The 232,926-nt window shown below is 44.6% G+C and overlaps 3 protein-coding genes across 9 annotated transcripts; 1 reads left to right on the top strand and 2 right to left on the bottom strand.

Annotated features, from left to right (window-relative positions):
• Positions 1–22,586: 22,586 nt before the first annotated feature.
• On the bottom strand, positions 22,587–68,857 carry SLC39A9 (solute carrier family 39 member 9). 4 transcript variants are annotated; one of them, XR_007357412.2, is made up of 8 exons: positions 67,990–68,784; positions 55,754–55,862; positions 44,962–45,153; positions 42,270–42,338; positions 39,807–39,892; positions 34,448–34,582; positions 29,641–30,161; positions 22,587–22,712 (listed from the first exon to the last, which is right to left on the bottom strand). XR_007357412.2 is itself a non-coding variant. In XM_048855871.2 (7 exons), exons 1-7 carry the CDS (start codon positions 68,083–68,085, stop codon positions 29,931–29,933), a joined length of 918 nt encoding a protein of 305 aa, XP_048711828.1. In that variant the 5' UTR covers positions 68,086–68,784; the 3' UTR covers positions 24,610–29,930. The 4 variants fall into 4 exon arrangements, 2 of the variants coding, with proteins under 2 accessions (XP_048711828.1, XP_048711830.1); XR_007357411.2 differs by lacking the exon at positions 22,587–22,712 and adding an exon at positions 24,610–25,320; XM_048855871.2 differs by lacking the exon at positions 22,587–22,712 and having other exon boundaries at positions 24,610–30,161.
• Positions 68,858–68,913: 56 nt separating this feature from the next.
• ERH (ERH mRNA splicing and mitosis factor) lies at positions 68,914–79,145 on the top strand. Of its 2 annotated transcripts, XM_048855875.2 has the most exons (5): positions 68,914–69,216; positions 72,215–72,302; positions 73,972–74,092; positions 77,254–77,399; positions 78,956–79,145. In XM_048855875.2, the coding sequence occupies exons 1-4, from the start codon at positions 68,929–68,931 to the stop codon at positions 77,354–77,356; spliced, it is 600 nt and encodes a 199-aa protein (XP_048711832.1). In that variant the 5' UTR covers positions 68,914–68,928; the 3' UTR covers positions 77,357–77,399; positions 78,956–79,145. The 2 variants fall into 2 exon arrangements, with proteins under 2 accessions (XP_048711832.1, XP_048711831.1); XM_048855874.1 differs by lacking the exon at positions 78,956–79,145 and having other exon boundaries at positions 77,254–77,731.
• Positions 79,146–81,698: 2,553 nt separating this feature from the next.
• Positions 81,699–219,370, bottom strand: GALNT16 (polypeptide N-acetylgalactosaminyltransferase 16). 3 transcript variants are annotated; one of them, XM_048855869.2, is made up of 16 exons: positions 218,959–219,370; positions 146,689–146,864; positions 140,197–140,295; positions 133,582–133,649; positions 129,935–130,000; positions 128,636–128,757; positions 126,263–126,350; positions 124,357–124,441; positions 123,037–123,140; positions 118,429–118,555; positions 116,982–117,074; positions 114,550–114,633; positions 112,881–113,022; positions 110,221–110,337; positions 98,074–98,213; positions 81,699–81,717 (listed from the first exon to the last, which is right to left on the bottom strand). In XM_048855869.2, exons 1-15 carry the CDS (start codon positions 219,151–219,153, stop codon positions 98,076–98,078), a joined length of 1,704 nt encoding a protein of 567 aa, XP_048711826.1. In that variant the 5' UTR covers positions 219,154–219,370; the 3' UTR covers positions 81,699–81,717; positions 98,074–98,075. The 3 variants fall into 3 exon arrangements, with proteins under 3 accessions (XP_048711826.1, XP_048711825.1, XP_048711827.1); XM_048855868.2 differs by lacking the exon at positions 81,699–81,717 and adding an exon at positions 92,720–97,823; XM_048855870.2 differs by lacking the exons at positions 81,699–81,717; positions 218,959–219,370 and adding an exon at positions 159,895–160,029 and having other exon boundaries at positions 92,720–98,213.
• Between the last annotated feature and the right edge of the window lie 13,556 nt (positions 219,371–232,926).

The raw sequence follows: 232,926 nt of genomic DNA, 5'->3' as shown, positions 1-232,926 counted from the left end.
AATGAGGTGTGTGAAGACCACTGAAAACCAAAGCAGGCCCTGCCTCCTGTGCATCCTTTGCCTGTGCTGGGTGCCTCTGGGTCCCTGTGGAGCAGGCAAGCACATCACTCAGGTGGGCTGCTACATTGACTGCACCTGAAATGTGGAGACCTGAAGCAACTCTTCAGGATGCTGTTCTGAAAAGAAGCGATTGCTTGTGCTGGGGTGGGGATCTGGGAGAAAAACAGGGAGGACTTCCGTTGGAAGCCTACTGCATGCAAGGTAAATAAAAATACTGGGTCCAATACGTCCATCTTTACTTACCCGTGCCCCACTGAAAACTCATGTAAGGACTACTTGGAGAAGTAAGGGTTTGAAGGATCAGCCCTCAAAATAGGATTGGTATCAGTGAGGGAAAGGAGGGCTGACAACTCTCTAATTGCACAAAACCAAACACCCTTGCCCTGCCCCTGCCCTGTCCCTTTCCCAAGGCCCCACCCCTTCTCTGAGGCCCTGCCCCTCACTCACTCCAGCCCCCCTCCCTCAGTCGCTCGCTGTCCCCCACCCTCACTCCACTTTCACTGGGCTGGGGCAGGGGGGTGGACTGCGGGAGGGGGTGAGGGCTCCAGCTGGGGGTGCAGGCTCTGGGGTGGGGCCAGAAATGAGGGGTTCAGGGTGCAGGAGGGGGCTCTGGGCTGGGGAAGGGGGTTGGGATGTGGGAGGGGTAAGGGCTCTGGCTGGGGGTGCAGGCTCTGGGGTGGGGATGAGAGGTTTGTGGTGTAGGAGGGGGCTCCAGGCAGAGGCCCAGGGGTTTGGAGTGTGGGAGCAGGCTCAGGGCTGGAGAAGAGGGTTGGAGTGTGGGAGGGGGTGTGGGCATTGGAGTGGGGCCCAGAATGAAGGGTTTGGGATAGAGGAGGGGTCTCCAGGCTGCAGCTGAGGGGTTTGGAGTGTGGAGGAAGTTTGGGGTTGGGGTTGGGGGGGTTAGGGTTGGGGTGTGGGAGGAAGTTTGGGGTGCAGGCTCTTGGGGGGAGTTTGGGTGTGGAAGGGGGCTCAGGGCTGGTGCAGAGGGTTGGGGGCAGGTGGGGGGGTTGGGTGGAAGTTAGGGTGCAGGAGGGGGTTCTGACCTGGGGCAGAGGATTGGAGTGTAGGAGTGGGTTTGGGATGCAGGCACTGCCTGAGCAGTGCTTACCTCAGGCAACTCCTGGTCGGTGGCACAGTGGAGTTAAGGCAGGTTCCCTGCCTGCCCTGGCTCCACATGGCTCCCAGAAGTGTCTGGTATGTCCGGCCCCTAGGCGGAGGCGTGGCCAGGAGGCTCTGCACGCTATTCACAGGCACCACCCGCACAGCTCCCATTGGCCGCTGTTCCTAGGTAGAACAGACTGAGATGGCCTTTGGGAAAGACAGACAAGTATGTAGACCATTTATTCTTTTAAGATCTGTTTTATCTGAATTTACCTTGAATTTTATCTGAAATTATTTTGTTCTAAATACTTTGCTTGAAGGAAATGTTGCTTTAAGGTTACCACTGTCATTGCTCCCAGAGGAGACAGATTGCAGGTGCTGAAGATAAGTCAGATCTCCTGAGGTAATCACGGGACTGCAGCCCAGGGCTCAGCCTGAAAATGGGAGAATCATAAGATTCCACCCCAAGAGAGAGGTGACGGTTAGAAGTCTGAGAGGGTGAGCTCTTGAAGAGACCAAGAGCGGTCAGAGCTGCAGTTAGCTCAGTGATTGTGGCAGGGTCTTTCATCTAGAAAGATCTCAGAGCACAAATACTTTGAAATAAAAAATATTGGAACCAATTCACCATCTCTGGGGTAGATTGTCAAATCTGTTGGTCAGTGCATCGCACTCTGTACAATGAGTTAGGGCAGGAAGTGAAAAGGGATATGGTGTGAAACTCAAACAACATGGGCAATTTTTGACAAGAAGAATCCATTTTCTCAAACTGGGAATGTGGTCAGCGCAAGGGAATTAAAACTATATTCTTAAAAAAAAAAAGTTTCCTGAGGTCATTTAATGACCACAAGTACTCAAAACCTTGGCTTCATACTTCAGCATCAGCTGATAGCACATCCAACAGCACTGACTGCATATGTAATGGGTTTGGAGACAGCAATACGCTAACATCATGTATAGTACCTCAGCATACCTTTCTGCTGTGGTACACACCAAAATTTAGCCTTATCAGGACTTAATATGTTATGCAGAATTAAATCTCCAATAGGAGAGTAACACAAGATTTCTAAAGGAAAATATTTACTAAATATCAATTGTGAATACATATGTTTACTTATACCCCTATGAACATGGTCACTAATATCTCTTGAAAGAGAACACTTTAGAGGGGGGTTTCCCCAAGTTTTTGTACTTGTTACTATCACAATTGCAAATACCAAATATAATTATGCACACACACACACACTCAAATATAGTCCCTTAGGGCTCTTCTCCGAGAGGATTTACACTTCTCAGTCACTGTGGGATGGTGTCCTGATCCTCTGTAGGGACTGCAACCTCCTTAAAGTCCAGGAAACAAGCTACGGTCTCTCTTCAAACTCCCTATGTGGCTCTGCAGTGACAGTCTTAATCTGCAGTCTGCAGCAGTTCCAGTCCTCTTCTTCTCCAGTGGGGTGAAGGGAGCCTATAATTTAAATCCAACAAATTGGCAAAATCCCTAGAATACAACCCCTATAGCAGACCTTTCCGGGCCTTGTGCTGCTCCACCACTGAGTCTCCAACACTGCCTCCAACTCCTCCTATGTATAAACCCCTCCCCTTGAGTTTCCACTGGTTCCACACTCGGCCCTGGTCTACACTAGGACTTTAGGTCGAATTTAGCAACGTTAAATCGATGTAAACCTGCACCCGTCCACACAATGAAGCCCTTTTTTTCGACTTAAAGGGCTCTTAAAATTGATTTCCTTACTGCACCCCTGACAAGTGGATTAGCGCTTAAATCAGCCTTGCTGGGTCGAATTTGGGGTACTGTGGACACAATTCGATGGTATTGGCCTCCGGGAGCTATCCCAGAGTGCTCCATTGTGACCGCTCTGGACAGCACTCTCAACTCAGATGCACTGGCCAGGTTGACAGGAAAAGAACTGCGAACTTTTGAATCTCATTTCTGGAGACTGCGGGAACTGTGGGATAGCTACCCACAGTGCAACACTCCAGAAGTCGACGCTTGCCTCGGTACTGTGGAAGCACTCCGCTGAGTTAATGTACTTAATGCACTTAGAGCATTTTCTGTGGGGACACACACACTCGAATATATAAAAACGATTTCTAAAAAAACGACTTCTATAAAGTTAACCTAATTTCGTAGTGTAGACATACCCTCAGAGTGACTCAGTGTGTGTCCTGTCAGGTGCTTTCCCTCAATGGGAATCACAGAAGTAGCTTTAAACAGCTGATGAGCCCACCTACTGCCCACCACACCCGCTTTCTGTATGATTCTGCTCCATCTGGCTCTGGCAAGTCTATAGGCAGACAAACACAAGAACTATGTATCCTCCCCACTGTTTCTTCCCTTATTTACACCACTAAATGCTGCAATGCAAGCATGTAGGTTACCCAAGCACCACACTAGGGCATCACTTCACTATTGTGTCAGAGGGAAGAATATTACCTACCAAATCATCAGTTCTGGCATTTCCCTTAGAGCTCTCCCATCCAAGTTTTGCCCAACCCCAATCCTGCTTGTATGATGTTATGATATTTGACAGTCTGTAGTAGTAATAGCCTCCAAACCCGTCAACTATTCAACATTTTGACTGGTGCAATACATCGTGTCATGTCTGTTACGTTAATTAGAATATTGCATCCTTGCTGGTGAAATGCACTTGAAAATAAACACACACTTTCCTCTGCTATAAAGTGTATCAGTGATTATTACTAACCAATCAGATCGTGTAAAAAACAACAAAAAACAAAACAAAACAAAACATGATCCACACATGCATTCCACAGACTCCAGGTGTCTGAAAGTGCAAAGTAAACCCCAGGCAGACATGGGGGAAAAGTAGTCTGTCCAATCTATCTGTCTAGGTTCTTCACTGGCCCAAATCACTGTGACTATGATTTTGGATACTAGATCTCCCTTCACACAGTGATTAGTATTGATGAGGCTCGACATGGTAGGACTGGTTCAGGCTCCCAAGTACAACAATATTCTTCATAATTGCTCTCTTCTCTTGTATTACTAGCTGAGGTCTGAGAACTTCAGCATTTTCAACTTACTGTGCGAACTCTCTGGAAGAGAGGTCTACTTCCTTGCTTCCTTTCTTAACTCCTACCAATACTGAGAGAAGCTAGCAGGCTGTATGCTGTCACAGATACGTATTTTTTCAAGTCAACTGTGGGCACTGAGTATGTCTGCTATAGGGTGAAGTCACTGGCTTGGTGATCAGAGTGAAATCTATGGCAACTGGAAACTGCAAACCCTATGAACTAGGCATGAAAACTGAACTGTGAAAGGTTGGGAGCTGGATTCAGATAAGACCCCATGAATGTTTGGGTTTGAAACAAATAATTCCCCTTGTGAGCAAGAAGTAATATGAGAGCTGCATGTCACCTGACACTTCCACATTTCTGCTCCCTGTATCTAGCAGAGGAGACAGCCTAGTGAAAAGGACAAATAGAAAACATTAGCCAAACTTTAAGTCTCAGAAACAACACTTATTGCAAGATTTGGTAGGTGGTACTCGTCTGTCTGAGGCCTTGTCTACACTAGAAAGTATAGCTATGCTGGCAAACCCTCCTACTGGGGACACCACTTTTGCCAATATAACTGTGTCTACACTGTGGCTTTTGCTGGCATAGTTAAGTTGCTTAGAGGATGATTTTTCCCCCCCACATTTCTAACTGGCAAAGCTATGCTGGCAAAACTTTTAAGAGCAGATTAATTCTGCACCGATTCAGGTCTAATATCCTGTCATGGTGGGGCCACTCCTCTGCTGGAGGAGCTGTCTTTCAGATGAAAGATAAAGCTAAAATCTTTCACTAACAGTAGTCAATAAAGATTCCACAGCACACTCTGTAGGAGACAGAGTGTTACCTTTGTTCTGCCTAGTGTTGCAAAGGTGCATTGCCTATACAAGAAATTGTATTCTACTGATCTCTGGGCTTGTGCCACAAACTTTGGATCTGGATCTGAGCCACCACAAAGTCTAAAAGGGTTTAAAGCTGGTGTTTCAGTTTGGATTAGTCTTCCTAGTTTCAACTGGACATTGTGGCCATTTCCAACTAGGGAGCCATTAGCAATTGAACCAGCTTAATGAAATAAATGGAGATACTTACCATATATTTGATGCTACAAATATAGTTTTAAAAAAAACAGAAGCAGCAGCAGCCCAGTCCCCATTTGATGCTAAAGTTGGATATTTATTTCTGAAAGTTATTTTCCAGCCTTCCAAGTGCTTAGCTCTGTGCAGAGGAAGGTTTAAAAGGGGGGAAGGCAGCATGCTGCCAATCCATCCACTCCCATGTGACACATGGATAGATGGAGTTTGTTCTGCACACCATTATTAATTTTTAATACCTCGGATGGGAAGAAAAAAACAGCTGCCCTGCAGAGCTCAGAGAGGAAGGTTATTCAGCAAATAGTCATAAAAATAAAAAGCCTTTGGCAATGCATTCTGCACCCAACACACACAGATAGGTAAATTTACAGCCCCATCTGACATCTTTCTCTAGTGAGAACATATGGTCTGTGTGACGTTCTGTACCTTGTGGGAACACCCTGCACCCCACGTTCATCCTTATAAAATGATTATGTGGTATCCAATGCAAAGTTTGTCACGTTGGGTGTCTTCGGAAGGCTCATGATGCACTGAGCATTGTTGTCATAGTAATGTTATAGGTTGTAATTTCATGTATATAAGTATGAGGCTGAAAATGTGTCCTCATGGCTTAACAACCCAGACAAAAACTCTCCAAGAGCAGAGGGGCAGTTCACATCTTATCAGGGCAGGTATGGGACAAACCCAGCCCAGCCTCACAGGAACAAAGGACACTGGCCTAGGAAACAACAAAGGATCTGTTGGACTCTTGAGTGAGTCACTTCCCTTCCTTTGGTCAGTTTGGGACTGTGATGAGGTAATGCTCACTTGACTCTGAAGGGTGGGGGCAAAGCTAAGAGGGAAGAAAGGACATTATAAAAGGGAGAGACATTTGCCATTCTCTTCCTCTCTCTTCCCCCTACATCTACAGACACCACACCAAGCGACTGAAGTGCTGATCAAAGGGGAGAGCCTGGCTGAAGGGCAACAAGCCAGCCTGTGGTGAGAAGCATCTAAGTTTGTAAGGGCACTGGGAGTGTTAAGATCAGCTTAGAATGCGTTTTGCTTTTGTTTCATTTGACCAAATCCGAATTGTTATGCCTTGACTTATAATCACTTAAAATCTATCTTTGTAGTTAATAACTTTGTTTGTTTATTCTACCTGCAGCAGTGCATTTGGTTTGAAGTGTGTCAGAGACTCCCCTTGGGATAACAAGCCTGGTACATATCAATTTCTTTGTTAAACTGATGAACTCATATAAGCTTGCAGTGTCCAGCTGTTACCCGGGGTTCTTTCAACCAAAGCTCTTGGTAACTTTTACTCTGTGCGAGGTGGTGTCAGGAAATAAATCAAGGGAGACGCAGCCCTCCGATCGATAGATGGCTGGCACAAACTCAGCAACACAAGAGTGCTTTCACTTAAAGATAAACTTTAGTCTCAAACACTTACACAAGTCCGCAACAGGTTAGTAAAACACCCCCAACTCCCAATAATTACTGAAGCTGAGTGTGGTTCTCAAGTGGCACAACGGCAGTCTTCTGGTGGCCAAATCCTCTATCTGCTGGTGGGAAACACAAGATGTATCCAGAGGGAGAGTCCCCCTACCTCAAACTTTTTCCCCTTATTTATCCATTAGTAATACAATGACATGTCACTTAAAGAAAATTTGTTAAGCAAGCAGTTTCAAGGTCAAGCCAAGAGATTTCCTTCTGGTCATCTATTAAGCAGGTGCGTTTTTTCAGAGTTTGCACGCCTTGCGACCTCTAAAATGCATGTATCAGCAACTTCAACACAATTCTTATCAGGAAGGATTCAGGGTCAAGCTGCCCTTTCTGTGGCACCCAAAATCCCCTCCCCTCCCGCCTTGGTTAAGCTAAGGCTGCTGCATGGCCAATTTATGGTCTGCTGACTTGGCTGCTTTTAGGAATAAGCAATAGTGGTTTCAGGCACTTTACTGGTTTGCCAAATCTCCCAGTACACAGCGGCCATAACAGGACACTGCAAGACAGAGATTCTTAGGGTTGTGTCTGGGACCAGAGATATTGGCTAGTGTCATTTGGTTGCACAATCCAAGGAGCAGCTTACATGCCAAGGCTGTGCGTGAACAGCCCAGGAGTGGGGGTTCTCAAAGCAGAGCAGGGCTGGCTCCCAGAGTCAAGGATTGAAAAAAATTGCTCTGTGGAAGATACCCCCAAATTCTCATAAGAGGCTTTTCCCCATCACATTTCAAACAGCACAAAATGAACTGTAACTAGACCACCAGGCTTTCTAACAAGCACACTGTTAAACATGGTTTTTCCCTTAATGTGGACAAGGACTAAAATGTTAGCTGGTCGACTCACCATTCCCTCTTCATGTCACCTTTATGGTAGTGGAGTCCAGAGTACCAGTGACAGAAGCCTGGAGGACTAATGCTTGACAATCGCTTCTTTAGAGTACACATATCAAATAGCCAGAGACTAGTCCCTTTGCTCATGACAGGGACTCTTATTCACAGCTCATTCACGATAGCATCTATTCGGCTTTGTCTTACAGTCTCTTTGGCCCTGATGCCAAAGGACATCCCACCCTACAAAAAAAAAAACCCAAAACATTGAGGCACCATGTAAACAGATAGGCCTGGGTCATCTCCTCCTACAGTAAAATCCTCAGCTGGGGACTCTGATAGGAAATCTCAGTGAAAATCCCCTCCGAGAATTCCAATCTTGCCCTACTGATTAGCAAAAAGCTTCCTTCTCCCCCGCCCCTAAAGAAAAGGTTGTGGGCTCTGTCCACATCCATAAACCTGGTGGATCCCCTGGGATCTGTGGGAGGCTAGGGCCATCTGCAGAACGGCCTTCCCCGCCACTCCCTGAAACTTTCTCAGGCTGGGAGGGAGGCAGAGGAACACTGTGGAGGCAGATTTCAGAGTAACAGCCGCGTTAGTCTGTATTCGCAAAAAGAAAAGGAGTACTTGTGGCACATTAGAGACTAACCAATTTATTTGAGCATAAGCTTTCATGAGCTACAGCTCACTTCATCGGATGCATACTGTGGAAACTGCAGAAGACATTATATACACAGAGACCATGAAACAATACCTCCTCCCACCCCACTCTCCTGCTGGTAATAGCTTATCTAAAGTGACCACTCTCCTTACAATGTGTATGATAATCAAGTTGGGCCATTTCCAGCACAAATCCAGGTTTTCTCACCCCCCCACCCCCACACACAAACTCACTCTCCTGCTGGTAATAGCTCATCCAAACTGACCACTCTCCTTACAATGTGTATGATAATCAAGGTGGGCCATTTCCAGCATAAATCCAAGTTTAACCAGAACGTCTGGGGGTTCGGGGGGGGGGGGGGTAGGAAAAAACAAGGGGAAATAGGCTACCTTGCATAATGACTTAGCCACTCCCAGTCTCTATTTAAGCCTAAATTAATAGTATCCAACTTGCAAATGAATTCCAATTCAGCAGTTTCTCGCTGGAGTCTGGATTTGAAGTTTTTTTGTTTTAAGATAGCGACCTTCGTGTCTGTTATTGCGTGACCAGAGAGATTGAAGTGTTCTCCGACTGGTTTATGAATGTTATAATTCTTGACATCTGATTTGTGTCCATTTATTCTTTTACGTAGAGACTGTCCAATTTGACCAATGTACATGTCAGAGGGGCATTGCTGGCACATGATGGCATATATCACATTGGTGGATGTGGAGGTGAACGAGCCTCTGATAGTGTGGCTGATGTTATTAGGCCCGTGATGGTGTCCCCTGAATAGATACGTGGGCACAGTTGGCAACGGGCTTTGTTGCAAGGATAGGTTCCTGGGTTAGTGGTTCTGTTGTGTGGTATGTGGTTGTTGGTGAGTATTTGCTTCAGGTTGGGGGGCTGTCTGTAGGCAAGGTCTGTCCTGTCTCCCAAGATTTGTGAGAGTGTTGGGTCATCCTTCAGGATAGGTTGTAGATCCTTAATAATGCGTTGGAGGGGTTTTAGTTGGGGGCTGAAGGTGACGGCTAGTGGCGTTCTGTTGTTTTCTCTGTTAGGCCTGTCCTGTAGTAGGTGACTTCTTGCAACAAAGCCCGTTGCCAACTGTGTCCACATATCTATTCAGGGGACACCATCACAGGGCCTAATAACATCAGCCACACTATCAGAGGCTCGTTCACCTGCACATCCACCAATGTGATATATGCCATCATGTGCCAGCAATGCCCCTCTGACATGTACATTGGTCAAACTGGACAGTCTCTACGTAAAAGAATAAATGGACACAAATCAGATGTCAAGAATTATAACATTCATAAGCCAGTCGGAGAACACTTCAATCTCTCTGGTCACGCAATAACAGACATGAAGGTCGCTATCTTAAAACAAAAAAACTTCAAATCCAGACTCCAGCGAGAAACTGCTGAATTGGAATTCATTTGCAAATTGGATACTATTAATTTAGGCTTAAATAGAGACTGGGAGTGGCTAAGTCATTATGCAAGGTAGCCTATTTCCCCTTGTTTTTTCCTACCCCCCCCCCCCACACGTTCTGGTTAAGCCTGGATTTGTGCTGGAAATGGCCCACCTTGATTATCATACACATTTTAAAGAGAGTGGTCACTTTGGATGGGCTATTACCAGCAGGAGAGTGAGCTTGTGTGTGGGGGGGGGCGGAGGGTGAGAAAACCTGGATTTGTGCTGGAAATGGCCCAACTTGATTATCATACACATTGTAAGGAGAGTGATCACTTTAGATAAGCTATTACCAGCAGGAGAGTGGGGTGGGAGGAGGTATTGTTTCATGGTCTCTGTGTATATAATGTCTTCTGCAGTTTCACAGTATGCATCCGGTGAAGTGAGCTGTAGCTCACGAAAGCTTATGCTCAAATAAATTGGTTAGTCTCTAAGGTGCCACAAGTACTCCTTTTCTTTTTGTGGAGGCAGAGGAACACTGACAACACAGCCTGGAGCCCCATTTCCAGCTCCAGGCTCTCCCTTCTCATCTCTCCCCCTCAGCATGGATGCTGGACTAGTGGAGAGCCCTCTCCAGTGGGCACAGGGGAGGATGGTGCTGTGGAAAGTGAGGAGATCTCTGTGCAAAGGGTCTGCTCCATCATGCACAATTCAAGCCCGGGAGGGCATGATCTGGTCAGCAGATTTTTTCAATTTGTGGGAAATGTGTTCCAGTAATCAAAGCACTCCACCTTGGGGATGAGTGGTGAACAACAGCATGCAAAAGAAAAAAAAAAGCCCAAGGACAAACCTTTAAAACGATAATCATGACTGTTACATTTTCTACCTAGCAAGCACACCATGTATATTAAATGCTGTAGGAAAGAAAAATATAAATTTTACCCAAACTTCCTATGCTTGATGTTAATGCTATTCCTCCCTCCTCCAGGAATTACAGTAGCATCAGGAACGGTGGCAGGTACAAAAGGAAACTGATTGAACAGGATAAACAGAACAGGGGTAATAACTTAAGTGAACACCAGTGGAAGCTTTCTTTAGAAAGAATACACAAGTCATAATGTTCCCAAAGCTACCTGGAGCCCAGCAATGAACTTCCAGAGGCTTTCATATCCCATGCTGTCTTGGAGACCAGAACGCTCCAGGATCTAATGAATAAATCATAAAGGCAAGCTTGCTATTCATAGCAGTCATTTATTTGGAAGAGCGTGAGTATTAGGGGCATCTACTGTTGATTCAAGCCTGTTGTTCATTTCCAGTCCAGCTTTCCTTTAAGAAGATGGACAGCCTTGCAGTGAAGGCACTAACTCAGGGCTCAGTAAATCTGGGTTCAGTTCCCAGCTTTACCAAAGAGACTGTATGTGTGACCTACAGCAAGTCACTTAATCTCTCTGTGCCTCAGTTCCCCATCTATACAATGGAAATTAAAATACTTCCCTAGTTCCCAGGAGTTCTGTGCGAATAAATTCATCAGTGTGTTGGATTACCTCAGACACTGTTTTGCTAAAGACAGGTTTTGCAAATGTCAGGGCTTCCACCTTCCAGGGTTTCCTTGCAGGACAACTGCTAGATCATGAGGTTTTTGATAGTGAATGTCATTACATAATTACATGACATCACAGTGTGACAAGTATGTCATCAGATTCCATTTGGGATTTTTTTAAAAATCTGACAAGTTAGTCTTGCAGCATCTGAGGGCATGTCTACAATGGCAGAGTTACAGCACTGGGAGTTACAGCGCAGCTCAGAGAGTACTAAAGGGAAACCGCTGTTGTGTGTTCACATTTGCGGCACTTGCAGCAGTATTCGGAGCAGTGCACTCTGGGCAGCTATCCCACAGATCATCTCTTCCTCTTCTACCACTAAGACTTGTGGGAAGGTGGATGGGGGTCAGGGGCATCCTTGGTCCTGACCCAGTGCCCAATGATGCATTGCTTCGCAACCCAGCAATCCCTGTGCTTCCGTCCACATCTGGCACCATCTTTCAATGGTTTGTGTACTGCACACCCTGCTTCTTCAGGCTTCAGGAATGGATCCTGAACTGTTGACCAGTATGCTGCTTGCTCTGACCAACACATCATGAGTGGCAGTGGAGTTATTCCTTAAACTACAAAGGCAAGAAGAGTGCACCATTGATCTTGTCACACATACTAGCTAGGACACGGGATTGCTTGTGGCATTCACAGAGGTGCTGACCTCAGAGGAAAGCCGCTTTTGGGCTCAGGAAACAAGCACTGAGTGGTGGGATCACATCGTGATGCATGTCTAGGATGATGAGCAGTGGCTGAAGAACTTCCAGATAAGGAAAGCCACATTCATGGGACTGTGTGATGAGCTTGCCCCAGCCCTGGTGCATAAAGACTCGAGAATGAGAGCTGCCCTGTCGTTGGAGAAGCACATGGCGATTGCACTGTGGAAGCTGGCTACTCCAGACTGCTACCAATTGGTCGCTAACCAGTTTGGAGTGGGAAAGTTGGACTCGTGTTGATGGAAGTGTGCAGGGCCATCAATCACATCCTGCTCTGGAAGACCATGACTCTGGGCAATGTACGTGACATTGTGGATGGCTTTGCACAAATGGGCTTCCCTAATTGCAGAGGGGCAATAGATGGCATGAACATTCCAATTCTGGCACCAGACCACCTAGCTACCAAGTACATTAATCGCAAGGGGTATTTCTCAACAGTTCCCCAGGTGCTTGTGGATTACCGTGGGCGTTTCACAGACACTAACTCAGGCTGATCTGGAAAGGTGCATGATGCATGCATGTTTTAGAACATTGGCCTGTTCAGGAAGCTGCAAGCAGGGACATTCTTCCTGGACCAGAAGGTCACCATAGGGGAAGTCAAAATGCCCTTTGTGATCCTGGGAGACCTTGCCTACCCCTTAATGCTGTGGCTTACGAAGCCATACTCGGGGCAACCTGACAGCAGCAAGGAGTGGTTCAACAACAGGCTGAGCAAGTGCAAAATGACTGTTGAGTGTGCTTTTGGCCATTTAAAGGCCCGCTGGCGCTGCCTCTATGGGAAGCTGGACCTGGCCGATGACAATATTCCTGTGATTATAGCTGCATGTTGTATGCTCCATAATATTTGTGAAGGGAAGGGTAAAAGCTCCACTCAGGGCTGGACTGCAGAGGCTCAGTGCCTGGAGGCTGAGTTTGAACACCCAGAGACCAGGGCTATTAGAGGGGCGCAGCACGGAGCCATAAGGATCAAGGATGCCTTTAACCTGCAATTTGAAGCTGAAAGCTACTAATATTTGTTGCTATGCTCAAGAGAGCAATGCTCATAATGCTAGGAGATGATTGTGATTGATGCAGACGATGCAGTATGAAGGTTTAACATAACTGTCTGTTGCTTGGCAGGGCTCTGTTTGCTTTTCACTAATAGAATAAAGATTGCTTTCAAACCCACACAATTCTTTTATTAAAAAACAACAACCGGAGAAGAGAGTCGAACAAAAAAAACAACATCAACAGTGAGGGTGATGGGGGAAGGGAAGGTCCCAGGAAGAGGTGGAGTCCCAGGATGGCTAAAGATTTGTGGGTGTCCAGGGATCATATCCAACCTTCTCCTTTGGAGTACAATGCAGTGGGTGCTGTATTTCAGCAGGGCCAAACTGCAGAGGGATGGGTGTTAAGTGCAGTGGGAGCCCACAGTGCTGGACTGTGAGGAGGGAGAAGTGGAATGCCACCGGTATAGACTGGAGCCAGGAGGTTGATAACACCGTCTCGGGGGAGAATGGGAATGAGCTTTATGATAGCGGCTGTAGGGGAGGGAGGGCAGGCACAGAGCTGCTCAGTTTGCAGAGCTAGTATCACCTGGAGCCGTGTCTGCTTGGTGCTCCATAACCGTTAAGAGCCTCTCTGTGGCTTCATTCTGGTGTGCCATGTTCTCCTTTTGGCCCCTCTTCGATAATCATTCCTGTCCCCATACTTTCCAGAGGATGTGATCATTATGGAAGATACCTCACTGCTGAGGGTGAGTGGGGAATCAAGGGAGGATCTTCTCCAAGCTTGCAGCTTCTGCCCTCGCCCCTCTGAGGCTCGCCTGTGTGCAGCAATGGTCCCCACCCCCCACCCCGTGACAGCACAGTGGCATGGAAAAGTTACCGTTAATGGGGCAAGAAACAAAGCAGCTCTGCCCAAGAACCTGCGGCAGCGGATTGCCCAGTATCTCCACAAGAGTTTCCTGGAGATCTCTGAGGGAGATTCCTGTGAAGTGAGGGAGTCAATCAACAGCCTGTTCCGCCGCTCTGACTAGGCATGGGGTGGGAGACAAGCCTGTTTCTGGAACCCTCCTGCCCCCAACAACTTGCTTCAGTGATTCCCAAAATCAAATCCACTCACCAGGGGCCTCCTCTCCTGTTTGTGCTTCACCAACATCCGACAGCTGTGACTGGCTAGGCTCCTCCGGGGTAGAAAAGAGCTCCTGACTGCATGCATCTCTGATCTCTGAGTCATCCTCTGCCTCCTAGTCCCCCTCCACATCCTCATCCAAGATTTGCTCCTCCTGGCTTGGTCCGCTCTCAGCTGGCACGCGAGCCAACAAAGTATCCACAGTGTTCTTTGTAGTGGAGGTGGGGTCGCTGCCAAGTATCGCGTCCAGCTCTTTGTAGAATAGGCAGCTCGTGGGCGCAGTACCGGAGTGCCGGTTTGCCTCCTGTGCCTTGTGGTAGGCGTTCCGGAGCTCCTTCACTTTGACCCTGCACAGCACTGCGTCCCGGTCATGGCTCCTTTCTGTCACACATCGTGAAATCTGTCTGTAGGTATCATAATTCCTACGTCTGGAGCGCAGCTGGGACCGGACAGCCTCCTCTCCCCAAATGCCGATGAGGTCCAGCAGCTCGACATTGCTCCAAGTTGGGGATCGCCTGGTGCATGGAGCAGGCATGGCCACCTGGAAAGATGCGCTGAGACCACTGCACACATCACGGAGCAAACAGGAAGGGGACTTTCAAAATTCCAAAGGAATTTAAGTGGTGGGGATGACAGTTGGGCAACAGAGTTCAAACCGATAACGAGAGAGGCGAGAACAGGCACTGAGGCCAATCGCAGCGCTGTAATCGACCACTGTGTCTACACTGGCACTGCAGTGCAGTAGCCCCGGCGCAGAAAGCTGTACGCCTCTCGTCAGGGTCGTTATTTTACAGCACTGCAACTGCACAGTTTATGCACACTAAGTGGCTTGGCAGTGTGTACACCTCAGGAATCACAGTGCAGAAAGCTGCTTTACTGTGCAGAAACTTGCTAGTGGTAGACAGGGCTAATGATAGACCCGTGACAGGACAGATGACAACTATCCTGTGAAACTGCGATGGGAAACACTATTTAGTAGTTATGGTGGAGTCAGTAGAACTGAGTTCTGTTTCTAAATTACTAAATCTTGGTCAATCACTGATTTCAAATCTGGAGGCCAGTTATACAATAGAAGTGCTTTGATTAGTTTAGAAGCTGACCATGATCCCTGATTCCCTTCTATTTTCTCTCTCCTGTGCTGACATTGAGAGCAATAAAGTCTTCCATTGTATGGACAGAATAGAGGTGTATGCTTGGAGTTTTAATATACTAGATGGAGCCCAGGAAAGTAGGGTTTGTTAAAACATGCTTTTTCAAAATCCAAACCCCATAGAAATCTTTCCTTTTTTCCCCCAGAACAATTTAAACATAAATAATGGCTTTTACTGAAACATTTCCCTACAGTGTTTGCAACCCAAACCTTGCATCATAGAATCTGACACACTATAAATAATAAATGAACAACATTGGAAGTGACTTCATAGGTTTTCATTATGGAGGCAGAGTTAAACAAAGCATAAAGTAGTGAAAAGTAATTTTAAAAAGCATCATTAGTTATCTAAGGTTTTATTAGTAATAACATCTGTAAAGAAATGTGATAAACAACATTATTGAGTTGACAGTATCCATTTAAAAGGTTTACTTTTAGACTAGTTGAAGGTAAGGGCTTGAAAAACAGGACTGAGGTGTTGTGACTCCTTCTGTTCCAAGTCCTGGACACCCCCTACTCTCCACTCCACCCACACAACACTCCTCCCAGACCCCTCAATCTTGATCTGCAGCAGCCCCTACTATTTGAGTCTTGGTTCCCCACTCCCACGCTATCCAGATCAGCGTGCACCTCCCTGCTGACCATCTCATAGACTGGTTTTGTGCTATAGATACATTGGGTAAGGACAAAACCAAACTCCTTTTCATGCACTGGAAAGAGCAACTTCCCATCCAAAGCCTGTTTGTCTTTTTTCAGCTCTCAGATGCCTAAGTAGAAGCAAAGGCCTCACCAATACCAAACCCTATCTACCAGGGGCCAATAGTGAAATCCACCACTGCTCATGCCCCCTAGGAAGAATGTTCTGCCACGTGAAAGGCTAAGACTATGTCTGACTGTGCAGAAAATAGAGGACATGGTTCACAGCACAGGCACCTGGTCACATGCACCCCACTACAACCAATCCATTTCCTCTCTTCTGGCTGCTCTATTCACACAGCCGCAAACCTTTGCAGGTGGTAATCGGGGATGGGGCTTATTCATCATCACTGTAGCCTGGCACCGGCCCATCACTGACAGAACCCACTGGTTTAAAAATATGGTTTGCTGTTGTGCACAGCAGCAATTCTCAGTGGAATCCTCACTGCTTAGCGGCCACGTCTTGCCAGAGCTTTGCCATATTAAATGCTTATGGGAGGCAAGGTAACAGAGTATGATGTTTTATCCAAGACCATTAGTCCCCTCACCTCCTCTATAGATGAGCAAACTATAAAGTGCTGGGAAGCAGAGAGGGAAATAGACCTGCTGCAGTCGTGAAGTTGGCTGCACCCTTGTCCCAGCCTGACCCTGGGGAGGCAAGCAAGGGAAAGCTTATAAAGAGGTGTTAGAACGAAGGTCATTTGGGATTAACCTAACCCCCTCTTCACAGGGCTCCTAGAACCCTTGCAGCTGAGCAGGATGCAGGAATTCACTTACTCAGCTGAGTGGCTGATGGGGATTGTATTATTTCCATCTAACTTGGTGAAGTGCCAGAGTGACATGTTAGCTCCTCAGGGTGACCTGCAAAGAAACAAATTTGAGTTTGGGCTTTTTTTTAAAAAAAAGCAAAAACTATTTTATTGAATATAAAGGCCTATATTTAAGTGGTTACATTTCATAGTCATAAATTTTATTCTCATCTACCTTGTTTTTCCTGGAAGACTAGAGAACTAGACGGTTAATGACTTCACAACTACAAAGTGAAATCTGATTGCGAGCGAGAGAGAGAGACTTTCAGTCAGACTGTTTCAAATATTTTGTCTCTATTAATGCTGATTTAGATCAAACATCTGTCAAGCACTTGGAAGAAAAGATTTCCTTGTTAAATTTTCAACACTCCGTTCCCTTCAGTTAGGCTGAAAACCCTCTCAAGTCCACATCTCTGGAGCCTTCAAGTAGACCTCTAGGAAGAGGGAGGACAAGAGTGGAATATACCTAATGAGATTCCTAAATCAAGGGAAAAAAAAAACTTCAAGCCTTCCTTAAACATCATAAAGAAGCAAAAAAAAAAAAAAAAAGGGAGCATATGGCTGCCTGGTCGCCTTTAACAATTAGGAACTTGACTATATTGAAGGCTTATTCCCTGAACACCATGCTGACCTCCACCTGCATTCTGTGGTTCCACCCATCTCTTAGGGGTTTCATTCCTGCATTTCAGGTCAGCCAGCACTAGTGTCTTTGCTATGACAGTGGCCCCTAGGGTGAGGCTATCTTCCCTCTGACATCTACCTCAGCTCACTCTTCCTCGTTTAGAAACACAAAATACCCAAAACATCTGAAACGCTTCTAGTTAAAAAACAGACAGAGTAATTGCCAGCCGCTGCACGTTTTCCTCACTATGTGTTGCAGAATCAAAAGGCACCAACTGAAGGTGAGCATTTTGTTAGGGAAATCTATTAAAAACAGAACAAACATTATGGGAAGAGACTGAAACAGTCAGTCGGTGAGTCAAGAGACCACTACATCAGGGTTCCTCAAACTTCATTGCATCGCGACCCGCTTCTGACAACAAAAATTACTACATGACCCCTGGAAGGGGGACCGAAGCCCGAGCCCCTCCATCCCGGGAATGGGGGAGAAAGCCCAAGCCCCGCCCCTCTGGGGGCAGGGTGTGTGAAGCTGAAGCTTGAGAGCTTCAGCCATGGGCGGGTGGGAACTAAAATCTGAGTCCTGCCACCAGGGCTGAAGTCCTCAGGCTTTGAGCTCAGACCTGGGTGGGGCTTGGACTTTAGGCTTCGGCCCCAGGACCCAGCAAGTCTAACACATTAAAAGAGGGTAGCGACCCACTTTGAGGTCCCTACCCACAACTTGAGAACTGCTGCACTATATCTGGTCTGTCTTCATGTGTATCACAGGACACCAGCGCCACCCACACACCAAACCCAGCAACCAAAATTAGACTAAAGTTATATAGCTCACAGGAGAGTCATTTATTCTGTACCAGAGGCACAGAATAGGAAAGCTTGAGGGGCACCAGCAGTTGCGGCCCCCGTAATGGCAGGAAAATGATAGTAATATACCCAGATAATCCCAACAAGTGACCTGCTCCCGCACACTACAGAGAAAGGCGAAAATTCCCTAAGGTCTCTGCTGATCTGACCTGGGGGGAATTCCTTCCTAACACCACATATGGTGATGTTAGACTATGAGCTTGTGAGCAAGAACCAGTCAGCCAAGTACCTGAGAGACAGAGAATACTCGGTGTCACCTTGGAGCATTGGCCCTCCCCACCCACTGTCCCAACTCCAGCCGTGGCCATCCCTGATGCTTCAGGGGAAGGAGATTTAAAGAAAAAACAAACAAACAATGTACTGGTTGAGGAAAAATCCCTGGCTGGCTGAAACCCTGACACATAAGCTTTACAAACATAAGACATGAACACGGGGCGAGCTTGGAAGCCCTGCCCCCTACCATCACAAGCAATCCTGTCATATAATTGCATTCAAATATGTCCAGCTCTCTCTTGAAACTAATTAAGTTGTTTGGTCCCCCATCTCCTATTAGGAGGCTGTTCTAGAACCTCACCCCTCTGATGGTTAGAAGGTATTTTGTAATTTCTAGCCTGAATTTGTTCATGGCAAATTTTTATCCATTTGTTCTTATGCAAACATTGTCCTTTAGTTTAAAAGCTCTTCACCCTCCCTGGTATTTACCCCTCCCCCCCCAATGTATTTATAAAGAGCAATCATATCCCTTCTCAGCCTTCTTTTGGCTAGGCTAAACAAGCCAAGCTCCTTTAGTCTCCTCTCAAAAGATAGGCCTTCCAGTCCCCTGATCATCTTAGTAGCTCTTCCCTGCATCTGTTACAATTTAAATCCATCTTTTTTGAACGTGGGTGATTGGAACTGTACAGAATATTCCAAATGATGTCTTACCAGTGCCTTGCCCAATGGCATTAATACTTCTCTCTCTCTATTGGAAATGCCTCACCTGACGCAATCGTAGGATGTATTTGCCTTTTTCACAGCCACCTCACATTGGTGGCTTATAGTCATCCTGTGATAAATCTGCACACCCAGGTCTCTCCCCTCCTCCGTTGCTTCCAACTGATGAGACCCCAGCTTGTAGCAGAAATTCTTATTAGCGCCTAAGTGCATGACCTTGCACTGTGTACTACTGAATTTCATCCCATTTCTCACTCCCGTCTTCAGGGGCATCCAGATTTTTCTGTGTAATATTCTGATCTTCCTCTGCATTGACGATGCCACCCAACTTTGTACCATCAGCACATTTCATTAGCACATTCCTATGTTGTGTGCCAATATAATTAATAAAAATACTGAATGAGATTGGTCCCAAGACTGATCCTTGAGGAACTCCATTAGTAACCCCCTTTCCAGTCTAATAATTCACCTTTCAGCACAACCCATTGCCTTCTCCCCTTTAGCCAGTTCCTTAATCGCCTTACAATTCTTGTACTGATCTGCATCTTCCCTAAGGTAACGAATAATTTCCCTAGTACCATGTGGGGTACCGTGTAAACTGTTTTCCTGAAGTCCAAGCACATTAGATCTACTGAATTTCTTTTATCTAAGATTAAAAAAATCAGCTATTTTCTTAAAGAAGGAAATCAGGTTACACTGGCATGATGTACCTTTGGTAAATCCATGTTGCATTACATTCCTCTACCACTTACCTCCATGAATTTAATTATTCTTTCCTTCACAAATTGTTTTAAATCCTTACATACTCCTGAGGTCAGACTAACAGGCCTGCAATTGCCCAAATCACTGTCTTCCCCTTTCTTAAACACAGACACAACATTAGCTATTCGCCAGTCACTTCCACCAGCCTGGGAATGGTGCTCTCAAGTCAACTCCAAACCAGACTAGTGCCAATGGTGTAGGCTAGCACATTAATTGTGACAGTATGTCCTTTTACTGTCCCCAGATTCCAGTAGGCAAATCACAGGAGCTCCCTGGACTCCAATTTAGACTGTGTTCACACTGATATAATCACTTGAGTCACTGGATTAACATACTGTGCAAAACACATACTGTATATCTTAACACTTCTCCCTTATTTCACATTGTTTGGCTTTTTAGGTTTAAATTCTGTATATTTTAGATTTTAGCCATTGTTAGCTCACTTTTTATTGTTTATGTAGCCCCTGCAAGCCTTAGGCAAAAGGCATTTTTTTATTATGCCTTCTAATATAGCTGATAGTTAATGTCTAGACACCTTAGGCAACAGAGAAAATGCTCTGAAAAGAAGGTAGAATATGCTGTACTTCTGGCTGGAGGGATATTTTGTTAAGACTTGCACACATCAGTAATATGTTTTAATTTGCACATTGACACAAACTAACAGCTCAGCTCATTCTTCCTGTTGTGCACATGCCCTAACAGCATCTGAAAAAACGTTGATAAAAATACAACTGTCAATGAATACACACACGTTGTACAGTGATTGCCCCTAAAACAAATGTAACATTTACTTTGTATTTATAGAAAATACTGCAGTAAGTTAAACTATGATGGGGTAGTGAATGTTAACTTGTGAGTGGTAACTATTGTAATCAAAAGGTGGTCTCTTCTTGCTCAACTCTCTGTAGGATTTCAACAAGTGGTTAAGTCTTGCATTCCTCAGACATTTTTACAAAATACACTAACAGTACATTTACTACTATATGATGAAGCATCATAAATAATTAAAGCTGAGCTACAATTGTTAATTAAAAGAATAAAGTACATTTTGTCAAGCATTTAGCCTGGAGTTCCCTTTCTATTTGTTCACTAGCTAATTTGCAAAAATCAGTAATGTACCTTGGATCTCCCACTGGTGAGCATACAATAGCGATAAATTATTAACATACATTATTTTACTTAAGTGTGCATGGAGAAATACTATTTTATTAACTGAATAAGTCAGCTTTAAATTTTAAGCTGAACTAGCAGAAAAGTCAACCACCTCAAACAATTAGTTCAGAGCATCATGGGTTTATTGCTTGCGGAGAGCGGGGACCGGAAAATGGTTTTATAAGTACGGTAAGTTTTGAAGTTACAGGATCTCAGAGAAGGCTGTGTGCAGCTATTGAACCGAAGGGGAGATGGGAGGAAAGAAATCCCGCTTTTGTCTAGTTACTGCTAAACTGTCTCTGCCCAGGAATTTTTTTTTTAACCCGATCCATGAAAATAATTTTGAAGAGCAGATGCTTTGCTTTGGGAATGCAAATAATGGGAGGTGCTTTCAAGGCATTTTCACAATGGAGGCTACGCCTGAACCTCCTACAAGAGCTTAATTTCCCCCCAGTTCTTCTGGAAATATATGTATTTATATCACACCTATCCCAATGTCGGCTAGGTGCATGCAATAGAAAAGGGGCTTATAAAACCAGTGAAGTAAGCCAAAAAACTCACCCCTTGAGCACTTTTTAAAAAAAGCTTACCAAGTTTGACTCTATAGGATGTGATTCAAGTTGGCAGTGACTCCTATCATCAGGCCAAGCGAATGCAGCCCTGTCCTCTCTTAACACTGATCTCCGTACAATACTCCTAATCTGTATCACTGCAAGGCATGTTAAGTGCAGTTACCTTAGACGTGGACTCCGATGTTTCTAGGTTCAATTCAAGGTACTGACTAGGCGCTTTTAATCCTTAATAGTCTAGGAGTCAGCTACCTAAGAGGCCACCTAACTTGGTTGCATTACAGCAGTTAAGATCTACTGGGTTGTTCTTCATGGTGAATTTTACTGTCTGAGGCCAGCAATGGCATATTTTTGGTTGAGGATCCCTCGCTGGTGGAACTCACTCCATTATCTCTCCAACTATCAGAACCAAGTGCGGTGAGCTTTAAGGAACAATCCAAAGCGTATTCGTTTACATGGGACTTTTAAGCACAACAGCAGACTGTTAAGATGGAGACTTATGTTTGTGGGTTTTAACTGTTACAGAGCTGCCACAATGGGTGATGTACTAAAAACCAATAAATAAATAACATGCAGAACAAACATCATAAAATCTCTTCAGGGATAGGTTTCACTTTTCAAAAAGAAATGCTGACAGATTCTTTGCTATGGGCGCTGGAGCAGCTACTGTGCAACACACATATCTCAAGTCTCAGCTTGAGCAACAGGAGGAGAATAGCAGCAGAACAAAGATTGTGAAGGGGGGACTGTACATTGTTGGCAGCAGGAATAATATAATATCACCCCTCTGGTGGGGAAGAGCCATAAGGACTGAAGGATCTCTCTGGCTTATAATGAATGCAATATAAAAATTTATATATATATCCATGTACAACTCTGGAAAAAACTGAAATGTTGCCTCAGTAATAGAAAGTCATGTCTTTATTTGTATCCTGTGGACCTTCTGACCTTATGCACAAAGTCCCTTAGACTTCTATGGGATGTTGCACAGATGTAAGGGTCCTCATGTATGGATCCTGCACTACAAATTGCAGGCTGCAGATTGTAAATTCTTCAGCACAGGGAAAATCTCTTGAGGCTAACCCACTCAGGGTACTGTAAAACAAATATTAACATCATACAGATTAGTTGTACGCAGCATACAAACATTTCATCTTAATTTTGTTACCTTTTCAAAGGGTCACTCAGGTCAAATCTGGCCCCAAACTGAAGTCTGGTAAAAACAAGTTGTTAGCCTGGAGGTATTGGTTGTGACTACACAGTTAAGGTGGCACTAAGTTTTTCACTTAAAGCAAGGATTCAACCTGTTTTGTATGACGAATATAGTGTCTCCTCCCCCAAGTTCATGGCATACAATCTGAGAAAGGACTGAATTTTCTGATGATCTCCCATTAAATCTGCAAATCTGTAAGAAGTATGTCCTGGTAAATCCTCTTTTTTGTACCTTTTTGCTCAAAAACCATGTCAAAACTTCTCTCACACGTCCTCAAATTTCTGACAACCTCTTGGATGTAGGTCCACAGGTTATTTTCCATTAGCCTTTATAACTGACAATGTGTGTCAGCAAATATATTCTTTTCAAGAGAAACTCAGGAAGAACTCTCTTTCAAAAGGTCACAATCTGCCCTCATTTAAGAGGGCCCCCATTTCCCTACTGTATTGAAAAGAGGACGTTTAGGCTGCCCTTAGCAGAGATGGCCACTGCCTTCCATTGTTGCTAGTGGGAATGACGCCAGGGAAGATGGCACCTTTCTTTGCTGCCAGGAGCCACAGAGGGAAACGGAGGTGCTGTGAAGGCATGTGTGCTGGGGGTAAGAGCATGTGGAAGATAGATGGAAAACTAGGCTGCAGCCAAGTGTGGTGTACACAGAGAGATGGAGAAGATTAGAACGGCAGCTTCTCCACAGCCCAAAGGTGAGGAGAGGCTAAGTACAGTCCCGTTCAAAATCTAGCAGAGGGGCTCACATTTTGTTTGCGCATTTATTGTTGAGTTTTTAAATCTGAAATGCTCACACGCAAGTTGGGGGCTGGCTATTTCCCCCTCAAGGCTCAAAAAATCAGAAACAGGCAAAAGCCAATGTGCCTTGAATATTTAAGTCAGTCATGGTTTCAGAGGTGTCTAATTCATGACTATTGAATACTTGTGGTTGGCAATACTGCTCCTGACACCCACTCTCATTCCCCTCACTGTAATCCCAACTTCTTTCTGGCTAGTGGCAATCTTGGGTGAAGACGCTCTCTGGGGCTGCCCCAGTAACAGAACTCACCCCTTCCCCATGTCCCAGCTCCTAAAGTTATAGGGGGAGGGAGGGGGACACTGGCAACAAACTCCTGTTAAATCAGTCAAATTCTGCCCTTGCTTACATCTTTATATAAAATCATTCATACCAACATAACATGACAGTCCCTCTCTCACCAGCTTTCCCTTGTAGCTTTAATTTTTGTGGGTACTCCGACATTATGGCTATGAGCCCACAGAAATGCCTATACAATAGAACCTCAGAATTATGAACACACTGGGAATGGAGGTTGTGTGTAACTCTGAAATGTCTGTAATGCTGAACAAAACGTTATGGTTTTACAACTGAACATTGACTCAATACAGCTTTGAAACTTTTCTATGCAGAAGAAAAATGCTGTTTTTAACCATCTTAATTTAAATGAAAATCACCGAAACAGTTTTCTTACCTTGTCAAATCTTCTTTTAAAAACTTTCCCTTTATTTTTTTAGTAGTTTATGTTTACCACAGCACTGTACTGTATTTGCTTTTTTTTTTTTTTTTTGGTCTCTGCTGCTGCCTAATTGTGTATTTCCAGTTCCAAATGAGGTGTGTGGTTGACTAGTCAGTTCGTAACGCTGGTGTTCGTAACTCCGAGGTTCTACTGTACATAAAAATAAAATGCACTAGTCTTCAGCAGCACTACCTTGAAGTGCCACTGCTCTTCACGTGCTCGCTAACAAAACCTCATATGATAAATGAGAAGCCAACTCTTAAGCACTGCACCTAATAAAAATTTAATATAATAAAACAAATCAAAAAACCAACAACATTTTTTTAAACCATTCACAATTAAAGTGGGAAAAAACAAAAAATTATAAGGCAGCCATTCATGGAATGATTTCATGTGTACAAATGGTTTTGAAAAGACATTAAAATTACAGCTCAGTATGCAAAGTCACTTCAACTACAGTAACCAGGCAATTTTATTCCCTAGAAAGCCTGAGTTGCTGGAAGATGTAACCAAAGGAAAATGAGAAAAGCTGATATTTTTAAAAGTTTGAATCTGAAATTCACTGGACAGGTTCCCCACAACACCACAGACAAAAGCAACCAAACTCCTCCTTCCAGATTTCCTGAGGATGATCAAGGAGACGACGTAGAAGAGGCCAACAGCAACATAGTTATTCCATAGCCTCTCCATGTTCTTCTGAGTATAGTTGACAATAAGGGCACAAGTCAGCCACTGCCAAGGAATCCTATAAAACAATCACCAGCCTCTACATTAGTTCCTGAACAAATTCTGTTGTTCTTCTGGGTCTCTTGGATAATGTTAAGGTTTTAAGATATTCCATGCAGGAGTGCTCTTTGAAGCTCAGATGTAGTCACTAGGTTCTCGTGCTTAATTCCTGACCAACTTCTAATATATGGAGCAGCCATCAAAACATCCTTATCCTGGTGTGACTGCCCTGCCATTCTCACATCTGTAAATATAAATGAGGCTCCTGTATCTCAGTTGTCATCAGGTACTGAAAAAAATATTTTGCTTCTATTACGAGGAACAAAAATGATATCAGAAGAGTCAGTGAAATAGCTGAACCCATTGGAACTAACACAGATGTAATCTTAATTGATTCTTAGTATCAACTTAACCATCAGGAACTGATAAATTAGCTGATGTGGAGAGTTCTGGTTTGGGGGTGGGATTTGGAAAAAGAAGGGAAAAATGCAAGCCAATCAGTTACAGCGTTGTCTGGGTGTACCTATTTTCCACCCCATCACAACTGAAAGCCTATATAAGATGGACATTACAGACAAAAATGGAAGAGTAATGAAGAATTGATTTGCAACTAATTTTCCTGAGGAATGGAAACCGACAAGAGATGGCCCAGACTACATGTGATAATTGATTTTATCGTGGCAGATAAAGAGGGAGGATGGAGGTATGATCAGAGATGTTTTCACCCCAACTCATATTTAACTGAAATCCTATGTTGAAAGAAAATAATTTGCTGAGGAACTACGATCAGGATGGATTTGGTCACTTGAGGCAAAAAACAGTTACCTTCTCGTAACTGTTGTTCTTTGAGATGGGTTATTCATGTCCATTCCAATCAGGCGCACAATGGCCACGGGGTTGTAATGAGCTGCAGGCACCACCGGCATCACTGGAAGTGGCACCGCTGACAGAAGCGCCGGCACCGACCCTCCTGTCAGCGGCACTGCTGACAGCTACGGCTTCGATTCCACTGGCGTTGATATTGGCACTGCTGGAACCAGCCATTCAGCACCTGCCTTGGCACCCTCTGGTCCCTCTCGTGTCGCCTTGTCTTTAATAAAGACTACCGTAGAGACGACCAAAACGCTGTGGCAGACCCCTGCTTCAACGACTGGGTCTGATTCCTCCACCACCTCTTCTGGCTGTGTACCCAAGGTCTGGGCAGCATGGTGTAAGAGCTGCTGGAGTGCCCCGTTATCTTCCAGAGCTGGGGACGTCGACGTCCTGCGACCACCTCATCCAGGGACGATAAGGAGGAGCGGCCTGGCAGCGGACCCTGCTCACTCCCTTCAGCGCCCCGTGGGTCTTGCGGCATGCGGTATTCCACAGCCCGCGGTGCCAGAACCGCTGGAGGAGGAAATATCGGTGCCGAGGCAGGCGGTGCTGAAGTTGCTGGTTCCGGTGGTGCCGATATGGTCGACACCAGTGGAATCGAAGTTGTCACTGTCGGCGGTGCCGCTGCCAGGAGGGTTGGTGCCGGAGCTGTAGGGGGCAACAGCAGTGCTGGCGTGTCTGTCAGTTGTGCTGCTGCCAGCAGTGCCTGCAGCTCGCTACAACCCCCGTGGCCATCGTACACCTGATTGGAAGGGACATGAACAAGCACTCGAAGAACGAAACTTTACCTTCTGCTACAATATGCATCTCTCTGATAACCCCCAATTCCCTTGGTAACTGGGGCAGTCTCAGCCACGTAAAGTTTAAACAGTTCAACGGATATATACCATTAAGGCAGCCAAAACAAAGAAGCTCGTTCAAAGCGGACAGGAAAAAACATAAAACTTATGCCACTTAGTCAAACTGCAAAGTGAAAATTGCACATTACTGGGCCTTCTGTCCCCTTTTGTTTGTAGATATTTTAACCTGTGAACCCTTTTCAGACTCTTGCACTGTTCTATCTTGGCCAATAATGCTTAATGCTCTGGCCTCACAAGCTTAGTTTACACAATACTAAATTGAGCATTATCATCACTGGCAATTGCCCCAGAAGTTGGAGACTTGATCTTATGACGTGTCTGTGGCAAGAAGTCTGATAAAACCCTCTTAGCAATGCCAACAGGAAGATGATTATCACTATGGTAAACCTGCCAGAAGTTATGTCAGCAGGGGAGAGAAATTTGGTCATATGTCTCCTCCTCAATAAGTAATGGTCCATAGAGAAAGGTTCTGGCTGAATATTGCACACTGGCAGGAAAAGATGGTAAATGATACTCCTACCTACAGTGGATATATAGGTTTCTGACCATTACAGTGACGTGACATGAAATGAAATGATGGCTGAAGCTGAACACAGATGTTGAAAGATAATGGTAAGAACGTGCTGGGGAAAAATGGAAGTAAACGTAAAGTGTGGTTCTACCCCAAAATGTAACCGCAGAAGTGTCACCAGGGAGGGTCTAGTTTAATTGTCTGCCAATGATTACAGATCAGATTTGCTCAGTTTACAAACAGAATTGGTGTTTTTTCATAACTGCCAGCCCTGCAAATTTACCAAGAGGTCTAAGCGCAGGATTCTTTATACGTTGCCTGTCACTACCACCTGTCAAAAGGTTCTACAGGCCCAATTATGCCCTCAGTGACACTTGTGCACCATCACTGCCTTCAGTGGATTTACACAGGTTTGTCAATTGCAAACAGTTACACAATTGTGGTGGTACACAGAGAACAGAATCCAGCTCTCTAGCTGAGCTGTGTTGGCTTTTCAGAGCTAACGGGAGTAAAAAAGTATAGATTTGTATTTGTCTCTTGAGAAACTAGGCATGACTAAATACATAGAGGGAATAGATCTAGTCAGTTAGGTGGTGCTATTTTTGCTGTTGCTTTTCAGAACACAATAGCTTTTTAAAAGTCTAGTGTCATGTAGACAATATTATGTCAATATTTTATCTACCTTAAAATAATTAGTCTTGTGGGAAGGTCTTCTACATTCTAATAATTCTGTACTGATTTTCAAATCCACCTTTCTAACGGTAAAAACAAAAAAGCAGTCACCACTGTTAAAATCTGATTGTGGATTACTGTTTTTGTGCTGCTACAAAGCCACTGAACAGAGTGATCGCTAATTAAACTAACAAATCCTGTTCCAAGAGCCATGCTGATACCCACTGCTGAGCTAGAAGATGAGGATGTAATGAAGTCAGAGCCATGATGGCCTGTGTACCATAAGAAACAGATGGCGAGGGAAGAAAGGGGCTCTCTCTTTCACAAGGAGACAATAAGTTCCTTGAGAAAGCAGTGTTTTCAAGCTTTGAAGATTTGTTTCAAACAATGAAAATGACTAAAAACAAAAACAACATGTTGGCAATATTATATTTAAGAAGTGCAGATAGATTCAGACTAGGGCTTAAAATGGATGTAGCATAAAAGAAATTTTTGTAAAACAAGAGTTGTGTTTTCAATCTGTGCATGTCAATTGTTCTGAATTTGTATGCATTACAGTTATTAAAATGTACCATTTCTTGCATAATTAAACAAAAACATTGCCTGACAAGAGAAGGCATGTCTTGATAAGGAGAGAATCTTTTATCATCCAGCTGCAATGGCACTGAATCCCAGAGTAGCATCAGTACAACCAACCATAATCAAGAGGTGGTGGATTGCAAGATTCCCAAAGGAGAAAGGTATGATTTTAATAAGTTCTTGACAAAAAACAAAATGCTTCTTACTTGTTGGTATGAAGATTTAGCAGAGCAGTTAACTAGTTTAGACACACCGTGGACCTACCAACATGCACAGAGTATGAGTATTTAACCAGAGATCTTGTTTTGTTAACCTTAATATTTTTTATTTAATGAAAGAAAGGAAAACCAGACCACTAGTTTCAGCCCTTTGTAAATGAGCTAGTATAGTTCTCTGGTCCCTCAAAATCCATTTCCATCAGATCTCCAGTCAAAGCCCTGAACAGTTTGATTTAAAAAGACACTGTGTATTTGTCTCTCAAGGATAGTAGCAGTGCAGCCCTGGTGCTACATTCCTAAATGTCTCTACAATTTTGGTTGCTACTCTTTACGGACATGATGGGAGATCTGCTTCCAAAGTGTGCTGCCTTTGTTTTTGTTTTTTGTTAAATAACGTAACAAGCCATTGCATAAACTAAGTAAAAACAGAATATTTCCTTGTTTCTAGGACTTCCTTGGTTCCTTTGTGTTAATCTAGGGAATGCAATGCAAAAGTCATCTCCACTTACTAAACTAGCTGAATTCTCACATCCTAGACTTCCTCTAATCTTTGTCCAATAATGTTTCTTCCAATCAACAGTTAGTGTCTTTTGCAACAAGTGCATTACCTAGAATTTTGAGTACTACATCCTTACAGCAAGGCTTGTGGCACTGATATTACAAGGATCAGTCACATATGTCAGGACAACATAAAAAAATTGTAGGGGAGATTCCCCTATTCTACTGGTAAGAAGATTTCCACATATTAAAAGGCATCCATCCATTGTTTTATTCTCAGCTGTGAATGCTGAGTTACAGATACTTTGGTGATTGCAATTTCATGACGAGCCATTAAATTCTTCCCCACTCACCTTTCTTAAAATTCAAAGTCCATCTTCCCTGAGAATAGGGGCCAGAAATCAAAATTAAAATATCAAATGTCTTCAGAAAAGAAAATTACACAAAATTTATGTCCGGCTGCCAAAGTACATTTTGCTACACTAAAAGCTTTTCCAGAATTCCTCATGTTGGAATCAAGCTTCCCTCTGAACTCCACAGCGCAGATGAGGTGGATGATGGGGTAAGAGAGACAACGATGAAAAGAGCAGCTGACATTTACTGCTCACACCAGATCAAGGAGAAGAACAGTGACTTTGAACCTTTAGTGCTGGTGCCCGATGGACAAAACTAGAGGAATAAGGCAGCCTAGGACCAGGGCTGCCACCTCCAGGCGGCTGAGTCCTTTCCCACCTGTTGATTCAGGTTTGTGGCTATGCCCCATTCCTCCTACCTCTGGGAGGACGTGCACTGTGGCAACATACAGAAAAGTCCCAGCAGAGAAAAGCATGGCAACTCCAGTAGCATTGACTTCTGAAAGGGCTTCTTTGCTGCTCTGTGAAAGAGAAAAAAAGCGGGAAGGGGGGGGGGGTGAAAATGAATCCAAACTACAACAGATTCAACAAATAAAAGGCCTTAACATTCCAGCTTTATTATGATTTAGTCAACAATCATTCTTTCAAAATGACAATCTTTCTTAAAAAAAGATACCACACTTGTGTCTGAAAATGTTTTAACGACTTATACTTTCAAGTAGCATCTGATATTATAATCATTGACAAAGATTAGAGGAATTAAATATTTTTCCCCCCACTTTGTTTACTTTGTGCATTTGGCAGTACTGTGTGTATAGTAAACTGAACTGTTTCTCTTGTATAGTTAGTTACCCCTGTTTGTGAGAGTCTTCCACACAGCAAAAGAGGAGCAAAATATACTTTTTAAAATGGGAAAATTAAATTGTAAAACCACAAAATTTGGCACTCACACACTGAAGTTAATTTTTTTTTTAAATGACTAGATTTCAGGATGACCTCAAGTCTTTAAAGGCCTGGTTCTTTTCCCACTGTGTCAATGGGAGTTTCACTACTCATTTCAATGAGATCAGATTTCAGGGCATAGATGCCACCCAGCTGTATTTAAATTGTAAGCACAGCGAGCACTGTGCACTTTCCAGTGGTTCTATACAAAATTATTACATACATAGGCTGTATCTAACATGTTAAGAAGGATCAAGAATCCTTCTGTTCATTTTATTTTAGTATGTCTCTCCATTTATAGAAGAGGTTCTGCCACACTGGGATTAGGATCACACTACACCATAGATAATAAAATGTAAAATTTATCCATTCATTTTTAAAGTCCTTCTTTGGTCAAGCTCCCATTTATCTCTGTGATCTTATTTCCTGGTATATTCTCAACCTATCCCTCTGACATAGGAGAGGAAGCCAACATTGGCAAGCAGAGGTTGATTCTTTGCATCTGCAACTGCACTAGCTCCATAATTATTTCTGCCTTCCCAATCCCCCATTCTTCTAAAATGCTGCTCAAAACTCAGCTCTGAGCCTGCCTAAAACCAATGACCCATCAACAAAGATCCTTCATCTGTGTTTTTTATTAACAAACCCATCAAACCTCTCACCATCTACTGTGTAAATGGTGTTGCAGCTAGCATAGTTCCTTTCTAGCGTGTCTCCCAGGCTATTTACTCAAAGTCTCTCCCTGTCCTTTATTCTAGAATCCTTTTATACAATTTCATAGCACATCATCTATGCAATTTACAGCAGTGGATTTGTTACAGAACGGTGGCAGTAGACAGGAACATTCAGATTGGGACAGGTGTGATAAGCACATGTGCAGTGACCTAATTGACAGCTCACTGGTTGTAGATAGCCTAGATGAGGGGTTTTTGAGCTGTGCTTTTTACAAAGAGATGGGAAATCAATAAGGCAAAAAGGCTATTTTAGAGAGAGAGAGAGAGAGAGAGACACTAAAATTCAGCACCTGACACAGGAGGGATGATCAAAACTGAAAGAGCAAAGATTGAAAAGAGAAGGAGCTCTTGAACATGAGGAGAGCAAACTGTAGTGGAAGGGGAACAAGAGGAGACCTTTAAGAATTGGAGATGATGGCACACATACAGGCAAGAAGGCATGTCACAGTGTTCTGAATGGACCTGAATAGGCATGACATGACAGAAAAATATACCAAACGCTTAGAAAAAAAATCTTGGTGAGAAATAGCATATAATCCTAAATAGGAGTGTCACTTTGTGGTATGCACAGAACAGGACAGTTTCTTTTCACATCTCACATACAGATAGCACTACCATTTTTATCCCTTGATTTCTGATTAGTTCTCGTTACAATTTTAACACTGGATTAGGGATCAGATTTATGCATCCTAACCCTTCTATTTTAGCCAGAGATTGGATCACCAAGTGTTTCCTTCACATCACAACAGAGACTTCAATTCCAAATTGCATAGTCTTTACCTTTTTACTCACTGCAAGAAGTGTCAGGCTCTGTATTAGGCCAGTTTCTTAGGTCATTATATCAACTATACTGAACAACTGGAGGATGGAAGTTCTGAAATATCTATAGTGCTAAGAACTTTGCTGAAGTTTCTACACTTGGTGCATTTTGAGTCTCCACTCAGGCCCTGCATATTGAGCTATATCTTAGACTGGGCTCGGTGACAGATCTCTGAAGACAATACAATACACTAACCAAATCAGCCTCCCACATCCTACGTTCTACAGATAAGTTAACAGGCACTTATATAAAGACTGCGTTACACATGTGTACACTAGTGCAGTGGTTCTCAACCAGGGGTAGGCATACCCCTGGGGGTACACAGAGGTCTTCCAGGGGGGGTACATCAACTCATCTAGATATTTGCCTAGTTTAAACAACAGGCGACATAAAAACACGAGCAAAGTCAGTACAAACTAAAATTTCATACAATGACTTGTTTATACTGCTCTATATACTATACACTGAAAGCTTCAGTTTATATTTAAATTGATTTATTTTATAATTATATGGTAAAATAAGAAAGTAAGATATTTTTCAGTAATAGTGCACTGTGACAGTTTTGTATTTTTATGTCTGATTTTATAAGCAAGTAAGTGAGATGAAACTTGGGGGTACACAAGACAAATCAGACTCCTGAAAGGGGTACAGTAGTCTGGAAAGGTTGAGAGCCACTGCACTAGTACATTTAAATATATTTACTACAAACTAGTTAAGATGAACAAATGAGGCTTAGCCTAATGAGTATCTTATTGGGTGTTCATTCGAGGCAGTTGTTGAGGTTTTCCTTGGGGAGGATGTATGGTCACTAACAGTGCATCATTTATTGCTGTAAGTCTGTTTGCCTTGGAAAAACTTGATTTTTCAAGGGAACACCTGGTCTGTCTCAATCAGAGTCCACAATACACGCACAGTACATCCTGCATATACACAACTCTACAATCAGGACTTTATTATGTAAATAAATATTAAATGTTTTTAGAAATGTTTAGGTACAGATCACTTTGAATGTTTGGACTGCTATAGTCAAGAATCCAAACCTTATGGGTGGGCAAGTTGTCTAATGGTCGTACCAGCACACTTGGGAGTTGCGATTCCTAGTTTTCCTGTTCCTGGCTTTACCAGCAACTCAGCCCGAGCTTCTGTTTTCCTATGCTTGATTTACAGGACAGTTGTAAGACTTAATGACGTACATTTTTAAAGGACATGGATTGTCTCGGATGAAAAGCACCATGTAAATGTGAAGCATTAGCAAAGTCCCAGGGATTCTGTCATGATCTGGACCCAAGTTCTGCAGCAAGGCCTCAACTTTGAATGGCACGCCAATGCTGAATTAAGTGATACTTGATAATGCTGCAAAATTTACAGTGTATGTTCAAAACATGAGATTTTTTTTTACCTTATTAGAAGTACAGTGTCCCTTGTGACATTATATTTTAATATTAAATACTGTATATTGTATGCTTCAACTACAGTTTTGATGTGCTGCAGATTTTTGTATTGACAATGTAAGAAGTTGTCAAAGGGGAAAGCTGGAAGCTTTGGGCAGCATTTGGGGCCTTTGTCGTCATAGACGGAAAGGGAGATGACTTGAGTTTGAGCTCCCAGGAGCTGTTTCAGGCTTTGGGCACCAAGGAGGGGATGCATCTCTTCTTTCCCTCTTCCTAGAGGTAACAGTTTGTCCCTCAAGGAGCTGGGGCTTGAACTCCCGACCCCTTGACAGTGACAGCCACACCACTGTCCCAATATCTTCCACTGAATCCAGTATGGATGGATACGCACAACAACTAAATGTTTCCACTAAAATTATCAGCACTGTAACCGTTAATGTTAAGATTTAAATTCTCATGTTTCAGCAGTAAAATCCCTTCAAGATGAATGGAGACACATTTCCACATGTCAGAGCTACTGTTTCAGCATATCTGCTTGCAGACTCAGGAGGTCAACAATGCATCCATTTGTATTTGTCAGGTTAGTTTCTTAAAGTGAAACTTACAAAGCAATTTAGCTTCTTAAAATGAAAGCTTAGATTCCCCAGCACAATTGTATGACAGATTCAACTGCCACAGAACTGTGGAAAAGTATTTTTTGTTTAGTTAAAACAAACAGAAGCATCCTTTTTTGAGAATTTTGTTCATAAACTTGCAACCATAAGGCGGGAATGTCCCAGCTACAGCGGATAGTATGGAAAAACGTATTGGCGGTGGGTGAAGCAGTTTGGAGCTATGTGTTCTACAAACCCAGTAAGGAGTTCCATGCCCCCCAAATCCAATTGCTAAGCTCCCGGCAAAATTAAATCCCAAACATTTACCTTGCTTAGCCCTAAGTACGTCACCATTGACAAAACAGGTGCTGCCAATGCAAAGACCAGCAAGTGCTTTCTGATTCGATTCCGTTCCAGCCCAGCATGCATTAGAAAGGAAACCAGGCCAAAGGCAGCTGGTGCCTGCAAAAGAACAATGGTCAGTGCAATATTTTCTTGGCTAGGATTCCCTGTAATTTAAGATGTCCAAAGACAAAAAAAAGGTGTGGTAAATATGTATTATTCCTACTAACTATACTGAAGTGGAATATTCCCAATCAGAGTGCAAGTCTCCAGTTACTGACCTAGAACAGTTATGCCACTCTCTGCATTCTTTTTGGTTCTGGCTATCTTATTTGCATAATCACTGGATGGTTATTTCATAATAACAATACAGCATATGAATCCATGTACTATTATTGAATGCCAGGATTTTCATTACTGTACAGATTTCATGGGTAACTTTAACCCTTTTGTTCCGACTAAAAGCTTTGGTGATCAAAATTTGTTCTGATCAACTTTTGTAATCAGAATTTTTAGGTTACCTGCAAGAAACAGATTTGCCTCGAGTGACTTTTCTTCAACTAAGGCAGGAAAAATTCCAGCATTTACATGAGAGAAGAAATGCCATCAAAGCAAAGAAAAAGGGTCTGTCAAACGGTCAGTAAAAGATTAACAATCTTTTTGATTTATTTCCCTCCTTCAGGCCTAATTCTGATCCAACTAAAATCAATGAGAGCTTTGCTACTGACTTCAGTGGAAGCAAGACCAGACATTTCTTCCCTTCTCCCATCAATCCAGTCCCTTCCGTACAAGCCACAAGAACTATCAGTTTTGTGGTTACATCGGGACAATCCCAATTTAGTTTTGAAACACAATGTGAACTAAAATATATTGCGGCTGCCTACAGGAGAAGCTTGCTGATCTGTAGGAAGTGAAATATAGGTGGGGAAAGGAGATAGGTGGGGGAAAAAGTAGCAGTAATTGTGGAAGGGGTAAGGAAGAGAAAAAAATTCAATTCTTTAAAAATTCTTTCAGCATCTCATTGACAACCCACTTTTAAAAAAATTTTCTTCTTTCATTTAAAAATATTTATTGTACACTTTTAAAATATTGTTAATAATCATTTAAAATGTCAGAATAATAAGTGTGCACTTCCCCTTTACTTGGAAATAACCAGATCCTGACCTACAAAACACCATGGCCTTTGGCCTCAACGTTGTCATCCCAGAACATGGTTACCATGTATATCAGTTATTATACAAGTGAAAAGTGCAAACACAGCAGACCTGATTTTCCAAACACTTTAGGCATGCATCTACACAGGCAAAAGATCTGAACAAAATGCATGACTAATTACTGTGAATGGCAGTAGGGTGCAATAATTGCACATACAAATTAGGTGTGCAACTGTGTGCTTGAGGTATTTGAAAACTAGATCCAATAAATCTTTTCCATACCATGTACAAATAAGGACTGAACAAATACATGTTTACTTTAGTATTAATGGGAAATTGAAAGGCTACTGCCCCAACTTTGGAGTTTGGTGTGTCTTCTTTATTGGCAGAAGACATATCAAAACACTTATTACAGTACAAAGGAACTGAATTCAATTTTGCTTCAGATGTCTGTGATGCTGTAACCCTATCAACCTGTTATCCTTTAATGACGCAAAATGACTGCAGACCTCTTAATACGTTATTCCTGGGAGAATTTTGCACAGAATTAATGTCCCCTGCAGAATAATTGATTCATGTGCCCCTTCCAGGCAGCAGTCCCGAGCAGGTGTGTCTGATTTGGGCATTAGGAACAGCCAGGGAGACATAAATCACTGCCTTGGGGGGCAAGGCTGGGCATGCATGCATGCAAGACTCTGTCCCTCTTGCTTGCTATCATGGTGTGCCCAGGACCCCCCACAAGTACAGATACCCCACCGAACCCCACCCCTCTGCATCCTGACCCCCACACCTGCACTTACATCAACCCTGAGCTCCCTGCACTCAACCCCCTATCCTGCCAAGCCCCACTCCCCCTGCACCTGAACCATTCCGCCAAATCCCCAGCACCCAGACCCCCACCCCACTAAGCCGCAACCAGCCGCACCTCGACCCCCACCTTACCAAGTCCCATGTCCCCTACACCCAGACCTCCCGGCCGAGCCCTATCCCTGTGACACCCAGACTCCCACTACTAAATCCCAACCACTTTCACCTGGAGCCCCTCCCCCCCATCCCCTGGCAGAGTCCAATTCCTCCTGCACCTGGAACCCCCCAAAGGAGTCCCTGTGAATCGAGATCTCCCTCGTACCTGGACCCCACCCCCACCTGCACTGTCCCATTCAGACACCTCACACCTGGATCCTCCCACACTAAACCCTTCCACACTTGGATCCTGCTGCACGGAGCCTGCTTGCCCCACACCAGGGCTCAGCGTGTGTGAGAGAGACTGTCCCTCTCGCTCACTATCATGGTGTGCTGACATGGAGGGGGAGGGCCACATGGTGTTTCTGTGGCAGGCCTGGCCCTTGTGCTGTGTCAGGGTGAGGTGCAGCCTCACCACTGCATCCGTGTCCCAGGGAGGGGGCAAGGGCAGCAGGATCCCCCACCTCCATGTAGCCAGTGACCTGCGTTCGCCACTGCCATGCTGGAGCCTTCACACCCACTGCCCGTCTAACACAGTGTCTACAACAATTTCAATTCTAGTCCAGTGACTATATGGTGACATGCTGAGTACTACTTAACTATGCCACTCACTAAAGCCCCTATCTGGCAAAGCATTAGTTTCACTGGGGATACTCAGGTGCTGAACTTTATGGACATATTTAAGTGCTGTGCCAAATCATGGCCTAACCTCACTCCTAAGGATGTACTGCCCTTTAGGGTATGTTCACAGAGCAAAGACAACCAACTTGGGCTCACAGGTCTTGGGCAGGGTGGGGCTGTTTCATTGCAGTGTAGACTTCTGGGCTGGGCCTAGAGCGCAGGTGCTAGGACCCTGCAGGGTGGGAGGGTAAAGCTGTCAACTTTCTAATAGCAGAAAACGCAACTCCTTGCCCTGCTCCCTGACCCAAGGCCCCGCCCCTTCTGAGGCCACACCCCCTCACTCTATCTCCCCTTCCCCCGTTGCTTGCTCTCCCCCACCCTCACTCACTCACTCATTTTCACTGGGCTGGGACGGGGGCTGGGGTGGTAAGGGGTGCAGGCTCTGGGGTGGGGCCAGGGATGAGGTATTTGGGGTGCAGGAGTGGGCTTGAGGCTAGGGCTGAGGGGTTTGGAGTGTGGGAGGGGGCTTTGGGGTGGGGCAGGGGGTTGAGATGTGGGAGGAAGTATGGGCTCTGGGCTGGGGGTGTGGGCTCCAGGGTGGGGCCAGAAATGAGGGGTTCTGTGTAAGGGAGGAGGCTCCGGGCTGGGGCAGGAAAGTGGGGTGTGGGCTCCAGGAGAGAGTTTGGGTGCAGGTGGGGCCCTGGGCTCCAAGAGGGAGTTTGGGTGTGGGACAGGGCTCCGGGCTGGGGCCGAGGGGTTCGGAGTGCGGGAGAGGTTTTGGCATGAAGGCTCTGGGTGGCACTGACCTCAGGCGGCTCCCGGGAAGTGGCCAGCATGTCCCTCCGGCTCCTAGGTGTGCTGCACCTGCCTGTAGACACCGCCCCTGCCCTTAGGCGCTGCCCCCACAGCTCCCATTGGCCGCAGTTCCTGGCCAATGGGAGCTGCAGAGCTGGCACTCAGGGCGGGGCCTGCACGCGGAGTCCACGTGGACGCCCCTTGGTCTAGGAGCTGGAAGGACATGCCAGCCTCTTCCTGGGAGCCAGGCAGGGAGCCTGCCTACCCTGCTGTACCACCAACCAGACTTTTAACGGGCTGGTCAGTGGTGCTGACCGGAGTCGCCAGGGTCCCTTTTCTGGGTGTTGTGGTCGAAAACTGGACACCTGGCAACCCAATGGAAGGGTCCCAGAGCTCCGGCTCTAGTCTGAGCCCAGAAGTCTGCACAACAATTAAACAGCCCCACAACCTGAGCTCCATGAGCCCGAGTTGGCCGGCTCGGGCCAGCCGTGGGTTTTTGTTTGCTGTGTAGCCATATAATTAAAGTCTTTTGTGCTTGACATACATGGAAATATTATGGCCATCTGTTCTGTGAAGCCATATAGATGTGCTAATACGCCTAATAAGGAATCTGTTTGTCAAAAAACATTTCCTGGGTCTTTTTTGTTGTCTGTATTGTTACAGACACACTTGCTGACAGGTATTTTGAAATAAATTTCCAATATAATTGAAAATAGCATGATTTGTTACTTTGACAAATAAAATATGCAGAATTTTAAAATATTGTGCACAGCATTTCCCCAGGAGTAATATGTATATATTGTTCCCACAGTGCTGAGAACCACACATACAAATAGAAATGAATCCTAGCAGGAGGAAACAGTTTTCCATACTTTAACATAACATACATAAGTACCCCTTGCCATATCCCCAGGGCTACTTCAAGTATCCTTAGGGACTGGTCTACACTACCGCTTAAGTCAATGTAATTTAAGTTGCTTAGGGGTGTGAAAAAGCCATGCAAGTTACATCGAATTAAAGCGGTGTCAACACTGCGCTATGTTGGTGGGAGACACTCTCCTGCTGACATAGCTTTCGCCTCTCGTTGAGGTGGAGTAATTATGCCAACAGGAGAGCACTCTATCGTCAGCAAAGAGCATCTTCACCAGACATGCTGCAGCGGCACAGCTGCATCAGTGCAGCTGGGCCTATGTAGTGTGGTAGAGTAGACTAGCCTTAGAGTCCCAAGGCTAAAACCTTTATTTGCCCTCTCTACCTTCAACAGCCCTGTGTGGCTGCTACATTTCCTCCAGGAAATATACTGTTCTCCTTTCTCTCTCTGCCCCATTTTTGTAGGTCACAGTCAGTTGTTTGGGCAGCAGGGGGTTGGGTTTGTCAATGAACAGCTGAAATTCATCCTCCCCAACCCAGACTGACTGGATATACACCTCTACCCCGATATAACACAAATTCGGATATAACACGGTAAAGCAGTGCTCCGGGGGGTGGGAGGGCTGCGCGCTCCAGTGGATCAAAACAAGTTCGATATAATGAGGTTTCACCTATAATGCAGTAAGATTTTTTGGCTCCGGAGGACAGCGTTATATTGGGGTGGAGGTGTAGCTTCCTTTGATACCCATAGCCACCCCAATATTATACTTGTGTTCTCCAATCCCTTATTTTATATTACCACCTGATCACTTCACTGCAGCTCCATATACTGAGGTTAACTCAAGCAAGAGACCCAAATAATTAACTCCTCCTATATGCAGTAGAAACGGACTTTTCTTTATTTAAAAAAAAAAAAGTATGATTTTATGATCAGGACTTACCTTGTGTAACATAATTGCAACAAACACTATTAACTGGACACTGGTCTGGGAAGTAGAAGCTGCTGCCCCCAATGCAACACCATCAGCTTAATGGGTAGAAAGCCAAAAGAATGCATAAGAGTTCATGGATTATTCATACACATCACAGGGTTTACTCATTTTTCCACTGGCTACCAATATAAAATTGTATATTGCTTTAAAAATAATTCCCCTTACTTACAAAGCCACTCTGAGGTTTGAGGGCAAAATCCTAGTCCTAGTGAAGTCAATGGGAGTTTTGCCACTGACTTCAATACCAGAAGGATTTCACACTGAGTCGGCTCAGTCTTTGGTATGTCCTAATATAAAACTGGAATAATTCAGGGAACAGAGTTTTAGTAACTAATTTCCAAAGTTACAGAATGTGTTTCCTATCTAAACTTAAAGCTGAAAATCAGTTTTAATCTTAACTAGAATTCTTTGTAAACCTGTAATTACTTTTGGAATTTTGAAATCTCTTACTTGGTAAAAATCAAAAGAAAAACATACAAATCAGTTAACTGGATGTTCATAAAAAACTTCTCTCTTTTTATATAAAACACATGCATTAATGAAACAACACTTTTTGGTTAAAATCAGTTTTATGATGTACATTTACACAGTGCCTTTTATCATGTAGATCTGAAAACATTGTGTGTATATGTATGCATTTACTTCTCTCTCACACACACCCACACCCCCTCACCCACACACTGAAGTGTAGAGGATTACTTCATGAGCATTTGAGCTAGACAAATTATATATAAACAATAAAGTAATGAAGGAGTTAAAAAGAAGATCATCCCAAATGAGTGTGAATCAAAACCGTAACACTTATATGAAACAGACAAATATTTTGTTTATAGAACAGATTTTTAAAGGAAAAACTGCTTTAATGAAGTTTTAGAGAACTTTAAAATTGATACTATTTTTCACAACATCTCCCACTCCCGTCTGTAAAAATGGCTTATCTTATGACCATGAATCCAAACTGTAAAGATCTTGGAAAGAAAGGGGGAAAAGTATTAACCAATACATTTTAGAAACTTCTAGAAGTTACTTAAGATATACATTTATATAGAGAAAAACTAATGATGACCAATATCTTCCAACCTACCAGGAGTAGAATTAAGTGTTGCCATTTCATTGTTTGTTGTAGGAGAACATACCTACATTTCCAGTGGTTAAATGCACCATTTTCTAACCCCCGTGGTCTGCAAAATATTGGACCTAGAATCAGTCACCGGTCCAGCACTGAATATTGCCCATCCTGCATGCAAGTAATTCCTCTCCACCAAATATGGATTTTTCCCCCCCCATAAAATTACACCTTTCTTCCCACTCCTCGCCAAGTGGCTGCTCTTTGAAAGTTTCTCAGAGGTTTGGAATTTTAGAAGCGGACCCAGCGGAGACAGATTAGTGGGCAGACTGAAGATGAGGCAGCCAAAGGTTCAATATAAACAAATAGCTAAATCTAACTTGCATTTAAGTGGTAAAATCCCTGGAACAAGAAGTATCTTTTTTATTAAATGTGTTTACGATGCCTAACCCATTGTGCACAATTAAAATCCAAATAAATGAATAAATAATTCATTACAAAAGATTTCAACTCCATATGTATGACATAACAAATATTTGTATGTATTGCTTCATCCATCACTGATCAGCAGCCACCACTGGAGTTGGAGCGGCAGATAGTTAACAATGCACCACAAGTCTTCAGGAAAAGAAATGAAGAAAAATATTGTATCTAATTAAGATGCCCAGGGACATTTTCGGGAGGCAGAATACTATTTTCATATTCGGATTTAATCAAGCCAATCACTCTGCTTTTGTTTTAAAATGAAACAGAAGATGCAAAAAATTCAAAGCTTTCAAAATATCCTTCATTTTACAGTAAAAGTAATTTACTAAATATATAAAATGGGGACTCACCAGATCCTAAATGACTGATTAAACATACTATAATACTGTTACAGCTGCAGTTATAATAGACAAATTGGTGTCCCCTACCCCTTAAAATTTTTGGATGAAGTGTTATTTTGCATTGCTAACACTTAACCCCAACTATTTATACATTTAAAAAATTCTCTATGTTGTTTCTTAGCATCTAGAGTAGTTTCTCTCCTACAAAGTTAAAAATCAGGTTTACTGTGATTAAGAATTCTAAAAACCTCCCTAAATCCTTCTTATCTGGCTCATATCTAGACATATATCCCAGTCCTTGTGTGGATTTTTTTCAAACCATTTTTAAACCATGTTCAGTTAGCTTACTTAGGAAAAGACAGAAAATGTGCTTCTAAATACATAAAAAAATGCCCACAGAGCTAGCTATTTTGGTGAATATACAGTAATTAAAAATTCAAAAGCTTTATTTAAGCTAGACAGGAAAAAAGACAGTGACAGAAGATTGCCGCTTACAGATCTTATAGTTATTCAGCCTACCTGCAGCATGGACCACTAGTCCTAGTGTAGTAGTGATTTTGGAATTGCCTGACCTTGCCGCTTCTGGGTCTGAAATAATCATCAGGAAATTAAGCATTAGACAATATAAGATATTAACAAGCGTATGACTCATGCTGGAAGAAAACATATTACAAACACTAAGGCATAATTTCTCAGCTGTGACACGTTCTTAAACAGTTAAGCAATTACCATAGGTTTCCCAGGCAAAATAGTCAAGACATTGTATACTATCCTTCACAATTTAAGGGAACATTGACAGGGATATGGAACAGTCATTTTCCCTCATCCTTCTGAAACGAAACTATCATTTGAGATTCTTTACCTTCCCCAACTCAGCACAGAAAGGTAGCTTTAAGCCACCTTTGTACTCAGGATTCTGGGCTACTCCAAGGGCTAGTGCATCTCCCAGCCTAAATAAGAGCAGCCAAGATTTGCTCTAGTTTACATCAGCCTCCCAAATACTACCTCTGGGCTATTCCACAGTCTGATGCAGTACAGAATGCCCACATTATCATGTGCTATCCAGGCCTGCTCCCTCCCACTATGCCCCCTGAGCTGGGGCTGATAGGAAGGGCCACCTATGGCAGTGACTGGACTATAGACAACTCCCTGCTGGCTCCTTGTGGGCTGTTTATGAACCCTATATGCGGTCATACAGACTGAAGCAGATGGCAGAATCCTCCCGTACTCTTTAATGTAGAAAGTGAACATCATGCATAACTGCTTAGGATTGAAGGCAGATGATGGGCCATTCATGTCCGTAATTGTTTGATATCTACTTTTACCTCACCATCTATTTGTAAACTAACTTTTTCTGGAGAAATAAAAAAAAACAACACTCCAATAAATCCAACAGAAGGGGAATTAATCAGTGAAAATTGTAACAGTAGTTGACAGGCCACTGGGAAAAAATATAAAAATATCTGATCCTTTAAATTTCAAGTGGTCAGACAACTTTAACTATATTGCTACTTGACTCTGCTACCTCAACTGGAAGCCTATTCCATCTATTCACACTCAAGTTCAAGAGACAAAGTGGATGAGGTAATATATTTTATTGGACCAACTTCTGTTGTGAAAGCAGACGTTTTCTAAAGCTTGTCTTTCACCAGAAGATATTATCTAACCCATCTTGTCTCTCTAAAGCCCTGGGACCAACAGAGCTACAACATCCCTTCAAGTTCTTCTATCATTTAATTCCTCTTAATTTAAACCTATGTCCTTAGTTCTGGACTATCCACCAAACCCAAACAGATGATCACATTTAAAGGTTATACTCCATTCTAACCTCTATAGCTATCCTATTTTAAGGGAACAGAAAATCTAGTCAACTGAGATAACATTAATGGATAATGAATACCACTGGTTCAAGTCAGGAAAAGGCATTTTATAAATCCCTAACTATTCTGGCAACACTTGCAGTTACTCGGTTATATTTCATGTGGGAGATAAAGCAAAGGCTCAGAAAAATTGTTCCCTATATTGTTCAGTTTTTGAGTCTGTGCATCTTAATAGGTCAAAGACACAAGGTATCCCATTTTCTCCTAACCAGGAAAGAGAAAAAAAAGCGTTGTAAAATATAGAAAACAAGGATTTCAATACAAGTTGGTCAACTGAGTTTCTTGCTAACCTATTTGCCAAGCCTCCATTTGAGAAGCTAAGCTTATAAGCTAACAGAGTCAGTACACAGAGCATCTGTAGGGAAGACTTTTAATCAAGGTGAGAAGCCTATGTGTAGAGGAGGGGAAAGCTAGAAAAGTGAGAGTGTGATAAAAAGTATAAAATATTTACATTAACAAAATCTAAACATAAGCACATTGCTGAACACTGACAAGAAATAAGGATGTAAGTGAAGTGTGATAGAACGGTCATTTCAACAGTATTTTGAGCCACATTTTATTCAAAAGGTTTTTATTGGGGAATAAAATTTCACATAAAAAAAACAAATATTTAATGATTTAGTTTTCAGGAAAGATTACCTACATTTTGTTCTGCTGTACACAGAAAACCAGCATGCACTTACAGGGAAACTACTGAGGAAAATTACCAGTGAAAGTCACCATAGCTCTTATGCTTTGTGGCCCATGTGAAGTCCACTGAGGTCAACAGGACTCCATGTGGTTCCAACAGTCAGTCTGTGCAGATCACAGGGGAGGCCTTTCTTCCATGAAAATTTACAGCCTGAACTAAGCCAATATTTTGTTCTCTGAAATGTTTAATTCAAAGCAAGACAATAAAGTAGCTAATGAAGTTAAGGCTCTGGCTCTTCAGTTTTGCTATGCTATGTTGGTGGACTAATCTATTTGTCATATATTAAAACCTACACTGCTTAAAGCCTTAACACACAAAGCTGTTGATCATCTATTATTTCTAAGTAGACTTTCTCTGTCAGCATGAGCACACACTTGAGCATTATGAAGCAAATATTCACATTACGCTGGCTTCCAGCATTGACAGTAACACTGCTTTATTATTTCACGTAGCAGACCATGCTTACCTTTATGTTTGTAGAATACAACTAGTTAAATAGAGCCCTCATCCTGACTGGGCACTACTGTATTAAAAATACATAATAAATAATCATATTCTGAAAATACACTTTGTTAATTCATTCTAGTTGCTGCAATGGCTCCAAGGCAAGTGCCAGTCTGGCAGGAGAGGCTTTACTTACCATCTGTAGAGTGCACGTGGGAGCTGCCTATCTGGTCCACCAAAAGCATGAAGACAAAACCAAGGACAAGGGAAACACCAATGTACGCATGTAATTTTGAATGGTCATGACCATGCTCATGCTCAGCTGTTATTTCTGCTGCTTTCTCAGATTCAATCACATTTTGAGTCTCACTGGCCTGATGGTGCTTCCCTAAAGCAGATAAACAGGGTGATTAGAAGTGAGGATCCCAAAGGTGATGTTCTAATATTTTCTACTCCTTCACTGAGAGCTTTCTTCATACCAGAACTTAATAATATAAAGCGGGAAAGAAAAATAGATTTAGAATTTTTTGTTTTGTTTTTAATGTCCGAGATTATCCCTCTTTGGGGACCAACACTGGCAGAATTTGTATACTTGCTCATCCCCTTCCTTAATATCTTAGTGCAAGGAGGGGAGGAGTGAATCCTCAATAAGCAAGGAGGCTCTATGTTACCTAAATGCAACATTTGAATACAATCATTATATTTATAAGAATTGCTGTATTACTTTTTAAAATCATAGGTTGCCAACTCTATTAAGGTTTAAAGGGACACTCAAGCACTTTTAGGCCATATATTTGACCTACTTTTAAATAGAACAACACACGGTGAAGGAAATGTCCTTGTAACATCCCATAAAACACATTTATGTTATTTGTTCACTAACAGTTTTAATGAAATTTGAAAAAAGAAAAAGCTTTATAATGAGACTAACCAAACCAAACTCCAAGCATCAGTCCCCACCGAGGCAGGAGTTAACTCAATTACTCCCAGAACCGAGTTGACATCAGTGATACTTGTGCACAAACAACAGAGTACACCAAGACGGGATAAAATTGATGGTACTGTCCTGTTAGGTTATAAGTTTTTGGTTTTGCAATTACAAATGTTTTAGAAAAGCCTAGTATGAATAGAAAAGCTCTCTTTATTTTGTGCAAATTTCAATGAAGACAGTTTCCTGAGGAGCAGGAAAGGGACAGAGATAATAGAAGAACATTCAGCTGGTACATGAGAACCAGAAAGGGAAACTAAAACAGAACCTCACCAGTCTCATTTCATTCTGAAATATTTTTAAATAATGGGGTTTACACTGGGCTCTCCAGATGCAATAGCAGAAATACAGGAGCTAAGTTAAAAACCCATTATTTTTAAATATTTCATAGCTTATTGATAATGAGAAACACCTCTCACTGCAAAAACAACGAGGAGTCCTTTGGGCACCAGAGAGACTAACAAATTTATTTGGGTACAAGCTTTCGTGGGCTAAAACCCACTTCATCAGATGCACGGAGTGAAAAATACAGTAGGCAGGTATAAATATACAGCACTTGAAAAGATAGGAGTTGCCTTACCAGGTGGGGGGTCATTGCTAACGAGGCCAATTCAATCAGGGTGGATGTGGCCCATTCCCAACAGTTGACAAGAAAGGGTGAATATCAACAGAGGGAAAATTATGATTGAATTGGCCTCATTCGCACTACAAAAGTAATTTTCCCTCTGTTCCCCAGTGCAAGACAATTTAGTTCTGGGGTGCAAACCTGGGGAGCTCCGGGGAATTGGCTGGAGCCTCCCTATTGATAGTTCATGAGTGGCTGGGAGATCACAGTTGGATGTGTCCCCGCCTGTGGATGTCTGTGTAAGTGCAGTGCTTACCAGAGCATGACCTCAACATGAGTGTGAGAAGCAGCCCAGGTTGGTGGGTTTGAAGGGCACAGTGGTCCCAAATCCAGGTTGCACCCCAAGGACCCCGTCACAACATTTGAAGTTATAAGTATGGAAGTCAGACTTTACTAAAACATGCATTTAACCATACTTAAAAGCCCCAAGTATATTCACAAAAATGAAGCTGTTTCAGTTTCTTGATAATATGACCCTAGTCATCTCAGCTGCCCTTTCGTTGTTTAGGTGGGAAAAAAACAATAATGGAAGCATGGTGATTAGTTTGAGCAAAGTTCTGGGGGTTCTTTGGGTTTTGTTCCTGACTACAATGTGACCTCGGGCATGTCATTTAACCTCTTTGCACCTCAGCTAACTCAAACTGGACAGTCTCTACGTAAAAGAATAAATGGACACAAATCAGATGTCAAGAATTATAACATTCATAAGCCAGTCGGAGAACACTTCAATCTCTCTGGTCACGCAATCACAGACATGAAGGTCGCTATCTTAAAACAAAAAAACTTCAAATCCAGACTCCAGCGAGAAACTGCTGAATTGGAATTCATTTGCAAATTGGATACTATTAATTTAGGCTTAAATAGAGACTGGGAGTGGCTAAGTCATTATGCAAGGTAGCCTATTTCCCCTTGTTTTTTCCTACCCCCCCCCCAGATGTTCTGGTTTAACTTGGATTTAAACTTGGAGAGTGGTCAGTTTGGATGAGCTATTACCAGCAGGAGAGTGAGTTTGTGTGTGTATGGGGGTGGGGGGGTGAGAAAACCTGGATTTGTGCTGGAAATGGCCCACCTTGATTATCATGCACATTGTAGGGAGAGTGGTCACTTTGGATGAGCTATTACCAGCAAGATAGTGAGTTTGTGTGTGTGGTTTTTGGGAGGGGGGTGAGAGAACCTGGATTTGTGCAGGAAATGGCCCAACTTGATTATCATGCACATTGTGTAGAGAGTTGTCACTTTGGATGGGCTATCACCAGCAGGAGAGTGAATTTGTGTGGGGGGGTGGAGGGTGAGAAAACCTGGATTTGTGCTGGAAATGGCCCAACTTGATGATCACTTTAGATAAGCTATTACCAGCAGGACAGTGGGGTGGGAGGAGGTATTGTTTCATATTCTCTGTGTGTATATAAAGTCTGCTGCAGTTTCCATGGTATGCATCCGATGAAGTGAGCTGTAGCTCACGAAAGCTCATGCTCAAATAAATTGGTTAGTCTCTAAGGTGCCACAAGTACTCCTTTCCTTTTTGCGAATACAGACTAACACGGCTGTTACTCTGAAACCATAAAAATACTGTACACTTCCATAGCACAGGTCACCTGAATCTCTAAAAAGTACTTTATAGATAGCTGCACCTGTTTTGCTATCTTGCCAAATCAGTGATTGAGTCAGAAGCTCTGAGATATAGTCCTCACTCCCAGTCCCCATTATAGCCTCTAGATAGAACTTGATGCCTCCATCACAAAACAAGGATACTAATTCTGAGTGTGTTTGCTAGGTTTACTTAGAATTTGTAAAGCACTTCAAGATCCTCATAGGAAAAGGTGCAACAGAAGTGCTAAGTAGGATATTGTGCTGAATCCAACCTTTGTCTCTTTTAACATTATTATAATTATTTTGTAAGGTTTTTTTCCCCAGAACACATAATTAATGTATATTCAGAAGGGCGACTCCATATTTTCATGAAAATTCTTAGGGGGGATTTGTTTTAAAATGAATTTAAATGAAGCATTTTGCAACGCTTCAATGCCCTGCAAAATGTATGCATGGTGACTTTGAACAAAGAGGTGTCTGTGGCACACAAGACGTTCTACAGCCTCCTGAAGAAACAGTTAGCTGTGGATGATGAAATCATTGGGTAAGTCTGGGTGGTTTTTTTTTGGTTCAAACTATTGAATAATATTGAATATTGTTTTCTATTATGAGGTCTTCTGGCTTAATTAAATACTAATGGCCTCTTGAGGACAGCAGCCACCGTTGGAGACATCTGGGACAACCTGAGCAAAACATAATGATGTCTCACTGCTACTCTTTCTATGAATTAAATGGACCTTTCAACAGATCACTTCAGGGGGAGGGAGTGGGACACTATGTGCAAATGTTCAGTTATACCCTGTGCACAGATCCTTTAATTTGCAGTTAAAGGGACACTGTCCAGTTTATTGCTGTTTTTTCCACTCTTCCTGTATCTCCATCTGGTCCCTTTGCACTGCTCAGGCATTACACTTGTATGAATCTCTGTCTTGTCTTTGTGTCTTCTCTTATGCTGTTCCCTAAGCTTGGAACTGTCTCCTTGATTTTTCATGCCACTAAAACACCTTTTCTTCTTTCAATCTTCCTTAAAAGCACTGCTTCTGCAAGACCTTCAAACAATAACCCAAAAACAAAATACAAACCAACTTTAAGGGAAAACAGACTATGTTTAACTTTCTGGTACTTATACACTAGCACAAGACAGCAAAGTTTGTGTTGGAACACTGCAGTGGAAAGTGTATTGATTAAGCAAACTTTCCACTGGAATTTTAAAAGATGTAAGGAAAACATTTTATTTGCTTTGGTTTTGTAAGACTCTCAGACTTTTACAAAAGCTTCATTAGGGCCAAATATAACCTGACTGTGTATCTTTAAAAATAGTCAAAGGTATGAACAGACAACTGGAATAAAGAGAAGAGAACACAGTCCATTTCTTAATCTAGCACTTCAATAAGTTTTAGATAGAGGACAAAAGCAAAAGAATTAAATTTTAGGCCTGCTAGACAGCACATAGAAATTAACAGCAATAGGGATATTAATCAGAGCGGATTATTTGATCAGAGCATTGGAATTTCTTTCTCAATAGCAAAATGGACCTGGCTTTGACACAATCAATAAGCGTTGAAGAAATTTTGGCTACAGATGGTGAATGGGTCTGCTACCACCATTACTTAACTGAAAAGCTGAGAAAGCAATATATTTGTTTGTTTCCTCTATATGTTGAGTTTGTCAATTTCCTATTTACTGGGCTTTACATACAGCAACAGAGGAGAGAAAAATATATAGCAAAAAAGCATCTGTAAACCACAACACTTACTGGGGGGCCTCAGGGATAGATGTAGTATCCTTTAGTTTTCTGGTTTATTTTTTAATAAACTTCAAGTTAATTGAAGTTGAGAGTTTTCCTTTAAAATTGTGCAAAATTCTTGGAAACTAACTCCAAAATCCCATCTCACTCTAACAAAGTCTCATTTTGTGAAGGTCATCTTCGATTTGGCATCCAAGTGCACAATGTTCTATACTGAAATTATGGCCCAAGGACTGTTATGAAAAGAAAATGCTGCATTTGGAGGAGTTTTGGGGGCTTAGATAAACACAGATGTGATACATTTGTTGCACAAAGATTAACTCATTAGATTTACCAATTTTAGGCCAAATGATATTACTGCCATCAGCATGGCCAAGAATTAGTGTCCCTTTAGGACACTTCAAGACACAAATGAAGTCTTTATCAAGTGTTTCACTAATTTTTCAGTGGAAAGACAAGGATGACTAGATAAGAGTCAAGCAGAATGTGGTTACTTCTGGGTAGCATACAGTGAAACTAGCTGTTCAAACAGGTGTATTGATTCATTAATAAAAACTAGACTCATCATGATGTGTTGTATGCTCATTTTTCAGCCCTTGAGATCAAACACGAAAAGTTAGTTACATACTATTTTAACTGTGCACTGACCTCATAGACTAAGGTCAGAAGGGACCATTATGATCATCTAGTCTGATCTCCTGCAGAACGCAGGCCACAGAATCTCACCCACCCACTCCTGCAATAAATCTCTTACCTATGTCTGAGCTACTGAAGTCCTCAAATCATGGTTTAAAGACCTCAAGGTGCAGAGAATCCTCCAGCAAGTGACCTGTGCCCCACGCTGTCCCATACTATTCACTGATATTATTAGATTGTTTTATTTGTATGCATACTGTCTAGTTATGCAGTTTTTAATCCCAGTCAGTCCAATTGCCTGCTCCATTCTAGCCACTTTAAATAAAAATTGGAAATTCCAGCTCTTCACAGCAACATCATGAATTTTCTGATACTGACATAACTGACCAATAGACACTCAACTATGCTGATTTACACCAGATGATATTTGAACCACTGTTTCTCCATTTTGGAGAGAACTAGGCTCTTTTACCTCCTCTGTATAGCACCTGCATTCATGCTGTATGTACTTGGTTTAAATAATGAGTCACCTGTGTTCACACTCTCTCTCCTCCTCTCTAAGAATACAGTGTTAACAGATCTTTCTTTAAAGGACTCTGCACTGGCTGAAAGAATGTCATTGAAAAAGCTTTGAACCTTCTTTTTGCTCCTTCTACGGATCTTAGAATGGATCAATTTACAGAAATGGACTTGTATCACTTATTTTCCTTGGACTTTTTTCAAAGACAAATGCCAAAATCTGTAACAATGCACTTTATTTTCACCTATCCTCTCCTCCTCTTCAGTCTTTTCTGCCCCTTCTTTTCCTCTCACTCTTCCTCTCCTCCACCTTTAATTCTTTGTGTGGTATTTTAGAAAAGGTTCCCTGAAAGAGTATATTCCATTTAATTAGGGCTGTCAAATTATTTAAAAAAAATAATCGCAATTAATCGCAAGTTTTAAAAAATAATCATGATTAATCGCAGCTTTAATCTCACTGTTAAACAATAATAGAATACTAATTTAATTTTATTTTCAAATATGCTGATTTTAAGTACAACACAGAATACAAAGAGTACAGTGCTCACTTGATATTATTTTTGATTACAAATATTTGCACTGTAAAAATTTTTTTAAAAAGTCAAAGCAAAAAGGGGCATACAAATGTTTTGCATATCTGGCACGTAAATTCCTTGCAACGCTGGCTACAATAGTGACATGAGAACTCCTGTTCTCACTTTCAGGTGACATTGTAAAGAAGAGGGCAGCATTATCTCCGGTGATTGTAAACAAACTTGTTTGTCTTAGCGATTGACTGAACAAGGACTTGTAGGCTCTAAAGTTTTATATTGTTTTGTTTTTGAGTGCAGTTATGAGAAAAAAATAATTCTACATTTTTAATTGCACTTTCATGATAAAGAGATTGTACTATAATACTTGTATGAGGTGAACTGAAAAATACTATTTCTTTTGTTTATCTTTTTACAGTGCAAATATTTGTAATAAAAAACAAGTAAGCACTGTACATATTATATTGTGTTGTAAATGAAATCAACATATTTGAAAATGTAGAAAAACATCCAAAAATATTTATAATAAATTTAAATTGGTATTCTATTATTGTTTTACAGTTTGACTAAAACTGATTAATTGTAACTTTTTAAAATCTAGTTAATTTGTTTTGCATCAATCACTTGAGTTAACTGCGATCAATTGATAGCCCTACATTTAATTTTTTTAAAATATAATCACACACAATTCCAAGGGAACAATATAAGCCAATGTTTCATTTTATCAAGGTTTATTTTCTGCATTTTTTTCCCTTTTAGCTGTATAAACAGAAATGATTTTTATAGGCTGTTTTTTTTGTACGTTACTTTGCTATTTAAAGTCAAAAATAAAAATTCGGAAAATACACTGTCAATCAGCATGTGTTTTTTTTATATCTAGCCCAGATCAGTTTGTGTGCATGAACCTTCTCAAAAAAAGGTGAGCTACAATGTTCAATTCAAGAAAACATTCCCTGTTCTGTTTAGATTAGTAAATCAATTCCATTGCCACAGAAACAGACCTCTTAAAGAGAAAATCAATTTTGTTTTAAGATGTATTTGAAAAGTTTTGAAGTTTAAATATATGTTCTGTTTTTTGCTTGGGATCACAGACTTTATGAAGAAAAAAGCTTTATAGTTCATCTTTACTTAATAAAATCTGTAAGATTTGTGAGTAATAGTTCCGTGGGCTGGCGGGGAATGCTCACAGTACCTAATCACTCTGCAGACACACTACAGCAGAGTACGCTTGGGAATACTGACTGTCTACAGCAGAGGTGGGCGAACTGTGGTCCGTGGGCCACATCTGGCCCGCGGTACCATCCTGCCCAGCCCCTGAGCTCCTGCTCCCGCGCGGTCCTCCATCCCCCGCAGCCTCAGCGCGCTGCGAGCGCTCTGGCCTGCTGCTCCTCCGGGGTGGCGAAGCTGGCTCTAGTGGGGCTGCAAGCTCCTGCTGCTCTGAGCAGCATGGTAACAGGGCGGGGGCGTGGATGGGGCGGAGGTTCAGGGTGGGGCAGTCAGGAGACAGGAAACAGGGGGCATTGGATAGGCATGAGAGTCCCAGGGGGGTGCCTGTCAAGGGGGCAGGGCTGTGGATAGGGGTCGGGGCAGTGAGGGGACAGGGACCAGGGGGGGTTGGATGGAGGGTGTGGTCCCGGGGGGCCTGTCTGGGGGCAGGGGTGTGGATAGGGGTCGAGGCAGTCAGGGGACAGGGAGGGTTGGATGGGGGTGGGGTCCCTCAGGGGGCAATTGGGGCAGTGGTCCCAGGAGGGGGTGGTCAGGGGACAAGGAGCAGAGGGGGTTGGATGGGTGGGGAGTTCTGCGGAAGGGCACTCAGGGGGCGGGAAGTGGGAGGCGGGGGATAGGGGGCAGGGGCCAGGTTGTTTGGGGAGGCACAGCCTTCCCTACCCAGCCCTCCATACAGTTTCACAAATCCGATGTGGCTCTTGGGCCAAAAAGTTTGCCCACCCCTGGTCTACAGCCATGTTATGATTGCACCAGTCAGGCCTTTCCAGTGATATACCAACTCACAGTTTGGACCACCCCACTAAAAAGAGAATCCCTATAAACCATTATGTCTAAAAACAATTCTGCTTTTAAAACACAGGGGAGAAAGAACACCTGATGCATTGGGACCTGGAGCAGCACATCTTTTCTTTATTCTTTTCTTCTAATAGGAACTTTTAAAAAAAAATAGCGGTGGTACACATTACATAAAAGCAGTTTTGGGGGTGGGTCAAGCTAATAAGCCAGACGATCATAGACCACTCCAGAGCGTGCATTAATAGGCTACTGACTGCACTTCTCCAACAGTTGATGGTACAAGGCCACTGATCTTGTGCCTCACAACATACCCAAGGTTGTACTAATAGCCTATCACTGCACAGCCTAGAGTGAACATTGCTGTATTAATCAATTTGTTATGTTAGCATAGTGAGAAAGAGGCATCAGTGAATAATTTCTGTGTCTCAATGACAGATACAAATATCCTTCTAGATACATGCAGTCTCTGTCATGCAAAAATCAGATTCAAACTTAGTTAAACATGGCTGCATATGTGAAAGTAGAATCAAATAAATTTAGAGCTAAGACTAAAAATCTTCTTAGCTGACCTTTCAGACTTAATGAGTGAAGGAAAACAAGCCAGATCAGATTCTTATGCTTAATTCTGAATGCCTTACTTTTGTAAGTGGACTCTTTATCTTTTATAACAACCTTCATGGCTGAGTCTATGTAAGTGGGTGCAGCTCTCTACAACTTTATCTTCACACATAATACACACAGTTTCTGCAGTAATATTAGGATTAACTCATTTTTCCTTGATTTATTAGTTCTAGTTCTCTTCTATTTGCCCTAAAAAGGGAGACAAAGGATCAAGATTTGATTTGTAACCTGAGCAACACTGAAGGGACCTAAATTCTGGGCTGAAATCACTGTATCTGAAAAAAAACAACTCTTAATGTTACTTAAATAATTTCTTTACGGCTAGATTGGCTTTGTGCAGGGCATTTCATGTTAGAAATTTAGTTTAAGATAGCATTAATGCATACTGTAAGTTTCCCAGTTATGTATTTTACTTCAATATGGATGGACAATATGCATGAACTGCTGTGTAAATAGGAAGAGACAGAATTTTTCAAATGCCTTTGATTTACTTGATAGTTTAATGGGTCAGCTCAGCTCACTGAAGGTGTCAAGCCTTGGCAATAAACCGACCAAAAATTTAATGAGAAAAATATAAGTGCTCCCAATAACGTTATCTGCTGCTAATCATAACAAAGAGAAATAATGTGTTGCCCACTTAAGATTAAAATGGACTGGATCACAAACCCTCAACTGAAGTGCAGTATAGTGAGATGCTACAACAAACATACAGATTGGAAAGTGTATGAACACATGAATAAATAGTTAATGTTATTGCAAGATTCTATGTTTATTAAATACGAATAATTTTAAGTTACATGAAAGGCACTAGACAAGCCTAAAATACACAGACTATAAAGTAGGTTAAATAAGTGCAAATGGTAAAAATAAAAAATATATTCTTCTCCAAAACATGTAAGAGGAAAGCACAGAGATATCAAGAAAAACAAAAAAACACCTTACTATGGTATCATATAGTTCTCACCCACTGACATGCAGTAGCAGAACTGGTACTTCAAACATGTTTGAAAAGTCCTCTAGAGTCCCATCTTCCACATGTTGACATTTCTTTGTATTAGGATCCAGTGCGCTGCTGCCACCCACCTTTGACTGAATTACTGATCTTAAATCTACTCAAAACCTGTGTCATACAACTGTAAAAGCACCTCAAGCTCCAATGAGGATTAGAATGCACTCGAATGAGAGATGATGGGCATTACCTGATATAACTAAGGGATGGTATAACTGGTACAGTTATCCAAGACTTTTGGGCTTCAAGGATACCCTAAGCCTATGTCTCTCTAAAGACATGTACTTTCACTTAACAAAAAAAATCAGTAGGCCTCAAACAATTTTGCCAATTAGTTTAACAGGCAATTTTGGCCTGTTAAACTAATTAGCAAAATTGTTTGAGGCCAACTGAGCTTAGAAAGTTCTTCAGCTACAAGGGAGTGAGACTCTTTTGCAAGATAAAAATATATGGAGATCTATAAAACACCACTGATAGTGACTGCAATAACCAAAAGGGACCTAAACCACAGAAAGCAGCAGCTTATAAACACAAATTAAATCTTTTTCAAAGGCAATTCCTTTTGTCCATTATATCCACTGTTTGAGGTTTAAGCAAGAGATCAACTTTAATTATTCTCAGAGTAAGAAACTCTACTTGTGCCTTTCTGGCTTATCAACTGTCTTGCACAAGGACATATATCAGGCTGGTTTTTTTCTCACCCTCCAAAATGTCTTCATAAAGTGCATGTACTCCTTCAGGCACAATTACCGCCAAGGCAGTTCCGCAGAGGAGCCCAGCACCCAGAACTGTCACCAGCTTTAACCTTTCCTGCAAGGAAGCATAAAACAACTCTTAACACTCTTTAGTAATGAAAAAAAACCTCTCCTATTCCCCAACAAAAACCAAGAACTTTAACATTTGGGATCAATATTTTTGCTCAAGAGTGTTGAAAAGACCAGTAGCATAAGAAATTATAGCTCCTGATCCACAGATCAAGGTAGGATGGATGCAATGCATGTTTCCCTTGCAATGTTTTAGAGATTACTTTAATCCAGTGTTAAGTGAGATTTGTCATCCATAGACTCACTTCTGAGCTTTTTCTGCATACACTGCCAAACACTATTTAACACACACTACTTACTTTACGATGGAGTAAACTTACTTCATGCAGTTCTGCTCAACAACTCAGTGCTTCATAAGATTTGTTACTTTGAATGACAAAGTAGGGTGGATAGAAGACAATGCTTTTTAAAAAAATATATAATTGGATTATTTTATTTAAATACATTTTTCTCTTTAAAACTAAACCTATTTAAAACTAAATTTGAAATTACGATAGCTGACATAAAGGCCTAATTTTACCATAATCTATTAAAATAATTTAGATTAAATAAAAAATATTCAAGAAGTACATTTGCTGCTGAAGTATTAAAGAAAGTAAAACCACTGAACTGGTTGAAGTCATTGGCTAAGCACCTGGAACCAGTCTGTTGAAGTGTTAAACCAACTTTTGACAGAACTATCCTCTTCTGCAGGTACAGAGAGAGTATTTTCTTCATTTCAGTTTATTCAACTAGCTCAGTTCGATGACTAATTAATTCAATGTTAAGAACATAACTGGGAGTTGAAAAGCAAGGAAGCTTGTGAATACAAATGAGGTGCAAGAGGGTGAGATCTACTAGTTCTAAAATCTTGAAGGATGTGATGACCAGAAATAATAAGTTCAATTCACTAAATACAGATAATATAGTTTAATAAATCAGTTAGTTTTAAATACAAAACATTTTGATAAACTTTATGTATGCATCATATTTACAGTAGTTTTATTTAATAAAAACAATTAAAATGCCGTTTGTGAATTTTAACTGAATTCCAATTTCCATCCAAATGCAGATTGACACAAATCAGAAGCAAAAATTTAATCATCTAGTAAAGAAATGTAACATTCACTGTTTTCTAATGCAATAAAAATATAAAAATTAAAAATCTGAATAAATGTATGTTCAGCTATATAATTGGTTAAATACATGTGCAGAGATATACTACACTCACTTCATGCTCAAATAAATTGGTTAGTCTCTAAGGTGCCACAAGTACTCCTTTTCTTTTTGCGAATACAGACTAACACGGCTGTTCCTCTGAAACCTGTTATTAATACAGTGTACAACTTGTTGACTATTGCTCTTTAATGAGGCTAGATTATAGAAACAGAGTAAAAAATACCCTTTATAACTTATTTTTTGAATTATGGTAGCACCTAAAAACCCTGATCAGAATCAGGAGCCCAACTGTAATAGACCAGGGTGTCAAATATACACCTGGCCAGCAAGGTGTATTTATAAAGCCTGCAGGATATATCCAGACTGTGCAGAAACTCAGCTTTCATTTAAAAAACAAAGGAAATTTCTAGACTTCATGGATGCAGAGATAACTTTCTAAACATAAACAGAGTGTAACTGATAAAGTGATGTCTGCCTGAATCCAGTTTGAAACAACAATGTAGGGGGAAATCCTCTGTTCTCTATTAATCTAGAGTGTCAACTCTACACCCCAATCATGACATTTCAATGTCAACATTAACTGTTAATTGCTGATCATTTTAATAGATGGACTGGGAAGGAGCTGGGATTGAAAGCCCCATGCTGGAGGCAACTGAAGGTTGCTATCGGCAAGGAAATGTACAGGAAAAAACAGAGAAGACTCACAAAAACAAGGAAGAGGGAGAGAAAGAGAGGATGGAGGATAAGAAAGGAAAATTAACAAATCAGGAATAGCAGCGGGCCTAAAAGGGAGCATACTGCCTCAATGCGTGATTAATGTAACAAGGCACTAAACAGCTAATAAATAATATGTTGAGTTACTATATGAAGGCCACATGCTCCCTTTGAACCCTGTGCAAACCTCCCATTGACAAGAGTGGGCATTCTGCTCTGAATTATTAGGAATATATAGCCCTGAATTTCTCTCTGCCCATTGATCATAGCTGTATAAGGGGATTTGCCCTCCTCATCTCCAAATGCGTTTCACATCTTGTGCTAACCACAGTACAAAGTGTAAAAAAATGGTCCTAATACCAAAAAACTTCCAATCTAAATGACAAGAGATGCAACAAGTGAGGCAACCAGAAGGAATGGAGAAAGTAGACAAGGGGAATAGTTATTAGATAACCCAGACACAGCTAAATAGCTGACAGTTATATTTAAAAAAAGGGGGCGGGGGAGAAGACATCTCAGAGGTACCTACTGACCATCTACCTAGCTTATGAGCAACATAGCTAGCAGCTTCCCCAGACACTGTGCTAAAGAGAAGTCCTGATGACATATTTGAATGAGGACAGAGTAGTGTCTTTACGAACCAATTCAGAATGTACTCAATGCATGAGTAACAGCATACTTAAAAAAAAAAAAAAAAAAAGCCCAAAAGTCTTCATGGGAGGAGTGGACAAAAGGATAACCAAGGCGGACACTGACAGTAAAATGGACACCACACAAATCAAGAGAGGATCAATTCAGCTGTGTTAAATTGTGAAGGGTAAGACTAAGAATCAGAAGTCAATATTTGATGTGGCAGCAAAGAGGGAAACGAGTAGGTGATTTCAGAGAGGGGAGCCACATGAACAGAATGACGACCCAGGAAGATTAGCAGCTGCATTTTAAATAGAGCTGAGGGGAGCAAAATGGTTATCAGGAAAGCCAGAGAGAAGGTGGGTTCTATAGCCAAGGCAGCAGATGAAGAGGGTTTGGATGGAAGTTTTAGCAGCATGGGCAGAGAGAAAAGGGTAGGATTTTAGAGATTTTATAGAGGGAGATAAGGCAGGATTTGAATGCTGCCTACATGTGCAGGTTTAGAGAGGATGGAGATGAAAATGACACCTAGGTTGTAGGACTGCTGCTGGTGAATGAACCAATATGCAATATAGCTTGTTCACCTATAGATGATACTGGTGCTGAATAGCAGTGGTAACAGTAACAAAAACAAATGTACATAACTCAGATATGTAGGGAGTGCAGTGGCAGCCAAAAAAGCTAACAATGTTAGGAACCATTTTAGGAAAGGGATAGATAAGACAGTAAATATCATAATGCCTCTACATACATCCATGGTAAGCCCATATCTTGAATACTGTGTGCAAATCTGATTGCCCCATCTCAAAAAAAAGATACCTTAGAAATGGAAAAGGTACAGAGAAGGGCAACAAAAATGATTAGGGGTATAGAATAGAATATCATAGAATATCAGGGTTGGAAGGGACCTCAGGAGGTCATCTAGTCCAACCCCCTGCTCAAAGCAGGACCAATCCCCAGTTTTTGCCCCAGTTCCCTAAACGGCCCCCTCAAGGATTGAACTCACAACCCTGGGTTTAGCAGGCCAATGCTCAAACCACTGAGCTATCATAGAACAGCTTCCGTATGAAGAGAGATTAATAAGCTTGGAATTAATAAAGTTTTCATCTTGGAAAAGATGACTGAGAGGGAATATAGAGGTCTATAAAATCTTTACTGGTATGGAGAAAGTGAATAAGGAAATGTTATTTACTCTTTCATGTAACACAAAAACCAGGGGTCATCCAATGAAATTAATAGGCAACAGGTTTAAAAACAAACAAAAGGAAGTACTTCTTCACACAGTGCACAGTCAACCTGTGGAACTCATTGCCAGACGATATTGTGAAGGCCAAAACAATAGTTGGGTTCAAAAAAAGAACTAGATAAGTTCATGGAACATAGATCCATCAATAGCTATTAGCCAGGATGGTCGGGGATGCAACAGTATGTTCTGAGTGTGCCCTAGCCCTGGTCTACACTATGAGTTTAGGTCGAATTTAGCAGCGTTAGATCGATTTAACCCTGCACCTGTCCACAAGAAGAAGCCATTTTTGTTGACTTAAAGGGCTCTTAAAATAGATTTTTGTACTCCTGCCCGACGAGGGGATTAGCGCTGAAGTTGACATTGCTGGGTCAAATTTGGGGTAGTGTGGAAGCAATTCAACAGTACTGGCCTCCGGGAGCTATCCCAGAGTGCTCCATTGTGACAGCACTTTCAACTCATATGCACTGGCTAGATACACAGGAGAAGCACTGGGAACTTTTTAATTTCATTTCCTGTTTGCCCAGCGTGGCGAGCTCATCAGCAGAGGTGACCATGCAGTCCCAGAATCGCAAAAGAGCTCCAGCATGGACCGAACGGGAGGTACTGGATCTGATCACTGTAAGGGGAGATGAATCCGCGCTATCAGAACTCCATTTCAAAAGACGAAATGCCAATATATTTGAAAAAATCTCCAAGGTGGTAGTCTCACGCAACAGGGATGAGGATTTACGGGACGAGGAAGACTATGAGGAGGAGGACGACAGCACACAACAGGCAAGTGGAGAAATCGTTCTCCCCGACAGCCAGGAACTGTTTATCACCCTGGAGCCAATACCCTCCCAAGGCGGGCTCCCGGACCATGAAGCCGGAGAAGGCACCTCTGGTGAGTGTACCTTTGTAAATATAATACATGTTTTAATAGCAAGCATGTTTAATGATTAATTTGCCCTGAAGACTTGGGATGCATTCGCGGCCAGTACAGCTACTGGATAAGTCTGTTAACATGTCTGGGAATGGAGCGGAAATCCGCCAGGGACATTATTAAGGGGACATTCAGAGGTGGCCTTTCCTGCTGGGCTGTTTGCCTGTGGCTGAAAAGAAATCCTCCCTGCTTTTAGCCAAACGGTGGAGGGGGGGCCCGTTCACGCTGAGCTGTTTGTGTTTGGCTGGCAGGGATCTTCCCTGATATTAGTCACGCGGTAGGGAGAGGTGCTTGGTATGGGAAAGGACGGCGCTGCTGTTTGAAACCATTCCCACATGTTATGGAGGTTGAAGAAGCTGAAAGACTGTGGTTTACAATGGCTGCCTGGAAGCCGAATTCTGTTGCCCAGCCCTGCGTGTGTGATCTCTCACACCAAACCAGCAGGCCCTCAATGTAAGCAGGCAAAATGCGACCTTGTACCAAAAGCACATGTAATATGTAAAGCTATGTAATATTAACAGCTTGGTTCACCGTGAAAGAGTCTACTCATTGTTCTCTAAACTGTGTCTATTTAAATACTGCTCTCCCTTTTTTTCCTCCAGCAGTTGCAAATATTTCAACGCTCTGTCCCAGAGGCTAGTGCAGATAAGAAGGCGAAAAAAAATGCACTCACGATGAAATGTTCTCTGAGCTCATGCAGTCCTCCCGCACTGAAAGAATGCGTGGAGGCAAACAATGGCAGAGTCCAGGAAACAGAAAATGAATGAGAGGACAGGAGGGACGAGCAAGATGAGAGGTTGCGGCAGCGTGATGAGAGGAGGCAGGATGCAATGCTGAGGCTACTTGGGGATCAAACTGATATGCTTCGGCATCTGGTAGAGCTGCAGGAAAGGCAGCAAAAGCACAGACCACAGCTGCAACCCCTGTGTAACCGCCCGTCCTTCTCCCCAAGTTCCACAGCCTCCTCACCCAGAGACTCAAGAACGCGGTGGGGGGCCCCCCGCTCCGGGCCCCCAACCACTCCACCCCAGAGGATTGCCCAAGCAACAGAAGGCTGACATTCAATAAGTTTTGAAGTGCAATGTGGCCCTGGCCTTGTCCTTCCCTCCTCTCCTCATCCACCACCCCACCCGGTGCTTCCCTCCTCTCCCACCCCTCCCAGGCTACCTTGGCAGTTATCCCCCTATTTGTGTGATGAATTAATAAAGAATGCATGAATGTGAAGCAACAATGACTTTATTGCCTCTGCAAGTGGTGATGGAACTGGGGAGGGCGGTTAGCTTACATGGAAGTAGAGTGAACCAAGGGGGCGAGTTTTCATCAAGGAGAAACAAACAGAACTGTCACACGTAGCCTGGTCAGTCATGAAACGGTTTTTCAAAGCTACTCTGATGTACAGCGTGCCCTCCTGTGCTCTTCTAATCACCCTGATGTCTGGCTGCACATAATCAGAGGCCAGGCAATTTGCCTCAACCTCCCACCCCGCCATAAACGTCTCCCCCTTACTCTCTCAGAAATTGTGGAGCGCACAGCAAGCAGTAATAACAGTGGGAATATTGGTTTCGCTGAGGTCTAACTGAGTCAGTAAACTGTGCCAGTGCGCTTTTAAATGTCCAATGCACATTCTACCACCATTCTGCACTTGCTCAGCCTATAGTTGAACAGCTCCTGACTACTGTCCAGGCTGCCTGTGTATGGCTTCATGAGCCAGGGCATTAAGGGGCAGGCTGGGTTCTCAAGGATACATATAGGCATTTCAACATCCCCAACAATTATTTTCTGGTCTGGAAAGTAAGTCCCTTCCTGCAGCTGTTCAAACAGACCAGAGTTCCTGAAGATGCAAGCGTCATGTACCTTTCCTGGCCATCCCACGTTGATGTCGGTGATCCACCAGTGCCTGCAGCACCACTGAAAAGTACCCCTTGCGGTTTACGTATTGGCTGCCAAGGTGCTCCAGTCCCAAGATAGGATATGTGTTCCGTCTATCGCCCCCCCAACAGTTAGGGAATCCTATTGCAACAAAGCCATCCACTATAACCTGCACATTTCCCAGAGTCACTACCCTTGATAGCAGCAGCTCAGTGATTGCGCTGCCTACTTGCATCACAGCAGCCCCCACAGTAGATTTGCCCACTCCAAATTGATTCCCGACTGACCGGTAGCTGTCTGGTGTTGCAAGCTTCCACAGGGCTATTGCCACTCGCTTGTGCACTATGAGCACTGCTCTAATCTTGGTATTCTTGCGCTTCAGGGCAGGGGAAAGCAAGTCACAAAGTTCCATGAAAATGCCCTTACGCATGCGAAAGTTTCACAGCCACTGGGAATCATCCCAGACCTGCAACTCTATGCGGTCCCACCAGTCTGTGCTTGTTTCCCAGGCCCAGAATCAGCATTCCATGGCATGAGCCTGCTCCATTGCCACCAGGATGTCCAAATTGCTGGGGCCCGTACTTTGAGAGAAGTCTGTGTCCATGTCCTCATCACTCTCGTCACCACGCTGCCATCACCTCCTTGCCCGCTTTTGCAGGTTCTGGTTCTGCACATACTGCAGGATAATGCGCAAGGTATTTACACTGCTCATAACTGCCGTGGTGATCTGTGCGGGTTCCATGCTTGCCATGGTATGGCGTCTGCAGGAGAGCAGAGTTGCAATGGAAGCAGTGCCTGACAATGGATGACATGAGAATAGATATTTATAGAGAACGACGAGAGGACCTGCAAGGTGGAGTTACAGCAGAAGTGGTGGAGGACGACAGTTAGCACTGCGCACGTTTCCCGAGGAAGAACACACGTACCCGGGAGCCCATGACAGACAACATGGAGAAATTCGCTATTGAGACAACAGCAGCAGAGCAGACTTGCAGTGGATGACGACGATTAGCAGTCCTACTGCACCATCTGCTGAAAGCAGTATGGCATCCACACAGAAAAAAGGCATGAAACGATTGTCTGCCGTTGCTTTCACAGAGGGAGGGGTGACTGACGACATGTACCCAAAACCACCCGTGAATGTTTTTGCCCCATCAGGCATTGGGAGCTTAACCCAGAATTCTAATGGGCAGCGGAGACTGCGGGAACTGTGGGATAGCTATTCACAGTGCACTGCTCCATAAGTCGATGCTTGCCACGGTAGTGAGGACGCACTCTGCCGACTTAATGCGCTTAGTCTGGACATACACAATCGACTGTATAAAATCAATTTCTAAGAATTGACTTCTATAATATCGGCCTAATTTTGTAGTGTAGACATACCCCTAACCTCTGTTTGTCAGAAGCTGGGAGTGGACGATGGGATGGATCACTTGATGATTACCTGTTCTGTTTATTCCCTCTGAAGCACCTGGCATTGGCCACTGTCAGAAGACAGGCTAGAGGACTAGATGGACCATTGGTCCACCCCAATATAGCCGTTCTTATGTGCAAGAAGTTGTCCTAACTACACTTTCCTGAGTACAACTCTGTTTTAAAGACCCCTCTCCAGCAACATACCATCAGACAAATGGACTTAATTTTAAAAAAATGGCACAAGTGAAAATTACTATAGATGGACCCATGTAAAAAAACCTAAAACCTTGCCAGGGCTTGAACTTTTCACATTAAAAAAATGAATATGAATTCTAGTAAAAGATTAAAACTGGAGTAAGTAGTGAAATTCCTGTTTTGCAAGCATCTAAAATTTCACATTACAGAAGGGATTCAATCCCCAAGGTAGGTTTAAACAGAAGTCATGAAAATCATTAAAAGGGTTTATTTAAAGGAAAGCTTGAATTATGGCACTGTAATAGTCAAAAATAACAAAGGAGCTCTCAAAAGCACCAGTACACAGTTTATGTCAGCTTGATTTAAAAAAAAAAAAAAGAAAAGAAGTGTGATCAGGAGATGCATAAATGCAGAATGACCCCAACTGTTTTATGACACTTCTTCAAAAAATTTACCATGGCCCTTATACTGATCTGAAAGTCTGACTAGAAGGATTAAATAAAAATTGCAATGGACTATAAAAAGGTATTCTACTCTCTACACAACTACAAAGAGGTCACTGCAAAAGTTTAGTTTTTCTTAAACAATTAGCAAACTGCAGTGAAAAAGCAGTCACCATCATCCTAATTTGATACATAACAAGGCCAAGTGCTAGTTCGTGATGAAACTAACAACTTATTTGTTTAAAATATAATCATCAGCTAGTCAGAGGTCAAAGTGAAAAAAAAATACCAGAGAACAAGTAATTTCATGAAAACTAATAATGTATAGTGACACCTCACAACACAAACATGTTGCAATCAGAATCATTAGATTAGCCACATTAGGGTCTTACCTACACACACAAATGTACACCGGTTTAGATAAACTAATGGAAACCACCATGTGGACACACATTTCATTTTAAGAGTGACTTATATAATTTAGCTTAAACATGTTTCTGAGGCCTAGCCTACACTTAAAATTCTGACAGGCATAGCTACGTCGCTCCCTCAGGGGGTAATCACATAGTTATGCCAACCCAAACACTAGTGTGGATGCATGGCTAGTTTGACAGCAGACTGCTTCTGTGGACCTACCCTACCACCACCGAGGGTGGTGGATTACCTACAACAGAAAAAACCTTTCCATTGCTGTAGGAAGGGTCTACACTATGGTGCTACAGTAGGAGAGCTATAGCACCAGTAGCGGAGACCTGACCTACACACACCAAGTATAAGTTTTAAATAAACAATTTAATACTGTACCCAGCAATGATGATTGTGAAGCTTGGTTGAGGTGGTGAAGTTAGAGGGTGGAAGAGGGTGGGATATTTCCCAGGGAATGCCTTACTGCTAAATGATGAACTAGCATTTGGCTGAGCCCTCAAGGGGTTAACTCGTTGTTAATGTAGCCTCACACTCCACAAGGCAGCACAAATGGAGGGAGGGGAGACAGCGTGGCAGACAGAGAGAGAGAGAGACACACACCCTGTGTGTAGGAGAGAGAGAGATGTGCATTGCCCCTTTAAGTATGCCGACCAAACTCTAAGTACATTGCCTTTAAAAAGATCAGGAAGTTGAGACAGCAACTGCAGTCTTGGTCTCTCCCTGTCCTGAGCTCTGTCCTATCCCCACCCTGCTCTATATGGAGAAAGGGTAAGCAGGGGGCAGGAGTAGGGGAGAGGGGGACATCCTGACATTAGGCCCCCCCCTTCCCTCCTCCCCTGCACAGCAAGCAGGAGGCTCCGAGGAGCAGCTCCAAGGCAGAGGGCAGGAGCAGCACATGGCAGCGGGGGGAGGGCTGAACTGCGGGCAATTGGAAGCCTTCTGGGCGGCTGCTGTACAGGGAACTTAGGGTAGCGGATGGGGGGCTGCCGATCTAACCTTGTTCCAAGCCCCCACCAGCTAGCTGCAACGGGCTGTTGTTCCTGAAAGCAGTGGACAAAGTAGGCGGCTGCCAAACAATGTTATAAGGAAGCATTGTGCAACTTTAAACGAACATGTTCCCTAACTGATCAGCAACATAACAACCTTAACCGGGACGACTTTTAGCGAGGAAAGAAAAGGAGTACTTGTGGCACCTTAGAGACTAACCAATTTATTTGAGCATGAGCTTTCGTGAGCCACAGCTCATGCTCAAATAAATTGGTTAGTCTCTAAGGTGCCACAAGTACTCCTTTTCTTTTTGCGAATACAGACTAACACGGCTGTTCCTCTGAAACCTGTCATTTTAGCGAGGAGTTACTGTAAAATATGCACAGAACAAGAGAACCATAAAATCCACACTGTTTTCTTGCAGTCACAAGAGTGTCTTCATGTCAGTCAAGTTAAAAAGAATTTGGGCCTAAATTGACTTGTCCTTATTTGAAAATTAATTAGGTAAACAGATTTTCAGTTAACAATTCACTAAACCATCCCTTAAACAAACTGCTTCACTAAAAATCTGTAGTTATACAGACTTTGGAACCTTCTTTTGAGACTGTCTGCACCCACATCTCACAACATTCTAAGCAAAGGTAATTTCACCCCTAAACTAATCTAGTTTAGAACCCCAGGATTACAGTTTGGAATTAAACCTTGAACAAAGGGAAATAAACTCAATATTTTTGCACACCAGGTTAGTGAATATTCCAGAAAGGCCAAATTCTTGTAACAAGCAAAGGAAGAAAAATGAGGAAAGGATTTACTAGTTAAACCATTACTGCTAATACATAAAATGCTACCTTGCTAATGAGACTATGAGCTGGCCATAATTCCTATTAAGACATTTTCTCTACAAACTTTCAATATCACATTCACTTCTAAACTCCCCCTTTCGTTTACTCATTCCATTATTACAATCACAAATAAAAAAAGTGTAATGCCACTGATATACATCATATCTAAAGCAAAAAGGGAACTCAGAGCCAAGCATTAAACATTTAATTATGGGAAGAAATCCGTTAGTGCCTAACGTGTGTTTTATTTAATAAAAGAAGTTTCTCTCTCTCCTCCAGAAGATACTCCTTCATCTTAATGTCTCTATGACAGTCTTCATTCATGTAAACCCCCAAATCAATGTTGTGTACTTAATGTGCCTTATCAAGGATAAGGCTCCTAACACTATATTATACTTATATCATAAACTCTTTGTGGCAGGAACTTTTATTGTTTGTAAAACACTTAAGACAATGGGGCCCCAGTCCTAACTGGGGGTTCTGGGTGCTACCCCAATATAAAAACAAACTATTTGGGGGACTGGGAGAGGTGGGGTCACTGTTGAACAATGGAGAACTGTGAAGATATGAGATTCAGCTCATAAGAGGTGAGAGAACAGTGGGTTATTAAATCACCCCATCTCCCTCAAATACTTCAGTAATGTGGACCATATAAGTATCAAAATAGATTACATAATGCTCAGAAGATTTTTGTGAACTCTAGAAGTAATCAAACCCAATTTTCTTTTGGCACAGGGAGAGCAACCATGATGAAGGTTTTGGAATATTATTGTGGAAAATTAAAGAGGGAAACATTGAGTTTTGTAGAGAATTTCTCTTATTATTCGTACTAGTGTTTTTAAAAGCCTTACCCAGACACTATGCAGACATATAGTAAAAACCAGTCACTGCCTTCAAGAGTTTATAATCTAAAACCATTTTGAAAAAGAAACATCAAGCTTCTGCCACCTCCCTCCTACTCATGCAGAGTCTTTGTTCTACTTTGGCAATGAGAGGTTCAGATCTGCAGTTCCAAATTAATTGTAGGATTCATTTTAAAGCAATTTAAAATACATTTTACATTCATCACAGATTCTGTACTGTTGAATAAGATTTAATATTTCACTTAATGTTTCTTTTGAAATCTCCCTAATTTAAACTGTCACTGGTAACAAGCCAGCAGTAGCCCCAAGGGGACGAGCTAGACGAGTTGATAAGTGTCTGTCTCTCTCATTCCCAAGATTCTTGCATGACAAGGGATGGACAGTCTGGTGGAACCTGCTTACCTCTGAAAAATTAACTGCCAAGGGGATAATCCCTGCCACGTAACAGCCAACCAGCATAGCCAGAGACAGCAAACTGATGGACATGAAATCATCCATGTTGTTGCTTTTTGTCCACTCGCTTAAAGTGAAATTCAACTTTTCCAGCTTTTAGTACATGTAGTTTTTCAACTTGTTCAGGTGTTGCGGCTCCAGCAGAGTCATGAAGGTCAGAGGCGCCTCTTCCCCGGTGGTGCCACAAACTCCCTCCCTCCCCCAAGAGCTTAAGTGTGTGAGAGAGACACCCGGCTTTCCTGGCCCTGATCCCTGGATCTGTCAACAGCAGCTGGGATCCCACGATTCTCTCCCTCTCGCCGCCTCCCCTCTCAAGGGCCCCAGGGGATTAGGCCACCCCTGGGGGAGCGGAAAGGCCCTTTCTCTCCCACAGCCCGGGGGCAGGGGGCACCTTTTCGCCCGGGTGAGAGAAGGGCCCACCCCGCTCACAGACGACACCAGCCCCAGGGGCAACAGAAAGGCCGCTCGCCCCGAGACTCAGCGGGGAGGGAGCCCGGCCCTTCCTACCGGCCGCAGGGAGACGCCGGCAACGCCTTCGCCTTCCCCTGCTGGCCCCTGGTCTCAGCGGATTGGCGGAGGCGGGCGCGGAGCGGTTCCGCGGGGAGCTCGGTCCCTCAGGCTTCCGGCTCCCCTCTGCGCCCGGCGTCCCCCGCGGCTGCCATGGAGGCCAAGTGGCAGCTCCGCAGTCAGACACTTCCCCTTCCCGCGAGCAGCTTCCGGGTTAGCCGCCTGAGCCTCCCCTCAGCGGGGGGGGCTGGAACGGAGGGGCTTTCTCACGTGACTCACTTTCTGCCGCCACTTCCCGCCTGATTCCAAGATGGCGGACAAATAATCGCTAAGGGACCATCTTGGAAGGGGCGAGAGGCACAAAGCCTCTGATAGGACACGATGCCCCTTTCAAAGATGACTACTAAAGTCTCAAAGAACGGCGCCATTGTGCCCCTTCCGGCATATGCAACGCCGGTGACGCTTTGCCTTGTGATATTCTCGCGAGAGTTCCTCTCTCGCCCTGGAGGCGCTCTGGTCTGGTCCCGTGATGTCTATGGTCGGGAACTAAGGGCTGGTTGGCGGTTGGTGGAGTGTTTCCGGTTAGTGCAGGGGATTGTGGGTGACCGTTGGGAACTGTTAGTTCGGGACCGTCACAGTCAGCGGGGCTGTGGAGAACGAGTCGCCATGGTGAGGAGGGGGGGATCCCGGGGTGCGGGGAGGAACTGGGTCGGTCGGGCCGCGACGTAGTGGTGGCGGGAATAGGTCTGCTGAGGGCGACGTAGCGCTGCGGCCTGGCGGAGTCCCCAGCCGCGTGTCTCCTCCCGCCCCCCGCTCCAGGGCTGGGGACCGAGCGGGATACAGACCCCGCCTCTTCCCGACCGCACGAGCTCCGCGGGGGGAGGGGCGGGGGCGAGTCTGGCTCGCGCGGGGCAAGATCACGGGGACCCTCACGCGGCACCCGGGGGCGGCAGTTTTTTTCCCCATCCGCGGTGGAGGAGGGGCCCTGATTCCCCAGCGGACATCTCCAGCCCTCGGCTGCTCCTTGCGCAGGGAGGGGCGAAGGCCCGTGTTTATCCACGCGAGTAGATTCCTCACCCACAGCCCCAGCACGTGTCTGCCCAGGCAGCTGGCCCCTGGGGCAGGGGTTTTAGCCTTAGGGTGACCGAGCTGCACGCGCCGTGACTGGGCTTGTGGCTTTGTCTGGCTCTCTGTGCTGCACACGTGGGCCCAGGCGGGTTTTCTCACGATGCGTTTTCCGTTTGTTTATACACCAGAAATTCGAGGTTTGTTGTAGGCTGGAAAAGTCTGTGATGACAGGAGAACTAGTGTAAATGAAATCCCCAAAGGGAGTGAAAGGCTTGTATACATCACACGTGGGGAGAGTCAAGTCCAATTTTTAAAAAATCCTTTGCAGGTCACTTTTTAATCAATATAAACTCTTATTCAAAGAGCCGCTACCTTGACTTTGTGGAACATAATGCCATTAAACAGCTTTTTTTTTTTATTCAAATGTTTTCTTGTAGCACTTGGAAGCCAGAGCCCTCTTTATATGTTAGGAAAAGAAAGTGAAATTGATCTGTACTGCTTCACTGGTTAAACTGAGTGAAATGCAAAAAGAGATGATAATCCTAGTGTTTTGTTACTTTCATGTGAAAGTGAACTACACTGAAGGAAGCCTACTGATTAGTGCTTTGGTAGCTGACTAACAGCTGCCGGTGAGGAGGAGGATATATTTGAAGCACTTCTGTAAGGGCTAATGCTACTATGACATTCATTTAAGTGAAGTTCTTGAGCCAATTCAAGCAAACTACTACTTCTGGCTGGCAGTAGGAGTAACTTAAAACCCTGCTACATACCATAGAATCATAGAATATCAGGGTTGGAAGGGACCCCTGAAGGTCATCTAGTCCAACCCCCTGCTCGAAGCAGGACCAATTCCCAGTTAAATCATCCCAGCCAGGGCTTTGTCAAGCCTGACCTTAAAAACCTCTAAGGAAGGAGATTCTACCACCTCCCTAGGTAACGCATTCCAGTGTTTCACCACCCTCCTAGTGAAAAAGTTTTTCCTAATATCCAGTCTAAACCTCCCCCACTGCAGCTTGAGACCATTACTCCTCGTTCTGTCATCTGCTACCATTGAGAACAGTCTAGATCCATCCTCTTTGGAACCCCCTTTCAGGTAGTTGAAAGCAGCTATCAAATCCCCCCTCATTCTTCTCTTCTGCAGGCTAAACAATCCCAGCTCCCTCAGCCTCTCCTCATAAGTCATGTGTTCCAGACCCCTAATCATTTTTGTTGCCCTTCGCTGGACTCTCTCCAATTTATCCACATCCTTCTTGAAGTGTGGGGCCCAAAACTGGACACAGTACTCCAGATGAGGCCTCACCAATGTCGAATAGAGGGGGACGATCACGTCCCTCGATCTGCTCGCTATGCCCCTACTTATACATCCCAAAATGCCATTGGCCTCCTTGGCAACAAGGGCACACTGCTGACTCATATCCAGCTTCTCGTCCACTGTCACCCCTAGGTCCTTTTCCGCAGAATCTGCATTCACTTGATTGTACTTATATCAGTGCTCTGGCCCTGCCCTCTTTCTATCTCCTGCTTCCCCGATGTCCACTGTTCACTATGGGTGCAGCATCTTAGTCATGTGCTGAGAGCTAATCTATAGTTGGTAGAAGCCTTTCTGCCTGCGTACTGAGTAGATGCTGATGTCTGAGCCTTAGTACTTTGGCTTTCTGCACTATGTTAAACATGTTTTGCTTGGTAATTAAAAGGTGGTAATTAAAGCCATTTTTAAAAGTCCTAACAGGAACATAGTAGGACTTGCTATAACAGATCAGATGAAAGTTCCATCTTGTCCAGTACCGTGTTTAGAGTGGACAGTATCAGGTGCTTTGGAGAAAGGTGCAAGGAGCTAGAAGGTCCTAGAAATTAAAATGCATTCATCCTTGAATAGCTAACTGCAGACTAGAATTGTGGAACTTTGTGTTCACTTGTAACTGATGGTGAATACTCAGTCTCATGTTTCATGTGCTGGCTTTTCACCTTGAGGTGAGATTTTTAATGTTAGTGAAATGAAAGTTTGATTCCACCCTGGTTTTCCATCATTTAGGGTATTAAAACAAAACCAGTAACTGCCAGCATTTACAGTGGAATAAGCAAATCAATATAATCTCCAATATAGTAGGTTTTTTTTAATTCTCATTTCTTTTGTTACGCTGGTGTTGTATTTACAATGGAACAGCCTGGGCCTTGCATACTATTTCTTGAATGCAGTCAGTGCATTTGAGTGTGAAATAATACAAGATTGTTATCTAAGAGAGAAGCACGTGTGTACATTGACAAGTCTCAACTGTGATTGGAAGAAAAAATTGCTGGCCAAAACAGTGCCACGAGGCAGTCCTCTTTTCAGTTTCTAATTCATGGTATAATGTGACATTTGTTTTCTGTACTATAGGCCTCATAGGATTTTTTTAGAAAGAAATGCAAAGTGATTTTAAGACTCTTACTCTGATTCTCCTTTAGACAGTAAGATTTATATGTTACAAGTATATAAGATCTGATTACTAGAAATACAGCTGAATTTGTGTCTTATGGGTTGGTCTTCTAAACTTCAGTTTAGTCTTTGTGTATTTAATGAGTATTTTTAAGTCTGAGTCACTGTCTTGTTTTTGTGCAGTCTCACACAATTTTGCTTGTTCAGCCTACTAAGAGGCCAGAAGGGAGAACATATGCCGACTATGAATCGGTGAATGAGTGCATGGAAGGTAAGCATTGCTGTCTCTGGGATGAAGATGCTTTAGACAATCTCTTCTTGTTAAGGCCAGTTTAGTTTGATTATTTTTTCCAAACTTTCACCTGCTGAGAGAATCCATTCTGAACACGTTTCCTTAAATTAAAAAGGTATAAAAATAACTTGGCAAAAAGTGCCCTATAGGTGTAACAGTTTGCTGCAAGGGGCGAAAGAGTTATTTCAAAAAGACTCTTTGTTGCTTCACAAATCTTCCTGTATTTATTCAGAGTTCTATTCTGACTTTGCAGTTTCAGGGCCTTAGTCAGTAATGAGATGTGCACTGTGCAAGTGGTCTGCCTGTGTGCATCTCATTGCAGGATCAGATCCCAATTTTCTAACTATTAATCCCTACAAAGCAAATACTGCTATGAGCGGTAATCTAGATCCCATTGTTTTGCACATAATCAACTGAATAAATACTAATTACAAACTCTGCTACTAGGAGTATGTGAGCCAGAAAGAAACCAGTTTGACTTTCAGACACACACTGGTTTGCAGGCTAGATGGAAGAAAATGTTTTATTTGTAAATTGGGCTGATTTTATATGGATTCACTGGTGGCATCATTATCTGAGGTGCTAAGCACACTCATCTCTCATTCAAGTCAATAGAATGAGTGTTCAGCACTTCAGGACCAGGCTCTGTGAGACATAGAACCTGACTGTTCAGACTGCATAACCATACATGAAGCAATTTGGGTGTTTAATTTAATTTACTTTAACACAATATAAAGAAGAGTTGACTGGGTTAACATTTAAAAAAATTGATATATCACATTAGTTCTTATACTCTCTAACATCAAGAATTATCTTATTGTACCAACAGCATTAAAGTTTTCCTCAGCTAGATAATTCTTTGCTCACCAAAAAAAAATTCTAAAAGACTTTTTCTTCCAAGATGGGAAATGTTGATTTGCTGCTTAGAGGAATCTTAAATTAATGTATAAAATATTGAACTCTTGTGGGTTTTTTAGAAAGTGCAATAATCATATTTTCACCCCTGCTGTAATCTGATCTCTTTACATTTGGAAAAGTGACTTTCTGCCTGTTATGTATGAAAGTCCATTGCTCCATTTGAGAATATTTACTTCCTTGTTTGATGTCTGATCCTGTTGCACAGCAGGCAAGTGTACAGCTCTGTTGCTAGGATTTGTCAACTTTGCTGCTTTCGAACCAGCAATGAGATAATTCTAAATATTTGACCTGTGTACTCAGTAAAAAACAAGTATATTGTACATTTTTGTAAAATTATGCCTTGAACTAAGTGTAGAATTAAAATCCAGAAGACACTTCTCACTACTTCATAAGATATGTTCTTGAACTATTTGACAGTACTTCCTTAACTGTGATACCTTAAAAAGGTGTAAATAATAGCGACCCATTTCCCACATCAGTGTGTTCTGGGTTCTGTACAAACAATTAGGAGAACTAGTCAACATTGTAAAATTGAAATAAAATATTAAAGCTGAGTGGTATTGTCTTTTAAAACAATTCTATAGCATCTGCATGTTCCCATTCCAAATGTGCTTCTATAAACTTTATTGTTGCCTATAACTTTAATACCAGAAGGAACTTGTGGCAAACTGAAACCACTAGCCTTTTAATGCCATTATTGATGGTTCTGAAAGTTCTTATCTCTCTGCAGGAGTTTGTAAAATGTATGAAGAACATCTGAAGAGAATGAATCCCAACAGCCCATCCATTACATATGACATCAGCCAGTTGTTTGATTTTATTGATGACCTGGCAGACCTCAGTTGTCTTGTGTAAGTACTATTCTGCTGTATGGAAGGTAGTACTTCAAAACACCCATCCTATTTTGCAGATGAAGGGATGGCTTCCCTCCCATTTTGGGAAAACAGCGGTTTTAAAAGTAACAAGGAATCACTTAAGCCTGTGTACAAAATCAGTGATATAATACTTGACAATATTATAATATTTTCCATTCTCACCTGTACCTATCAGTTGCTTACCAGAAATGTGTGTCATTTCCGTTTAAAATGCTCTTTATATTCTGTGAAGTGTAACTAGCTGTGTTGGTGAGGCAGCAGTGTTCCATAAAACAGACTGGCATTCCATATCACCCTTAGCAAGAGTTGCACTGGGACATAACATTTGTCTGAGAGTAAGTACACATAGCTTTGAAGTTGACAGTTCCATTTCAGATTTTATCCACAATAATGCTTATAACAGTTCAGGTATTTGTACCCGAACACATTTCAGTAAGATTACAAATTGCATTATAAACTGCCCAGAACTAGTGCTTGATCCCTCATTTAACAAAAACTTCATAAGAAAACTTTGTACTGGAGTTCCGAATGCTACTAAAGCTTGTCTAGCATGGTTTGTTTCTGAAGAGGCCACAGTGTTGGTAAATCTTACTCTACTGAGGACCATATTGGCAATGTGCTAGGGAGCCTACAGGCTGCACCTAACTTTCCTAAAGTGGAGTACGCTGTAGTCAATTTACCTGGATCAAGACAGAGCATTGCACGTTAGAAATGCGGGGTGGGATATTAAAAAAAAAAATTACTTAAGGGACTTAAGAACACAAGTTCCATTGATTCTCAGTAACAGTTGTGGTCTTAAGTCACCTAGAGAATCTCACCTGCAGTCTCCAGGGTTCTCCTCTGTATATAAAAGATGAGGGCAGCTCAAGATGGCATTGTAAGTTCTGCATGCTTTCCTACACCTGTGGGTGACTAGACCCATTTCCCCTACTGTTCTGCTCTGGAAAATACAATTTAAATCTCAGCACTTCTGGCAATTAACAGCTGGTTTTCATACCATAAATATTCAGCTACTTTTTGACTTGCATCCTTAAATTTTGTAGAATAAGACAAGAAGTCTAACATTCAGTTAAACTACCTTTTTCTGTTTATTCAACTGACATGGGCGCAACTGCTCTTCATAATCAGAGTAGAAGTTAACTGTAAAAGGATTGTCAAAGCATTGGATAACTACTATAGGAAGTTACGGAGTGTAGTATGTGTGCAGGTCTGTAAGTCTTCTATAAAACTTGATCCAGCCACAGTGAAGCTATTTTTAATAGGTGCCTACCTCTCTCATACAATTACTTGTTTTTATGACGTATTATTTTGAGAAGTCAGAAAAGAGCCTGCAGGCTTTGGATTCCTTACCCCTTCAGATTCATCAGCCAAAGTCATTGACGAGAAGGATGAAAAGATCACTTAATACTAGTTTTGGAAGTTTTATCTTGTCCTTGAGTTCTCCCCCTGCTGTGCCTGATCCCCAGCTACAGCAGTATTGGGGTGGTGCAGGGTTGACCAATCATGCTATATTTTGTTTTCCCCTCTGACAGATTAATGATATGATCCTTGTTTTTAAAAAGGAGCCTCAGTTTTCTAATACAATGTTATGTTTTTTAAATCAGGAGCCTAGTCAAACCTAGTAAGGCCAAAGTGTGTTTGAGCCAAATTCTGTTTTAGCTTATAGTTTCCCACCAGATGGCATACTTAGCATGTAATGTACTGTGCACAGTTTGACTACACAAATCCCTATGCTGCTTGATACCGGATCTTTCAATGCAGCTTTAGTTACTGATTCTTAAAGATACATTTAGTGCTCTGAGAATTAGTAAAAACCTAGTAACTTATCCTGAATGTATCTATTACAATTGCATAGAGATACTGAAACACTTGTCACAGTCTTGCTGGGTTTTTAAAGGTCTTTGGTGAGATTTTTTTTTTTCTGTTTGTTCTGTAAAACCTCTAAAATATCTTGGACTGAATCAAATGGCATTACAGATCTTAATTTTTGGCTCATCCACGGCTTAATGCTAATGATCCCTTTCTTGTCCTTGTCACGTGGGTAAAAAGGATTGTGTTCAGAGATGTTCTGTTAATCCTATTACACCACACTTTCTTGGAGTATCCAGGTCAGGCACTGTATATTTTAAAAGGCACATCCCAGATTTAAGTATTAAAACTGGGCATGAAGGGACAAATCTTAGTACTGCATCTACACAGATACCTCCCTTCATGCATCAGCTTGCTGAGTTGCTTTTGCTATAAGTAGCTAGGACTGGCAGCAGTGGAGGCAGTGTTTTAATATAATGTTTCCTGGGTCTGTCAAGAGCTTGGTGATGAACTTTGTGTTACTTTATACAGTAAATGAGCTCAAATAAATTTGTAATCCCTGACTTGTAAAGAGAGAATGAATGTGTGAGAGCTTAGATCGCAGCCTTCTTTTTTGGGGAGCGTGCTTGTTCTGGGATCTAGACTCTCATTGCCAGATGATATGTGAATGGGTTGCTGGCTGGAGCTGCTTCCTTATTCTCTTGGCTTTGATCTTTTGTTAGGGAGAATGAAGAAAACACTTAAGAGCTCTATAAAGCCTCACATGACTTGAAGATCTTTGGTTTAAAGATTATAAGCACAAGTAGAAAATCTGTGGTCTTAAATTCCAAATTTCTCACTTATTTAATGTTTGAAAATTAATACCTTGCCTGCTGTTTCTTAAATTCAAGGAGGACCAGCATTTTGATTTTTTAAAAATGTTTCATGACTTGTGTACAATTCTCAAATTCTGAGGTGTTAAACACTTTTTAAAGGCTTTCTCTCTTCACTTTCTACTTTCTGTAGATGGAGGAAAATCATTTTCCTGAATTTTAATGTAAAAGAGAGAGAATGTGATCTAGTAGTTACTGGTGCTTGAAACATCTGGGTTCTGTTCCATGCTTTTCAACTGATTTGCTGTGTAACTTGATCAAGGTTACTTCAGCTAAAATTTCCACTCAGTCAAATGGAAGCATGATTAGGCTTCAGCTATCTGTCTGTAAAACATGGATAATTACTTTGCTATCTCACACACTTTGTGAGCTTTACAAACAGTTGTTAAGCCTCTTCTGAAATGTAAAACCAAAGGACAAAGCAATGTTACATTAACCGTTTTTTTCTTTCCCTAGTTACCGTGCTGACACTCAGACATACCAACCCTACAATAAAGACTGGATAAAGGAGAAGATCTACGTCCTCCTCCGCAGGCAGGCTCAGCAAGCAAGCAAATAATGGGGCAGCCTCATTATGGGGCTTGGGGAGGGCTGGACAACAGGTGTGTACAGTAGTAGAAGTTTTGTATTATAGTCATCCTGTTGTCATCTTGTTAAACTAGTCAGGACTGAATGTATTGTTAGAGATGCAAGGATTTTGTTCAGTTTGAAACCCTCTTTTTAGTGTAAATGAAGAAGAAAATGTAACATCTTTGGCAGGGATTTAACTTTCTTTCTGGTTAGCTAATAATCCTACTTTTGTTCAACCCCCTAGGGCTGTTCATATGCTTCACCAGATTCACTGTATGTGCCCTTCTGCAGGATGTCCAACTATTAGTTATGTCATTGAGACAAAAGACTTAGTGGAAAATAAAATGAATGCTCTTTAGTTAAATCTTATGTGTACTGGACTTCTTATCTGACTTGTAAAGCACTTTAGAGTAATTTAAATCCTACTGGTCAGTGTGCTGTATAACAGGGATTGGAAGGAGTACGTGGACTGAACTCTGAAAGATTTTCTGTTGCATAGTGTATAGCTTCATATGAGCAAACTTTTTCCTAAGTGCTGCAAAACAACAAGGTCTGTAAACAAAGTTGATGGGTCTCTTGGACTGAGTGCTTATGGCTTTGATAGAGCGCCCAGGATTTATACTTATTGCTGGTGAAAATCTTTCCACTTGGAGTGTAAAAGGAAAAGGTTTGTTAGTATAAAGCTATGTGGTATGCAAGAAAAAAATCTTTGAAACACGTAGGACTGAACAGTCTGGAAGGAGTGTATGCTGGTTAAAGTAACGCACAATTTAAAAGGACAACTAAAATTCTTAAATACTTTACTTAATGGGTCATGTGGTGACAAAGAACATCATGTTTATAGTGGTGTTGCCAGAACCACTCTTACATTTATACTAGAACTGGCAGTTCTTTAATATTGAGGGGCTCTGATTGCCATGAGTGGGGCTCACCTTTATCTGTTGAAAGGTTTAATGTATTTATAAACAAAGTAAACTATCGAGGAAACAAACAGTGCTTGAACATTCTGCTCAGTATACTAATTTAGTTAGAGGGATAAGTGTCCTTTTGAGGCCCCAAAAATGTATTTTAAAAGTTCTGCGACACATTGTGTTTTGGAAGACTGTCTTTCAGGGATGCTGCATAGAATGTAGCTTTCTTTAAGGTGATTGCAGAGGATTTTTTTTAAATAGGGCTTGTCCTTTCTTGCTACTTTATGGGTAAAGGGCCTGAAACCTTTTTTTAAGGTGGCTTTTTTTTCCTAGTTTTCTTTAAACTTAGAATAATCAGGAATGTCAAGTCTGGTCTTCCTTCATCTTGTTGCTCCATTGGGAGCTCTACCACTTCAGCTGAAGGGGTGAAGGTGTTGGGTCTGTAACATTTTAGAGAAAAGGCATTTTTGCTAAATAGTGACTAAAAATCCCTTCCCCTCATTTGTTTAGCTTTCAGTCTTTGCTCTTATGAGGGCAACATTGCACTAGTTTTGAAGTAATTTCTTCCAGCATAGACAGGACTTGAATTTCTAATGTGAAAAAGTTGGAAGGAAAACCTTGTAGGCCTTTATACATAATAAAAAAGTGCAAAAAAAAAGCCCTTTTTCCTTTTGCAGGTCACTTTGAGAAGACACATTGGGGCTTAACTATGGTAGCTAAAGAATGATTGCTCACCAGAGGAACTAAATAAAGTTAATTCGCACACAACTTTTTTTTTCCCTATCGTTTCCAAAGACTATGGCTTCTTCAGCATGAGGAGTCCGATACAAAGATAAAAATAAATAATAAAATAATACCTTCTCTGCATTCTTGCTCTCTTGAGTCTAGATTCATCCCTGTGCTGGTGCAGAGCCAGACAATGGGAGGTGGTTTGTGCCTCCCAGATCCTGGGTTTGCTGGGGCTGGTTTGGGCTCAGATGCTGGCTACGGCTGCTGTAACAAGTCCATGACCATTTCTACTCTAGAACATCCTCTGAGCCAAGGACTCCTGTGGGAACAGGGGGATGCAGAGCCAGAGACCCCTTGGTGCCAGGAGAATTCCCTGGGGGCCGTTGAGCCACTATAGGTAGCAAAGTGGCTGTAGAACAGGCGTGAATTCTCCCCCAAGTCCCAGCTTTCTCTGACTGATCTAAGATTCTCTTGTGAGTCCCTTGCTCCTGAAACAAACTTTTGGCTGCTGGCTTGGGAAGCCAAATAGCAAGTTTTATACTATTATGATATCGAAATAGTATTCTCCATGTAATCTCAGAGCTGCCTCCTACAATCAGCTGTTCACAAAACAAAGCATTTTAAATCTTTGGCCTATTAACACTAACTGCTTAGCTGTACAGCTGACTGGAGAACACCTTTGGAGTTGAAAAACTACTGCTACATCTTCTGCTATGAATGGCTAAAAGGATTATCGAGAGAGCCTTCTTCCAACTACATAAAACTGATCGCTGCTTCAGGGCTATGATGGGAGAAATAAGGGCTCTAGGTTCTTGGAGATGCAGGAAGCTCAGGTGCTGTGTATTCTGCCACTCCTCTCCAGTGGGTCGCTGAACTCTCCAGCCCAAGCCTCCTTTCATTTATTTATTCTGACAATTTTCAGCTCTAGAAAATTCATGTATTCGAAGTACAATTTGCAAAAAAGCCACTTTGTTTTTTCTCCCATACACCTAACATCATTGGGAAGTTGTTCTGCAGCTCGTAGTTCTTTTCCCCATAGCAACAATATTTTGGATCAGTTCAGACCATACCACTGTAGTTGTGTACTTGATGGGGGTGGAAGAACTCCACTGCTACACTGCATGGGTTGAGGTATCAATGCCCAGAGCAGACTAAACTGCCAGCTAACACCCTATCTGTACTACTAATGGGAAGATCCTCTGGGGAGATGCATCAAATAATTCATTAACGCTTTCTAGCAGGTAATACCTTAACTTCTGATATCAATATTCTTACCATACTCTGTTTAAGTGAAGAACGTAAACTGTGATGCAGTCTCCCATCTCCTGCCACCATGCAATACCCTCTTGATTCATGTAGTTTACATCATGTTTTTGTGGAAAATTCAGCTCAGGTTTTTGTATCAAACCGAGTAGACATTTTGCAGATCAGGAACTGTTACAAGTATTGTCATCAGTCCTGCTGCAGAGGCTACAGCATCATCTGACTAAGAAAGTGCACTGAGAGGATTGGTCACCATAATTAGTAAACGTTGCTCTTGCATGTTTGTCTAAATTTAACATGTTCTCCTGATTGATCTCCAGAAATCATATTTGTTCCTTGTCAGTGTCTTCCTCGCATGGGCTCTCTAGTCTTGTCTGCATTTTCCAGCTACATTATTCCAAAAACTCATTTTGTCATAGTACTGCATGCTTAACTAAAGTTGTAGAGCTGGGGGTCAGGACCCCTCAGGGGTCGCGAGGTGTCAACCTCCACCCCAAATCCCGCTTTGCCTCCAGCATTTATAATGGTGTTAAATATATAAAAAAGTGTTTTTAATGTATAAGGGGGGGAATCACACTCAGAGGGTTGCTATGTGAAAGGAGTCACCAGTAAAAAAAGTTTGAGAGCCACTGTTGCAGAGGAACTTCTGTATTTCCAAGCGCCTTTCAAAGCACAGCCAGTAATTTTGCCTTGCCTGAATTGCTAGTCTGAGATCTGTAAAAAGCACAACTTGTTACCTCTAATGTTATGTCCTCATTCAGGTGTGCTGCCTCAAGGTTTCTCTCACTGTCTCAAGCTTCAAAAAGGAATAAGTACCATAGTCCTGGATTTTGCTTCATTAATTAGCTTTCAGTGGGCAGTATCTTTAATGTTTGACTGTAGCAACCATAACCTTAAAGATCACTGTTGCATATCTCACAAATTTTATCAAGATGGGACAAATTTGATTTGTATTCAATTCAACTATCTTGCAATTGATTTTTCTGCTTATTTGACAAAACTACTTTTAAAATCATTTGATTTCAATACAAATCAATGTTAATCACATTTTCTACAGTATATTGTTAATTACAGTAACAGGAAAGTAAACATCCAAGAATAAGCACGTACTGGTATGGCTGCTTCAGATGCTTTACAGGGTGCCCAAGAAGTGATAGATTGTGCTGTATTAATGATGCTTTAATTAATCAGCAATCCATTGAGAAGGGGACAGAATATTGTCAGCCACTTTAGCTACATCATTGCCATCGTTCCAAATTTTGCTGCCTGCAGAAAGCCCTAAGCCTGCCCATAAACCAGGTCATTCAACATAGAACTCAAGTTACCATATACCACAGGCTTTGAGTGTCTTATTCTGAAGAGTTAAATGCCACCTAGCTTCCCCCTTCACATTGCAGTAGTGCAGAGGTAGGCAGCATACCAAGTCTTTTGAAGAGGTAAAGGTGACCTGCAAAGGAAACAAAATTGGGTTTGTCCCCTTTGTAGTGCTTTATGAGGGATAAAGAAAGATGGAAATAAAAAATTTAAATCTGGAATATCGTGGAAGAATATAGTAAGTGAAGAGGTTGTGAAATTGCCATCACAAGTATCAAGAGACTGAAAGCAGAGCAACTGAGGAGAAGGGAGTTGTTGCCAGTCTGCTTTACTTGTAACTCCAATGCCTAACGTTTGGAGAAAGGAAGCCTTTGTTAAAGATTCAACATTACATCTTCAAAGGAGAGAGCTTATAATACGTGCACCTCAAGGAAAACTCCAGCAACCCCATGGTGGACCATACCTGACAGTTCTAATGTTTAAAAAAAAAAAAACCAACCAAGCAGAAAAATTAAATAGCTTTCCAACCTTCTTTATACATCACAAGGAAGCAGAAAAAGGACAACCCAGTTTTATAAACAGCACTTGCATCACCTCATTAACTAGACCTACACAGAGACCATTTCTATGACGCTACTAGCAGTGTGGACACTGAACATGCATTTAAACATGGAAACTTCTGACAAGCAAAATTACACTGAAACCAGAAAAAATTAATACTTCTGTCTTCAGCCATTTTGAATTAGAATAAAGTATATCAGTTATTTATAATCAAAGCCCTTTGTTTTCAGATATTACTGATTTTTACCAAAAATTTCCCTGGTTTTGTGCAAGCTAGTAGCTGTTACTGCTTTTCACCCAAAGTTTGGGGCCTATGCTACCTAGGACTTCCGGAATTAACAGTGAAGCGCCTTATATCAAGTCAACAGATTACTGTTGGTATATTAGAAAAGAAAAGTTTTATTTGTAAGGGGGCTTAGAAATAATGTTTCATAAACTCATAGGGGGCATGCAGTGTGTGTGAGTTCAATTTAAATTCAACATCAAACTATATTAAATTATTTGTTACAGTATCTCAATATGTTTGGCTGCCATCTAGTGGTGATATGTATTAGGCAGCTAAATACAGTTAAATAAATAAACCACAGTAGTAAACTTTTTTTCCCCCTCTTTTTTTTATCCTCCCCCCAATATTTACCCCAAAATGCTGGTTAATTTTTTGCACCAATTTTCATCTATTTCATTTTTCACTGAAATTCCCTAGACATTTTAAACAAAACGAAAATGAAGGGCCTTTCTTATAATCCACATTAAATTATAATATTTCAGGTCCAGCACAAATCTCTGCAATGCAATCACACTCAGAGCCTTGCTGGACAAATAAATGCAATCCAACAGCCCATCAAGAAAACTCTGATCGACAATGAAAGGCAGTGGTTGCTGGGATACAAATGTAATTTCAGGTTCCGGTTTCCTCAACCATTATGGAGCCATCCTTGTATCTGTTGGAGCCCATGGGGTCTGCTGACCCAGTAGAATGGTGGAAGCATAAAGATATCTGGTTTCTCAATCTTGCTGTTTTCGTAGGATCTTTTCCTGCGGTGTCATTAACTTATGCAAGAGCATGTACACTTCTGCTGAGACTAGTAGCAGTGGGAACTGTGGGTGCTTAGCCCCTCGGAAAATCCACTTATTCAGATGCCTAACTTTAAGCAAGATATTAAAATGTTGACCTCAGTGCATCTTTGTAAAATACATATTTTTACTTCCTACAGCTAGCCTAAGAATGATCACTTGAAATAGAAACTGCTTTTAAAGCATTGCTACTAGTCCTATAAAGTTTTTTTCACACACTGTCTTGTCTGCTGTAATTTTATTTAGCACTGGATGAATAGCAATAGCTGATGTTTGATCGAACACCAAAGAAGTGGATTCATCACTTGTCCTGAGTGGAAATGTTTGGTTTTGCATATGATGAGTGACAGCTTTTATTATGATCTGTTAATCATTTCACCTGCACTATATTTGAAAATCACTGAAGTTAATTAAAGGCCCATCTGGAGATGTTACAAGGAAACATGGGACATCAGCAATTAGTGCTCTTATTACTGTAATCTGAATTATGCTTGTGTGACCAGGTTAGCGGGCTGAGTTTTGGGCACTGCTCCACTTTATAGCTCTCTTTCTTCTTTTTAATCGTGCTCAGATTGAGTCTGACACATACAAATACAACAAGCTTTGCTTCTTAGCCCAGCTCATTGCTAGAGCATCAGCGGGGGTTTACCTAGCAATATGAACTTTGTACATATGCTAGTCAGTCCTGTCATCCCACCTCCTGCACTATCAGCATAATCTAAAGTAAACCTGCTATTCTATTGCCATGGTCCTTATGTTTCTGTCCAAAGCAAAAACACCTGGAGAACGAACAAACAGCACTTCCCCGTGTGTGTGGCTGCTATGTGCACTGAGCTCTGCAGTGCAAGCAGGGAGGAAATAGGGATGGCCAAGAAACCTTGCCCCAAACTCTAAGCACCCAGGACTTTTCTTTGGGTTCGGTTCAATTCCTATCACACACACAATGGCATCATTGCTGTTGATTAGCAGGCCACCACCAGGCCTGAGTAGCATTAACTAATCCTTGTTACTTCACATGAGCCACTGAGGTGGGGACATAGCGCTTAAAGTGACTTTTCCTGCCCAACACTCCCTGGACCTGCCTCCATTTTTCACTAGACTGATGGCTTCCACAGATGTTTCACAGAGGCAATAAAGTGCATAGATAGATTTGATGAGAGTAAAGCAGAATTATTGCACATGATGTAGCTGCCTTTTCTCTGTACATTTTTCTCATAGTTTTTCCACTGGTTTGATTTCTTTCTGCATCAGGTGGTGGAAGGGACCATTGGGGCCAATGTGATCACTAACTGAGCAGGTGCCGTTAGAGATCAAAGTAGCATTTACTAATAGGCTGGAGAAAGACAAAAAATAATCCCTCCCTCCCTCAAGAGTCTTTAATAGTACTGTAAGTGGTACCACAGATAAGTGGCATTAAGTGGTTTTTAAAGTGTCTGGGCTATTAATGTGGCAGCTCTTAGTTTGCTGGACAGAAAACTAAAGGCAATTAATTAAAAGGAATTCATGGCTCTTTGAAGTTTAATACTTGCACTCTCTCAGGTACTGTCCAGCTGGCATTGGCTAGGCTTTGGCAGTTGCTTGTTGCGAATATTTTGACTCCTATGTCTAGGGAATTTAAACTCTGTTATGGAAACATCATCTGGGTCCATGTAATGAATGGCAAGACCCAGAGATATGCATCTTGCCCACTTAGAAGTGAAAGCACAGAGAAAATTGATCTGCATCTTAAAACCTTTTAAAGATTTCCAGCTTTCTGAGTCTCTCTGATCATTTGCTCATTGCTAGGAAACACATTGCACCTCTACTGCGGTTTCCCTTTCTTTATACTGCTAGAACTAGGGGTAGATTAAGACACGATTTAACAGATCAGCTGACATGGGCCCTGGCCTGTGAAAGAAGCCCTGAATATGCCCCCTCCCACACACAAATACATTTTGGGTTGTTTTTGTCAGTACCAACTCCATCCTCCTACATCTTTCTCCAGTAGCCCCAACCCACCCCCATGTGAGCAGCGTTGGTCTTTCAGGTTTTATACTCACTTTTATTATTGAGACAATATTATGTGGAGATTCTGAACTCGTTTGAAGGTTACAGATAGCATTACAAACACAGTTATGTAAATGCAAAATAACAAAAGTGTCCCATGAACTCGATTCAGATAAAAGCTTCAGCCATCTCACAGAGTATCTAGACTGGGATGAAAACCACAACTACTTTGCCTTCAATGCGTTACACCCCCAACCCAGATAGTCGAGCACACTTTACTCAACTAAATAAACTTTGAGGAGTTGTACATGAAGATATATGGAGGGAGCATAGCTAATGATATGACTTGAAGCCAAATGATCTAGGTTCTATTCCCAGTTCTGCCACAGACATGCTATGTGACCTCAGGCAAGTCACAAACTCTGTTTTTCAGTTTTCCTATCCATGGGAGGGGATAAAAATAATGTTTTATGTCACTGGGGGGGGGGGGAGGCATGATCGTTAGACACAAGATGGTCTAGGAGCGCAAAGCATTGCCTTTTAGCAGGAGCAGTCAAGACTCTATTTTTGATCCACCCTGGGCAGTTTTAGTCCCAGGTGTAAACAGAGGAATGAAAATCCTCTTCAGTTTAGTGACGTTTTGGTGATTTCTACTTCCAGGCTACCACAACTGAACTTCAGTGTGCTGAATGCAGGGGCTTTAAGATATACATATTGGGATGGAACTTCTGGAAATCATTATTATCTGCCCTTTGCTTGTATATTGGACAATTTTGTACATAAACACCTGCCTGTGCACTTTGAGCATGATGATACATGCACGTGATGGGTTTTGCACATGTAAATTCTGTCACTTGAGTGTGTAAATACTTATGCTTTAAAAATGTGTGCATGAGACTTTGTGTGTGCAAAGCTGCATTCGTACAACTGGAGGCAGAATTGTGTGATCCCTTTGAAAAAAACTGGTCCTCCATGTTATGAGTGGTGGCAAAGCTCCATCAAAATCTTACACGAGTTGTGAATTCACCCCAGTATGGGTTATTCAGGTAATGCACAGGTCAGTGTAAATGTTTTCCTCTAAGTTTTATGTCCAATTATTGAAAAGGGTGTGGGTATTTATTTATTGCAACATAGTGTGTCCCTAAGGAGTCCTTACTATAATTTATGTACAGCTGTGGTCCTGAACCTGGGATCATATTCCCCAGCCATGTAGGTCATCAGTAGTAGCCATGATTGGAAGTTCACTCTCTCATTCACATTCCTTGTCTCTGCTCTTCTGCTGGAGCAACTGTCTCAGCCACTTACAACCTGGTCTTCCTGAGAAGTGCTCCTTAAGCCAACAAATTTATTCTCTGTGGTGTCCCTGGAAACACTCAGAGAACATGTTTAAGGGATTCTGAGTGCACCTGAGGAGGACTGATTACAAGCGCTGATGAATGTTACAATCTGCAAAAGGATGAGACTAGTCACCTACTGTACAAATATGCACAAGGAGAAGATCTAGGGCAATTGCAGCTCTAATTTTTGATGAGGTGTTGCAATGTCAGTCACAGACTCTTCTTCACACCACACCAGTTCTTTCTGTTTAGAGAAGCATTTTGAGTTGCTGACATGTAAACAGAAAGGTTGTGTGGATGTGGGGTTTGACAGTAAGATTTTGTTTTATATAGAGAGCCTACAGTGGAAGGAATTCTCCTCCTATTTGGAAGTGGCACTGCAGAGCTGGAGGGGTTGATAACAGAACAGAGATTCTTTTACCTTTAGGTATCCAGTTCAAATCTGGTATAGGCTGATAACCTGTTTGGTGGAAGTTTTAGTCCTTGTTCCTAATGAACAGGTGCCACCAGGGCTAACTGACATAATTCTTGGTCATCTTAGCACAGACATCAAATTACCCTCCCACTGTTGGATCAGGTCTGGGGTAACTTGCAGGGCCGCATGAGGAACTTTGCATTGGTGCCACTTGTGCCATGCCTGTTTTACAGGACAAGATTCGTAAATTCCTCAGAGAGCCCTTTTCCTTATTAATGTATTCCATTATTACATCAGGGGGCCTGAATCGTGATTGCCCTGTGATCTCATGGCACAGCCAGCAGAGCCATCTCCTGGGGATGTTCCCTGATATAGGGGGCTGCCTGGCTGGGATCAAGCCAGAATAACAGCTCTACTCAATTCCACAGTAGTCCTACCTACAGGGAGTGTGTTAGAGGCATTCCTGAGGAAAGGAGACGTGATCAAAGTATTGCTTCACTCTGGCTATTCCTGGCAGCCACAATGGCCCATGGGGGCCACAGGCAGCCCCCGGTGCCCAATCCTATGTCTATACTGGCCTATGAAAGGGGAGATCTACCCCCTTGTATTGAGTTCATCTCTGGCACCATGATGAACTGGGCTCCAAGTCAATCTGGCATCTTTCACTAAAAATAATTAACTTTGATGAATAAAAACAGGGCTGGGAGACAAAATGCAAGACAATTTGGAGGAAATGAACATTTGCAACCAGTCTTTCTTTGACGAGTAACGGTTGGTGCCTAAGTGGCTTTCCTAGCATTTCAAGAAAGGTTCAGAATTTCACAGATGCCTGGCAAACCCAAGCCAAGAAAGTTTCATTTACACAGAGGTGATGTGTGATACATTAAATGTTGCTAATGAGCATCAGGTGTTTTGCAGGGGAAAATGACTCCTTGTCTTATGTAAAGTAATTATTTTAAAGATCTATTTAGCATTTAGATTGCTTAGGAGGGAAAAAGCTTCCAGCAACTCCTTGCCTTGAAAAATGCTCTGGTAATAAATGGGTCTCCTTGAACATTGCTTTTGTCTCCCTAGACAGAAAAGAGAGAAGACACTTTAACTTGGGATAATTAGAAGGACATAGTTGGGTTGTCTTTGTCAATGGTGTTATAACATACAGCCACTACATTTAAAGTAAACAAACAAAACCATGGAATAGTGTGTTTAAGCAAGCTAAAAATTCCTGCATTAAACACTTTAAGTTATTTGAGAGGGGCTCTGAAAGAACCAACTTGAATTCTCACGCTTTGTAATTCTATGCATTAGGTAAACAGTTCAGTATGGTTTTGTACACAGCTACAGCTGTCAAATTTTTAACATCCTTTTCAGCCATTAATATTTCTGGACTAATCCTCTCAGATTCCACAAACCAGTACTCGGATGGGAGACTTCCAAGGCAAACCCCATGTTCTCCAAGAAGTGGTACTGGCTATTCAGTAGGGGAAGCTCTTGTGTCCCAGCCTGGTGTTAGGGGGTGCCGTGCTAGTCAAGGTGCAGTCTTTCCAATGTGAGAGAAGACAAAGGTCTTGAGCACTATATAAAAATGACTTGGACGCACTCACTTGACCATTGCTTTGTTTCAGAGCCTCACAAAGTGATTTATACCATAGAAATAAATGTATTTTTGATCTGTTGTCTCTTGTCTTATACTTAGATTGTGAGCTCCTTGGGGCAGAGCCTGTCTTTTTGTTCAGTTTGCACAGCACCTAGCACAGTGGGGTCCCAGCCACTACAGCAATACAAAGAATAAATGTAAATCTCTCTCTGCTGATTGGTACCTCTTCTGTTTATTGCTGGTTCTAAGGCACTCAGACACCATTGTGATGGTTGCATAAGCTGCTTCTCTGTTTACTATTTGAACAATGCAAGCCATATGCTAGGTGGTGTTTCATTTCTGTGACAGATTCCGCCTTAGCACAGTGATCTTTCAGTGTGGACTCTGTGTGCACCTATATAGCTGTACAAAATTGCCAAGAAAATTGCCAGGAATAAGATTTACATGCCTGCCCTTTTCCATGATAATCTATAATTATCAAAAGCAAGTGAGTAGAATTTTTCCCAGGCTGTGTAGATGGGAGTTTGTATGGATGAGTGTGTGTACATACACACGACAGCTGGGTGAATAACTGATTTTTCTGTTAGCCTAGCGTTCAGGTGGAGCCAAAACCGATTTTTTAAAATTTTTGGCTAATCAAAAAAGTCAGAAAGTTTTTGTTTCAGGTCAAACCAAAATATTTTTTTCCCATCACAAAATGAGACGTTTTATTTTTGGCATTTTAAACCTTCTTGACAAAAGCAAAGGAAAAGCAGAGCTAGAATGACTAGGCAGAGAGGAGGAGATGGTGGCGACCCCCTTCTCCAGAGTAGCCAAGTGGTTCGAGCACTCAGGTGAGAGGGGAGGAGACCCGGGTTCCAGTATCTGCTCCCGAATTGGAATTTGAGTCTCCACACCCCAGGTGAGAGGTCTAACCACTGGTCTGTTCTCTTAAGGGTGGGGAGGGAGGTGCACTACCATCACTGCCTCCTCTGTTTTGTGAGGGGCACCTTAATCCCCTTATGAATCTAGCCTGAAAAATCAAAACGTTTCATTTGGATAATGTCAGAGCTATTCACGTTGACATTTCCCACCTTTTTTCATTTCAGCCAAATGCAACAGTAAATGCTTGTGTATACAGCAGGGTGCCTAACTGCCTGTCGTGCACCTGGAGTCAAGACTAGATAGGAAACACTATCTTGTATTTGAGCAATAATCTTGCAAAAGATCAAGCACTGTGATACAAGTTATCCGGTCCTCTGAATTTCTTATGCAATTGTCCTATGTCCTTGAAACTTAAGAGGGTTCCTCAATATTAAAATGTGAGCATAAATCTATCAGTGTAAATCATTCATTGCAAGTAGGGTTGGTTTATAAGATGACCAATTATGGTAACCCAGCTATTGAAGGAACAGATGAGTGGGACAGATAGAAGAGAGAAGTAGGACTAAGGAAATCCTGTGTAAAAGTCAGGAGAGACTCATGAGGCTGGAGAGACACCTGTGGTAGCCTAAGGCAGCACCAAGGACAAATGAACCAATGTGCCAGCAGCTGATCTGAAGACTGAGAATATCAGGAGGTTGGAACAAAGGTTGTGAGAGCACAAAACAGTGCTAAGAACAAGAGAAGTCATGGCCCAGCCAGCAGTCAAAGTGAGGTGGAAGAAAGCCTTGGGCATTTAGAAAGAGAGCCCTCACTGAGATCCTGCTGCCAAACTGAGGTTCGAAAAGACTCAGGAGCCTGGTGAGAAGGGTGTGGGGACCTGAGGGAATCCTGGTGGCTGGAGAAACCAGTCTGTGAGTGGTGGTGGGGAAAAGAGGCCTGGGGAAGAGCAAGTGGAGACAAAGTCATAGGGACTGGAGGCATCAAAAAGGTAAGAGGGGTTTGTGCGTATGTGATTTTAGATTGGAGGAAAAATTATGCCCTGGTCACTCATTTTTGTTAATTTTATGAGAGGATCCCTTTATGCCCAGGTTTGCTCATGTGCAAGTGGATACAGTCTGTATTTATACTGGCTTAGTTCAGTGTCAGATGGCAGTAAGTGTTTTGCGCTGGTTTCCATGGAAATGTTAACCATAGTAGTTGGTATCCATTGAAATCATTATTAAAAAATAGTTCCCCCCCCCCCCCCCCCCGGGGTGGATTATTTTGTTGTCTTTTCTCCCATGGTGACTGAACAGAAGGATATTGATGGAGTTGGGTTTATTCTGCCTTTTTGCATTACACAGTACCAAGCATATCCCAACCAGAAATCACAGATGCCATTCAAAGAAGGGACAGTTCTGACCCAAAGCTTTGCAGGTTACCAAGTGCTACTTTGATCATTTCCCAGAGTGATTTCCAGTGTACGAAGGAGGTTACCTCACTCTTAAGTTTCTCAGCTGTTTTGGCCACACTGCTTACTTAGTGGTGAGATACAGACGCCTATGGATTAATTTGTCAGAAAAGTGACAATGAGCTTGAGTCTCTCCTGTGCCTAGACTCCACTTAGTGCAGCAGTAGGGTGGAGGCTGCCAGGGAACCAGGTACAGCCCCTTGATTCTCAGCCTGTCCAGCCCCAGCATGACTTTGTTCAAACTGGGGTCACCGCTATAACATCCCTAAGGGACCTTACAACAGTGAAATGGAGCAGAGCCGAGCTGAGCCCTGCCCTCCCCCCAGGCAGGGAAGCTGGTACAGGAGTAATACTCGTTTGCAAGCGGTGCCTGTGCTACACTGTTCTATATGCCTAACCCGTCTCTACAAGGAGGAGGGAATCATCCTCCCGCATTCCCCAGGTCAGATGCAGCCAGTTTGGCCCTTGGGAAAGCCGTGCCTGTTTCCTTGGATAGGGCCTGTTAAAAGCCTTCAGGCTCAGTGAATGTTTGCTCAGCTTCCTAGGTTCTAAGGAGCTTGCAAATCTCAGTACACATGTAGAGAAATTGGGCTAATATCCTGCAGCCCAGCCAAGACCTGGAGTTCCCACTGCATTTCAAAACACCTTCATTTGCTGTTCAGCACACCCATGTAACATCAAATACAAGATATGATACCTACCAGCCTGAGGAGGGACTGCTGGGTCTTCTCACTTCTATTAAGTTCCAGGGAAGCTTGAAACCAGTTCCCCCTTTCAGGCAGTCACTTCCTGGAGTGGCACAGGGCCAGAGCCACCCAGGTGTAGCAACAGGCAGCCATGATTAAGCCCTGATTCTAAACCCAAAATTTCAAAATGGAAGCTCTGGCTGAGCCATTCAGGGAAGCTGGTGGTGGCAAGAGGAATCCTGTAGAATTACTTCTGGAAGAAACTGGGGAATCAAACTGCATGAAAAGGCCTGAGCACCTAATGTATGTCTCTAAGCAGCTCCACAGGGGTAAGTGATGTCTCCTCTCCCCCAAGCCAGGGGCAGAAGGATGGCCTGGTAAGGGAAAGGCTTGCAGCTTTAGGTGAGAAGATCTGGGTGGCAAGGGGAGACAGTCTAATGAGGAGAGGCTCTGTGAAAATACTGTTCATGGAAGATTTTTTGCTGATGTAGTAGCTTAATGTTAACTGCTCTCCACAACTACTTCTGTGCTGCAGGAAAGAAAGGATGCTCTTCTTCCTAGCCTGTTAAAAGGGACTTGCTATGCTATTTGTGACTAGTTCTCTTTAGTTGCCAGGAGCACCCTATAAATCGCTAAGTCAACTCCTGCAGTGTTTCTTTTGAAGTGCCCTGGGACTCCGGGCAAAGGATTCTGGGATGCATCTGCGGAGGAGCAGTTACAAGTGCCACAACGTAGCTAAACCGCAAGGGGAGCAGAGAAGGAACCCCTGCTTCACAGAAAGCAAAGAAAATAAAGAGTCTGAACGCTTTTTTCAAAGTGGATTTTATTCCAGGCATTTAAATAGACAAGTTCTGGCACATGCTTTGTTGAAAAAAAGGAAAAACAACCTGTGTTTCACATAAACTACATTTGGCAAAGAAAACTTTTTAACCAAGTGAAAGAAAATAAACTCTTTGAAATTGATTTCTGTACAGCTGTAGTTTTAGCTCCTGTTAAATAAACTCTAAATCACCTGGCACACTGCACATGAAATTACACTGGATGATCTGATTTAATAAGCGCTTTCTTAAGGACATTCTCTTCTATTAATCTGAAAGCTCTTCCTCATAGTCTAGATGTATGTCCAAAGTCAATAGGCAAAACAACAACCAGTCACTACTTGTTCTGATTGTTTGTTTTTACAAAGTGAGGGGCAAACCGTGAGGTTTTTACCAGCCAAAGCTCCCACTGAAGTCAGTGGGAGCTTTGACTGAGAAAGGGCTTCAAGATATGGCACTAATGGAATTGGACTAGCAGAAGCAGCACCCTGTGTGGAAAGGGTGATGATCACATCCCTCACGTAAGATCTATGAGGAAATACATTTATAACCGATTTAGACGAGTCCTCAACTGCTTTGGGAAGGTGGTTGGTTTGTCTGAAATGGAAAGAAGTAGCACTCTGTACTGGTTCCTTATCAAGGATCATGACAATCAAACAGGAGATCTGCAAACGATTGATTGATCGTAATGTAAATCACCAAAGATGTGTGAGGGAGTTATATTTTGGAATTCAGCCTTCTGTTAGCATGCAGTGCTGCAGGTACTTCTGGGCCTGACACCCAGTGCAGGCAATGAGGAAATCACTTGGGGTTGATTTTGCATGGAATATTTATTGGTGAATGGAGCTCTTGAACCAGGACTGACCTTTAGTCAAACAGCAACCTTGGAAGATTCAGAACGTGGAGACTCCATACATACAGGGCTCAGGAGCCAGAGCCAGTAGCAACGTTTCTTCAGAGGGTCTCCTCACAAAGAGAAACCCTCCGCAATTGTTTTGTTTGAGGAGGTGGAGTTAGAGCTGGCTTTAGCCCCCAGTGGAGTTACCAGACAAATTCTTAAAAGGGAACTGCAAGTAAGACAGCGCTTCTCTCCCTGTCTCACGCGGAAGGCTATGGACACACTAACACTTATCAGAGTAGCAGCCGTGTTAGTCTGTATTCGCAAAAAGAAAAGGAGGACTTGTGGCACCTTAGAGACTAACCAATTTATTTGAGCATAAGCTTTCGTGAGCTACAGCTCACTTCATCGGATGCAACTAACACTTATGTTGGCATAACTTACGTCGCTCAGGGGTACGAATAAGTTGCTAGCAAGGAATATTAACCTGCAGGGTGGGAAAATAGGGAAGCGCAGGGGGTCTCCTTAGGCACTATTTTGACAAAAAGCTGCAGTCTACAAGCATTTGAACACACAAAGAAATTACCAGCCACTTCCTCTCAATCTTTCTTCCTTTTAGTTTTGTCAGCCAGGTAAGTTAGACTTCCCTGCTCCCCACTGCCTGAAGCAGCGCCTCCTGCCTGGGGCTGGGATGCGAAGGACTTTATCTTTTTTCCCGAGGGCCTGGCTGTCCCACGTTCGCTCGCTCCTTCAGTTTTCCTCTCCCCCTTGCTCTCATTTCCTCTCCCTCTGTTCTCTCCGCCCCCTCTCCCGATGCTGCCTCGTCCCAGCGCCGCCCTTAGGCACACGCGGCTGCGTGCAGCACCATTCCCCTCGCGGGCCGCGGCTGGTCTCCTCTCTTCTCCGCCCCCCCCGCGCTCAGCCGGCGGGCTTCTCCCCGCCCCCTCCCTCGCTTGCTTCTCAGCCGCTTGGCTGAGGGCTCCCGCTTCCGGCTCTGCCGACCCAGCCCCAGCGGGCCCAGAGCGGAGTCCCTCCCTGGACCCCGCCTGCCTGCGCTGCTCGCTCTCCGGTGGGGGCCGGGCCGGGGAGCGAAACTTCCACGGGAATCAGCGGCGGGTGGCTGAGCGGGAGAGGGAGAGAGAGAGCGTGGGGGGGGGGGGGGGGGGCTTCAAGTGACAGTGCGCTCACTGTCTCTCACACTTCCCTAACACACACACAGACTGGCTCTCACACCCACGTGCACTCTGCCTCTCACCAGTCACAGTCCCCCAATACAGATTGTCACACACACACAGTCTCGCACTCCCCAACACACATTCTGTCACACAGCCCAACACACAGTCGCTCTCTCACACGCACACAGGTTCTCTGTCTCTCTCACATGCACTAGTTCTCTCTCTCACACACACACGCTTGTATTATTGGTGGTGGTGTTACTGCTTGGTACTTCCTGTCAAAATGCTCAGGGTGAGCCAGGAGTGGCTAGGGGCTGTAGGGGCGGGGGAGATTCTGGGGGTCCATATGTGGGGGTGGTGGCTGTGCCCCCTCGCCACACTGGGGTCACACTGGAGCCAGCTGGGGACCTCCTTCAGTGGAGCATAGGGGCACCAGTTTAATAATACTGCATAGGGCCCCATAAATCCTAAGAACATGCCTGGCTCTTCCTCTTTTTCCCTGTATTCATTCTCTCTTTCTCTGTCTCTAAGACCTTGCCCTTGCTCTTCTTCATCCTTCTGATGTGCACTTGCATGGCACTGAAGCATCTCTGCAGGACACAGGAGGAGAAGGCAGCAGTACACCTGGACTCTGCCCAGCACTCCCTCCTCCCATACAGGTAGTGCTGCACCAAATGGAACTTGCCCCAACTGGGAGTGGGGAATGGCCGCCTGAGTTTTCATTCGCTACGCAGATCACTCATCAGATTCATCCAAGGACATTACTAAGATGACTAGCTACACTGAAATGAAATATCAGCCAGTGAATGTTATCCTGAACCAGCAAGGACTTCCAGTTTTCAATATGCTGGAAAAACAAAACAAGAGCTAATAAAGGATAAATACTTTGCACCTCTAGAGCACCTGTCATCTGAAAATCTTAAAGCACTTTATGAACACTAATGAATTAATTCACATGGCACCCATATGAAATAGGTTCTGTATTTCTTCCCCATTTTTAAAATAGGGAAACTGAAGTGTAGAGAGGTTAAGTGACTTGCTCAAAGTCACACACTTTGGCAGAGTCAGAAAAGAACCCAAACGTTCAGACTCCTGCTGCTTTGTCTACTGCTCAGGTATGGATTCTGCCACCTGTCTGGATGACAAACTTTTTTTTTTTAAACAGAAGAATAATAGCAAATGATGAATCCTCTTGTTTTCATATCAGCACTCTTATTCACATGCAGATACAGGTACAAAGAGCTACTGTTCTCCAGTGTGCAACTAAATCATTTGTGAATAGAGAATTAAAAAGAAGACACAGATATGGTCAAAGCAAACAGCTGTTTAGAATTTAAAGAAATACGCTCATTGTTTTGCTATATTTGCCCTGTTCTAGTGGTGGTTGTGGGGATTACAAAATCCAACAGCAATACAAAGGGTTTAATAGGCTTGTCAATTAAAACAATTTTGGCTTTTTTCCAGATGTAAACCACCTCCTGCAACTCTGGAAACTCAAACCTGACACACAACTGGGGGGCTCCCAGAAAACAAAAAGGGATACTAACTAGAAACAGAAAGTGAAACTGGCTGTTCTATTTACAGAAAGCAAACAGCATAAGTAAGGAAAATTCACTAAATTTTTAGCGTTTCCCCTATTTTTATAACTTCAGGTATGTAGCACAGACTGATTGTTCTTAATGTATGGATTTGTATCCTGATGCTATTTCTTTAGGAGACCTTTGGTCTCCTGGATAAAAAAGAGAAAGGCTCAGCTTTGCTAACGCCTTCACAACTTGGGATACACAAGTATTCTCAGTACCAGGCCTTTCCACACCATATTCATTTAAGTAAAAGAAGAACTGGAGGCCTTTACGGGCACACCTTGTCTGTCTGGTAGTGAAGGGTTAGGAATGGCAGATTCTGGTGATCAGAGCCCCTTTGTGCCAATAGCAGCAGGGTGAATTCTTGCCCTCCCTCTCCACCTATGCATGGATGAAAACAAAAAGGGTTGGGGTGCGAGTGACCAAACACTTGGACTGTATGCATCCCCATTTAGAAGTGAGAGAGAACACAAGGAAATGCCTTAGTGTGAGCACTAATGGAATGGGGAGTGGGTTCAGAAAAGGGAAGGTGGGTGGGTGAGTACTAACCCTTTGGAGGGAAAAGCTGGTCTTCTCGGCTGGGAAGAGCTAATGAAAGAAGAGCAGCAAAATCCTCAAATCTTTTAGCTGCCTGTCTTTGAGAGAGGGTGAAGGTTAGTAAAAGGAGAGCTGCTACCCCAGGCTGTATTCACATGGACAGCGCATGTGCATGTGCACACACACACACACACACACACTTCACTGCGCTCCTTTGGCATAACCCCCAGTAAGAACACAGTAATTACCCAGGGGATTGCACTCTCTCTGTGTTAGTGCATCCCAGCTGAGGAAAGGCAGAAGGGAGCGATATTGGCTCCCTCCACATTGCTTGGCCTGTCATCACCGAATACACCAACACACGCTGTCAGTGCAGTGCCGTGGAATGCCTTCGGGGTGGGGCTTAATGGACATTTCCTAGCGGTTGTAGCATCAGATCTATCAGTCTCAGAGTAACCTCCAGCAACCTCCTATATCCCAGAATTTAGCCAGTCATTTTCTGAATGTCAGGTCAACTCATAGCAGAGTAACACTGGGGGAGGAAGGAAATGCACAAACTAAAGCCTGGCTATTTCTCCGGTTCCCTGGGTGTAGGGTATAAGAGCAGGGGCTGTTATACAGATACTGGCATTTCATAATAAGCTTGCATCCTATCCTAGGACTCCGTCATATGAAGCACACCAATCTGACTGGTTAATGAGAGTTGGGTTTGGATTACCACCTACAGCAATGGTATTTGGCCTCTCTAAGATCTCACCACAGAAGCCTTCCTGACCATCATGGCTATTTCCCATAGGAAATGGGAAGCTGTAAAAAGAAACTCTGGAAGGAATGACATTGACATGATCCAGTGGAACACTGCACAAATACAAACCTTCCCCCCCTGCATCCATTACCCCTCCTCTGCCCATTCTCCATCCATACTACAAATTATGTGTACAATGGCAGTGTCTGCAGACTGACCAACCAAGAATGATGCCCCAGTGTGCTAGGCCCTGTCCCAACACAGTCCCTGCCCCTCAGATCCACTGCCCATCTCCCAACCCATGCATTAGTTATGTTGCATTTCCCACAAAGCAACCTCATTGCAGCAGTTCGAGACAACACACACAAATAACACAAGATGTTATAGAGGAAAGTCAGTGGAGCCCAGGAGCCACCAAGAGTCTGTAGAAGCATTGTCAAGACCACTGGTTACATGGAATCCACAGGACTGAAGATCATAAAGTTCAATGCAAAGAAAGGAGAGAGCTGTTACTCAGTACTTGTTGCTCCGAGCTCTATTCGGCTATTGGGTTGTGCCCTCTCTTACCTTTGATTGCTGTTGTATGAGGATGTCAGTCACGGCAAAGAAGAAACAGATGGATCAATTTCAGTGCCACTTCTTATCCCCCCTCCCCTAACTTCTTCCTTAAAAGTTCAAAAGCAGTGAATGTTCAGCTGAAATGGTGACTTGCTGATGATCACAATCGAAACATTAGCGTTAGAAATAATAAACCTTTACTCCCCACCCTAACCCCTTCCATTCCCCAAGTCTCATGCAAAAAGAAAGAGAGAAGTTTCCGGGCTACCATCATGTGGCTTGTAGCAGCTCCCACTGTTGGCCGGATCTATCCGATTGGCATGGGTTGGTCACCACCCTGCTGGACTGGTTTTCCAGACAGAGGCCGCTGACAAAGTGCTGAATGAAACTGCCTTTCATCTTCCATTTCTGAGAGAAGGGGTGGGAAGAAGGGAGGAGAAAGAAGAAACAATGTAGTGAGATGAAAGGCTCCCCCTACTTTCACCATGGAGGCTGCTCCTCCCAGCTTGAAACAGGAGGCAGGGTTTGGAACAATTGGCGGGGGGACATAGTGGAACTTCAGGAAATTGGAATTCTGGTTTGTGGTGACATTTCCAAAATCTGGGATCCTCTGTATTTTCCATAATCAGGGTTTGGCTGATAGGAGTTCACCTGTACTTATAGGGACAGGTTTTCACGGGTATTTAGGAGCCTAACGATGCACATAGGCACCTAGTGGGATTTTCAAGGGAACCTAAGCGGGTTATGTTCCTAATTTCCTTATCTGCATCTCTAGGCACCTGCTGGCCCACGGAGAATCCCTCTGCTGCAGGGTGCAGGCCAAATCCTGCTCACGCTTACCTTAGTGTAAACCAGGGCTGCTCTGAGATTACACTGCTGTAACACAGCAGAATCTGGCACACATAATAATTACAATGGCATAAAACATACCATATAAAACCAACTATGATATTAGAAAGCCAAAGTGGTATTAAAAGGGGGCTGGCTGCAACCTGGCCCTACATTTGAATACTTTGTTTTGCAGGGGAGTGTTTGAAGTGAGCTGTAGCTCACGAAAGCTCATGCTCAAATAAATTGGTTAGTCTCTAAGGTGCCACAAGTACTCCTTTTCTTTTTGCGAATACAGACTAACACGGCTGTTCCTCTGAAACCTGTTCTATCACTGTTTAGTGCCATGGGGAAGGACAGGCCCAGGCAGAGGCAGCAAGGGCAGGAATTCCACACCCTCAGAACCACCTCTGCAAACAGCCCTTCACCTTGCTGAGCCAATGCAGGATGGGGAAAGCTGAAAGGTGAGTCGGGTCCGAACAATGCAGATTGCCATGAAGCAGCAGCTCAAGGAAGAAGTCTCAGATATAGCCAAGTCCCTTCTCCATTAAGGGCTTTAAAAGCCAATGGAGCTGCCTTAAAGTCAAACTGTCACTTCAAAGTAAGAACCTTTCTTTCCTCTGTCTAATTTCTGAAGACAATTCACAAATCTATCTCTCCAGTCCTAGCCAGGCCCCTTCCATCCCATCCCACATCTCCTCTGGAAGATTTTGTCGGCTTGAATTTAACATGGGAGAAGCCAGATTCCTTATCTTCTTTCCCAAACTCTGTCCACTTCTACCTCCTCTGTCACTGTTGCAACATCACTACCCTCCCTCTGACTCCCGCCTATGACCTGGGGTATTTTTGGCTGCTCCCTTTCCCTTGCATCTGGGTTACGTCCAAATCATGTTGCTTCCTCCTCCTCGGTACCGACAAGACCCATCATTTTCTTTCCATTCACACAGCTAAATCTCTGATCCAGGCCTTCATTATATCTCATCTTAGTTACAGCAACATCTCTGTCTCTGCCTTCCCCAAAGCCTACTTTGCCTTTCTCCACTCTATATAAAATGCCACAGCAAGTCATCATCTGCTTGCCCATTGATCTGATCATGTCACTGCCCTCTTTAAAGCCCACCACTGGCTCCTTACCCGCTAGCACATCAAATTCAAACTTTTTATCACCACCTAGAAAGCTCTTTATAACTCTGCCCCTCCCTACTTATCCAAGCTGATCTCACTTCAAGCTGCCCCAACATTCCTCCACTCTGCCAGCATTTCCACCCTGACTGCCACGTTGTCAGCATCTCAATAAATGCCTCTATGCCTTCTGCCATGCATGGAGCAACGTCCCTGGGCTCATCCGCAAGGTCTCCACCCACAAAGAATTCTCTTGGTGGCCCACTGTGGTTGTGATGCTTACACTGAAAGGTCAAAGTATGTATTAGGAGTCCGGTGGCACCTTAAAGGCTAACAGATTTATTTGGGCATAAGCTTTTGTGGGTAAAAAACCCACTTCTTCAGATGCATGGAGTAAAAATTACAGATGCAGGCATTATTATACTGACACGCGACGAGAAGGGAGTTACCTCACAAGTGGAGAACCAGTGCTGACAGGGCCAATGCAATCAGGGTGGATGTAGTTCACTCCCAATAATTGATGAGGAGGTGTCCATTCCAGGAGAGGCAAAGTTGCTTTTGTAGTGAGCCAGCCACTCCCAGTCTCTATTCAAGCCCAAATTAATGGTATTAAATTTGCAAATGAATTTTAGTTCTGCAGTTTCTCTTTGAAGTCTGTTTCTGAAGGTTTTTGTTCAAGTATGGCTACTTTTAAATTTGTTATAGCACCTCATCAACCTATCCTGGAAAATGATCCCTCACTCTCAGAGACCATGGGAGGCAGGCCAGTCCTTGCTTACAGACAGCTCCTCAACCTGAAGCAAATACTCACCAGCAACTACACACCACACCACAGAAACACTAACCCAGGAACCACTCCCTGTAACAAACCTCATTGCCTACTCTGTCCCCATATCTACTCTAGCGACACCATCAGAGGACCCAACCACATCAGCCACACCATCAGGGACTCATTCACCTGCACATCTACCAATGTGATATATGCCATCATGTGCCAGCAATGCCCCTCTGCCATGTACATTGGCCAAACCGGACAGTCTCTATGTAAAAGAATAAATGGACACAAATCAGACATCAGGAATGGTAACATACAAAAGCCAATAGGAGAACACTTCAATCTTCCTGGACATTCTGTAACAGATTTAAAAGTAGCCATACATACTGGAACAAAAAAACTTCAGGAACAGACTTTAAAGAGAAACTGCAAAACTAAAATTCATTTGCAAATTTAACACCATTAATTTGGGCTTGAATAGAGACTGGGAGTGGCTGGCTCACTACAAAAGCAATTTTGCCTCTCCTGGAATGGACACCTCCTCAGCAATTATTGGGAGTGAACTACATCCACCCTGATTGCATTGGCCCTGTCAGCACTGGTTCTCCACTTGTGAGGTAACTCCTTTCTCTTCGCGTGTCAGTATAATAATGCCTGCATCTGTAATTTTCACTCCATGCATCTGAAGAAGCAGGTTTTTTATGCACGGAAGCTTATGTCCAAATAAATGTTAGTCTTTAAGGTGCCACCAGACTCCTTGTTGTTTTTGTGGATCTACCCCTTGATACTTGAAAGTATGTGTTGTTTCCTCTTAGCCCCAATCTCTCATTACTTGCCTCTTTGCTTCAACAGTGAGTTCTTTGGGACGGGCTGCACCTGCATTTTCACCCAGCATAGACCGGGCCTAGGGAAGAGTGCTTTCTACTGAGTCATCAGCATCGCTTCCCACAATACACAGGTGTTCCTATGTATACATAGGAGGCTCCCCTCCAAGTGCTAACCAGGCCAAATGGTGCTTGGTGGATGAGAGTTGGGAAGACCACAGCCTGAGGCTGCATGGCTGCAGGTAGTTTCCTGTGAAGGTTTTTGAGATTCCCCCCAAACACTCAGTTTTCACCCTCTCCCTGTACCTTTACTCATCTATCTATCCGAGATATCACACCCAACTGCGCTGCCCCAACACAAGGTTGTTCTCAGGGGCTGTAGAGCACCATTTAAAGTGTGCCGGGGTGGGGGGGATAGATTTGTCCCTGTGCCAGGCGCCCTCTTTCCCTACCAGCAGCCTAAACCCTGAGGTTCATGAGCCCCTAAACATACATCCTCCAAATTTGAATGGATGGCATTGCACCACTCAGGTTTGGCCCAGCTGCTCGTCCATCAGATGGAGGGGTGGTCAAGCCAAATTTGAGTGAGTGGCATTGTGTCCTGTTGCATGGGGCAGCAGTGCCATTCAGGTTTGGCTCAGCCAAAAAGCAATCAGGCCACAGCTGGGCAGCCCACTCAAACTCCACAGCCTGTTGTTCTTATAATTCTTGTGGGGCCTCGAGTGATCAGATAAGAGATTTTAAGTGAAGCCAAGTGAGTCTCTAGCCACTTTACTGCTTCCTCCTGAATATGAGGGGAGGAGGGGGGCATAAAAACTCCAGGCCTGTATGGGGCAAAATTAATGAGATCAAAACCACTGTTTTTACGTCATCTAAGGAAAAGAACCAACAACTTCCGCTTATAACTGTCAACACACAAACTGCTACCTGCATAAAATTCCTACAGCCAAATCCCACGCCTGTACTTCCTCCCCCACAACTGACCTACCACTTTCTACTGCGCTGAGAGATTCAGGATGACTCTGAAACAACTGCTGGGTTTTCAGGTTGTGCAATTAACTGAGAAGTTCATTTGTTTGGTGTAGTTTATTAGCAGGAAGAAATGCGTGGTGCTGAACGCTCACTGTGTGTCCTCCTGCTGCTGCTGTTGCTGCAGGCCATTGCTGAAGACGGAGTGGCTGGCATCTGCTCAGCGCACAGAGGCTCACAGATCAGTGGATCTCTAATCTGGAGAAATCACATGACACAGAATCTCCGATGGGGCCAGGTTTCTCCTGGGTGGAAGAGGAAGGAAAATGTCCCTTGCTAATTGCCATGGTCACAGATCTCTAATATTCAAGGCATGGTAAACTGCAGCCTTCTCCTTCACAGCAGCAATTGCTAATACAGGAAGCCATAGCACATACGAGGAAAGGCATCCACAGGGGAGATGCAAGGTGGAGAGAAGGCCTTCACATGCAGAGGTATTACCGAAATGAGGGCAGGCACAATATGTGCTCTTGGGGATTCCCAGGAGCAGGTGTACCCTTCTCCCAGTCCTTCATGATGGTGTCTGCTTTCTGTGGTTTACTTCCTCCCTGGCTCTCTACACAGTGGGCCTCTGCCAGGTGATAGCCAGCCTAACCTGGAACGTGGATTTTGGGTCCTAGGAGGCAGCAGGTGTTGATGGCACTGTAAGCTCCATTTTGTGCTTCAGGAAAGGTTATAATTCCACCCCCACCATATTTCTGGCCTCCTAGCACCCTCCCTGATCATGTTGACTTCTTCCCAGTGAAGCAAAGGCCAGTCCCCCAGCAGGAGACCCCTCAGTCAGAGCTGGTAACAGTGGCAAGCTGAGGATTAATATTTGTAAAATCATGTCCAGGCTGTTTCAGGTCTAACTGGACTGAGCGGAGAAGACCCTACATTGCACAATTGCTCTGTCATGCGAGAATAATAATCAGTGTATAGATAAGCAAGAAGACAATGAGGAGCCACCCGGACACTGTTGCGGTAGGAATTATAAATAGTGCCGTAATGAAATGCTGTGTTAGCGAGTTGATATAAACTTTAACCACTGGATTTTCACTGAATGTGGCTGGGAGCCTAATACCTGCAATATGTGGCAACTAAAAACTGTTCACTGGGTCAGTTACCCATGAATGACCCAAGGCCTATAGAGTTCTAACATTAATCTAAAAGGGGAGGCAAGTCTGACAGCTTCTCTAGGGATATTTGCTCCCTGAATATGGTGCGTCTGCAATTGCTCCAGACCTTTCAAGCCAGCCTGACAGGCTGTCCCCCTTTTCTTGCATCAATCAGGCAGTCAGGCCAAACATCCTCTTCAGATCCCCAGGCTGTCAGCCTACTGAGCACTCAAACCTTGTGTCCTAACTGGGCCATCTGCTTGACTGAGAAGAGGGAGACAGGAAAATCCCAACAGTCTGGAGCGCTCCATTCAATGTAGCTGCTGAAATCAGCCATCTCTGAGTAAATGAATGGCAGAGAATCCTGGTGGAGCTCTCAAACCCATGTTATTACTATTATTTATTTATGGTAGCAACCACTACGTACTAGGCACTTTCCAGCCAGACAGGAAGGTGCAGCCCGTCCCAAAGAACTCACTGTTGAAGCAAAGAGACATGTAATGAGAGATTGGGGCTAAGAGGAAACAACACATACTTTCAAGTATCAAGGGGTAGATCCACAAAAACAACAAGGAGTCCGGTGGCACCTTAAAGACTAACATTTATTTGGACATAAGCTTCCGTGCGTAAAAAACCCACTTCTTCAGATGCATGGAGTGAAAATACACTTTGTGCCAGCTCAAGATTTTGGGTTACCAGTTCTGAAATGACTCTTTGGGCTTGCCAAGCTTTCAAAAAGTTTTGGTCTGAATCTCTCTGTACCTCTGCCTCTCTTTCTGTCAAAAGGAGATAATACAGATTACCCCCTAGAACTGGTTGGACAACATGTCATGATTTTCACAAATATTTTGTCTCTTTTTTACCCATCAAAATCTCATCAAAATTTTGAAACTGTCCCACTAGCCCTACTGTGCACTAAAGTGCTTTGCAATATATGAATGAAGGCGCTGTAAGTGCCAAATATCATTACTCTTTGCAGTGTTGTAGCTAAATAGGTCCCCCCAGGATATTAGAGACGCAAGGTGGGTGAGATAGTATCTTTTATTAGACTCACTTCTGATGTTGAGAGAGACAAGCTTTTGAGCCACACAGAGCTCAAAAGCTTGTCTCTTTCACAAACAGAAGTGGGTCTAATAAAAGCTATTACCTCATCCACCTTGTCTTGCAAATATTATTACTATAATATTGAAGGAAAAGTCATTCAGTCCTTCCACTCTGATAGTGTAAAATATAGCCCAAGGTATAACAGTACTATAATTTTTCAGTGTGAGCACAAGTTGGTTTTTAACTTCTGTCAGTCCAAATAATTTTACAGGCAAATCATGGGTCTTAGCGGGTCTGGAATTTTTGCAAGTGACTAAAAATAGCTCAGTAAACCTAGGAAACTACTGGCAGCAGCCGAGTCAGGTAAGAAGTAAGAGTAGAACAGCAGGGTGTTATATATTAGGGGTATGTTTGCACTAGAAACACTACAGCAGCACAGGTATTGACCTAGTAGTGTCTACACTGGGGCTTAGGTCAGCTTGACTTCAGCTCTTAGGGGACTGAATTGTTCACATCCCTGAGTGGCAAAGCTAGGTTAACTTAGGGTTTAGGTGTAGACCAGACACAGGACTGAGGTACAGTAGGTGAAGCTGATAATTGGAATAGCCGGGTGTTATGACTCACAGGCCTCATACCTGGGCCTGCAAGGTTCATGGAAGCAGCCATGCTCCAACCATCTACCTGGCAGCAGCTTACCTGAGACCCCGGAAGCCCAGTCCCAGTGTGAGGGTCCACCCCTGATGCCCGATTGGCAGAGTCCCAGAGTGACAGATTGGCCTGCTGGCCCTACTTAAGCCCGCAGCAAGAACAGGAAGCTGTCTGAACAACTGGGCTCCCCTCTGGTCTGTGAGTCTCGTACTACCCACTCCTGCTACCATCTGCTTCTGCTCCGCTAGCTTGGATTTCCTGGCATCTGACTTGTGGCTCCTGACTTCTAGTTTATCTCCTGCTTCTGACCTCCCGGTGTCCTGACTCGGCTGACTTTTGACTCCTATCTTATGACTGTGGGCTCTGGCTCTGACTTCTAAGCATGGCTGCCCATGAGCCAGCTCTGACATAGAGGGTACTGCAGGTCATGATTGAGGTGCATTTGCAGAGCTGCAGGGAGCCTAGGACTGGAATCAGAGGAGATCTTTCACAGAAGATTGTGCGTAAACAGAGGTGTTTGATAGGAAAGCTTGTATGGCAGTTGGTGCACTAGGCCAGAATCTAACAAGTGCTGTCACTCTCCCTGTGAGCTCTGAAATTCACAAAACTGAAACAAAAAGGAAATCAGAGCTGAGAAAATCTCATGTCTCCTGAAAATTGCTTTCAAGCTGTGGTATACTGAAAGGAACATTTTACTTGGCTATTACTGTCAAGACGCTGACTCAGACACCTACAAAACTGTAAGGTTTTCACTCTGTTTTTTGATTGTCTGCACATAGTTCCATTTGTCTTTATCTCAGATAATATGCATCATTGAGCAGCAAGCTGGGGAAAAAGGCAGACAGCTATGACTTCAGATTTGGTCGTCCCTCAAAAAACGCGACTGTCCTAATTTTCAGGCTGGGGTCTCATTCTCTCAGGTAAATTACAATGAAATACTTTTGTCTAATGGGATTTCTCTGCATTCACTTTGTTCTGTCTTGGAATATTATGCCAGGGTTTCTCAATTCTATTCTCTTGTTTTTAGTGTCTGACTCTCACTTGGTCTTATATTTGTCCTCACTTTATTACAAATTAAAATGCCACGTCCACCACCAGTCTGAGACTATGTAATAATTTATCTGACATTCAAGTAGAAATGCTAACATCTAAATATCATTATGGATAATGTCCATCTGGTTTGAAATCTAGTTCTGATCATAAAGAACAGCACTTGGCTAGCTCTCCATTAGTGCTGCCAGCAACCAGCTGTTCCTGTTCAGTGATCATGGCTTTGCCAAATATATGTTGTTCCTGGTCTCCTTTAGCCCAGTACAGAATAGCCTGATGGGGCTGGAATGCTTTTAAACTTGGGTCATTCTCTGATCTCTCCATCAAGTGCTTTCCTGCATATATGTACATGGACTTATTCTGACTCAGTAATTTGTTTTTATAAAGCCTATTTTGATGTGGCTCGCAAGTTAAACTGTTGCTTACCTTTCTGGCAAAAACAACAGTCTTTGAATGATCCGACTGGCCCACAGCTTGCAAGCCTTTATTCTCTTTCTGAACATCAAATCAAATCCACTGCATGCATCCGATGAAGTGGGTTTTAGCCCACGAAAGCTTATGCTCAAATACATTTGTTAGTCTCTAAGGTGTCACAAGTACTCCTGTTCTTTTTGCGGATATAGACTAACATGGCTGCTACTCTGAAACCAGTCAAATCAAACTGTCTTTCAGTAACAGAGCAAGGCTCCCAGTGTTGTGACACAGTCTACTCTGGCTTGGCTACTGAATGAAACAGTTGCTCACCTTTCTGTTCTGACTTTCTGCAGCTGCCAGAGCACTTGCCACTGCCCAAGCTCTATCTGCACCTTGACCACAGGCTCCTCAGTGCATACTCTGTCCCAAACTTCAGGCTACCCCCCATTCAAAGCGAGCTTCTGCCACCTCTGCCTGCTTCCCTAGCCCTGCAGGGCAAGCGTCCTCTCTGCGCCAGAGAGGCACATGGGCTCCTCTCCCCAGAAGTGAAAAATCAATGCACACTAACATCCGTGGATTCATTGTGCCGTTGGAGTGAGTTACAGAGCGTTGATGTGACAGTTTTATAGTGGTCTCATTACAAAGATGCGAACACAAACTTTGGAGCCAGTCTACTAAGGATGTGAGTCATTGTTTTCCATTACCTTATGTGGATAAGCTGGACTCAAATCAAGGGCTTGACCTAGCAGATGATTTTGCTGACAGTCTGTTAACAAGGATTTTGTTTAAATGCTTCAAATAATTAAATATGGGGATGAACCAAAACTTGAGTTCCAAACACTCCTGAATTTTGTGGGGGAGGGGATGGGATACATGGGCCTGAATCCAACCCTGGATCTGGATTTTGAATCTGGGCCCATCTCTATATATTGGGCTAATGGTAAACCCTAGATCCAAACAGCTCTGAATTTTTGGGGATTCAAATTCCAGATCAGGATTCTTGCAGCTGGAGCTCTCTCTACTAGCAGTGTCCAAGCTGGCTGCATGTCCTGGGATGACAAAGGGTATTGTGTAACCACACCCATAGGTCTGGCAACCACTGCTATTAATATTGATGTTGATCTTTAACTAGCAGGATCCTCCCTTCCCCACACACTCTCTGCCCATCCGCACGCTCCCCCTTTTCCATTTGAGACAATGCCTCAACTTCATTTTGGGGACTGGAACTGTCTCTCTCAGCTCCCAGATCAAGTGGAAACTGAAGCTGGCAGCTACCAGGTGATTCATGTGTGAGCGAAAGTCTGGGCTAACAAGGAGAGTGTCTGGGAACAGAGATATGGCAGAGTGGGCTTCTCTCCACGCCTTCCTAACTCGGGTGACCAGACAGCAAGTGTGAAAAATCGGGACAGGGGATGGGGGGTAACAGGAGGCTATATAAGAAAAAGACCCAAAAGTCAGGACTGTCCCTATAAAATCGGGACATCTGGTCACCCTGTTCCTAACTCAGTTTCCAGCTGTCAGCTACCTGATAACTTTTCAGTGCTGTAAGCACTAAAGAGCAGAATGAGATGGGAAAGATGCACCGAGCAAAGTCACTCTACTGCACTCCCATGTCCGCTAACATACTCAAGGCTGGGGGCTGTATTGAAAGGTATGCATTATATTGGCCACCACTAGGTTCAAATATAGTTCCCAGAAGGCTGGGAAAAATCCTGTTGTCCAGAAGTCCAGGACAAGAAGGGTGCAACTTGGGCATCAAGTGTCCTGCCATCCAAACAAGGAGGAGAGCTGGGGGTGGGCTCTGTGGCCCCAGGCTCAGCAGCGGCACTCTGACCCCCTGTAAGTGGGGAGAGGTGGGAGGGGCAGAGTAGAGGAAAGAGAATTGAGGTACTTTGTGAGAGGGGAAGGAGCAAAGCAAGAGAACTCAGTTGCTCTCTAGAGTTGATGGGGATGGTCCTAGACAATACAAATAATGTCTTGGGAGAAGATGGTAGGAACAGGGAGATGTACACCACTGAAGGTGTCTGAGGGTGAGCCTCAAGGAACATGTTCTCTGTTAGTGCCCTCAGCACAGGGCTATGGTGAATGGGGAGGAAGAGATTTGGACTGTTCATGATCTGGGCTTCGCAGCTGCAGATGAGTGGTTCAAAGGCAGCTGCAGGGGTGGGGGAGGGTGGCAGGGCAGGCACTCATCTTGGCCTCGGAGACACGTGGCAGAGGAAGCAGGTGGTTAGGGTGGCTGTGGCAGAACGGTCCCTGCTGCCTCATCCCGGGCACCAAGAACACCCGACATCCTGCTCCTTGCCCCAGATTTAACCCTGGTGTGGAAACAGCCTTCCCCCATACCCCACCGCCCCTGAAATGATGCAGCTCCACCCTGCTGCTGTTCTTCACCCAGCCCAGCTCCAGTCCCCTCTTCCTGGAGCCAAGGAGAGGCGGTGAGCTGGAGGAGGAGCAAGGCCTGGGCTGCCCTGTCTTGCACTCTCCCTAGGTACAGCGGAAATACTGTGGGGAGGGAAACATAGATCAGCCCCCACAATATTGCCATTGTTAGGGTGCTAGGCCCCACTGCTCCCCCGGTTCTCCCCTCCCTGGAGGAGGGGGCAGTTGATGATCTTGGCAGCTGCCAGGATCCTCTCTGCGACTGGGAGGAGGACTCAGGAAGGCACTTACAGAGAGCTGAGTGACCTAATTACGCAGCTCGGGATACATGTGGTCGCCCAGAGGGGGAAAGACCCAGGAAAGTACAGCCCTCTTGGGTTATCCTTGCAGGGTTAATTTTGACAGTGAGAGTTGTCCCAGCATATTCACAGTGACCGCTCTTCGAGAGACTCCTGCATTAACCAACGCTCTGGAGACATCTATGCTCCTGGTTCCCATAGATGGGCCTGGCTGAATTTCCCATAGATGGGCCTGGCTGAATGCTTTTAAAATCACTTTCCTTTTGGCAAGGGCTAAATTCAGACATGTGTAGTACTTTACAGCAGATGGTGCTGTGGACTGGTCATAGGCTATGCAGCTTCATGCCTCTGAGCTACCAAGGCAATAGGTACCTTAGCAAAGATGCCAGCACAGCCCTGGACGATGCAATGCTTGTTCTCCCTTGCTGCTGAGGGAAGCACAGAAGTCAGGAATAGAAGAGCCCTAGTAAGTCCCATTCATTTTCTAGAAGTGCAGGATCGTTCCCCTCTTGTGCTTTGTCCATTCCAGTTAACAACTCAGGCCTCAAACCCAATTTGGTCCTGGCTGTGTGAGGCACCTGTCTCCCCACCCCAAGAGGCGAGGTCAGCTTTGAGTGATAAGCACATTTTACATATTTCTAAATAAGTAAATGACGACGCATTCACCACTTCCCTTGGGTATCTCAGAGCAATGTGATCTGTATCCCATCCCTAGTAACGGGAAGGGTCACATCAGAGTTTATGAAAGACAAGAGATGTACATGTGGGGGATGAATCCTAGAATCTAGACATGGAAGAGACCTTTTAGTTTATATGGTCACCTTGCCAGTGCCAATTCTTTGTCTTTAGGCAACACTAATACCAACATAGGACAGTGACAGCATTATGAAGGCAGTACAGTACCTGTCTGCCGTCTTTCTGATTGCATGCTTCCAGTGTGATCTGAGATCCGGTGGAGAAGGAGGTGATGGAGAGACACTTATCTTGTTGTCTAATTAAAGGGTCACTGAAGACCCACTCCTTTGGAGGAGAAAACAAAAAGATACAGATTCCATCATTATGGTAGCAATGATATAACAGAAAAATGAGCCAAATCCTGGAGTCCTCTCTCAGTCCTTACCAGAGAAGAGACTCCCATGGACTGAGCTGGCAGGTCTGGCACCAGGCTTTGAAGTCTGTGTTCAGGTTTGGGGAACCCTGACATGTGAACTTCAAAACCTGTCCAGCTGGCTTCCAATAGTCAGATTATCCTTGGGTTCCAAGTGTCTCCCTGAACAGCACCCTTACGTAACCAGGGTTCTACTGGCCTGCAAAGCAGCTAAGACCCTGTCTCCTAATTGAGGTAATGGGCAACAGTTTCTGATTATTTTACATAATAGGCAAATGCACTGCCTACTTCTCCCAGGAGTCAACAGCAATTGTCCAATGTGGATAACAGACAGTTTATCAAATTAGGCAAAACACATACATTTAAACCCACACGCTTCCATACAGCACACACACATCCATAGAAAATAAGCCATTGCATTGATCCATCATGCCACTTGACAGACACCCATCCCATCGAGTATTAAGGTTATTATTCACTGGGACGGTGGCCCAGCAGAGGGACCGAATGCAATACATTTCAGTGACTTTAAACAATAGTGAAATGGCACAGTGAGTCTGATTAAATGGCATGTTGGATGCTGGCTACAAACTTGTTCCCAACAGATAACAGATGTGAATGAGCATTTGCTGGCATGAAATAGCTTACTGGGACCCTTTGTTCACTTAGGCTGCTTCCCTGCTGTAGCAAGGCTGTCAAATGAGAAAATCTTGGGCTGGTGTAATGTAGTCCCCCATTGAAGTAACAGGGACTATGCCAATTTACAGCAGCTGGGGTCCTGGCTGCTTACCATAAAGTGTGGCTTTATTCAGAAAAGCCACTGTAAAAATGGCATCTTCTTACTTAACAGATCTTTTCCCTCTAAGTATTATTTGCTGACTTTTAGTGACAAGTATTCTCTCCCCCTATGTCTTACATTTTGTTAGCTCTGTGGAGCCAACACAACTTCAGGAGCAGGACCTGAGTTCTATTCTGACTCACCCATCATCAACAGTTATTAGCTAAACTCCAACTGCAGAGCCAAATTCTCCCCTCAAATTACACCTGAGCAAATCCATCAAGGACAGATTCTGGCTTAGAGAATCTCCGTTACATGTGGTGATGTGCATGACTTTCAGACCCCAGGTGGAGTTTGCAGGGCTGGCAGCTAGGAAACAACCCACACATCTTTTTCTCATAACCCAGAATGCTGTTTTACTAAATCACTTCTCAGATTAGGATTGCACTTTGGTATGATTTTATTTAAAGAGGACAGTGTTGGGTCAAATTTGATCCAGAATGTAGCTTTTGGAAAAGTCCTTTTTTTTTGGTTTGTCCCCTTCCATGGAATAAGCTGTGGGGCTGCAAACGCACACCCTACAGATCCACACAGATTCTGGGGTAGTGGGGGGAGAATCTATGATGGCTCTGGTAGCATGCCACTTGGTAGCAGAGCTGCAATTGCTAGCATTGGAAAATTATTTACGTTTTATTTATGTTCAGTCTTATTAGTAACATAAAGAAATGAGGTTTCTTTAAAAACTGCTTTTTAACCAGACACTGCCCCTTACAAATACTGTTTTAAAAAGTACTTTCAACATTTTTATTTAAGTGCAGACTTTCTTTCCTGAATAAGTATTTAAATATATTCTTCCAGTAATTATAGCAAAGATTTCAATTTCCACCAGCATCTGTGCCAGTTAAGAGTATATTAACCACTTCAAAATCCTGTGAATGTTTGTATTGTGCTCAGAAAGTGGTGTCTGTACGCTCCCATGGACTCAGGCCAAATACTCCAGTGTAATGCATGAACCCTAGTGCAGCTCACCTTTAGCAGGAATAATGTGTCCCTTCTTTACTGTATTTCAGTGCCTGGATACTATGGTAATTCACACTATAAGGATGAGATAGGCAGAGAGAATGAGAAGTAGCTCAACTCCTGAGTGCTCACTGTAGCACTCAAGGGTTAATGGAGCATTGCCTGTGAATCTGTATATGTTCATTAATGTCCATCTCACTGAATCAATATCTAATACAGTAGATCAGGATCACCCAAACTTTGTCAAACTGAAGGCCATGGTTACAATTTGCCACGAAGCCCAAGGCCCACATCAAGTTTGCATAAAATGGAGACGCCTGAGGCCACCCCAGCTTGGAAACAGAAATGTGGCCAGTGGAGAACACAAGTCCCAGCATGCAATGCTTCAGCTTAATCTGAGCGGTTTGATTGTGGGCCATATTGTCAAACTCTGACTCGCATGTTGTCCACCCCCTACAGCAGAAAGACTGTAACTTATTATAAGGCTGTGCAGAAGTGGCTACTGTTGTCTGTCAGGACACACTGCCGAGGGTCTCAGATATTCCAAAGATCACACACACACACCTTTCCTAAACATTTATCCTCCCAGTACCACTGTGTCAAAGCTGCTAAAAAGCAGCAAGCAGGAGTAAAGAGCCAAATTCAAGCCTGCCTCACCTGGCTGACAGGGGGATTGCTCACTGTCCCTTTGCAGCCTCCCACACCAGCCACAGAATTTCCTGCTGTGTCCTGGCCCCAAGACTCCAGGCACTGTCCTCCTTGTCTGATAATCCCAGGAACCAGCTCCTTTTCAGGAACCCTGGGAGAAAAATAACAACAGTTGCATGGCACCTTATAGCCAGAAATGTCTCAATACACTGTATGCATTTATATCGAGCGTCCACCTCTCGAGTGGAATACAGAATGCAGTTACACCGCACAATAGTTGGGGCCAGCAAATGAAGAATATTATACCCAATAGAAATGTCTGTGGGAATTCGAGGAGGCAGAATGTGAGTTAGGATTTGGCCAGAACTCTGTATTAGTATCCCTTACTTTCAAAAGGGATCCTTAATATCCCCAATGAGTTAGGACTTCAGGGTTGCATCTCCTCTGAAAGACAGCACCTCCAGCAAAAAGCTATGTCTATGCTAGCCTCCCCTGCCCCAAATTTCCCCATTGCTACCATCAGTTCATCTCCACTGTGGTAACAACTAGCACTCCGCTAGTGTGGACAGGGCTCCAGACGGCTATCAACTTTTTAACCACCATCATCTAACCCTACTGAGTCTTAGGCTTTGTCTAGACTAGGATTTAAAGGGGTGTTGTTAGATTGTGTTAGCTAACATATTCTAATAACACAGCCCTAGTGTAGACATGGCTGCTCACTAACACGGGGCTAGGGCACTGGTTCAGTACTGACTCAGAAGGAAGAGTGCCAGTTACCAGTTCACAAAGACCAGTTGCTACAGAATCTGGGATTTTCCTTGAAAATCTCCCATCTAAGTCCTGCGGCAGACCCAATTCCATGTAGTTTGTTCCTTGGGAGCTCCAGGCTCTATATGATTATGTCACTGTGACTCCAGAGTCAGAGGCCCTAGTCTTAGGTCTAATGGTTAATCTGGCCCTGGACTTCAGTACAGTGGGCAGCAAAAATGCTGGAGCCTTAGATTAGAGGGAGCTGTACTCCACACTTCCAGCAATGCCATAAGCATGTATACAAACCATACCTTAACAAGCCACTTTATTTCAGATCCCTGAGGCACCCGAAATTCAGAAACAGGTATTCACACAACAGAGCGTTAAGATCTTAACAGACTCATCTCCAGAGGTCTGTTAGTCTGCAGCTCTTCTTCCATCAACACACATCCTGATTTCCTTGGACTGCATGTCCTCTCTCCCTATGAACAATGGGTGCTGCCCCACCTGGCTTCCTGAAGGTCTCCTAATAGAGCTCTCTATCCCACAAAAACACCTGCCCTTGCCACTCCTTCCCTCTCCCAAAAATGTACTCTTTCCACCTGCCCGCCTCCTGGCTGCCACCTCTCCCCACTTACCTTGTAGAGATCCTTTTCCACCTCCCTGTTCCCAGGTCCCAGCTCAAATGTCCAAGCAGGAACTGGTGGTGGGTCAAGAGGAAGTGCAGGCCAGGAAATCAAGGAGGGTTTCTCGCCAAAAAGAGAGGGGTGAGCAGGATTTACTCTGAACATGAGAGTCCTGATTTCCTACTTCCCAGCTGCCACAGATCTTCCTCAATTCTGAGGCTAGTGCTTTCCTCCCTGGCCTAGATCCTGCATCCTTTCAGAGAGTTGGTTTCCAGCTTTCTAAGAGTTGAGGATTAACTCACTTGAGCTCTGGGTAGACATTCTCCAGGTACCACTGGAAGGATTTACAGTTTAGTTTCCTGCGTTGCTCCATGCGGTCTGCAATACTGGAAACAAAAGCATGTTGTTCAGAATGCTACAGTGAACGGAGATGATGAGGGGTAGCAGGGAGGGCAGGGCTAGTTTTCGGGATGTGTGAAGCTGTATAACGTTGCCCCCTTGCCCTTGGCCTGCTGGCCAATGTGATGGGGGCAGAGCAGGGACATTGAAGTAAGTGAGAGACAAGGAGGGGCGAGTGCAGAGGCCTCCTGATGTGGGAGGGGACTGAAGAAACAAACACACACTCTGGCAATTTCTTGCACTTCCTCTAGCTCAGGGAAAAACAGCACAGTACAGTGGCACCACTAGAGAGCTGAGAAGGTGTCTTCACTGTTGTATGTCCCTGTGGGGCTCTATTGGAAGAGAGAGACGCAGACAACTGCTGGTTCCCAGACTGGCTTGGGAAGCTAAACAGGTCACTCCCAATGATCAAGGGTGTGTTTAATCATTTTTGTAATTGATTTTTTCCTGTGTTCACAGTGACTCCTTGGAAACTTTAAATGTAAATGGTCACTTAAAAAAACAACTGCATTGTCACTCTAGGGCTCCTTATGGCTGTGCTGCACGCACTGGCTCATCAGCGTCCCGTAGCTCGGGAGCTGGCATTTGGCACTGATTTTGTTTTCCCTGGAAGAGGAGACGTGAAGCTTTTGTTCTAAAGGAAAGAATACATCAAGGGTTAAATGATGGCTGTTACAGACCAGGGTGCGCTATTGGCATGGGGTAGATGAGCAGCTATAGTGCGTGAGTAGTGGAGAAGGCACAAAGCACTGGGGGCATAATGTCTCCATATGGCTGGGGGGGAAGCAAGGGACTGTCCTCTGCTGCTGCACTCCATAGCCCTGTATTAAAGCTATTCAGTGCACTCTCCTCCACAGACGATTCTCTTGGCTCTAGCTGGTGTGCAGGAATCAGGGGGAACGGGGCTCTGGCCCCACATCCAGTCCAGTCAAACATTCCTTCCGTGGGGCGTGCGATGCTGCTGGCAGACTTAGTGGTTCCCCCTCATCAGCATACTCACCCTCTGTGGGTGTGGTGAGTGGAAGGGAAAGAGTCTGTTTTTATGCATCCTCTTTCTCCTGCCATCCTCAGGGACCCAACTGGGAGCAGCCATAATACAGCCCATACCTTATAAAGAACTACATAGATCTTATAAACTGATGTAACTGGTGGGGAAGCAGGTCACATTTAGGGCCCAATTAACCTTGATGGTGTCCCTTTAACCAGTGACATAAGCCTTCTAAAAGTACATTTCATGTTAGCTTTACAGAGCCATTACTATACATTATGTAATTACCAAGGGCCAAATCCTGCAGCCCTGACTCAGCTTTTATTCACACAAAGCTGCTACTGAAGCCATAAGGAGATCTGCATGAATGGCGCTGTAAGCTTTGGGCTCAGGGAGGCTCAAGTACTCTGTGTAACAGAGAGCTCTCCATCACAAACAGACAGGGAGCAGAGGGACGGGGATTGGAACTGTTTTTGGGCTCTGGCCCAAGGGCTGCACTCAGGCCAGACCAGAGATGGATAAACATTCGGCAGGCAAAGACATTTCAAAAAGATAATTTATTAATTCATGAGAAATAAAACATGATGTAAAACACAGAGTGACACTTACATCATATTGCATCTACAGAGCTCAGTGCATATAGGAGATACATCAGTATTGAACGTACATGTGTCTGAGAGACAACCACAAACGTGGATCTCTTTAGCCAATGCAGTAATATCCATGTGCTGTCCATAAACTGATACATACACAGAGGTATGTTTGGCTTCAGGGTACTCTCCTAGTTAATAAATATGCTTTAGGTTTTTAAATTTCTTTGGGAAGTTCACTGTTCTTGATGCAACTTCCCCTCTGCCCCACACCTATGTGAACCTTTTTGTGGGGCAGACAGCCTGTCTAACTCTAATGCCTAATGGCCATTCATACCAATAAAAGCCAGTCCCATTGGCTCTGGATGCAGCGTAAGCACAGGAATGTCTGATCAGTTACCTGCTCAACTCAGACCTCCATAGACTGGTTACCTGCTATGTAAAAAAACATATTTTCTTCTATCCACTTAATGTGTTGCCTTTTAATTTCATTAAGGGTCCCTCTGGCCTTGTATTCTAGAGCAAGTTAAGTAGGGCACTGCAGGGGAGGAAGGACATATGCTGCCATTTAAAATAAAGTAAATTAAAAGTAAATCTCGTTAACCAGCCATTTGAGCTGTGGTTCTGAGATAGCGCTGGGCAGGGCATCTTTGCCCTTAGCCTTTCCCTACCCTCTCCCAGTGAAAGTGCGAAAGCCATTTCCAGTGAACAAGCCGATTAGCAGGAAGGCTGCTAGCCAGGCTCAGGGACTGCTTACCTTCCAAATGATTTCCCGATGGCAGATGGCCGGGCCTCGTAGTAGTACTGTTTGTACTCATCCATCCATACCTCTGCTGTGCGTTTGGTGTTCCTGCAGGTGGGCAAGGAGAAGCTATGCTGAGTGCTAGTAGCTTGTGGCAGCTCCCCCAGGAGCTGGAGATAAAGGAACATTGGCAACTTAGGAATGTACTCATGGAGACATTCAGGGTATGTCTACACTGTGGAGATTATACTGACATAGCTATGGCACCATAGCTCAGTCAGTGCAGCCTAGATGCAGCCCAAGATGATGGAAGGGGTTTTTCTGGCTGTGTAGGAACACTACCTTCCCAAATGACAGTAGCTTTGTCAATGGAAAAACGCTTCTGTCCACACAGCTGCACCTACACTGGGGGTTAGGTTGGTATAGCTGCATCGGTCAGTGGTGTGGATTTTTCATATCCCTGACCAACATGGCTATATTAACCTAACTTTTAAGTGTAGACCAGGTCTTGGGAAAGTTAACTCATCGCCACAGCTATGCCAGCATAACCTCACAGTGTAGATGCAACCTACAGTGACGGAAGGGGTTTTTCCATCACTGTAGGTAATCCATCTCCCCAAGCAATGGTAGCTAAGTTGACGGAAGCATTCTTCTGTTTCTCTAGTTGTGCCTACCCTGGAGGTTAGGTCAGCATAGCTATATTGGTCATGGGTGTGGATTTTTCACACCTCTGACTGATGTAGCTATACTGACCTAAATTTTAAGCACAGACCAAGTCTAAAGGTGTTGTGAAGTTAAAGAGTGTTAAAGTGCATTAAGCCTATGTGGACACGCTCATTCAGAAGTGAGGTGGCTGTAGTTCACTTTAGCTTAATTCACTTTTGTCCCTGACTAGATGTGCCCTTTGTGACTAGTCACAGATCAATATCACCCTTTGTTTTTTTGTAACAACCTCTTTCTCCCTCCCAACAGGTCTACCAACTTCTCTCATTTTTATTCTCTTCCCTTCTCTGCTACAATGGAAGCTGTCCATTTGGCTCTTTTCACAGCAGATACATCTCTGTAGTACATCTGGACCTGCAACTCTCATGTGCTATCTCCTAATCAGTAACAAAAAATGTGACAAAGAACTCCTGAGTCCTGTGGCAGGTTCAGATGGAAGGAAGGAGATGGACGGGGCAAGGAATACCCAGGACTGGAATTCCAAGGGACACAAAGGATATGTCCTTCTGGGTTAGCATTCCAGAGTAAGGGGATATGCTTTATGCAGTGGGCACCTGCACCATTTCTTTGCCTAGGCAGGAGGCTTCAGGTTGAATCTTGTTAAATGTTCAATCATGTGCCATCCTCCCTGAATCCCCAGGCAAAAAAAAAGGGAAAGGGGGAAAGAAAGATATAGGATTATTTAGACATGCTAAATATCAAGATGATCCACCTGCCATTGCGATATCCCAACACCTACTTGATATAGGTCAGTGCATTGCCCTCTGGAAAGTCATAGGGGTGGCGTTTCCTGAACACATGGCCGACTCGACTGCAGGGAACAATCTCCAAGCTGCCACCACACATCCACACGCGGAAGGAGAGCTCTGGAAGAGATCCCAAGCATCAGAAGGTACAGCCAGACAAGCAATACAAGTAAAACTTCCAAGAATACCGGCCAGAAAAAGCCGCCTCATACCCGGCACCTGAATGGCTTTGCCTCCTTTACCTGCATAGATGCCATAGACACAATCCCCGGCAAAACCAGAAGGGACGAATTGATGGAGAGAAAACATGTCTCTCTTTGTTAAAATTGAGTTGATCCTTCTTAGACTTCCCAACCTTCCTCACGTCCCTCTCCTCTCTCTGAGACCATCCCTTTAGCAAGAGACCTACTCATTTATCCTGGGCCTTTTGGCTGTCAGACACTTAGAATGGCTTCTGGCAACAGATATTGCTGACATGACACTGGACTTCAGTGGCCCACGAGCCCTGTCTACAAGAGATGGGGCTGCCCCAGGAAAATAGACACCCCTGAAGAAGTCAGAATGGGTGCCAAGTCTATAGGGAAGAGTAGGTGCATGGGAGAAAAGGAACAGATTGAGGAAAAAGGTGGACAGGTGTGAGAGAATAGGAAATGACAGAGAGAAGAGGAGTCAGGGAGGTCCTTTCGTTTACTTAAGTGGTCCATGCCTGGAGTCCTGTTCCCTTTGCCACACCCCCACTGAAATCACTCAAGTACAGTTTCGAAACAGAGCATATCGTACACAGCTGCCAAGTGTGGGCCAGGGTTGCTCTCTCCCTCTAATTTCAGGGCAATGACCCAGCTGATCAGGTTTATGTATTTCCAATTAAATATATCTGCTTAGCTCAGGTGCTTGTGGCCCCTTGCCATGGCAAAGTTGGCCACCACTGCCCATCTAAACACTGTATCTCCCCTTCCCTTCTCTCTCCTGGCCCCTGGAATCCCAGCAGTTGCAGTACATCTCACATTAATGCTTCAGTTGTCTCACACCGTCTCATTATAACGCTCCCAACCCACCTGGCTCTGCCAAAAATGGTAGAGGAGTGAAAACACTGGGCCGCAGCTCACAGTTACCTCTCGCAAGAGCAGAATTCCGTCCGGTTTATTTGAGAGAAACACACACACACACACACATTGCTGACAAAAACCCAACCGATCCAGAAGTCAAATTCAACATTTTGTTAAAGAATTGTAGGAACACGGGGACTTTGATGTGCAGAAGCTCATTGCATCACAGAAGAGACAGGCCCTTGTTAAGGATTATGGGTTGTCTGTCTCCCCCCCAGGTTGAATTACTGTGCCAGACTGGATGGGTTCCCCACTTGCACTCAATGTGGAGGTGAAAGCAACAAAAGAGGAAGGGTAGTAGGCAAAAAAATCAACTAAGGAGTTGGAAAGAATTGCATAAGATTCCCTACAACAATGGGGCCCTCCACAGACTTCAGGTCATATAGATTCTCTTTCAAAAATTTTACTCACCTGGGGTCTTCCTCAGGCCATGGGGCAGGAGATACAACATTAAGTTAAAAAAAAATCCTTTCAGCCTGAAATCTGCCATGCAGGCCCCATGGCTACCATACTTCAGGCCTCCCACTCCCAGGTTGCCAGTCCAGCTCCTTTGGAAGGAGTGGGCAGGATTGTTTAACGTGATTGGGTTATTTGTTTTTAAAATGGCTTCTACTTCTGCCTCTGAATAAAGGAGAAAATGTTAGTAAGTCACATTTTCACTGCTATCTTTTGATTCCTCTCACACATCCCAGACAGTATGTGCCCAACAGGGATCAGTTGAGAGACAACAGCAGAAGAAAGCTCCCCAACCTCATAGGCAGGGAAGGTCTTTGAAAAAAGCCAAGCTATACATTTCTTTTGGCATTGTGTCCAACTGGCTTTTTCACTCCTGGAACTAGGTTCTGACTCATTCTGGGCCAGGTTGCATCCTAATAACTATATCAAATATATCCATTGTGAAATCCTGAAGCCAGTTTGTTCAGTTAACCTGATGTATGGGTTTCAAGACAGTTCTTGATTTTAGGTGGACGTGGAAGGACACAAACGGCCATGCGCACACACATGCACATACAGAGAGAGAGAGCGTATCTATTTCATATCCGTAAAGCAGCAGGATCCTTGAAGGCAGGTGAAAAGGACAAAAAGATGATGCAGTTCACACAACAATACATCATTTTATTCTGACTTCTTTCCTTCAGATATGGAATAGAAATTGGAGATGGAGAAGATCTACTAGGTGATTTAGCCCATCTCCTGGGGCATATGTTGGATTGTTATGTACTGTATGTTTCCAAGTGCTTTGCAGTTTTAGATGACTCAAGCACTGTGAGTTTCTCCACTTCCCCTAAGAGACTTTTACCAACTAAGGGTACAATTACACTTAGAGAGGAGAGTGTGATGCCTAGCTTCGGGAGACATACCCACGCTAACTTTGATCGACGTAGTGTGCTAAAAATAATGTAGCTGCAACTGCGTGAGTGGCTAGCAGCCCCAAGTATATGCCTATAGTCTTGGATGTGTATGTACTGAGCATGGCTAATCCCTCCCACTGCTCATGTTGCCATAGCTACACTCTATTAGCTTGATCAGAGCTAGCATGGGTATGTGTCCTCAAGCTGGGAATCATACACCCCACATACCTAATATATCTCGCTGTCATGAAAACGTGCTTGGAGTGCTTGCATCTGGGACCAAGGTACTCCTGTCTCCTAGCTGGAGCAAGATTCTGTAGGGGAGTGTGTAGTGAAGCATCCTTTTACCATATCCCTTTGGATATACATTTGCCTCCCACACTCTGCCTCCTTTTTCACCCTGCTCACTCGCAAGTAGAGCTGGGAGAAATTTTCAAACAAGAAATTTGTCAAAAAATGGCCTTTAAAAAAAATCCACAAAAAATGGTTGGTCCGTAAAATATTTTGTTTTTCATGAAAAAATGTGGCATTTTTAATATAAATTTTATAAAAAAACATCAAGATTTGTCATATACCAAATACCTGGTTTTCAATAAACAAAATAAAAATGAAAAATATCCATTACCATTTTCTATTTTATTATCCTCCTATTATCTAATAGATATATAATTTATGTGTCAAGGTGGAATGAGCTTTATATTGTATTTTAATTGATGAGATGGGCACCAACAGAGGTTTACAGAAATCTGAAGAAATATCATATTGAGTAACCCGACATCAGATCTTTACAACAAAGACTCCACCTCGCAACTTTGTTTTCCCCGTTCCTAGTTTATCCTTTCAGAAGCCGAAAGCACGGGATGCATTATTCTTTTGAATGGAATTTATCTGCAATTTAATTAATAATGCAAACAGAATAAATTTGTGGCAGCTTTATCACATTCTTAATGATCCTCCTACTGCCACATGTCTGAATTCTGACAGATCATCATTTCCTATGTGTCTTAGAGAGGGTTCCCTCCACCTAATGGAAAGTACCCTTCTGAACTCCTTAGGTAATCCCAAGAAATATGTACTGCAGACAGGCCATGTTTGGAACTGCTCAAATAGTGAGCAAAATCACTTTATAATTCCAGAGAGTCAGGCCAGAGGGAGTGGTTTTATTACAACATGAGGTATTGAAATACAGAAAGAGATATATACAGATTCATTTCAGTTAACAGGAAAGACAAATAAATTAGTTATTTTAATTCCACTCTCCCTCACCAGCAATTCATTTTAATCGAGTCCCAAATACTTGATTTCTCTGTGCTCCTCTTTTCAGTTCTCTTGCTGTCTCTAACCCTCACTTACATGTGATGATTCTACAGCACATGGCATCATCTCGTTTGGGAGAAAGAGATGACTCCAATTGTCACCTTTGGTAGTATTGGGGAAACAGATTTCAGTGCTTTGCTATGTGAAATAACAGTACCTGGGGAGATATTCCTCAGAGGGTTTTAGATCTTGGTCCCAGTTTAAGAGTCTTCATTATGAGTATCTGTACCAGCTTTCACTCCCAAAGAGGCCTGACATACTAGGAACACTACATTTCAAAGCAATTGTCATGGGATAAGAACTCACCTTTACTAGGGGAAGAAGGGATGTATATAGAAAGTTTGAATGGTGGTGATGTTCCACTTGAAGACTTGTGGAGTGGGACAGAAAAGAGAATCTCTCCCGAAGATCTGATGTTAAGTACCACAGATGTAATTGTTATTTATGTGTATTTCTGTAGCACCTAGAAGGCCCCACTCAAAGATCATGACCTGTCTTGTTAGGTGCTGTGCACATATACAACAAAAAGATGGTCCCTACCTTGAAGAGCTTATATCTTTGATATACACATGAGCCAGTAATATAGATCTGACTGACACTGTGGTTGTCTGATGTCTAGAACCTTACATTGATACACAGATCTTTGGAGTGGGGTGTTTTTGTGGATTGGAAATGCGTCCCATCTATATGCAAGTATTATATTAATTACATGAAATGCCCACAGGAAAGCATATTTTGTCTGACAAAGATTTCCTGGCGTCACTTTCTGTGTGAGTAGGAAGATGGTAGGGGGAAAGAGAGGGCAATGACTAATTTCACCACTCACCAAAATTCTCTCCTCCCCAGATGTCCATCTGAGTGTCATATTTTCCCAAATGGTTAAACCAGGACTTATCGATCACAAAGATGCCTCCCGCTATGACAGGGGTTCTGGAGAGAAGGAAGAAAGGGCAAATACATAACAAAACAATAATAATAATTTGTCCTTGCACAGGATCTGTCATCTGAAGATCACAAGGCACTTTAGAAACATTCATTAATTAAGCCTCGTAAACATGCACCACCCATTATCCTTATCTCCATTTTACAGATGGGGAAAATTTGGCCAGACATAGTTCCACACCTCAATCACATGATGAGATTGCAGCAGAGGTGGGAATACAACACAAATCTCCTGGCTCCAAGTATTGTGCTTTCACCCGCCTTCCTCCCATGTTAGATTCTATCACTAGAAGGTTTGTGTTGTGTCTTTTGCTCTTTGCACAACATACTCAATATGAAGGAACCACATGGGCACAGTGGGGTCCAAACAACTGCTGGACTGTTACTAAGGCTCAGCTACATATATCCACTGCTGTTCTGTCAGGGTTCTGATGGTTTCAGAAACATGAGAGACAGTGAGGACCACTACAGGGCTCACAAACTATTTATTGGATGCTTTCCAATTCCTATGTGCTATAGTTAAAGAACCTTGCCGTCTAAATAGACAAGAATTTGGGGGTTTTGTCAGCATTTTTCACACTTTAGTTTTCTCAACGCTCTGTACACAGTAATGAGCCACCTAGTGACTACACCGGTCAACAGAGAAGCCATTATGTGCCTCACCCCTATCTCAGTCAAAAACTTGAACATTCAAAGCTGGGAAAGAAGGATGATTCTGTAGTTAAGCCCTTGGACTGGGTTTCGTTCCCGACTCTGCCATTGACTTCCTGTGTGACCTTGGGCAAGTCATTCAGCCTCTGTGCCATAATTCTGTATCTATAAGAGGGGATAATAGCACAACCAGACCTCACAAGCTGTCAAGAGGATAAATTCATGAATTTGTGAGGCACTCAGATACTAGAGTGATAGGGGCCACATAAGTAGACAGATTGAACTGGCTGCAACAGTCTGTAAATGTGTTTAACTTAAAATCACTACTTCTTACATTGTTCAGGGAGTAGCGAATTGATAAATTACAGCTTTCACCCGTGTCACATGACTGCTTCAAACATCTCACAGGACAAATGCCTCGCACAGCATCTGCAGCAACGGTGATGGTATCTTGTCCTCACAAGGAAAGTTCTTGTGCACTCCTGATGCAAAGATGAAGTCTTAACAATGGCATTCAAAGAGAGGGCAGCACAAGCCCAACAGAGACTGGTACCTTATGGACTGGGTTGGGTCCGTTCTGGACATCTTCTGCTCTATAGGGATCTGCTCCCACTTAAAGTGAAGGCTCCAGTCAAACCCTGAGAAGAAAAGAAACACTAGGGATGCCAATAGAGTAAGAGTACAATGCCAGCTACTAGAATACTCAGGAAATCTGCAGCAAGGGCATTAGGGGACAACAAACTAAACTATCAGGATGCTGCAAACCACCTTTTTTTTTTTTTTTTGATGGTCCTGGTGATTGTTTTGCACACACAGGTTTCCACTAGCCTTGGAAACAGACCCACACCTTCGTTGTATGGTGGTGTTGAGAGGGTGCCTGTTTTGCCCTCTCAGCCCCATCTACCTGTGGCAGGTGCCATACCAGATTTGCAAGTACTATCCTGCACATCAACCAGCAGGAGGCAGCGGGGCACACTGGACCTGCAAATGCATGAGGCCACCAGTGACCCAAGTGAGCAGAAGTCCCAAGGTGACCCCACATGTGCCCCAAAGTAGCAAGAGCCTTCTACATTGCATCAAAATGTAAACATATTGCTGTACCATTTGGAGTCCCTCCAGGCTCTCCCCTCCCTTAGCAATACTTGGCTGTGCTCAACTACTTTCCAGAGCTTCTCGAGTGTGTTGTCAGGGTAGAGGTGATAATCAAGGCTGGTGCAGTCTGGTCAGTGTGTCTTATGCCTCTTTGGCTGACAAAGTTATGAGGTTTTAATCAGCACTCTTGGTGGGATGACAGTGTATTTCTGGGAACAAAGGCTCCAGTGCATTGTCATTGGTTTTCCCAAGTCTATCACTTGTTGAGTTGCCCCACGTTTCTGAATTGAGCTCAGTGTAATCCTTAAAATGCTGCCAGGTAATGGACACCCACAAATTGGGTGGGTTCTAAAGGCAGGGAGGATGGTGAGAGGAGGTGTTGGCAGGTGGGATTCACTGTTGAAAGGGAGAGAGAGTTGAGCCAGATGACGTTGGAGGGATGGTAGTAGAAGGGTTTTGCAGCTAGGAAGAGAGTTGAGACTGTTTTTCAGGGGCTACTGTGGGAGGGTTTGGCGGCTGGGAGGAGTGACCTTGGGATGCTCTTCAAGAGATAGAAGGAAGCTCTAATGTCTGCTTAGCACAGTGCGCTGGCTGGAGGGCTCTGCAGCTGTCAGGAGTCTATCTGCGATATCAGTGGGTTTCAACAGCTGATGGTGGCATTTGTCTGGGGGAATCATGGAGAGGGTGCAGGCAGGCAGAGGGTGCAGCAGGGAATGGGGTTGGGTTAGGGGACTAACCTGAGGGACCTATTGGTGGGTTTAGGCACTGCTGAGTAGAAGGAGAGCTAATGAGCTGGTGAGGGATTGTTTGCATCATTTATCCATCAGGTGATGGGTGATGTTAGTAGTTGCGAGGGGGGTTGGCCTGCATGCTTTGGGATGGGCAGGTGTGTGTGTGATGAGTTTTGGAGAACAAGCAGGGTGCATTCTGATCGCTCATCTGCAGGGTTACTGGAGGGCTCAGCAATAGCAGGAGGGGCTGGGTTGGGTGCCCTGTGGGTGTCACTGGGAGCTGGGAATTCTGGTCTGGAGCATTGTAAGGGTCAGACTCTGGCACATCTCCTGAATACCTGCCTGGCCTGCAATCTGCCTGCAGATCTTTCCTAGAGAGCCATCTTTAGTCCTAAAAAATTACTATCTTGTGTCTGAAGCATCCACATGCAGGGCCAGTTACACAGAGTGAGGGGAGAGCCTCTCTGGATACCCCCAAGTTGCTCCATGGCCTCTTCTCCACTGGAGCTGGTCATTCCAGGGAGTAAAACACATAGGTCAGAAAGAGCAGAGCACTATTACTGCTGCCACTCACTATCTGGTCCTGGCCTACCTCCCCCCCAGGTCTAACTTATCCCAGCCATTAGCCTTACCCACCTCCCCTCAGATCGGCTGAGGCTGCCAGGTAGGCAAAATTATCCAGGCTGATCACATCGATGATTGGACTCACCACTCGGGTATAATCCTGTAAGAACAGAAGAGTGGGAGAACAATCAGGCCTCTCTTGGGGGGCTGGCAAAAGAATAGGATATCAGAGACAAGAGGCTATGTACAGAGCAACAGGGAAAAATAAAGCAGCATATTACATTGCAACCCTTCATTACCTCCCGTGTGGCAGCTGGGTAATGAATCCATGGCTGCTGCACATGTCTACAGATAGGGAAACTGGCAGCTCAACTTCATATCTATGACACGGGGAATGGAACTAAGGGCCCTCTTGTAATATGGGTTTAGCACACAGGAGCACTGGTAAGTGATAGCTCTTTATTTTCTGGCCCCAATCACATGACATGGGTCCCAGTTTCAAAGGTTAATATCTCTGTCACACAGGCAGGAATCAGTATCCAGCATTCCTTCGATGTTTTTAAACAAAAAGGCCAATACAATAAAAAAATGCTCATTACCAACCCAAAACAACCACATAGCCAACTAATAAACCACAAAGGTGGAGACAGTATTTACTCATGATGATTGACTAGTCCCTGAGAATAATGAGACAGGCTTGGAAATCATGAGATTTTTAAAATAAAGAAAGAAATATTGGGTGCTTTTTATTTGCCTTCTGGTTTTTGAACCTTCAGGGAGCACTCCAGTCACATTTTCAAGCTATTCTCTGCAACAATGGGTGCTAGAAATTTACTTTGTATTAAAAGAAAGCTGAGATTCTTGACTCCAGGAGCTGAGGCTTTAAGAAAAACACCTGCTATCTCTACACTCACGATAAAATTGAGAGAGTCGGTAATGCTGGAGGTACCTAGCCATCCATCTGTCACTACTACCTCTTGCCTTCTGATCACACAGCCACTTATTCTCAGAACAAGTTCCTTCTGCTGTGGCCTATATTCAGGCCTTGAGCCTGGGTGTGCTGTTTGATTTTTCATCGACAGCGACAGGACAGGCATGAGTTAATTCTGCCCGTGCAAGAGCGCTGTCAACAGCCGTGTCAGAGTTCATCCCTTCTATGGTCTGTGCTCTGCTACCATCTATCCAGGTGGCCTGATATTCCAGCCTCCTCACAGCTAGAGATAGGTGTGAACCAAACCCCCGGGCCGAAACAACTACAAAATTTGGGGCAAGTTTGGAATCTGAACCTGGACCTAGATCTGAACGTGGCAACTGAGCCCTATATCTATAATGGGCTGAACCAAAATCTGAGCTCAGGCCAGCCCAGAACTCTAAAAAGGTTGGATCAGGGTCCAAAAACTTTGCAGCTCAGATCCATCCCTGCTAGCAACCACTCAGACCCAGCTGCAGAGACACCATCACTGAGCTGCTGCTGCTGCTCCTGCCAGAAGCTTGACTTTACGAGCAGAAGTAAAGTAGACATTTATATCGGGCTACTGAGATGGAGGATTTATTGAGCAGGCTTAAAAAGAAGTTCTAAGGTTTCACCTTCTTCCTCCCCTTGATACTAAACTGAGCAGACATATGAAATGTACAGCAGCACAAGTGCCTCCCACTCCTCTCCTGGACCCCATTACCTCATGGGCTCCTTTCTTCAGAGATGGAGAATGCGGCACTTGCAGGTGGCAGAGAGATCAGTCCCCCTCTGCACCCCCCCTGCTCTTTCCCTGCAGGTTCACTGTAGCATTGTCACATCCTCCCTTCGACCCCATGGTGAATTCAGGGCGAGAGCTGCCAACGTTGCTGTCTGATATTCCACTCTATCTGCCCTGGGATTAATCCTTTCTCCAGTGAACCTCAGAAAGAAAGTCCCTGGGGGCACTTTGTGTTGGGAAGTGGTTTTGTGGGCCCGGTGCTTGTTGCAGAGGGTGTTAATAGCAGGAGGGTTTGGGGGGTGGGAAGGGGAGAGGTTCAACAGTTGGAAGGGGGTTGTGGAAAGGGAGCAGTAGTCCATGCAGAGGTTGTGTGTGTTGTCTATATGTGAGGGGACGTGGAAGAGGTATCCAGGAAGGTTAAAGTAGCAGTCAGCAGCACAAGGATTTTCACACATCTCCCCTGCCATCTATGAACATCCCCGCCCCCACAACAGGAAAGTGCTGGGGCCCTGCGGTAAGAGTCCTGGTAATACACAGCAGGTGCCAGTTGCACGGAATATTTTAGGCTCCGTACTCCTCTTAAAAACATCTGAGTTGGACAAGGAGGCATTTGGGTGCTTGCCCTCGATGCTGAAGCTCACAGTGTGTACGGTGCTGTCTGTCAGCTGCCTGGCAGGGCCAGGAAAAAAGAAGCTAAATCCTGGCAGGAGTTGAGTGGAGAGAGAAAGATGACGTGGGGAAGGGGTCTCACCTCTTTCACTCTCTGAAGCATCGGCTGCAGCCACTCACTGTTCACCTCACAGTGACTGTCCAGGAAGGTGAGAATCTCAGCCGTTGCCACCTCGGCCCCTCGCACTCGAGAGCGAATCAGCCCTAAAAGGAGGAACAGGCAGAGGAGGGGAAGGAAGTGGAAAGGCCAGAGAGTAAAAGAAAGGTGAGATAAGGGAGGGAAAGCCCTGAACTTCTACAACTTAGAAAAAATAAAAATTCTCCACTACCTTGCACCTTGTGTAGCCATTTATACTGGTGCAGGGAGCCTGATTCTCCAGGGCAAGCTGGACCCTTTACACTGCTCTAACAGTGTAAATGGGTCATAAACGTACCCCTACCAGAGGGGCCTCCCCAGATGGCATAGAGCTGCCCTAGCCAGGTCCATGACACCACAGGAGTAGGAGACATGCTAGGGAGCATGGGCTTTTTTTTTTTTTTTCTGTCTACACCACTAAACCTCCACTCTTGATTACTGGAACCTCCTCCTCATCAGCTTCCCTGACACTCACATCACTGCCCTCAAGTCCCTGCAAAACACAGCTGCTACAATCACCTTCCTTGCCTATCACTCTGCTCAGTCACCCCCATCTCTCAATCTCTCACCTAGCTCCCTCACCCCTTCCAGTGTACTGCGCTCCAGCTTCTTGTCCTGACTTTCAGGGCCCCTCACTGCTTTTCACTCTTCTCTTTTATGATGCCAGTCTCTCCCACAAATGCTTCCCCATCTTCCACACCACCCCCTGATGCTTGGGATGCCATGTAAGGCCGCTACCCTCACCTCCTTCAAATCCCCTCTCAAGACCCACTTGTGCTGTGCTGGCTATAAGAAATCAGACAGCACAAAGTGGCTGCGCGGAAGGACAGCTGTTAGGACAGCTAGGGAAAGTCAACATTTCGTTTTGTAGGTGTATTATATATATGAAATATTAGCTTTCCCCAACTGTGTGTGTGTCTGTATATATAATGTATATTTGATTGTCTTCTTCTCTCAGGTCAGGAACCATGTCTACCTATATGTTTCTAGCACAATGGGGTCCTGATCCTGACTGGGGACTGTGGGCACTACTATAACGTAAATATTTAAAATAACAACAAATGCCCTGAAGCATGAGGATTGATAACCCAGGTTCTCTCTGCCAAAGCCTCCAGATTGGGAAATAAAAGCTTCACCTGTATTGCAAGTATGAATTGTAACCATGAGAAATACCATCTAGGGGAGTGGAGGGCAGAAGGGGTGACTTTGTGAGCAGATGGTACCTGCAAAGTTTTCCACACTCACCTTCTCGCCGACTGTTGCGTAGACACTTGATCTTTGGGATCTTGGTAAGGAGCTGGCAGTCCTCAGCTTAGGAAAGGAGAAAACATTTGGCACAAATGCATGAATTATTTGGCTTCCGTGGAGCGCTCCAATTAACTGCTCTCATGTGTCTCCATGCAGGGAAAGTGCTGCTTTCACTTAATATCACTTTAATCAACCTGATACCTTAATCCCATTGTCTAAAGTGTACCCAAGAGATCTCACTTGACAGTCCTCCTCCCTGGCAGCTGAGCCAAAGCTCCCCAGATGCGCTGAAAGGCTGAGGCTGCAGCCAGCTCGAGATCAGCACTGCAGAAGAACAAAGGGGCATATGCTGTAGGTTGTAGAATTGAGAGCAGGAGAAACTGAGGGACATCAGGGAGCAAGTGCAGAGAATCCAAGAAGCTAAGGAGGAAAGAGACCTATTCTATTAGGTGATCTAGTGCATTTCCTCCACCCACGAGATCATGCAAGGTTGTTCCCTACAATCTGTTCTCTGGGATAGTTTTCAGCTTAGTTTTAATTAATCCAAGCCATAGTGATTCAACCATCTTTCTTGGGGACACTTTTCCACTGTCTAATATAGGGATGTCTGACTGGTAACTTGCTGGGAGCCCACATCACACCTAATTTGCATTAAATGAAGTACATTACAGAACCATCCCAGACTGCATTTGGTAAGAGGGACCTTCTGCTCAGCTCACAGTGGAGCAATGCATGCTGGGCCATGTAGGCTCAGAAGGCCACATCTCCACATGAAAGAGGAGATAAGGCACAGGGCTCCCTCTAGAACAGTGGTTCCCAAACTGGGGTTCATGAACCTCTGGGGGGTTGCGAAATGTTACAGGGGGTTCTTGGGAAAAAACTCCCTAATGGCGAACAGAGCTGTCCATAGGGACCCTGGGCAGCACAGGGCCAGCAGCCCGGAGGCCCTGGACTTCCAAGAGCTAAGCAGATCAAAGCAAGCATATCTATCATACTCAGGAGATTTAAACTTCAAGACTCCTTATAAGGAATGGAAATGGAGGTGGATATTTTTTGCTGTTTTTAAAATTAAATAGGCAGCTAGTGTTGTTTTTAAAATTATTATGAAGAACAAGTTTAAGCTTTGTTGTAACGTGCGTTGTTTGCCCGGACTGCTCAAGATCTGAATGCTTGTGTAGGAAGAACTCTTTGAGTTGGCTTCTTAAATACCTTCCTGCTGTTTCACATCTGATACTCCTGGATGAAACATAGGAACCTTGGCTTATTACAGGCTCATTCAAAGTGAAACAAGCTACGAAAGTGAGATCTTGGAAGCGTGTTGCCATTTTCATAATGTAATAAAAATACTGTAATCATAAATAATAATTAATAATAAATAGAGTGTACAAGCATGTCATAAAAACCAGTTTTATATTTCCAAGATCACTGCTTTTATAATTTATACTCAGGTAAAGGAGAAAATCCCTGGAAATATTCCTTTTTAGGATGGGGTACGTGAGACTTGAAATTTTATTGAAAGGGGTTCACAGGTTGTTAAAGTTAGGGAACCACTGCTCTAGAACTCTGTGGGATACATTTGGACCACAGGCCACACTTTGGCAAGTCCTGCTCTAACAGATATCACTGGGGCAAAAGTTTCCATCACAAGCCCATTTTCCCTGAGCCCTCTCCACCTCCCTCCCCCCACAAGCAGCTCTTTTATCCCATGCACTTTTCTACATCTTGCAGAGCCCTTTGCTTGCCATCATCTTCCCACAGCCTCAGTGCTCTGGAGAGAGACGCTAAGGCCACCAGCCAAAGTGCTTCTCTTGGCATCTCTTTCTCCATTTTCAAGGACACAAATCTGAAATATTGCTTTTCTGTGGGCAGCTTGGCAGCTGCTGTATCATTCAAATGTAGTGGCAGAAGCTCTTCAGTAAAGAACTATTGAGATATTGCTGGATGTCACAAGGGAAGACTGTGTCCCAGCACTGGACAGGTCCATTTCAGGTGAATGCAAGAATCTCTTTTCAGGTTATTCACCCGCCAGGAATGTAAGAAGAGTGGGCCCAGAAATCCACGTCCTAGTTCTGACCCTAACCTCTGTGTGTCCTTGGGGAAACCGAGGCGCCAAGGGCCAGATTTGCAGAAGTGCTCAGCACCCTAGAGCTACCGCTGAGAATAATGGGAACATCTGGGAGATGGATACTTTTGATAATCTTGCCATTTATTTAGAGGCCTAAATGGGAGTTTCTGGCTGAGCTCTTTTGAAAATCTGGCCTCAAGCTGCTCAAGGCCAACATTTGCAAAAGTGGCAACGGAGTCTGGGTTTGAATTGTCAGGTGCTCAACTTGAGACACTTAGGACCTGCTTTTCAGAGGTGCTGAGCCCCACAGCTCCCATTGCCTCCCATTGGAGTTGTGGGTGCTCAGCACTTCTCAAAATCATGCTCTTGGAGTCTCAAGCTGGCACCCAGGAACTCAGGCACCCAAACTCAGTGGCCGCTTTTTGAAAATTTTGGGCAAAGCTATTTATATGTAAAATGCAGCCAGTATCACTTCCTTAACTCACAGGGGCACTGCAGACATTCATTACAAAATGCTGTAAAAAACTAATAATAGTCTGAAGATGTAATTAATTATTATAATAAACATGGTGCTAGATTGTCCTGGGCCATTGTGGAAGCCCCTTGTACCCCAACCCCATTATACAACAGCCAGGAACAAATGCAAGCACTGTGCTCAGGGGAGTGCGTAGATTACTATCTCCTAGTGCCTTTAGGGGAATGAATTACCCAAAAGGTGGCATGGCGGAGTCACGGCACAGCCACTAGTCTGTGGAGCTAGCCAGGATCATGCAGCATACACTCCTGCTTGGCACCAGGTTGCTGGAGGAAGTCGGGTGCCTCTTGAAGCAAAATCTCACCCAGAACTACTTCCAGGGATGCCCTAGCTACATGACGATCCCAGCCTGGGCCTAGGGCAAAAGCCAGTCTGTCTGTAGAACATGAGAGTTTGCAACAGTTCTCTGTGGTCTTTCTCTCTAACACAGTGGTTCTCAACGTGCTGCCCGCGGGTCACATGTGGCCCAGTTAGCACATAGCTGCGGCCTAGCTGTGTGCTAAAGGCCGCAGGGCCTGCATGCTGGGTCCGGGCTGCCAGGCTGCCCTGTGCGATGGCGGGGTCTGGGGCTGCCCTTCCACTCAGCCCTGCAGCGGAGTATGCTCCTGGCCCCACTCTGTGGAGGGGTCTCTGGGTGTGGGCTGGGGTGCTGGGCATATGCGGCCCACAATAATAAACAGGTTGAGAACCACTGCTTTAACCCATATAATCAGACACTACTGGCCTACACCACTCACCATATTTGGGCTAAACACCACATAAAAAGGTGGTTAATGGGACCAGACTGGGTACTCTGGCAACCTGGCCAGAACTACCAACTTCACACAAGGAGAACAGGAAAGAGGAAAACACGGCCTCTTTGCCATGGGTGAAAGCTAAACTAGGTGCAGAAAAGCCTCTCTCCTTTCCTTCTTCTTTCTTTTTTCGCCAACTGGCAAGTGAGCAAGAGAGAGAATCTTTGAGAGGGAGGGAAAGAGAACAGAGTGAGTGAAGGAGAAAATCAGAGAGAAAAGCAAAAGAAAGAGAGGGAGGATTGATACTTACGATCTGAGCTGAAGTCATCCACTAAAATGATCTCCTGAATGAGATTGGCAGGGGTGCGGTTCATAACACTGCAGGAATCCAAGAAGGAAAGAAGGACCTCATCATTATTAAACAAACGCTTTTGCTTGTACTGTTTGTAACCTGAGTAGGGGGACCAGATGTCCCAATTTTACAGAGACAGTCCCAGTATTCAGGGCTTTGTCTTATATAGGCAGCTATTACTCACCACCTCCATCCTGATTTTTCACCCTTGCTGTCTGGTCACCCTAAACCAGGGTGTGATGGACAAGAAGCTGTATTTTTATTTATTTTGGGAATACTGATATGTGATAATGATATGAATACTGTCCATGACCTGTTCAGTGAGGTAAACTTACTGTAGAAGATGGTGGGTTATTAGAATTTCTTGTATGACTTTATTGATCTAACTTAACAGGGGGCTGTGGGAACAGCAAACCACAAAGAAACACAATAGATTTAGATAAAGACACCCCAACATACACCTGAAAAACTACAGGGCAAGATTTCAGAGTAACAGCCATGTTAGTCTGTATTCGCAAAAAGAAAAGGAGTACTTGTGGCACCTTAGAGACTAACCAATTTATTTGAGCATAAGCTTTCGTGGGCTACAGCTCACTTCATCGGATGCATACTGTGGAAAGTATAGAATATCTTTTTATACACACAAAGCATGAAAAAATGGGTGTTTACCACTACAAAAGGTTTTCTCTCCCCCCACCCCACTCTCCTGCTGGTAATAGCTTATCTAAAGTGATCACTCTCCTTACAATGTGTATGATAGTCAAGGTGGGCCATTTCCAGCACAAACCTGGATTTGTACATTTTCTAGTGCTTTGCCCAATGTACTGTATATCCAAATTCCCACATGACGGGACTTCCGTCACATCACTTGGGTGAGACAGTTCCACAGCCCTATAAGTTTAACTGTCACTCAGCTTTTTCTGATATTCAGCCAAAATGTTCCCATTCTTAATTTCACCCCCCACCAACACTCCCTCAGCCACTTGCCCCTGCCCCTCACCCACCACCCCCAGGATCTTCCTGGCCACTCACTGGCACCCCTGCTGACTCAGCACTCTGTTCCCATCCTGGGCAAGGGCAGCTCCTCCCAAACCTGGCCACTCAGCAGCAATGCTGGCTCCCATCACCCGCCCAGCATTCACACAGTGCGGGTCAAAGTTGAGTGATGAGTAATGATGTGACCAGGCACACGGGGCCATAACATTACTTGTCTCCTTTGCCTGTTCCCTTGCCCTTCTTTTAGTTTACCCATCCTTTCTGGAAATAAAGTGTTGTTTATCTTTCTTTGTTGGTCCTGTTATATATTATAATATTCCATGGGTGGTAGTTGTTATTATTTATTATTTGTATTGTCATCGTACATAGGAGATGCAGTCATGGACCATCCAGCCACTAGATGGAAGCACTGTGCACAAGGCAGTCAGGCCCCATTGTCCTAGGGGGAATCGCCAACCCTCTGCAGATGGAGGAATGAGGAGCTCTACCATGCTTGGGGATCAGAGTTAGTCATCATTGTTCAGTTCAGATGTACGAATTTACCAAAGTTCTTTTAATCTGTCCTCATAAGCCATTCTCTCAAGCGCAAATAATGATTTTTGCAGTTCTTTGATCACTTTCTAACTTGTCAATATCTTTCTGGTAGGGAGGTGTAGAGAACTCTCTGGCTTTCCCAAGTCCCTCCCATCTGTCCAAAATGCAACTGCTAAAATTATCTTCCTCACCTGTCAATCCAACCATCTCCCTTGCCTCTTCAAATCCCTCCCCTAGCACCTGGTTACTCCCCACAGCCAGTTCAAACTTCTCATCCTCACCTTCAAGCCCCTGCGCAGCTCCAATTGGATCTACATCGTTCCTTATGTCTCCCTTTACCTGCTTTTCTCTGTCAACAATGCGGGCCTCACCAACCGCTTTGCTTCCTCTGCCCACTCAGGCCTTCTTCCATAATGCCCCCTAAGCAGGAAACAAACTCCCAGTCTTCAATGGGACTAATCATGTGCTTAAAATTAAGCACCTTCTCAAGTACCTTGCCGGATCAGGGCCATAAAGAGGAGAGGAGCGTGAGATTATTATTTAAAAACCACCACATCTAGGCTAACAGAGCCTAATGTTGCTGTGTTTTTTTTACTGCTATCTCACCCTGCAAACACATAACCGCTTTGCTGTTCACTATCTCACCCCACTCTATTTCAGAGTTATGTTTCCACATGACCGCCCATGAATATTTGGGTTTCAGCTTGTATTTCCCTAGATGTCTCAGCCTGCATTTTTGCGAGCCAGATACCATTTGCTACATCTGGTTCACATCTCAGCCCTCTCTGGGTCCCATAGCATTACTTTTCTGTTTTCTCTGATGATTGCAACTTCTCCCACATCACTGTCATTTGCAAGTTTCATGTACAGGACTACCTTGTGCTTTGTGTAGTAATTCACAGCTGTGTAAAGTGAGTGTAAAATGCACCCAAATCAAAACGGTTCCATTTTGTACCTTCTCTTCGTAGGTGTCAGTGACCACAAGCCGAAAGGCAGTGGAGAACCAGCCCCAGGCAGTTTACCACTTTGTTAGAGAAAATATTTAACAAGACTGGTCTAACCCCACCTATCATCTAAATTTTCCTGCCTCCTCTACAGTGTTGCCTGTGTATTCCCTTATCCCACCTCTTCTGAAATCCTTGTCTTTGCATTCTCCTCCTCTCACCTATATGACTACAACTTCCACAACGCTTTTGTCCACAAGTTCCAGATCTCCAGACTCCAACACGTGCAAAAGGAAACAAACACATCACACCTTTTTCATCAACACTTCCACTGATTTCCTCATTAGAGGTACTATGGTCTAGTGGCCTGCAAATAGGGCTGGGAGTCAGGAATTCCTGAGTTCTAATTTTAGTTCTGCAACTAACCTATTGTGTGACCTCCAGCAAGACACTTAACTTCTCTGTGTATAATTTTCTCCATCTCCAAAATGGAGATTATAACACTTCCAATATTTCCCCAGTGTAGATAACAGGGAATAATATGTCTCTTCCTCACAAGAGTGCCATGAAAATTAGTTAATGTTAATTCAGATGTAAAGTTCAAAAGGGGGCTAGATAGATTCATGGAAGATAGGTCCATCAATGGCTATTAGCCAGCATGGGCAGGAATGGTGTCCCTAGCTTCTGTTTGCCAGAAGCTGGGATTGGGTGACAGGGCATGGATCACTTGATCCATGTTCATTCCCTTTGGGACACCTGCCGCTGGCCGGGGACGGGATGCTGGGCTTGACAGACCTTTGGTCTGACCCAGTATGGCCGTTCTTATGTTCTTAAGGTGCTATAAAAGAGCTAAACATTACTACTATTCCAAAATCCAGTTCTAAATTTCCTTGTGTCCGAAACATGGACCAACTTCAGTCTGTTCTCCCCCCTCCGATGCATTTCTTGTCTCTCTACTCCTCTCATTGCTCCCTCTGTTTATTCAGCATCAGTGTCCTCTTGCTGCCTCAGCATGGATGTATCAGCAATGCTGACGTGAGAGTCTTCTCCTCTGCAGATCTGACCATCTATATAATCCTCCTTTTTATCTCTCTCTGGCTCACAGACTCTCCATTTCATTTCAAATCTCACCAGAAAATACATCCCTTTCTTCTTTTACTCTGAATTTCTCTCTTTATCTGCCCATATTTATTGAATTTGCCAAAGCATATTGGGATGCAGCTTGTATGAAAGGTGCTGCACAAAATACGTTTGTATTCTACAGCATTGTTTCCACCAGAATTTACACAATCACTTAGATTGGGCACTGAACTACTGACAGCCCTGTTATCTTACACAGCAAATGTACACCCATACATTTGTATTCACAGACAAATGGTATCCACACACCCTAAAAATCAATAAATAAAATATAGACAACACAGCTGTTGTCTTCCCTCTATATAAGGCCTAATTGTGTCAGTGAGAGCGGCCAGCATGGCAGAAACTGGTAATTTCACTTAATGACAAGCAAGGCAGAGATACCAAGCAGGCAAGCAGTCCATGAATGATAGCCATCTCCTGCAGAGTAGGGCATGTCAAGTGAGAAAACAGTTCATGAGTGACAACTGTCTCCTGCAAAGCAACAGATGTCAAGCAGACCAGCACAGATATCTCCTGCACATCAAAGGATGCCAGCAGGCAAGCTGTTTAAGATGCCACTGTAATAGCTGCTGGCATCCAGGCTATTTCTAATTCTTTTCTGCATTCCCTCTCTCATTTAGTCTCTTGTTTGGTCTCTTTATCCAAGCATCAGACTTTGTATCTTCCTCCTCAGCTACCTCTAAGCTAAAAACAAATCCTTGTGGCCTAAACATGTTGTATGCCTTGAACCAGCAGCATTTGCCTGCTAAACAAATCACAAGGCCATGCACACAACAGTCTTCTCTATGCTAGGGAACTTTAGGAAAAAATTCCTTCCAACAGTGCCACCGATTCACATGAATCTGTGTTAGCCCTGATGGGATCCCCTGTGTAGACAATTTAAACCCATGTGGTACAAATGCATCTGGCTGTGGGACCTTGTCTACAGGAGGGCTCCCACCCGTCTCACACAGGCTCAGCCGAATTAGTGGTACCACCCTTGTGTAGTTCTTCTTAAAACTAGCTAGTGCGTAGCTGAAATTTTAAAAAGCAGCCACCATTTTGGATGCCCAACTTGAGATATCTGGGCCCTATTTTCAGAGGTTTTGAGCATCCACAACTCCCATGAATGTCAACTGTAAGTGCAAGTTCTCAGCACCTCTGAAAATCAGGCCCAAAATGGCAAGTTTGGTACCCAACCCAATGGCTGCTTTTAAAAATGTCCTTATTGTCATTTATTTTCATCAGTTATTCTTCTTCATACCCAATTCCTCATTCATCATCCCCAAAGTGCAACTAAAATCCCTTAAGTTCTGTTTGGGAAAAAATAAGTACTCTGTTATAACCATGTAATTACATAGAACTTTCAACAGGTGCTCCTTGCATGGTTAATTTTGATTAGTTATCTAACCAATCAAGCTCTAATTGTCATCCTGGGCCCCACACTCCTGCTGCAATTTTAAACCTAAAGCTGTTCTGGAAGCCTGACCAGATGCCATAAAAAAAAAGTAGCTGATACAATTTTATGCTTCCTCTTGCTTAATATCACTGTGGTCCTCTGCAGACTCACAACAAGTGATAAATAGACTAGAAGAGTCCCTTTCATACTTGATATATCCCAAAGTGCTTTACCGTAATGACACAGTGGTGGGTGCACTGCCTGGGTAGGCGAACTCAGCAGCAATTATACACACAGCAATAGCTCATGCCCAGCCTGGCACATTCAGACCTCTGGAAAGCAGGTGGCCCCAAACTGGGAAGAGACTTAGAAAACCAGCCTTCTATCCATGAGTCCAGCTCCGGCACACTTGAAAGAGTCTGTTATTTATTCACAAAGCAAACTTCTGCAAGCCCTTGGGACTCAGTGAGAGAATGAATGCCAATGAATGCTGCATTCGTGCTACAGGTACCCTTAGCTGAACCTTCCAGCTGAGCTGTTCTTTCTCTTCGGCCAGTCTCCACAGGAGAGGGAGGCTTTTCCCTGGGCTGGTTGCCTGCTTCAGGGAGCTTTTGAGTGAGTATTTGGTATCTCAGAGACGGCAGAGGACACAGTCTCTGGAAAAATAAAGGCAGAAAACCTGTCTGGGCTCTGCAGCAGAGAAAGGGATTTGGGGAAGGAAAGGAGCTGGTGGAAATATTTCTTTGCTGTATGAATAGCAGCAGATATTTTCATGCTCCCACCTGCTTGGGGTTACTCCCACACTCAGAGCCACCCCACCTGATGCACCTGTTTGTTTTTGGCTACCACTGTGACTAAGGGGAGAGAGCCACATATATTGTTGGACTGGGGTGCTTCTGGTTGGCAGGGGCTGTGCACACAAGCCTAGCCAGGGGTTTGCCATGGACTCGAGTGCTATTCCATCAGTGAGCGATTCCAAGTGTTGTATCAGGTGACAGGGGCCTAGTCTCCATCAGACTTCAATGCCATCACCTTTCACTCCAAACACTCGGACATGCCGTCTGTGCACCGCCCTCCTCCCATGAAATAGACTCCTGCTGCATCCCAGTGTAAACCACTACTACAATATATGACCCAGCTAGGACCTAGCTGCTGATTCTTCTCTGAGACTGCCCCCCCCGCAACTTCTTTATCTCCCTCCTGAAAGCACCTCCAATAGTCTGTTTTCCCTTCAGCTTCCCTCACACTCCCTGCCTGGATGCCCCTTGAAAGTGTTTGTGGGCCTAACCCAAACAGCCTCCTCCCTGCTGCTAACAATTCCCTCAAACTCCCTGTCTAACTGCCCCCCTGAAACACACAGTTCCCTGCATGACCCTTGCAGACACATACACCTGGCCAACCTCCTGGCCTCTTGCCGGTTGCTGAGCTCATGGTCAGATCAAAAACCACCTGGGGGGGGGGGGGCATTGCATTTGGGGACTTTTCCGCCCTGCTCTTTACTGCCAGGAGCCATCTCAGATCCGGGACCAGCAACCAATTTCCTGTGGTTTAAGAGCCGTTTCTCCCACCGGTACCTACCTCTTCACTGTGCGGAGCAGGGTGGAGCGAGCCTCGTTGTGAAAGGTGATGATGATGCTGGTTGCTGGCAGTTCTGCATCATAGTGCACAGAGGCACATCTGAAACATGGGAGGGCAAACATTCAAACCAGATACAATACACAGCAGCCCTTTGCGAGAGATGCCTGGAATTTCCCAAAGAAAAACAGCCGAGTGTGGCACAGGGGTTGCAACCACCACACTGCCTGCCTACCATGGGAACCTCTACTGAGCTCAATGGGGTTAAGAAGGACAACAGGATAAAAGTTAAGTCACTACTAAAAAGAAAAAGACACTGACAGGACTGCAGTCTGACCGACAATACTAGGAGTGAATGAGGTCTAGTGGTTCAAGCAAGGGACTGGGTCTCATGACTACTGGATTTGCCACTAACTTGCTGTGTGATCTTCAGCGAGTTGAATAAAGTCTGTTTATCCCTGTGTAGAACAGGGACAATAAGTATCTGTGACAGAATGTACCCCTGCATCCACACGCTACACACTATTGTAATCATCTTTGTACAAAATAGGTCATGTAAGGTATCATTTGAAAACTCATAATTCGCTGTTCATTATTGTCCTGATAAAATATGTGTGGCAATACTTTTTTTGAAGTTATAAGATTCCACTGTATGGTGTTATTAACACATGTTCCAAACTGAGGACCAGTCTACACTACAAAATTAAGTGGACCTAAGTTATGTCGACGTACAGCCATTGCAGTCATTAAATCCCTTTTGCATGTCCATACTAGGCTCCTTGTGTCAGCAGTGCACGTCCTCACCAGGAATGCTTGCACCAATTTAACTGTCTGGTTGGGCATTGTGGAATGGCATCTGAAAGGCCACAACGGTCGATGGAAGCAATCCAGTGTCTACACTGATACTGCCTTGACCTAACTACATCGACCTAAGTGCTATGCCTCTCACGGAGGTGGAGTTATTAAGGCGGTTTAGTGGGTTAGTTACTCCAGTGGGAGCTGCATTTTACTGTAAACGCTTACAGAGTTAGGTCAATGTAAGCTGCCTTATGTCGACCTAACTCTATAGTGTAGACCAAGCCTCTGGTTGGCAAATTGATCTGTCTCACACAAAGGAATGTGTGCTCTGCGTAATTTGATTTAAGCAGTAAACAGTCATCAAGCAGGAAGGGGAGATAAAGGAAGCTCAAACAGGTGAGAAAAAAGCAGCAGGGAACATCCTGCCATATAGACCTTTTTTCTCCTGGTACCTAGCTGGAAATATTTTTCAAAAGGAGGACTGACACTAAAAGGACAAACATCCCAAGGCACCCTCCCTCTCTTTCCCTGCCCATCACATTCACAGCACCAGAAGCAACAAAGGAAGCATTCGTTGAACTGTGAGAGAAGTGGTCCTGACCTATGAAGTTTGATCAGTAAGACTGCTGAAAGCATATGCTGAGAAACTGCTTGAATCTGAAATAGCTTTTAAGCTAGGCACCAGTAGTGTTTTAACTTTATTTTCTTGTAAACATTTCTGATTTTTATACCTCATTACTTGTACTCACTTAAAATGTATCTCTTTGTAGTTAATAAACTTGTTTTATTGTTTTATCTAATGCAGTGTGTTTAAACTGAAGTGATTGGGAAACTCCATTGGGGGTTTCAAGTTATGTGCATATTATTTCTATTAAAGAAATAACAGACTATAGATAAATTTGTATTGTCCAGGAGAGGGCTGGGCTGGGTAGTATAGGACATACACTTCTGGGGGGAAATCTAGGACCTGGAGTGTGTGGGGTCACCTTGCACTATAACCTAGGCTGGTAAATGCCAAGATGTGGCTGGCTGGCTGCAGCACAAACACAGACATTGCTGGGAGTGACTTGCAGGCTGGAGGTTGTTTGTGAGCAGTCCAGGCTGGAGGCTACAGCAGCAAAGCATTGTAAAGGGCACCCCAGGTTAGAGGGTAGGGGTGACACAGCTACTCATTAGTCTGGATTGTACCCTGGTACGTCACAGTATCTATACAGCATAGTTGGGAGGTTTCAATGGTTGGGGTTTGTAAAGCACTTTGAGATCCTTGGATGCCAGGCCCTAGAGAAGGGAAAGCACTGTCATTATTTGTTAAAGATCTGCCCACGGGCAATGGCTTCTCTTTCAACCACCAACATCTCTGCTTGGCAATGGAAAATGATTCCCCTACACTACCAGGAAAATATCAGGATCAAGATATTACAGTGTTGCCAAATGGAAGGTTGTATCAAAATTTGAATTTGTATCACTAGAAGCCAGCATAAAATCTGAAACCACAAAAGAATGCTAGGGGATGAGGAGGTTTAAATTTCTTTGAATGAAAAACACTCTCTCGTCTTACTTTACTTGCATGACAAGCACACAAATCTATTCACTGACTAAGAGCCAAGATTTAGCCTAGGGTGAACTTGTGCCAGGATTTCTTACACCCCAGGAGAACAAGGATTCATTCCCATGACTCCAAGAATCTGTTTTCTCCTGCAGCTCACCATGTATGTTTTGCTTGTAACCTTTGAACTCAGCTCGGTTTGTGCCAGAATTCCAGTTTGGTGTTCTGATGTGGAATGTGTGGCTATTTATAGTAGTTACAAATAAAACGTTGAGATGAGAAAAGAAGGGAACCTGAAAATCTGAATTATATACCAACAGCACTGCTAATGCAAAGCAACAATAATGTACTCTACATGAGCTCTTCCCTTCTGGAGGGGGTGGTTTATCAAAGCCTTATGGATTCCCCCCACGCAACTTCCCTCTTCATAAAGGCCCTTGCAACAACCATTTTTTCAAAGCTCATCAAGCCAGAGGAGTCTCTGTTAAGTGAAATGGGGTGCTCCTCCTTCCTTCCGGGTCTGAGAATGCTGCAGCCACAGTATTCCCGGCCACTGCTAATTTAGTAGCAATAGGCTACTCTCCCAGACCTTCCTCTTATGAGGTAATGTATCAAGATTTCATAAAACCATTAGGTCAGGGCACTATATCCTCCATCCAAGACTTTGAATTTTCTTTGCTACACGAGCAAAGACTGTGGGATCCACCCCACCCATCCAGCATGAGCCCACGAATTCTAGCTCCAGCCTCTGCCATGTTCTGGGAATGACAGATTTGGGCTGATCTGCTCCTCCATAGCCCCGCCACCCAAGTTTGTGGCAATGACAAACATCGGCCAGTTCAGATTCTCACATTTCAGATCAAATTCCCACCCTTAGTATTGGGGCCTGACATTTTTGGCTAATCAAGGCCACATTTAGACTGAATCCACCCCAGGACCTAGGGGAAATAACTGACTTCTTCCCATGACTTATTAGCTCTATGTTTATTACAGCATTTATTACCATTGTTTTATGACTATTACTTAAACTGTTGCCATTCTTTCCCCGCACATTTATTGCCATTGTTTACAACTATTCTAAGTGCGGACTATTTTGTTCCTTACAGAGTGTTACTACTGTGACAGTGGCTTATTACTGCAATTTTCAGGCATATAAAGAAGCCCTGATCAAGACAAAGTGGAAGACTTGTGACCAGGCAGGAGACATACTGTATTTATTATTGCTTTAAAATAACTGGGTGGGTTGTTTTTTTAAGGACTATTAAGATGACAAGATGTGGGCAAGTACAGAGATTTGTCTATGCTTATTTGGAAAGGGGTTCCCAGCTCCTCAGCAAATTTCAGAGTCACATCAGGGGAGGAAGAAGCTGATATAAAAAGGTTCGGTCTCTCTTTGTGCTGGGTAGAATAATATTAGTCTCTTTTATCCAAAGGATCCCAAAGTGATTGAAAAACTGTATGAACTAACTATGGGCCACAAGTTCAGGCATGTCTCAGCTCTACTTCTGTGCCTGGGGAAAGAGGAGAGTCATAGGTGGCCTTTTGACCTGTGACCTTTAAGGCAGCCAGGGGCCAGTTCCTCTCCTGGCACAAGCAAGAGCAGCCTCAGGGATTTTCTAATTTGTATAATCTGAAATGACTTTCAGGGGGTGTTCCATTAGCCTAGGAGTGCCACAGCACAGTGTAACCTGACATGCCCCATTCTGCCCCAACATGCCTCCAGAATAACCACTGCACTGGAGGGGAGGGCCAGCCACCTACACTGACTTGATGCCAGTCGGGATGTGTCTATATTGCAGCTGGGAGTTGCGGTTCCCAGCTTAGGTAAACAGACTTGCACTAGCTCAACTCAAGGTAGTGCCTAAAAATAGCAGTGTGGAAGTGGTGACACAGGTGATAGCTTGGGCTAGTCGCCCAAGCTTGGACCCAGGGGGCCGGTCGGGTGGCTAGCCCAAGCTGCCAGCTGTGCTACAATATCCACCCTGCTATATTTAGGTGCTAGCTCGAGCTGAGCTGCAGCTCCCACCTGCAGTGTGGACCTAGCCCCAGGGATTCTCCTCTGCAAGAGGAATCCCCAGCTGCCCTGCAGCTCTCCGTGAGAGCAGCACAAAGTGGATGAAGAAGGGGCCTTGGATCTGGCCTTAGGTTTACAGAAATCACTGTGTATTCTCTTCCTTAGGGCATGGCTACACTTGCAGATGTAGAGCGCTGTGAGTTAAACCAGCCTTCGTAGAGTGCAGTAGGGAAAGCGCTGCAATCTGTCCACTGACAGCTGACAGCGCACTGGCATGGCCACATTTGCAGCGGCATTGGGAGCGGTGCATTATGGGCAGCTATCCCAGCATGCAAGTGACTGCAATGTGCTTTTCAAATGGGGGTGGGGTGGGGTGGAGTGTGACAGGGAGTGTGTTGTGTGTATGTGGAGGGAGAGAGAGTGGGTTTTTGGGGTGCTGAAAATGTGTCAGTGTGCTGTCTTGTAAGTTCAGACCCCCTTCCTCTCTCTCACTCACTCAAAGCAAACAGTAAATGTTTGCTTTTTCTCGGAGCTGATAAGCAGCCGGCTTCTCCGAAATGGAGCTTTGAAACAGCATTTCTGCATTCCTGCAGCCAATTTCACAATGACAAAAGTGGCCACTGTATTAAGGGGATTATGGGACGTTTCTGGAGGCTGATCAGGGCGCAGTAAAGCAACACCTCATTCACACTGGCACTGCGGCGCACCAGTGGGGACACAGCAAACGTTATTCCACAGTGTGGACGGGGAGTGAGCTAGTGCGCCCGGGGCTCCTTTACTGCGCTGTAACTCGCAAGTGTAGCCAAGCCCTTGGACATTTTGCTGTTAAGCCCAAAGACTGTCTTCCTCTGTTTTAGAGGCACTTACTACATGTTGGGTGCTACAGCAATCAAAATAGATAAATAATAATTCACCAGTGAACTGCACCCATTTCTCTGACAGAGCACAATAGCTGATTATCAGAGAACAGCAGTTCTACCCAGCAGGAAGTGGTGTGTTGTTAATTCCATATGTGGCACTGTTGCCTTTGGGTCATGAAGGAACCAGTCCCTAGCACGGTGCTTGGAGCAGAGCTCTGTGCTGCTGGAGGAGCCATCTTTCAGAGGAGGTATGTAGCCAAGATCCTGACCACCTGCAGTCACTATAGGTCCAACCGTGCCAACCGTAAGGCTGTGGCTGTTAACCCTGGATTGCTGATTCCAGTTTAGGTAATTACTCCTTGGCTCCACACATTCCCTGTGCAGTTTCCCTTCTTGCCCTATATTGCTGTGCAGTGTCAGGCAGCGTCTGCATTCCACCCCAAAGGTTCATTTCAGAAGTGAGTAGAGTGGGTCTGTTCTTGTTCAGGCCCTTACACCACACCTGCCATCATCAAACATACATCATCAAAGCCCTGTGTTACAATGATCTTCTATTTCTGTAGTACCTTTCACCCAAATGTATAACAGTTTAAGACAGTGAAGATATTAATGGCTTAAGGAGGGTGTTAGTCAGCAGAATGAATTTCCCCACCGTGAAAAAAGCCAAGAGTGTGGGTGTTTTGCAAAATGTATAAAAAATGTCTGGTGTGAGTAGTAAATAAACGTGTTGGTCTCATCTGAACCACATCTGCATACATCCCAAACCCACCACACAGTGTGGAAAGACTGGCTCTCACTGCTCCAGAACACTACAGGCCAGAGACGGTTAGGGCCTGAGAGGCGAGGCGTGTTCGGGAAGAAGTGCAGGTCTGCACTAACAGAGTGTGTTGCAGGTCGGGATGGATGTTCACTGGGAAATCTGTGGAAGGAGGCAAGAAGGACAGGTGCAGGCTGGGTGGTTTGAGTCGCCATGGCAGGTCTATGCAGGGCTGAAATAACAAGACAGAGCTCTAGGTCTGGGTTAAGGCTATTGGCACAGCACGGCAATGGGGGGTGGTGCAGGGCTGGAATAGCAGGAGTCTGTGTGTGTTCATTCAAGACCCACAAGATCCTGTTGGAGAAACAGAAAGCTAGGTGAAAGGGAGACCCTGCCAATGCACACAATCTGTTCTTCACTAACAGGGGGCATAACAACACAGGGATGGCAGGGGTAACGGGAACCGAGAGGCCTCAGCACAAGAAGGTGGCCCTGGCTTTGAACAAGGGTAGTGTGGTACCTGTAATGCCTGGTGTCCCGAATGGGCCGGTCACTGCTGAGTTTGTCGCTCTCCATCTGGTTAAAAGCATGTTGTCGGTATGGGTCTTCTCCGGCCTTCAGCAGCTTGGAGGACAGGTAAGCCTTTTCATCCAAACCCCTCAGGCTGCTCTTCTCTGCTTGTGGGACTCTGGTCACCTAGAACAGACACAAGTGTCAGAGCACATGGGAGAGAGGCGTACTAATGTGTCAAAAGTAAATTCAGCGTGATGCACAATCGCACACACAGCCACGTCACTGAGGGCTTTCCTATACTTGGAGCTGGTGGCGTGATTCCCAGCGTGAGGAGACAGACCTGCGCTGGCTCTCATCCAGCTAGCACACAAAAAAGCAGAGCGTAGCACAACCAGCTGGAGAGGCTAACCACCCTGAGTATGTGCCAAGCATTTCAGACGTGTACATACTCAGGGCAGCTAGCCCCTCCCACCAGTCGCACTGCTGCAGCTACATTTTGTTTTTAGCATGCTGGCTTGATCAGAGCTCACACAAGTATGTCTCCTCGAGCTGGGACTCATCTCCAAGTGCACAAACCCCCACTGCACTCTGGCAGATGCACAGATACAATGGTCATGAGGGCCGTGTAAGAACCAGAACAGAAGTCCTGTCAACACTATGACTCAGAGTTGACATGTCAGCATCATATCCCACTTCCCACTTGGGCTGAAAATAGTTTGGCTGCCAGTGTAGACAGGGCCAAATCATGGTTAGCACCTATAACACAGAGTGGGCTAGACTCCATTTGCCTGAACGCTCTCCCAGCTCAGAGGGGATGTGGTTTTGCCAGCAGGTTCCAGGCGATAGGGTCAAAGAAAAATATTTGTTAAAGTGGTTGAGAAAAGCCATTGATGAGCCAGTTGTCAATAACGGCTCCCACATTCACATGGAGTGAATTTAATGCTGGGCTTCAGGTGCCAGCATGGCAGCCCTGCACCTGAATTCTGTTCATGGAATGGGTACAGATTTCACCTCCTCTGTCTACCTTAGTTAGCAATCTTAGGTATTAGCTTGCTTTCCCCAGAATGTAGATTACACAATTACATGTCCAACACAGCGTAATGCCGACATTTGACAACTAGTAATACAGACACTGGGAGTGGAACAAGACAAGGACACAGCTTCAACCCCCACTGAAATACATTGGAGCAGACAGAGGTTTTGGTTGAAGAGAAAAAACAGTGGTAAACTATTTGCTTAAAAACACAAAGGGACTATTGGTGTCTGTGCAACATTAGGAGTTTAAAAACCAGAACAAATTATTTACAGCAGCAGAATCTGATGGCACAAGCCAAGCCATGCACAGCTGGATATAATGGCCAAATAATTTTCTCTACTTCCGTGTGAAGAAGCGATTGAAATCTGTAGGATCCCAGCTCTGTGGGAAAACATGGGTGGATTCTATGGCATCATTCCCACCTTCTCCTAACCCCACAGAGGTGGGCGATCCAGGGATACTGGGATCCCCTGTCTACATTAATTCTGATTTCCTCAGTGTTAGTCTTGATCAGGTTTCTGCTTCTGCAATGGGACTCCCCTTTAGAGGGTGCCTGAGGGCAATGGCCTAGGAGTAGTCCCTAGTAGCACAGCTATTGCAGGAGTTGTGCTGTCATACAGGTGGGATGGGAAGCAATGCAGAGACCTAAAACCTCTGCAGATCCTGGAGGATTCTGAAGATTTAGGGTGCCAAATTTCCTGCCATTTCCAAAAGGAGGCAACCCCAAGACTTCAGAGAGACCTAAAAGAGCTAGATAACTGGGCAACATGAAGACAAATGAAATTCAATGTGGACAAGTACAAGGTAATAAACCCTGGAATGGAACTGAATTACTCATGAACACTAATGGATTCTAAATTGACTATAACCACTCAGAGTAAGTACCTGAACATCCCCATGGACAGATCAAGGAAACCCTGCACTTGATGTGCAGAGGTGGGAAAACAGCAAGCAACGTATTGGAATATATGGAGCAGGTCGTCAAGGAATCATGGTGCAGGTCCTCTAGTAATAAATTCTGAAGCACTTAGAGGAGAGGAAAGTGATCAGGAACAGTCAGCATGGATTCACCAAGGGCAAGTCATGCCTGACAAACCTAATAGCCTTCTATGACGAGATAAATGGCTATGTAGATGAGGGGAAAGCAGTGGATGTGTTATTCCTTGACTTTAGCAAAGCTTTTGACACGGTCTCCCACAGTATTCTTGCCAGCAAGTTAAAGAAGTATGGGCTGGATGAATGGACATAAGGTGGATAGAAAGCTGGTTAGATCGTCGGGCTCAACAGCCACTGATCAATGGCTCCATATCTAGTTGGCAGCCGGTATCAAGTGGAGTGCTCCAAGGGTCGGTCCTGGGTCGGTTTTGTTCAATATCTTCATTAATGATCTGGAGGATGGCATGGATTGCACCCTCAGCAAGTTTGCAGATGACACTAAACTGGGAGGAGTGGTAGATACACTGGAGGGTAGGGATAGGATACAGAGGGACCTAGACAAATTAGAGGATTGGGCCAAAAGAAATCTGATGAGGTTCAACAAGGACAAGTGCAGAGTCCTGCACTTAGGACGGAAGAATCCAATGCATCGCTACAGACTAGGGACCGAATGGCTAGGCAGCAGTTGTGCAGAAAAGGACCTAGGGGTTACAGTGGATGAGAAGCTGGATATGAGTCAACAGTGTGCCCTTGTTGCCAAGAAGGCCAACGGCAATTTGGGCTGTATACGTAGGAGCATTGCCAGCAGATCGAGAGACGTGATCATTCCCCTCTATTCGACATTGGTGAGGCCTCATCTGGAGTACTGTGACCAGTTTTGGACCCCACACTACAAGAAGGATGTGGGAAAATTGGAAAGTGTCCAGCGGAGGACAACAAAAATGATTAGGGGACCCTGAACACATGACTTACGAGGAGAGGCTGAGGGAACTGGAATTGTTTAGTCTGCAGAAGAGAAGAATGAGGGGGGATTTGATAGCTGCTTTCAACTACCTGAAGGGGGGTTCCAAAGAGGATAGATCTAGACTGTTCTCAGTGGCACCAGATGACAGAACAAGGAGTAACAGTCTCAAATTGCAATGGGGGAGGTTTAAGTTGTGTAGTGGGGTGGTTATCCGCTCCTGCCCTGTGGGGCTTAAAAACCCGCCCTGGGAGAGAGCTAGGGCTGAGGGCAAGAAAAGCTAGGCTGATTGGGGAAATGACCGCAGCTGGGCCATGGCCCAATCAGGCCGCAGCTGGGCCAAAAAGGGGCTGCTTGGCTGAAGCTTAGCCAGTCTCTCCCTGCATTCAGAGAGGGAAGGACCTGGCTGCAGAGACCTGAGGGAGTACCTAGATTGGAGCAGGGCTGAGGGGGAAAGGCTGGGGAGCTCTGTCCTGAAAACCGCAGGCTGCAAGGCCTAGATTAGGGCCTATTAGGTACTGGTGTTGCAAGGGGGCAGACAGAGGCAGCAGGTCCAAACCCCCTCATCTGTGATGAGTGGCTGATATACTGCAGGCTGCCCTGGGGAGCGGGACTAAGCGATGACTGGCAGTAGCCAAGACTGAGGCGAGGTGGGGGTAGTTGGTGGGGGTTCCCTGGGGATGATAGACCCTCAGGGAGTGTTGGGGTTTACTGCCAGGGGGCAGCACCCAAGTGGGAGGAGGCACTGGGTCCTGGGAGGGACTGGGGCTGGCGGTAAAGCAGATCACCAGACAGCAGAGGGCGCTCCACAGGCTGACAAGCTAATTCCCAAGGACAACCAGCAGGAGGTGTCGCTGGGTGAGTCTGGCTCTATTACAGTTGGATGTTAGGAAAAACTTTTTCACAAGGAGGGTGGTGAAACACTGGAATGGATTACCTAGGGAGGTGGTGGAATCTTCTTCCTTAGAGGTTTTCTAGGTCAGGTTTGACAAAGCCCTGGCTGGGATGATTTGTTTGGGGATTGGTCCTGCTTTGAGTAGGGGGTGGACCTCCTTAGGTCCCTTCCAACCTGATATTCTATGATATATGAAGAGAGAGACAGAGAATACTGAAACTACTGCAATGCCATTATATAAATATTTTCATGGTGAGAGTGTAAGTTTTGTCAAACCAATCTCCAAAAGGATATAGCAGCAACAGAAAACTTTCAGCGGTGGATGACAAAAATTATTACAGGGTTGAGGAAAAGTTAAAAGGATTAAGATTGTTTAGTTTGGAAAGGAGATGAATAGAAGAGGGGACAAAATAAAGGTCCAGAAAACAATGAATGCTATAGTGAAGATCAGTCAGGTGCTCAGCTTACCCTCTCTCATACTACAAGAGCAAGGGGATGTTTGATAAAATTGAAAGGCAACAACACACTTATCAATAAAAGGAAATATTTTTCAATACAAAGCATAGTTAACTGGTGGAACTCATTGCCAAAAGATATAATTGATTCCAAGAGCATAGTGTGATTCAAAAAAATATTAGAGATGTATACAGTCAGTTTCACTTCCTGGTTCTCAAACACTAACCTCTTGCTCTTGAATTTCACTTTCACTGGAAGGGAAATTTTCACTAGTCATAAAAAACTTAGAAACTTTTTTCTTTTTAAATTTCCATTCCTATTAGGTTTGGTAAAACTGACATACTCCCCAAAAACACAGCTTAAATTCCAGGAACAAGCTATTTGAGCATGTCTCTTTAAATGTTCTGCAATCACTCAGTGTCCCTCCAATAGTTAGTCTTGCACTTCCATGCCCTGGCAGAGTAACAACTGCTTTCATTCTCTAGCGTTATAGATGCATGAACAATGCACATGGTTCTGCCAGTGGTAACAACCCTTTCAGAGCCATTTAATTTAAGGATAGATGGCTACAAGTAAGTCATCTAGAGTTTGTCTCACATTATTACTTTTTAAATCTGTTGTATAAATAAAAACGTTTGGAATGTTTTTTAGCCAAAATTGTTTCTAGTTTTTCATCCTCAGTCAGTATCTTTTTATCCCATATGTAACATTAAGAGTCTGATTATATTTTCTTTGCACAACCAAAACTTCTAGGAAAATAAATAGGAGTTCTCATCTCCCATTAATTTCAGTAGGAACAGAAGCAGATCCTAAATTAGTAAGGCCAGGAAAACCTATTGAAATATAATGAAATCTGTCTTCGTCCTTCACCCAGAACTTAAACTGAACACTGAACCAAAACCTTGAGGTTCCAATATTGTTTGCATAATATTTTACATTGTTTCAGATGCCCTTCATATCATACCTATCAAGGTTCACCCACACATTATCACGTAGAGAAGGTGTGCAAAGTGGAAGGTTCAAGTGTCCCCTTCCCAGATCTTATCTTGGCTTGGAAATGGACAGGCTCTCTGCCTACTCTGTTTTCATTATAAACATTTTTAAGTCAATTTAGTGCTGATAATTGTCAGCTCTGGAGACTGAGAGTACGTCTGCACTGCACACACAGTCCGAGTCTGCGGTGCCCAGGTTTGTGAACTTGTATTTTCGAGCATCCGCACTGCAGTGGAAACTCAGGCCTTGCACCTGCGCTGGCATGTCCATACTGTACTCTGCAGACCTGAATCAGAACTCCAGCATCTGTGGGCATTTACTATCTTATCCCAAGATTCTTGGGGCCCTCTGCTGCAAGCCCTCCACAGTGAGTCGTCAGAGAACTTGCCCGCGGGAGCTTGTTGAAAGAAGTTTGGGTGATGTTTGACCACAATCACATCCAGCTGAGCCATTTTGTGTCACACACTCCCTGCAGCCAGAGTCAACTTGGATCCCGCCCTGCTGGAAGAACAGCTCCACCTCATGCTCTCAGTCCTACTTCAGGACACAGGCGGAGCATCTGCAACATGCTGGTGAACATTTTGGCAGCAGTCTTTGAACTGCCAGAGGCACCTCTGGAGGGGGATACTGACATACCGGCTGTGAACCAGGTGGTGCTGCTCATGCCTGTTGTAGCCTTAGCTGCAGATTTCCCTCTCTGTCGACCAGCACTTCTAGAGCAGGGCCACCAGCACAAACTGGAGGGATCACAGCATCATGCGGCCCTGGGATGACCAATAGCATGGTCAGAACTTTCGCATGAAGAAGCGGATGTTCCTGGAGGTTTGTGATCAGCTTGTCACTACCCTCCCGTGTCAGGATACTCACATGAGGCAGGCTATGTCCACCCAGAAGCAGGTCGATGAGGGCCATCTGGAAGCTGGTTGTCCCAGACAGCTACAGGTCTGTGGCTAACAAGTTTGGAGCTAGCAAATCAGCTGTGGGATTGTTGTTGGCAGAAATTTGTGAGGTGATCAGGACTGAGTTTTACCAATTGTGGGCAGGTTTTACAAACATTCCTGAAATAATTGCTGGCTTTTTGAGACTGAGCTTTCCAAACTGCACTGGGGCCACTAATGGGACTCATGTGCCCATAGTCTGCCCGCTACAAGGAGCACATAAACCACAAAGGGTGCTACTCCATCATTATGCAGGCCCTGGTTGACCACAGGGACAGATTCATGGACCCTCATGTTGGAGGCACCGGCAGGGTGCATGATGCCAGTGTGTTCCAGAAATGGGTATTTTACCTTCATGGAGAAGCTGGGACATTATTCCCACCAAATGACTTGGTTATAAATGGAGTCACTATCCCCACCATTATGAAACCACACCCTGAGTTCAGAAGATCAGGCAAAAGAAGGTTCAGCTACACACTCAGTAGCTGTAGGATGGTGGTGGAATGTGCATTTGGCCGATTAAATCCTGTTGGCATTGCCTTCCAAACCGTTTGGATGCCAGTGTCACACAGTCTGCATTATTGTGGCTTGCTGCACCCTACACACTGCTTGTGAGGAGAAGGGGGACTCTTTTTTCCAGGAATGGATTCAGGACACTGCTGGATTTCTGAACTGGTACACACAGCCAGACAGTGTGCCTGTCAAGACTGGTGCCAGTCCTGATTTCCTGGCATGCAATGGAAATCAGGGATGTTTTGTGTGCCTACATAATGGGTATGCATGGCCCTATCCATGAGGGGGAATGAAATGGTATCTGAGGTGTGTGTGTGTGTGTTTGTGGTATTTCTTATACATGTGTAGGTATTGTGTGTCATGATGAATTCCATAAAAACTTCCATGTTATGCATTCTGTCCATATTAGCAATGTACTGCCATTCACAGTTGGTGGATTACTGTGACCACAGATTGTCAATTTTTATTATGAAACTTGACATTGGGTATCCGATGACCTTCATTAACATTCGTGCCACTTTTACCATTACACACAATAAGCATTTTTATGGTTGCCTTCTGTGCAAATCCAAGATTTTATTTCTCATGGGTATGTACAGGATGCTGCACTGCATATCATAATGGCAGCTGGTTTGGTTGTAATAGTGAAACAAAATTTGTTTAAAAACAGTCAAAGGACCATGATTTCTTTGTCCTTTCTGGCACGTTTTGTGCATGTAGGCACACTTGGATGGGAATGGATGAGTGTACAGGGTGCACTTGTCCGTTCCATGACCCACTGTTTTCCTGTGACATGGCCCATCCACCCCCTGAATTATCCAAAAGATGGACGCTCTGCAGGGTGCAATAGTGCTAAGGGGACTTGGGCCATGGATCTGGAGAAGGAGATACTGGTTGCACTGGAGCCTGCAGTCTGGTAGCCATCTCCCGCAGTAAGTGCTTGAACAGCTCCTGCTGCTGAGCTCTGTTGTTCGTCCTCAGCTGGCAGTCATGCTCCGTGAATCTGTCTGCCAATCTCCCCTCACGCTGTGCAGCCTCTGTTGCTGCCTGTCTCAACAGGGAGTTGGGAACAGTGAGTGTGTGGCAGAATGGTACGGTGCACTGTATTACATGGGAGAGGTTTGTGAGGCAATGAGTTGTGGCACACCAACCCATACATAAACCAATCTGCAAGTAACTAGTAAAAATGTCATGATAACTGCCTGTATAATTTCATCTTTCTGTGGTGTCCATTTTGAATCCCATGTGGCAGTAGGGGGTGAAGGGAGATAGGAGAATGACATGGGTCCTGCCCTGAACAGAAGTGCACCAAAATCCTGGTTTGTATTAAAAATTAAATAGGTCCATAAACTGGAAATCTCTCTCATTCATCCATTAATAAAAACAAGCATAGTGGTTGAAACTTACCAGCCTTCAACTCCAGCTCCAGCGCTGATTCTGATGCCAGTTTTGCAGTGGGCTGCTCCCCAGGGCCGTGCCCAAAAAGGTCCTCACAGTACATATCCAGGCTATGCAGTACCTATTCCAGCCACACAGCCTCTTCTGTTACTGGCCTCATCCAGCGCCTAGCTCTCCTCTGGTGGTGCCAGTGATAGGAGGGATAAAAGATCACCATCGTCACTCAGCAGAGGGTCATGCATCATGTGGGGCACAGTGCTAGGTGCCATTCCCATTGCCCAGTCAAATTCCTCAGAAGAGGCTGAAAGATAGGGAGTTCCCAGAGATGCCATTAGCATCCTTGATTTTCCAGTAGTCTGTCTTCTACTGTGTGATCTGCTGTTGGCATTGTTTGGCTGTCTGGTCGATCCTCAACGCTGCCAGTCAGTTGGATATCATTTTTATACACATGCTCATTTCTCACGCTCTTGCTGCAGTCCAATGCCTTGCTTGCCTCATGCCAGAGGTTAACCAGAATCCAGCTGGGTTACCTGGTCAGCTAGCAGTGCACCTGAGGCAGGACTTCGCCTTGTTGCTGGCCACAGATAATAATTGTTAGCATTGACTATGTTTGTTGTTTCTATTGAGCAGTCTGTGTGGCAATAAAGGGTTAATCGCAGAGCAGCTGTTTTTAATCAGGAGATTGCTTCCGGTTCCTGGGAAGCAAGTGACAAGCTTTGGAATCTAATGGTTATCCCAGTCCCAGTGGAGTGTGGGATAGTGTTGGCGGACTCTCCAGGCCCAAGTCTGACAACCCAGACTTGAGCTGCTTTCACACTGCAGAGGGCCTGGACTCTGACCCATGTCACAGACATGGGATCTGACCCAGCCCCCTACCAGGGTCCACGGGCCTGAGTCGGACTAATTTCTGTGTGATTGGAAGGGAGGCTTGGGCTTGAACCTGAGCCTGAGCCCAAGCTTAGTGTGCAGTATAGACATACCCCAAAAAACCTGAGCCTCCAGCTGCTGAAGTCAATGGCAAAGCTTCCATTGGAAGCAGGATTGGACCTTGAAATCTCATTTATTACAGTTACAACATGGGCAACATTGCAAGACTCCCCATTCCATCCAGCTTCCTGCACCAACATCCTCTCCTAAGAGAGTCACTTCCACAGCAGGGAAGGAAACTCAGTACCCATTGCTTACGCAGTTGTTGGCATTTGATAAGACTACTCCTTCCTGACACCTTGTTTGCAAACTTTTTTTTTTTTTTTTTTACTGTTGACCCTGTTACAGTGCTGGAGCAGAAATAAAGCAGGCATATGCACTACATACTTACCACAATCTCTTTACCAATAGTTCTGCTATCAGCACCTAGTGCTATTCCAGTCCTGAACCATCCATTACAGCTTTGCCAACATCCCTGAGTCCTGACCAGTCACCCCTTGCTGTGGGTCCTCACTTCTGATCCTGGCCATGAAGTGTAGAGGCAGATGAAACTGTAACATATCATTTTTGTCAAAAAAAAAAAAAGGTCTCTGATCTTTTCAGACCCTCATTAAGGGTTTGGCTTGGGGAAACTCTACCAAAACACACCCAGAGCACTGGCTTACAAAATGATGGATGAGACTCTCCAAGACTGCAGGATCTTCATAAACCTGAATACCCTGTGACCAAAGTGCAGTAGACAGGCACAGCAAAGCGAATAAAGCACGATCCAAAATGAAGAGAAACTGATTTGTCAAACAGTGTCCCTGGAATGTAGATGTTTTACTACAGCACGTATCACCACAGGTATCGTTGTGAATTCAAAAGACACACAAGCTCGGAGGCAATACCTGCATGGATTCAAGTGACAAGACTTCCAATGAAGTGAGCTGTAGCTCACGAAAGCTTATGCTCAAATAAATTGGTTAGTCTCTAAGGTGCCACAAGTCCTCCTTTTCTTTTTGCGAATACAGACTAACACGGCTGCTACTCTGAAACAAGACTTCCTAGGTATGCCAGAAAGACACTAGAGCTGGAAGATGTAAATTCCAACTTGAGGAGACATACACACTAGCTATGATCGCGTTAATGTGCTAAAAACAGGATTGTAGCTGTTGTGGTGCAAGCCATGGGAGGGGCTAGCCACTGTGAGTACGTACCTATGGTACTGTACTCATGGCAGCTCCTCCCTCCCACTTCTATTTGTAGCATGTTCATTCAATAAGCACGGGTATGTCACCTCTAGCTGGAATTTACACCCCCAGCTCCAGTGTAGACATACCCAGTTAGGGATGGTTTAGGGATAACCCAATCCAGCATTTCAGAGTAGTAGCCGTGTTAGTCTGTATCTGCAAAAAGAAAAGAAGTACTTGTGGCACCTTAGAGACTAACAAATTTATTTGAGCATAAGCTTTTGTGAGCTACAGCTCCCTTCATCGGATGCATGCAGTGGAAAATACAGTGGGGAGATTTATATACACAGAGAACATGAAACAATGGGTGTTACCATACACACTGTAACAAGTGATCAGGTAAGGTAAGCTATTACCAGCAGGAGAGCTGGGGGGGGGGGGGGGAACCTTTTGTAGTGATAATCAAGGTGGATCATTTCCTGCAGTTGATAAGAATGTGTGAGGAAGGGAGGGGGGGAATAGTTTTACTTTGTGTAATGACACATCCACTCCCAGCATGCCACAATGTGAGGATTAATTAGATAGTTCACTAGAGCTCACTGAGGCCCAAAAATGTGGCCTGCAACTGCCCTCAAATTTTGTTCTGTTTTAGTCATGAATCCACAAAGATTAAGGGCAATAGCCCAGACCCTGCTATTTTGTTGTTCTTGGGAGGCTGTGGGCACTTTCTGTTCACAATTTTTTGAGGCCCCATTCTTCTCTACATGACAGTCTAACTACTTCCTGTAAAGCTGGTTGATGAGAGCTGTGAATTCAAGCAACCAGAAATTTCTATTTGTTGCTCAAGGAAGAAGTCAGTATGAACACATATTGGCGTTGAGTGCATTTATATTGATGTTTAAGGGGCACAATATGTGCACTTATGTACAAATTAAGTTTGTTAGCAAACTGACCGTGCAGCCAACGCTTGTGAAATACCCTAAAGGTCTGTCTCTATCCAAAGACCTGTATCCATGGCCACAAGTCTGGAACCATTAATGGGATGCATGGCAATAGAAGGGGAGCAGCTCCTTCTGACTGATGGGTAGAACATTCTCTGTGACAAAGGAAACGTGCTAGAGAATAGCAGTACAGCTCACAAGGTGCTTGAAATCTGAGTGTCTAAACTAGGGATTAGCAAAGTAATTTGGATAAAGTCAGATCTGACCCAAACCTCCAAATGAATTCAAATACTGAACTTTGAGATTAGAAAAATGTGTATAATATTCCCTTCCCCCTTCATCATTTCTTATTTTTGCATGGACTTTCCCCTTCCTGGTTCCAGCCAGTACTGGAAGAGCAGTCGGTGAATGGTGCTGGCTGTTAAGGTTGCTGAAAGCATCCTAGCTTCTATGGAAAACAGACTGTATTTTTGCTTGACCCAAGAGGCCACTGTAAGGTACAATTATCTGAACCATCGCAGATACAGAGTTAGAAACGAATAGTGCCAAGCACAACCAGAAACCTGGGAACCCCGTTTTTTTTAACGGTGTATAGATAGTCTAGTCCTGGTAGTTGGTAAGATTTCAGACTTTAAGTGTACAATGTTCTAATCACCTTGCTGCTTTGTCTCCCCACACCAATGCCCTGCTCCCCCCCCCCCCCGCCCCGAACACTTCAGCTCCAACCTGATTCTAGTGAGCACTTCTGACAGAATATATCCTTTGGAATTCTTAGCCGTCCTCCTGGTAGGCATTTGTCTAGGGTTGCCAGGTGTCCAGTTTTGGACCAAAATGCCCGGTTGAAAAGGGACCCTGGTGGCTCCGGTCAGCACTGCTGATTGGGCCGTAAAAAGTTTGGTTGGCCGCCTGCAGCATGGCAGACAGGGAGCCTGCCCGGCTCCGCGCAGCTCCCAGAAAGCTGCCAGCATCTCACTCTGGCTCCTAGGCTTAGGGGTGGTGATGGAGGCTCTGAGCGCTGCTCCCCACCCCAGCGCCGGCTCCGCAGCTCCCATTGGCCGTAGTTCCTGGCCAATGGGAGCTGCAGGGGCAGTGCCTGCAAACAGGGGCAGTACGCAGAGCTGCCTGGCTCCCCCTGAGCCTAGGAGACAGAGGGAAATGCCAACAGCTTTCCAGGAGCTGCCTAAGGTAAGTGCCGCCCAGATACTGAATCCTTAGCCTAATCCCAATCCCAAACCCCTGCCCTAAGATCCCTCCTGCACCCAAACTCCCTCCTTGAGCCTGCACCCCACACCCCCTCCCGCACCGCAACCCCCTGCCCCAGCCCTAAGCCCCCTTGTGCACCCCAAACTCCTTATCCCTGGCCCCCCTCCAGAGCCTGCATCCCCAGCCCATAGACAATACCTCCTCCTGCACTCTGAACCCCTCATTTCTGGCCCCACTCCGGAGCCCACACCCCAGCCCAGAGCCTGTACCCCCTCCCACACACTCCCAGCCCAGAGCCCCCTCTTACACCCCCAACCCCTCATCTCTGGTGCCACCCCAGAGCCCGCACCCCCAGTTGGAGCCCTCAGCCCCCTCACACTCCAACCCCCTGCCTCAGCCCAGTGAAAATAAGCAAGTAAGCGAGGATGGGGGAGAGCGAGGAACGGAGGGATGGGAGCGTGAGTGAGTGGGGGCGGGGCCTTGGAGAAGGGGTGGGGTGGAGCCTCGGAGAAGGGGCGGGGCAGGGGGCAGCACAAAGGTGTTTGGTTTTCTGCAAATAGAAAGTTATCAACCCTATATTTGTCCAAGCTAACAAATGAAAGCTGTTTTTCTTCCCAAGCTCATTGTCATGCTTGCAGCAGGTCTGCTGGACCAGAGAACATGAAATGGATTTGCTGTGCGTCTGCCCCAATAAACACGGTTTGCCAGGAAGAAAGGGACAGGCCTACCTTACATCCTTCCCCTACAAATAAACACATACACACAAACAAAACCAGAAATAATAATCCTTCCAAACATCCCCCGGCTTTGCAACCCTGACAAACTACTTGATTTAATAAATTACCTCAGATGAGAGAGCTTGCCAACCTCACTTAGACAGATGTTGCTATGGTGACCAAGAGGACAGCCAGCTGTTCAGCTAAGGCTACAGGCTCCCTGCTAGCAGTTTCTTGTAAATGATTATCTGCATGGTGCAGCAGGCATGGGAGCAGAGAATGGTTGTGAAGAGTGCCAGCTGTTTAAACTTGCATTCGATTTTTGCAAACTGCCAGCACTGCACACCACATTGTGGGGAGGGGTTATGCTTTTTCATTTCTCTCTTTGGCGCATGTGCACACGTCTCTTTGCACCCTTACACAGAGAATACAGCAAAGCAGGGCTAGAACAGGCAGAGCTGGGCCCTGGCGGATTCTGCTGGAGCGCAGAATGTCAGACTGGCACCTGCACCGTTCCCTCTCCCAGCCCAATTTGTAGAGGATGTGGCAAAGAAAATGCAGGACGTGACACAGGCACCCCAGAGTCTAGTCCCTTCTGGTCGCAATTGCCCTTTGGCCATCCTTCAGGTCACTTAAACTGGTGCCAGAGGTGTGAGGCCAGCAGACCAGATGCCAGCTCTTGCCAAGGCTTTAGGCCTCTGCTGAGCACTGACAAATTCATTACTGGAAACCAGTCTGTTTCACTTGTGTCTTAGTATGGTTAAGATGAGTATTGGACTTATAACAATGTGTTTAGACGTTATGAAATGCGTGTAAGCTGCTGCGTGCATTAATCTCATTTATATCTTTCTCACATGCTATAAGGTCATATTTAAGTTTTGCTTTGTAACTGTAAAAAATGTTTGCTCTGAAGCTGCAAATCCAGTCAGGAAGAATATCTCCTACCATCAAGAAGGCCCATCAAAACTAAATGGGCCATTGTGGGACATCACAATACAAAGACTTTTTGAATTGCCCACCTCACACCCATGAAGGGGATGTGTGCAAAGGGGCTCATGCCATCAGCTTGAATTCTGGAAGAAGGAAATAAAAATAGCTGATAAGAAAATGTTTTACCTCTTTTGCTGTTTGGACTCTCCCAGGGCCGGAGCTATGAAACCGAAGTAGAGATCCTTAGGGTCAACCTGTCTTTTAGCCCTAAAAGACATTCACAGCTGACAGATTACTACAACTCTGTCACCTTTTGAAACCACAGACTGTAACTCATTTGTATATATATGCTTGCCCGCTTTAACCTTGTAATAACTCTCTCATTTCTTTTCTTAGTTCATAAATCTTTAGGTAGTTTACTATAGGATTGGCTACAAGCATTGTCTTTGCAGTAAAATCTAAGGTGCAAATTGACCTGGGGTAAACGACTAGTCCTTTGGGATGGGGAGTGCCCTGATTATTATTGTGATTTTTGTGTAAATCAACCATCTATCACTAATGACAGGTAGTCCAGCTTGCCTGGGTGGCAAGATAGACTGGAGAGCCCAAGGGGACTGTCTGTGGCTCCATGGTAAGACTGTTATAGTGCTTTAAGAGTTCACACTTGCTACTAGGTTGGTTAAATCTAATTACAGAACACAATCAGTTTGCAAAAAGAAAAGGAGTACTTGTGGCACCTTAGAGACTAACCAATTTATTTGAGCATAAGCTTTCGTGAGCTACAGCTCACTTCATCGGATGCTCAAATAAATTGGTTAGTCTCTAAGGTGCCACAAGTCCTCCTTTTCTTTTTGCAAATACAGACTAAAACGGCTGTTACTCTGAAACCAACCAGTTTGCAGTCTCAGCTCTGCTTTTTTGACAGTCTGCCCTGAGGCTGGCACTCATGGTTCTGAGCCATCCAGACAGTGTGACAGTAATATGTTACATGTTTTTTTATATAGAAAAGAAAAACAAGTCAAGAAAATTGCACACGCACAAGTCTAGAGTAAAATCCTGGCTCCACTACAGTCAGTGACACAACTCCCCTTGACTTCAGTAGAGCCAGGATTTCACCCCTAAGGTCAATACAGCATTCAGGTAGAGGGAAAGCATGCACTCAAAATCAGGAAATGCAGTTAATATTCAACCTTAATTCCAAGGCCTCATGCACAGGACTAAAACTAAAGGACCAGATTGAGAGGTGATATGTGAGGCAGTCTATGCCCACAAGTGGGTGCAAGGGAGTCACACGTTTCACAGATTTTTAAGGACAGAAGGGACTCTCATGATCCAGTCTGATTTCCCACGGATCACAGACTTTCACCAGTCAATGATTCCTGCATGCAGCCCATATGTCCTAGTTTAACTGGAAGTTATCTTTTAGAAAAACATCCAGTCTTGATTTAAAGACTTCAAGAGTGGAGGGATAGCTCAGTGGTTTGAGCATTAGCCTGCTTAAACCCAGGATTGTGAGTTCAATCCTTAAGGGGGCCATTTAGGGATCTGGGGCAAAAATTGGGGATTGGTCCTGCTTTGAGCAGGGGGTTGGACTAAACGACCTCCTGAGGTCCCTTCCAACCCTGATATTCTATGATTCTAAGTGATTGATTATCCACCACGTCCCTAGGTAAATTGTTCCAATGGTTAATTACCCTCACTCTTAAAAATCTGTTATCTCCAGTTTAAATTTGTCTAGCTTCAGCTCCCAGCCACTGGATTTTGTTATATCTTTGCTTGATTAAAGTGGTCTCTACTATCAGAAAACTTCTCCCCATCTAGATACTTATAGACCATTAGGGTGGCCAGATGTTCCAATTTTATAGGGACCATCCCTATTTTTGGGTCTTTTTCTGATAGAGTCTCCCCCACTCCCTCCCCCGATTTTTCACACTTGCTGTCTGGTCACCCTATAGGTCACCCATGATCAAGTCACCTTTTAAGAATCGTTTGGCTTGCACTCCGAAGAGTCAGAAGAAAATAAAACAGGGCTGGCTCTCTTCCATCCTCCCGTTATCTGATTTTCCTGTTACAACCTTGCTCTTCTAGCTCCTCAGTTTGTAAGTTACACCAGCTGAAGTTGTATAAGATCAGAAGGGAGTCTTACATGCAGTAGACACACTGTACTGTCTATGCCATGCTTTACTGCTCAATGATACAGACTCATTAACATTATTACCCATTGCTATCTTATGTCATTAGCTGCTTAATTACCACCTCGGCCTGGGTGGTAATCAAGGGCTAGAACTTGCAAGATAGTTTAGTGCCTTTACCTACAAATGTCTTCTGTGGGAAATGAGAATGCTCAGAACCTCACAGGTTCAGGGGCCAGGTGGGGTTAAGTGACTGCCTAAGATCTGTTTCAGTCTTTGCACCTATCTCCAATGCACACATTGACATGTTGTTGTATATACTCCAATGTTTGAGTTTTTAATTTAATTATGTAAAAAGTGCATGTGTATTTCATATATACACACACACACAAATATAGTTCATACATATTTGATTTTGAACATACTGATGGGGATAAGCGCTTTTGGTTTGGGTAAATTCTTGCTCCTATACAAAGGTTGCCATTCCTATTCATTTCTTATAGTTTAAAGGTTTTTTTAAAAAAACTATCTAGTGGGAAAAAAATAGAAACATGGAAAGACACTGAAAAACAGAGCGGGGGTGATTCTTCAAAAATGCTGAGTAACAACATGAAAAGGAAGCATGTGTCATGGTTTTTCTTTTGTTTTTATCTGAATTCGCTCCTGTTTCATAGAGTCATAGAATCATAGAATATCAGGATTGGAAGGGACTTCAGGAGGTCATCTAGTCCAACCCCCTGCTCAAAGAAGGACCCAACTAAATCATCCCAGCCAGGGCTTTGTCAAGCCTGACCTTAAAAACTTCAAAGGAAGGAGATTCCACCACCTCCCCAGGTAACGCATTCCAGTGTTTCACCACCCTCCTAGTGAAAAAGTTTTTCCTAATATCCAACCTAAACCTCCCACACTGCAACTTGAGACCATTACTCCTCGTTCTGTCATCTGCTACCACTGAGAACAGTCTAGATCCATTCTCTTTGGAACACCCTTTCAGGTAGTTGAAAGCAGCTATCAAGTTCCCCCTCATTCTTCTCTTCCGCAGACTAAACAATCCCAGTTCCCTCAGCCTCTCCTCATAAGTCATGTGTTCCAGTCCCCTAATCATTTTTGTTGCCCTCCGCTGAACGTTTTCCAATTTTTCCACATCCTTCTTGTAGTGCGGGGCCCAAAACTGGACACAGTACTCCAGATGAGGCCTCACCAATGTCGAATAGAAGGGAACGATCACGTCCCTCGATCTGCTGGCAATGCCCCTACTTATACAGCTCAAAATGCCATTGGCCTTCTTGGCAACAAGGACACACCGCTGACTCATATCCAGCTTCTCGTCCACTGTAACCCCTAGGTCCTTTTCTGCACAACTGCTGCCTAGCCATTTGGTCCCTAGTCTGTAGCGGTGCATGGGATTCTTCCATCCTAAGTGCAGGACTCTGCACTTGTCCTTGTTCAACCTCATCAGATTTCTTTTGGCCCAATCCTCTAATTTGTCTAGGTCCCTCTGTATCCTATCCCTACCCTCCAACGTATCTACCTCTCCTCCCAGTTTAGTGTCATCTGCAAACTTGCTGAGGGTGCAATCCACACCATCCTTCAGATCATTTATGAAGATACTGAACAAAACCGGCCTGAGGATCGACCCTTGGGGCACTCCACTTGATACCGGCTGCCAACTAGACATGGAGCCATTGATCACCACCCGTTGAGCCCGACAATCTAGCCAACTTTCTATCCACCTTATAGTCCATTCATCCAGCCCATACTTCTTTAATTTACTGGCAAGAATACTGTAGGAGACCATGTCAAAAGCTTTGCTAAAGTCAAAGAACAACACGTCCACTGCTTTCCCCTCATCCACAGAGCCAGTGTCTGAGGACACCTCTCTAGACTGTATATTTCCTTGATGACAGCTAGCCACAGCAAGGCAAGACTGAGGTGAAAGTGCACACATGGAATAACTAAGGGATTAGACCATCCACACTGGACACAGAACAAAACTTTCAGCAAGACCCCTGCCAGCACCATCAAAATGAGATCTCGGTGGGAACAAACTGAGTACAAGCTTCAAAGATGAAGGTTTTAGCCAGAGAACTGTCTGAGTTCAGACATCTGTTAAGCATCACATGGAGAACCTTTTATCAAAGTCTAACTACACTGCCAGCACTTGTGACGTACTAATGTGTTTTATGGTATAGAGATGTTTTATTTAATGTTTATCTGTATTCCATATATAAAATCTGTAAAGTGGTGTTGGGTCCCTTGGAACAAAAGGCCACATAGAAAGGGAAGTTATTTCTGGGATAATCTATCAATCTTGTATGTTTTATATACACACACAGAATGTGCATCTCGTTTTTAAATATGAGACATCCACATGGTTTTACCAGACAGGGTGGGTTCTTTCAAAACGAATTTGTAAGCAGGGGAGAGGTTTTCCAAATGTTTGACACTTAAATGGCCATGAAGTGCCCATATGCTGGACCTGAGCTCCTCAACCCAGATTTGGGTGCTCCCATTTCAAAATGTACATCATGGACAAAATCCTGCAGCCCCATCCAACCCAGAGTTTTGCCTGAGTAAGGAGCTAAATAAGGGTGGTAGGATTTGGTCCACTATTGCCACCTGAATGAGGACTGCATGATCATGTCTGTAGTCCCACTGAAGTCAATAAGGCAACTCCCATGAATGAGGGCTAGGACAGAAAGACAAGGTGGGTGAGGTAATATCTTTTATTGGACCAACTTCTGTGGGTGAGAGAGAGAAGCTTTTGAGCTCAAAGCTTGTCTCTCTCACCCACAGAAGTTGGTCCAATAAAAGATATCACCCCACACACCTTGTTACTCTAATATCCTGGGACCAATCCAGCTGCAACAACACTGCAGACAACAGTTAAAAGTATCAGTCATGTAAGATGTATGTTCACATCCCCACCCACACTGCCTGCACAGACACAGTGTATGTATGTATCTCCCTTGCTGTTTTACTAACCTAGTCCCTTTGAACTCAAATGGCTTGAATCATGACTGTCTAGAGTGACAGCTGTCCCCAGAGGTATTGGTTCACAGATAAGGTGGAAGCTACTTCAGACCTGCCAGGCTGCAGGATCATTCAGGGTAACTTGTACTCTTCTGGCAGCCGAGGGTAAAAGTCAGTCTGAATGAATGACTGACTGACTAGAGACGGGTGTAGCAGGGGACAGCCTCCTAGAGGGAAATAAGCACAACTCTGAGCAGGTCTACATTTAAATGCTGCACCGGCACAGTTGTGCCACCTCTGTGAGAGGCAGTAGCTATGTTGACGAGAGACGCCCTCCCATCGACTTAGCACTGTGTACACTGGGGGTTATGTCAATGTAGCTGCGTCACTCAGGGGTGTGGATTTTTCACACCCCTGAGCAACATTGTTATACCGATGTAGTTTGTAGGGTAGACCTGGCCGCAGTCACTGAATCAGAGTAGGTTTTGCATGCATCCTTGAGTCAAGAAGAGAGACAAAGCTTAGCCTCTGGTTTCTTTTTGCACTGAAATTCAAATGGATAAAATAGGCCAAATTAGGGAATGTAACATATCTATAGCATTGCAAATGCACTAGCTGGAATTTAATAGCCACATCACGTTGTCCTAGGACTGCAGTGGAAGTGCAGTAAAAAACCAAACATATGTTCATGTTTTAAAGATATTTTATGATTTTATTTTAATTCAGAAAAAAAAATGTCCCAAAGCATTCTTCATACTACAGGTCCACGAAAGCTCTCTGGTGAGGTCTCCTAGACGGTGAATCCCAGGGAGTAATTGAAAAAAAATATTGTGTTGCTTTTCTGCTAACTATCTGTCTCTAGTTCCAGAGTAGCTGGATACTTCGTGCTAACGTAATCAGCAGTGAAAGAGTTAACCATATAGGCATTTACAATTATCCGCATAGGGTTAAGTTAACACCAGTTGAGGTGAACGGGCCAGGTCAACCCCAAGTGTTCAAAAATGAGATTTAAAATGAATAAGTATGGAGCTTTCTTTCTGTTCCTTTAGGGTGCGCTGGGGTCACATTTTGAAGTTTTTCTCTGCAACTGTGAGGCCTAGAAACTGTGATGTTAGAAAAGTAAGCTGAGATATTCCCTTGATTACTTGTCTCCAGCAGCCGAGGCCTTAAGAAAAACACTCAATATTGAAAGACGATGAAGTGAGCTGTAGCTCACGAAAGCTTATGCTCAAATAAATTTGTTAGTCTCTAAGGTGCCACAAGTCCTCCTTTTCTTTTTAGTAACACAGCAAGAGTTCACAACGTGGATCACACCTCTCAGAGATGCGTGCACGTGCTTGGCAGGGGGAGAGGGCAGGCCAACTCATGTCTCTCTTCAAATATGTCTGCACTGCAGTTGGGAAGGGGCATGCAATTGCATTACAGGTAGGCATACCCAAGCCTCATCAGTTTTAACTAACATAGCAATGGCAGTAAAACCATGGCAGCCCGGACTTCGGTGCAGGCAAGCTGCCCGAAGAACTACAGAGGGTTCCAGGAGGGCTTGTACAGCCCACACTGAAGCCTATGATGTTGTTTCACAGCTATTGGCACACCAGCTAGCTAATGTTTATCTCAGATACATGCTGCAGTTACACACCCCTGACTGCAGTGTGGACATACCCTTAGGGACAGGACTGCTCCCACTGAAATCAGGGAGTTTTGCCATAGATTTTAGTTAGGGTTGTGAACTTTCTGACTGCAGAAAATTGAACACCCTTGCCCCGCCCTCTGCCTGCCCTGAAGCCTCACCCCTTCTCCAAGGCCATGCCCCTGCTCACTTCATCCCCCTCCCTCCGTTACTCGCTCTCCCCCACCCTCGCTTACTCACTCATTTTCACCAGGCTGGGGCAGGGGTGCAGGAGGGGGTAAGGGCTTGGGATGGGGGTGCGGGCTCTGGGGTGAGGACGGGGATGTGGGGTTTGGGGCATAGGAGGGGGCTACGGGCTGGAGGGTGGGGCCGAGGGGTTCAGAGTGCAGGAGGGAGCTTCAGGCTCGGGAAGGGCGTTAAGGTGCAGCAGGGGGCGCAGGGTACAGGCTCTGGGAGGGAGTTTGGGTGTTGGAGAGGGCTCTGAGCTGAGGCAAGGGGTTGGGGTGTGGGAGGAGGTACGAGATGTGGGCTCCGGATGGCATTTACCTCAAGCAGTTCCCAGAAGTGGCCAGCATGTCCCTCTGGCTCCGCGCCCTGCCCCATCCATAGGCATCGCCCCTGTAGCTCTAGTGGCCAGAGTTCTCGGCCAATGGGAGCTGTGGAACCGGCACTCGGGGCGGGGGCAGCGCACAGAGCCCCCTAGCTGACCCTGTGCCTAGGAGCCGGAGGGGGGCATGCCACCGCTTCTGGGAGCCACGCGGAGCCAGGGCAGGCAGGGAGCCTGCCTTAACCCTGCTGCGTCACCAACCGGACTTTTAGTGTCCCAGTCAGCAGTGCTGATTGGAGCCGCCAGGGTCCCTTTTCGACTGGGCGTTCTGGTTGAAAACCAGACGCCTGGCAATCCTAATTTCAGTGGGACCACAATTTGGCTCTTATTGCTTTGTTTCTGTCTGAGGGTCTTATAAATTCAGTCAGAGAGAGCAGCATCAGGTTACATTCAAAATCATAAGGGCTAGAAACTACTCCCCCACCCCTTTTAATTAATTGCTGGGGCCACCAGAGAAATACTGGCCCACCACAGATAATCCCTCTGACCCCTCTATGCAGCACGCAATATGACATGCCCTGAGCATGGGGAACAGTGGCCACCGACTTCCAGGAGCCACTGTTATGTCCTGGCTCAGTGAGAGAGATCACAGTTGTTTCTCTAGCACAGGGGTGGCCAACCTGTGGCCCCGGAGCCATGTGCGGCTCTTCAGAAGTTAATATGCGGCTCCTTGTATAGGCACCAACTCCGGGGCTGGAGCTATAGGTGCCAACTTTCCAATGTGCCGTGGGGTGCTCACTGCTCAACCCCCCTCTCTGCCCCAGGCCCTGCCCCAACTCCACCCCTTCCTGCCCCCTGCCAAGCCTGCCATGCCCTTGCTCCCCTGCCCTGCCCCGTCTCCACCCTCCCCCCCAGCCTCTTGCAGCCATGAAACAGCTGATCAGGAGGCATGGGGAGGGAAGGGGAGGCACTGATCGACGGGGCTGCCGGTGGGCAGGAGGTGCTGAGAGCAGGGGGGTGGGGAGCTGATGGGGATCTGCTGACGTATTACTGTGACTCTTTGGCAAAAATGTACATTGGTAAATTCTGGCTCCTTCTCAGGCTCAGGTTGGCCACCCCTGCTCCAGAGGCTGGCCCACAGGCCAATCTGCCACTACTGCCAACAATAGGATTGTCTTCACTAGAAAATTAGGTCATGTTAGAACATGACCTGGAGAAGTCATGTTAACTAACATGATGTTAAACACAACTTTGGCAGTAAGTGTAGACAGAGCCAGGGGATTTTTAACATCATGTCAGCTGGCTATGGGTCAATCCTGCTTGGACCACAGGCTTATGCACAAGAAGCTGACAATGGTAAACACAACTTGTCTTGGTCTACACTGAAAAAAACCCTTGTAACTCCTCAAAGTTGTGTTCTGATTTTCTAGTGAAGACAAGCCCTTGGCTATCCTTTAACACAAGTGGTAAATGCCTGCATTCTGGGAGCCAAAAGCCCTGGGTTTCATCCTCAGTGCTGCGTAGATGCTATTTATCCTGATGACCATAGTGACTGTGCATACGCAGCCATGGATTTATTACACAATGAACACTCTGGTGCAAGGCTTTCCATATGTGCTCTGACATGCATTATCTCATATGCACTTAGGTTTGTAACATGCAGCATATTTTCCCACTGGTGAAAAGCTCATTGTCCATTTGTCAGCAGAGATTTGAGAATATCAGGCCGTTGGCATTTTGTTTAGAAGCCAAATGAAATTCAATGGAGTTGATTGAATTTTTCACTTACTGTGCTGCTTCAATTCCAGGCAATCAATTTGAACTGACAAGACCCTCAGTGCTGCGTTCTGTGCTTGCCTGGGTCTCCATTTGCAATGGCATTAAATCCACCCAACCCCATTGCAAATTTAATCAAGGATGGTGCATACCAATAAGAAGCAGAGCAATGGGCTCATATATGCCTGTCAAAGATTAAAAAAAAAACCCAAAACCTGTTACGCTATTCAGGCCTTTGCCACATCAGATTTCAGTTGCACGATTAACAAAGGCCCATAACTGCATTCCTGCTCCGCATTTTAATCACTGTCAACTAAGAAAGAGTTGGTACTTTCCTAAACCCATTGTCTGGGTAGAACTATTGAGTTGCTGTTAACAGCAAACTCAAGAATTTGGCAGAGTTCTGAGACATTTTGGTGTGGCCAAAATATGGGTAATTGAATTCTACAATCATCTCAGCTCAAGAGGGAACACTGCATGTTAAGAACTGTAGAGCCACAAGCTATCATTGGAGGAATTCTGTGGTCAGTGGGATGTAGAAGATCAGACTAGATCAACGGTTCTCAACCTATTTACCACTGTGGGCACATATGCAGTTCTCTGTGTGTTATGTGGGTGACATCCACACATTATATATACTACCAATTTGACCCTGAGGATGTCACATGGGCCGCAGCTGTGTGCTGATTGGGCCGCAGGCGGCCCACGGGCTGCAGGTTGAGAACCACTGTCCTAGATGATCAGAATGGCCTCTTTCAGTCTTAAAAATCTATTAATTTATTAACCCCCATTCAACACGAGGAGTTTTACTTGAGCAATCTACTTGAGTATACACAAGTCACAGTGTTGTCACCTCTTGCAATTTTAACTGCGAGTCTTGCAATATTTGGTGTCTTTCTTAAAACTTCACAAGATTATGTGACAGGTTTCAGAGTAGCAGCCGCGTTAGTCTGTATTCGCAAAAAGAAAAGGAGGACTTGTGGCACCTTAGAGACTAACAAATTTATTTCAGCATAAGCTTTTGTGAGCTACAGCTCACTTCATCGGATGCATCTCTAAGGTACCACAAAAAGAAAAGGAGTACTTGTGGCACCTTAGAGACTAACCAATTTATTTGAGCATAAGCTTTCGTGAGCTACTTCATCGGATGCATCCGATGAAGTGAGCTGTAGCTCATGAAAGCTTATGCTCAAATAAATTGGTTAGTCTCTAAGGTGCCACAAGTACTCCTTTTCTTTTTGCGAATACAAACTAACACGGCTGCTACTCTGAAACCTAAGGTACCACAAGTACTCCTTTTCTTTTTAAGATTATGTGAGAATATCAGCTTTCTTTTTAAAAAAGTAAGTTTCTAGCCCTCTGTGTTGTAGAAGAAAGCTGGGAAAGGTGAAAGCTAAAGATTAAAAAAAAATAGAAGACAAATATAAAGATCCCAAATTTATTATTTTAAAAATCTCATTATTTTGAAGCCAATGGTTTTGGGGGCCTGTGCCAGGGTGAACCAATCCCACACTGGAGAGGCGAGGATTAATGGACTGCTCTGGGCCCAAGAGGCCACACAGCCCTCACCCCTGCCAACAGAGAAGACTCTGGAGACAACTCAGAGGGAACACAAAAGGGACCCCACCTCCAACCCTGGCATGACGCCAGAGGGACTGGAACGAGGGTAGGAAGTGACCCATGGAACATGCTTGGTGGGATCAGGACTTGAACCCTCTGTCAGGATCCACTGTTTTGAATGGCCATGGGTCAGAACCCAGTGGAGTAGGGTGGATCTGGGTTCCCCTCCCCTCTTTCAGCAGTGGGTGACACACTACCCCTGTGATATGCCGCTAGGCAAAGCAGCCCTTGGACTCTCACCTTAGGCATTATATCCTGGAGTATCACCATTAGGTGGCACTATCAGCCCAGAGCACTCAACCAGCCCCTTTCCCCCACATCCCCCCTCACCCCGACAGGGCCTGACCCATCATGAAGTTTGAAAGGTTGGGGCCGTCAGTACTGTAGATGCAGGCAGCCCTTGGGCTCCTGGCTAGCTGTCAGTGCGGGTTTTGATCAGGCTAAGTTTGGGAGCCCTGAGTTTTGGGCATCAAAGGAAATGGACTTAAAATGTTGCTTACTAGTGTAGCTAATGAATTCCTGTACAAACCACATTTTCATAAGGGTCCCAGGAGGACAGTAATTTTACTGTTTTACTGCAGCTGCCTTCAGTACAATACAAACACTATAGTCTAGAAGCATTTCTAACATGCCTGTCACCATACTATTTAATGCAGGACCCACAATCTAAAACAGCAGACATTACCACTAAGCAGCGACCGTTTCCATTCATTTTGCTCTGCAGTGGCTTCCTCAAATAAAAGATTATTCATTTATTAAAATCAAACAACATGAATGCTTGTTTCAAGATGGGTAACTTAGTCCAGTTATTTGAGGCTGCAACTCCAAATTCTGATCTCCCAAGAGGGAAGGGGAGGGTGTGTGTGTGTGCGTGAAGGCTGCATTATCCAGCAAATTCTGCTGCTGATGAACAGGGTTTTTCCTTCTTTGGTGAGTTTGTCAGGATATTTTTTAAAACACTCTTATTTCACTGAGGAGACTGACCAGCCCTCGAAAGTGACTGGTGTTGGGAGGGTCAGAGCAGGGGTTTGAAGCCTAAATCCAACATAGGGGGCCTTCATGACTCCTCCAAAATCCCAAGAAGGAAATGAAAAATTCATCCTGGCTAGAACTCCACAGAATTCAGTGGGGTCCTCTCCAGGATGAAGTTGGCTCATTGCATTCTTTTGTTCCATCTCCTCAGATGGAATTGAATGGGGCAAAAAACACAGACCTTGTTTTTACTCACATGAATACAATGTAAAATTGAATTATGTTGCAGATTAAGGGTGAAGTCTTGGCTTAAAGGCAAAACTCCCACTGAGGTCAATGGGACAAGACTGCATCCGAAGGGATTTTCTTAAGAAACTAAAACAAAACAAAGAGTTACTGTACCACATTAACATAACATTAAAATAGCTGCCATAATGATTCTTGTATATTTTGGGCCTGATCCTGAAGATGTGGCACACCTCCAATGCCTACAGTGTACCTCTCAGGATCCAGTCAGTAGTTTGTAAGAACATAAGAACGACCATACTGGGTCAGACCAAAGGTCCATCTGGCCCAGTATCCTGTCTTCCAACAGTGGCCAGTGACAGGTGCCCCAGAGGGAATGAACAGAACAGGTAATCTTCCTTGTCGCCATTCGCAGCTTCTGGCAAACAGAGGCTAGGGACATCATCGCTGCCCACCCTGGCTAATAGCCATTGATGGACCTATCCTCCATGAACTTATCTAGTTCTTTTTAGAACCCTGTTATAGTCTTGGCCTTCACAGCATCCTCTGGCAAGGAGTTCCATAGGTTGACTGTGCGTTGTGTGAAAAATACTTCCTTTTGTTTGTTTTAAACCTGCTGCCTATTAATTTCATTTGGTGACGCCTAGTTCTTGTGTTATGAGACGGAGTAAATAACACTTCCTTATTTACTTTCTCCACACCCATTATGAATTTATAGACCTCAATCATATTCCCCCTTAGTTGTCTCTTTTCCAGGCTGAAAATTCCCAGTCTTATTAATCTTTCCTGATTATGGCAGGCATTTCATACCTCTAATCATTTTTGTTGCCCTTTCCTGAACCTTTTCCAATTCCAATATATCTTTTTTGAGATGGAGTGACCACATCTGCACACAGTATTCAAGATGTGGTTGTACCATGGATTTATTTTGAGACAATATGATATTTTCTGTCTTATTATCTATCCCTTTCCTAATGATTCCCAACATTCTGTTCACTTTTTTGACTGCCACTGCACATTGAGTGGATGTTTTCAGAGAACTATCCACAATGACTGCAAGATTTCTTTCTTGAGTAGTAACATTTAGACCCCATCATTTTATATGTATAGTTGGGATTATGTTTTCCAATGTGCATTACTTTGCATTTATCAACATTGAATTTAATGTGCCATTTTGTTGCCCAGTCCCACAGTTTCATAACGTCCCTTTGTAACTCATCACAGTCTGCATTGGACTTAACTATCTTGAGTAGTTTTGTATCATCTGCAAATGTTGCCACCTCACTGTTTACCCCTTTTTCCAAATCATTTATGAATATGTTGAATAGGACTGTGCCCAGTACAGACCCCTGAGGGACACCACAATTTACCTCTCTCCATTCTGAAATTTATTCCTACCCTTTGTTTCCTACCTTTTAACCAGTTACCGATCCATGAGAGGACCTTCCCTCTTATCCCATGACTGCTTAGTTTGCTTCAGAGCCTTTGGTGAAGGACCTTGTCAAAGGCTTTCTGAAAATCTAAGTACACTATATCCACTGGATCCCCCTTGTCCACATGCTTGTTGACCCCCTCAAAGAATTCTAGTAGATTGGTGAAGCATGATTTCCCTTTACAAAAAACATGTTGACTTAAACAATTATGTTCATCTAGGTATCTGACAATTTTGTTCTTTACTATAGTTTCAACCAGTTTCCCTGGTACTGAAGTCAAGCTTACCAGCTGTAATTGCTGGGATCACCTCTGGAGCCCTTTTTAAAAATTGGCATCACATTAGCTATCCTCCAGTCTTTTGGTACAGAAGCTGATTTAAATGATAGGTTACAGACTACAGTTAGTAGTCCTGCAATTTCACATTTGAGTTTCTTCAGAACTCTTGGGTGAATACCATCTGGTCCTGGTGACTTATTACCATTTAGTTTATCAATTTGTTCCAAAACCTCCTCTAATGACACCTTATCTGGGACAGTTCTTCAGATTTGTCACCTAAAAGAATGGCTCAGATTTGGGAATCTCCCTCACATCCTCAACTGTGAAGACCAATGCAAAGAATTCATTTAGTTTCTCCGCAATGGCCTTATCGTCCTTGAGTGCTCTTTTAGCATCTCGATGAGCCAGGGCCCACTGGTTGTTAGCAGGCTTCCTGCTTCTGATTGTACTTAAAAAAAATTTTGCTATTATTTTTTGAGTCTTTGGCTAACTGTTCTTCAAATTATTTTTTGGCCTTCCTAAATATATTTTTACACTTTGTTTGCCAGAGTTTATGCTCCTTTCTATTTTCCTCACTAGGATTTAACTTCCACTTTTTAAAGGATGCCTTTTTGCCTCTCACAGCTTCCTTACTTTGTTGTTTAGCCATGTTTTTTTGGTTCTCTTACCATGTTTTTTAATTTGGGGTATACATTTAAGTTGAACCTCTATTACAGTGTCTTTAAAAAGTTTCCGTGCAGCTTCCAGGGATTTTACTTTTGGTACTGTACCTTTTAATTTCTGTTTAATGAGCCTCCTCATTTTTGTGTAGTTCCCCTTGCTGAAATTAAATGCTACAGTGTTGGACCACTGTGCTGCCACAGGGATGTTAAATTTAATTATATTATGGTCACTATTACCTGGTCCAGCTATATTCCCCTCTTGGATCTGATCCTGTGCTCCACTTAGGACTAAATCAAGAATTGCCTCTCCTCTTGTGGGTTCCAGGACCAGCTGTTCCAAGAAGCAGTCATTTAAGGTGTCAAGAAACTTTATCTCTGCATCCCATCCTGTGGTGACATGTACCCAGTCAATATGGGGATATTGAAATTCCCCATTATTATTGATATTTTATTTTAATAGCTTCTCTAATCTCCCTGAGCATTTCACAGTGACTATCACCATCCTGGTCAGGTGGTTGGTAATATATGCCTACTGCTATATTCTTATTATTTGAGTATGGAATTACTATCCATAGAGATTCTATGGTACAGTTTGGTTCATTTAAGATTTTTACTTCATTTGATTCTACGCTTTCTTTCACATATAGTGCCACTCCCCCACTAACTCCCCCACAAACACAACCTGTTCTGTCCTTTTGATATATTTTGTACCCTGGTATTACTGTGTCCCATTGATTATCCTCATTTCACAAAGTTTCTGTGATGCTGCAGCGAGGCGGTGTGGTTCCCCACTGCCCTGGAGAGGGACAAGCCCCCGACACCAAAGTGGGTGGAGCTAGCAAGTCCCTCACGCACCCCCCAGAGGTCAAGGCACAGGACAGGAAATACAAAAGCCCGATCCCAGAGTTCACTCGGGAGGCAGCCGCTGAAGAGGCCAGATGCCTCTGGCCTAGCTCCCAGTTGGGAGACCCTGGCAACCTACGGTGGACCCGAGGTCTGGCCTGACCTGCTGATGACTGACGCTGACCAAAGCCTGGAGGAGCTGCCCAGCCTGCCCCTCACCAGTTACCCAGAGGACCCCATGGTGTTTGACCCCCCCGGAAGACACCGTCCAGACCCAGGTACCTCCAGAGGGGGAGTTCAGAAGTAGCCCAGGGGCAGCCGACCCTAGTCTGGCTGCAGCACTGCCAGAACCTATGTCAGTGTGTTGCGACCAGTATCCACACTGACTCAGCAGTAGGCCTTCTGCCGCTGCTAGGGCCCCGGGCTGGGATGCAGTGGGGTGGGAGGGCCTGCATCCCCCCTGCCACTCAGCTTGTGGGTGGCAGTCTCCCGCTCTCCCAGGCCCCTCTGAGCTGAGGGCCTGGGCTTGTTGTTTACCTGCCTTTGGTCAGCCGCTGCCTGAGGACCTGAACCATTGACCCTCTGCTGCCCTGCACGGAGCCAGGGCTCGGGCCTGGGCCTGCTAATTACATAACTCTTTGCTCAGCCCCAGCCTGAGCCCTTGACTCACTATTGCTTGCCGACCACAGGCCAGGCACGAATAACTGTCTGTGTTTGCCTCTACTACTGCTGCAGCAAGAAACTCCTGCAGCCAGGCTAATTCCCCGTCAACAACTGGAAGGAAGTAGTGAGGCAGTGTGGTTTCCCGCCGCCCCGGAGAGGGACGAGCCCTGGCCAAACCCCTCTACAGATGCCTATTATATCAATATCATCATTTAATACGAGGTACTCTAGTTCACCCATTTTGTTATTTAGACTTCTAGCATTGGTATATAAGCACGTTAAAAACTTGTTACTTTTTAGCTGTCTCCCATTACATGATGTAATTGAATGAGACTTTTTTCATTTGACTGTTTCTCATCAAATCCTACCTGTATTTTATCATCTTCCATCCTCTCCTCTTTACTAGGACATAGAGACTCTCCATTCGTAGATCCTCCCCTAAGGGATGTCTCTGTCAGAAAGTAAAGTGTTCTAGGATCCTTCGGGAAAAACAACAACCAGAGGCCCAAGCAATGCAATGGGTTTCACCCAATGTCACAAGCTAATAAGGAGTGGCATACTAAGTTCCTGTTGGAATGCCCCATTCAGGATTACATTTTCAATGTGGTGGGGTGAATTTCATGTAATGCTGTCAGGACCAGACCATGGGCTGCCTGGCCTAAGAGTTTGCATGAGGCACAAGACCAGGGTCCAGAATCCAGGATCCAATCACCTGGAATCAGGCCGGGTTAGAATGCCAGGAGATCAAAAACAAGAGATAAACCAGAAGACAGGGATCAAGAATCAGTTACCTAGAGTCAGGCAAGCCAGGACACCAGGAAGTCAGGTTCAGGCAAAGGAATCAGAGGACAGAAACCAGGAGGCAGTTACCAAGAGTCAGGCTAAGTCAGCATACGAAGAGGTCAGGATCAGAAGGCAGGACCAGGTAAACACCAGATCAAGGTGAAATCCAGTTGTACAAAGAACTTCTTGTTTTCTCCTCTGGATTAAATGGGGGCTGCAGCCCAATCAGGAGTCTTGGAGCTCTCCCAGTCAGAGAGTAGGGATGCTGAGGGTCTTGTCAATCAATGTATAATTACATACAATCCCCCCAATAATGTTATTTAGGCTGCAGAGTTGAGCACTCAGAAGTAAGGAAAGGCCAGAATTCAGACCCTCCATGCAACCTTAATTCATTCCCCTTATGTCCATGCGTTATGATCACATGCAGTTACATGCCAACATGTTCCCTCCGCCATGAGACTGTATTCCCTATAGAGTTCTCCTATCATGGATTCTTCCTATCTCCTGCAAAATACAACAGAAAGCAGTGGAGAGCCAATATATCCAAATCAAATCCCCAAGTGGCATCTGACTGGGAATCTTCAACTTATTTAGATGCGAGAAGTTGTAATGAGGAAGAATCACCCTGCCACTGAGTCCCTAGAGGCAATCCCAGATCTATCAGGCCACAGAACTCTTGGCACTGAAAGGAGAGACAGTGTCGTTTACACAACACACACACACAGTTGTGCTCCTGTCAGAATCATCCCAAGAGGAAATGTTTCAGAGAAACATAAATCCTTTCACAGGATAGCATTTGCAAATGGCACCAACTTTGTTAATAATCGCTAGTTCTTTCCTCTTTTGCAATGGCAGCCCTTTCCAGGACAGCGTCCCTCCTTTCTGGTAGCGTCAGGTTCCCTACTCAATTCCTACCTCAGTAATTACATTTTGCTTCCCAGACACCACTGCAGTTTCATTGGATGTGGAATTCTTCACGTCCTCTCCAACAGTGTTATGCACTGTTGCCATGGGCTCTTGAACACAACTGCCCTACTCCACTCCAGAGATGCCTGCATTTCAGTGATGAATGCAGTGATCCTTTGGACAGTCTGAAGTACTTTGAAATATCACCCACAGACCTCATCACCTCTCACCTCCGGCTGCTAAGAGCTCTTCTCCCACTGGACTCACACTGCCCACCTTGTTGGAACTTGGCACAGTCCCACTGATGGAGGTGCTGGAAGCTGAAGAAGACACACCACATGCAAACAGTACTCATGCCTTCCCTGGCTAATCAAAACCAGCAGGAGATGCCTTGGCAAATGCTGACAAAGATCAACTGTGCCTCCCTCGAGTAGGCATTCTACCAACTGCCTTTAAAAATGTGATCCCCGTTCTATTAAAACATTAACACAATAAGCCACAGTCTCCTCCACCCACACCCACAACTGCTCAGGCCAAGCAATCTTGTTAAGTAGAATTCAGTCTCAAATCTCACAATCCTGGGCATGATTACTGACACGGTGATAGCAAACTTTTATTAATATCTTAAAACCCTTCCTGGCCTGGCTTCAGGCCAGAGTAGAGCACTAAAAGGATGTTGGTAGCTGTAACATAGGGTCTCGCCACAGTGACTGACAGAAGGAAAACACTTCCCACATTGCTTGATATTTTTCAGCTGTTTTTGACACCATCAAGTAGGAGAAGCTGCTGATCCACCTACAAGACTTTCTAGGAGTCAATGGTAATGGTTAAACTGGTGACGCTCATTCCTTCAGAGAGATCCCAAAGAGTCATGATGGCTAGCAGCTCCTCCCCTCACACCCAGTCCTGTTGCTGATATTATTTATCGTCAATGTGCAATTGCTAGGGCCTGGGCTGCAAAGCCAGCAGTCTGCAGATGATGCAGAGCTTGGTGTTCTTTTTTAGGTGCTTAGTTACCATAGCGATAAGCACCTGGGGTGGGGGTTATCTAGCTTCTCTTACAGTGCAGCCAGAGCTATGCCAGTGCATGAAGGAAACTGACACCTGGATAAAGAACTCCCGGCTCATGCTAAATCTGGGAAAGCATGAAGGGATATTAAATGGAAGAGAGGAATGCTTTGAGGAGGTGGCAAACTTCACTATCTCACCCTCATCAGAAGCACTTCTCCCATCTACAGTTAGCAAAAGCACTCCACCTCTTACTCTCTGACGAGTATCTGACTACCGTGGTTCATGTGTCCATCACCTCCCCACTGTGCTATTGCAAGTCACTCATCCGAGGACTACAGGGGAAGATCACAAGGTTGCAGCTAGTACACCTATTAGCAGCCTCTCTCCCAAGCAGGACCAGCTAGAAAAGGCATGTCACATGGGTCTCCACAACTTTCACTGGCTCTTCAGTTACAGAACCTTGAAGTGCATCTAATAGTGAATGATCTACAAAGCACTTAATAGGACAGATCCATGCTATCTCAAGGCAGAGGTCTTCTGGAACTGCTATGTAAGCTATGGGCATCTAGCACATTACAGCTAACAGAGATCAGGTTCAGACTTGAGGGACCCCTCAGTAGAACTGCCCAAACAACCGAACCAAGGCCCTAGAAGACTCCCTGAAAAAGAGATCAGATACAGCCAAACCATTACCATATTCATTGCACTCCAAAACCCACCTCTTTCCCAAAACACCCCTCAATTCAATGGGCCAGAAGAAGATGCCAACAAGATGTTCTCAAAGTCACAAGCTAATAACTAACTCAAAGGATAGAACAGAAAATTAACTGTCTAGTATGGGCCAATGTTACATATACTCTCTGTAAAATGGGGCTACTCCTGCATCCATTACCTCTCCCCCACTACCGTCATGCCTCACTCACAGAGAATAATAGCTACTTCTGCTGCTCCCTAACATAGTCAGTCTTTAAGTGCAAGTGGTAGAGGTTTGTACCGCAGTGCTGAAGGCCTAGGGCTCAAACCTTGCTGATGACCCAGCTGACACATGATAGCATTTGTATTTTCTTTAAAAGAAAACTAGGAAATTACATTTTTAAAACCCCAGCCCTAATTTCCTGGTTCCCAGTGCTGTTCTCAGACCACATTTTTCTCTTCAGAGGCAACAAGAGATCTTCCTCAGCAAAACTGTATTTGCACAGCACAATGGACTGCTCATAAAAACAGCTGCATTTGAGACTCCCAAAGTGTGGTGACCTGAATGGACACAGTCCATGCACTGTGGAGAAGGCAATGTAATAGCAATTTTATATCACAAGCATTAACCTCATTTATACAGTTCCCACCCAAGAAGCCTTGAAACTTGATGGCGGATGTTGGGCAAATTGCTAGCTAGCTCAAGCAGACTCATTACCCTGGAGAGCTGAAACAACAAACAAAATCTCACATGCTGAGGTGCTGCATCTGTCCCTCTATCATAGTCCAGGAATAATAACAACCAAAAATATGCCCATCTGTAGCCACCTTTAATCCCCACATTTTAAAATGCTTTACAAGTTTTGATCAGTGGTGCCTTCTCTGAGGTAGGTCATGGTTGTTATCCCCACTTTGCAGAGTTGGTCACTGAGAAACAGATTGGTTAAGGGCTTGATTTTCAGAAGTGCTGAGCACCCACAATTCCAGGTGAAGTCAATGGGAGCTGTAGGGGCTCTGCACCTTTAAAAATCAGGTCCTAAGTGACTTGCAAAGGCCAAAAGGATAATTCGCAGCCAAGTTAGGAATAGAACCCAGGAGTCTGACTCCTTGTTCCCTAGAAAACATCTTCTCTTCCTCAGTCTCTCTCTTGTATCAGGAAGACAGCACTAGGATGTCATATCACCATATGGCAATGTCCAAAATTAGTTAGGAGCCCTCTAACTGGCATTGGCCCAATTTTAGATTTGCTGTATTGTTAATTGAGTTTTGTACAAACCTACAGGATAAACATGTTTTATACCCATCAAAATGCATAATTACTGGGCAAGCTGGACTGGAAAGATGGTAGACCGAAGCCTGAAAATGGGGTCTGGCTTGCAAGTTCTGGAAAAGGAGGTGATTGTAACATGTGGTCAGTTTAACAGGAGAAAAAGAAAGAAAGAAAGAAAGAAAGAAAGAAAGAAAGAAAGAAAGAAAGAAAGAAGCCATGACAGTTTGGTCCCCACTAGTGCAGTCTCCCAAGGGACCTAGTAGTGAAAGCGCACTTATGCTGTTTAACAGCTGCATGAGTTGGGAGACCCTGGTCAGTCATTGTGAACTCCTGCCAGCACAGAGCACTGCCTCAGAATAGTTTGGGACCTGCATATATAACCCAGTATTGTTACGCCAGTGGCTGTATTAGAAAACGCAAACAACTCAACAAGGCCCTCATGGACAAATACAGGTGTAGAGTATGTGGCTGTAACCTTGCCCATCCCCAGCAGACACCACACCTTCAAACCCCCCAGACCCAAGGGGAGTTCTCCCCACTTTGCGGGTCCTAAAAAACATGATGCACTGCAGTTTCTTTCACCCAGAGTGGTGGACCCCCTATGCTCTCAGCACCAGCAAGTGAACTGAAGGAAGCAGAAAACACTCCTTCTAGTAGCTTTATGCAGAGATCTATTTCTTCAGAATAGCCAGGGGAGTTCCGCTGGCTGGTCAGGTAAATATTTCCAGGATGGTGTTGACTGCCAGCCAGGGGTTAGAAATGAGTCAACATCCTCCTCCACATCAGCTATTTTTTTGTCAATAGATGAAATAGCATTCACAGGCAGGGCTATGGGGAAAAGACAGGCCTCTTGTGAAGGTCTACAGAGCTTTATTCAAAAGGAAAATAACCCCTGAACAATAATATCTGAGAGTCAAGCTGCTGTGCGCGTACCTGCAGCACCACCAGACAGACAGGCACTGCGAGAGCGTGGCTGAGAAATTGGGGACTTCCTTCGGGGCAAGACAAGAAGGTCCCTGGGAGCAGTGGCACAGGAACCACTGGTAGGATTGCCAACCCTCCAGGATTGTCCTGGGGTCTCCAGGAATTAAAGATTAATATTCAATTAAATATTATGTCATGTGATGAAACCTCCAGGAATACATCCGACCAGAACTGGCAACCCAAGGAACCAGTAAACAGAGATGGGAACAGGGGAGTTTGAGTGGGCGTTTGTAAGGGGAGTTTAGAGGAGGGGCTATGTGGGGTTCTGTGTTTCTGTTTTGTGTGTGTGTGTTTTTTCTCTCTCCTTGACAGGAGCTTAGGCGGGAAGGCGAGGACACCTACAGAGGCAGCCACAGTAGTGACCCAAGGAATGGAAGAGACAATGAAGATGACTGATTGTGGACGCTGTGGCACACACATTATCCTGGCGTGGGTCCTGAAAAGTCCTTTGTGTGTATGACGTGAGGCCTGCTAGAGCTGACGGAAGAGAAGATCCGAGGTTTGGAGACGCAGGTAGAAACTATGGTTGAGTTTCAAAGGGGAGTCGAGCAGATAATGGAGGGAAGGCGAGAGGAGGTGGAAGGGAAAACTCAAGACTCACAGATGCAAGCTTGGCTGGAGAATTGTGAGGGTAGACTGGCAGGTGAGGAAAGTGGGCATTGGAAGCATGTGACTACAAGAACCAGGCAGAGGAAAAGACTGACTAGCAAAGGAGAAAAAGAACTGAGGAACGTTTGCTGAGTTGGAAAAGGAAAGGGAGAGGCAGGAGTGATGGAAGGTGGGAGGGCAAGGAAGAAGAGAAGAGCAGCTAGTCTTACAAGAAGAGCAAAAGTGTCAATGGAGATCACCAGAGTTTGGAGCCCCAGGAGGATAGAGGATGAATTGCAGAAGATTGCAAGTGAGAACAAAAGACAAGAGGAATTGCAGCCAGAAAGAACAGAAAGGGAAAGCTGGAGAATCGCACCAACACCAGGAAGAGGCAGGTCTGCATGATTGCAGACTCCCTACTAAGAACAACAGACAGGCCTGTCACGAGAGCAGATTCAGAGAACAGAAGGGTTCTGTGCTGTCTACCAGGAACTAAGATACGGGATGTGGACTCAAGGCTGAACAGGATCCTAATGGAAGCTGGAAAGAATCCAATGAGTGTCCTTCATGTGGGAACAAATAATACAGCTAGATTCCCACTGGAATGCATCAAGGGAGACTATGCCAGGCTGGAGAAGACCGATAAAGAAATGGAGGCTCAAGTGATCTTCAGTGGAATTCTACCTGTCCCTAGAGGAGAAGAACAAAGGGGAGACAAGATTATGATTATCAACAGATGGCTCAGGTAAAGGAGAGCTTTGGGATGTTTGACAACTGGGAGGTATTCACAGACAGAGGACTGTTCTCATGAGATGGACTCCACTTGAGTAGGAAGGGAAATAGACTTCTGGGATGGAGATGGCCACAACTGATTTAAAAAGCTTTAAACTAGGAATTCGGGGGAGATGGTTGGGAGATGCTTATGTAATCTCCATATCTGATTCTAACACTGAGCAGAAGGAAAATCAAGTAAGAGGAAACAGCAATAGAGAAAGGAACAACAGAGGGTAGGAGAATGGGCATCAAGAGGAAAGACAAGGCTAATACCAGTGACATTAACAGTCAGGTAGGCGATACCGGACGTAGAATGATTGTACCTAATTGAGTGAGAAATCTGGGCAAAGCCGAACAGAAACAACTAAGATGTCTATACACCAATACAAGGAACCTGGGTAACAAAAAGGACGAACTGGTGCAGAAAGTGAAACAAGATATTATAGGGATAGCAGAAACATAGTGAAATAGTAGTCATGACTGGAGTACAGGTACTGAATGGTATGTGCTGTTCAGGAAAGACAGAAATAAAAGGTAAAGGTGGTGGAGTAGCATTGCATATTAATGATGAAGTAGACTGCAAAGAAATTAGAAGTGATGGAATGGATAAAACAGAATTATTTGGGTCAAAATCATTTTGTGGAAGAAAGGTTACAGGGGCTCCACTGGGATGGTGCTTGGGGTCTGCTACAGACCCCAAGGATCCAATTTGGATATGGATAGAGACCTTTTTAACATTTTCATGAAATGAATACTATTTGGAATTCTGTGATTATAGGAGACTTTAATTTCCTGATATAGATTGGAGGACAAGTGCTACTAATAATGGTAGGGCCCAGATATTCCTGGTATGACAGCTGACATATTTCTTCACCAAATAGTCATTGAACCAACAAGAGGTTATGCCATTTTATATTTAGTATTGGAAGTAGCAAGGACCTCTCAGAAGAACTGGTTATGCAGGACAGCCTTCGTTTGAGTGATCATGAACAAATGCAGTTTAAACTAAATGGAAGGATAAACAAAAATAGGTCTACAACAAGGGTCCTTGATTTCAAAAAGGCAAACTTTCAAAAACTAAGGAACTTAGTTAGGGAAGTGGACTGGACTGAAGAACTTAAGGATCTGAATGTGGAGGAGGCTTTGAATTACTTTAAGTCAAAGTTGCAGAAGCTATCTGAAGTCTGCATCCCAAACAAGGGGAAAAAATTCATAGGGAAGGGTTGCAGACCAAGCTGGATGAGTAAGCATTTGATATAGTTCCACGTGGGAAATTATTAGTTATATTGGAGTAGATGGGGTTAATACGAGAACTGAAAGATGGATAAGGAACGGATCAAAGGGGAGACTGCAGTGGGTCATACTGAAAGGTGAACTGTCAGGCTGGAGGGAGGATACTAGTGGGTTCCTCAGGGTGATCAGTCTTGGGACCAATCTTATTTAATATTTTTATTCATGACCTTGGCACAAAACATGGGAATGTGCTAATAAAATTTGCAGATGACACAAAGCTGGGAGGTATTTCCAACACAGAGGAGGACCATAATATCATAAAAGAAGATCTGGAGGACCTGGAAAACTGGAGTAATAGAAATGCGATGAAATTTAAAAATGTAAAGTACAAGGTCATGCACTAAGGGACTTACAACAAGAATTTTTGCCATAAACTGGGGACTTATCAGTTAGAAGTGACACAGGAGGAAAAAAAACTGGGTGTATTGGTCAATCACAGGATGAATAAGGATATGTCTACACTACCACATACGTTGGTATACCGTATGTCACTTAGTGACATAAGTTACACCGACATAAGTGCCAGTGTGGACAGCGCTATGTTGGTGGACAAAGCTCGTTGGGGGTGGCTTAATTATGTTGATGGGAGAGCTCTCTCCCATCAGCATACAGCGGCTACAGTAGATATCTTACAGCACTGCACCTGCATGAATACAGCTGTGCTGCTGTAAACTCTCTAGTGTAGATAAAGCCTATGATCTGCCAAGGTGATGTGGCTGAGAAAAAGGCTAATGCAATCCTAGGTTGCATCAGGGGAGGTATTTCCAGTGGAGATAAGGAAGTGTTATTACCCTTATACAAAAGTACTGGTCACACTTCATCTGGAGTACTGTGTACAGTTCTGTTCTGCCACGTTTAAGAAAGATGAATTCAAACTGGAACAGGCGGAGAGAACAGGCTACTGGCTGATCAGAGGAATGGAAAACCTACCTTACCAGACCCAGCTCAAGGAGGTTGGCTTGTTTAGCCTAACCAAACAAAGGCTGAGGGGAGATCTGATTGCTCTCTATAAATACATCAGAGGGATAAATGCCAGGGAGAAAGAGGAATTATTTATAGTTAAGTGCCAATGTTGACACAAGAACAAATGGATATAAACTGACCAGCAGCAAGTTTAGGCTTGAAATTAAATGTAGGTTTCTGACCATCAGAGAAGTGAAGTTCTGGATCAGCCTTCCCAGGGGAGCAGTGGGGGCAAAAAACCTAACTTGTTTTAAGACTGAGCTTGATAAATTTATAGAGGAGATTGTGACACCCTGACACCCCAATATTCACCACTGTCATGTAACTAGGATATATTTTGTACAAAGTATGTCTTGTGAAGTATCATTCTAAAAGTCTTGATCTGCTATACATTAATATCTCGTTGGATAGTATGTGTTATTGTTGTGTGTGACTTTATGAAGTTTGGCTGTGTATGTGTTACTGAAACATGTTGTGAGGCTGAAAACACCCACAAGCAGCCTTTCAGGTACAACAGTAAAAAGGCCAAACAATGTTAATGGCTTATTGAGGAAATTCACACAAACACAGGATTACCCCAGGAACTGTGTACAATAGAAACCTCTCAGAGATAGCACTATACAGTGGGAACTGTTTGACCAAGGTCACAGCAAAAGAACTTTCCAGCAAGTGGGAAGAAGATATAAAAGGGGGACTATGACATCATGATGGGACCTCACTCTCCCTGCAACAACACACCTGAAAACACCTGAAGGACAAGGATTGAACTGTGGGAAGTGATGGTCCCAGGCTAGAAGGGTCTTTAGCCTGTGTATGAAAACCTGGGAAAGCCAAGGCAACCTGTGCCTTAAGAGTCTGCCAGCTTGTTTATCACTCAGGGTGAGAATTTGCTAATGTATATCCTAGCTATCTAGTGTGTTAAGCTCAGTTTGCGTTTTTTGTTTATTTACTAAGGTAATCTGCTTTGATCTGTTGGCTATCCCTTATAATCACTTAAAAGCTACTTCTTGTACTTAATAAACTTGTTTTGTTTTAAACCCAGTTTGTGTCATTCATAACTGGGAGCAGCAAAGAAAGTTGTGCGTATCTCTCTCCACATTGAGGGAGAGGGCAAATTTCAATTAGCTTATGCTGTACAGTTCTCTGTGCAGCGCAAGACAATACAATTTTGGGTTTACTCTCCAGAGGGGGAGTGCACTTGAGTGCTGGGCAATTCCTTAGCGGAAAGCCTTCCCATGCAGTACTGATTTCAGTGTCTGTGTCTTTCTGCAGCTGGGTGTGTCCCTACCTGTGTGTATGCTAGAGGAGGCCTGAGGGCCTGATTAGCAGGACAGGGTGAGGGAGCCCAGGCTGGAGGAACAGGCGGGCTCAGTGGTACCCCAGTACAGCAGGTGGCACCCCAAAAGGGGGGGCAACCCATCACAGAGATGGTATGATGAGATGGGCCACGTACCATTGTAGGCATTGTAGTAAATATCCCCAATGGCCAGAGACATGACACTAGATGGGGAGGGCTCTGAGTTACTACAGAGAATTCTTTCCCAGGTGTCTGGCTGGTGGGTCTTGCTGACATGCTCAGGGTCCAACTGATTACTATTTTGGGGGTTGGGAAGGAATTTCTCCCCCAGGTCACATTGGGAGAGACCCTGGGCTTTTCACCTTCCTCTGCAGCATGGGGCACAGGTTACTTACTGGTTTAAACTAGAGTAAATAATGGATTCTCTGTAACTTAAAGTCTTTAAATCAGGATGTGAGGACTTCAGTAACTCAGCCTGAGATTATGGGCCTATTACAGGAGTGGGTGGGTAAGGTTCTGTGGCCTGGATGTGCAGGAGGTCAGACTAGATGATCATTATGGTCTCTTCTGGCCTTAAAGTCTACGAATCTTTGGGAAGGTATATTTGGAAACTAAGGTAAAGATCATAGGACCCCAAACAGTGCTATCGCTGCATACCTGGGCACCAAGTTCCCTGTCAAGCCATTTGGAAGCCTTATCAATTTTTTTTTTTTAAAGACCAAAATACTGAACAGACAGCCCTTTATTCTACTGCCCATGTTTTGGAAGATGTGGGAGGTTACCCCTCCCAGGTTCATCAACATTCTAGGGACTCCCCCTCCCAGAATTACAGGGGGCTTCTCTGCCAGGTGCAGCAACATTCTGGGGTTCAGTATTGCAGGGCAGGTCTGCCAGCTATGTCACCTTTTTCAGGACTGAGTCCGCTCTACACTGTCAGCACTCCACAGATTCTGAAACAGATAGATTTAAAAGATAGGCTGGGGAGGAGAAGGGGGGGAAGGGGACTGACAATGGGCTATAATGCCTTACACACTAGACAGCAAGTTCAAAACTGGCTCCAAGGTGATACTGAGCCAAAGCTGTCATCATCCAGTGGCCAGTGTGGAGGGGTTGTTGGGCTCAGTCAGGTTCCTAGTAGACAATTATCCTTATCACAAAAGCACACACCAGCACACCTATTACCCTGTCTGTCAGATCCCAGCAAGAACATTCTGGCCAAAGACCTATTTTAAACAGGTGATGAGAACAGAATGACAGCAGCTTTTAATGGAAAACAAGTTGTATGGCACATAGCCCACACCACTCAAACCAATCCCATTTCATTAGTTATTTCAGTAGCTATGTCCTCTCTGTAGCTAAGGAGGAAGCAGCCCTTTGACCGGCAGTGTTTTTAATCTGTTATATGTATCACTCAGTACAGCAGCAACACTCCAGCAGTGAAACCAGGTCTCTGTGAATCATCACTTGGGGAACAAGATTTACAAATAAATTTCTTGTTTTATTTAAATACATATGGGGAAGCAGATGAAAGGATCCAGGAAGTGATTGCCGTTAAAACAGCAGTGTAATATAACAATATATACTGTAATCTAAGTTTCCTCTAAGCTTTTTAGCGTGTATGGTTGGTGTGAGTTTATATACGAATTTCCTACGTTTCTAACGCTTTTTGCGGTGGAGGGTGTTAAACATAATATGTTGTTGCTGTAAAGGGCAATATATTCTTAATAATAACTACCTTCAAGTTTTTTGTCTGGGAATTTCCTTAGATTTTATTAAAGTGAAGAAAAATCATTTGTTGTGATCACATAACAAAGTTAGCCAAATTAATTATACTTATAAATTACAGTGAGGTCTTTATTTTATCACTAGCAGTCATGTGGATTACAAGCTGGGCAGGTTAAAATACCACAATTTGTAACTTCCCTAAAGCCTCAGCTGTGGTTCTGAGGGCACACTCAGTGTAAGCAAAACCATATTTGAGGCCTTATGGAAGATGCATGCTTCACCAGCGTAACCCACTGAGTTTGTTTCTACTACGAGCTTCACATTTCAGGCCTCACTAAAGCTAATAACTTTACCAACATAGCCACGGGGTTCCTAGAAGATACACGTTCTGCTGACATGGTGCCAACAGGGCTTCTTAAACCTTTTTCCTCATAGCTGAGGGTTAAAAGGCTCGAAGATGCCACATGGTTCACCCAAAGAAGTCAAGAAGGCACTTCAAATTCCAGTCAGAAAGGAGCCCTTTGTTACAGGAAGGATGGTCTTGTTGCATAGGTACAGAACTAGAAGGCAGATCTGAGCTGCATTCCCAGTTCTGCTACAGCATTCCTGATTTCACCTTGGACAATTTTCTCCACCTCTAGGAGCAGGAATATTGACCTGCCCCTGAGGCTAGGGTGTGAGGGCTTAAATCATTAATGTTTGCTCAGCACTTTGGCCCCATTCCGGAACACACCTCAGCACATGCTGCCCTGAAAGGAGAGGTTTCCTTAAATTGCGCCCTTTGAGATCTTCAGGTGGAAAGCACTAACAAAGTATAAACTTATTCAATAGCAAATCTTCCTGCTATTCTCTTTATTTTAACCAACTTCTCTCTCTCTCTAAATACACTGCTATACCAACTTTTCATTCAATTCTTTTCCTTCTCACATCTCACACCCAGCCCAGTTTTGGTCAACAGCTGCGTGCTCGTGTGAGCGACGGAAACCAAAGACACCTCATTTATCCAAGCAGCAGCACTGGGGAAGGTTAGCAAACCAACAAACAGTTCAGTTTGCTCCTGTTGAGTCTCCTGCTCGTCAACACAGAAGAGCATTCTCAAATTAATGACATTAAATGGAACAAAGGACGATTTTGGCTAAAGCTCAGGAAAATGTTCCTGACAGTGAAATTCACTGGACTGTGGGATAATCTCTTGAAGGAAGCTCCATTGCCTGAGACATAGGATTCTAGATTGGAAATAGCACTAGAGAACAACCCTGCGTTGGCCCTGCGTGATGCACTAGGTGACCCAAAACAAGAAGGGGGTGAGCCAAAGCTGAAGGTAGAAAGTGTATTAAACAGGAACTCCATCCCCCAGGCACAATCACTCTTCCTTCCCCAGCACCCTTCCCTTCTTTAAATCTATGTGCCTGTTTGGCACGTCCCAGGCCAAATCCTGGTCCTGATTCCCCAAACACAGAGGTCTCTGAGAGCAGCCCCTCTGCATGCCATGGAGCTGCATTCAACATGGGGCTTGGGGAGGTAGATGAGGCCTACTTACCGTTCTCCCAGCCTTCTGAAAAAGAGTTTATTTCTCCCCCTAAAAAATGTAGTTTTGGTCAACCCAGAACTATCTGCAGATTTGACACAAATTTGTCAAATAGTTTTGGGCAAATTTTTTGGAAAAGAATTTACATGCCCTTCACAGGACAGGCAGAGGAGAAGCAGCCATGCTTAGATCTTTGAGCCCAGTGGTTAGAGCATGGACCTGGTATGTGGAAAGTGGGGTTTCACTCTCCCTCGGCCCCCTCCCCTGTCAGGTCGAGAAGGGCTCTGAACTTGTGTCTTCCACAGTGCAGGTGAGTGCCCTAAGAACTGGGCTATGAGATTCCCTGGAAAGAGGCTCTCTCAGTCCCTCTTGTTGAAGCCATTCCACTTTTTATAAAAAAACTAGTCACTGGAGCATGGACTTCAATCTCGTATGTCTGAGGGGAGAGACCCAACAACCTGGCTCTAGAGTCACTCACTCTTTCCATGGCTCAAAAGTTTGTGTCTTCCACCAACAGAAGTTGGTCCAATAAAAGATATTACCTCCCCTACCTTGTCTTTCTACCATCCTGGGATCAACATGGCTAGAGCACTGCAAATAAAAGTTGGTTCTGTTCTGCACTTCTTGTAACCTAACAGGACAGCCCATCTAGCTTTGTTTGTAGTGAAGTATAAGTTTAGATGAGACTAAATGGGGGGGGGGGGAAGGGTGTTTATTGTTTTAAAATCCTTTTTTCTCCAATGCTTTGTTCCAACTGCTAAATGAAAACATTATTTGTTTGAATAAGGCTGTTGGTCAGTATATCACTGGTCACAGGCCACTGAAGGGAAGAAATGCAGGTGTGTGAAACCCAGTTAGACTTGCAGGGTGATAAGCGGCTGGTATACACCTGGTGCCATAGCCATGTCCCAGTCTAGGAGTAGAAGTATCGCATGATTCCACCCCGAGATAGGTAAGAAAAAGACACAAGAGATGAACTGGGTGAAGTCTTTTATGTAGGCAAGTCCTTTGCTCTTTAGAGGTTAGGCTAGTCAGGGTTCTCACCAAAAACAAACCGTTGGTGGCCTCAGAGTGCAGCCAGGAACTCTTGCTGGTGGCCGGTATGACAATTTTTCCTAAAATACTTAATTAACTTTGAGAAAGACAAATAAACATGCACATATATATGTCCACATCAAAGTAATTTATTTATGTAGGGTTTTTTTGCAGACTCAATAATAAAAATAACATACAGCAGTCTCTATTTCTTTACTGGACCTAAACAGAATAGAAACACAATTCAGGTGCTTTGCGTGTTCTTGTCTTTTTTTGTTATTTTTTTCTTTTGCTTTTTTGGTTGCATTTTCTTTTCAGACTTGCTAGCTAGTAAGTCTGCTTCTATGAAAAGTGACATTTGTATGTTTGTTAATATCACTTTTCACAGCAAACATACAAATGTCACTTTTCTCAGCAGACTTACTCATTCCTAGCAAGCCAGGGGACAAATTAAGCCTTGGATGGGGAAGTGGCTAGGGAGGCAGCAGGGGCCAGCGGCGACGAGGGAGGTGGTAAACCCAGGGCTGGTACTGGAGCCCAAAGCTCAGAGCCTGCCACCGCACAGTGGGAGCATGCCACCCGCCACCCCAGGGCTGAAGCGGGAAGCCTGAGCCCCATCGCCCCCAGGAAGATGGGGAACTCACACAAGCTAGCTCCACAGGGGGCAGGGCCCAACCTGCTGGTGGCCCTGGGGGAGGGGACGCTGCTTTGCCCTCCCCTCCACAATCACCACCAAGAAGGCTGTGTCTGCAAGAAAAGCCCCTGGTGGCCGCATTTACAAAACTTTTATTCTAATTGCACAAAACCGAACACCTTTGCCCCAACCCCTATCCCGCCCCTTCCCCGAGGCCCCACTCACTCCATCCCCCCTCCCTCCATTGTTCGCTCTCCCCCACCCTCATTCACTTTCACTGGGCTGGGGCAGGGGGTTGACATGCAAGAGGGGGTGAGGGCTCCGGCTGGGAATATGGGCTCCTGGGTGGGGCCAGAAATGCGGGGTTCAGGGTTCAGAAGGTGGCTCTGGGCTGAGGGTTGGGGTGCAGGAGGGGATGTGGACTCCTGTTAGGGGTGTGGGGCAGGAGATGAGTGGTTTTGGGTGCAGGAGGGAGCTCAGGGCTGGGGTAGGAGGTTGGGGTGCTAAGGCTTCTGGAAGCAACCGGCATGTGCAGCCCAGCTCCTAGGCGCAGGGGCAGCCAGGCAACTCTGCACCTGCAGGCACCACCCCCACAGATCCCATTGGCTGAGGTTCCCGGCCAATGGGAGCTGCAGAACCGACGCTCAGGGCAGGGATAGCATGCAGAGCTTCCCCGATCGCCCCTGTGCCTAGGGGCCACAGGGACATGCTGGCTGCTTCCAGGAGCCTCGCAGAGCCAGGGAAGGCAGGGAGTCTGCCTTAGCCCCGCTGCACTCCCTTTTAACGACAGTGCTGACTGGAGCCACCAGGGTCCCTTTCTGACTGGGCATTCCAGTCGAAGACCAGACGCCTAGCAACCCTACTACCAACTCAGACCTAAGTTAAAAGAGGTATAAATGTTGTCCTGAGGGAAACACCACTAATTAAGCCTCCTGCTATGGTGGTGATGCTATAATGTTCCTCTGCTTTGTACTCTGAGCTTCACCCCTTCCCCTGCAGCTGAAGCCTCCATGCACCACCCAGAGAGAACTGTGCCACATGCAACAGTGACAGTGAAGATAGGGTAGGAAAGTGCTGGACAGGCCCTGCCTACAACCTTCCTAAGCATTGCAGCACCAGCTAAACTCAGAGTTCTGCCTGGCTGTGTTCCTTGGTGAGCAGTAGAGACATATACAGTAGAGTTGCAACTGAGGTCAGGGTAGAAGAACCTGTGGCCATTCAGTCTTCTCCATCTCTGATGCTCATGACTGGTGTCGCACTACAGGGCAACTACATGGGTATTTCCCTTTCGATGGTCCAGCAAGGGCACCCACTTCAGGCTTCCGGCTCCCCAGCCATTGCCTCTCAAGGATGGAGACCTGCATCTCTCTCCCTTCTGAGCAGGGTATTTCCAGGATGAACAGATCTCTGCCTTCATTGTGATATACTAGCCAAGACAGGCTGCCTAAGTAGGCTTCTTTTGCCTTCTCTTCAGAGATGGTTAACAGTGTAAACATCATAGTTAATCTACCACACAGCTCTTTCTAAGCAAGCACATTTTAATCTTAAGGTAAAAGCAATACAGAGAAAACATATTACAAACTATAAGAGAACATGCATGCTAATGAGCTTACCAGAGATCATCCCAACTCCACCATGGGCTCTGGCAGGTCAGCAGGCCTTCAAACCCCACACAGAGGTTTTCTTGTGGTTTCAAATTTGTAACACTTTTTGCTCAGAACAAGAACAAGCACATAGTCCTATGGGGCCTCAGCAGGCCAAAGTCCTTCCAACCCGTCCCTAAAGATTGGTGCCCTCCCTGGACTAACGGTCCTGTCTATTTGCTGGATCAGAAAGGAGGCCATCAGTCAGTTTACCGCCAGGCTATTGATTCAAAAATGCTTTCTGGGTCTGTTGGTCCCTGTAGAATCCAGTTTGAACTAGTTTATGTGAATTTCTCCATGAGGTGGTGCTTCCCTGGAGATGTTACAACGTGCGTGACTTTGACTAATCACCTCACTCTGTTCTCAGTTCCTGGAGGAGCTGTATTTACCAATTTACTAAACTAAAATACATAATTTCCTGACCCACAAGGTTATGTAAACCATTCATTTAATACAATAGACTCCAAAGATATTAAACTTAATTCAATAAGGTTCATCCAGGAGATTGCCCTGTTTGTCATAAATGGCACTCCTCTATTTGCACCCTGCCCACTGCACACTGAAGGCTGTGGTATGGGACTGTGAGTCTTCACGGTAGCTGTTCAAGCAACAAGGTCATTTCATCCAAGGCTATCCATTCAGCATTTGGAACTGAACTGAGATCCTGAAGCTGAAAAGCAGCCTATTGGCTCCACCTGACACTGAGTGAAAACCTATCTCAGGACAATTACCATTCCAAAGCAGTTTCAAATCTTAAAATTGATAATGTCTTTTAGAAAAACAAGCTTATGAGGGTCTTTCATCACCCACCAGAGCTGTGGCTTTAAGAGCTTTCCTCAGCGAGGAAAAACCAATGTACTAGAACCAATCCCCAAATGACTGATATGTTCTGTCACGGGAAGCCGTGAAACATCATCCCACCATCTACCTGTGCACATTACACACCCCAATTCCACCTCTTCCCAGAACAAAGCATTCACCTATACCAAGGAAAGAATTTTAAACCAAGAGGCAAGAGATCCCTTCTCGTCCCTTTACTTCTTAGCAATTTAAATTCATCCTTTGCCGGGCACTCTCATGGGGCTGGGCAAGCTATAGACTCTTCCCCTCCACAAACCAAGGCAATGCTCGGAGCCAGCATAGTGGCTGGATTTGACTGGAATGAGAGGAATTAATCTGGGGCAATAGGTCCCCAATCAGATATCTCCACCTGGGAGTACCCAGTGGCAGGGAAAGCAGGGCACACCACATACAGACCAGGCAGGCAGGGGTGTCCAAAGTGGGTGCTTGTCAAAGCCAGCTTCTCCCGTAAGTCCTGACATGTCACGTCTTCCAGAAGCATGACCACCCCAACCAGTAACCACAGGCAACCTTGTAGAACTGGCTAATTCTCAATGTGAAGCAAAAACAACAGTGCTGGTTTTTTGCTTCTTTTTCACCACACAGTTGCCTTAACTTTTTTTAAAACTATTCTTCCTTCTGATGTTAAAGATATCAGAGTCCTCCCGCTCTTCTCTTAGCTAGAGGACCTTGACCAGAACTTTGGAGAACATTATCAGGGACGTTGAACAAGGCTGACATCAGAGCTGCAGCTCTCTCCCCTTAACTGGAGAGGCAATGCTGATTAACAATCAGAACTCTCATTCCACTCTCAGTTGTGGGAAGGGCCAGGATACAGCTTTGTGCAGCATCCCTCTTCAGATTCACCTGGGTCCTTCAGCACAAGAGACCCTGCAAATATAAAACCCATGCAGATTTGTTTTAATTAATTGATACACTCTACCTTTAAGATATGAGAGGCTTGGCTTGTCCAGTTTTCTAAGGACAGCCTTGTCTTTTAATGTCCTATAATTAAAAAGAAATTGTGGTGCCCCCCTGCCTCATAACAAATGACTATTCAGTATAAATAAGTTCCTATTTACTTCTAATTATTGACCTGTATCTCCTGTCCTCACAAGGTATGTCTAGATCCACCACAATCCTATGTCCATGCCCCTTGACTTGTAAGCTACAAAATTAGAACCCGCAGCCAAAGCCACACGTAGGCCACTCCAGAGCAGAGAGAGAATGCACCAGAACCCAAATGGCAGTTCCTTTTCAAGCGATGTAAAAACCACACGACAATCCACTCCTCTTTTGGGAAGGCAGGTGGCTGAATGCAGCGTTGGTATAACTACACATCTTCTGAGAACAAGAGTTATGGGGAATTCCCATTTCATTTCTCCAAGTGGTATAAGTTGTAATAGAGCCACTCTCTTGGGGAATAAAGAGCTGAAGAGATATTCTCAAATCAAACAGGTAACAATTACTTATCCACTGGAGCTGAATAACTTGTGCTCAAGTTATCTTCCCAAGACCTGAAAGCCAAGACCTACTGAATATCAAGACTGGTGGAGAAGGGACTTTTACCCTCTCTTAACTTTTTTCTTAGGTAAGAGAAAATTGCTCTCAAGCCTTTAATCCCAACATAAGAGAGGAAAAACTCCTCTTAGGATATACTTTTCAATTACTACTTCAACTTGAATTAAAGCATATGGTGAAACATTCTGTCACTGTAAGGGAGAGGTCGTCTCTCCCTCTCCATTAGTAATATGTATCACGTATCCATTCCCTAGCACACAAGCACAGGTTGATAATAATTAACTCTGGTGATGGCCCCAGTCCAGCTCACAGGACTCAAGGCCAAAGGGATTTGTCCCCATATTCACTCCACCAACAAAGCCAGCATTGAAACACCGTTTGTCCACTACTCCCACAACGATCTTTGTACTTCTTGTATACCACCCCTTCTGCATCCAGCACCCCTATCTTTAGTTTGTCCACAAGGCTCCAGGGGCAGGGTTAAGGCCCCTGACAAGCCAACAAAGGCTTGCAGAATAGTTGTAAGACTCCAACAAGCATTCCAAAGCTTGCAGGAGGTAGCTGTTTGGGGTGCGAATGAGCCTCTTAAGGGCCATAGAAGGGTAGAAATGCCTCCCATTCTGCTGTCCCCCAGGCTACCCTTCTCCATTTCCCCTCGCTCTGGTGCACACCGCTTCCTCTCTTTTCCATTGCCCTTTGTTCTGCTGACACCATTCATGTTCCCCTTTTCTGCTGCTCTCCTAACCTATGTGCAGGGTCGTCTCTAGCTATTCTGGGGCCCTATGCAGGCCCCCCACGGGATGTGGGGGGGGCAGGCCTCCCCTAGAGTGGGGGAGCTGGCCCCAGACCTCCGCAGGGTGGAGGCTGGTTTGGGGGACAAGGGGGAACCACCCCCCAGCACTCACCGGCAGCGCAGCTGGGGCCAGGTCGCTGCACTTCCCGCTGCCGGTGAGTGCAGGCCCAGCCCTGCTGTAGTCCTCAGGGGAGTGGGGGTGGGTCTGGGGTGGATCAGGGGCAGGAAGAGGCGGGGAAGGGGTGGGGGCCATGGGGAAGAATCATAGAATCATAGAATATCAGGGTTGGAAGGGACCCCTGAAGGTCATCTAGTCCAACCCCCTGCTCGAAGCAGGACCAATTCCCAGTTAAATCATCCCAGCCAGGGCTTTGTCAAGCCTGACCTTAAAAACCTCTAAGGAAGGAGATTCTACCACCTCCCTAGGTAACGCATTCCAGTGTTTCACCACCCTCTTAGTGAAAAAGTTTTTCCTAATATCCAATCTAAACCTCCCACACTGCAACTTGAGACCATTACTCCTCGTTCTGTCATCTGCTACCATTGAGAACAGTCTAGAGCCATCCTCTTTGGAACCCCCTTTCAGGTAGTTGAAAGCAGCTATCAAATCCCCCCTCATTCTTCTCTTCTTCAGGCTAAACAATCCCAGCTCCCTCAGCCTCTCCTCATAAGTCATGTGTTCTAGACCCCTAATCATTTTTGTTGCCCTTCGCTGGACTCTCTCCAATTTATGCACATCCTTCTTGTAGCGTGGGGCCCAAAACTGGACACAGTACTCCAGATGAGGCCTCACCAATGTCGAATAGAGGGGAACGATCACGTCCCTCGATCTGCTCGCTATGCCCCTACTTATACATCCCAAAATGCCATTGGCCTTCTTGGCAACAAGGGCACACTGCTGACTCATATCCAGCTTCTCGTCCACTGTCACCCCTAGGTCCTTTTCCGCAGAACTGCTGCCTAGCCATTCGGTCCCTAGTCTGTAGCGGTGCATTGAGTTCTTCCGTCCTAAGTGCAGGACCTTGCACTTATCCTTATTGAACCTCATCAGATTTCTTTTGGCCCAATCCTCCAATTTGTCTAGGTCCTTCTGTATCCTATCCCTCCCCTCCAGCGTATCTACCACTCCTCCCAGTTTAGTATCATCCGCAAATTTTCTGAGAGTGCAATCCACACCATCCTCCAGATCATTTATGAAGATATTGAACAAAACCGGCCCCAGGACCGACCCTTGGGTATGAGCAAAGGCTGGAGCAGAGGCAGAGCAAAGGCTGGAGCAACTCACAGCTGTGCAGGGCACCAGGAAACTTGATGCCCCAAATTTCCTGGTGCCCTACACAGCTGCATACTTTGCGTATGGATAAGGATGGCCCTGCCTATGTGTTCTAACCAGTCCTACCACCACATACATCTCTTAAGAGTCACCTAGAAAGTGAACACCTTAAGAAGCCCAAAGAATGGGGCCACTGGGGCTAGCAGGTCATCTTGGGTGCAGGGTGGGGTGAAGGGGACACTGAACAGCAGGAAGGCATATCCAGGCACATCCCAAACTCTCTCAGCTAAGATCAGGGGAAAAATAAATCTTAGCAGTGTTTAAATGTGGTAACTTTTTATTTTTGAAAATGTCTTAATAAACTCAGCTTGTCTGATCCAATTTTGTTAGAAAAATTCTCTTTTGACCCTTGGCAAGTCTGCTTAGCAATTGGTTTATACTTTGATGTCTGTCTCTGCAAGGGAAAGGGCTAAAAACATCCACTAAAATAATAAATATAAGCACTTAAGGGTAGGATTTGCAAATGTGCTCTCCTTTGGTCTAACTGCTCCCACTGATGTCAGGGATAGCACTCCCACTGACTTCAATGGGAGCAGAGTTAGGCCAATGCTGAGTGCTTCTGACAATCTCACCCGACAGCTCCTGTAGCCATGTGGAGTCCTGTTTTAAGTTCCCTGGCGTCAGTGAGCCATTATTACATGACTCTTTAAAATGGTAATAACTTTTCAAATTAGAAGTCTAATAAATTACTGCTCAGTGCTGTGCACTAGATTTCAACTAGATGAGTCCAGTAAGCTACATTTAATCTCTTTCCTTCTTCTTCTTCTTTTGCTATAAAGTGGTAAAAGAAATTGGACTTTTTAAACTCTGGTGAACAGCTCTGTGTTTAGGGTGTCATAATACTGAAAGCCATTGTCCAATACAATTAAATTTGGTAGGTACCTTAGCACCAAACCTAAACTACTAAATTTGAGGAAGATTTTCCTTTGGTAGTGTATTTTCCCCCCCTTGGGCAAGACTTGGGGAAGGGGCAAATCTGTTTTATTAAAGAGTTGTTGTTAAGATCCCACTTCTCCCCACAGTTTACATTTTTAACTTTTGGGATCAAGAAGTTTTTCAATGTGCAAATTTTAAAAATCTTCTCAACAAAGAACAGTCTCGTGGAACTGTCCCAACTCAAAGACAGCTATTGAGTACATTCATTAAATAATGAAAAATTATGTGTGTGTCAGCACAGAGAGATCACTTGGAGCCCCTATCCCTGACTGGGGCCCCTAGGCTCTGCCACTATACAGCTAAGTAATAAATAACAACAACAGGATCAAATACACACTTCTGCTGATATACAAAATCCCTATCCCACACCATATTAAAGAGAGAGAGAGAAAGAACTGTGTTTATGCTGCATTTTTTCTAATTAAAAACTCAGTGCAAATGGCATATGTCTCACCTGAAGGATTTTACTCTAATCTGGAAACTGGCTCAAAGATAAATACAGTCGTACATTTATGTAAATAAGCCTCTCATTGACACCTTTGTCTTTTTATGTAGATGCCAGTGAAACATACCTGAAATGACTTACTATTGCTCATCTTGTTCCAGTCAAGAGTGAAGAACTTTCACCTTGTAACACATACAGTAGAGGCAATGGATTTGGAATGCCAGATCCAAAAGCCATCAAATCTGGAAAAATGGCATCCGTTTATATGAAACACTGAAATCCTTCATGCCGCATGTGGGATATATTATCTCATAGAATCATAGAATATCAGGGTTGGAAGGGACCTCAGAAGGTCATCTAGTCCAATCCCCTGCTCAAAGCAGGACCAATCCTCAACTAAATCATCCCAGCCAGGGCTTTGTCAAGCCTGACCTTAAAAACTTCAAAGGAAGGAGATTCCACCACCTCCCCAGGTAACGCATTCCAGTGTTTCACCACCCTCCTAGTGAAAAAGTTTTTCCTAATATCCAACCTAAACCTCCCACACTGCAACTTGAGACCATTACTCCTTGTTCTGTCATCTTCAACCACTGAGAATAGTCTAGATCCATCCTCTTTGGAACCCCCCTTCAGGTAGTTGAAAGCAGCTATCAAATCCCCCCTCATTCTTCTCTTCCGCAGACTAAACAATCCCAGTTCCCTCAGCCTCTCCTCATAAGTCATGTGTTCAGGGTCCCCTAATCATTTTTGTTGTCCTCTGCTGGATGCTTTCCAATTTTTCCACATTCTTCTTGTAGTGTGGGGCCCAAAACTGGACACAGTACTCCAGATGAGGCCTCACCAATGTCAAATAGAGGGGAACGATCACATCCCTCGATCTGCTGGCTATGCCCCTACTTATACATCCCAAAATGCCATTGGCCTTCTTGGTAACAAGGGCACACTGTTGACTCATATCCAGCTTCTTGTCCACTGTAACCCCTAGGTCCTTTTCTGCACAACTGCTGCCTAGCCATTCGGTCCCTAGTCTGTAGCGGTGCATTGGATTCTTCCGTCCTAAGTGCAGGACTCTGCACTTGTCCTTGTTGAACCTCATCAGATTTCTTTTGGCCCAATCCTCTAATTTGTCTAGGTCCCTCTGTATCCTATCCCTACCCTCCAGTGTATCTACCACTCCTCCCAGTTTAGTGTCATCTGCAAACTTGCTGCGGGTGCAATCCACACCATCCTCCAGATCATTATTGAAGATATTGAACAAAACCGGCCTGAGGACCAACCCTTGGGGCACTCTGCTTGATACCGGCTGCCAACTCATGGCTATCGGGGGAGGTCCCGGACGACTGGAAAAAGGCTAATGTAGTGCCCATCTTTAAAAAAGGGAAGGAGGAGGATCCGGGCAACTACAGGCCAGTCAGCCTCACCTCAGTCCCTGGAAAAATCATAGAGCAGGTCCTCAAAGAATCAATTCTGAAGCACTTAGAGGAGAGGAAAGTGACCAGGAACAATCAGCATGGATTCACCAAGGGACAGTCATGCCTGACTAATCTATTTGCCTTCTATGTCGAGATAACTGGCTCTGTGGATGAGGGGAAAGCAGTGGATGTGTTATTCCTTGACTTTAGCAAAGCTTTTGATACAGTTTCCCATAGTATTCTTGCCAGCAAGTTAAAGAAGTTTTTCATAGAACTATGGATAATCAAAAGTATGCCTAAATTCCAGCTGAGAGATGTCAATCAAATGATTTGCATGACAGATGTCAAAATGAAATCAATGGCATCTGCGAGTGCTTGTCACCTTTGTAAATCAGGTCCTTAACCTTTCTGTGCCCCTGGTTTCTCAACTATAAAATAGAATGATATTTACCATCTTTGTAAAGCATTTTCTGAGATCTTCATGCAAATATGTAAGTGCAAAGCATCATTATGTTAGCAATAAACAAATACTGAAGCGCCTAAAACTTATTGCCTTCTGGAATTATTCCTCCACTAACCACTGCACAGTGCCAATAATAATCTACCATGATCAGGTAACAATAAAATTACAGATTGAACTTCAACTGATACATCCTGAGACAGTAAGAGTATGTCTACACAGCAAGTAGACACCCGCGGCTGGCCCATGCCAGCTGACTCAGGCTTGCAGGGCTTGGGCTGCGGGGCTGTTCCATTGCTGTATGTCATCTGGGCTCAGGCTGGGCTCCAGGCTCTAGGACTCTGTGATGTGTGGGAGGGTCCTAGAGCTCAGGCTCCAGCCCAAGGCCAGGTGTCTACACTGCAGTGAAACAGTCCCACAACTCCAGCTCAAGTCAGCTGGCATGGGCCAGCCGCAGGTGTCTACTTGCTGTGTAGACATACCCTTAGGTTCCTGGTTTAATGCTCTGTTAAATGCCAATTAGTTCCAGCTAACGTGATAACAGCCCCCTATTTTCAAATTTTTGACACATAAACTATTGCTTTCTGATTAGTGGCCAAGTGACCTTTCAGATAGAAATTTGTCCATGCAACAATGTGCATAAAACATTCCCTTTGGCATTGTAGAGAAGCTGACATTCACATTCTCCTTCAGTAAGCCATGCCACAACCACGGATGCCTGAGATAATACTTGTAGGCCAATGGCATACAGATTTTCTGGTCTGTTCCAGCACAAATGGAACAGATTCCAATGGTAGCAGGCCCATGGAGATTCCTCTTGAACAGGAAGTATTTTAAAATGTTAATTAAAACATATTAGATAACATGTTTTGAAGCATGACCTATTTTCCTAGCCTAGCCATGACCTTAGAAAGGAAGGATGGCTTTGCAATCCAGGCACTGGACTGAGCCTCAGGCAAGTTGAGTCCTGTTGCTGGTTCTGCAACAGCACTGAATTCCAGTGCGAACCCAGGCAAGCCACTTAACCTCAGCTCCTCATCTGTAAGGTGAGGAGATGAATACTTCCTTTCCCCTACTCTTTGTCTGCTTTGTCCATGTAGATTGTAAATTGGTGGGCAGGGGTGGGGGCACAGAGGCTCTCTTTTGCACATACAGCACCTAGTACAAGGGGGTCCCCAGTCTCGATGCTTAAAAAAAAATCTCTATTAAAAAGGGATCCAAGTGAGATTCCCAGATACACAAAAAACACAACTGAACATGAAGACTATACACAAATAAGCCACACAAGTATGTGGGAAATATGAATATATATATACATTTGCTTACAGATCACCTATTTTGTCATTTTTATTTCTAAGATTTATTTTCACACCATCAATCCAAACTTTTTTTATATGCTACTAACGTTTCCAGTGATGATGACCTGGAGTTTACCTGGAAGAAAAATACTAAACAATTGATACCTTTAGATAAAAGAAAATTCTGATCCAAAATTCAAAAATCTTTTCCACTGAGACTCAGCTGCCTTAGTCAGGTCTGGAAAGATGTGAATCTTTTGCTCTGATATTTCAAAATACCCTTCCGCTTCCATGCTTCATAATTCTGTCCTTGTTACAGAGAATTATAAAAACCACAACAAAAGCTCTACACCACTTTGGAGAGTTAGGCATAGCAGAGAGAGACATAATTTAGTGGAATTCTGAAGTATTACAGGAGAGCAAGATATGATGATGTAATGTGGATTCCAAACACTTAATCTGTCACAAGACGCAGTTTCAGGATGTGCTGGTGCACCTAATAAATGAAGATTGCACATGGTAGCATTATGTTCCAAGAGCTCAATTTTGCTGTTACACTAGTTAGGGAGTTTTTAAACTGTCATTCTGCAGTCCTGGAATTCTGTTTTCCAATACGGGTGAAGATTCCGCCACAGATTTTCTTTTTAATTAAAATCTCTACATTTTAAATGAAATGATTCAATGTTAAAATTCCACTGAACCAAACGGAAGAAACTGAGCTATAAACACTAAGTAAGATTGTGTGTTGTGTCTCTAGGAGTTGCAGCACGCATGAGAGAAGCCCGGGAGATGGAAGGCACAAGGGTGGTTTAGGTTACCTTTGTGCCCTCTGGAGTCTGGGCGGGTGAGGGGTCAGATTGACACACATGGGGTGGCTACTCTACATTATGTCAGACTCTTATGGGAAGATCTGCACCCCAGAATCTCTGTAAGAGCATGCAGTTTGGGAAAGCCATTCCAACACACAGTCATGTCCCTAGCACATTTTTACCCTGGAGGCTGGTGAGGTGGTTTGCACTGGGCCGCCTAAAGTAGCCCCATGCAGTGCCTGTGCTGAAGAATTCTCCCCCAGCTGACTGCAAGGAATCCCTCCCTCTGTGTAATGTAATTGTGGAGGATGACTTATAGGAAATTTGACATGGTGTTGTCACTGGTTAGCAGCTCAAAGAGTATCCAATGCAGTAGCTGCAAGGAGAATGTAAAGGAGAAGAAAAGGTTAGAGAATCTAATTGCCCTCTTCTCCTTCAGGAGACAGTGATGTCATCTTTTTATCCATTCCTGCCCCTAATTCATAAGGTCTCCTAGCAGACATTTAGAAGAGAGGAAAGATATACAACAATCCAATCCCCTTTAAAGCTTAATATGACAGTATAACTCTTTAACAAGAAAAGGAGGAAACGGAGATGAGTTGGGACAAATTGAGAGGACTAAATCCCCATTAACTAAGACACAAAGATTCAAAATGGTAAGAGGATTCATCGAAAGGAGTCCAGGGATATCCTATGCCTCAAAAGATGTCCACTCAGCATGTTGTCCCAGCAAGTTCTATGGTGGAGAGCTCTTAACACCTGCTGCATTGATGACTTTACCGGAGGGGAAAAGGAGGAAGCCGTCTCAGCAGAGCTATCTCCCAGCAGGCACGCCCCAAGCACAGCCACTCATTCCAGCCTACAGGTTTCCTTTTCGGCTCACTGCGCAGCTCTCTTTGGATGCAGTTTGGAGCACGAGGAAGTTAGCTACAAAACTAGTTTAATGACAAGCTTAGGTGACCTAAGTAGACCAGCAAGTTTTCACTACTACTCTATGTGGTTGTGTTTAATCTGTAGTATGTAGTGTAAATATGGTTTATTGGTTATTTTCATTTACAATTACTTTAAATGGACTATCTCTAGCATACACAGTACTGTCAGATGCAACACACGTGCATCCAGGAAATTGTTTTTTGCAAAGTTAACTCAAGTTATAATTTGATTGTTGCCCCAAACTTGAGTCCCATCCACACACAAAAACCCTTAACTCAAGTCTGGTGGCTTGTACAGGGGGGGTATAGCCTAAAGCTTCAGTTAACACAACTCAGCAGATGCTAAAACAACTGCACTGCAGGGTGGACACAGACTAGCGCCCCGGGAGTGCTGCTAATGCACCAGTGCCTTCCCACAATTCCCCCCATGTTCCCAGAAAAGACAAGCAGCTTCTCCCATAATGCACTTGGAAAGAATTCCTCAAGCAGATCAGTTTACTGCAGCGCAAAGAACCATGGGATATGGCCCTCAAAGTGCTACTGCCTGCCACACAAGTGAGTGCAGCACCAGGGCAGCCCTGGCAACTCAAGTGTTATTTCAATGTGGCCACTCTGATGCAAGCTAGGCTACTGTAAGAGACGTAACTCAAATGCAGATAACTTGAATTAACTCTGCAGCAAAGACGTACTCTAAGACAATATAAAAGCCTGTATTATATTGTTTGAGAAATAGTATGTGATCATGTAATTAATTACCATGTTGTTGTGCTATATAGGTATGCCATGGGTTAGACAAGGTTACACATATAACTTCAACGTTCCTAATTGGAGTGCTTTACCATCTTTACAATTCTCTAATGAAATTTCTTAAGAAAAATAGATGTAAAAAAGAAACTCTATTATATGGAATTAGTTGGCTGGAACACCCCATCCCATTCACTTTCCAGAGAGCCCCTCTCCTGTAAGCTAAGCCTTAAGAGCCATGCACTCGTCTCTTTACGAAATGCACAAGCCTTACTGCATTCATTGTGCCATTCACTAGATTTTTCACCATTCACTTAAGTTAGCCAGGCACTTTGAGGTGAGTGAGAAAACTCCATTCAGAACATTCTGCACATGGACAAAGTGCAATTTTCAATGATTCATAACTGAGTCTATCAAAAAGAACTTTTATGGGAACACTCAATATCACCTCTCCTCAATAAGAACTCTTTCCCCGGCCAAGCTTCAACCCACAGCTGTTTCGACAAAAGGCCTGTTCAAAAAAAGGTTTAATTTGTATTGCTTTAATAGTAAGGAAAATATATTCCCCCATTTTCCCAGTGCCCCAAAATAACATTTGTTTTATTATTAACTTATTTATTATTATTATTATTATTATTATTATTAAAAAATATAGTCACCTGCACAGAGAGACAAGACTGGAAACGTTCAGCTCAAAAGGTGACAAATTTGGGAAGTTATAAGAGATTGAAAACAAGGGGCTGGTAATGGAAAATTTCAGGCAGCTCTAACAGAGTGGTCACTATTGGCCCTCATATAATTAAATGAGAAAGTATGGCTTTAACCCAAAGAGCTCAGAGACTTTTTGGAGGCCAAGTATCCAGAGAGTCAAATCTTATAACCAAGAGCCCCTCCACAACACACCAGGAAAGTCTAACATTGCCTCTTCAGGTTGACTAGAACCATTTCTCTGCAGACAGCGAGCCCTCTCCTCTTTTCTTTCAAGTCAGAAAGTAGGACGTAGCTAAGAAACAGACACATCTGCCAGATTTGCATTACCCAATTCAAAAGAGCAGAAAGGACCCCTCTATAAGCAGTCAAGAGAAGGCAATTCCAAAAGGAACACACAGCTGCCTATCAAACGGCTAGGTTCAATCGGCACTGGAAAATTGCCCATGCTCTGAAACCACATTTCACACCATGGGCAATTTCTCTGCATGAATGGGGCCCTGAAGACCTCTCTCTCTCATTTTTATGTATACACATACGTGAGCACACACACACATCTCACTGTCTAAATAACGGCATACAACGACAAGCACAATCTGGCCTCATGAGCATCAGTGGGGAATGGCCAGGCTCTAATCCCTCTTTTCCTTTTCTGGATTAAAAAACAAACAAAAAAAAAAAAACCCAAAAACAAAAAAGGTGCTCACAAAAGTGAAAGTGTGATCTATAGTAGTGAATGGTAGAGACCAGCAGGCAGTGTGTAAGCTTTACCAGTCAATCCTCAACTGTCAGCCCTCTTGAATGCAGTCCTTGGCTTTTCACACAGCTCTGTCAAAGCACTTCATTCCTGACCTGCAGCAGCCTCTGCTATTCTGCTGCTGAGACACCATCTGCTGCCCCCACCCCCAGCTTTACTAGTGCACCTCCACTCTGATTTGCAGCGCTTTCAGTATTATGGTCGCTCAAGCTTACAACAATCATACTAGATGATGTAGTAGTTTGGGATGCGAACACACCAACAACCTGATAAGAGCTGCTCGAAATCTGGAATTTCTGTTCAACAGGAAATTCCAGCATTTCAAAATCTGTTTTCATTCAAATCAGAACAAAAAAAAATTCTCATGAAATAAATTTTTTTGAAAACAATTCATTTCAGGTCAATCGCAATGTTCCATTTTGAGAAAACTGAAACATTGCTTTCTGACTTTGTCTCTTTTTAAATTACAATTTATCATATAAAATAAATATTGAAACAAAAAGTCATTTCTAAACAAAAAATCAAAATGTTCCATTCTGAGAAGGTTGAAATGTTTCAGTTATATCAAAATACTTTTCCAGCTCTTGTTTTTCAAAAGGAAATTTAGTCAAAATAAACATGTTCCCAAGGAAAGTTTTGATTTCAATGAAACAGCATTTTCCAATGCAAAAACATCCTGCTGGAAAAATGCTGACTAGCTCTAACCTTGCTGGAGCATGCACTGGAAATGCTCAGACAAACAGCATCTAAGATGACAGCACATACAGCTGAGCCACTCTCATGCCATCCAACACAGGTTCACCTATTAGCCAGCCCTGTAAAGCTCCTTTCACCTGAAGATCTCAAAGCACTTAAAAAACATTCATGAACTAAGCCTCACAACAGCTCCATTTTACAGATGGGAAAATTGAGGCATTACCCATTGTCACAGACCGAGTCTGCACTTCAACCAGGAACAGAAGCAAGGTCTCCTGATTCCCAGTCCCGTGCCTTAACCACAAAACCATCCTGCATTTCTACCTAACTGAGGTACAGGTTAAGAATGATCAATTCACACCTTATCACACTTCATGGCATGAAAGCCAACGAGGAGGAAGGAGAAAAATAATGGAAGATTTGTTTGAAGCAGTGAAAGGAAGGGAAGTGCAAGAGAATAAAGCCAGCCAGAGAAGAGGGAAAGGATTACCAAGTTAGAACCAACTAGACCCTGGGACATGTAGAACTTCTTAGAAGATGGGATCTAGAGAGGCTCCTATGGTGTGAAGGTGTTTTGCAGCAGTTCCCAGGACAAACAGAAACAGGCCGAGTCAGCCTCTCCTTTAGAAAGTTATTTTATCCATTATGAGGGTAGATGCTAGTTCCAACCACTGAATTTACTTCCTATCTGATACGGCAGCTCAGTTCCATAGAGAAAGACACAGACAAAAATAAGAACAGTAAGCAAATGGCCAGAATATTTTTTCATCCTCAACACAATTGACTCTGTTTCTTTTACTCCCTTTCTGCTGGGCTGTGTTTTGCCAGCAAGGATAATTAAGTCATATTTCAGAGCTGGAAAGCTCCTCAACACTGACAACCACAATACAGCTCAGTTAAAATGGAAAGAGTGTTTTTTTTTTCCTGTCCTGACTTCATCTTCAGGCATATGGCAGTTCATATTCTCCTCAAGTGAGCATCAAGAGACAGGATCCAGGCTTCACTTTGCAGTGCCTGCAAGCAGATCTGGTATTACAGTATTACATGTAATGACTACGCTATTGCAGGCTCCTTTAAAAGAGCCAAGGATTTGAGAATCCTCCCCTTCGCCTATGCTCCATCCAATCAGGATTGTAAGGCAAACTGGAAAGCTCCCTGACTCCATGTGTGCAGGTGTATTACCAGGTTTTAGTACTATGATCTCTGATGGGGGCCATTTTGCAGACTGAGGCAAAGACCATCGGGAGAGCCTCACTTAGGAAGTGGCTGTGTATTATTGAAGCACAAGCTACCTAAACTTTGGAGCAAGTAATGGATGTGTTCCCTACCCCATATGCTCCCACCGACTTAGGTGGAAAGGGTCAGAGCAGGGATTATCTTTCTGTTCTGTGTTCATACAGCACTTAGCATGAAGGGGTCATGGTCCTTGGCTCATGCTCCTAGACACTGCCAAAATATAAATAATAAGTAGAATGTGGGATTAATTTAAGGAGCACCTCACCTTTGGCCTCACCAAAAAATCATGCCACAGGCAGAGCAGCACGCTTTTCAAGAACAGAATATTTGTAGAACCACCTAGCCACTTGAATTCAGAATTAAGGTACTGAGGGAAGCCCTCAGACACAGCTGACAGGATTTTTTACATTTTTGTGATGGGTTTGTTTTGTTTATTTTACTTTAATTTTTTAAGCCCCATGTATACCACTGGAACAAATTAAATATGAAATCATTTGCTGCCATTTAGGCAAATAGCATTTCCACAGTTCCAAAATGTAAGCACTGTAAATAAAATATAAAGCTGTCAAACTCTTACAGAATCTTTCTTGTGCAGTAACACTCCCAGAGACGCATTTATCAACCATTCTTATTCTACGGAGCTGGCATAGCCCACTCACCTGTGGTTTGTGAGAAACATCCAAAGGACAGCAGAAACCACAAGCATTGTGGGCCTTGCCGCAACAGGAATATATACAACAAACCTTAAGTGTTAGAGGCCTTGTCCCCTGGAGTGAATATCTGCCTACAATAAACCACAGACTTCATGGGCCTTCCCATGAGGTAACAATTTTCAACCACCTCTGAAAAGAAGCCAACTACCTTTGGGATGAAATGCAACACTTATAGATCTGCAGGACAGAAAATGTAGTATATTTTATCCAGTTGAAAACACAAGGAGAATTTAATTACACAGATAGATTTAGTGTTCTGCAGAAATTTCTAGTACCTCTACTCTTGCAAAAGATGCCATAAAAACATTAATGACTAGCCCTGCTCAGGGACACATTTTCACATCTCACCAACATCACTGGACTGAGCTCTGCAAGCTTAGAAAAATGGGTCCTTCAGCCAAGGGAGACAAAGTTCTGGGAATGGAAGACTGGTAAGGAAACTACCTTGAACAAAGACTATAGCTTGTTTAAGTCAGGTCTTAGCCATTAGAAAGTGTATTTGATTTTATCTGTTTGTAATCCTTTCTAACTTTAGTTCTTCTACTTGGTATCACTTATCCTATGTCCTTTTGTTTGTTTGTTTGTTTTACAATAAACCAAGTCAGTGCTGTACTTGAAGGGAAGGGTTTATTTACCCCAGTTAATTTAATAAGCTGTGATGTTCTTTTAGAATCATAGAATATCAGAGTTGGAAGGGACCTCAGGAGCTCATCTAGTCCAACACCCTGCTCAAAGCAGGGCCAATCCCCAACTTTGTCTCTTTAAAGGTGCAAACGGACCTTATTATTCCTCTGAGTGTTCTAGGAGAGGGCTGGACACTGCAGAGCACATGGATTTGGGAAAATTTAGTATTGGGGGTGTGACAGGGTCGGGCCAGATGGCTACAGTAGAGTAATAGAAGGCAGATGTATTAGCCCCAGGTTAAGTAGGTCCCTTTTCCCTGGGTAAGGTAACAGGAAAGATTCCAGAACAATCAGGAACCTTCTGGAGACAATTAAGACAGACAGGCTGATTAGAACACCTGCAGCCAATCAAGAAGCTGCTAGAATCAATTAAGGCAGGCTAATCAGGGCACCTGGGTTTAAAAAGGAGCTCACTTCAGTTTGTGGTGCATGTGGAAGGAGCTGGGAGCAAGAGATGCTAGGAGCTGAGAGTGAGAACGTGGACTGTTGGAGGACTGAGGAGTACAAGCATTATCAGACACCAGGAGGAAGGTCCTATGGTGAAAATAAAGGTGTTGGGAGGAGGCCATGGGGAAGTAGCCCAGGGAGTTGTAGCTGTCGCACAGCTGTTCCAGGAGGCACTCTAGACAGCTGCAATCCACAGGGCCCTGGGCTGGAACCCGGAGTAGAGGGCAGGCCCGGGTTCCCCCCAAACCTCCCAACTCTTGGTCAGACGCAGGACGAGTCAAACTGGACTGTGGGTTCACGAAAACGGCCAAACTGAGGGCTGCCGTGAAGCTCCAAGGCGAGCAAATCCGCCAATAAGCACAAGACCCACCGAGGTAGAGGAGGAACTTTGTCACAGGGGGGCAGTGGGGTCCATTTTGCCAGGTGTTACCAGAGTGGGACTGTGGTGTTGTAGGCAGGCTGCTGGGGTCAGAGCACTGAACCAGGGCTGCTTAACTCACCGACACTCAGTGCAGGCTTGTTTGCTAGCTGGAAGCGTCCAGACAAGAGAGCTTTGGCAGCACAGCATTTGGAGACACTCAGGGCTATAGGGCAGGCGGTGATACAACCTCTCACATGTCTGGATTGCACCCCAGAACGTGACAGTACCTCCATCAGCAGCACAATACCTCTTCCCGCGCTGGGACACTGGTCCCATCCAGTATGCAAGGGAAGAGCAAAACCTACTTAATCACCAACACAACTTCATGTGGCATCTGGATTTTCCATGAGGTTTCCCATTAGCATTTTGCTTTTCCAGAGGGGTCTCCCAACCAAGTATTAAACAGGATAGACCAGCGGTGTAGAGGTTTTTAAAAAAAAAAAAAGTGGGTGAAGATTAATAAATTTTTTGGCACTCCAGACTTGGCTGTGGTAAATACCATATTCCCCAAACAAGAAGTCGGTAAACTCTGTTTACACACTCTTATCCTCAGTTATACTACCGGAGTAAACCCAAAGAAAGGGAAAATGCTCTTTTGATCCTACTGGTATCCAGGGAAGAATCCCCTTCCTCATATCCAGATGATACAGGAATTATGTGAAGGACACTAGCAGAACTGTGGGCAACAGTGTTAGCAACAGTATGGACAGATCAGTTTACGTTCACCCAGGATTTGGACTCTAGGGATGGTTCTCATAAAGTCCTATGCCTTCTGGTGAACCAGCTATAAGAAGGGAAGAATTTGAGATCCGAACTATAGGTCTCCATCAAAGCAGGCCAGGTTCTAGAATGCAGAATCTGTGAAGGTATGCAGGTACTAGCCGAACAACTCCTCCTGCAAGACAGTCCTGCATTCTAGCACGAGGAAGAGCCCAAGAACTCTGCAACATTCCTCTTTCCTTTAGTGATGCAGGAGGAGAAATCATTTCCTGTGGGGGAAAAAGTCATTTTAAGAAAAACATCAATAGTTCACAATACACTGAATATTATGAGGCGTTCAAAGGTTTGCCCAAAAGCCTGAACTGCTTTGGACTCTCTCCGAATCCAGAGTCTGATCACCTACTTTGTAGAGCACATCTTATACAAAAATACAAATTCAATGAGCAGCCTTTAAGAGATCAAACAGTCTAGCGGGGACTGCCACTTTATGATCATGTACAGATGAAAATCAATTTGTATCGACCCAGCGGGGTAGAAGAAGAAACTTGGTTAAATTCTTAAACTGGAACACCAAGGCAAATTATTGACTATGGGACGGTCAGTCACAAATTAGTTAGGAAGAGTAAAATTCTACAGAAACCAGATTTCCCCCAGCTCAAGAGGACGCTTTTATGAGCTGTGATATATCTTTAATTATTAGGTTCTACCTCCTTAGCAGCACAGCAGGACGTGAAATAAAACCTGTATATCATGAGTATGGCAAAGTGCCACTACAGGGAGTTCTTTCTCTTGCAGTTATTTTATTTATTTATTTGGAAGCCACCTGTATTCCCATAGCTACAGCACTGAAACTGACAAGAACTGCCTCCAGGCAGGCACACAACCCTGGGAGCCCAGTGGGATAGAAACCTCTGCAGAATAAAAGAGATCAGCTATTGAACCATGAAAGATGCAGTTTATCTCAGTTGTGAGTGAAATATCATATCTGGTTTTGACAGCAGCAAGTGGGAAGAGGGGGACATAACCATTTCACAGGACTGTCAGGGAGCTCAGGAGCTGGAAACAGCTGATTCAGATGTGTGAAGTGTAATGAGTTTGAGAGTATCAGATCTAGCAGGGAGCTTTTTAAAATGCATATACACACACTCTATTTCCCCAATAATGTGTTAAAAATAAATAAAACTGATTATCGGTAGCGTGGCTAAATTACAGTTAAATCTATCAGGATCTGAAGGGTGTAAAAGGATAGTAAAGGGGAGAGCAGAGAGAATGGTCTTACAGCTAAAATGCAGGACTGGGAATAAGAAGATCGTGTCCTTTACCCAACTCTGCCACCGACTCACTATGTGACCTCAGGCAAGTCACTTAACCTCTATGCCTCACTTTCCCCATCTGTAAAATGGGGATAATACTGTTCCCTATCTCACAGTGGGTGGTGAAGCTTAATCCACTAATCTTTGCAGAGTATTTTGAAATCTTCAGATGGAAGGAGAGAAGGATAAAGGATTTGTTAACAAACACCAACAGGGGAGATGTATTATTTAGGCTGGTCAAAATTGATATTGATACAAAATGGAAATGGATACAAAGCCTTATGTCTCAGGCTCTCTTTCTACCACACCAAAGAGTAATGGGATTTTATGGAAGGAAATGTAGACAGAATATTAGACAGTGAGATCTATCAGTTGTAGAATAGTCTCCTAAGGGAGGTGAGGGACATTGCTTAGGATGTATAAAACTGGACAGGACAAGAGAATGGGAGAACAAACCATAGGGAACAATCCTGTACCAGCCCTGCAGGACAGACAAGATCATAGATGCTGGAACCAGGGGTACTACCGCACCCATGGCTTGAAGTGGTTTCCATAATATAGAGGGTTCACTATTTGGTTCAAAGGCTCTCAGCACCTATACAAATCATTCCAGCATCACTGGACAAGATCATCCAACAAGTCTTTCCTATCTCAATCTTCAGTAATTCTCTTGGTTTCAGAGTAGCAGCCGTGTTAGTCTGTATCCACAAAAAGAAAAGGAGAACTTGTGGCACCTTAGAGACTAACACATTTAGTCTCTAAGGTGGCACAAGTTCTCCTTTTCTTTTTAGTAATTCTCTAGTCAGTGGTCTAGGTGAGCTATTATTACTATGCCTTTTGCATCATCACCACCACCACATGGAGAGACAGCAGTGGGGCTCCATTTTCAAAACTGTGCATCAGCCATGTATCTGACATGCAGGCAGCATTCGCTGCGTGACAACAGGGTCTTTACTCTCCTCAATGGGCTCACGTTTAGGACCACGGATTTTACATGGAATAAATGTACTGGGCAGCTTTCTCAGTCTTTTGGAAAGGGAAGCAAGCGTCCATCACATCTGTGCTAACGGAGATGGAAGAAAAGAGGCGAATGATTACCCCATTGAAATTCAGTGTGTAAGTATTGCCAAGAACCCTTTGATCACCCATTTTAAAGCTTCTGTGTAAAGGAGACCTATGGGGAGCTGAAGACAACATCCCACTGGGGAGAAAGAGAAAGGAGGGCACATGTATTGGAATGCTGTTTTTCAGAAAAGCCCAAACGCTGCAACAGAGAGAGCCATGTGAGCAACGTGCAGGAGCCCCAGGGCTACTCCTAAAAAAAGTACCACGTTGTTAAACATAAAAAATAAATACCCAGGACTGTGGTATTTGCGCCTTCCTTGAGAGATGAGCAGGGAGTGCTTGTTGGCTCAATTCACCAGCAACCAAGTCCTGGGGCTCAGCTCATCAGATTCTGATTTGTTCTCAGCCTGCAGTTTATTAAAAAAAGAGTGGCCAGAGAGACTATATTTTGGGTGAACTTTTACTCCTCCTCATACTAGTCTGGGTTAATCAAGCTGTGGGTGGGTTACTCCAAGGAGGGTTGGAATTTACCCCCAACCTGTACCTAGGCAGCAGGGCTGCACCTCACTCCTTTCACTGCTGTTCTTTCAGCCTACGAGTCAGTATCATCCACTGCTCTTCTGGACCACTGACATCCGGTAAGGATGGATTCCCACAGTTACCCCAATAACCACTCTGTGCTAGCCTGTTTGGGATTGGTGCAGGGCCCCCTCTACAGCCTCTCTAGGAATGCCATGATCCTCTTCATGCAGCTGTTTCGTTTACACACGCCTCATCACTACACAGTGGTGCCGATAGCTTTGTGATAACTGCATGGGAGTGAGCTTGCCCCATTGGATTCTGTGGGCTGTATTTAATACTAAATAATAACAGCAACTCAGCCCTGAGCATTTGCCTTTGGCCCTTGGGCTGTATTTTGGTTCCCCCATCCTAGAGGAACAACCACCAGCTATTTGCAGATCCTTTGTGGTCTTTGGAGAGGGAATTTGGAAAGCCAAACACACAGGAGTTGAGCTTTGCCTGTAACTATGGCTAGGTCTACAATGGCAAGTGAAAGAAAACTTTTGTTGTTCAGAGGTGTTAACCCCCCCCCCCCCCCCCCCGACAGAGAAAAGTTTTGTCGATGATAAGCGTCTGTGTGAACAGTGCTCTGTTGGCCGCTCGTTGTGGGTGGAAGTTTTTTGTCGGCAGGAGAACCGACAAACAGCTGCTACACTGTGCACCTTGTAGCGGCACGCACAGCTGTGTCGCTAAAAGCTGCATAGTGTAGACATAGCCTATAGCAGATTTTTACTAGTTCATCTCCATGTTTATTTCAAAAGGGGACACAGCTTTGCAGATGATTTCCAAAGCTGACCTAGTCAGTCTTTTCATTTATTTTTTTAAATCTGTTGATTTCAGTGGGATGAAACCAAGGATGACTTTTGACCCAGAGAGGCCAAATTTTTAAAACTTCTGTGCCTAGAACAGGGATTTGAGTGTCCAACATTATCGAATCTCAGGTATTTCTTGGAGACCCATCACTGTAACACCTGACCTCCCGCTAATGATTAGGGTTGATATAGAGATTTCCATAGCAGACTCAAAATTTTAGGCACCCAAGTTTGAAAGTCAGGCTCACATTGGCCATCAGAAGTCAGGCAGTTATTTAGTGGCCTTACTACCTGCTCATTCTCCATTTAGTTAGCTGTAGATTTTTATTTTCCAACTCAAGAGGGGATAAAAAGAGTCCTGTAAAACCCAAAAAGGCATTTCCATTTTTTAAACATGTCTTTCACCTGGGATTTGCAATGGCACAGAGCAGAACTTCTGGACTCACTTGGTCAAAGAAGAGATTTGCAGACAAAAGCAGTACAAAGAGGGTTTTAAAACTGCAAAACAATGTGCTTCCAAAGAATCTTAATACAAGCCCCAAACAAATCTCCAGATGCCAACCACAAAAACCAGAGATACATCTGGATCTGGAGCCAAACTGTGTGGCTTACCTTAACAATTCTATCGTGGGCCAAACCAAAACTGCAGATCCAAACACCCTGGAACTTTGGAAAAGTTAACAGCCAATAGATACACCTGGTAAACAAATAGTGTTGACATTGTTTATTATGCAAAGTAATTAACTCCTAAGGAGACCAGAGCTGACGGCACTACAGACCCAGGAGCACCTGTTTCTCTATATATTAATAGCTTCTGTTCCCACATAAAAGCAACTACAAAGGCACATTTTATATGCCTTGAAAAATCAGAACCTATGCCAAGTGTGCCTAGGACAGAGCCTGCAGGAATGCATGTCAACCACCCTGCTCTCCAGCTTCTCTGCCCACAGATCTTCCCCTCACACCCCAGACTGGCTCCTTGCTTATTTCTCTGCTTCACCTCCTCCCAGAGCTGTCTCTAGCAATCCAATGAGACTGCTACAAATGGGGCTGACTGCTTGTTATTCACATTCCATCACAGTAAAGTCCCGTTACTCTCTCACTGTGGTGCCAAATCAACAGTAATGCCACTGCAAGGGGTCACATCAGCAAGAATACGGCATTTGATTGGCTTGACTCTCACAGCAGCAGACAGAACATTTTGGAAAGCACACTGTGTATAGAATATATTTGAGAAATGCGGTTACTCAGAAGATCCAACTGCTTCCATTCTCCTGCTTCCTTGTATAAACTGATCATTGCAGGGGTCAGGAAGGAGTATTCCATGTACAGCACTGCACAGTCAGTCAAGTGCATTACATTTCACCTTCCTTTCTCCCATTACCTATTGGCCATTACTGGAGACAAGAATCTGGAGTAGATAGACCAGTATGGTAGCAAATCCTCTGACCCCAATTACAGAGAGGAATGGGGAGGCAGAGAGCGGCATTATCCCGTTCTATTAATGGGCTTGGGACAGAAGCCCAGGTCAGGCTGACCCATCCCTATTTTTCTTTAATGACAATGTCTATAGTACTCCACCAGTAATGCCATATTTTAATAATAATGACTCAAAAATGACTAAAGCTTATCATCACACCATTTGTGTATGTGTATGAGCATGTGCACTTACATACCACACATTAGTAATATAATAAGACTTGGCACTTCTACAGCATCTTCCCTCTGAGGATTTCAAGGGGCTTTGCAAACATGAAGGCATGAAGCCACACAACCCCTCAGAGAGGTAGCTAAGTTCATATGATTTCCCTCATTTTACAGATGGAGAAACTATGAAACAGGCAAAATGACTTGTCCAAGAGCACACCAGAAATTGGGATCTCTGTGGCCCAGCTAGGAACAGACCCAGGTCTCCTGACTTCTAGCCCTATGCCTTCACCACATGACCTTTCCTGTAGAGTTCCTGGGTTGTAAGGCAATACATGGAAGTCAACCTGGGAAACTCCTTGCCAGAGGATGTTGTGAAGGCCAGGACTATAACAGGGGTCAAAAAAGAACTAGATAAGTTCATGGAGGAGAGGTCCATCAATAACTATTAGCCAGGATGGGCAGGGATGGTGTCCCTAGCCTCTGTTTGCCAGAAGCTGGAAGTGAGTGGCAGGGGATGGATCACTTGATGATTGTCTGTTCTGTTCATTCCCTCAGAGGCACCTGGCATTGGCCACTGTCGGAATGCAGGATCCTGGGCTAGATGGATCTTTGGTCTGACCCAGTATGGCAGTTCTTATGTGTTTGTAGGGTTCCCCCCACCCCCTCTTTTTTCTCTCTCCCTCTCCCTCATACACACACACACACACACACACACCACTTGTTAAAGCATCTCTCATTGTAGGATCTCATGGTGTTTTATAAACATTAATAAATTAAGCATCATGACCCCCATGTGATGGTCACACAGCCCTATTTTACAGATGGAAAAACTGAGATATTGGCCAAAGTTACAAAGCAAGTCACTAAGAAAAGACAAGAATCCTGGTGTCCAGGCTTCTGCTCTAACTATTAGACCAGGCTGTTTCTGTTCCTTTCCATGTCTGTGCAACCAGATGATTCGCAGACAAACATAAACAATGACACATCTCCCAATTTCTGAGTGGTCTTGCCCAGGTTTCCAGTAAGAATGGGCTCAATGAGTTTTTTATTTGGTTACTTGTATTTTTCTTACAGTAAATAGTGGCTTTTTATTTTTACCTTGTAGCCTGAAAGAGGAAAAACCTTCTCCACCTGATAGAGCTGAATGGTTCTTATCATCTCCCCTAATACAGGGAGAGCAGAAGCTCTATTTGACCCCCCTGCCAAACCCCTGGACATCCCCAGGAAAAGTGGAGGACAGGTCTTTTTGATACAGTGCCTCAAATTAGAAATAAAACGGGGGAGGGAGCCAGTCTGGATGTAAGCAGGGATAAACCAGGGCTGCCTACCCCTCCTGTCTCGCTCTGAGCTCAACCGAAATATGAATCTAACAGTAGAGAGCTTCCTCTGGCTCAATTCAGTTTTAACTTCCAAGCTTGCACGCTCTGCTGTGCTCTCACATTAGGACGTACAACAACTAATGGATGATGCAGCTGAGACCACCAAACCCGCCACATGGCAGTGTGGGTGTTGCAACATTATTCCCCCAGGCCCTGACCCTCACAATCCTTCCAGAGCAAGGATCATGGAGCCCAGGACCTAAGAAACTGTTTTCTGCAAATGCAAATCGTTCTGGCCTCATTTAAAACACGCAGCTTGAACACAACCCAACAAGCCTTCACGGCTGTTTCAGCCACCCCTTTCTTAGCCAAAAAGGAAATCCAGCTCCTAGCCAGAGAAACAGACCCTGGCCATCCAGTGGACACGACTTTACATTCAGCGCTAGCCTATTTCTCCAAGACTTTGGGTAGTGCTCCCCAATTGCAAGTGCTGTCATGGTTACAAGCCAGAATGCTAAAATAAATAGAAAGAAACCCATGCACATCTAACACCTCCTCTAATGTATCCCCGCCGCCCCCCCTTCATTCACCAGCCCCCACCAATCTCTGACAAACTAGATGAATGGTCCTGACAACACCTCACCCGGCAGCAGCACCGACGCGCAATGCAATTTCCCCGCAACAACCGCTGCTGAAGAATTAAAATGTAATCCGCTCGGCGAGCGTGTCTCACTCACAATGAGGGGGATGGTCCCATCTTCCCTGTGGCTCTCCAGCCTCGCAGCTGATCTCTGCCCATTCCTGCCGCTGCTGCTAGGGGATCTGCTGGAGGCTGCCGAATGAGGCTTGTTGTCCTGCCATAAGTAATAGAAAGTGCCCAGGATCCAGGCTACAGTCAGGATTGCAATGGCATTAGCCCTGATCCGCCTCATCCCGAAAGCCCCAGTGGAGCCTGGGAGCCAGATAACCTGGAGAAGAGGTTTCCCAGGGATCAGACGAGGGAAGGGTCCGCGCTCTGTGTGAGGGAGGTGGGGGAGAGGAGGGTGCTGGTGACAGGATTCGCCCTCTCTCTGTTCGGCCGGCTCTTACCCCGTCACAGCTGTTTGTTTTAGCTCTGCTCTCGCGGCTCAGTCCTGCGGAGCAGAAAAAGAGAGCGAGAGCCTCAGGGTCCTAATGCCCTGTACTCTCCAGCGCACAGCTGGGATCTGGCGCACGCCGGGAGCCGAGCCCCGCGCGGTGCCAGGCCAGCACTGGACTCGCGTGGCGGGAATGGACCCAACGCGCTAATGGGGCGTTTCCACCCCGAGTTCAGATGATCTCCTCCCCAGCGGCCCCTCTGGAGCTCCTGGAGTGGGCGGGACTGTATAAGGGTTTATTTTAGTGCTGGTGTTTTAGGGGACACGAGAGCTAAGGGTTAATTATCAACCGCAGAAGTGGGAGGGGGGGGTAGTTTTGCATTTATGGGTACAAGGGCGTACCCTCTGATTTGCACAACATCAGGTAACAATCGGCTGGAGAGAAGGTGCCTGGGATCCATTTCAAACATACATCAAGACGAAAAGGAGTACTTGTGGCACCTTAGAGACTAACCAATTTATTTGAGCATAAGCTTTCGTGAGCTACAGCTTACTTCATCTGATGCTCAAATAAATTGGTTAGTCTCTAAGGTGCCACAAGTCCTCCTTTTCTTTTTGTGAATACAGACTAACACGGCTGCTACTCTGAAATCATACATCAAGACATTTACCTGGGACCATCACAAATGAAGGGTCTGTGGAGCAGAGGACTCTGTCTCCCCGGCCTGTGGGTCCAGGTGAAAAGAAGAGAAGAGAACTAACCTAATGTCAAATAGGCTTCTACAGTGTCCTGAAGCGGACCAGTGGTTACAGATGGAATGCCTCTGCCCTCCGTGCCTTTGGCAAGCAATTGTGCTGTCAGTGACTCACACTCCTCTCTCTGAGTCAGAGCTGCCTGAGCACATGCCCAGCATGACGATAGGGGATGCTACACGGCTGGACGTGCTGGCTTTCTGGTGAGACGTGAAGCCAAGGTCTTGAGAACTTGTGGTCTTATGAGTTCCATTGTCCCCTTCGCAAGAGTAGGGATTCAGTCCTCCCATCCTGGTCAGATTCCACTGTGGGCAATTACACTCTGCCATCCTACATTCCTCTTTCAGTTTCAGCTGGATCCAATATTCTTCTTCAGTCTGTGTACTAAAGCATTGGGTGGTGTTGCTGTGCCCTGTTGCATATCAATTGCTGGACCATCTTTGGCAGATTTTCTTATTGCTAGGTCCTGCAGTTGCAGTTTCAGGTAGCAGACTGATGATCAGAAATGAGTTAAGGGATCTTACCAGGGATTGTGCTATTCACACTGTTTTTATAATATGGAAGAACATTCTTAAGCCTCTGTGGAAGGTACTAGATAGTCTTCTTTGGCAGCCAATTAATAACCACATTCTCTGAGCCCTTCTGGAGTAACCTTTATGGATTGTAAAATGAACTCTTCAAGACACAGATGAGACAGGAATGTTTATTTCCTCAGAGGGATTAATGAATTTGAGCATCTCTAGAGAAAGGCCAGCCACCCCAACACTGACAGGGAGGAATGTTTGGAACCAGAGAAAGCCATCCAACCCAATACATCTGCCCTGGTTTAATTTAGGTTGATTGAACTTTCCTGTTTTTTCCCAGCATACTGCTTAACCTTTCCCCAGAAACAAATAATTTAGATTCTTCAGTCAGCAACCCCAGTAATTGGTTTCTTATGCCGATCATCACTTAAATTGAATGACTCCATCAGAGTACATCTACACTCCTCATCCATCACTTTCACGTCTCCTGATTCTGATCCTCTCCATAAGGTGACCTCTCTGCCTTATCCATCTCTTTCATAATCACAGAACCTTCCATTAGGTCATCCTGATGTCTCTTCTTTTCCTCCCAGAATAAACCCAACTTCCTGAATTGACAGTATCATCTTAATATCACTAATACCCTTTCCATGGCAATAATCTTTGCCTGGGAAAGATACCCTGAACTGTATTCCATATGCAAGAGAGGATCTATGAAGGCCATATGCAGTTCCAGTATCATCACTTATATTTTGCTAGTTTGCCCTCGCAGTTTGCCATCTGTCAATTTGCCATCTGCCAATAAAATCTAGTACCTTGTTATTAAAATACCAATTCGTTTTTTTTTTAATCCCACAAATTGGGCCTGACTCTCCACTGCCTTATATAGCCATCTGTACCTGTGCTAAGTGAATGTAAAATGCTACCAGCTGTGTATGTGAGTAGAGAATTCTAATTTGGTTGTTTTATACAGCTGTGAGTGATTACAGATGGGAAAAGACAACGGATAACTAGACCTGTTTTTATTGAGAATTAACAACTGCACAATAATGTACTGAGTTGTACATTCCAGAGATGGTATTACCAACAGCAGGGTTCAGGCCATCCAGCTAAAGCTGCAGCTGGTTTGAGATCACTATAGAGTTATCTTTGGAAACAACTGCACTTTACACGAAGTCTGGAAATCGGATTGTGTTGCCAGCACACATTATTGGTTACTAATGAGTTCCTTTCATTAAAGGGACTCTCTCCAGCTGTAGGCAGGAGAGCAGCAGCAATAAAAAACCTGAAATGAACACACCCAGGTCCCATTTATTACTCTGCCTTGATCACATCATGAGGTTCACCGGACAGTCTCCAGCATAGATCATTTCAGTGAATGACACGAAAGAGATGAAGATTCCACCAGGACTGTCACAGTTTCAGGGTAATTACATGTGTATTGCCCCTCAGGGGTCCACTGCAATAGTCCCCAGTCAGGTCTCAGGTCTCCAGCAATCACCTGTCCCTGGGCAGGGACCCTTGTGCCAATCCCTTCTGACCAGGGGTTTAAAGGCTGCACAGCCCCCTATCTCACACTGTGATATCCCCAGCAAGTCAGTCTACCTAATGGCCAGTGCCTGTATGTTGTTTTCTCTCCATGCGCTATGGCCAGTGCATTGCCAGCAGTTACAAGTGACCACTTAGCTCTTTCTAAATAGGCACATTTATTCATAAGGTAAAAGCATTACAGAAAAAAAACCTAGAAAAAAACCCACCAAAATAGAACAGACTTAAACAAACATACTAATAGTCACTCACTAGTTTTATGGGCCCCTAGTAGACCAAAGTCTTTCCAAACCTTCTCCAAGAACCTGCCCCTCCCCCGGGTCCGGACAGAAGGCGCTGCCTGTTTGCTGAATCAGAAGGGAGGCCCTGAGTCCGTTCAAATTCAGTCTTTTTATACCAAAACCTCTTTCTTTCATGGGTGCCAGGTTTGTATAATTTTTGGTGGTGCTGAGAACAGGACCAAGCAGAGCCGTCTATCCATAGGACAGACCGGGGCAACTCCCCCGGGCCCTGTGCTTTGGGGAACGCGGGGTCCAGGGTGGCCTGGGGGAGTAGCGGGGCACCTGGCCCTGGCAGCAGTGAGCAACCTGGTCCCAGCCCCAGCCCATCCTGCCCCGCTCTGCTGGCTTGGGGGAGGGGGTGGAAGCCAGAAAGAGGCAGGGCCAGGGTTTGGGGGAAGGGGTAGAATGGGGGTGGAGAGGGGGCAGAGCAGGGGTGAGAAGAGGTGGGGCAGGGGAGGGGCTTGGGGGAAGGGGTGGGCTGGGCTGCCGGCACCAGGCCACCCTGGACCCCCTGAAGCGCAGGGCCCTCCAAAACACAGGGCCTGGGGCAGTTGCCCCAGTCCGTCCTATGGATGGGACGGCTCTGAAAATATAAGCCCAAACATTGGTGGAGCCAGGCCCACCTTCCTTAATATTGGTGGAGCACGGACATCGCGGGCCCACATAACTCGCCGCCTATGCTTTCTTTGTCTGAGCCTCTGGAAAACCCAGGCTGAGCCAGCAAATGCAAGCACCCCAGGGGGGTGGTGCTTCTCTGGAGTCATTTACAATCCCAACAGGTAATCACCACACACACTTTGTTCCTGGAGGAGCTGTGATAACCGTCCCCCATGGAGCAGAACACAATTGTGCAGAATCCATTCATGGATTTAATACAGTGCTCTCCAAAGATACTGCATGGGGTTGTAATATCTGTTGCACAGGGACCTGCAGCAGATGTGATGTGCTAGCCGCTGAAGGGCTCAGTGAGTGATATTATCAGTCAATGAATCCAGGATTCACAAAGGCACTCAGGTACCTACATCTGAGTTTAGGACCCTCACTTCCAGCTTTAGGCTCCACTGTGATCCATAAAACTCCTGCTGAAGTCTATAGGTGCCTAAACTCACTCAGCAAATAAGTTTTCAGGTTATTGAAAGTTCCCTCTATATAAGTTCCCTCTGCACTGCATGCACACTGCTGCCTCCCTCTAGGCATCTAGACACCTACCTCCTGCCTAACCCCAGAGCGATTCACAAACAGGGGGAGACAGGCATTCGGCCACCTGTCTCTCATCTGGGGCCTGATCCAGCAGGTGTGCTCAGAAACTGCCTACCAGATCAGGTCCCACCCTGGCCAGAAGAGGTGCCCTCCTTTTATAAACTTATAGCCCAATAGTTAGAGATTCACCTAGGTTGTGGGAAACCCAGGTTCAATTCCCCCCTGCTTGATGAGGCGAGCAATAGGACAGTCTGCTGTGGGGTGTCCTCAGTCTCTCCTCTTGAAGCTGTTCCACTCTATACAAATAATAGAGTCATGGAGCAGGGGGATTGGACCTAGGGTCTCCCACCTGGGTGCCCTAATCACCAGGCTAGAGAGTCATTTTCAACCTCTCTCACTGGCCCAAAGGGAAATCAATTGGAATTAGACCCTGAATACCTTTGAGGATCTGGGTCCATGAGCTTGTATTTTAATGAAGTTCTGCTCCAGTGAAGGATATAGCAGTATTGCGAGTTGAGAGTCTCAGGCTTCATTGTGTACAATAGAGCTGGGAAACCATATCCTCAGTTGTGATTAATCTTCATGGGCATAATGCTCTCACCACCAGCTGAATAATTCCCACTGAATGGGAGTTACAGCCAAGACCCTTTGTATTCTGAGATTCAGTGGTCACAGAATTTGCGATCAATTCACTCCTTGCTGCAGAACTGTGCTCCAGAATCTCACCTCTCATTTAAAGATCATATGTTTCCAGCCTCATAGTTGCAAAGAGAATCCTTGGGAGTGTAAATGAGATAGTAGTGTCATCCTGAATCTGCAGACAACCTGAAAAACAGCTCTGAGAGGTGTGAACTGCCCCATTAATCTCTAAAGGTTAACGAAACCTAAATAGCCATTTCAATTGTTGACACTGATAACTAATCATTTTAGAAACATCAGCTAATCCCACAATCCCAAACTGGCTCCTATTATTCAAATCCCTCCTATAAACTCCCTTCTGCCTGCAAGAAACAAGTAAAGGAAGGGAATATAATAAAACAAAAATCAGATCAAGAAGTATATAAACCTTGCTGCATAATCATTTGATCTTATTGTCACTTTTGTCCTTTTCCTATTTCCTTTTTGGTGCAGTTATGGTGAGCACTGGTCTGTCATGGTGAGTTTAATTTGTAAACACTACACAAGAGGGACCGTGTGTCTTCCTGGTTTGTGAAGCACCTAGTACATCACTAAGCACTCAAATAATAAGTGTCCATAAACCCTGATGGCTGTTTCTTAAGGATGAAGTAGGAGCCTAAGTCCTGGTCTACACTACGAGGTTAGGTTGAATTTAGCCGGGTTAGATAGATTTTATAAGCAACCAACCCCATTCCGTCGACCTAAAGCACTCTTAAAATCGACTGCTGTACTCCTCCCTGGCAAGGGGAGTAGCTCTAAAATCGACGGTGCTGAGTCAAATTAGGGATAGTGCAGACATAATTTGATGTTATTAGCCTTCGGGAGCTATTCCAGAGTGCTCCAATGTGACCGCTCTGGACAGCACTTTCAACTCCTATGCACTAGCCAGGTACACAGGAAAAGCCCAGGGAAATTTTGAATTTAATTTCCTGTTTGGTCAGCATGGCGAGCTCAGCAGCACAGGTGACCATGCAGTCCCAGAATTGCAAACGAGCTCCAGCATGGAGCAAACAGGAGACACTGGATCTGATTGCTGAGAAGAATCTGTGCAGGCCGAACTCCAATCAAAAAAAAGAAATACTAATATATATGCCAAAATCGCACAGGGCATGGTGCAGACAGGCTACACCAGGGACACACAGCAGTGCCACATGAAAGTCAAGGAGCTCAGGCAAGCCTACCAAAAGACAAAGGAGGCAAATGGTCGCTCTGGGTCAGAGCCCCATTCATCCCACTTTTATGATCAGCTGCATGGCATTCTAGGGGGGGATCCTACCGCTACCCCACCACTGTCCGTGGACACTTGCAAGGGGGGAGCCTCATGCAACAGGGAGGAGGATTTTGTGGATGAGGAAGAGGAGGAGGAGAATGCGCAGCAGGCAGGTGGAGAATCCGTTCTCCCCGGCAGCCAGGACCTTTTCATCACCCTGGAGCCAAAGCAGGATCCCCGACCCTGAAGCCGGAGAAGGCACCTTGGTGAGTGCACATTTGTAACTATAGTACAGGGTTTAAAAGCAATTGTGTTTAATGTTTGATTTGCCCTGAAGAACTGGGATGCATTCGCAGCCAGTACAGTTACTGGAAAAATCTGTTAACATGTCTGGGGATGGGGCGGGAATCCTCCAGGGACATCTCCATGAAGCTCTCCTGGAGGTACTCTGAAAGCCTTTGCAGAAGGTTTCTGGGGAGGGCTGCCTTATTTCGTCCTCCAAGGTAGGACACTTTACCACGCCAAGCCAGTAGCAAGTAGTCTGGAATCACTGCAGCACACAGCATGGCAACGAATGGTCCTGGATTTGGTCACATTCAAGCAACATTCAGTCTTTATCTTTCTGTGTTAGCCTCAGGAGAGTGGTATAATTCATGGTCACCTGCTTGAAATAGGCAAATTTTTGTAAGGGAACAGTAAAAGGACCTCGTTCATGTTGGGTTGTTTGTGCTTGGCTAAAAGGGATTATCCCTGAGAATAGCCACATGGTGGGATGGTGGAGGGCTGTGCTACACATCCACCCAAAAACCACAGCCCCTCCTTTTAAATGGCAAACCCAATCAGCATTGCTTGCTATGGGAAAGGAGGGCGCTGCAGTTTAAAAACATGCCCACATGTTATGAAGGCGTTAGAAGCCAAACCTGCGTACCTTTTGACTTGTCTGGAAACTGAATTCTGTTGCCCAGCCATGTGTGATGTGTCACCATACCAGTAGGCGCGCAATATAAAAGGCAAAATGTGACCTTGTACCTAAAGCACGTGTGCTGTCTGCTGTGAATTGCTTGATTCACTGTGAAAGAGTCTCCCTTTTGTTCTCAGAAATGTATCATCTTAAATTTTACTCTCCCTTTTTATCCCCCCACAGGTACAACTGTTTCTGTGCTCCCCCTATTATCTCCGTCCCTGAGGTTATCGCAGATTAGAAGGTGAAAAAAACTGCACTCGCGACGACATGTTTTCCGAGCTCATGCAGTCCTTCTGCAGTGATAGGGCACAGCTGAATGCATGGAGGCATTCAGTGGCAGAGGCCAGGAAAGCATTAAGTGAGTGTGAAGAGCAGAGGCAGGATGCAGTGCTGAGGCTAATGGGGGAGAAAACGGACATGCTCAAGCATCTGGTGGAGCTGCAGGAAAGGCAACAAGAGCACAGACCGCCACTGCATCCACTCTACAACCGCCTGCCCTCCTCCCCAAGTTCCATTTCCCCCTCACCCAGACGCCCAAGAACGCAGGGGTTGGGGGGAGGCTCCAGGCACCCAGCCACTCCACTCCAGAGGATGGCCCAAGCAACAGAAGGCTGTCATTCAAACAGCTTTGATTTGTAGTGTGGCTACAATAAGCAATGTGGCCTCGTCCTTCCCTCCTCCCCCACCCCACCCGGGCTACCTTGTCAGTTATCTCACTTTTTTTTTTAAATTAATAAAGAAAGAATGCATGGTTTCAAAACAATAGTGACTTTATTTCTTTTGCCAGCTGTGATCGAAGCAGGGAGGGTGGCTGGCTTACAGGGAATTAAAATCAATGAAGGGGGCAGGTTTGCGTCAAGGAGAAACACACACAACTGTCACACCGCAGTCTGGCCAGTCATGAAACTGGTTTTCAAAGCCTCTCTGATGCGCAGGGTGCCCGGCTGTGCTCTTCTAATCGCCCTGGTGTCTGGCTGCTCAAAATCAGCTGCCAGGTGATTGCCTCAACCTCCCACCCCGGCATAAACGTCTCCCCCTTACTCTCATAGATATTGTGGAGCACTCAGCAAGCAGCAATAACAATGGGAATATTGGTTGCACTGAGCTCTAACCTAGTCAGCAAACAGCACCAGTGAGCTTTTAAACATCCAAAGGCACATTCTACCACCATTCTGCACTTGCTTAGCCTATAGTCAAACTGCTCCTTACTACTGTACAGGCTGTCTGTGTATGGTTTCCTGAGCCATGGGATTAAGGGGTAGGCTGGGTCCCCAAGGATAACTATTGGCATTTCAACATCCCCAGTGGTAATTTTCTGGTCTGGGAAGTAAGTCTCTTCTTGCAGCTGTTTGAACAGCCCTGAGTTCCTAAAGATGGAAGCGTCATGCACCTTTCCCAGACATCCCACTTTGATGTCGGTGAAATATTCCTTGTGATCCACCAGTGCTTGCAGCACCATTGAGAAGTACCCCTTGCAGTTTATGTACTGGTTGGCAAGGTGGTCCGGTGCCAAGATAGGGATATACATTCTGTCTATCGCCCCACCACAGTTAGGGAACCCCATTGCAGCAAAGCCATCCAGTATGACCTGCACATTTCCCAGAGTCACTGCCCTTGATAACAGAATGTTAGGGATTGCATTGGCTACTTAGATCACAGCAGCCCCCACAGTTGATTTGCCCACTCCAAATTGATTCCCGACTGACCGGTAGCAGTCAGGCATTGCAAGCTTCCACAGGGCTTTCGCCACTCGCTTCTCAACTGTCAGGGCAGCTCGCATCTTGGTATTCCTGCGCTTCAGGGCAGGGGAAAGCAACTAACAAAGTTCAAGGAAAGTGGCCTTATGCATGTGAAAGTTTCGCAGCCACTGGGAATCATCCCATACCTGCAACACTGTGCAGTCCCACCAGTCTGTGCTTCTTTGCCAGGCCCAGAATCGGCGTTCCACTGTATCAACTTGCCCCAATGCTGCCATGATGTCCCAATTGTCACAGCCCGTGCTTTCAGGAATGTCTGTGTCCATGTCCTCCTCACAATCGTCCTCGTGCTGGCAACTTCTAGCTAGGTTCTACACATACTGCAGGATAATGTGCGAGGTGTTTACAATGCTCACAACAGTAGCGGTGAGCTGAGCGGGCTCCATGCTTGCCGTGCTATGGTGTCTGCAAGGGTAACCCAGTAAAAAAGGCGCAAAACAATTGACTGCCGTTGCTTTCATGGAGGGAAGGAGACTGCAGACATGTACCCAAAACCACCGTGACAATGTTTTTGCCTCATCAGGCATTGGGAGCTTAACCCAGAATTCCAGTGGGCAGCGGAGACTGCGGGAACTGTGGGATAGCTACCCACAGTGCACCGCTCCGTGAGTCGATGCTAGCCATGGTATTGAGGATGCACTCCGCCGACTTAATGCGCTTAGTGGGGACATACACAATCAACTGTATAAAATCGCTTTCTAAAGATCAACTTCTATAAAATCGACCTAATTTCATAGTGTAGACATACCCTAAGGTAACCATTCAGTAAACAATCTAGTCACAGCGAGAGAATGGATGGCTATGACCAGCTGTATGGAGGAAAATGTGTAGGAGCTTTTTAAAGCACCATCTTCTTGATTGTCACTGGGGTCTCAAGCAGCATCACCACTAATGGGGACAGATTTCCTAGAATGGTTAACTACAGGACAGTGCACTTTGGGGGCCAGTTGTGTCTTGTTGGCTGGCAGTGGCAGTACAACATAGGCACTGGTGTGGCTGGAAGTGCAGATCAGACGTCCAGAGCTGTCCATGTGGCATTAAGGAGAGCAAGAAAGGAATGGCATCCTGTGCCTTTACTTTCTCCATGACAAAAGATTGGGCCTCACCGCCTTTAGTCATGGACAGACAGTTTAAGTGTTGTTGCCGTATTCTGGAATAAAATGGCTGAGTCTCTGACTGTCAAACATTTGGAGGGATCCAGGAGTTTTTTTCCTAACACTCTTCTGATGTGAAAAATCAGGGCCAGCAGTATTCATGGCTTCTGGGGATGGAAGTACCATCCACACTAGCGGAGGAGGATCTGTCTAGAGCTCTGGAAACAGTTTGAACTAAGTCCTGCAGAGTTTACTCAAAAAATTTTAAAGCACCATTATCCTTAAGACAAAGGGGCTGGAGCTGTCCTAATCTTGACAGGCAGGGCTGGCAGTGGCTTAACGGGCCTCTTTCTTGTTCCCATTCAGCTGGGGTGGGTTTTTTTATTATATTATATTATTATTATTATTATTTTAGCTGGCAGGAGTGACTTGTTAGACTCCACAGGGGTGCATGACTCAGTGAGCACCTTGTCAATGAGGGAGCGCAGAAGGAGGACAAGGACAGTGGAATGATTCAGAGAGAGAAACGGAAGACAGTGACATGTCAATCTACCTGGGCCAGAGATATATGCACCACTGGGACTGCTCCATTTGTGTTCAGCAGACTGATATAGCTGCAAACATGGTTTGAAGCCCTGTGACCAAGGAACAGAGCTGGGGTGCCAAGACTACCATAAAAGGAGGAACTTGCAGAATCTATTCTTCTGCTTCTCTGATTTACTTTTCTCGTATTGAAAAGAAACATAAAACAAAATGAGCTGCCTGAGAACTAGCTGGGTAAATAGAGAGAACCCTCAGAGGGGAAGAGGTGGCAAGGGAACTCCTGCTGGTATTCTCCCTGGGACAGCTGAGGAGCACGGCTTCAATTTGTGTCAGAGACCTTTGCAGTGACAGTGATGTGCCTGCCTGTTCACTATGTGCAACAAAGACTAACGCCCGGTCCATATATGTGGTCTGAGCAGACTCCAGGTTTGTTTTGACTAGGAAAAATGGTTGAGTTTCGATCAGGTTTATCTAATACGTGTTAGCTAAGCCCAGCCTAGACTCAACCCCTTTTCCTAGTCAAGGCAAAGTCTCAAAAAAAGGTCCACACTGCCCCCCATGATGCTGGAATCACATACAGTGCCACTGCAGTGTGAACTCTACTACAGGGATAAATAGAGATCTTGGTTGGTAATGATGGGATGCTTTCCTCTGAGGATGCTGCCACCATGTGGTTCCTTCCTTCTCCTCCACTTATGCTCAGTAATTGACATGCTCCTTCTGATAAGTGAAATTCTTGATCGCTTCCTGAACTGTGGCTTGTTTCCAGGCGTGCTTATAAGATTAAGGAGAGGATCAAGGTGCTGCTGAGGGAGAATTACAACTGTCACAGGGAGAAGATTCTGTGCATGATTCTGATCTCGTATCAGTGAGACTCCAGTGAAATCAGTGAGGTACACTAGCGTAAAAGGGATCGGCCCCCCGAATTCATTCCAATGAGTAACAAGACTAATGGGAGTCCTCTGCTTTCTTAAAAAGAAAAGGAATACAGACTAACATGGCTGTTACTCTGAAACTCTGCTTTCTTGACACTAACATCAACTGCATTTCCCTCTCTCTCCTCCCCCTCAAACAGTCAGTCCTTGACCTGTGTCTGCACCCCACAACATACACTATCAGTGTCCCGAAGGATGTGCTGGAAACAGAGAGAGGAGTCAGCTATCATGAACAGCATCTGATCTGGTGGCAGTGACCAAAAGAGCTTGCCTTCCTTCCATGCTGGGTTCTTTAATCAGTTCTAAACTACACAAGTGGAAATGTTCCTAAACATTGGTTACTACATTATAATATTGGTTTGGCAAGATATATATAATTTCCCCCTGAGTGTGTCTTAGTTGCTTCATAAGGAAAAATAGGGGATTTTTTAAAAAATCACGCAGATTCTACACTGTCATCAACACCTTCATTAGCTAAAAGCACCCTCTCACACTGTTCTCGTGTGTGTGTGCATACATGTGTTCTTTTCATATGCCATTGTGTATGAGCCTGTGCAAGCATCTGTATGGAAGTTACTCCAACCAATACCAGGGTTTGGTGTGTTTTTTAAATTCCGTCTTGTAAATTGCTTGTGTAAGCTCCCTGCTGGTGAAAATGTCAGGTGGATATCCACGGCCATGAAGTCCTTTATTTATTCACAGAACAGGTGCTACACCCAATGCAGTGGCGGATTAGCCACCGGCCAACAGGGCCCATGCCCAGGAGCCCCGGCCAGTGGGGCAGGCCTTGGAAAAATGGGCACCCCCAAGCCCTGACCCATTCCGCTTGTCCAGTGCTCCTTTTGTGGAGCATGGGATGCCCCCATGCCCTGCACCCCAACCCCGCTCCATAGCAGTGCTCCTGTGCCCTGACCCTGCTCCCTGGCAGGAGCGCCAGGGGGTGAGGCAGGGGGACTGCAGGCAGAAGGGGTAGGGAGGGGCCCCCACTTGCTCTGGCCAAGGGCCCCACAAAACCATAGTCCGCTTCTGATTGATGTGCCTCAACCCTAACCCGGAGGAACCCAACTGTAGGATTGAGAGGCCAGATTAGTCTTCATGGATGAGATTTTCAAAAGCACCTTGTTTTGACCTAACTCTGCTCCCATTGAAGTCAATATTCCCGTCTAAGGAGTTCACACTCTTCTGGTTTATCACAGATTTAATCAAAAATTCATCTTTACTTCATTGCATTGCATCTTTACTTCACTGCATGAAGTGACACCAAACGTCTTCAGCCAAGTGGATGGGTGCTCTAATTCAGCCCACGGCATAATCTAGGCTCAAGTGTCCTGTCTCCTTATAATAGACAGACTATGTGTGTGAGTGAGTGAGTGTGTGTGTGTGTGAGAGAGAGCGAGAGAATATGAGAGCGGTTAGGCACTCACCTAGGAGGTGGGGGGGTGAGTCAGGTTCCCTGCTCTAATGATGATTTAAGTATTTCATACAGCTTCAACAGAACCCCATGAGAAAGACTAGTCCATGTCCCAGTGGTTAGGGGCACTCACTTGGGAGCTGAGAAACTGGGGTTTAAATCCCCACTCTGCCTGAGGTGGGGCAGGGATTTGAATGTACACAAGTAGTTTACAAGATGGAATTTAAAAAACACACCAAGCTCTGGGGTTGGTTAGTATAACTTCCATAAAGGTGTTTGCAGAGACTCCTACAAAATGGCATGTTAAAGGAACAGCTGCATGCCCACACACTTGTGTCTCCCACCTCCTGGGTGAGTGCTCCAACCAATGGGTAACAGGGGCACCCCTCCTCTGCTTTTCTTGAAACAGGGTTGACCTGGCTTAGGTCCTTAGAGAGTGTTCACAGCTGTGAATCCCAAGTGGAGGGCAGAATCCTCCTCTGGCATGGATTTAGGGACCTAACTCCCTTTGAGGGGCAGTTCAGGACACAACCTTCTCCTCAGCACTTCCTATTGGCTAGCTTAGGCACTCACTGGTGCAACGGCCTCTGGCATACTATGTCCAGTTCTGGTGCCTACAACTCAAGAAGGATGTTGATAAATTGGAGAGGGTTCAGAGAAAAGCCACAAAAATGATAAAAGGATTAGAAAACCTACCTTATAGTGATAAGCTAATCAGACTGAGCTCTTTG

The sequence above is a fragment of the Caretta caretta genome, chromosome 6, assembly GCF_965140235.1.
Source record: "Caretta caretta isolate rCarCar2 chromosome 6, rCarCar1.hap1, whole genome shotgun sequence".
Lineage (NCBI taxonomy): Eukaryota > Metazoa > Chordata > Testudines > Cheloniidae > Caretta > Caretta caretta.
Note: the sequence above shows the minus strand (reverse complement) of the source record. Positions and strands in the feature narration are given on the sequence as shown.

Coding starts and splice junctions, on each gene's coding strand:
- SLC39A9 (XM_048855871.2), bottom strand. CDS start 68,085: ATGGATGATTTCATGTCCATCAGTTTGCTGTCTCTGGCTATGCTGGTT. Junction 55,863..67,989: donor TGGCAGTTAATTTTTCAGAG/GTAAGCAGGTTC, acceptor GCTTCCTTGCAG/GAAAGGTTAAAGCTGGTGAC. Junction 30,162..34,447: donor CGTACTTAGGGCTAAGCAAG/GTAAATGTTTGG, acceptor TCTCTTTCACAG/AGCAGCAAAGAAGCCCTTTC.
- ERH (XM_048855875.2), top strand. CDS start 68,929: ATGCCCCTTTCAAAGATGACTACTAAAGTCTCAAAGAACGGCGCCATT. Junction 69,217..72,214: donor GTGGAGAACGAGTCGCCATG/GTGAGGAGGGGG, acceptor GTTTTTGTGCAG/TCTCACACAATTTTGCTTGT. Junction 72,303..73,971: donor GGTGAATGAGTGCATGGAAG/GTAAGCATTGCT, acceptor ATCTCTCTGCAG/GAGTTTGTAAAATGTATGAA.
- GALNT16 (XM_048855869.2), bottom strand. CDS start 219,153: ATGAGGCGGATCAGGGCTAATGCCATTGCAATCCTGACTGTAGCCTGG. Junction 126,351..128,635: donor TGCTTCAGAGAGTGAAAGAG/GTGAGACCCCTT, acceptor CTGTTCTTACAG/GATTATACCCGAGTGGTGAG. Junction 118,556..123,036: donor CTGGGGAGGAGAGAATTTTG/GTGAGTGGTGAA, acceptor GATCTCTTCCAG/AGCTCTCCTTCCGCGTGTGG.